The sequence below is a fragment of the Pygocentrus nattereri genome, chromosome 1 (assembly GCF_015220715.1).
Source record: "Pygocentrus nattereri isolate fPygNat1 chromosome 1, fPygNat1.pri, whole genome shotgun sequence".
Lineage (NCBI taxonomy): Eukaryota > Metazoa > Chordata > Actinopteri > Characiformes > Serrasalmidae > Pygocentrus > Pygocentrus nattereri.
In genome coordinates this window covers 37,278,749-37,567,106 of record NC_051211.1, presented here as the reverse complement: position 1 = coordinate 37,567,106, position 288,358 = coordinate 37,278,749, and the positions used below count along the sequence as shown (strand labels likewise).

Here is a 288,358-nt window from a genome sequence, read left to right as displayed (position 1 = left end):
TATGTAAAGTCAAAGGTTCCACTCCTTGCTCTCATTTATATAGCTCGTGGATGCTTATTACAGTGGAGGCTGTTGAGGGGAACTGTATTGCTATTGCTCATGTTGGTTTTCTGCTCGTTGATTTACCCTCGGATCCTCTTGAGCACTGTCCAGTGTTGTTTCTGAAGGCATCACTTTAAAGGAACAGTGTATAATACTTGCACTGTATTACACACTGTGTAGTGGCATCAAGCAATGACTTTTCAGACTGCAGCCAACTGAATACCTGTCCAAGCGAATATTTAAACCTACGATGTGCTAAATAGTAAGTATGATCCTCCATTTGTCAAAATTTGAGTTCTCAAACTTCTCACAATGCAAATTGGTTAGCAGCACGGCAGCCACTTCAGTGTTAAAACGTTAAAAGCTCCTTCTAAAGCCAGTGTTTGGTCTGTCCATTCTGGGCTCCTATAGAAACATAGTGGTGGAACGTCTTGGAAGAGGAGCCACTCCCTTAGAAAGGGCTCATTCTAAGCTAAAGAAAGCACAATGATTTGTAGATCCAGATGATCATACTCTAATGAAAACATACTACATTCCATTTCTGCTTACAGATCCTGCTAAATCTTACTCATTGTACCTTTAACCTCTTAAAATCACAGGCTTATTACACACTAAGGCTTATTATTCAGTAACTACAGGGACTTCAATGTAAACTGGCTGAGCAATTCTTAGGTTATAGGTTATAGATATGTGTAATAAAATTTTTGTCCTGTATTAGATCATTTAGTTAATAACATGTTAACAGATTCATTTTGACAGCACTTCTTATTTACATTTTTAATTTTATTTAATGAGTGCATACTTTATCGAATAACATTATAAACTATTATAATAATGATCCAAACTGATCTTCGCATTGATGCATCACACTGCACTAAAGTGGTTCTGAACTCATAGTACTCATTGTAAAAGTGAAAAGCTTTGTTTGCAGGTGCTGTAAATGTGAAGACACTCCCTCCAGGTTCCTAAACCCCTCTACTAATGACTGCGCAGCCAAGCTACATGCACTGCAGGGATGCAGAAATGGTCAAGTGAAGCCAAGTGAAAAATTAAGGTTTCGGAAAATCAAATATGTTATTAGGGTCTTTTTTCCTGGGGGCTGCCACATGCTCAGTGGCACAGACAGGCTTGGGATGAGTTTTGTCTCCCTGTACTCGCGTTTGACAGCACTCATTCTCGCCCACATATGTGCAAGGCAATATGACACCCTGAAATAAAAAGAGAATAAAGAGCCAAGTCTACTTGCAGGACAAGCACCGAATTGCTTTAAGAGTGAAATATTCGTCAAGAAGGAAATATCCCTTCGATTGCTTTAGAAATAGGTGTCAGAAAATGTCTCAAATCACAATCACTTTGGATTGGAGACAGGTATATATATATATACATACACACACACACACACACACACACACACACACACACACACACACACTATATTGCCAAAAGTATTTGCTCGTCTGCCTACAGATGCACATGAACTTGAGTGACATCCTATTCTTAATCCATAGGGTTTAATATGATGTCGACCATTTGCAGCTATAACAGCTTCAACTCTTCTGGGAAGGTTTTCCATAAGGTTTAGGAGTGTGATTATGGAATTCTGACCAGAATTCCAGAAGCGCATTTGTGAGGTCAGACACTGATATTGGACAAGAAGACCTGGCTCGCAGTCTCCGCTCTACTTCATCCCAAAAGTGTTCTATCAGGTAGAGGTCAGGACTCTGTGCAGGCCAGTCAAGTTCTTCCACAACAAACTCGCTCATCCATGTCTTTATGCACCTTGCTTTATGCACTGGTGACCTTGCTTTGTGCACTGGGGCATTGGAACAGGAAGGGGCCGTCCCCAAACTGTTTCCACAAAGTTGGGACCATGAAATTGTCCAAAATCTCTTGGTCTGCTGAAGCATTAAGAGTTCCTTTCACTGGAACTAAGGGGCCAAGCCCAACTCCTGAAAAACAATCCCACACCATAATCCCCCCTCCACCAAACTTTACTCTTGGCACAATGCAGTCAGACAATTACCATTCTCCTGGCAACCAGCAAACCCAGACTTGACCATTGGCAACCTCTGCGCAATTTACACCTCAGTATGACCCCGCTCTGTCATTGCTGTCATATCCCAGTTTCTTCCACTTACCACTGATGGTTGACTGTTGAATAATTAATATTGAGGAAATTTCATGACTGGACTTGTTCCTCGGGTGGCATCCTATTACAATACCACGCTAGAATTCACTGATCTCCTGAGAGCGACTCATTCTATCACTAATGTCTGTAGAAGCAGTCTGCATGCCTAGGTGCTTGGTTTTATACACATGTGGCTATGGAAGTGATTAGAACACCTGAATTCAATGATTTGGATTGGTGAGTGAATACTTTTGGAAATATAGTGTATGTGTCTGTCAGAAATCTTTTTGATTTCAGCAGTAGCCTGGCTGTGCCTTGAAGCTGGCAGGGTGGGGTCTAGCATATCTCCCCGCAAGTGGCCATTGCATCTTCTGAGTAGCTAGAGCCAGACTGTGGAGAGTGGAGAGTAATTGTTAGGAATCCTGAACCTCATCCCCAGATAGTAGAGAGAAGTAGAGAGAGATACACATTCAATCTGATTTCCTGTCAACTTGGATCATATTTGTAATGAAGGTGAAGACAGCACATGAGGTGCATATTACATGAGATACGTATTACATATGCGTTAATGTTCAAGTGTCTAGTGAACCTTTTTCCACTTCAGTCAAAATGAAAAATGTAACCTAAATCTACATCTTCTGAAAGCAGCCTCACTTGCATCCTTCAGTAGTGCCGCATTAGTCTCTAGAGTGAGAGTTTCCAATTTAAAGACTTTAAAGAAATCCTACATTAGCTGCTGTATCTTGAAGGTGGGAGGAAGCTTCAGCTGCTAAGCAGCAGATTTTTTGTGACAGGCTGTTTTGACTTGCTTTCTGGTGAATAAAGCTGGTGAAGGAAGGCAGATAGCTAATGTTACTTTGGCTAGAAAGCTGCATATATTATTGCAGCTGTAAAACTGGAGAGAACTGATTACTCAAATGAGAAAAATCACTAGGACAACAACCTAAATGTTAAAGTTACCTTACTTCATTTGTGTAAAAAAAACATCTCTTGCATTCATTTTGTGGTGAATAAAGACAGAATTGCTATTCTCTTTATGATTTTGATGATTTTATTCAACACTGATGCTAGCTTGGTTGCGTATACTAGTCTACTGGCTAGGCTGGAAGATTTATCGATACCACAGGGATTCCTAATGTCTGTATGTCTGTATGACATTTTTATGTAATGCATGTGGAGTATTGTAGTAAAAGCACACCTATGAATGAAAACATGAAAATGATGATCATGAGTTCTGTCAATTTTAGGCCCAAATGCCCCTTTCACACATGATGGTGCATATGAAAAAAAAAAAAAACTTTTTGTACATTGTTGTACATCTGACTGTGATGATATAAGGTACTCCTTACACATCGCAAAGGAAAGACTGATTGTATATACTTACCTTTACTTACCTGTGGACTGATCATCGTTGCCTTTAAGGGCTAAAAAGAGAACTGAATGGGTTACTTACATGGGTGAGTCCATCCTCTGTAGAAGAGGAGGAAAGAACAGAGCCTGTAAGAGTGGAAATTGTTTAATAAGTGTACATTGAATTGTAAATTCATGTTAATGATGTCATGAACATGAAAATAAGCAGTAAGTGAAGAATAAGAGTTATAATTACTGTTGCATGTAAATATTTAAATAATCAGAGCTCTTGTTTTAATCCAAGAAGTGGCTTAGCAAATGTGTGTGTGTGTGTGTGTGTGTGTGTGTGTGTGTGTGTGTGTGTGTGTCTGTGTGTGTGCATGCGTGCGTGCGCGTGTGTGTGTGTGTTTTAATCCAGGCCAGAAATGGTTTATTCTAGGGGAGGAGCAACCCATATATATATATATATATATATATATATATATATATATATATATATATATATATATATATATATATATATATAAGCACCATTACTGGGGGTACCAGAGGATACTTCCAGCTCAGTAGTTGACTGAATGATAACGAGTGTCTGTGATCTGTATGACTTTGCAGTTGTTGATCTATGTCATCTAGTTGTAGACACAGTTATTTTCATTTAGTTTTTTGCATCTGCACATGTAAATATGTAAACAGCTCTGAATGTTTTTGTGTAAATAAAGGTAATGGGGAGAAGAAGAACACCTGTGCAACTTTTTTCAGGTCTTCTTTATCATACTGACCTTACTGTATTTGGATTGTGAGGTGATTCACATTTTGACAGTCATTTGGACTGCTTGGGACTTTCTTTTACTGCAGCTGCACAAATGAATCATTTTAAATATTAATCAAACTCAAAAAGCAGGTTTTGTGTTTTACCTGTGCAACATGTTTGTCTTGTGTATTTAGTTTTTGCGATAATGTAGCATATTTTCGCTGCTGGGAAAAAAACTCAGGTGGCATTTTCCAATTATTTTAAAATAGGTTATTTTAAAATATGAGTGTTGGCTGCAATGAAATGTGTCAGCATATAGAATCTGGGCTTTCTGCATCTACATTGTTTTCTGTCACTGTGTAAAAGATGCCTTTATTTCCTTTATTGTTTCCTTTATTGTTGAATGTACTGTGGATGCGCAAGCTCATTGGAAGTGCAGTTTGGATCAGTAAGAGTTTGATTTGTATATACAATAATAAAACACATTATGTATGATTTACATACCTACTCATATTTACTTGTTTAAAATGTAGTTTATGAGACAAATTCCATAAGATTCTAGAAATGAGATGAGTGGTTCTCAAACCAGTTCCACATTAGGTTGGAGCAAAATTGGGGGTTCATGAGAACCAGTTCAAGAACCACTGTGTTAGTTCACAATCTTTAAATATTAAAATAAATGCATCAACAACATTACAACATCACGATTAATGGAAAAGAGCAAAGTAAATGGTGGAAATAGTCACATTTATAGGTCAGCCTAAAAAAGATAATCAGCTAACTAAGTTGAAATAGGCGTTTTATGGCAAGGAAAACACTTACATGTGCAGGACTCTAGTCCAAGCACTGGGAACCACTGATATATTGCAGGTAATTGAAGACAAAAAGCAGCACTGGTGTTCCCATGTTCCCAGCAGGTTTGTCCCTGTCTCTCCCTCATCGTCATGTCAGTGTCCCCGGGGAAGAGGATGTGCGGTCCTGGTATCTGCTGCTTTCCATTGCCCTCCATGATGGATGTGTAGTATGAGGAATGGGCCCGTCCCCGGGGCCCTCCTTGCGTCTTTTTCTGGGTTAAACAGTATCCTACATCATGCCCTTCCATACATTCAAAAGCAAGAGCGTGTTTACTGGACTGTGAAAGCACTGCAATACATTTCCTGTCAACATCTCAGGATAATATGAAAGAAAACCTTATGCAGCACTTTGAAGGTGCTTTTAAAGGATGTTACAACCCTGCTAATACTGTGATTTGCTTAAGAGCTTTTCATGTTATTTATTTATCCATTTGTCTGATTTGTGAACAGTTTTTCATGTGTTTTCTGGCACAGTGGTCACATGGGGTTTCAAAATTTGGCAGTGCTTCTTGTAAGAGCTTTGTAATATAGACAGAGACCAACAGAAGTGCTTTTATTATGATGGATTTAGGTAAATCTTTTATTTAGAACTGAACTCACACTGGTTTAGTACACATCTCATTTCTGTCTTTGACTCATCCATTTTGTCTTGTGATGCCTTCTTCAACATGACCAAAGTTTAGTGTGCTCTTTATTGCCTTTATCTTTATTGCCTCATGATTCATGATCTGAATCATAATGATTGTAACTTGGACTCTGACTACAATACTACACAACATTGTAGCTTATCTCAGTAAACAGTGGATGCTGTAGTGTAAAATTAGTTAAAAACTAACTAAACCTTATAAAATAAACTAAATCTACCCTAAAAGAGGGTAGATTCACTCCACTCCACTTTGCAGACTTATGATTCATATTTGTTGAGAGGGTTACTTTACAGGCATTCCTGGTCAAACGGATTACTTTTTAAAAAATTATCCAAAAGATTACTAGATAATGGATAATTACATTATAATTAAGGCAATGTAATTGTATTACTTTTAATTATTTTTGGATTACTTGTCTTTTCACAGTCATATAAGAAAAATAGGACAAATAAGACAAAAATAATTTAAACAAGATGACTTCAACTTAACACAAGGCAAATAGGAAAACTGCACTGCAAAATAAAAAATGATAGGCGACACATCTGTGCTTTATATTACATATAAAAGATAAATCTGGCAGACTCTTTTTGAGGCTCCTCTGAAACAGTTATTAAAAATAAAGGCCATTCCTAAAACTCTGCCTGGTCATCATTTGTATTGTATCTGCTAAAAGGCCTATATTGGGTTAAAAGGCTTATTACTGGTGCTGGCTGTTTTAATTACCAATAATGATAATTTGCACATATAAACATTTTGTACCCATTGCTCAAAACAAAATGAATCATTTACTTGAAAATGAAAATATGAGGCTTGTCTGTTAATCTTCTGTTTAAAATCATCTTCCCTAGTTAATGTTAATATTTAGCATGTGGGCAAAAATTTGATTTATCTCTAGGCCAATAGTATTATTTTATGTACCAACAAAATGGGAATAAAATAATTCGCTTCCAAATCAGTTCACTGCTGTAAAATCTGGTGAAATACCCATTTCCAATATCGTAGGGAAAATGCTGCAGGTCTTAGTCTTATAATAAAGATTAAATACTTTCTGTTCAAATTTCTATACATTGACCAAATAAAAGACCTTGAAATGCTCCTTGTGTAGAAGTTTCTACTTCAGATTTCTCTGCTAAAAGCAGCCTCGACCACCTTCTCCCCTAAATTAAAAACTTTTCAAATCTGCATGATTCATCTGCCATATTACTCATTAAAGAAAAAAATATAATCCTGCTAGTGTATATTCTTATAATAATCTGTTGTCTGATTGTCTTTTTCCTGTAACTGTAGGAGAATATAGCTACCGTTTTTGTATCCTGATTATATAACACTGTTACACGTATTCTTTTACTACCAACTCCTGAACATATTCAGAGAACAACTACAGAACTTGTGAATACATTATAGTTTAAGATGGTTGAATGTTTTAGGCCCTTACTTGTTGTTGGTTTTAATTATGGTGCATTTGTAATGCTAAACAGCATAGCCAGTAATTCTAAAGGGAGGCTAACAAAAAGAGGGTTCAAAAGATGCCCTCATCATGTCCCACATCCCAAAGGAAATGGCACAACCCTAAAAGTGTTGGTTTGAACCGACGCAGTGGGGGTGTTATAAAGAGTGCAAAACATTTTAATGATGGATGGACCAAAGCCAGATTTTTTGCAAAAGCAGCCAAAGAAACCCTCACACAACACAATCAAATATTTTTTTTTTTTTTTGGCATCTACTGAGAACACTATTGGCTAGGTGCTCTCCTGTGCCTCACTCAGATCATGCATGTGTATACGTTAGGACCCGCAGCTCACTCTTGAATTGTAGACAGTGGTTTTAACAGCAGTCCCCACGGTATTTTGGTCAACTCTTTTGAATTAGTCACTGGTACGGCTTCTAAACAGAGGCTTTACCCCATGCTAATGACACACCACTGCTGGTTATGATACCCTAAGTTTTGAAACGCTCACCCCGGGAGATCCCTCAAAGCTCATTTGCAGCAGAAACGTTTGCTTGTGAAGGATCGTTCCTCTCTGCCGTGATGAGCCTCTCTCTGTTTCACACTGTTAAGATTAAATAGGAACTTGCAGGCGGTGACATAGGAATTGCTCTCCCTGCCTCTATTTATACATTACCGGCTCCTGTTGGTTAATTAGCTTCCATTAATTATGGAAATGGTATGAGTCTGTATTATGCAGAATCAACAGGATTGGTAGCAGAATGTAGATCAGTCTCAAGTCATGGTTGATGGAGGATGCAGTGGTGGTACTTTTCTCAGCAGCGTGAAAGCTTTTACGAGCACTCTTTCATGTGAAATGTTCCTCTTTCCGCTCTCTCCATTGTACCATCCAGTTATCAGAGACAGGCTGTACAGCCTGACCATGTGTTCTGTAGACCTTGGACTCCCCCCACCACCCCTGTCATTGTCCCACTGCCAGTCAATATAAATGGGTGTTTCTATCGGCTGTACATGAAAAGAGACAATTTGGGCTTATATTCTTCAGAAGAGGGCACTGGCTGTGGCTAGATGGTCTAGCATTGGCTAGATGTTCTAGTTCTTAGTAATGCACGCTGATGTAATTACTGTACAAGGACAAGATGAAAGAATACACATGTGGGAAGACATGGAGCCAAAATCAAAGGGCCAGCATCTAAAACTCAAACTGAACATGGCCTTTGAACAAAATGGAAGTTTGCTGTTGGAGAGTCTCCGTTTAAAATTTCATGTCATGTCGATCGTGATTCTATCTAGGACCAGGAATTTTGCCCAAGGCATGCTGTTCCTTCTCAGCAGACCACAGCACTGTGCTTTATAGTGCTCTTTTTTTCTTTAATTGTCCATTGTCCTTTATGGTGTAAATTTAAATCTTCCATTTTCTCGTAGTTTGATTGATTGAATCAAAACATTCTTGAGGACTGATTAAACATTCATAGCTAGTTCTTTCCCCCCATCCCTGGTTGACTGTGAAAGTCTTGGGGGAGAAAGGTTAAGGCAGTGACCCACATATTAGATGAGATTAAGAGAGGAGGGGGTAGAAAGAGAGGGAGAAATAGAGAGAAAGAGGTGCAGGGAAGGTGTCACCCAAGCTGCTGGCAACATTAAGAGGCAATTAGGGGCTTGGTGTGGTCACTGGCAGCAGTGTGCTCCGTCTAAATCAGGGGAGGATGGGGGGTCCTAATGAAATGCTAATACAGGCCAGGCAGTGTCAGGAGTTTGTAATTGGAGCACAGCTGCTGCAGGGACTGCTGGTGGGAGAGTGGGGTGGAGCGGGCAGCCAGGTCAGCGCCATCCACTGCTGTTTGTCTCTTTCACAGTCGTACCATCCATATTTGCTTTTGTAGAACTGCCGGCATAAGTTACGTGTAAAAGGGAGGTTGTGTCACATCAGTTTGTCACGGAAATATTTCATGCTTTAATATGAATGACATGCTTTATGGGGTTCAACAACATTGTTGCACATGTTACAGTTTAAACTGTACTAAAACTATAGTTTATCTGTTTCCATGCACATTTCCATCTGTTTTCTTGTGAAAGCCATCCTCTATCCCCTGGTCAGTTTCTGAGCATAGGACCACTGTCATCTGGATACTTTTGGTTAGTGAATTATTACATATGCAATTTCATATATTTTTATTGATTTATATATGCTATTTTCATATGTTTAAATATATGCACAAATGTCAATATACTGAAATATAAGCACATATGCAGATTAAATATATGTGATAATGTTTTTTTATATACACGTCAATCATATATGGAAACATATTACAGTCTGTACACATATTTGAAAATAGTTAGTTGCACCAGCTAGTTGGTGGTTGTCATTCTTTGTCTACCAATGTCTTTGAGGAATTATACTTCCTAGCTGGCCCCCTCAACTTCCAAATATCACCTCCAAAAATGAAAGCTAGTCATGCCACTGCTACAAAATGCACCTATATGATAGCCAAATACAACCCCAATTCCAATGAAGTTGGGACGCTTTGTAAAACATAAATAAAAACAGAATACGATGATTTGCAAATCCTTTTCAACCTATATTCAATTGAATACACTACAAATACAAAATATTTAATGTTCAAACAGATAAACTTTATTGTTTTTTGCAAATATTCACTCATTTTGAATTTGATGCCTGCAACACGTTCCAAAGAAGTTGGGACAGGGGCAACAAAAGACTGGGAAAGTCGAGGAATGCTCAAAAAAATGCCTGTTTGAAACATTCCACAGGTGAGTGTCATGATTGGGTATAAAGGGAGCATCCCTGAAAGGCTCTGTCATTCACAAGCAAGGATGGGGCGAGAGTCATCACTTTATGAACAACTTTGTGAGCAAATAGTCCAACAGTTTAAGAACAATGTTTCTCAACTTTCAATTTCAATGAATTTATGGATTATCATGATCTACAGTCCATAATATCATTAAAAGATTCAGAGAATCTGGAGAAATCTCTGCAAGTAAGCGGCAAGGCAGAAAACCAACATTGAATGCCCGTGACCTTCGATCCCTCAGGCGGCACTCCATTAAAAACCGACATCATTCTGTAACAGATATTATCACATGGGCTCGGGAACACTTCAGAAAACCACTGTCAGTGAACAGTTCGTCGCTCCATCTACAAGTGCAAGTTAAAACTCTGCCATGCAAAGCGAAAGCCATATATCAACAACACCCAAAAACACTGCCGGCTTCTCTGGGCACGAGCTCATCTGAGATGGACTGACGCAAAGTGGAAAAGTGTCCTGTGGTCTGACGAGTCCGCATTTCAAATTGTTTCTGGAAATCATGGATGTCATGTAATTCCGGGCCAAAGAGGAAAAGGACTGTCCGGATTGTTGTCAGCACAAGATGTTGTTAAAAGGAAAGGTGATGTAACACAGTGGTAAACATGCCCCTGTCCCAACTTTGGAATGTGTTGCAGGCATCTAATTCAAAATGAGGGAATATTTGCAAAAAACAATAAAGTTTATCCATTTCAACATTAAATATCTTGTCTTTGTAGTGTATTCAATTGAATATAGGTTGAAAAGGATTTGCAAATCATCGTATTCTGTTTTTATTTATGTTTTACACAACGTCCCAACTTCATTGGAATTGGGGTTGCATTTATTGTGCCCAACTGGCCTGACTGCATGTCTTTGGACTGTGGGAGGAAACCCATGCAGACACAGAGAACATACAAACTCCACACAGAAAGGACCCTGGTCACCCAGCCAGGGAATCAAACCCAGGTCTTTCTTGATGTGAGGTAATGCCTCTACCCATGGCACCCAATAATTAAAGATAAAATATAAAATATACCATAACTTTTATACAAAGCAAATACACTGAGCAATGGCAACTGTTGCATATGACTGTATATGGTAACGATATGGTAGCTGCACTACGTCTACAAACTGCACCTATATGATGTTTGAGAAATATCTTCTTGTATTCAGGGGGTCCCATGTTGGTTGGCTACTCTAGCGTTGGATGGCTGATAACTGCTAACTAAGACTTCATTGGTAATGAAGAATGGGAATTTCACAATTTTCAAATGAGACATTTGAAAATTAAATAATAATTCATTCTTTTCACCAAACTCTTGGGGAATTGGGCAAGTTTTTCTGAAGTATGCAGGCATAGTTACAGTTACTAGGCGATGAAGGACCAAGTGGGTGAACAAAATTGCTACAGCACCACCTTGAGGCCGACCAGAGCTGCACCACTACTTAGTTAAGAATACTAAAGATAGCTTGCTAAGCAATGACCTTTCCCTGAATTTGGATTCTTACCATAATGGACATATTATGTTTTATTCCTCACCTTTATGGTAAGTGGATCCAATAAAGTAGCCACTCAGTGTTGGTACATACTAAATGTATCTAATAAATTAGCAACTCAGTGTATATACACAACAATAATGATAAAAATCAGAATATAGTCATTCATAATGACTAACTGCAGTCCTAAAAAGAATCAATTGTAAGTGAATTGTAAAAAAATGTATAATTGGTTAGGAATATTCCACAGTACTGAAAGCTGTAACGAAAATAAATGTTTTGGACTTTTCTTGCCAACATTGTGATGGTGAGTGTGTTCCCTTTCTGGCGCTATATAAGGAGCACGTGTTAGTGGAGAGCTTATTCAACATCCCTGAAGAGTGTCTTCTATATGAATAATTTCTGTTCAGATTACAGCTTGAACAAAGGCTCGCAAGGCCGTATGGCATTTGCTAGACAGATTCTGCCATGGATCCCATTGTGGTTTCAAGAGTTGTTAAGGAAACATTAGCTTCCAGTCCATTTTCTCTCTGGCCTTTTATCCCTCCTTCCTTGAACTCTTCCTTTCTTTCTCTATTTTTCTGTTGTCTGAAACCTCCTCTGTATCTTTCTGTGCTGTTTTATTAATCCGGAATGTTTCCATATGCAATATGACATGACATGGCATCAGTTCAGATTACCATATGCTCTGCTGAAAGCAACATATTTTAGCTTTTAATGTGGGCCAGCACCACCAGCTTTCAGCAGAAAAGCCATCTTTCTATCATGTACCTTCAGTGCACTCTGTATCCGTACACAGGACGAGTTAGGTAGAGTGATTAAGTGAGAGGTGAATTTACTGCTGCAGTTCATACACACTGTTCTCTCTGGGTGGGTAACAGTAAAAGCCTGCAGTTTTCTACAAAAGAGCATGAACTGCAGCCACAGGGTCAAATGCAAATACATGCTAGTCATTCTGTGCAAGACAGAGGTTAGAACTCCAAACAGAACTTACTGGCACAGTGAGATTTGCTTTGAGATGGACATTCACAAAGTGTGCATTTTAACAATATAGCATACAGCCCATAAGTTTTTGGACAGTGACACCATTTGTGTTGTTTTGGCTGTGTACTCAAGTCTTTTGGACTCAGAATGAAACAATTACCATCAGATTAAAGTGCAAACTATACACTTTAACTTAAGACCATACCTATAGGCACATCTTTAGCACATGTAGAATAGCAGTCCTGTTTAAGATTTGAACATTTGTCTCAATACCTTTGCTTCACCAAAATGACTCGAATCATGTGCAGTAGTGTGCAAAAGTCTGAGATTACCCTTCATTTTTTAATTTTTAGTCAAAGTAGCCATTAAATACAAACTATTCATTTTTAAAGATATATTTCTGAGCAAATTAGAAATAAAATAATCCACTTGCATAAAGAAGAGGAAAGTCAATGGAAAACAAGTGGAAAAATAGGAGTTTCTAAAACTAAAAAAAATACTGAAAGATTTAGAGAAAATGAGGCTCTTAACAACCATGCAAGACCTGGTAGACCACCTAAACTGTCACCATCAGATAAACAGCACATAGGACTTCATCTTCAAGAGAGAGGAGAAAATCAAACTCCACTCTTGCTTCAGGTCTGAAATCCATGGCTGTTTCTGCAACAACACTATGAGTCTGCAAGGATGTGTAGCTGCCAAGAAGCCCTTACTGAGAAAAGAAAAAAGGCAAAAAAGAAGAAACTTTATCAAACAAAGAAGCTGTTGGTGTTCTCACGAACTATAGACTAGAGTCCAGACCACAAAATCACTGGGTGTGTTTGGGATTACTTGTATTGTGATTGCAAGCCTCCTGAAAATAACAAAACCTGTAATAAGGTTGTAATGAGGGCGGACACTATATGCAAATTATTATTATATTCAATCGTTAAGGCTTCTGTAAAATGTTGTATAATTTTATTTCAGAATTCAGATGCTTGCAGACCAAACTGAAGAAAAATAGGTTTATTAACAAAAGGAGCATCCGAAATCAGGGTCAATCAGTTCAAAGTCAAAAGCCAAATCAAGAAAACAGTAACCATGAGGATCAAAAAAAAAAATCCAGAAAAGAAGGTCAAATAAGAAATACTATCAATACTAAGGGAATAGGCAAAAGGCAAGGTCAAAAACAAACAAAGCAATGGTCAAACACAGAAAAGCAAACTAACTGACTAGAAGGCTTGGTAAGGTCCTGTGAAACAAAGACAATACTTTGCAAAGTGCCAACAAACTGAGGGGAGTTAAATAGTGAATTTAACAGGTGAGGTGAATCAGAAATCAGGTGAAGAGGAATAATGTAGAGTCACGTGTGGTATATCTGGGGTCATATAATCAGCTGGATGTTCTGGGAAATGTCCAAAAGCTGGGAAGCATGACAAATTTTCTGTTAACTAAATGTTTTCTGCTCCTTTTCTTGACACTGAAAAAGAATGAGTTATACTTAATGACTGTTTTGACTGGAAATTAAACAAATTGCTGATTCCAATATACATGCAACAACCCTCAAATTAAGGCTAACATTGTGCACTTTTAGTCAAAGTTTCATTTCAAACACAATGTGCTGTTGCAGAAGAGTCATATACATACACTTTAGTACAGAACATTTGCACAACTAAACAAAACTTGATATAGGGCCATTTTAGCTGTGGCACCTTATTTATCACCTTGTTTATGAGCATAAGTAAAGGAATATAAGTGTTGAAAATATCTAGTTTGCTTACATCATAGAAATTATGAAGGTTATATACTAACATTTTGTTATCATAAAGGTGAATTGTATACAAAGTGGGGTGCTGATTGCAATATGTTGGCATTCTGCACTTGTTCATTATTTCATTTCTAACACAGTGAGCTGAAGAACAGAGCCAAACATCAGAAAACAGAGCCAAAACTAAAGAAAACCATTTTGCTGTATGAATAATTGAGGATTGTATATGTATTGTAATCCAAAATTCCTTTAATAGGGCCCTTTCTCCTCATACTGAACACTCAGTCTATAAGTATTTGGATACTGACACATTATTCTGTTTCGGCTGTGTTCTCCAGCATATTGTGCTTGAAACATTCACCTTTTAAAATCCCAGGCTTATTACACACTAAAGCTTATTATTCAATAACTACAGGGAGTTCAATGCAAACTGGTTGAGCTATTCTTAAGTTAGAAATATATATTAGAAATGTGGGCCCTCCGGTGGGCCCTGGTCATTTCAAGAGATTAAATAATCAACTGTTTGTGAAAAGAACATCCGTCTCTTTTAGTTATCATTGCTTGACCCATCAGTCTTTTGACTTTCTTTACTAACACTCAGAGAAGTACATTTAAAAACATTCTTCTTTCAGAAATGAAATGCTTTTGGAAGGTCTTCAGTGCAGACTTATATGTTTGAGAACTGACAGAATATGCGTGTTTACCACTTTAAAGAGTAAAAAAAACATTCACATCAATAAAAGCAGGGGCACTGTTTAGTCACTCAACGTTAAAGTAGTAGATTTTGTGTACCATGAGATTTTAGCAGCAGAAGCTGTCCTTTCTGATGAGCTAATGCTAAAGCTAACACTGGAGTTAGTCAGACCAATGCAATGCTGAGGATGACTTGTTGTCTTGTACACAAGGTCTTTCAGAAAACTTTAACGAAACAATAGGAATGTTATGTGAATAACTGAAGACAAGCAATTGAATTACAAGCAATTGTTTAATCACAAATCTAAGTACAGTCCAGTTCCATCTGATTATCAGGCTAATCATCAGCATCAGTTTCGAAGTGCTATTTAGTTATGTAACAAAATAAAATATTAAAATGCAAACAGGCCCATCGTCCAGGTGATCAGATTAGCATGGATCAGGCATTATACATTCTCACTGCAGGTTTGTAAGTAATTTCTTTGCCTGAAGGAGGAATGGATGTTGACAAATGAATGTGGCTGGCTGAGAGACACGTCAATCATAACTTTGCAAATGGTCAGTTGTACACAAGAAAGATTTAACAATGTTTTCACACTCCAAAATTCCTTTAATATGGCTCTTTTTGCTGTGCAAGTGTTTAAATGTACCAATAATGTCTTCAGAGAAAAAGACAGAGATAGCAGGAGCATCTGGCTCAGTTACAGAAGAGGAAACAGTAGAGTCACATTTGCAGCATATTTTTATTAGTTCAGCCGACACCATGCCGCTTTATTCGTTTTCGCATTACACAGGACTTAAAAGACTTCAGTTTTAATCCACATACACCAAATGCCATTTATCAAATAGGCATTTATTTACCACCCCTGCAGGTCTGTGTAATGTTCATGTAGTTAAATTCTACTGTTGATGGCTTTTATTATTTGGGTCAATATTTTTGAGAGAAATTTGAACTGCTCTGTTTGGCACCTGTGAGTCTCAATGGAGGGCAATTTATCCCGCTGCTCTGTCTGCTTAATGACAAGGCTCATTAGAGCAGGCCTGAAGCTGGCACCAGGACAAAAGTACCATTTCATATTTCCTTCATGAAGAAATGAGGGTGGAGGCAAAGCTGTTTTTTATATACAGTCTTTTTATTGTATTTTTTCCAAGGTGAGACAGTAGCATATTAGAACATTCTCATAACTCCCAGTAGATAATCTCATAAAGAAAGTCACTTTCAAGCAGAATATTTGCATATATCCATTGAAGTAAAGAACATTTGCACAATAAGTACTAAACAAAACTTGATATAGGGCCATTTGAGCTGTGGTACAAACAGATATAGCACTTGTTATGAGGTTTAAGGAAAGGAATATTAGTGTTTAAAAGATCCCATTTTTACCTTATAGGAATTAGAAGGTTTTATTTGCAAACCTGGGTGTCATAATGGTGGATCTGTAATACTAAAGCAGAATGTAATTCAGGGGGTGATGGTTACATGTTGGGAGGGCTGATAAAAATGTCCAGAAGATATCTCTATAATGAGACTGACTAATGTCCATTTGGCCTCCTTCGTTTTGGCGGCCATAACAAACAAAACACAAAGTTTTAGACATAACACATGAATTTTAACATAACCTGCATATTTTTTTGTCTACAAGGCTATCAAACTTCTACTACTTTTATTACTACCACTGCTTTCACTGTCAACCCAAACTAGCACCTCAACTAACTGCCAAACTAATTAAAAATCCTTTCCACCCCTCTTGTGCACCATGTTCAGGTCATGATGTTGCCCAGAAATCAAGGCTGTACAGTTTACCCACACAATGAAATGCAAATGACCCACAGACATGATTGAAATTATGCTAATCAGAATGTATTTTTTATCCCCACTTAAAAATGAACAAAGCTTACACGCTTTTAAGTCCTGCCTCCTGCAGAATTAAAACTGTAAATATTTAATAATCACTGAAGATGAAGTCAGAGTACAACAATCTTTTAGATGATCAAATGTACACTTCCAAATCAGCTTCTCGCAGTATATTTTCTCCTCTCTCTCAGCAGGTATCCTCTCCAGTCTCACAAACAGAACCTCTCTAAAATAATAACCTTTCTATTTGCCTCTTGAGAATCTGCTCAGAGCACGTTATTCTTCTATTCTCTCAGAAATAGGCCACCTCTGACCCTGACGTCAGACTCAGTCCTCACAGACCGCAACCAAAATGGAATCAGTGCTCTTCTCTTTAGATGTAGATCATCTCTCTATAACACATTCCCTCACTATCTCTCTCTTCTCTTTCTAATTATCTCTCTGTCTTTATCTATTTCTTTCTACTTCTATCTTTCTGTTTCTCTATCTATCTATCTATCTATCTATCTATCTATCTATCTATCTATCTATCTATCTATCTATCTATCTATCTATCTATCTATCTATCTTCTCACTTTCTCTCTTTCCTTCTCTATTTCTTTTTCCTTCTACTTCTCTCTCTTTCTTTGTTTCTCTTTATCTCTGCCTCTCTCTCTTTATCAGTTTCTTTCTCCCTTTCTTTACCATTCTCTCATTAATTCTTTCTCTCTCTTGGTCTCTCTTTCTCTGTATCTTTAGATCTATCGCTCTTTATCTTGCTATTTCTCTCTGTGTGTCACTGATTTTCTCCCTCCTTTTTTCTGCTCTCTCTGTCTTTCTCTCTCTCTCTCTCTCTCTCTCTCTCTCTCTCTCTCTCTCTCTCTTTCACTCTTAGGGCTTATCACTCTTTTCTCTTTCGCCATCTTTCTATCTTTTTTATTTTCTGTCTCTTAGTCTCATTTTCTCAGTCTTTCTTTCCTTTTGTCTCTTTCTTTTTCTCTCGCTACCTCTCCTTTTGCTCCATCTATCTCTATGTGCTTCTATATGTATTTCTCTTTGTCATTATTTCTCTGTCTCCTTTTTCTCTATTCTTTCTCTGTCCTCTTTCTTTCCATCTTTTTGTTTCTCTCTTTAAGTCATTCCCTCTCATTGTTTGTTTATTTCTCTCTCTCTCTCTCTCTCTCTCTCTCTCTCTCTCTCTCTCTCTCTCTATCTCTCTCTGCCTGTCTCAGTGAGCTCTGCGTGCAGCTGGTCGTTGCTTTGTTCAGGGAAATTGCTGTTGTTTTCCATTCTCACTCTGTTTGCACTGGTTTGATGTTGCTACCTGCCAAGCCTGGCCAGCTCATTACAAAGCTCACGTGTCACATGTGCAGAGCATTCTTATCTTCAGACATAAGAAAAACCTAAAGCAGCCAAATATTCAAATGCTGTGCAAGATGTGTAATACGCCAGAGCAGAGGCTCATTCCATTCGTCTCTGTTCATGTTCCACTGCCCTGAGTTTCATGTGGGCTATTTTTATTACCTTATCTGTCACTTATTAGAACAAAAGCTATGCATTGCTTTTCATCTGCGTAAAACGAGACTACTCTTTGGTCAGCATAATGTCATGTTTTTTTTGTCATCTGCAAAGTGCCAGACTGTCTTGCTTTTAAAATGTCGCCTCTTGTTGTGCTGAAGAACCCTGAAATACCCTTTTTCAAATGTTGAACAGGCTGGAGGACCAGAGAACTAATTCTTACAAGCAATGGGTCAGAAGCACATAGCCAAAGCGGCCACTGACGTATATTGCCATCCTATGGTGCTTTGTAGCTGGACGGCGTGGTGGGCAGTCATGTGCATCAGGCACACTCGGCTGCACACAGAGGATGAAGAGAGGAGGAGGAAGATGACAAGGAGGAGAAGGAGGACAGCTGTGAGGGGGTTTGGGGTTTGAGTGTGTAACAGACTGAGGAGTTCACAGCTTGAGATCCAGGAGCAGCGAGAAGCCTGTGATGAACCCCTCTACAGGCCTGGTGCCAGAGACAGGAGGGGACAGTGCCTCCTCAGTTGGAGTCCTTAATTAACACTGGCTCCAATAGTATATGGACAACCATCCTAATTACTGATTTCAAGTATTTCAGCCACACCAGTTGCTAACAGGTGCATAAAATGAAGCACATAGCCATGCAATCTCCATAAACAAACTTGGCAGTAGAATTTGTGCACAGCATGCTTATCCCCTGTTCCGTCTCACACTACATAGTTCCAAACTGCCTCTGGAAGCAACATCAACTACATGAAATGATGTAATGGGTTTCCATGGCCAAGTATCTGCACACAAGTCTAAGATCACTATGCACAATGCCAAGCGTCGGCGGGAGAGGTGTAAAGCACTGCACCCCTTGTCTCAGTGGAAATGTGTTCTCTAGAGTGATGAATCACGCTTCACTAACTGGCAGAGTGATGACTTTTATGCACTATGCGCCTCAGCACTCTGACCCCGCTCTGTAACTTTACATCATCTGACATTGACTGTGGCTGAATTGCTGTCGTTCCTAAGCACTTTGATTTTTCAAAAATACCACTCACAGTTAATCATGGAAAATCTAGGAGGAAAGAAATTTTGTGAACTGACTTGTTGCAACATTGGCATCCTATTATAGTATCATACTTGAATTCTGTGAGCTCTTTTGATTGACCCGTTCTTTCAGAAAAGTTTGTAAAGTCAGACTGCATGGCTATGTGCTTGATTTTATACACCTGTTGCCATTGGGACTGAATGAAACATCTTATAGTTTCGTTAGTATAAGGTTAGTATAAGAATGTATATATTAGAGAGAAGCTAAATTGCATATCAAAAACCCACATTTTACTACTCAATTTCTTATAACTCATATGAATTCAAAAATTATTCATAAGAGCTGCTACTGTTGTTAGCAATATGACATATTGTTATCCATTTTTGTGGATAACAGTATATCATACAGTGTTATAAATCACTTAAGCATGTCTGTTTGAGACTTCTTATCAAGTGGCACCAGTAGCCACCTGTTAACATTATTGCCACAATGCTAACTGGCAGCTATAAGCTTCCATTACCTTGTAACTGCAGTGCAAAACTTCAGACACCAAAGATTTTTGGCCAAGCTATAGCCTTACCTGACACCAGGGTTAGCCAGCACCAGAGCACTAACACGTTTTATGGTGAGCAGCTATCAAGAATGTGTCCCATCATCACCTGCTGCTGTCTTTCCACATAGCTAAAAGCCAAGTCCTTTGTCCTCATTCTGTCCTTTTATATTCACCATAGATCAGCTTTGTAGTTGTACAGTGTCTTCTCCTGCTGACTGAAAGGTGATAATGGAGGATACTTTGAGGACATCTGTGCTATCAGTGCTTCTCTGTGGTTCTAAGAGAAGCTCTCTGTGGTTCTAAGAGAAGCGAGGGTCTTGCAAAAGGAAAACGGCCACTGAGAGCAGTGGGCTGATGTTCTTTTGGGGGGTCCTCTTGTGAGCGGGCAGCAGGGACAGCAGACAGAGCAAGCATCGATACTTTCATTAGTTCATAGAGCAGAGACTATGGCTCAGTGCCGGCACATGAATAATGCATGGAGGTGTGCCATGGTGACCCGTACCCCCTGATTCCCCTGCTCATTTTAACGTGGAAAAAAAAAACACACTCTTACTGGCTTACTCACACGCACCTACTCAGAGTCATAAAGTCATATTTACAACATTCTGCTAAAAAAATGCAATAAGAGACATAGATTTTTTTTTTGGTGTGGGGGGGCGGAATAAAAAGCACTGATGTGCAAAAAGCGTCAGCATACAGTCCAAGACAAGACAGAATGACAACAGCTTCCTCTTCCTTTCTCTTTTTCACTCTCTTTCTCAGTAAGTGTCGTTTCACTTGCTCAGATCTTTGACGACACCTCTTTGGTGTTGCGGGCGTCACCTCATCGTCCAATCAGATTCCTGCAGCTAAAAAAGAAATCAGAACAGTACTTTTGTGCTGCTGTGATTCAGCAGCCACCTCTAAATTTAAAGGCATGTCATATTTCACTTTTGTTCATCTTCACAGCGGCCTGAGCGATGCATCTTTAGATCAGAGGCATCAGCATCTTGCACAGGTAGGCACTGTTCTTCACTGCATGCTTACCATAAAATTACCCATCATGCAGCAGCCACATCTCCCACTACACTCTGAAAATAAAAAAAACACAGAAGAACCATTAATGCTTCTCTAAATAACCTTTGAATTGACATATCGTTGCTGTCTGTATTTCCTACACGAGAAGGCAAAAACCTTTACATTACTTTTAATATAAGACAATGGAAAGAGATTTTTCTAAGCAATTTTGGAGCATTTCTATTGGCCCATTCATTTTTACACAATGTAAAGAACAGCTGCTGTGCTTAACTGATGTAGTAAGTTAAAAATCACAAAAAAGGTTTTCTTTGGACATTGACAGAGTCCAGCTTTACAGAATGTTGGTAAAAATCCCTTTCAGCCTAATGGATTAGACTGGAGTATAGACTTTCTGTGCTGTGTAATGTTGAGTTTCCCTTTTAAAATGCTATGCTTCCCAGCTGGCCTGTGTTGGAGTCAAAACCACAGAGGCTAGAAACAACAACGTTAGCCCTCTTGCTAATCTTAGCTTGATTACGCAACAAAAACTACTCAATCTATCCTAATAGTGCGTCATGCATACAAAATAGTCATCATTTAAAATGAATAATGCACTTGTACAAAAAACTTATTTTGACAAAAAAAACCTGGTTGTGTGCTACAATAAGGTTGAACAGGATTTTTGACAGTGTTATGCAAAGCTTGTCCAAAATAACAACATTTGCAATGCGTTTACTCTCAGGAAAAAAAGAGAGTACTGTTCAGGTAAATATGTGTCACTTAATGTTCAAACAACATAAATGTACCCTCAAAGAAACAAGGTCCTTAAAGGTGCATGAGGCAGTTTGGTTTCACATGGAAATAAAATGGTCATTTTATAATATTCTACCCTACATCACATTACTCTTCCCTCATCTCCACCTGCATGGCTCAGAAAACATGGCAAAATCAAGTGAGTGACCTGTACCGCCAGGTTCTTGTAATCACTGTGCTGGTAAAAAATGACCTGAGACATGCTAAAACAAAAACTGACAAAGTTCACTGAAAAAACTTATGAGAGTTCACTATAAAGAAAGATTGGACAGCAGAGACTCTTGAAACATGACTATCTTGATAGCAAAAAAATCAGTCAAAACCAAATGTCAAGTCTTTATAGGCTTGTATAAGTTTAAGTGATACTTTTTTGATCCCACAACGGGGAAATTCCACCTCTGCATTTAACCCATCTGTGAAGTGAAACACCACATACACACTAGTGAACACACACACTAGGGGGCAGTAAGCACACACTTGCCCGGAGCGGTGGGCAGCCCTATCCACGGCGCCCGGGGAGCTTTTGGGGGTTAGGTGTCTTGCTCAAGGACTCCTCAGTCATGGACCGTCGGCCCTGGGGATCAAACCGGCAACCTTCCGGTCGCAGGGCCAGATCCCTCACCTCCAGCCCATGACCCCCCCTTGTAGCTTTGCTATCGAAGACTATGGACAACAGACAGCTTTTCTGTTGTTGCCATACTGCTTTGCTGTGTGGAGGAGGATGGGTTCCCCCTTCATTTTTGCTATTAGATAGTATATCCATGCCAATGTTTTGCCATTGGTTTGTTCATGTGGGATTTGGACTTATCTGTAAAGGTGCTTTGTGCCACACTCGTAGTAAAAATTGCTATGTAAATAAATCTTGAACTGAATTGAAACGGGGCAGTCACGGGCTGGCAGTTAGGGAACCAGCCTTGCGACCGGAAGGTCCCCTGAGCCAATAGGATGTGACCGAGGTGCCCTTGACGAAGGCACCTAACCCCCAACTACTCCCCGGGCGCTGCGAATAGGGCTGCTCACCGCTCCAGGCAACTGTGCTTGCTGCCCCCTTAGTGTGTCTTCCCTACTGTGTATGTGGTGTTTCTGCATGGATGGCTTAGATTGCAGAGGTTAGATTCCCCATTGTGGGACTATTAAGGGTCAATTAATCTTAATAATAATTGTAACTTAACTTATTTAACAGGAGAATAAGATAAAAGTGAGTGCATGGGGTGAATGCAACAGAATATGGTACAATAATGTTCCCTTACTAAAGGTACACAGTGTTTGTAAATGGGAAAGACACATTTTTCTGAGAGTGCATTGATAGGTCCACTGAGTATATCGTCGCTGTCCAATGTAAAACATGTATCTCAGTAGCTCTCCTTTACATTGCGTGTAAATTTCTTGATGATTGGACCAATAGAAATAGTCCAAATTTGCTTGGAATAAAATATCTTTCCTTTAACTTCCATTGAAAGTAAAGAGTATTTTTCCCTCTCCTGTAAAGTTACTTTTTTGGAGATACATGTTTTTCTTTGGACAGTGACGATATATAAATGAACAATTTGTAAGAAACATTCATAGAAATGTTCTATGAACCAAAGATGGTTCTTTTATGATACTGTGCCAAAAAAGAGTGCTGCCCACATTTATAAGTGACACATCTACTTTGCCTTTTTCTCTTTTTACGTTTGTTTTTTCAGTCTTATGCTCATTACGCTGAGGTAATAACAAAAGATTGAGGTCTTGGCACGTATAAGTGTGTGTATGGAGGAGCATGGAGAAAAAGTAAGTGCTCTTATTGGGCCTGCAAAAGATGTTTATGTTTCTGTTGTGTCCTTTTGACCCTGGCCTCTTGGCAAGTTGTTATGTTGATTTTAGCGTGCAATCAATTCATTTTAATCACAATGCTCGGCTGCCGGGAGGGGGAGGGTGAGAGGGGAGCTGGTCACTAATTGATTGGCAGGTATTTGCATATACAGTACGGGACAAAATGTCAGCCAGAGCCTCGGCTCTGACCTGCAAGGGGCTGCTGGCAAAACAAACTGATGAGGGTAATTTATCATGTGGCGGTGTGTGCGGTGCCGCTTCACTCATGCTATTGTTAGCGTCGTCAGTCACCTGTCACTGTGGAGCTGGGCTGCGGCTGGCCAGGAGGAAGGGCTGCGGCAGGTTAGCTGCAAACAAGAGAGCCCCAAGGAAAATGTCAACGCGGCCGAGAGCTATCACTGCCCGCATCAATGGTGTGATCAATGGGCGGCTGGTGCTGCGAGTTCAGCAGATTAAAAAGTCAAACAGGAGAATGGCGGCAGGATTCGCTGACGTGGGTAATGGAGTGTGGACACCATGGTGGAGTGTGAAGTGCTTAAAAATGGGGCAAAAGGCTAGTACAGCCTACAACCATCCTCAAGTACAAACATGTTGCATCAATGAACTAATGACTCAAATAGAAGTACAAGTAGCCTAGCAAGAACCAACTGCAGTAAAAGCATAAGCATATTAAGATCAAGAACTTATGTCGAGTCCTATAAAAAGGACATGGTATAGCCTGTGCTATGTAAAGGGGCATTCCAGCCATAATAAAAATTGCTGGTGCCACATTAGTCCTGGAAAGGTGAGCATTCCTGAGTTAAAGATTAGGAATTTCCTTTTCTGATAATATAACATGAAGGTGGGTTGATTTTTTGGAAAAAAATACTTTTATCTTCCCTTATCTTCAGTCTGGATAATGCTAGGAGGCCGAATAGCTAATGGCACTGCATGGAAGTCAAATAAAACAACTATTTGTTAACCTCTAGATTGGGATGGGCCAAGAGCCAAAGGCAAAGCAATATACAATAAAGGAGGGAGGTAGATTTCATATTTTTGAAAAGATCTTTAACATTACATAATAGTTTGCTACAAATATACTTAAAATATACAGTTAAGGATGAAATATAGCAATACAGGAAGAACTTTTCTACTAGTCAGAGAGAGGTAGATAGAGTAGATTATAACCACACTCCAATAAAGATGCTGTTATTTGATTGACATCATGACTGAAGCAGAAGTAAAAGTGAAAGACATATAATTTACATATATCATGCTTCTCAGCTTCTATCAGCATAGGAATTGAAGTTTATTAGGTGCTCCTGTTCTCTTTTTAGGATCCTTTTGACCTAAAATAAAATGCTAATGCTCCATAGGGAGCAACAGCGAAGCAGATCGGGAGCTGAACCAACAGAACAGAATGAAATTAAGAACTAAATGTGCCAAAAAGAACTAAATGTGAAGGAATAAAATGGAACTGAGAAGAAATTTTCTGGGGTAGCATAAGAAAATATGTTTGAGTGGATGTAAAAATAGTATCAATTGATCAATAGAAACTACAAAGTGCATGAAAGTGAGTAAACAGAAATAGTTAATTGGGGAACAGAAGTGGGGCTTTCTCCTATATATGCCTGATTTTTTAATAAAATCATCATTCTAGCTGTATTTAAACCCTGCTTTTTTGGTAGTCCTATTATTATGTCATTAACCTTTGATTTATGACATCTTGGACACAGCCAAGCTAGCACTGCCATTAGTTAGGTTTTCAGGAGCTGAGCTGAAGGCCTTTAACATTAGATTAACTATCAATGTAGTCAGAAAGTTACAGCAGAATTGACCAATCATGTCTTCTAGTGGGTGAGACCAGTTTTGAGAGAAAACTCATCACTCTGGGTCTTCTAAAAGTCTGAGATACACTTTATGGACAAAAAGATGGGGACATACGTCTTAATCATTGAATTCAGGAGTTTCCTTCAGTCTCATTGTCACAGGTGCATAAAATCAAGCACCTAGCCATGCAGTCTGCCTTCACAAACATTTCTGAATTAATAGGTCGTTCTATAGAGCTCGCATAATTTGAGTGTGGTAATGTAATAGGATGCTACCGTTTCAAGTCAGTTCACAAAATTTCCACCTAGATATTCCACAGTCAACTGTGAGTGGTATCATTGGAAAGTGGAAGCATTTAGGAACCACAACAACTCAGCCACAAAGTGTAATGTAAAGTTACAGAGCAGGTTTCGGAGTGCCAAGATGCATAGTGCACTGCAGTTGCCAATGATTTGCTGACAGCAGGTTTGAGTTCCAAACCTCCTCTGGCATTAACATCTGCACAAAAATTGTGTGCTGGAAGCTTCATGGCATGGGTTTCCAAGGCAGAGGAGCTGCATGCAAGGCTTACATCACCAAGCACAACGGCAAGTCTTGGATGGACTGGTGTAAAGAATGGCTGAACTCTGAAGCAGTGGAAACATGCTGTGGAGTGAAGAACCGTGCTTCTCTATCTGGCAGTCTGAGTCTGGGTTTGGTGAATGCCAGGACAACGTTACCTGCCTGACTGCATTGCGCCAAGTATAAAGTTTGGTGGAGGAGGGATAATGCTATGGGGTTGTTTTTCAGGGGTTGGCCTAGGCCCCTTATTTCTATTGAAGGGAAATCTTAATTCTTCAGATTACCAAGACATTTTGGACAGTTGTATACTTCCAGCTTTGTTGTGGGAACAGTTTGAATGCCTTGTTTTCTGTTCTAGCATGCCCCAATAGCAGATATTAGCATTGTCGTAAAAATTTTACTTATTTAAAAATTACATTTATTTAATTTATTTGAATTTATTTTATTTAACAAATTTTACTTTAAATATTTTTATTGGGGCAGCACGGTGGCGTGGTGGGTAGCGCTGTCGCCTCACAGCAAGGAGGGCCTGGGTTTGATTCCCCGGCCGGGTGACCGGGGTCCTCTCTGTGTGGAGTTTGCATGTTCTCCCTGTGTCTGTGTGGGTTTCCTCCGGGTTCTCCGGTTTCCTCCCACAGTCCAAAGACATGCAGTCAGGCCAATTGGACATGCTACATTGCCCCTGGGTGTGAGTGAGTGACTGTCTGTGTCTGTCTGTCTGCCCTGCAATAGACTGGCGACCTGTCCAGGGTGTATCCTGCCTTCCGCCCAAAGACTGCTGGGATAGGCTCCAGCACCCCCCCACGACCCTGACGGAGAAGTGGCTTAGAAAATGGATGGATGGATGGATGGATGGATGGATGGATGGATGGATGGATGGATGGATGGATGGATATTTTTCTTGTTTTTCCATTGAATTTAATATTAATGACTCAAGCTGAAGGCAAAGCTCTAACAGTCATGGTTCACCATGACTATTTATAAATAACTATTTATTACATTGTTTTTTAATTTCTGACCTGACACCAAAACATGCCTGTATTACACTGCAAGTATTAGCCTACTCGTAGTACCATACAGTTGAACTGTGTGTACAAAGATTTTGTGAAATAGTCTCTCACTTTTCATAAAGGCAGTTTATTAATCTGTTCAGCCATCTCATAAACACTAAATAAGACCTGCGGTGTGTTCTCATACTGATAAAATAACCAATAACCACAGCAAGCTGATCAGCAAGAACCAATCACAAGCTGCCGCCTCTTCCCAAACACAATCCACATTCATCTGCTCATGCTGTGCTTCGCATCGCTCATGTTTGGATGCGATTCAAGGGACAGATATGTTATTTTTTGACCAATTAGCTGATTGAAGAACCTATGGCCCATGGAGTGGTCCCCGCTGGGGCTTTTTCTGGGCATGCTCCATTAGGCTAGGCAGGCGGTGCCGGAGCTGTTCTCTGAGAGGATAAACACTGGCAGTGGCCTCCCATAAAGGTCCTAAACCAAACGAGCGGAAAGTCATCACAACCATTAACGCCTTGGTAATGTTGTTTATCAAAGAGGAATCCTAGCAGGAGTTCTTCAGTGAATCTCTCTGCTCCCTCGCTTCATCTCCAGTGAGAGCTTTTTGGAGAACAATGGATGCAATTTTTGGCGTTAAAACACATTGGCTTAATGAAACACTGTTAGAGTAAAAAAAAAGCAGATGGAGGAGTCATATGGTGAGGTTTTGGTGAATATTCATTATGCCACGTTCAGGAGATGCAAACTAGTGACAAGCACATCAGTGATAAATACGTCCACTAGCAAACCTGGCTATTAGAGCTAGGCCTTCAATTCCAACAATAAATGTCAAAGTTTGCTCAAAACCAAGGAAAACCCCACTTTACAATAATACTTTTCATTTTTATAGGGAAAACACCTTTAGTTGTTTTACTCTGTGTGTTCATGTAAACAGGTTCAGCTTACTGCTTATTGCTTATTCAGCCAATGGGAAATCATACTACAGCAGGGTCTGCCCACCCAGTCGCCATGGTAACAACCTTCCGTCTGCACATAGTGTGTTCGGAAAATGAATCCAGCCAAGAAGTTCATTTTTGTCATTTCCTCAGATCTTGGCGCCATTCTTTTGGACATCTAGTCTACTTTACTATTTTTTTAATTATTTATGTGTTTATTGTTGAAAATTTTAGTTAGTGTGCTCATAAATAAGCACATTGGCCAATGTCAGTCGAGTGGAAAGTATGACTGATACAGAGCTAACTTGCCTGCTAATGTCAGCCATTTATTTTGACCTAGCTAGAAATCTAAATATAAACTTTTCTAAAGTAAAAATAACAGGACATTTTTCACAATTTAGAACTCATCAAGTAAAATGTAGTTTAGTACATTCATTGCAATAAAGGTTGGTTTGAAGAATCTCTTTGTAGTGTCTGCCTTGTTGAAAAGCTTGTATGGAATCCTGTTAACAGTAGTTTCAGTGACAGCGCCACTGACTTTTAAGATGTTTTTTCATGTTGTTCTTCTTTAGAAAAAGGCCTATACCTTTTGGTTTGCGTACCAATTCAGTGATGTTTCAAAGAGCCAGATTGTGTTCCCTTTTCCAGACTGTTCTTTTCTTGCTCTCCAGAGTAGTGGTGTAATCTATTTGCAAGAACAATAAATAGGTTTAAGGATTGATGTTGAAGTTGCAATTAAACATTTTGTGTTGGTGAATTCCAGGTGTTTAATCAAAGCATTAATAAGGTCTGTAATGAAAATGCCCAGACTGAAAAGAGACAGAGATTTATTTGCAGTGGTCAAAAGTACTGCTGTTGGCAACATGCAGAAGTGTTTTTTGTTCTTTCCTATAAAAAAAGCCAGACCCCTGATGTAAGGTAGTAATGTTAAGCTTTAAATGAAAGAAAGCATTCATGCTTTCAGCTCTGGAAATGTCCTAGTGGTTTTGATGCAGGAAGTCTAATGTTAAGGTATATGTGACAGGTGCTTGTGCCAAAACAAAAAAGGTGCTCCCTCAGTAAAACCCATTTTCATCCATGCTGATTAGATTAGAGTAGAGAGTTTAGGTAAGACTAATACAAAGATTTTCAAATACATACACACACACACACACACACACACACACATACACACACACACACACACACACACACACAATTTCTAAGTTGCTTCTCCCACAGGGTCGCGGGGGGGGGTGCTGGAGCCTATCCCAGCAGTGATCAGGCAGAAGGCAGGATACAACCTGGACAGGTAGATTTTCAAATATATTTCATTAATTTCTGAATTCATGAGTTGTGACTGTAAAAAACACAAAAAGTCTATCAGTATTAGTATGTTGAGAAAGCAGAATGAGTAGTATTGGCCATCCTTAGTGCAAATTGGTTTTCTTGCCACTGGCTAAGTTGCAGTCTACACCAACTTGAAGTGTGAGTGACGTGGCAGTGTTTACTGCACACTCACACTGTGTGTTAACCTCTGCCATGTGTGCGTGACCTCCTAACGTCTGGCTTCACATTGGGTAAACAAGAGGAAATTAACTGCTGCTGGTGTTTTGTTTCTTCTCTTCTCATCCTGGCTCAAGGGCCAAATCTGTCACATCTTGATATTAAGCTCCAAAATACTGATAGGAATTGATGTGGTAAATGTTGTCAGGCCTGTATCTGACTGGGTCTCAACAGGAGTTTATGGTACTCAAAGATAAGGCTGGGTTTTATAATGTTGATCTGTGATTTGCTATATGGCGTTCCTAAACGTTAGCCGATGAGAAGGCCATGCGTAGAGAAATGCTTTTGATGACCATGTCATTCTTTACTCACATTGTCCTTACTTTTATGATGCTTTTATAGTGTTGATAAACAATATATTTCTGAAACAATTTACATTAGGCCGGGTGACCGGGGTCCTCTTTGTGTGGAGTTTGCATGTTCTCCCCGTGTCTGTGTGGGTTTCCTCTGGGTTCTCCGGTTTCCTCCCACAGTCCAAAGACATACAGTCAGGCCAATTGGATGTGCTAAATTGCCCCTGGGTGTGAGTGTGTGAGTGACTGTCTGTGTCTGTCTGTCTGCCCTGCAATGGGCTGGCGACCTGTCCAGGGTGTATCCTGCCTTCCGCCCGATGACTGCTGGGATAGGCTCCAGCACGACCCTGACGGAGAAGCGGCTTGGAAAATGGATGGATGGATGGATGGAAGTTACATTAGCTACATTATGTTCAGGTTAGGTTTGTAATGAATGTGTATTTTCAGTAAATTAAGTATGTGAATTTTCTTCAAACTTCCATCTCACAGATTTAGTACCACTGGCATTTTGAAGATGTTTTTGAATGAAATTACATTTCACATTGAAATTGCTACATTTGAAAGTTTCAATTAAAAAAAAAACATGAAAACGTTCATTTGAGCTCAACCTTGGTGAAGTTTGACATGTAAATACACGTCATTATCTGATAGCATAACAACTTTGGCTGTGGTCCGGTCTCTCACAGTGCTGAAGATCTGAAATTGAGGAAGCACTAATTTTAGCAGGGTCTAGCCAATTCTTTTATAGAATTCTTCCTGATTCAACAACATAAACAAGAGTCAGCATGGTATGCAGTTAATCTGGATCAGGATTGGATGGTTTATCTATCTTTTGTGTTATTACTTTTTATGGTTGGTGAGTTTGTTAGCTTGCTTTCAACCAACTCAGATAGATGTTTCTCAAAATGAATAGTACAGCCAAGGTGGGAGCGACCTTGCTAGCACTGACTCCTCTTCGGTGCTCACTCATGTCCCTACACAACTTGCTTGTGTAAGCAATATGGCACATTTAAATCTTACATTTAAAAACATTAATTTCATTAAAAACTAAGCTGATCAAACTCATCTAAGCTGGTTTATGATAGTCTGATGCTGGTTTAGTGAGTCACTCTGCATGGTCTAGCAGTCTTTTTGTAGTAGAGGCCTATGCCACAGCATCTCATGGCCTGTTTTTTAAATGGTTTTGCACTGCAAACTTGTGACCAGTTCTGATCAATAGACTAGCCAAACCTGAACATGCTGTGAAATAAGTTAGAGTGCAATGAATGAGTTTTGTGAAATTAATCTTTAATTTTGCATACAATAATAACTTTGCATGGTGTACATTTTAATTGTTGACATATTTTAGATAATTTAGCAATATTTCAACATGGGAAAAACAAGACATGATAATAATAATGTACTGTAATAATAATGTACTGTAATTATTTAAGTACAGTCATTTTGGACAAGTTATTGGCCTTGAGATGTAATTAATACTTGAAATACAAGGCATTCTGGAAATTCATTAATTATGACTGCATTCTTGATTTTTTACAGCTTTCTCAGTAAATTTAGAATCTTCCTACTAAGGCCCAATCTCATTTCACCCCTGGCCCCTACCACTTAGCCCTTAGTCATCCGTTTTGAGCGTTCATGTCTAGTGTAAGGGTGTCCTAATTTTTGTTGAGATAGAGGGGTGGCGCAAAGTGTTAGGGCTATATGGCCCTCCAAACGGAGATTTTTCAGAGGCTCAATCCAAACAGATTGTTATGAGGAAAAAAAAAAAGATGTAAGATGGCTGCATGAGTGACCACAGAAACCCACAAAGTATTTTCTCAGTCCAAAATTATGATAACCATTGTATTATCTTAATTTAATGTTGTTTCAATGTATTATGGTCGTTTTCTTCATAACAATCACAAAAAATAATAGCATGCTAATGTCTCTGTAGCTTGCTAGCTAACTTTCCCGTTCCATCGAAATAGTCCAGCAGTATTGATGCCTGAAGCACCAGAATGTAAGTGCTGCACCATTTAAGGTGGAACAGGAAAATCTGAACAAGAAGCTGGTGAATAACTGACTTCAATTTCATATCACTAAAGAATTGGGAGTGGGTGATAATAAATAACTGTCTTATACCCCCTCTTTGAAACACTCAAAAACAAGGGGTATGGGTAAAAAGAAGAAATGGGATTGGGCCTAAGTCTTAAAAACGTGAAGTTTCTCAAGATTTGCACATTAGAACCCTTAAGGCTGGCCTTACGCAGTGAAAGTTTCATGCAACTAGACGAGATGATTCTGGTTGCTCAAAGGTGGTACAGGAGGGTATGTTAACCTGGTAGCTAGTGTTAGCTTATGTGTTTAGGGTGACAGTGACGATTCTCTCTGACCAATCAGCAGTCTGCAGTTTTTTTCAACATCACCTTTTGGTATCAACTCAGAACCACAATGGAGGAGACACCGGAAATAGTACCAGCTATCAGGTAAGCTGGTAACATGCAGTGGAAAAGTGGCTATAATTTCCATTCAATTTGACAGTTACATGATTTTCTTCTGAACTGCCCAACAAACCGTTTTCTGTTTTATTTTATTATACACAGATCCACAGAAATCAATGGCCTGAAGGTATATGGTTTGATGTGATCATGTGATGCGCTGCCGGCATTTTGATTGGCTACTTCATGAAACCTACTGCAACTATTGCGGTTAACTTAACTCAAATGAGTTGCAGGATGCTTTACTTTATGCAATTTAAGGGCAATTTGGTTTCCTGTAGATTTACATTGCATAAAGTTGATATATATTTCTGTGCATCAGAACCAGTGTTATATTACCGAAAACATTGATTGCAAACTTTTGAATGGATGCAAACTATTAATGCTGAAATCAAATACTGCAGTTCCACCCTCCACCCCTCTGCAAGGGAAGGCTCTTCCTCTTCATGCCCTGGTGTTGCATAATGTTGAACTGTTGCATTATCATCAGAGCTTCCTCCATGCTGGGACAGGAACAGCCAGCCACTCTAAAGCACTATCATCATTGTATTGGCAGCACATCGTGGCTCTGATCCCCCTAAGCAGCTGATAAAATCTGTCCCACTCCAAGCAGAGCCAGGCCCATTGTTTTGGGGGATTAGAGGGGGATTAAGCATGGATGCCTGTGAGTGAGAGTTTGAGCCCTGTGACCTCTACACTAATCATTATGAGACGGATGTGCAGCGCTCGACTGAAAGCCAAAGATTTTATTGGATTATCAACTATTAATGCCACGAGCATGTGGCCAAGATGAGATCTTGACTTTTTTGAAGATATGTGTGTGATGCCATCAATGCGTGTGTGTGTGTGTGTGTGTGTGTGTGTGTGTGTGTGTGTGTGTGTGTGTGTGTGTGTGTGTGTGTGTGTGTGTGTTTGAAGAGTCAAGTGTCATGCTTGATGGTTTGAACAGTTTTTGGCCTTCCACAGAATTTTAAAAGTTCTATGTAATCAGTGGTGGATGAAGTACACAAATCATGTACCTGAGTTAAAGTAGAGATACCCAAGTTAAAATATTACTCCAGTAAAAGTAGAAGTTCCTCCCTTTAGACCTCCACTTGAGTAAAAGTAGAAAAGTATTTGCCTTCAAATGTACTTAAGCATTAATAGTACTAAAAAGTACTAAAAGGTGAATTCAACTTACAAGTTCCAAGTTTAATAAAATCTTGCTTTAAATGCAGGTTCACAAATGAGTTTTACTTTATTATATTGTGTCTGTAGGTCTCTGTTCATAAACATAAACTAGCCAAAACAAATTTACTATAAAATGAAAGTGTTTGTATTAATTCAGAAAAAAGACACACCAAACATGACTGCATATGTGTACGTATTTCTATATTGTGCTCTATTTACACAAACTTATAGACACTCCCAAAATTACGCTGCTGCACTGACATTGAACCGTATGCTTTCACTGGGTCAGTATGTCCAATAGGTTAAAACAAGCTCAAAACGAAGTGCACGCTGTGCCCTGATTGGTGTCCTTGCTTCACGTTTTTTTGGTTTTGACATGTTATGTTTTTATACACACATAAACCAAGAAGAACAACAGATTTTGCATAATGTAGTGGAGTAAAAAGTAAGATATTTCACTTTGAAATGTAGTGCTGTGAAAGTAAAAAGTCACCAAAAATGGAAAAACTTCAGTAAAGTACAGATACACAAAAAACCACCACTGTAATAATAATTAAATGGTTACAATATAAACAGCCATTCAGTGTATTTTGACATGAAATGCTCCTTTCTACAGGAACATGCTGAATCAGAATCATTCATAGTGGTGGTGATAGGAACTCGTCTGAAGTGTTTAATCAAGGAGCGTTGAACCTTATCTGCAAAGGGCCGGTTCAGCTGCAGGTATTCATTCCATCAAAGTGAGCATGCATCATCAGTTGTTTGAAGGCTGAGCAATTGATTGAATTAAAGTCAGGTGTGCTCCTGCTCATTTGGCATGAAAACCTGCAGCCACGCCAGGCCTTTGCGAATAAGATTGAACACAGCTGGTTTAATGCCTCTAAAAGCTACCTGATCATTATTAAATAAAATGGTTACATGCACTGTAAACAATGGCTCATCAGACCAACCTAAAAAAAGTACTTGAAGTCTGTTAGATGAAAAAGCTATATTAATTATCAATATAATTTTGAAGTGGCAGAGGTATCAAAGAACGTCACTAGGCATTCCGAAAGTTGTAGATACGTCGTGGTACACAGCAATGGCAGCTCTATGCCAGAGCTCTTAACTGAAAAAGATGCTGTAAAACTGAAACATGCAATGTAAATCATATCAGTGTTGTCAGAAGAAAACATCACATCTCCAAGATGGTAACTTTACAGGAGAAAGAAAAGACCTACATTACTTTCAGTGTAAGTCAATGCACCATTATCAGCTCAGCACGAACACACTACTAGAATGATCCATTGCTGAACTTTCTGTACCCTAGCTAAATACAGACATGTGCAAAAGTTTGGGACCTTTCATCAGATGATGTATTTGTTGATTTATTGAAAACAAGTGAACACATCCACTACAAGTGCACATTTTAATACACAATTTCTATTTATTTGCTGAATTAAAAGGGCCAATACCACGAAAAACTAAATTTGCCTCATATTTTTTAAATGAATGCATTTGAAGTAATATGTAAACATTGCTAAATTTTTCAAATTTACAAACATATTCACTCCACAGTCTATACGGGCCATATAGAAATATATAGAAACTATGTTTTGAATTCATTGTTACTGTGATGACATGAAGACCAACTCATTTGCATATATCCAGTTATTCAGCCTATTGAGGTCTAAAGTCACCTATTCACATTGAAATACTAAGGAGTGTTTCAGCTCTGGGTGCTTTTTGAAAGAGGCACATAACAAAGGACCCTGTCAAAACAGAGGTCATTTATCTCATATTAAACCAAAACAGTCAGTTTAATTCTAAGGGATAAAGAGAGGTTGGAAAATGAATCATTGAATCACGACTACTTTTGGTACATAAAATCACATAAAAGTGCATTTCAAGGAAAAAAATGTTGCATATGGGCCCTTTTTCATGTTGAGGATAAAACCCAAAAAGACAAACAAAATGTGGTCTGTGCAAAACCTATGACACATTTTTGTTTGTTTGTTTTATGCCTAGTTTTCTTCTACTGTTACAATTTAGAATATAAATAGAAATTGTGCACTAAAATTTGCATAAATATGGCTTATTTTATGCCACTTGTAATTTATGAAGGGGTATTCAACCTTTTGCACGTGACGCTATAGTAGACCCATAAGATTATTAGCATTAGCAAATTATTCCAGACTATTCAACTGTCATTTACCTTATGAGTTCTTTCTAGGTGTTTTGAAGTAAATTGCATATTGATTTGCAACATCCGCTGCTGTCATGAGTTCAACCGCAAATTCCATTCTAACCCTGACCATAAGGTCTCTCCAGATAAAGCCATTACAAACAATATGTCATCCGCCTGATATCCACAGAGTGCAAGACCTTAATGATGACATTAGTGCGAATCATTTGTAGAGTAAAGAAAAGCATAGAGCTTGTCTCCCAGTTGCCCGGGAGCCAATCCCTCTGCTTCCTCTCTGCCTCATTGTTTTTGTAATTAATTCATTATGTAGGGATATCTCCCTCGTCAATAACACGGCAGATTAGAGAAGATGGAAAAAGATTAAACATGACTGCTGGTTAGCTCTTTGCCCTGGCGAGTCACATGGGGGCTGCCTCACTCAAAGGTTAGGGAGTCTTTGAGCCTAACAATCATATTGTGAGGCAATCCGCAGGGACAGCAGAGTAAGTTTGAACTGAGCTGCTTTATTCATCAGTGACGCCTTTCTCTGTTTCACCGCTTGCCTGTCTGTAGTGTCTCTGCAATATTCCTTGAAGTAATTGGAAACATCCATCTGTTCCGTGACAGCGTCTCTTGGCTCTTCCTCTGGAATCAGGCTGTATTCTTTCACTTTTGTAGATTAGAACAAAGCAAGCAGGACAATAGGTTACACTTGAAAAAAAATGATTTCAGTCTTGTAAACACTTTGTTCTCAGATACAAAATGCTTACTTTTCATGTTGATTAAACAGAATGAGCAATTAGGCAGGCTTTGATATCGCAATGTGAATAGCAGATATTTGTCTGGGTGCCCATTTTGAAGACTCAAGGAGGGAAAATGATGGTCTTCCTAACAGGAGTTGCAGTTGCTGGCCAAAAAAAATAAAACCCGAAAAGGAGATGCTTCTTTGAATTATAGTTCTTGTTACAGGTCAGAGAGCAATTCTTTAGGTGTCATGGTGATGTGTGGTGTAAATTGCGTCTGCTGAAATCCACAGCAATGGATGCGTCCTTCTTTTTTTTCCTGCTGGGAATTTCCCTGCATGCGATAACCTGTTAGTGTGATAATCACTTCAACCCTCCTCCATTAACAAAGTGCAAGGTGCCTTGGGAATGCCAGGATCACTTACTTCTCAAGTGCTTCGTGGTGCTTTAAATAAGTCTGAGAAGACCTCACAGCCCCCACGGAAAGGACCTTGTCGATGGCAGAACAGCAGACCATGGAATAGGAATGGACTACTTTCAAACCCAGTCTTTCCTCCCTAAAACAAGTCTTTCAGGGCTCTCATTACATCCTGGCAGAGCTGCTGAGACAGAATCTTCCCTGACCGAATATTCCTCTAAAATCTTAGTGACAGCCTAGTGCGTGTTGTCAAGAATCGGAGCAGCGGGTAGTTAAAGCTCAGATGAAATTGAGGAGCCTCCGGTCTCCTTGTGCTCTCCAGCACGCCCAATCAGTTGGACATGGCTGGAGGAGGGTTCTCAAGGAGTGCTGTGGCACCTAGTTCTGTGCGAGCCTCTCAGAGGAATCCCTGAAATAGAGGCCCTTAAGGTTGCGGGGAGACAGGAACTGTGAAGCTAGTGTCCCACGCTAGCTTATGGGATGGGCTCTGTTGGGCTCCGCTCTGCTCCTCACCGGAGGACCTGTACATGATTAATGACCGAGCCAGGTGCTCTACCTGAAGGGCAGGTTACATAAACCCCATTCCAGCCCAGGAATGGGCTCTTCTGCATGGTAATGGAGACCCCAGTGCTCTTGTGGCGCCTTAATCAGAATAACTCCACAATGGCATGCGGACATACATGGAAAGGAGAGGACTTGAGGATGTAGCTTGTGTAGTTAAATTGAGTATCTGGAGTTTATTAGCGAAGTAATAGCCCCTTAAGTGGAAATGGTGGAGAGATTCTGTGCGGCTACTGAAGACCTTACGGTATAGTTGATTGATCCTAAGATATGCTAAAAGATATTGTAGCCTTCGGTAAAATTGCCTTCTCTGAACCGAAACATCTTCGCCTCTCCCAGCTACAGATATTGTGGCTGACATACATACAAAACAGAAACCTCCACTGAAACTATTGACTAAAGTTCTGTGAACACACACAATGGGGGATGGTTTGTAACACAAAAAAAGTCTAAAAAGTCTGGTTATTCAATAGAAATCCATTTTGCTTGGACCAAATGGGCTTTCAAACCTAGATACATAAAGATAAATGAGAGCTGAAAAGAAAGTGTCAAGTGCTGCAAATGTACGTATTTTTGCCTACAAATATCAGCATCATAATATTGGCAGTTCATTAACGTGACATGTATAATACATGTCATACATGTAATATAAAACATTACAAATACATATAATACAAAACATTGGATTTTTCAATGTATATAAGGGAGGTATAAGCTACTCTCAGTGTTACTTTTGGAGGCTTGTTGCAACACTGTGTTAGTACTAACCCCCTCGTGTGGAGGCTGCACTTTAGCCTGGCTAGCTGTCACTGTGAGTTTATTGTTTGGATTGATGTCAAAATTCTCAGGAGATGAGGCCATCTGAATTTGGGAAGATGACTAAAAGTATCTTGTACTTGAATCTCTTTTAACACCATAAAATATCTGTGTTTCATTTCACCCCACATTTCCCACAATTTCCTTTTAAACCTTTTTTTTTAAGACAAAATTCCTAGGTGGTCTTTAGAGCATCGCTGCTTCTCTTTGACACTGCTTTGAGTGAGAATGATGCAGTTTTTTCCACATTAAATTTGAGATATTGGACTAACTAGTGAGCTTCAGTCAACATGAAACATATCCTTCCTTTCAAGGCTACTACCATGTAAATTTGTACAAAAGGGTACTTGCTGTTGTCATTGGGTGCATTCATCTTTTTCTGTAACATGACTTGTTTTCATGTAGTGACCATGACCATACATTTTCATGTAGCAAACATTTAAATGCACCTTAATGGGAGAATCAAATGAAAAAGTGATAATCGTTCCTGAGAAAACTGGTACGGTCAAAAAAAACTTAAATAATTACTCTAGATTCATGTATAGTTCTCAATTGTTACTGATGCTAATGCAGTGGATATGCTGCCCAACCTGCAAAAGACTAAAGTTTTTTACAGTTAAGACATAAAGACTAATGTTCTTATTATACAGAAAAAACTGTTTTGTACATCTCCTCATACTACAGACCCCTACTGTTTTAAATCTCTATAGATAAGATCTGTTAAAAACCTAAAAGTTATGTTTACAGAGATACGTACTTAGTATTTACTACACAGTGATGGGAAGTATAAATACTTTGTCACAGTGCTTAAGTAAAATTTACAAGTATCTGTACTTTACTGGAGTATTTCTGTCATTTAACACTTTTTTTACTACCTACATTTCAGGAAAAAATCTGTACTTCCTCCTCTCTACATTTGCAAAGCTGGCTGTTCCTATACATATTTATTTTCTTTTTGTTTTCAATCAGACACCTTTTTTTGGGCACCTCATCAAGCAACAAACCGTTAGTCAATCAAGATCTGACTGTATGTGAAACCAGAATAAGAGACGTGGATGACCCATTCAGATATAAAGTATATCTGCACATTTCTAGAGGTTGCCCCGGTTTGGCTGCTTGATGCAGGAAAGGTCAAATAGTCATGGAATCCAAAGGAAGTAATAGTGACCAGGCAGCTTTCATCTTAAAGTATAAAAGTAAGATTAAAAAAGTATGTAAACCAGTGGTCTCCAACCCTGGTCATGGAGAGCTACCTGCCTGCTCACTGTAATTCCAACCTGTATCTAGTAAGCTGTCCCACCCCTTACTAAACTCTAATATATCTGATCCAGCCACTCAGACACTTGGGAGGAGGTTGATTAAGTGGAGCTGGTGTGGCAAACTGTGGTTGAAACTAGGCTCTGCAGGAAGGTAGCTCTCCAGGACGGGAGTTGGACACTACTGATGTAAACTATACTTCAACTTCAAGAATTTTTTTACCAGAGTACACATACTTTTACTTGAGTAAGGAATTTGTGTACTTCACCTCTGTGAACACTGTCTATCCATGTGCGCTAAGAAAGCCTGAATTATTAAAAGTAGGTACTGATGTTGTTGCTTCAATGCTGGGTGAGTGAGCAGTATAGTTTTAAAAAAGAAAAACTGTCTATGAACAGGAGAGAGAACATGTGACATTCTCTATGAATAAAATTAAAATTGGTTAGTTATCTAATGTAGATGTCATGATTGGCCCCTCCCAGTCCTGTCCATGTGTTCGTGTTTTGGTTTAGTCCATGTGCGTTTGTTTTGGTTTAAGTCCTGCCCCCTGTTTGGTTACTCCGCCCCTGATTGTGTTCACCTGTCCCTCGTTACCCTTTGTTACTTAAGCCCTATGTTTGCACTTTGTCTTTGCTGGTCTTTGTATCGTTCTTTGTCCTTGCGCTGTTGGAGGTTTGCTTTGTTTGAATAGCTGTTGTTGTTTGTTTCTGGTTTATTATGTCTACCACACGATCTGTACGTATCGGCTCTTTGACTCTGGACCATTATGACCCTGATTTTGGATTTGCCCTCAATAGAAGTCACTTACCTCCGCACACGCGTCCGCTACCTCGCTCCCTGTTACAGTAGAACTGTGCGGAGCATTATGCATTGCAATAGTACTGATTGGGTTGATCTGCTTTGATAGCTTTTGCACAGTAAATGTTAATGTTTATTATATCATTGCTCAAACACTGGATCCAGGTCCAAAGCCCCCACGAGCAAGCCAGTGGTGACAGCGACAAGGAAAAACTCCCTAAGAGCAAGAGGAAGAAACCTTGAGAGGAACCAAGGCTCAAAAGGGGACCCACCTCCTCTGGTCATCACTGGATAGCAAATAGCATTAGTATAAAATATTAGAACACAAAACGGGGAAAACCAGGTGGAGTAATGGTTAACTAGATAGTTTGAGTTTATGTAGCATCATCATCAGGAGATGATAAGATGATCAATAATTTAGAGATGAAAGGACATTATATATGATATTTGCATTCATAATCACTCAGCTGGTTTCCTGATATATTTAATCTGCAATGTGAAACTGTAAAACACTAAAAAGTCACAAAGCCGAAGTCAGCTTCTCGTTTACCAGCTTTTGTTTTCGAATTTTCCCATATATGGCGCAGCAGTTACATTCTGGTGCTTTACGCACCATTTAAGGTGGAAGAGGAAAATTCTAACAAGAATCAAGCAAATGAGAAGTGACTTCAGTCTCTTAAAAAGTTCACACTGAGAGACAAGAAACTGTTCTCCTTTTGGAAAGGTTTCCTGCTGGAGATGTGAGAAAAGTGACTATAGCTGAGCTAAAGCTTAAAGCAGAACAAAACCTTTTCAATTATAATTTTTAGCCTGTTCTAGCACATTAGCATATGCTGAGACATATTTACAGCCAAAATAGCAAAATGGACATAAAATGTTGTTGCTGTTGAAAAGACAAAATAGCTCTTCTTAACATTTGACTTGCCGACCACTGGCTTACGTAGTAAAATATAAACATTTCATTTATTTTTCTGATGGCTGATTAAACTGTACAGCACACTGAACATATGTTGATTCTCCCAGTCATTAAAATGGTGACCAGATCGGCTTCCATCATATATATATTTTTTTATTTTATGTTGAAAACCCCAAAATATCCTGCTGGTGGAATGGCCAGACTGTTAGTGTTAACTGATAAAAATGGTCTTTCTGTTGAGGAAGAACGGTAGAAATACTCACCACCTAATATCTTACGATATCTTTGTGATAAAGACTGAAGTTAATTGGAACATGACACATTGAATAATAAAATGATATTACAATATGTGTACATTTGAGAAAATAGCTGCCTCAACCCAGCCTAAGGCACAAGTCCAGATATGCTCTTCACTTTCAGCTGCTCCCCAAACTGATCGATTGCTCACAAGCACAAGCATCAGCTTTATATAATCAGTCTTCTCTCAGAATGTGTTCACTTTAGGTTTGACCCAGTCACATTATTTATAAACGCAGCACAGGACCATTTGTGGTGAAAGGTATTTAAATGAGTGGACAGTGGAATCGCCTAATAATAAATATGAAATGGGCTCTAATGTTGAGTTATGTGTGGGGATCGTGACACACACAGTGCGGCTCACTAATCTCCAGCAGTGTGAATCTTGTCTGGATGTTTGATTTCTTATTGAGCCTGTGTTTTCCAGACAGGCCTAAGCCTCTGTCATACACCAGCTGAAAACTCTGTCTTAATCCATGGGTCAGTGTGTCTGGTGCTCTCACAAACTATAAAACAATTTTCCATTGGCAGGTTTTTCCCTGCTGTCACTGGCAGTTTTGTTCTGGTGCTTGCTGTATCTTTTCTTGCTTGTTTTCTTGCTTGGGAGAGTATAACAGTAAAGCAAAATGTGGATAGCGATGTCAGCAGCTATCTATTTTATGTGAGTGAGCATGTGTGGATCATATAATGAATTTAACAGCATCTTTTGGTGACTGTTGCTTTTAAAGGAAACAACCAAGCATTTTTGTGCCATTTTACTATTATTTCTTCCCTTTAGGCCCACTTATGATATTTGTGTGGGACCAAAACTGTCATAATTCATTTTTACATGACCATTTTCAACCTCTTGTTATACTACATAATTAAACAAAACCTGGTTTTGTTATTGTGTCTTTAAGCCTGATCTATGTAAATGAGCTCTGGTAAGTGATAAGTGGAGCTGATAAAATAGACAATGAGTGCAGATACAAGAAGGTGTACTCAATGAAGTGGCTATTTGGGGTATATAAGTGTTCATGACATCTCAAAAATAATGAATTCAAACTGGGCTGTTGTTTTGCTTAGCTTTGAAGACGGACTGTGAGGATTGAAGAGTGAAAGGTATGTTTTGGCACTTGAATAGTGTTTACAACCTACATCAAACTCAAAAGGGGGGAATTAGAACATGGGAATAGACTGAGAGAGTGGTATGTTGTATTTTGGTCTGGATAGCAGAAGAGATGGTACAGAACTGGGATTATTGTGGATATTGTTAAGGTTGTATTTTGATCTCATTAGCAAGACAGTTGGTGTTGAACTACGAGATGATTTTGGAGATTTTAAAGTCTATATTTTTGTCTGTTAGCAGGATAGTTGGCAAAGAACTATAGGATTATTTTGGAAATAGTTAAGGCTGTAATTTGGTCTGTTTGGCAGGACAGTTAGTATAGGACTATGTGATTATTTGGAGATTTTTAAGGCTATATTTAGGTCTGGTTGGCAGGACAATTGTCATAGAACTGTGATCTTATTTGGGAGATTTTTAAGGCTGTATTTGATATAGGCATATATATATGTAGTTAATATAGAAATCTGGTTAGTTGGATAGGTGATATAGACCTATGGGATGATTTTGGAGATTAATTAGGCTATGCTTAGGTCTGGTTAGTTGGATAGAGATCAGACTAGTGGAGAAAAGGACTGACAAGTGAAGTGGGCAAGTGGAGATGTTAATATCTTGTGGTGTCTTTTGTTTCATTATAGAACCTTAGATTTTAAAGTATAAGTCTGTGCATAAAGCGTATTTGAACCAGATTGAGCTAGCAATTTAACTAACTATATCAGGCGTGATATAGCTTTCTTGACTTTCACACATGATGTGTACAAGGCGTTGAAGGTTATGTCTGTTAGGTATTCTTTTTTTCCATTCCTGCCTCCATTTGCATGTCACTGGGACACCACAGTCAAGGATGAACATGTGCTTCTTTCTCCAGAGCGCTGTGTCAGGATACTGCAGCGAGGTCCCTTTGAATAAATCAGCAGAGACAGTATGAATCTTATCAGACCATTTAAATGTATGGAACAGCCGCCAGTCCTGGAGTGCACACCATGCACTGCAGCTACGTCTTCATCAAAAGGGCCTCTCTCCCTCAGGGGACCCCAGAGATGATCCCCACCCCACCGTGAGACGCACATTGTTAGACTAATAAACAGGCAAGATTTGATTAAAACGTTCACAATATCATTTGGTCCCCCATGCGGCACAAAGAGGCTCCCCCGCTGCTGGCACTTAACGCAAGCCCCCGCACTCCAAGGTGAGTTCACACAAATCACAATAACGCCGCCAACACACTGCCCTCCCTGGGAGGCCACTCCACCCGGTCGTCCGAATCACTGCACTGTTCGTTAAAAATTCATTAGGCAATGTTTGTGTCGCCTCCCACCAGATGTCACCTCAACACCTGAACGAAGAGCCAAACTAAAGTTCTCCGTCGCCCAGGGGGATTGAAGAGACTCAACAGAATCTATTGACTTATACAGTGAAAAACATGTTGCACTGAATTTACTTGTTTGAACTGTGTACATGATTTGCACATGAAACAATAAATAATTTCATCACATTATTATCTTTAAAGATTACTCCAGCAATTTGCAAACATTTGGGCACTCCTGATTAAATGATGTTTTGTTGATTTTAATAAAAAACACAGTTCTGCACATTTAATACACCATTGGCCAACTGTGCTTACACACAGAGAAATGAGACCTCTGCATTTTACCCATCCGTGCAGTGAAACACCCACATACACTAGTGAACACGCACACTAGGGGGCAGGGAGTGCACCTGCCTGGAGCAGTGGGCAGCCCTATCCATGGTGCCAGAGGAGCAGTTAGGGGTTAGGTGCATTGTTCAAGAGCACTTTGGTCACACACTGTTGGCTCAATTAAAGATAAAATATGGCCTGCACAAAAGTAATAGCATTCTTTATACATGTTTTATTTTTTCCAATATGGTATACTCAGTAAAAAAAAACTGGAAAAAATAGAAACATTTAAGTTTGTTCCCTGTAGACAATGTGTTGACTTTCATCAAATCATGTAATTTGACCAGGAGTGTTCAAACCTTTGCATGAGACTATATGTCATATAGTATATTATGTTATGGAAATAATTGTGTTGGTGTAAAATGTTTTAGTGGGCGTGCTAGTACTATGGTCAGGAACGGTCAGGACTCCCACAGGACAACTACAGAGTAGGTATTACTTGCGGGGTAGATCATTCTCAGCCCTGCAGTTGCATGTTTGTGTGTGTTGCACTGGTGTGAGTGGATCAGAAACAGCAATGCTGCTGGTGTTTTTAAACACCTCAGTGTCACTGCTGGACTGAGAATGGTCCCTAAAATCAGACGTTACATTTACAAGGTGGACCAACAAAGTAGAAGCGTCTAATAGAGTGGACAGTGAGTGGACACAGTGTTTAAAAACTCCAGCAGCAATGCTATGTCTGATGCACTCATACCAGCGCAACACACATTAAGTATAAGAGTGTAGGAATAAGGAGGTGTACTTAATGAAGTGGCCAGTCAGTGTATATTTACCTTAACAATACTGGGTGCCAGCTGTCTTTTCTGTTTGTGCTGTTCTTCTTTTTAATTTGTCCTGGAGTTCTTCAACGCCTGGTCTGTGTTTTTGGTAGTATATTCAATTGAATTAACCCTCTACTGCATGAATTATTACTTAAACATGATAAAATGTTTTAATGTGTTTTTGGTATTTGAAATTGCTTAAATAAATTTTTAAAAATTATAAAAATGTTGTGGTTACTTGGTAAACTGTTGCTATTTGGCAACAATGCGCAATTGTACCCCAGCACCACAAAATCTAATTAAATCTAATCATTAAATCTATTTTATCCTTGTATTGAAAAGAAGAACAAACAAATCCAACTTATACTCAGTGAAATGTATGACCCAATATTTTCAAATATTGGATATTTATACAATTTCAGGTGGTATTTGGAATGTATGGTAATAACAACATGATAATAAAAATTCCTGGTCATGTGATGTCACGACATATTTGTCCTTTCAAAGTAAAAGACCCTTTTTCCACAATTAAATAAGAAAACACAGATTTTCTATTATTGCTTTTTAGTAAAATTAAGATAAAGTTATTGTTGCCCTATGGCAACACTATTGTGATGCGGAGCCAGGTAGCGGACGCATGTGCGGAGGTAAGTGACTTTTATTGAGGGCAAATCCAGAATCAGGGTCATAACGGTCCAGGGTCAAAGAGCCAATATGTAGAGAACGTGGGGTAGACATGACATAAACCAGAATCCAACTTAAACACAGACAGGGATTCAAACAACAGTACATACAACTACAAAGACCCAAACATCCAACAAAGACCGATACAGTGAAACAGAGCAAGGACAAAGACCAGCACAGACCAAGTACAAACACAGGGCTTAAATACAACAGGGATAACAAGGGACAGGTGGAGACAATCAGGGGAGGAGTTACAAAACAAGGGGCAGGACTACAGATACCAAAACAAACTCACATGGACTAAACCAAAACACGAATACATGGACAGGACTGGGAGGGGCCAATCGTGACAACTATGCAGTGGAGGGTAAAAACATTCTATTTACAGATCATGACAGGTCTAAACTATGGACCGTTTACACAGGGGGTCCATTGAAGAGGTGACTGAATGTAAGATGCATTCCACAATGAAGCATTTCAGTTAAGATTTTTTCAGTAAGCCTAAACATCAAATTGAAAAAAACAGTGGTGCAATATTTGTGGACCCATTTCTCTTCAGGGCCAAACCCCCCCCTGTGTTCATGGCACCCCTGTGTTTTAGACATATTTTAACTCACACATTTGAATTAAGAAAATTCAAAGCATCATTTTTTCAGTGTACACATAAGCTGCATTCTGTTCCCGCAGCAATACTTTCTTTTCCTTTCACACTGAGCGTGCAGTGTTGGGTAAAAGAACTGCAGTTGATTAAATCCCTTCATTCGCTACACCCGGCAATGTCAACATCAAACATTTTGCAAAACAGACTCCTCAAGAAATGCATGACTTCACGCAAAGTGATAAACTTTTGTTTACTAGCCCCTGTGCAGTTTGAAGTTTCTTTTCCATGGAACATTTTCACACCCTGTGGTTTGAAATTACCCTTAAAATTTTGTATAACCTCATGTCATTCCCTTTGCGGGTGACTACTAGAGTGACTGAACCTATAGTGAAGGTACCTATAGTGTCATTCATGAATATGTACGTACATTTACAGCAGGAGTCTCAAACTTCCGGCCCATGGGCCGCATCTGGTCCACGAGATCGCTCCATATGGCTCATCACATAGAGTCGTGTGTAGATAGTTGAATACCCCTGTCCATTTGCATACAACTGTATTTACACAATCTATCCTTAAATCTGGCCAGCAAAACGGTTTTTAGTAAGCATTTTTGTAATTTATCTATGATTTACTTATATATTATCATCATTTAGACAGATAGCTAGGTAACTCTACCTTTGCGGCTTCATTCATGATGTACCAGTGGAAACAGAATTAAGAAATGAATGAAATGAACATATGAATCCACAAAGAACACAGCACTACTTTGCTAAAACGTCATTAGCAATAACCTCATTCACGTTCAGTATTCATTAAACACTGTATGTTTACTACTACTTCTATCAATACTACTACTACTGCTAGTACTACTACTACTACTACTAATAATAGCAACAATTATGATTACAAAAATAGTTATTATTATCACTACTATCAGTAGAAGTAGAGGTTTGTGGTGACAAAAAAAAATGTTATTCATTCCTTCACCAAAAAAAAAAGGGATTCTTTGTTTCAGAGCATTTTTTTCAACTGGCCTACTTGGAGAAGACCACCTGGCTTGTGGCCTCCTGGTAATTTCAGTTTGAGACCCCTGATTTAGAGGGACAGTGGCCTAGATCCAAAACAAGCACCCTCCTCCCCTCCATGTGTTAAATCCCCTACCCCCAGCAGTATTCCAAAGATCTTTTATCACATTTTGAAAGCATTACTAATGCTTTTATGCCATTAAATGGTAAATATTGCAGATGTTATAGCCCAGACTGTATTTAAAGAGACAGTTTCATTTTCTAAGGTCCAAAAGATTTCAAGCCAATATATTAACCCAACACAAATTTTCCCTTTCAGTTTACTTAGTTTTGGTAATAACTGTGCTGTAATATATCTTATGCTTTATCTTATCCATTTGTTATTGAATGTTGTAAAGGACAGCTGACAGGTTTAGATATAATATCACTGCTGTCGGAACAAAACTCTTTATCTCCACTTTTTGTTGTTTTTGAGTTTTTACATAATTTGAAAATGCCTGTTGCTCTTAATATTGTGTGCAAATTTCAGAATAAATGGTTCAAAAGAAATGGCCCAAAGATGCTTGGAACAAATGTTGGTTCCATTGACTTACATTAAAAGTAAAGTAGGTTTTTCCCTTCTCCTGTAAAGTCACTATTTTGGAGATACGACATTTTGTTCTGACCACAGCGATAACATTTTTGACTTTAAAATGTGTTTAGTAACTATTTACATGTACTAATTTTATTATATATTGCAGTTCCATGCTTTGACTTAGAACAGTTCTAGACAACTACCGTGCTCTGTTATTGGCGGGAAATGAGGGGTGTCATTGAGGGCAAAGGGGTTACTCTCCCTACTGCCACACTCTGTGTGCAGTGATGCAGTAGTAGGAGCCCTTGCTGCAGCTGCTGTAGGTAGGGCTGTAAGGCTGACAGTCGCAGGCCGTTTTCCTTGGGTGCAGCCCTGCTGGTCTGAACTAGATGGCTCTTTTCTTCCCTACAGTACCCCTTAATTGCTGAGTCATAATTACTGCAGGAATAGCAGCAGTTTACACTCAGAAAGAGGTAGTTAATTTAGATCTCTCATTAACGCATTGTTTGCAAGCATTTTATCCACTCGCCGTTGTTCCACGGCGGGGCAATTGTTCGCAGCAGAGAACAGACATGGTAATTTGGTTTGACATTTCATGGGCATGAAATTAAGGTGTAATGATTGTGTGGCTTTCAAACGTCTTGTAATAGCTTGCTATTTAAATTGCAGATCACCTCGCACTCTGCTAGTAACCACAGCACCGAAAAGACCTAACGCAAAGACAGAGCAGTGAAATCGTGGCTTAAGCTGTGTAAGAATGGCTTACTGACAGTGGGATTCTTCTTTCGGGAGTATTACCCCAGAGCCACCACGTAGCTCAAGACTGCTATAAATATTTCAGACACTTATGGTTTCATAACAAGGCTAAAAGTTTAAGCTGAGATATGAACAAGTCACCAGCCCTCAGAGAGGCTCACACATGTATTGGATTTCTATTTGTAAATTGAGAATTGGCCTTAAAATATGTATTTGCCCAGTGGGTGGGTGGGTGGGTGCGGGGGAGGGTAGTAAGAGTGTTGTGTACTCCTCTCTGTCTCTTTTCTGCCTCTCTCCCCTTTCTTTATTCTTCCTCTCACTCTTTTCTCTTTTATCTCTCTGAATGTATTATCTTTTCATCCCTTTTCGATCTTTTTCTTTCTCTTTTCTCTCCTTCTCCTTTCTCCCTTTCTCACTGTATCTTCTTTCTCACTTTCTCTCTTCCTCTCTCTTTTTCCCTTTTCTCTCTCTCCCCTTTATTTCTTTTTTTCTCTTTTCTCGCTCCTCACTTTCATTTGTTCTCTCTCTTTCTTTCTTTTTCCACTTTAATGTTTCTTTTCTTTCTTTCTCTTTCCCTCTTTCTTTCTCGTATTTCTTATTCTCTCTCTCACTTTCTTTTCCTGTCTTTTATCTCTCTGCTCTCATTTCTTTCACATATTTTGTCCTTTTTGCTGTGTTTTTTTCTCTTCTCTCTCCCCTTCCTCTTTTTTGCTTTTACTTACTCAATTTCTCTCTCTCTCCTTCTCTCTATCTCCCCTTTCTTTCGTTTTCTCTCCCCATTATTTTCCTTTTTTCCTTCATATCCCCTCACTTTCTTTTGTTGTCTCTGTCTTTGTACTTCTCTTCTTTCACTTCATCTTTCTCTCAAATTCACTGTCTTTTTTACTCTCTCTTTATTCTTTCTCCCTCTCCTTTTCTCTCTTATCTCTCTGTTCTTTCACTTTCTTTCTCTTTCGTTTTTTGCTGTCTTTCTTTCTCTCTTCCCTCCTTCTCCTTTTCTGCTTTCACTTTCTCTCCTTTCTCACTTTCTCTCTTTCCCCTTTCTTTTTTTCTCTCTTCCCCTTTATTTCTTTTTTCCCTTTTCTCTCCTCACTTTCTTTTGTTCCATCTTTCTTTCTCTTCATCTTCCTTTTTCTTTTTCTACTCTCCCCTTTTTCTTTCTCCCTCGCTCTTTCCTCTCTCTCCCCTTTCTGCCTCTTTCTCTCTCCCATTTCTCATTCTCCCCTCTCTTTTTCTATCTTTTATCTCTGTTCTTTCACTTATTTGCTCTTTCTATCCTTTCTGCTATCCTTTTTCTCTCTCCTTCTCCTTTTTTGCCTTTTCACTTTCTTATTTTCTCTCACTCCCTCTCTCTTTCCCTTTTTCTTTTGTTCTCTTTCCCCTTATTTCTCTTTTTTCCTTTCTCTCTCTTTGCTTTCTATTGTTCTCTCCCTCTTTCGACCTCTCTTATTTCTCTTCATCTTTCTCTCTTTTTTCTTTATCCCTCTCTTTTCTCTCTCAATCTTTCTCCTCCCTTTCTCTCTCTCCCTGTCCCCATTTTCACAGTGTCTCTTGTTTCTCTTTAACTCTCTCTCTCTCATGCTTATGCAAAAACCTTGCAGATAATTTGTTCAAGGCTCAGCGTTTAGCACCTCTAATCCTGAGCTGATGCTCTTAGTGCCAGATAATTGTATGAAACTGTAAAAGTGGGATTTCGGGCACTCCTGATTATCACCCACTGTTAGGTCGATGAGGAGAGAAACAGAGCGATGGAGCGAGGGAGAGACCCAGAGAGGAGCTGAAATGAGAGCAGAAAGGGAGAGAAAAAAACAACAGCTCGATGAAGGGAATCGGTCAGGCCTGTGAGCCAGGTCAGAACGAGCCCACTCGGCCGGAGAGGGGACTGCGCTCAGACCTGATTCTGTCCACTCTCATCGTCCGGCAGGGTAATGAAACCTGACAGGATGTAAATGAGTTTTTAAGGGAGCTGGCACAGGCCAGCCATTTCTCTCATTTAGAGCTCAGATGGGCTCCCCCCTCCCCGGCCCCCCAGCTGCTAGGCTTTCTGTGGATTAGAGGCCTAAACTCCACACATCAGGGCCTTGATTACAAGTGCGAGTTGGACCTCCTTTCTTCTTGTCTTTCTAAGAAAACGAGATTGAGCGAGAGAAAGAGAGAGAGAGAGAGAGAAAGAGAGAGAGAGAAAAGGAGAAGGGGAGAGAGAAGAAGACAGAGAGGATGTTGTTCGCAGTATCGCTTTGCATGTTACATTACATTGAAGGGCTCAATTGGGATTGCAAGCGAAATGCAGTTCAATAACATGTTAATCATGCATGTGGATCTGAATTTTGGATAAGAGGCCACTGCTATGTTTATGAAAATATGATCCTCACCAAGGGCCGCACTAATGGTGCATAGGGGGTGCTTGTGAGCAATGATCCATAGATGACGGCTGAAGATTATTTTTTTTGTCTGCTTTTTGAACCATTGCTATACCATCCATGAAACTTAAGAGAACATGGGTCATGCAGCAAGACAATGACCCTTAGCACACCTGAAGTCATTCTACCAAAGAATGGTTAACGAAGAATGAAGTTAATGTTTTGGAATGCTCAAGTCAAAGTCCTGACTTTAATCCTATACAAGTATTGTGGAAGGACCTGAAGCTCACGGGAGGGAACCCACCAACATAACAGAGTTGAAGCTGCTTTGTATGGAGGAATGCATTAAAATTCCACCAAGCCGATGTGCAGGATTAATCAGCAGTTAACAGAAATGTTCAGTTGCAGTTACCGCAACTAGTTACTGCACACCTTAATAATAAACAACCAGGTTTAATATTTTTGTCTCATTTGTTTAAGTTTGGTTCTCTTTGTCTACTATTAGGATTGTGAAAATCTGCAGGTGTTTCAGAGCATGTTTATGTAGAAATATAGAAAATTCTAAAGGGTTGACAAACTTCCAAGCACCACTCTATACACATATATGTACACACACAGGTTTAGATCTGACTGATGATTTACTGGTCTTAAATGCACAGTAATAGCCTGTTTAATTGTAGGGGACAGAGAGAGGTTGGAAAATGTTCACATAAAAATGAATTATGACTCTCCTTTGTGCATAAAACCACACAAATGGGCTTCAGGGAAAGAATAAAATACATGAAAATATGTAGAATATGTGCCCTTTAAAAGCTCTTGGCAGTGTCATGCAGAAGCAATGTATACCTTCTCCTCCGTTCTCCCTGTTCTCCAGCCTGACTGTGTGTCAGCAGCTTCATGAGCACACACAGGTCCAGCACAGCCAGCAGCAGGCCCGACAGCAGCGTTCTGCGCCGGATCATTATCTTCCCGCATTTACAGCCAGCACTGCGCAGTGGCTCCCGCAAGCCTGCAGGCCTTTTTCTAAATGCACAGGTTCCAAACTGTTCCACAGGGTCAGTTGGTGCAGATACAGTCCATTTTCCAGTGGTTTCCAGATTCACAGCTATGTTGTCCTAGCCTCAGATCATATTCAGATCAGATATCCTCACTTGCTCCTGCGGGGAGCACATACTGAACACTCACTGGCCACTTTGTTAGCTACACCTACCTTTTATCTGCAGTCATTGTCCATTTCATCAGACGATTTTATTGGGTATTGTAGTTAGGAGGATGTAAAATTAATGGTGTTGGTAAGAATATTACCATATAACAAATAACATATTAAATGCTAGTTTTAGGTCATAATGCACCTTTAAAAATGATGTTTGTTAAGTAGTTTTCATAAAATGAGGAGGTCATTACAGGGCCCTGCTGGTGACATCCCGTATAAACAAAAATAATATGTGGCCACAACTTAGTACAGCGTGAGATAATTAAGTCCTGCAATTTCCCTATGGGATCAATAAAGGATTCTGAGTTAGTAATATGTATGAACGAGATAATCGAGTCCTGGCCACGACTTAATAAGGTGTGGGAATAAGATAAAGTTCTGGCCGCGACTTAGATTGGCGTTGGAATGAGATAATTAAGTCTTGGCCATGACTTAGTGCTGTCTGGGAATGAGATAACGGAGTCCTGGCCCCGATTTAGTACAGCATGAGAATGAGATAATTAAGTCCTGGGCACAACTTAGTATGGTGTGGGAATGAGATAATTAAGTCCCAGCCATGCCTTAGTACGGTGTGGGAATGAGATAATTAAGTCCCAGCCATGCCTTAGTACGTTGTGGGAATGAGATAATTAACTCCTGGGCATAACTTAGTAAGGCATGGAAATGAGATAATAAAGCCTTGACCACAGCTTAATAAGGCATATTCTCATTCCGACACTTTACTAAGTGGTGGCCATGCAGTAGGATCTCGTTCATTATTTTTATTCATAATGTCACTAGCAGGGCTCCATAATTAATTAAGCATCAAACTGGTAAGATAAAATTCTTTAAAGAGGAACCAGAGTCTGCAGGACAGGGTCAACCATCAACTGAACATCAACTGAAATATATAAAATGTATAGTTATGTACTGATGCCTTAATTGTGACTTATGTAGGAATTGTTTTTTTGGTATCTGATGAAGGCAGTGCAACAATAGCAAGAATGTTTCTACCCAAATTATAGCCTAAAATCCATATATCATTGCTGAACTCTCAAAACCAGGTAACATTTTTAAATACCAGCTGACCTTTACATTGTTTCAATATTTCATGATGAATGGACCAACAGAAACCAAACAGACCTCTTCCCCTTTCCCTCTAAAGTCATCATTTTGGAAATACAAGGTTTGGTTATGACTGCAACAGTATGTCATAGCCAAATGTCCTTTTCTGAATTTGCTCTCCCATGCAGCTGCTGACTTTCAGGGCATGTCATTCAGAGCTGTTGTACAGAAAAACAACCTCATCAACAAAGCCGAACGGAAAACGTACACTGCTGAAATTGCTCTGTTTCAGTCAGCTGTTCACCTCCCACATGTTGCAGGGTTTTTTCTCTCTGCTCTGACAGCCTCAAAGGTAATGTTTGGATTTGCTCTGTCTTAACCTTGACAGATTATTGGACTTGCTGAGCGAGAAAAAAGGAGACTAAAACAGTTTTATGGGTTGAAAATATTGGCAATAGTAGACATCCTCTGTGGGAAGCAGCTGGGAGAGCCATATTGCGTATTGATCTCTCGCTCGCATCGCAGTGGGCACACTTAATTAGATTTATATTGTAAACAAAGACTTACAATATGAAATTTGAATTAGCAGGTAAATGTTATCCATCAAAGTAAATGATGTTTCGTGCTGGAAGTGGCAGTATTGGGATTTGAGGGGATTTAATTGGGCTGTAAAAGCGGAGGATGGGGCGGAGGGTCTCCCTCTGAATGTTAGTGCTGACTCTAATACACAAACACAGAAGTCTACCTCCGTCTCATAAACTCTCTTCTTTCTCTCTGTCTCTTTCTTCTTTGTCTTCCTGTTGCTCACGCTATCTCTATCTTTCTCCATACTTCTCATCTTTACCTTCTCTTACTGGCTCTTACCCTCTCTCTACTTTCTCTCCACCTCTCTATTTTCCCTCTCACCTTCTTTCTCTACCTTCTTTCTTCTTCTTATATTCTCTCTCCCTCTTTCTCTACTTACCCTCTTTTTACTTTCTCTATCCATTGTTCATCTTTTCTCTCTCACCCTGTATCTCCTTTCTCTATCCATTCCTCACCCTCTCTCTACTTTTTCCGTGTCTCTCACCCTCTCTCTACTTTCTATTTCTTGCTCTCTCTCTCTCTCTCTCTACTTTCTGTCTGTCTCTCACCCTCTCTCTCTACTTCCTCTCCCCATCTCTCTCATTTCTCTCTCCATTTGTCACCCTCTCTACTTTCTCTCATCCTCTCTCTACTTTCTCCATTTCCCACCCTCTCTTTCTCTGCCTTATCTCTCAACCTTTCTCCTCTCTCTACTTTCTGTCTGCCACGCCCATTTTTTCTTCCCTTTTCTCTCCCTCCCTGTTTCATTCTCTTCTTTCTGTCTTCCTGTCTCACCCTCACTCTCTACTTTTTCTTCATCTCTCACCTTTTTTTCTTTCTGTTCTTTCTCCCTTCCTGTGTTCCTCTTCCTCCTTATCTCCTTTCTCCCTCCATCTCTCAGCCTCTCTCTAGCTCTTTCTACATCTCTCTCCCTCTGTGGGGCACATCAATGACAGCAAACAGATGCCTCAGTGCTGTTAGAAGTGACCAGTACTGAAGGAAATAAAAATACTGCAGTGACTCACAAACCAATACAGAGAGCAACAGTAAATATGGGTGAAAAATGAACAAACACACACACACACACACACACACACACACACACACACACACACACACACACACACACATCCCCACACAAAATCATTAACATATGACCTACTTTGCCTCCCTGTGGCGCTTGTGTGCGTGTGTGGCCGGACACTTTTTTGGGGACGGTAAGCTTTTGTACCTGAATGTGGCTCTACAGCTCTGAGGAAACTCCACATTGTAGTTTTTGTTAATCAAATTAAACAGTGCAGCCATGACTTCTAGTACAGCACAAGCTCAAGGATACAGGGCAGATTATTGGAATTCAATCAGCCCATAATTAAATATTCCAAACCTCTTGACAATCAGGCTTGCACAGGGTCGTCTCGCGCTCCTCACAGGAGCTCATTTGCATCATCTCCAGAAATTCCACAGTCAACACAACTTCATTAATTTGCAGCTGGTGCTGGCGAGGAAACTCAACAACCAAGTTACAGCTCATGAGTCCATGGACAGAGCAGATAGAAGGGCTAACGAAAGAAGTGTGAACTCTGTCTTTCTCACACACTATGATTCTCAGTTTAACTTCAAATTGTGGCCATAGAAAACCTCATCTCATTAAAGGGTACACTCTTCTGCTGCGTTTAGATTATGATAGCAAACAGATGGAGGAAAACTAGTTCCATATTTTTCACTGGAGCAGCGATAAATTTGGTAGACACTCAACCTCAGTGATGTTCAATTGACATCATGTTACACAGGGAGGTGAATGTAGTGTTAGGAGTCTTGCCCAAGGATTGTTCTTGGTATAATGTAGAGTTATTGTCTGGGTTTGGGAATGGAAACCCAGTGTGTCATGTGTTACCACATGTGTTACTCACTATGCTGAATATACCAGTTCTCCAATGGCCAGCACAACATCAGTTTTCCCAACTTTTATTACTACGATGCAGTAATGGAATAAACTCTGTTATTATATTGGGGAAAAAAGCCCCTTTTCCCAAAGTTCACCCATGTGGTTTTATTTACATGTGTGCATGTTCTGGTAAGTATTCAAGTGTGTCCCATTTCTAATTTTATTTGATTTCATTGTATGTATTTAATCATTCATTTTTGGTAATTTAGTTTGTTTTTTTTAGTTTCATCCAAATCTACCTGTCCCAGAAGGATATGATGCATATCTGCTTACTCGTATTCCTTACAAGTCCTTGTGCACATTTGCTAAATTTGGAAATACATCACATTTGAGAGCACTTCAGCAAACCCACAAACCACAAAAGTCTACTTTGGATTGTAGTTGCCTGTACCAATCAGGCATAACATTATGACCAACATTATGTCCTTGTTTTATCAGCTCCACTTACTATATAGGTGCCCTTTGTAGTTCCATAATTGCAGACTGTAGTCCATCTGTTTCTCTGTTGTTAGCCCCCTTTTACCCTGTTACCCCCATGAACCCTCACAGAGCAGGTACTATTTGGGTGGTGGATCACTCTCAGCACTGCAGTAACACTGACATGGTAGTGCTGACTTGGTGGTGCTGTGTCTGAACCACTCAGACCAGCGCAACACACACTAACACACCACCATCACATCAGTGTTACTGCATTGCTTGAGAATCATGAGGGTCCGTGGGGGTCCTGACCACTGTGGGTAAAAGGGGGCTAACAAAGTATGCAGAGAAACAGATGGACTACATTCTGTAATTGTAGAACTACAAAGTGCACCTATACAGTATAGTCACAGCAAATTTTGACCATATTATTGTTGCCTCTGCACACTGTTAAGCGTAGTTGCATGCAGGGTGGTTAATAATGGGTCCATTAAAAATGAATGGCTGAGATATGCAAAAGCATTTCAGCACAATATTGTAAACACTACTTAATATCATTAATTCAAAATGAATACAATTAATCTCCATGGCAAAGCTTACATGGCTGCATGCCACGGTCATCTTGCACCATGGCTGTTCTACAGCAGTTTTGGGTCACTTTTTTTTCAGCATCGAAACGAAAAACAAATGTTTGTATATGGTGCTCAGCCTGGACTTAAGAAACTTTTCGTTTCTTTATGTTCTTAAAAGTTACGAAATAAAATATTCTTCACACTCTTATTTGCAAGCATGGTTCTTTAAAGAACCATCCACTGAACAGCTCTTTAGGAACCAACGTGGTTCATCCATGACATAACTTTTATTTTTATCTTTTTTAATTTTATTTATTTCTATAAAATGAAAAAAAAATGATGTTAACATAAAGCACATAAAACAATTGCTTCTCAAGAATTCTAGCGACCTATTTGTCATGGAATATTTGCACAAATTAAAGGGTAGTTGGTATTTTCAAATGTTGATAAAAAATAAAAAATTTAGTGTTGGCTGGATTGGAGAATCTTTTTGGTTTTCTGAGGCTCATTGAATTGTATGACATGTATGACATGAATTGTTCGTGTGCCCTTCAAAAGTTCTACTGGTCACGAAATGCTCACACAGTGTAAAGGGCAGCTGGTGTTAGTTTTTAATTGGTGTAAAAAATGAGTTAGAAGGTTTTATGAACACACTTGTGACTTGCTGAACTGTAGAATGTTTTTTTCCTCTGGGTCCACTCTAGCTGGAGGTATTGAGAAGTCCTGTCACAGATTTACAGCAGGATAGCCAAGCTGGTTCTGCATCAAGTTTGGTTCTCAGACTGATTGTGTGACCTTCAACCCCGGGAGTTATCTGTGGCACTTCTTCTTCAAAAAAAAAAATATATAGGAAAAAATATTTAACTACCTGCTGTGCCCATTCAGATGTACTGTCCATTTTTATCTTGCTATAGCTGAATAAGCTGCATAAATGCATGGCACTGTGGCTGTGTTTACCCTGAACAGTCTATACAGCCATGTGCACTAATGTATGTGTGTGTATTGTGAGCGCACACTGCATAATGCATCAAATGTTTTGGCCCACCGCTCTGCCTTTTTTTCTGTGCATACTTCTATGAGTGGGAGAAATAGATCTCAGCTTACTGAATATTAATGTAATCAGACCCAGATGTTTTTAAAACACTCTGCTTGACCCAGTTACCCTATATAAATTTGAGTTTTGCCACAAAGCTCCAGTCCATGTCCTATATATCCTCAATGTGGGCAAATGAACATTTGCAAAATAATGACTGACACACCTTTCAGCCAATCAGAATCACCTTGAAGCTGCTTCCTTCATCAAGTGAAAGGAAATGGTGACTAAAGTCCTCAGACCACCCTGCAGTGAGAACGGCAGTGGCAGTAAATTAGTCCAAATTATTTCCCTTAAAATGTGCTGCTGAGGAGCATGCCTTTCTTACGAATGCTATCCTGATCATCTGGAGGATGATGCTGCTTTTATTTCATTCAAGCTCTGGAGTAAGGAAGACAGCACCCAGCTCAATGTAAAAGCTATTAAGAGGGAATTCCACTTTTTTTTGATGTGTTTGATGTGAAATGGTTTACTGTAGAAAAGATATTTAACCAATTTAGATTAATTTACAGCAGGGGTGATTTGATCCAGGGGTTGTGATGTCTTCAGCACAAATATAACCATTTTATTTGTCTTCCGGTAATCTTGCCGATAATAGTAAAATACTTGGGAATCTGGCCTTACAACACCATGCATGTATCTCTCTGCCATGAACGTTTAAAAACACATTAGTTTTAGCCCAAAAATGTTATTGCAAAACTATCATAGAACAATGTCTCAGGCATCAGGCAGCGTGTTCATAATCATAAAAGACCTCATCAGCATCTAAAGCTGCTCCGAATAACCCCAGTGTTAGCTTTAGCAGTAGATTTAGCTTTCGCTCATCCAGAAATGTTATAAAGGAAGAGACTGGTCACTGGTTGAAATACGAACAGGAAAGCTCATAATGCTCGAATTTCTGCCCTTCAAGAAAAAAAGCCAATCAGCTTGCTGGTTATGCTGTGAGCAGAGAAAGTCCCCCTTATTGTGGATATCTATGCAAGTGCAGTGGCCAGAACAACCTGTTTTTGTGTGTTACTGGGCTAAATGTTAAAAAATATTTTGAGCTGTTTGTAAGATTTTATCGGAGACTTCAACTATGTTTTTGAAAGGGTAATATGACCATCAGTTTTACACATTTTGGACTCTCCCCATTCAAAAAGATAGGTGCCTGGTCTTGCATGGCTGAGAGAAACTTCCCAGCAGTGCTGCAAAGATGGTCACCAAGAGAACTTTCCCTTAAGGACACTTTAAGCTCCAGTGGCTAAAGGATTTCCTTGGCTTGATTAAAGTAAACATGATGTGCAAAGAATTTCATTCTTTGATCTAAATTAGCCAACATTCATATTTTGTCTATTCTCAAACTCAATCTTCTAAAGCCAGTTTACTTTGAATAATATACTGTTTTCAGATGTACTCCACTGTGTAGCAAAAGCACTACGGATGCTAGCAGGTAGCCTGAGTTGAAGGCTTAAATGAACACAGCAACTGCAACTAAAAGAGGTGGGTCAGAATTTTGCAAACGGTCAACTGCAAAGAAGAAAAAGAAGAAAATGCAAAGAGAACAGAGGTCAGCACCCTCAAACATGATAGTGAAATTCTATTTTAGCAACTTGACTCTTCTTTCACATATTTAATTTATTCTTAAAATATTTCATAATAAAAAAGTATTTCATGTAAATGATTTCTAAGACTTTCTTAACTCTCTCTGTATGTGTCAGCACTCTGATGGCAGCACTGTGCAAACAAACACAAGCACAAAAATAAATTAGATAAAATCCATAGAGAAATGACTCCGTATTTTTTTCTACACCTTTACAATACAATAGCAAATAGCGACTTCCATGGCTCTGCATACTAAAGTGGGATATAAAGTTCAGTTCTCAGTGATCGATCGTTTCTTTTTTTTTTCCTTCCATGTTCTGTCCTTTTCTTTTTTTTTCACTCGTCTGTTTAGTATAGAAGAAGTGGCGGTCATGTTTTTTTTTTTTTTTTTTCCTTTAAATGGGTCTAAAAGGAGAGGTGCTACTGGTGGAGGAGAAGAGCAGGACAGACCAGCATGAAACAGAGCTTATTATCCACATTCTATCACTGCCATTTCCACCACATTATTCATGTTAAATAAGGTTCTCTACAAAGATACAACATATAAAACTGTTAAATATATAACTGTAGGCCTTTCAAAATACATTTAATGACTTCTTTTTTTCCTCTTCTGGCAATCAGAAATGACAGGAATTTTTTTTCTGTATTCGCTTTGTGTCTGATGATGATCAGCGCTGTACTCTTTAACTGTAACCAACCATGCTTATTGCAAATTGTCCGAAATGTTGCTACTGAAAAATGCAAATCTGATTTTCTTTATACACATACATATGTATACAGTACCTATATTTCCAGTTTCAAAATACAGTGGAGGGTACAGTCTGAGAAAAAACGTCTGCAAAGTATTAAAGGTACTCCTCAGATTTTTGTTCATGTCTGACCTGGTTGGTCAGTTCATTTGCACAGATCGATTCTTCAAAGTCAGTGCTTTTACATACGTGGACATTGGTGTTCAGTTATGTGACTTTCTGTATATTTTCATTTCATTTCCTCGCTCGGTACATCCTCTGAATTCCTTTTGTTAATGTGTTTGTATGATATTCTTCCTCTTTGGTCTGTAAAAATCGTTCAGAGTGCCAAAGTTGTACTCCAGAAGAAGGCCTATTCACAGAGCGGGCAGTTCCACTGGGTGGAGGGAAGGGTCATCACAGTCTCAGGATGTTGCAGAACATCATGGTTTAGTTCTTAAAGCACTAGAGTCCTCAAAAAAATGGGTGTGGTGGACATCCTTTTAGTCCTGACAAGGTAGCACCCATCACACTCCACAGTCTAGAAGGCTCTCCAGTGCTGTGTGAGGCGCTGTGTGGACGTAAGTCCTCCGTGGCACTAGGGGGCACCGCTCATTTACAAAGCAGAGATACAGACAGGCAGTCGGAGGCAGATGTCGAGCCGATGACAGACAGCGAGTTATCTACAGCAGGTGGGCAGGAGCAAAGAGAGCTGCAGGCTGGCTTCCATAGAGTCCACACTTTGAGCTCTCCACACCTCTGGAACCTCTGCCACTGTTAAGAGACCTGCAGATGGAAATGAAGACATATCAGATGGTTACAGCAATATGTATCAATGCTAGTGGCCTCTGAGAGTGTCTGAATGAGGAAGTCAGTTAGGATCATGAAATTATTGCTATTGTTTTAAGCCTAAAGTGGACAAACTGGCTCATTTGCTTTGCAGCAAATGCTATGTTGTACAAACATGAAACATTGAGAGTGTACTTTGAATATATGTAGAATGTATGTAAATAAAGCAATTTTCTCTCATGTAATTCTTCTCTTAATATTTTTCATCAAGCATTGCTTATAATTTGAACGAAGCTCTAAAAAGTCGGCTTCTTCAATCCACAGCTTACCTCACAACTCCCTGAACTGCACTGCCGTCTGTCTTATGAACTCAAAAAAGTGGGATGCATTTTGACGAATGCAGGAAAGGGGGCTTATAAAATATACCCTCATGTCTTTTGTGTTTTGTGAGTTACAAAATACATGATTAAACCTCATTAAAGCGACACTATGCAATTTTGTTTAGGAACATTTCAGAGTGAGGAGCCCAAAAACATGCTATACCGCAGGTCACCATGTAAAGCCTGAGATAATAATCTAAAAAGTCAGAATCATCGAGTTGGATTTCATCATACAAGCACATGTTAAAATGATATATACAGGCTCAAAAAGTAGGTTTAGCTGGATGTTATACTGGTGAAGATATGACAACAACAGTAGGTAATTCACTCACATCCTCAGAAGACACAGCTTTCACCAAATTTTGACTGAGTTCTTTATGAACACACTCATCAGATTCATCCACTCAGGGAAGGGTACCAAAGTACAATACAGCTATAACAACTATCAATAAACATGGTTAAATATATTGCTAACTAATAGTTATGACTTGTAAGCTCTTGATGGTGTTTCATTTAAGGAATGCATGTATTTTTTGACATAATTCAGTGCGTAAATATTTTATGAGCGCTCTCCTAAAAATGTAAAATGCAGCTTTATTCTGAATACAGCATTTTTCAAATACAACATGGACTCAGTACATATGTACATTTTAAACCTTCTCTCTACCCTGTCTGCAACAATCTTGCTAGATTTTACACCAGATTTTACACTTCAAACACAGTCTCATTTGAATAATTGATGTAATTTTGTGCTACAATTTCTCATTGTTTTGAATGGACTTTATCAGCATCCCGTAAAGCTTCTCTAATCTTGCTATAAAAGCATGCATTTGTGCACAGAGCATGAATAGGTCAATTAGTGCTGTCTAATTAATCACATCAGTGTTGCATTTTGATGCTAGAGGGCCAATGAAATTGATACCTTACATCATTTCAGCTGTCACTTGAAACATGCTGCTTCACAGAGCTGTCAAACAGTTTGTGCTACCAGTGGCAATATTTGGAGCTGTGTCTGCCATCTGGATAACGTGTGGTCCTCTGCCAATGAGATAAGGGCACAGAGTGCTTCCAAGATGGCAAATGCCAATAATTTATAACAATGAACTCTTGACGTCTGCACAGGGACCAAACCAGCATCAAAGAGGCAGGTGTTGGATTAAAAACGAGCATGTCCGACGATAAAGCGGCATGGATGCAGCGATCAAGATATAAATGAACCCCAATTTAATAGGCTAATGCCGCAGGCTTGGGCAGGAAAAGGGATAGGATGACCCCAGAGGACTGAGGCGATAGACAAGGCCACATCATTTCTAATACAGCACTGTAGCCCTCAGGTAATTAAGCGCACCACAGAAACACTGCTTTACTGTCAGTACACAGCCCTCCATTAGTTACGGCTTTGAGAGCCCTGCTACCCTGCGGCAATTTACGATGAGTAATTGCCGTATCTGTGAATTTACGTGAGGACTGACATGGTGGGGGAGATATAAACAATAGGGCGAAGGAAGTTGTATTTATTGTGGCCTCTGTGGAGATGGAAATGAATTTCAGACAGTGGCACCATAACTACCTTATGCTAGAGCTTACAGCTGTTCTTCGAGCTGCTAAATTATACATATATATTCCTCACTTACATCCAGTTCAGTGAGGGACACTGCATCTACGCCCATGGAACAATGAACACGAGCAATATTCTAAGTAAACTGGACCTAATATGGACACAAAGCTTGTTGAATTTCTATTTAAGACTCAGCCAGAGACAACATTGTTCCTTTTGACTGCTCAAACATGCAGCCATTTGTGACGCGTTAACGGCTGAGAGACGCAGGAGGACGTAGGGCTTCCTAAAAGCGCAGTGTCATGACAGCACACAAATTCAGTTTATTCAAAATGCCACAAACAGTCCCACTCCTGGGGCCTTCTGAATACCACAATCAATAATTATTGACCTCTTCAATCAGCTTCCTCTCCTGGGCAGGGAAAACAACACGGCAAAAAAATAACAGAGGAAGTGTCTCCAAAATTTCACATGGCAAGCGTGGGAGGTTTTTGGATGCAGGAAGAGGTGGAAGATATGAGGGTGAGGTGTGTGAGAACACACACACACTCTCATAAGTGAAGCCAAAAAGAGAGAAACTGTTATTTACAGCGCATATGGAGTTTTTCACCTGGGTGTTCCACATGGTAAACAAGCACAGTGGAGCATATGGCCTCGAGCTGACATTTTGCCTGAGTGAACACGCATGACTCCACATCTTTAAATGTCACAGAGCGGCAGACTGTCTAACCGCTCCCTTTTTTTTTTTTTTTTTTGGTTAGCCATTTTTTATTATTTATTACCTTTCAAAAGCTTGGAACAAATGTTTTCAACAATATAAAACCAACTTGCACACACGTGTTCAAAAAGAATTCTAATCTGCTCAGCCTGTGCAACTTCACAGCTTTGTAATAAAATGTAGGACACTAGGAAGCTGAAGGAGTGTGAGGAACAGAGCTGCAGAAGATTGTACAGGACTGAGAGTTAAGTTAAGTAATAAAATTAATATCCAGAATTCATCATATTTCAAAATTGGAGATGAAATACTATGTATTATTTATCATTTACATTCTTTTTCATAGAATTCTTGGAAAAATTTTAACAACCTTTTTGTGAATTGCTCGTAGTATTTAAATGTTAACTGTATAAGTTATTATTGTATATAAATGTACAAAACTTAACATCATTGAAAGTGTTTGGGATTATTTGGACTATGTAAAAAAGATAATGCTGAATTTTGGAGGTGTGGAAAATGTCCTTGAAAACGGTGAAAGCAATTCTGAAAACAATGGAAGCAAGAGAAAGAAAAAGAGTGGACACAGCAAATACGGAAAAATATCTTATTATATTTAGATGTTGAGGCATAATTTTCTTCTGCATCATTTTTACACTTGTTTCTCTTCACATGAAAAAACGAAGAGCTTGTCTTTGGCCATCAGCCTGGAAGTTAAATAAATGACGAGTGATCTTTGACTTTTGCACAGCATTGTGTATCACAATACAAATGATTGGCATTTTCAAACAGTTTTCAATTGTGGTAAGGACATGATGTTGGAGTAAATACAATAGTATTAAAGCAATGGCATTGAGGTTTTGACATGACCGCAGGAATGTACTCCACATTCCTTTAAATATTTTTTTGTAGATTGAGTGACTGTGATAGCACAGAGAGTGATTAGTAGGTAAGCAATGTTAAGTAATGCCTGTTAGCAGGAATGATGCTCATGCCACATCAACACTCTGTATGTGTTTTACAGATCCTTGCAGCTGGCTGTGCTGTAACTTCCCTAGGAGGAAGACTAATGCGGCCAAGTCAAAGCCATGGCTGGAGTTTTCTTAATCAAGCTTTTCATGTCGCATTTCCCATAGACATCAAAGGCATTATCCCACCGAGTCACAATATGTAAAAGAAAGCTGCTTACCAAATAAAGAGGTGGAAAAACATCAGTGAAAAAAATCAGTAGTACTATATTCTCAGCTTTAATCCGTATGCGAATACAATTCTTAATTGATGAACTGATTAAATATAAAATAGCAGTGATATCAATGGCTATTTTCTTCTGTCTGTTTGAGTTTGTTTGCTAAAAGTAAGCTGCATGTCCTGGAGTGGAACTCCAGAGAAAGAGAGTCAATACAGGGAGCAGAAATAACACAACGTAATTTGATTGCATGGGTGTGCAGAATCCTATGAAAAATACTGATGCTGAGTATTTTTGCACAACTCAAAAGTTTCCTAACAATAGAAATGTAGGACGGGCAGTTTTATTTCCGGCACTTGTGTTACTAGGCCAGGTAATGATGATATCAGACATAGCTAGATCTGTGTCAGGCATTTTCAATGCTCCAACACTGTTGGCGTATATGCAGTAATTACCACTACTGTAATGCTCTCACATGCAATTACATGGCCTTCACTTTAACATGTCACTTTAACAGTATCAGAATCAATGGGACGGCCTAATGTAGTTTGCATGGATTTGTTTAGCACTTCTTTTCTACCTGGGGCTGGATCATGGGGGGGAGGGGCAAATGGAACATATATCATCACACAATCTATTACAGTTACACCTCCCATTTGTAAAAAGATCAGATTTTGTGGTGTTTCAATTAGAGCTTTAAGGTTAAGTTGTACCTTGTTGATAATGCCCGCTGGCATTTGTTGTTGTTGTTTGTGATGGTATCTGCTCTGGACCAGGGGCTGATTTTTGTCTGTCTGGTTCGTCAATGTGCTCCGCCATGTTTTAGGTGGGAATGCGATTTGAGCAGGGAGATTCCGTTCGCGTCATAGAGCCTGTAATCACAAGGGGGGAATGGGGGAGGTGTTGGCAGGTTTATGGTCAGTAGCGAAGCATGGAATAAATCAAAGCTGACCCTGGTGTTGAAGGAAATCTTCTGGCTAAGCCTGACTCAGGACGTTGTATATAACTGTAGCGTTTACCTGTGAAGGCATTATGACATTTTGTGTTGTGACAGCAATGGCAAAAATGCAGACAGATAAAGAACATTCCACAGCAACGTGTCTCTTTTAACACACTTTTTTCTCCATTTCTTGGCCGGCGTACTTGGCGGCAGTGAATAGGAAGCTGGCTGGGTAACAAAGCAGCAACCTTGCACTGGTTCTCTGCTTTGTTCAAGCTCAACAGCCAGCTTTGTCTTTAAGAAATAAGCAGTTTAAAATGGAGTTATGGTAACGCTGCTAGCGCTAGTTATGGAAAGTGCATTGCTACAAACTACTGCACAGCAATTAGAGGCCTTCAACAAGCCAAATGCACTTAAAAAAACTGAAACCTTTCTCAAAGCCTTGGAGTTTATTTAGCACAGCCTAAATATAATTTGCCTTGAGCGCGTAGTGGAGGAAGCCATGCCTGAGATTATCTTAACAGTGTTTTCTTTCTTTCTACAGTGACTCGAAATGGAGGCACTGGGGCTGGACTGCTGACTTGGCTCTTCCAGATGAGAGCTGGCAGTGGGAGCTAATGGTTTGCAGCGACCGGCACTGTTTGCATGGAAAAGCAGCTGTCGTCTCTACGGCGATTCTGTTCAACCCGGGTTGGGATGTGTCCTGCGGTGCCAAGCAGGCCCAATGGGATCAATTACAGAGGCCTCAGCATCCACACCAGCACTGCTGGGGTATCCGCCATCCACGGCCTCCACCACCGTCCCAGAAGTCTGCTCTCCACCAGCCGGCAACACTCTCAACCAGCCTTTTTTAACTCATAGAAAAGTTTGCACTGGCATGAAAGCCAAAGTTCGGCAATCAAATTTGCACATCTTTTAGTCACATTTTAATGGTTCCAAATTTTAATAGTTTATCTAGGAATAGTTCCATCACAATTATTTCATCATCTTCTGACTGCAATTGCTTTCACTATCATATGTTGATGTTGCAATAAAAAGAAAGTCAACTAGATGCAGTTGTATCAGTTTGGTTGAGACAAATATATTTAAATAAAAGAAAGCAGGAATGCATTTATTGAGATCAGTCATGAGTCTTACAATAACAACAGATCTCTAACCTTGACTGGTGCTATAACATTTTCAGAGGGTGGAGGTCAGTAATGTTTTTTATTTAATGCTTGTTAAAACCTTTAGCAAGCAGCACTTAATGTTTGTTTGTTTTGATGTTTGTAAACATCTTCAGAGGGAAGCAGTGAGTAATGTTTGTTTATTTGAGCTATGTCTGTCTTCAGTCATGCGCTACTATGTACTGATTACCAATAAGGAAGATCAGCTAATCAGCCAAATTAACCACTTCAGGCTAATATTTTAATAGCTGCACACAATGTACAAAAACAGACGTTAATAGCGTTGTTAATTGCAATTCCTTTTGGGGCAATAAATCACCATAAAACCGTGTGTTATGCCTATCTACAAAAATTATCTAATAAAACTCAGGATTAGGTTTTGGTTTTTGGTTGAAGTTAAAGATAATGTTAGATCTAAGTCTTTTAAGTTTGAGCTGAATTTAATTGATATTTAGTTGAAATTGAGTTCAAAGCACAGAGACCCTCTAGAGTGGATCATAAAAATAAAGTTAGCTTCTTTAGATTTGCCCTGGAGCTACAAGGCAAATACAGCTAACAAGTAATGTAAGCTTATGCCAATGAATTAGTATCATGCTAACTACATGTCTAAAACCCAAACATCTGCCTTAAACATTAGCAATTTATTAAGTGATCTTCTGTAGTTTTTGACCCTGTATGTCCTACCTTATCTATAAAAGTGGACAAAAGTTCAATTCATAACTAGAAACAGTAATAAAGCTTGAATTTTTTCCACACTTTTGTCCATTTCAGTTACTTGTTAGCTACATTAGATTCATAGTGCCAGGGCAACACTAAAAAAGTGAACTTCAGACAAACACATTCTGGCAAATTGACAATGACTGGGAGTTAGGGGAAACTGAAAAACCTTTCTCTGAACTACTGCAGTAACATTAACAAACCACTCACACAGACATATATATATTTGACAGACCCGGATGGTTCATCACGTTGGTCTAGTAGCTGTTAAACACAATTTGGATCATGCCTCGTCTTTTGAGCTTGCAGATGGAGAGAAATAAATAGCGTGGATGGACCGACGAAGAAGCAGCCTCGGTTCCTGCATCTCCATCAAAGATCACTGATCACTGTAATCAGCAGCTTTCGCTCTCTGCGGACGCCGCAGTCTCAAGGCCTCTTTTCTGTGATTAAATAAACCCAATCATCACAGAGCTGAATAGCTGATTAAGAGCCACTCACTCTGATGGTATAATCAGAGTATTAGGGAGGGAAGGAGCATGTAGCCTTACAAAAGAAGACACTTAATGGGTTTAATTATCATGATCTCGGGGTTACGCCTAAAGCACCTCCTAAACATCTTTCAATCTATCAGTGTTGTATGTGAATATTGTTATCTTGAAGGATGCACGGATCCAATTTGTTATCACTCAGGACTGTTTTTAATACTGATCTCTGAACTTAGCTATCAGCCATAATGCAACAGTTAGATCAGGCCATGCAACTGACCAGTTGAGAAGCGTTCTAACCGTGCCCATATTTTGCCATAACATCACAAGTTTTTCACAAACACTGTATCACTCTGCTAAGACGCCATTGCTAAGCAAACAGCCACTTGAACATTTTTACTTCTAGCTTTGTACGTAAACAGGAGACTTTTATTATCATATTTGACCGACGGCCAATTTGGTCAGACTCTGAAGATGAGGCTACACTAAATTCCCAAACTGTCATTACCACTGAGCAGTTTTTCAGTCGGCAGCTGTGACAGAAGAACAGTTAAACAATCTGGAATTAGCCAGAAATTAACCAAATACCATTGGCCAAATGTGTAGGCTCATCTTCAGAGTCTGACCAAATAGGACTGAAGCCATAAATCTGACGCAATAAAAAAACAAAAAAGCTGCTCAGTTTTAATGACCATTTCGGAATTTAGTATAAGGAGCTGGAGAAAAAACTGCTGTGCAGTGATTGAGCAGAGCTCATTACTGTGACGTAGCAACGAGCTGCTTGTTAAGAAACTATAATTTTGGTGGAAGGAATTGCTGACATTAAAACATAATAAATGACTCGTTCATGGCCAAATTTATTAATTTCTTGCTTTATTTATTGAACTATTGTATAAAAGCATTAGAACACTCGAGGTTGTGTGCTATCACATATACGTAACATTACGGCTGTGATGATCTACAGCAACCAAATCAATGAAACAATAGGTTATTTTAACAATTACACCTTCTTGATGCATCAATTTAGCAAAATGGATTTTTATATCAATTATCTAGAATTCCAAGGACCACAGAAGTACTTGTGCCCACAGTCATGTGTAAAGGGTGAGTGCCATATGTTGAAGAAAAAAACACATTTTACTACAATTTTAGCTACAATAATATATACATCACTATGGAATATGTAAATGAAATGACATAAAGAAAACAAATGCCAAATAAATATTATAAAATATATAATGAAACTTGTGGTCCCCAGGAGTCATGTCACTGGTGTTACCACGAAACAAAAAATCTCTTATTTTGAAATAAAAATCACACTGATGACATCACTTGATTTCCTTTTACCTATTTTCGAAGGATCTACCAAAAAAGCACAAGGTCAGTCCACTGTGTCTTTTCAGTTATCAGAAACTTTATCATTTAGCTCATTATTTCATATGAAGCTTTTAGTTGGCATCACTGGTGTGACCTACTTTATTCTTAGGTAATTGTAAAAAAAATGGAATACAAATGAATTAAATTACATATTGTAGTAGATATTCCATGAGAGACAACATGTGGTTTCATGCTCTGTGGCAGTCATCTGGTGATACCTTTCTTATGTGCAACACCAATGAGGACTGGTGACACCGGTGACACCTTTGGATAGATAGAAAAGTGAACGTTTCTGTAGAAAGATCCTGATATTTTTCATGTCAGTTTCTCACTTGTTTTCAGACACAAAAAAATTCAGTCTAGCCCTTGTTGGCGTACATATATGAGCTGTTACAAAAGATGAGACCACACGGATTGTAGTGGTGTAACGGACCACAGTTGATCCGTGATCCGAAACACATCAACCTGCCCCCATGGTTCGGTATGCATGTGAGCCAGAGATTCCATCCCAAAGTTTAACCATAATAGTTTGGATTACAGTTTAACTGCTGCTGTTACTCTTCAAAATAATACTTCCCTAACTCTCAATGTAGAGCTGCAAGACAAAACAGTTGTGTGTCATGTGAATGAAGCATGTTCAAAGCAGCACTACGTAAGATTTTTTGGTTAAAATTAAAATAAGTATCGCTACTGAGTCAAGAGAAAAAAAACAAAACAAAACACTAAAATATGGTATACTTGCACTGCTATAAGGCAACATGTAATGCCTGAAATCATATTTTAAAGGTCAGGCATCAGGGCGGATTGTGTGGGAGTTTTTCACACCACGTTGTACGTCTTTATGTATTAGTGTCACACAAACAGACTCAAAAAGAAGGGCTGAATCAATGTTTAGGTCTCAAATGCAAAATCAACATATCGACATGATGCCGATGAAGACAACGGTAGATAATTCACTCATATCCTTGGATCACACAGCCTTAACGTACTTTTGACTGAGGTCCCTTTGAATACTTTTTCAAAGTGCTCTGAATCATCAGATTCATCCATTCATGATGGTCCGAAGCACAACTGACATACTAAAAAGTTCTTTCGCATATTGCCATGATGGCAAGATGTCACCTCGCTGTGCCTGGCACTTCAGTGTTCTCCACAGCAGGGGACATGTGCCTGAAAAGAAGCCCCCCAAAATGTTTCCTTTGTATGATGTGGACAAAGCCTGTTTTTTCATTTGTTACTGTTTAAAGGAAGAAGACATCATCATTAGTTAACAAGTGAGTAATGACTATATTATTTTAAGATTTTATTTAAACATTGGACATCTTGAAGGCTGTTGTCCATTATAAATAATTATTCTGACAATAATGTGCTTTGAAAGTGTTCTATCAAAGTTAAGTTCTTGTTCTAATACTATTTTGTTTTAGGGCCTTGCGATGGACTGCTGAGCCATGCCTTCCACCCAATGATGGGTTCCAGCTCCCCCTGCGACCCAGAAGGATAAGCAGCTTAGAAAAAGTGTGTGTGTGTGTGTGTGTATTTGGTTTTAGGTTTCTGTATTTGCTTCATCGAATTAAGAATAACGTGAGATGGCAGATGTTTACAAATGTTCACGCCATCAAGCTTTTCACAGGCATGCAAAACAGCACAGAATTAGTCCTTACTATCAGTCTAGGTAAATCAGAGTTGGCACTTCATTATAACAATCTCCTCCTAGTACTTACTGTTTAAGAGGAAAACTCCTGTAAATGCATAAGCAATGAGGCAAAAGCATAAAAGAGCAGAAACCAGTGTTTGAGACCTTTGATGTTTTTATGAGCGCTTTTTATGAGACACCTTCTGTACCTGTTTAATAAATCATGACATCAACGTTTCGGAGTTTGCAATGGTGCAAAACTTTAGTAACTCTGTCCATATATTATCTATTATTGCAATGTTTCAACTAGTACACACACACACACACACACACACACACACACACACACACACACACACTCATACACACACACACTTTCTAAAATGCTTATCCTTCTGGGTCACAGGGGGTTCTGGAGCCTATTCCAGCAGTCATTGGGCAGAAAGCAGGACACACTCTGGAAAGGCCACCAGCCAATGTTCCAACTTGTATGTAGGTAATAATTGTTTACTAGTTCAAATATTTACTGCTGCATCGAATATTTTAAGCACATACATCAACATTCATTTTAGACTTGTGCACACTTTAATTACATTCTCTATAAGGTTTATTAATTCGCACTGTTTCACATTTTTTTAACGTCTATGATTAAACAGTATCGATTGTGGATCTGTCTAACACTTATCTAGTATATGGGTTTGGAACATCACTAATTATTCCCATACTATTAAGTGAGGCTTAGGAGTAGCACTGCCAGGCTTTGTTAAGTTACAGCAAGGGATATCCAGTATCTAGAATTCAGTGAGACAGTTAGCTTAAACTATGACAAAACATCTGGATGGAGGCACTGCCTTCCTACTCAGACACCTGAAGTCCCTCAGCCCTGTCGCTCGCTGACAGGCTGTCTAACCTGATAAAATTACAATTTCCAAAGATAATGCTGTGGAAAATCAAAGCCCTTCCCCATCATCTCCTCTCAGTCAGAAGCCGCATGGAGGAGAACAGCGGCTGCTGATGTGCTCTGATTAAGAAATGACTTGAATAAGTTAAATGGACTTCATGCTAATAGGGGGTAATGGTGTCTCTCTCTCCTCTCTCTCTCCATCTCTCCCATACAGCCTTAAAGCTTTTCTCCTCCTTGCTCATGCTCCAGCTGATTTGAATTGTTCAACCTACTAAGCTGTCTAAACCCAGATTTGATCGGATAAGCCGAGGTGATTTTGGATCTTCCACACGCCCTGGCAAATCTGAGCCTGGCTCATGATGTAGAGTGCCAGCCCGAGATGGCCGAAACTCCCGGAGAAAAAAACGGCTCGCCATGTTTGCAAATCTGCCGTTAAAATGGAGGCGACTACAATCGCACATGAATCACTTTATTCTCAGGGGAAGACAGAAAAAACACAATGAGCAAATCACAAATAAGATAGTGGCAATGAGTGTTTATTTAAATATAGCATCCAGGAACACCTGGGTTTTATTACTGAGATGGTAATTCAGCTGGAAACAACAATTTCTTTCTGCCCCCCCCCCCCTCTCTCTTCCTCTCTCTCCCTCTCTCTCTCTTTCTCTCTCAGTCTGGCTCTCTCTCTCGCTCTCTCCAGTAAAAGTAAAGTCTGCATCAGCCTGAAAATTGCTTGTGTCAGTAGTGGTTTGTTCATATTCCATCACAAATGAATTCTAAATTTATACTCTAATATGTTCAGTTATAAATCAAATTGGCCAGTTTTGTTCAATATACAACAAAGTGGAATTCCAACAATTTTTCAAATAAAAATGTTATTTTTCTGAGGTAAATCAATCGATGTAGAATATAATTAGAGCTCTGAAAAATCAAGGTGGTTTTAACGCAAGGCATCAGGAAGGGAATCAAAAATGTAAAAACTATATCGCTGCTGTCAGGTCTAAACCTTGTCTCTCCAAAATGACAACTTTACAGGATAAGGAAAAAAACATACTTTCCTTTCAGGTAAGTCAGTGGAACCAGACTTCTTTTCAAGTAAATTTTGGGCCAGTTATTTTGGTCCATTCTTCATAAAATCATGCACAATGTAAAGGGCAACAGGCATTTTTGAACATTTTTGTCAAAAACTATAGATATGAAATAGATAGATATATAAATAGAGATATGAGGTTTTGTTCCAACAGCAGCATATATATATATATATATATATTACATCCCTAAACTTAACATTCAGCGCAAAAGTATTTATCACTTCTATGTCAATCAAATCATTCAGAAAATACTGTGTAATGTAAAGAAATCAATCCCTTAGCGTACCGTTCTAAAACCTGACTATTAAAAATGGGTGTGGACTAGGCATTAATTCTGATGCTTGGCAGCTCCTTCCACTGTATCTCAAGCATGTGAAACAAGGGAACCTGGGATGGATCTGAGCCCAGAAGCACACATACACTGACAAACTCACATGCGTACATTAAACATCCTGAGCTAGGCTGAAATCTGTGTAACTGGAACAGAATGATAGCTGAACTGAAATCCAGTGAACTGACTGACTTACAAAGACTCTGGCATAAGAAAAACACCTACAGCATCTGCTCTAGCTCAGAAGCTATTTTGAAATATAGTTATATATTTTTAGATACTAAAATCAGTTTTACAGTCTACTAACTGATCACACTACTGTTCAAATGTTTGCATTCACTCATCATATCAATCATATTAAGACATGTTATTTTATCTCAGCAATAACTTTACTACAGCGAAGAATGAAATATTACTTTTTTTAGCTATTAATTAAATAATATACTGCACATAATGAATCGGCGCTGTCAAACTCAAGTATCTATTTTTTTTTTTTTTTATTGAAATGAATGTAAAAAGATGTTATTCCAATAATTCTGCATCATTTTTATTGGCCCATTTACTGTGACATTCACACACAATCTAAATAGCAATTTAAAAATAAAAAAATAAGGTACATAATGTACAATATCTCCTAAATTGAAAATGTGTTGTGAGACATCTTTGGTCAATATACACTCATGTTCAGTTCACAACAGCTAAGGGTAAAAAAAGGGAAAAAAAACACATAAAAACAGAAATATGGATGTGACACAATTATTGGCACCCTTCTGATGAACTAGATTTTAACTAGACTACATTTTACTCACCTGTGATAAATTAGAAAATAGAGTCAGTGATAAATGAGGGCTCACATGACTTGAATTAACCAATGAATGATGGCATAAAATAAAATGCTTAAAAAGGCCACTTTACTTTGCCTGTTCCCTTTTCACACTGCTTAAACGAGAGCTGTCTGAGAGCAACAGAAGCACTATTATCTCTAAACACAAGAAGAGTAAAGGGTACAAGGCCAGCTCCAAAGTCCTTGACATCCCTGTTTCAACAGTGGCTAATGTAATTAAGACATTTATTGCTCATGGAACTGTCAAGACCCTCCTTGGATGTGGGTCAAAAAGGAAAATCTGTGAGGAACATCTTCAAAGGTTGGTGCAAACCATGGAAAAAACACCATGTGTAACATTCAAAGAGCTAAAGGCAGACCTGGAGCAGTCTGGACTGATGGTTTCAGCTCATACCATGCACCAGACACTAAACCAAGGACTTTATGGGTGAAAGCCAAGGAAGTCTCTATTGCTGAACAAAAAACATAAGAAGGCACAACTGATCTTTGCCAAAATGTACCTACATAGGTACATTTTGGGCAACTGTTTTGCTCACTGACGAAAACAAAAACAGGGCTATTTGGCAATACAGACCAGCCATTTGTTTATTGACAAAAAAAGCTTATAACAAAAGAACACCCTACCTACAGTCAAACATGGTGGGAGATCCATAATGCTGTGGGATTGTTTTGCTGCCTCAGGTACTGGAGGACTCAACTGAATTGAAAGAATAATGAAATCAGAAGTTTCCCAAGGCATTTCAGAGTGAAACATGCTACCTAGTGTAAGGATGCTAGGTTTCGGTCAAGGATCATTGGTCCTCCAGCATGATAAAAACCCAAAACACAACAGAATGGTTGCAAAGGAAGAAGTAGACTGTTTTAAACTGGCCAGCAAGTCCTGATCTCAACCACAGTGAAGATCTCTGGAGACAGCTGATATCTGCCATAGGGCAGAGACACCCAGCAAACAAAGCTTGAATAGTTTGCATTAGAGGAGTGGGAATGTGCCAATAACGGCGGCCAGAACTGTATACAAAAATATGTTGTAATACATGGTGATTTATAGTAATTTCTTATTAATCTACATCAATTTGTTCACTCCTTTTGGAATATGAAACATTCTGGGTGGTAATATTACTGTCACTTATTTTCACTTATTATGGGAAACATCCACAGCCCTGTTTAGAATTCTTAGTAATAAAATTAGCACTAAACTTAAAACTTAGCATGAAATTTAAATCATTTTACTAATATCTACACCAAAGTTGCTTTTAAGTTATTAACCAATCCAGGTTTATTTTATACAAAGGCTTATTATTCAGTAACTATAGGGACTTCAATGCAAACTAATGGAATTAAAGGGTCAAACAGTGATTCCAAACATTTGAATGAGGAACTTTTGCAGATGCTGCATTGTGCTAGAACTCATACTAACAGGTACACACAGAAAGCTGGCTTGTTTAACTCACTGCAGTATAAAGCATCATCCTCCACCTGAACTAGAAGCAGAATAAAGTTAACATGCTGGTCAGGATCAGCCTTTGAGTCCTTGTGCAAGGGCCAGGTCTGAAACATCCACCCTGCACTGTGAAGGGTCCTACACTTGTCCACAACCGTCCATTATGATACGACAAATCTCATTTATCAGGCTCCACATTCACAGTCCTACAGCCACCTCACTGGTTATCTGACTGGCCTGTTAAAATAAAGAATGTCTTCCAATGTGCAATCTCAACAGTTCTGATAAATGGCAGGTTATACATCACTAGAAATGAAACTACCCTATTACCCTGTGCATTAGCACAGTGACAGACTACTAATCATTTCCTATGTGAAGTAGGTGACCTGTAACTGTGATTTAGCAACAAGCGACAAGCAACTCAGGACAGAGTGACAAGCAACAAATTTAGCTGAGATTTTGTCCACTTTAGGCAAATGATGCACAATGCATTCTTCAGACCAACTGCAAACATGTGTTGCCTGAGGTCCAGGAACATGCACAAGTACTCAGTTAACCATTCAAAGTGTCATTAGTGAAATACTGAAATCACCATTTGAATACTCATTCAATAATACAGTGAAATGTGGATTTTTTTTTTTAATGCAACTGAAACGTTTTGGCTGTATTTCTATGAATCAGTATGTATGATATACTTTGCCACTCTGAAATGCAAGTGCCTTAATGTGGGTGTGTTGCAAAGAGTGAGTTGTTAAGAATGCAACCGAGAGGAAGAGCTGCATGGCTTTTATGTGTAAATAGGCTAGGCTGATACTAAGTCCAGAAAGAGTCTGAATGTTCTTTGACAAACTAAAGTGATCATTCACTGAATAGAAAAAAAAATAGTCTCCATCAGCATCCAGTGTTGTACTGGTTAGCTGTAGTTTATAGTTGTAGCTCATATGAGGCAGTCTAGTTATGTTACTCATCCAACACAAACCCCATCAGATTTTGGTCAGCTAGTTTGTAGCACCAGTACTGTTACCTAAAAGGCTCTATATAATAATGTATATAATAATGTAATTTTACTGGAACTTATTCTCAATTATTATCATGGCATATGGCATCATCCACAGCCCTGTATTCTTTTACATCTCCTGTCATATGACACTGATGCACTGACCTGAAAGAGGTTTCTCTGGTAAATGAACTGTGTGCTATAAGTAAAAACATGTTATTAGTAGCAAAACATTTCATATCTGGAGTAAATGCAATATTTTATTTTATGTATTTAAACCCCTTAGAAACCTTAAACTGCAGGGAAAAAAAAGTTTAGTGTAAAATTATACTAAATTCCTGGATATTAGTTGTATTACTTTCACAGTAACTTACTGTACCTTATTAACAGTATATAACAGTAAAACATTAAGTGTGTAATATACTGTGATACAATAACACAGTATACACAGTGATCTGGACCAGAAGATTACTGTGGTGTTGCTGAATACTGCTGTACACCGACAGTTATAACCTGTAATTAAAAAAAACAGTAATCTCCTGTATTTTTACATAATGACTTAAAGGAACTCAGCAGTAGTACTTTACTGTGAAATGTACCAAAATGTTATAATTTTAAACAAAATAAAATATAATTCTTCACAATTTGCACTGTAATAACTAATATATATATATATATATATATATATATATATATATATATATATATATATATATACACACACACAGAATATATCAAGTATGCATGTTTAAGTGCTACTTTTTGTTATATACAGTATTTTTATCTAATTATATATATATATATACATTTTTGTCAACACCTCAATATTCCATCAGTAAACATTCAAAAAGTTCAGAATAAAACTTTATATGTCTTTAGAACATCAAAAACTGGTCAGAATATTTTTTTTTCTTTTATAAACCTATTTAACTCTCAGTTGCTATCATACCCCATAATGCTTTGTGGTACAGCGCAATGTCAATCTCACTGTAATCTTCTGTGCTATGAGTTCACTTCACAATAAAATGATGAATTCCGTGTGAAAAATCTGAATGCAGTGTGAAACATTTATATTCAAAATTGTGATATCCTGGCAATAATTACCGGAGTGGACGCATTCTTCAGTTATTAATCTTAAGACTCATTATTGAAGTGGTTAAGGCACGTGTCTACTTTTGTGTTACTTTCATTATGAGAAAGTGGTAAACAAGTTAATCAACAAATATCTAAATTGTGATGGCTACACTGCTGAAGCCCTCAACTTTCTAAAGTTCACCAAGTGACATTAAAAGACTGGGTGAGATGCAAATGAGCAGTGCGTAACGAATGAGCCCAAATTAAGCTGCTTTAATTGCACATGACAAGACAGACAGGAGCTATAGAGTTTCTGCACCTCTCTCTTTCTCTCTCTCTTTCACACGCACACCATTCACAATCACCCATCTGCTCCCATCATTATCATTAAGAGTGGTCTTATTTAGTCTAATTGCAACTGATAAAAAAGAAAAAGCTCAGAGTTTCTCTCACCCCTACAAATAAGTAGCTTCTCTAGCTTCTGCAAGTTAAAGGCTGTTTTTAAACACTCAAATGGACACTAAAGGAAGCCCTGCACCTTATGCGTTTCTGGCTGCTGTGTCGAGGAGCAAGGCACTTGACACCAAAACAAATTTTTGTTATTGTTCCTTGTCCACAACCAGCAACTGCATCCAAAGCATTAGGCCCTTACTCAGATTAAGTGAAGGTTAAACCAGCAATCAGCATATCATCACTGAATATGTATCAGTAATAGAACAATAACAATTAATTTGATTAGTGTTCATTTTAGCACACAGCAACCACAAAGGCCACAAATGTAAACATCATTTTACCAAACTCAATTGACAATTTGAGCTAATTTTGAGCATTATGTAAAATTGCTAGCAAATACATGATAAGCAAGCACAGTTTGAACATTTGAACACACATAAAATCATATTTTTTTATTAAAACAGAAAAAAAATATTTTATTGCAGAAATTGTGTTTCAGTGACAATTCATAAGGATACACACTGATTTTCTGTGTGTGTGTGTGTGTGTGTGTGTGTGTGTGTGTAGGTGTGTGCGTGTTCAGACCTTAGATTAGAGCTTAGGAACCTTATTTTAGCCACACTCCTGCATTTTAGAGCAGGAACTGAGACTGCATCCATGCCCACATGGTGAGCAGTTAGATCCCATTGTTTTGAAGTAAATGTGTTTGTGTGTGTGTGTGTATGTGTGTGTGTGTATTTGAACTAATGCAAACAGTTCACATATAAATAAAAGGGATGCACTTACTGATAGATTTCTTTACACTGGTGGTGATAGGAACAGGGATCACCATGTCTATAATGTATAAAATATAGATATTGTATTTGTTATCTGCAAGGTCCAGTGATCCTGCACATTTTCTGTGTTATGTAATTCGGTAATGTTGTTCATGCTGACATAGTGATAAATCCAAAAACAAATGTCTTCTTTCAATACTTTTTTCCCTAAAATGCCCTGGATTTACCTCTCTGTCATTTAAGGATTAAAAAAAAAGTCTTTTATGTCAAATCATCCCCTCAAATCTACTGTTCAATAATGGCTCAAACACCACTTCATGTAATAGCTCTCTATGAGGTAGCTTTCTGGAGGCATTTAAAGCTTTTAAAAGCTTTTGGACGTCTGGTTACAATCCCCAGCACTGTAAACAATTACACATTTCTTTAGAACACTGCATTTGACATCACATCACTCTGAAAGATTCTGCTTATATCTTAATGGTTAAAGTATGCAGTAACGTTTGAAAGCTGCAGATTTCTGAAACTGTGCTACAGTTTGGCTTCTAGAGTCACTGTTTATCATAATCTAATGATCCGTTCTGTTTATTCTGCTGAAGGACAGATTTCTCACTGCAGTATAAGAGATCTGTGGTGAGAAAGCTTTGCTTTGTATCATTTGCTTTCTACTCTTTCATCAGTTTGCAGGACTCCACATTCCACTATGTTTTCTTTGTCATTCTCTTTCACACTGAAGGCCTTATGCACTAAGCCTGTTTCAGATGCAAGTCAGATGTATTCTGCCTGCATGTGGTGTACAAAACTGGCATACAAGGCTAAACGCATGTTTTATGGGCAATGAGCATTCTAAAACTCACAATATGCCCGCGTAGCTCATGTAAATGCATCTGAAAAAGGATCATGGGAAAATGCAAGAGGATCACACAGAAAATGGGTGAAGCAGCATGACTGATTCCGCTCAATTTACTTACTTAAGGTCAGACGTACAGTACATACTTGAAAAGAACAGAACGTGCCACAATCTGTGGTATTGTTTCACAAACCTGTTTTCATCTAGAGTAGAATTACACACCTATAGACTGTTCTGGTGGGGAACACAGTTTAGGAACACTGCTATGTCTTTAATGTTGAACTATCACTTTATTAGCTTATTAACAGCTCCATTATTTCACTGCACTTTTTAAAAGCCTGCCTCTCATAAGCACTTAGTAAGTGGTCCAGTGTGTATTTTGAGGTCCTTAGTAAATCAAACATTAGGTTCAGATGCACTGTGGGTGCAAACTGCAGTTGCATCAAGGCACTTCTTGCCCTTTGCCTGCTTTCGTATGCACAGCTGGCCTTGACTCTAGTCTTCGCTGCATGTTGATGTTGTGCCTTAAAATGAACAACTAAAAACGGACAGTGACTGTTATTCCACAAAATAAAATTAAGCCTCGACTCTATTGAAGGTCATTTAGCCTGGACATAAACAATGTCAACAATAGCTTCAAAGTACTTTTCTGGGCCTGTGTTTTGAACAATAGGATTAAGGACGTAGTGCAATTTTGTTCACTGAAAAATTTCAGTCATAAACTAAAAGTTGACCATTTTTGGCAGATAATTTTCAGTGGCCAAAATTTTTCACTGCTTGAAATTTCAGTGAATCTCTAAAGGAAAAACGGACAAAAATTTGGACCCCAAAACAAATGTTAGCCCTTTGTTTTGTTAGTCCTCTGTAGATGCTTTATAGATGGCTGTCTTTAAGCAACAGCTAAATATCTATTAAAGTCAACTGAGCTTCAAAGGTAAGAATGAAAGATTCTAACCTTAACCCTAATCCTTACCTTCAGTACAAAACCTACACCTACTCCTAAACCTAAGCCATACACCATTAAGGTGGTGATAATTAACTGTGTATCATCAGAAAGTTGGTTAATAAATTTAGTATGTGTAGATCATCTATAGGGGACCATAAAAGAAAGTGTTACCCAAAAAGTACATACATATTATAAATAAATGAATACAACAAAATTTACAGATAAAGAAACAATAAGAAATAGTGATTAAAACACTGTTCATTTCACTCTGCTGCAGCAGCAGATTTGTGAGCAGCAGCAGATCAAGATAAAATGATGACTACATGGAACTTTTTCTCTGTTTTTTAAAAGAGATGTACAATCTCTGTTCATATGGAGTATCAAGAGGAAGTACAACACCCCCAAGAACTTCTCCACTACATATTCAATGTCACTTAAAAACAACACCCAGTTCAATACAAAGAATACAGCAAATAACAAAGGCAAAAGGAAAGTCCCTGTATGCTCGTTTTTAAATGATGACAAAAAAAATCACATACAACAGAACCAAAGTGCAAAATAAACAAACAAAAAATAATTTTAGTTCTCTGTTGGTGAGGATGTTGGAACTCATGTCACATACTGTAGACTATATAATGTGGTAATTTTAGTAAGGATATATTTTATTTCTTTCAGCTTTTTTCCTATTTTCTCTTTCCTTTTTTGGCAAAGGGTGTTCCAAATTTCATTTCAGTGCATGACTAAGTTCATTTTTCATGTCCATCTCCATGTCTAACTTGATTGTAATGAAGACTTAGAGAGTTGATGTAAGGAAACTCACCGTGGTGGTTTTGACCCGACCCCCGGGCTGTGTACAAGTCCAGCCTGACCGGTTTACCAACAGATCGCAGCCTTCATCCTCCAGACATGGTACCATATCACACCACTGCTTGGTCCTCACAATACGAGCTGTTAAACAGGACAAAAAGTGGTGATTATATAGCATATAGACAGATACACACACACACACACACACACGTATGACTCAGTCTCAGTGATACATTCAGCATGGGTTACACACTGGTGGGCAAAAAAGAAATGCAAAAATGTTCTGTAGTAATAATCAGTAGGGGTGCAAAAAAGAATCAAATCAACTGCATTAAATTCAGAATGTTTGAATCAATTACAAATTTATTATAATAATATTCAATAAAGTATTCTCCTGTTTGGGCTAAAATAAAACTCTTTGAATTTATATAATTTGTTTATATTTTATGGCTTAATCCAATTCTGAATCATAGCGAAAATAACATATAATCATGGTGAAACTAAGCAACCATAGAATCGTATATTTACTAAGCAAAGGTAGTAAAAAGGACCAAAACAAAACAGGAGTTTCTTAAACTAGAGTTTACAAAATTATTCAAAGATACAAAGACAACTGAACTCCTAATAACTGTGCAAGACCTGGCAGACCACCACAACTGTCACCATCAGATAAACAGTACTTAAAGCTTTTACTTTGCAATATAAATCTTAAAATTGATAATAAAAAAAGAACATGCAAACAAAGAAGGTGCTGCTGTTCTCAGAACAAAAGACTAACCTCAGAGTCCAGACCTCAAAATCACTGAACGTATTTGGGATTATTAGGACCATGAGAACAAGACAGTGCCACCAACTTCTAACACTGAACTTTGGTAGGTGTGAAAAAATATTCCTGCAGGTTTCTTTGAAAAACTGAAAGTAATTCAACCACAAAAGAATGGAAGCTGTAATAAAGTTAAAAGATGGACATACTAAATATAAAGAAAATATATTCCAATTAGTTTTGAGGCTTCTGTGTAATGTTCAGTTAAATGTACGTTTTCTGCTGCTTTTTTTCTGATATAAAAAAATAAATAACTTACTTATTTCTATTTCTTTGCCATATTTCAGTTCTTTTAAAAAATGTAAAGGAAGCATTTCCCATGCACTCTCCACTGCTGCGCACAAATCATCCAAACTGGTTGGATTTTTCTTCTCCCCAGCGTAGTCTCACATGTCAATGCAACTGAAATACAGGGAAGAGCAGTCTGGCATTTTGCATGTTCTTGTTATAATATCTTTTTTTTGTCTTAAAAGAAAATACACAATAATATATTCTATACATCTATATCTTGGAATATAAAATAAACTGTTATGTTGTTAAATGTCATTCTGAACTACTGACCATATGTAACAATGCACTTTACTTTCTGCGCGAGCTGATGCTTCATCTTTAATTTAACAGAAGCTACGTATATGTCCTTAACTTCATCAGAAATGCCTGCAATACAGCAGCGTATGACGCCAAAGCAATACCATGGTGTTTCTAGATTTCTAAAACATTTAATTTGTGTTCGTGTCAGAAAGAAGAGACTGCTCACACTAAACAGGATTGATCGAACAGTTCAGGCTGAGTGTGAAGGCAGCTGCAGCAGGAGAGCTGCAGTGTTTTCATGTCATGACCAGCCTCTGCCTTTGCTGTGAAACTCATCCCTGCTTGTCATGTAGGAAGGAGATCACAGTGACATGTACAAGCTGGTATGGACATTAGCTCTCCCCACTGTACCACACCCTAAAAACATGATATGTTGACCCCCAGCTGGGGGTGGGCACTATGATGATTTGTTATCTTTAGTAAAACAAACTGCACCACAACACTATTTTCTGAAGCCATTTTCAACTATACAAAATAACAGAACACCACAAAACTGGACCTGCATCTTTCATTGGTCACTAGCCCAGTTCCAAAGGTTACAGTTTTATGACTTTGGGCACCTGCTCAAGACTGGTGCCAACTAGGCCAGGGCCATATTTAAAAATAATTAGCATGATATTTTCTGGATGAAAAATTTTGATTATTGGGAAAAATATGGTCCATTTTCCCCCCAAAAAGAAAAAGCTGTCTGTGGCATCTTTGACCTACTTTCTATTTATTTATTATTTTAGTCTATATGCTTTTTTAATATTAACTGTTTCAATGAAAATCTTTAATCTTTAGACTCAACCCAACGTCTTTTGAGAATTACTTCATCTGTCATTATAATAAATGTTACTTCAAGCACTAGTTCATTAACTGCTTCTGCTGCAGATTTACAATGACTTGTGTGCTAATAGCACTCCCTGCTAGAGAAAACTCAGACTACAAATGATGTCCAAAGCCAAATCCTTATATTTTCCACATTAGAAACAAGACATTTTCCATCAATATAGCTGCATTTTCATAATTCATTTAACCACCGGGACATGTAATCTGTACAGAAAATGCTGCACACCAGCCATAGACAAGGATCGGAGGAACTTTCTCTTCAGGTTAGAGTTAACTGAGCTGCTTTATGCAAATTTTCATTCATTTTTTTTATTGTATACTTATATAAATATACTTATGTACATTGTCACAAACCTCTATTTCGACATCACAATGAGACTTAGAGTCAGCAAATGGCTAATTTTCAATGCATGGCACAGAACAGATTGAAACAGCTGTATACCATGCCGAACTGAATTATAATAAAATATCCAGAATGAAATTACATTAAAATGAATATCCAGAATGATATGGAAATCAAGGGAGACAGCTTGATAAGAAATTACTATGAACAGATAATTATAAGATACTATTTATCACTTAACAATTCCACATTGTTCTAAAAAACACTGAAGAAAACATTTAAAAATATCTTAAAATAACCTCTAGTGTCTTCTTAACAGTCTACCATGCATAAGCTATTACTGAATAAAATAACAATTGTCATATGCCAACTTTTTAACTATTAAGTCCAGTATAACTTTCATAAAACAAAGCATATTATACAAGTAGAACTAGTAACTGGTACATCACAGGAATGATCAATCTCTCCTGGACATTTGTAGATTTTTCACTTAAGCCTGGCACACTTTCTTACACAAATTTTGTTTACACACATTTTCCCTTGACTGATGTTCTTCAAACTCAACATTTTGTTTCAGTATATTGGTTTGGTTCCCTTGACATCTTTAGTTCTGCTCTTTAGCTTAAGAAATAACAGTCTAAACAGAATAATTCTAGCTGTTTAACACAGACAACTATTCCCAGAAGAAGCTTTTTATATCATCACAACTTCCATGAATTAGAAGCAATGTTGGTAGCTGGTTACATACATAATTTAAAGCCTTTTTTTCCTTTTTTTAAGCTTTCTAATTAACTTTAATCAGAGAGTTCACCCTAAAAGCCTGTCACCAGAAAGCCTTGATTACTCCCTGGAAAAGGTGTCTATGCTCTTTAATCGAGAATGATTGCTCTTTCATATCAGACGCCTACCATTCTCCAGCTTTACTCGCATTTATTTTGTTGGTGCAAATATGACTCCTGACGTCACTGATGTGTGAAACGGATGTTTGGTAATAGGAAGGGATGGTGTACAATCAGGAACATGTCTAATTGCTGCAGATTTGCATTTCTGCCAGCGAAGAGTCTATGACGAATTTCTGATACTTCAAGGAGACAAAAAGAGGGAGCAATCAGTCCTAATTGTGGGTATAATAGATGAATTTAAAGCACCAGTAATCATTGCAATGAAGCTGCTTAAGACATATCAGTGTCACCTCTCTGTTCTGCCATTCACACAATGACCACACAAGATCAGTTAATTATCCTCCTCAGAGTGACTCTATCCACATCCCACCACACACCCACACATTATGTTAGGGCTGAGCGATATAGGAAAAATACTGGTATTACGTTGGTACATATAGTAATTATGATACACATCGCAATACATGGAAAACGCATTTGTGACTCCATAATCTGACATAGTTAAATATCAGCCTGTGCTATTATGACCTAAATGATTTACTTCTGATAAGCTACACGTGCACTGATTAAACAAAATGTTCAACTGGAACTGCAACTGGTCAGGAGGCTGACAGCACACAGTAAAATACACTTGGTCATACAGCTCATTTGCAAATGGCAACCTTATATCAGTATTGTAAAGGCTACTATAGCTAAAACACACGGCTAGCCCAGACAGCATTTTATAGGCACTGAATACTCAGTTATATTTACAAACGAGTACTCAAAACCCCATTTCCAAAATCACCCTTCAAGCAATAATATTTTCAGTCATTTGTAGTCATGAGTTGTTTTATTTTAATCAGTGTTTCAGTCCACACTGTGTGTTAGTCTGTCAAAGAGCAAGCATATTATTTTTCTTGCTTGTGAGTGAAATATAAACTCCACAAAGATCCAGTTAGATCACATTTCCAATTATTATATTACTCTAAACTCTAATTAAAGTATTAACTTATGTAAATCTAATGATCTTCTTGATAGCTGCTGAGCAGCTCCTGCGCTGTACCAACAGTGTGGAGGAGGCTCGTCTCTGATACAGTGGTAAAAACCTGTGATTGTGTCAAAATAAACAGATCTGGTGTTTATGTTGTTAATGGTTAAACCTGCTACAAAACAGTTTAATTAGAAAAGAAATGGAGAAAAAATGACTGATATTCCCACCTGAATGTGTCATGCATAGAGGATTAGATACGGTGATTAGATGGTGGTGGCAGTACTTGGATAAGTATCACTATGCTTAAATATTTAAGATGACTCATTATACTTCTCTTGCCTCCATGGTGTACAAGCTTCTTACTGGAAAACTTTAAGAGCTCCCACACCTGATTTCTTTCAGAGGCATGTCTGCTGTTTTACCTGCAATGGCTGCATGGAAAGCAGTGCAGTCTGTTGCACTCTGATGTGGATGCCTATTATGGATTTATGATGCACTCAACTAAACCAGTTACGTTTTATTTATTTAAAACTTTTTCCTTGCATAGAATTTTCCTTGTATAAAATTATTGTAGCCTAGGCCACAATTTATGTGTCCTCAAATAAGACAAAGCTCCCAAATACTAAACAGAGAACCAATATAACAAACAATTTAGGCTCACCCTACAGTAACTATTAATATACAATAAGTTTGAGTAATAAAAGCAACTTTCATGAAGTTAAAATAAATATGAAAACATTTTCAATGACAAAGACTTCTAGCACAACATCAGAGAGTAAGAAGCGTTAATGCCTGGGGCTGGTTTTCTTACAATGGTGGTGATAAGCTTGTATTCATTGATGGGATCATAAACTCTGAAGTATTCAAAGGTATTTTGGATGCAAAACTGCAGCAATCATCTTTTGAAAGAACACCTTGCCAAAAAGGAAATTACAGCGTTGGAATGGTCTGTTTAAAATAAATGCCACTTGGGATTGACATTTGGTTTTCTAACATAATGAACATAATCCATTTCAATTACGGTACAAATATCTGAATACTTTGTGAAGCTACTGTGCAGCCCTTACAGACACACACACACACACACACACACACACACTCATACAAACACGTCCTTGACCTCAAACCACAGACAGATAAATCAACTTTACATGAGGTCTCATAAACCAGGAAGCAACATTTTACAGGACAGGACCTAAAATAAAGCAGGAGATTTTCTGAAAATGAGAGATAAAGAACAGCACTATCTCTGTAATTGTTCAATTTTTATGCATTTCAGTGTGAGATGCATCAAATCAAAGCCGCTTCTATGTATTTATTTACTTATTCATGCAATCTGAAAACAAAAGCTATCCTTTACATTGTGTGAGCACTTCAAGATGAAGAGCCCAATAGAAATAATCCAAAATTACTATAGAAAATCTTGTGATCTATATTAAAAGTTAAGAACATTTGTCTCCCTTCTCTTGTAAAGTTGCCATCTTAGAGGTACAGTTTTACTGAGAAAAAATGAATTCACAGCGATAATATTGTTCCTGTGCAAAGATTATTTTTTATTTTTTTTATACATCATTTGAGCACAACAGCTGTCCTTAATATTGTGCTGAAACCTTGTGATAAACAGACCAACAGAAATGCTCCAGAATCACTTGGAATAAAACCTCTTTATATTAACTCACATTCAAAGTTGAGAACATGCTATTTTGAAGTTATTTTCTTTGAACAGCGTTGATATGTTACTTTTCACAGATATCAGGCCAGTTAAATTACTGCCCATTCCAACAGACACACACAAAAGAGTGATAAACAAACAATGGGTGGTCCATTTAATAAGGTAAAACATTCTCTCTCAGACTCCTTTGATATCTGGCAATTTGACAGCCTGTTAGCCCCAATTATTAATCCAACTGGCCATAAAACAAGCATTGGGCACCTGAACTGAACATCTCATCCAGGCCCACCAGTAAATTTAACGCCCCCCCTCCATTTCACAGCTTTATCTGATGTCATACACCAATGACATGCTAGTCCTGTCAACTAATTTGAGTGTTTGCGACAACATTTTAATCAATTTCGCCCCTGTGCCGCTCTCTTGAAGCCTCTGGTCACGTCTCAGCCATGTGAGGCGGGCTTCCTGACGAGAGCCGCAGGATTCAAGGGCGATGCGATGTTATGAAATAAAAACAACCTGGGTGTAATCTGCTACTGGAAAAGAGGCCTGGGCACACAGTTCATCTGCCCATGATAAGACGAGGAATAACATCATTACACCCACAGTGGGACACTATCTCAGCGAAATGCTATATCACACTCATGTCAACAGCCTGCAACCCTGGGTAATAAATCCTGCCTAATGCTGTGGAAAGCGCAGGCCTGGCAGGATACAGGAGTGGGTGAGCTCAGCTGTAGAGGAAAAGATCCGATCACAGCTGTTTATCTAATAATGCATCTGATCTGGTAACGAGGCAGCATTGGCATTCTCCTTGCGTTTACAGTATCCAGTCCATTCGATCCGGTCTGGAAGAAGCCAGCATCAGCATTCGGATCACCGTGCCACCCGCCCGCACACTGGTGATTCCAGGCATGATGCCTGCACTTTGAGAAGCTTTTCTTTAGCATTTTGTTGTCATTATCAATGCACATTTATCACCAGTGAGGGCTGCAGCACAGATACCGCTGCTTCGCCTGAAACACGAGGCTTTCCAAATGTCAGCCTGCCCTCTCTCCTAATTAAATCCTCACCAATGCCATCTTGTCTTCGCAGTCACAGTAGACATGGGTATTTTTACCATTCTTGCTATTTTGAATATCTGCACTATTTGAAATTGCCACCGAGAAAATATTTTATATTGTTATGGAAATACAGGCGGCTTAACCCCTTAACTATCATAAATGAGTCCTATCATAAATGATTTCCAAAAAATTACTCATTTTGCATACAGCAAGCACAAAAGGTGATTTGTAACTGATTGTTCAGCTCATTTATTCATCAACACATTGTGTATGTGATTTAACATCATACCAACTGATCTACAAAATGACAAGTTAAAAGTTGCACAAACTGCTGTTTGGCTAAGCATCACACACAGTTTCAGCATTTTTTGTCTTCAATTTTTTTTGTGGATCTTCACTGCACACCTACTGAAAACTGTTAAAAATGCCACAATACATTTGAACATATTTTCATGTTTTTAGATACATATAGTAGCTCTACTGGTCAGATTGTGATCATGTGATGTATTTAATGTTTCTACAGATGTTTTACTGTAGCATCTATAGCTCACAGCAAAGGTCATAATTTTATCATTTCATACTCAGTGCACTGTTTAGCGTAACCAGGGTCTACCAGCTGGCACAAAATAAAAAGAAATCCAAGGGAAACCAAGGACATGATGACCTTTAAGACTGCTGAGAAAAAAAGAAGAAAAAAAAAACAGTATTCTAATGAAGACACAAAATGCCATCAGACAAGACAGAAATTCCCTAAATCTATTACCAGCAATGTTATGTATAATTGCTCTTTACTGCAATTAAACAAAACATTGAGAACAGAGAACACTACATGTACATATGTGTATTATTCTTGATACAATATCGTAAAAATTTGGTAAAACTGATAAATGTTTAAGCACTTATTGTGATATTTACTTCACAGTATAGGCACATGCCTACAAGCTAGATGATTTTCTCTAAATCATTCAGATTTAGATTTGCATTGTTCTGTCAAAAATAGAGATTTGAGATTTTGACCCCACTTTTTCTTCTTTACTTTTCCAGTACCAATAGTTATATTCAAACTTGACCATCAGTACCAACACTGATCTATTTTTTAACTACTAAGCCTTAAAATGAGCTGAGTGAAGCTATACTGAATCCCTATACTTAAGCATCTAAAAGTAGCCTATGTACATAGTACTACCATGTTCAAACTACTCAAATACTCTATTACACCACAGGAAAGAGGCAAACAACATCACATCACAGGACATATGTGTCACAGGATGGGATCAGACTAATTGTATTTTCCCTCAGATACACAAGTTTCTGCTGATTTTGGCCCAGTACATACAGCATCAGGTGGGTGCCATCCATTTAAAACAATATGAATCATACCGCCATTGCAGTAATTGCATTTACAGACATTGCAATAAACTATAACAAAAACTAAAATCAATATCATTGTGCGACACCACACACCAATCCCAGAATAGTGGCATAGACAGATCGCCAGCAGTAGCCATCATAGTAGTCATAGGTCCTCAATACACCACTGGACCCAGCCATTCTCCAGCTCCAGAGCAGCACCGCCTCCACTGCGCCCCTGGCCTGCTGCCTGCCGCCCCCTCTCCCTCCCAGCTCCCATGCCATTAACATTCCCCGCAGTGCCTCTGCCAGCTAATGACAGCTCAAAGACCCTTTTAAGCAAATTCAGTGTGTCTTAATTTCACACAGGACTTTTCCAACACGGCAAGCCATTGTCAGTTGCCCCCTGCCTCTCCCCTCCCTCAGCTACTTTCTCTCTTTTACTTCCTCTTTCCTAGTCTTTTCCCCCTTCTTCCATTCACACACCACCACAAAGCAGCACAAACACACACCATGTAGCGTTTCCAGGCTTTCACAATGAGAAAATATCCCGCAGTTTCTCCCCAAAAAATCAGAAAAGGTGACAGTCAAACAAAAGTGCTTCGAAAAAATCCCCAAATGATGGCTGTGTAATTTGCTTTCATCACTCAAATCCTCTTTCATGGTTCTAAGAAAAAAAGAAAAAAAAACCCGGAAATGAATACAGGAGGTAGCCCAATTAGCCGTTCCTGAGCTGGAGGCCCGTGCTGGAATGAGGCCCGCAGTAAGGCAGGGCAACGAATCCCGGTGTGAAATAAAATAAATGTCCCCTCCACCTCTTGCCATACAATTAGCCACCAGCGTCCCCGCTCCTTCCATTCTGCCTGATTCTCATATGATTATGTCTGCTCTTCTGCTAGTTTTGATGAAGACGTGCTCCAAAAGCCTGTCAGCAGCCTCGCTAAAAGCTTTGGCCTCGCTAAAAGCAAGTTCCGTGTCATATAACTTGGCAAAAGATGTTCTGAGCACAAATAACACTTTGGTATTTATTCTCTCTTCCCTGACAATGTAAGAAAAAAGTTGCAATGTGAAACGCCATCTGTTGTTTTCTCTGTTGTGCGCGATACAATATTTTTAATGTAAAAACCAGATTAACCTTTAGCCTGATAAGTCTAATTGCTGTCAATCACGCTGAATTTAATCATGGAGGCATCTCCACAACCACCCCCCCAACCCCACCCCACCCACTACTGTACTGAGGGATGATGCATTTATCCTCTCAGCGTTTTGGTAAATGCCAGGCTGAGCCCTAATTGGTAGCAGCATTTGGCATGCGGGTGTTTGTTTGCGGAGGCTCCGTCTGGCTGCGAGGTGCTCCGTAGGGCTGAGGCATTCCCAGCAGGGCCTGGCGCGCGCACCCCCAGCCCGCAGTGATATCGTGGACTCACAGATGTGCACTGACATTTTCCCCCCCACAGCCGGGAGATGCTGTAAGCCAGCGGTGAAAATGTCAACCAGAACAGGAGCTGCGCTGACGGAGATCATTTAATAACCACCCGTCTGTCGGAGCAAAGTACCCATACATCTGCCTGGGTCCTCTGGAGGACCCTGATCTCCCTCTCTCCTGCCGGAGTATTCAGAGGAACAGCAACTCATTCCCTGTAGTACAGTACGTTGTCCTCGATCAATTACGTACAGTAATTCAATATAAGAACCTTCCCATTTACAGAAATTCAATAACAAGCCTAACTTATATATGTCATCAATATAGTCTGGCAGAGAAACTATATACGCACTTTTGATATAATTCCTAAAGAGGTCAAATCTTTTAAAAGAATGTCTTAAATGTCAGTCTCATTACCAGATGTTCCATATGGCATTACTGACCTCTGCTTTTCAAAAAATGCAAGAAATATTTGATGAAATGATATGTTTGAACCTGAGTTTATAAAGCTTTATCTCTCCATATTGGCTACAAAAAAGCCAATTATCTTTTATGAGGCCACTTAAGGTAATTTCCATCTGTTCTATTTCTAATTTTACAACCTCCCCCACCAAAACAACCTTTCGTAAAATGTCCATTCTTGACCGTCTTTCCAGTGTAGTTTAGAATTTTGCAAGTTGTGAGCCCACCATTTCCTTGGCATAGTTAAATGCAAATTAATAAAAAAATTAGGTTTGACGATCCTGTGACAAAAAATTTACTCCAAAGAATTTTGCAAGTTAGAAGCAATTTATATGGGATGTTTGAAAATAATGCAATTACTTGAAAACAGATGCAACTACTGATCTTAATCTTCCCTTGCTTTACCACAACAGTAAACATATCACTAAACTTCAATATGCTTGAGAAAGGGACTGCATTGCCTGTGAAAGTGAACATGATTAATCAGACAGTAGATGATTATTCTGCCTTTATCCTTGTTTTTCTGTGTTATCAGTGTAAGAACACTGGGCTCGTTTACATTAAGTAAATGCTACTCATTAAAAATATCAAAGAGCCTTTGGAGAAGACAACAGAGTCATGTCTTTTGTTTTGGCAATTTACTATTTTTATTATTTCTAGGACATTCATAATGCTAGATTGACGTAGCTCTGCAGTAGTAACATCATTTTTTTTAAATGCTTTATTTCACAGAAACCACTCCACTCACCTTGGAGCTTAAAGGCCTGCCTGCTCTGAATTCTCCTGTGCTATTCTCTTAGGTGTTGAGCGATACCGGGGACCCAGCTGCGGTTGATGCTCTGAAGACAGAGAACAGGCAGAACGGGTCTCGCGGGCCCCTGCGGTCTTGACCCACTTAAGGCATGCGGTGACTGATGACCGTCGCAGAGACCCGCGGACAGGCTTTATTGAGACAATAAATGAGCAGTGCGTATGCCTGTGGCGGGAAGAGAGAGCATTATTTATGTATTTAGAGTAATGCTTCACTAAGCTCTTGCTTTCCTCCACTCGGCTGCTGACGCTGTCTGATCTCCTCTCCGATAGGCTGGCACTCCTGTCTCTGATCGCAGTGCAGAATGTGCTGAGCTCCCGACCTTGACCTCAAGTTTCCTTTCATCCGGCTCTCTGCATCCGCCTGAGGTAGACTAGTCAACTAGACGACTAATATATCCGCTAGTCAGCACTGTGGGCAGCTGTTAACCAGTCAGGAACAGCGCATGATATTCACTAATGAAATCTGGTGAAGGGAGAAGCAGCAATCAGCTTGCATTAGGAAGGTCCAGAAAGTAGATTTTCTGCTGAACACAAGGCTAATCGTGCATCATTATTTCAGAAATACTTAAGTGGCTGAGACAATCCCACTGTCAAATGCAATATGTTTAAGTATTGCACTTCTTTGAAATGCAACAAAAGCACTTCTGTTATGCATAGCCACCTAAAAGCAAAGCAGCTTCGGCTTGAAGCTTTTGGAAGGAGGTAGGACTGACAGGTGGTATTGGGAATTGCGAAAACTTCACATTACATGGATGGTAGAGATGGGAATTTATAGGTTGTTAGATTAGAAGGTAAGGTTTCGTGCATGGTCCTCTCCCAAAACCTCCCCAAAAGTTACTTGTTAACTCCTTTTTGGGTAGTAAAAATGTGTAGCTGTGCCTGATGAAGCAGTGAACACAAGAACAAAAAGACACTGCATATTAAAATAATAAAATAAAGGATGCAAATTAAAACAAAATAAAAGAAACCTTCATGCCACTCTTTGAACTTTGAACACTCTCTTTGTAATGGATGCTAATAGGCAGAGGCAGTGAGATGGCCTAGAATGGCTTGATTAATACATCTCAGGCAAGGTAAGATTACAGTCTGCTGCTGAATGCTAATAGCTTTAATTGGCTATGTGCAAAACATAATAATGACATTTCATAATTATCTGTGGTGCTGAAGCATCTGTGGCACTTAAGTGTTAAGTAATCCGGCTAATGTCTGCTGATAACTGAGTGACCGGGAGCTTTAACCTGACATTTAAGGGGAATCAGCTCAAATCAATAGCAAAGGTTACTGCAACAGCGCTCTGAGCTTCACTGATACTGAACAGGTTGCCGTGCAGCTCAAACTGAACTTTCTCGTCTCGTTGATCTCTTGACTAGCCGGAGGTTCCAATCGATTAAAAATGATACCAGCAGTTCAGACGGCACTATTTCCCTCTCCAATGACAGCCTTTCCTAGACGTAGGAAATAATCAGCATGGGCCAGATTAACCCTGATCCTTTTGTATCGAGGAAAGACCGCAAATATTAATTCTAGGTTTAGGGAGGAATCTGGGCTTTTTTCTGCATGCTCTATTCACTTTCCTCCGCCTGCTGTTTTCGCAGTGCCAAGATGAGACAGTGTGTACTTGACACTTAATCGCAAATCGCCCCATCGGTAGACCTTGAGGTTTAACCGTTAGTGCCCGAACACAGCGGTGCACCTGTGGGACATACCATTATGAGCTCTATCATGCACTGTCAGGGCATTGTTCCCTTAGATTGTAAACAACTAATCGATAGCTCATTTGTCACTGGAGTCTGAGGAAACAAGTTTTCAGGGATCCACTTTTCCAAACCAAATGAACCAATCAATCCCTGCTCCACCGAGACCCTTCCTAGAGAGATAGAAGCAGTGGAGGATCTCTCTCTCTCTCCCTCTCTCTCTTTCTGTTGGTCTCCCTCTCTTGGTCTGTCTCTCTCTTTAGGCTTAACTTTTCCAGTTTCACAGGCTCTCCAGAGATCAGCTGTTGGAATGCGTGGAGCAGAGTGAGTCGGAGCTAGTGCTGTTCTGCTCTGATGGCACTTTGTGTTTAAGTGTTCCTGTCAGAGGTTCGACCCTGACTGCAAGTGGCAGGTGTATTATGGGGCACGCCACACTGTCCCTCGACAAATTCAAAGGCAACTCAACCACTCACCCACCAGCAGTTCTGTGGATGAACCACTTGCTTGTTTTCACTCTCTTTATTCCCTCTTCTCTCACTCTCTTCTACCTACCTTTGTTTCTCTCCATACCTGGCCCTCTCCTTCTCTTTACCACTAGGCTGTCTTGCCCAGCTTTGTCTTTCTCTTGCTCTATTTTTCTAACTCTCTAGTCACCTCACAAAATAAACTCAGCTCCTCCACCTCATGGCACTGATGTACCTTGTCAAATCTCAAGAGCTCGCCAAAGTCAAGAGGCCAAAGGGCCTGTGTTGTCCAACTCCACTCTTCCCTTCTCCTTTTTGGAGCACTTTTGGGCAGCCTGTATTATTAAACAAAACAGGAACTCGTAAGACTTTCCAAATTTTCATCAGGTCAGATCCAAAATACAGACCCAAACGCTGACTCACTGCTGGGTGCTGCCCCCTACATTGTTCCTAGTACAGCCGAGAGTAGAGGGTCGATCATTAGGATAGTGATCGCCAGAAAAGCCTTTGCTGAAATCTATAATGACAGCAGGCTTTTTGCCCCTTCACCCAATCACAGACTGGCTCTGCAGTTACCCTGGCAACAGACCCACACTATTCCACGGTAACTGACAGAAACTGCAGCTCACCCGTAGCGATACTGTGGGCCAGACAAGCATTTCTCAAGACACAGTAACAACTTCAGACTTCACGTTCATTACGAGAGATTAAAAAATGGTCTCCGATGTGCCACGAAAATTGTGTTAACTGTGAGACTCTCAGGGAATGCTCCCTGCGGCACTGTACTCGCACATTTGTTTACTAGCTATGGGCCTTGTGGGGCTCTGTTCCTGCTTGCTTTCTACAGCAGCCTGGTTTACAGTTTCCTCAGGACGACACGCATCAGCTATTCAGCTGTGACAATGAGAAGGCCGTGTGCTTCACCTGGGGACAGGTGCTCAATGCATTCAACACAAGGAGCTGTGCTATCACCTGAGATTCACAGGCCCAGCTGGGCAGCACTTCCCATTTCAAACAATTGTGTCACTGTGGCAATCTGTCCCATTTTTTCCCCCTTTTATTTTACGCAACTCGTATGTAAATTATGTCACCATGCTGTTTACTCTTTCTTTATTTCAGACAATTAGCCTGGAAATTATGATTGACATTTTGCATGCAAAACAATTATTTCTTTTTATTTTCAGAGGTTTCACAAAGCTTAAAAGAGGCAGGGGAATCGGAGCACTCTGCTCTGGCTTTAATGGTCTCCATGTGAAGCATTAAACAGCTTGTGTTGCATGTAAAAATGACCTTCCTCGGCTATTCTTCCTCAAATTGCCTCGCATCCACATGATCATGCCGCTCATTGACGGCATAGTACTGCCATGCAAACACACTCATTAATATTAATGAGGGATGTAATTCTTCCAGATGACCGGGGCTGTTTGTTGGTCTCCTTGCAGCTGGAGCCCTTGGCAACATGGCGCTCTTCACTTGGAGATGTGTCTCTCTCCGTGTGGTGGTGGGTCATCTCTGCTAGCTGTTTATTTTTAGGTGTTGGGTATATTTGGGCTAGAGAGGCATGATTAGTGAAGCAGGGCTAATTGCTTAGTGCTCAGTGAACATGTGCGATTTGCCGAGATGCGACATTGTGATGAGTGAGTCACATTTGTGGAGACAAACAAGCAAATCAAAGCCATTTCCTGTTCAGCACAGAGTCGGCCTGTGACTCAACACAACAGCGAGTCTTCCCAGTGCTTCTCCAACATTAATGCAGTTTTCTTGTGTTTTTTTTTTTTTTTTTTCTTCATTAGTCTTCCTCCCAAAAGTCAAAACTCAGATTCCGGATTCACCAATGCCTCGGTAAGCCTCATCTACACCACCACACGTTTATTTATAGCTGCCTGATCCTGAGTGATGTATCCGGGTTAAGTGTTCCGGATAAGGGCTCCCATGGAGGCTAGTGACCCCATGGCTAACGTTTAGAAGAAGGGCAGTGAGGGCTCTCAGAGCTCCATGCCCTAAAGAGCCATAACCGTCTCTCTATTTAGCCCGCACCCCCAACCCCTCTATCATCACCTTCAGCTTTCATACTCCTGTGCCATACTCCTGGAGAAGCTCTAGATCTGCTCCCTTTAAGTCAACAAGATGACAGATCAGTCATAGCATTCTTGGTCTACCATTAATGTATTATTTTCTTTTTTTATGCATTTATTTCTGTATGTGTTTACTCATTTATTTGTTTATAGACTTGGATTATACTTAAAACTGTAGATGAACATGAACGTTTGGATCATGTTAGTATTTCATATAAGTTTAAGCATGATTCCATTTCCCTTAGTGTGTTGTTAATGCCCTGGGTACTCACAGACCTCACTAAGAGTATTGAAAATATAGGAAAAAACTGTGGGATTCTTGCACACTTTGAGATATGTAAAGATGGTGGAGTACAACTTCAAAACTGATGTTCCCTTAAAGGGCCCAGGTCCTGCATTATTCTTGTATTTCTATCTTTTCTTTAAGGCCCACTTATAATGTTTCTGTGGCATTATGTACCAAACACTGTGGCAATTCATTTTCGCTTGACCTCTGACATTTTCCAACCTCTCTTTTTCCCTTAGAATTGTTTTTTGTTACTTCACTGCTTGTATGCAATTAGCCTCTATTTCGATTGGCTGTCCTGTATTGAGCCTCATTCAAAAAGCAGCCCTAGCTGAAACACTCCGTCTAACTCCTTATAGCATGAATGGATGAGGCTAAACTAATGGAGCCTGATTGAGAGGACATCCATAAGATATTTGTAACATCACACAAAATTCAAGAATTCAGAATGGATGGCTTACTTCTCACATATGGACTGTATGGACTGGGAATTGTCTGGTAGGTTGAACAGCATTTATATATTACATCAAAGTCTTTTCTTTTAAAAAAGTGAGGAAAATTTGTTTTTCCAAAATATGGGCCCTGTAATTAATTAAATGACATATACATTACAGTCTAGGTTACGACATATATAACAGCAATGTATGTAACATGTTGTCTACTTGGTTAATTAAGAAATGTAAAAATATATGTAAAATTGTACTAAAAATGTGCTACAGATTAGACTTTTCCAGTAATATGTTATTTACTTATTTATTGCCTAACTTTTTTGTCTTTGATGCACAAGGTGATTTTAGTCAAAAACCTGGCCTTTTGCTCAACCACAAAATTCCTTAAGCTCCGACAGCCCTTAGAAGTCCTACCTGATCTCTCCAACAGCCCATAGAAGTTCTACCTGATCTCTCCAATCCAGCTGACACTGATGGAGTATACGATTAACTTAGTACAAGCAACACTGAGTTTGTTATGATAATGACCTGCACTTTCAGCCTCTCTAACTTAATGAGAAGAGTAGGAGCCTGTCTCCAATATTAATCCATACCTGATTAATGCCTCTTCTTCGCTTCCTAGGCCATCATTTGTATTCATTTGCCTCTGCTTTATTATAATTTTTTTCATGTGGATGGATTTGTTCCTTTTTTCTTGTGTACCTGTCACCACAGTGTTGATATTATTTTTGCTAGATGACGCAATATGGCGTAACATCCTCTTATAGAAACTGGCCTGTGCCATCAGAGGTGATGCGCAGTTATTGGGGCACGGCGAGGTCCCCAGCAGCAGCTGGGTGAAGGGTGGGATAATGATGTATGTAGGCCTGCTGCTCGCTGGGACAATGCACGGCCTTTGTGGGTTTTTATTTCTGCCGTGCCGCACAATCCCAAGGACAAAGGCGCCTGTGACTTCCAATTTTCCGCAGGGCTTCAGAGAACAATTAGATGAGAGCAGAAATACAACTGCGGTTGAGCCTCTGGATACACATAGACACACACTTACTGACACACTCACACACACACACACACACACACACACACTAATTTACCATCCTTAACTTTCTTAACTTTCCCCTCCCATTCTTCCTCTCGATTTCCTCCCTCCTGCGTCCTGCTCTTTCTCTCTCCGACTCCCTGCTCTCGGTACTTGTGCTCCCTCATGTATTTTCGGAGAATCGGCAGGGCAGGCCATATCTCTCTCTGCACTGCTCAACACCACCCCTCACCCCCTCCACCGATGTACTGTATGTTCAGTCCACTGCACACAGCTGTGCTGAACAACTGTGCCAATTACAGGTGGGGAGGGAGAACAAGGCAACAAAATGCATGAATTACTAAATTACCCATGTTCACCCAAAATTACAAACCTATTCTACAAAAGACAGATTAAAAGGAACAAGCATGCTAAGAAGAAAATAACAAGGATGGTTATGATTCATTAAAAACAAAAGTTATGTATACAGAGGAGTATTTCTTGGCTACTGACAATGGGGTAAAAAGATTATAGCCCGACACTGGCTACCTAATTATATGTTTTATCACTACAGTCACAATAGAGTGCTCCTGTACTAGCCTGGGCTCATGTAGACACATCTGTTCCCTCGCTCTTTTAATGAGCAACATAAAAAATCATCACAGGCCTGTTATTTTTATATCCGCCAAAGCCAAATTACGATTCTGAGCATCGCACGAAACAACTTTGAATCGCAATGAGGGGCGGCGGCAGCATCCCTTCCTGGGGCCTTGGTTCTGCTTGCATTAAAATGCATTAAAAGCAAGGGGCTGTTTTTTCTTATCACGTTCCAACACGTCTCCAGGCATGCCGGCAACATGGTATAGTACGTGGCCGGTCGAGGCCTCTCTCCTGCATCGGCTTGCGCCGCACATCTTCCTGAGCAGAGCTGGGCAGTCTGTTTAATGCCATGTTGCCAGTCCATTATGCAGGCCACACTTTAAAGGGACCCAGTCCTCCCTCAGTGACAATGAAACGCAACTGCAAAATAAATACGCTGCACCATTACTAGAAGGCTGGGGCTGTGCAGACACAGATGCTTCAAATGACAGGGTAGCGAGACCAATTCCTTTTAATGACAGGTGGAATGCTTAGCTGTGGTGTCAGAATATATAGTTATATAAGACATGCTGTAAGGATGTCAGGTCGATGGGGCCTAAGATGACTTCATATGTGGCCAGTGTTATTACTGGATATGGGAGACGGCCTGCAGTAAACAACATGAGGACTGGAGGCCCAAAACGGCGCACTGCATCAAAAAGCGATGCGTCACAACGGGACAATCAGTGACAGTCGCCTGAAAAGAAAAATGCTTTCTCGCCATTTCGAGACCATTTACTGTGGGTGCAAAAATGGTACCCAGTGCCCCTTCTCCAAGTGATAGTGAAAATGATAGTGAGGACTTGAGGCTGCAGACTAGAGTAATTAGGAATTGTTAACAGCCCCCGAAGCCCTTTTGCAAACCTGTTCAGAGTGAAGCTTTGGCAAGGGGGAGAAGGTTTCCATTCCAATTAGAGTCTCACGCTTCACAGACAGCAGAAAGAGCATGGGGCGATCATTTAGGCGTGGACAAAGGGGGTAAGTATGTGGGTCCTTGGGGCTAACATGGTGTCATCACCACAGAGGGACATGTAGAGAGAAAGAGAGAAAGAAAGGGAAGGGATTGGCAATAGTGGAAAAGTATGTTAACATGCCTTCCACATAGCTGAGAGAGAGCAGGAAGACCTCTTGTAGGCAGAGCTCAGAAAGAGCAAGGAAGAGGGCAGAGAGAAAAAGAGACAGAAAGAGACGGAGACAATATCAGACAGAAATGGAGCAAGAAAGAAACTGAAAAGGAAGTCTCTCCACAGGAGAGGTGTTGAAGGTAATTTTTGGAAATTTTTAACACTTTGAGAGGCATATGGGGAAGGATTTGGACACTAAGGTGAAAAAATAATAGTGGAGGAAAATGTTCTTGTCTTCCACGTAGAGCCCAGCAAGAGCTAATGGAGTCTTAAGGCAACAGTAATTTGTGGGCTAAAACTGAATGATGGGCAATTTCTGCTGCAGCAGTTCATGATTCCAATCAACAGCTATTTGCTCCAAAAGGCTGTCCTTTAGCATTCGCTCTCTCTCTCTTTCCTGTTATATAACCTAAAGAACAGTAGAAGAGGTTTTGCACTGAGACAAAAAAAATGAAATCCTCTTATTGTGCTAGTTGTACATTACATGCTCCCTTACCTTTGTAAGGATTTGACTTTTCTGTTGATGACCTTTTCAAATGGTTTGTTATTTCAAGTTCATACCACTCTAAATGTGTTTTTTTTTCATTTTTGAATAGCTCTCTGCCTCTTTAAAAGTCACAATAGGTCAAACACCATGTCTACATGAATAGGCACGACTTCATATTCATGTGGGATGATGCACTTAATTGCTTGCAACATTTTTGGCCCTAATTACACTGTATGTCCAAAAGTATGTGGACACCTGACCTTCACATCTATATAAGCATCCCTTTCAAAACCCATATTAAACCCATTAATATGGAAACGTCCCCCAGCCTTGCAGCTATAATAGGCTTCACTCTTCTTCCCCGAGGCTTTGGAGTGTGTCTGTGGGAGTTCCCATTCAGTCAAAAGAGCATTTGTGAGGTCAGGCACTGATGTATATGAGAAAGCCAGCCTTGTAATCAATGACTGCGTGGCCAAGTCGTTTTCTGATTTCCACGCTTTCATGGCTGAACTGCTCCTAGACACTTCCATTTCATAATAATAACACTTGCAGTTGACCAGGGCAGATCTAGCATGGCACAAATTTGATAAACTGTCTTGTGGCATAGGTTTAATCTTTTGCCGGCACCAAGTTTAGTCACTGAGCTCTTCTACTACCAGTGTTTGTCTGTGGAGTCTGCATGGCTATGTCCTTGATTTTATACATCTGTTAGCAATTAGTGTGGTTGAAACACCTGAACTCAGTAATTAGGAGGAATGTCCATATAGTGCATCTGGTGTAATATTTGCATGCAAGAAGCACTGCACACTACATACAGCCATAGCTCAGCTTTCCATCTCAGTCAGAGTCTCATTAGATTTATGACACATACTTGTGGTTTGAAAACTCACCATTATTCATCTTTATCTTTCTGCAAGCTAAGTCTGCTGAGATTCAATTGTACTGGCACTCATTCATGTCACCAACACTGGGATAAAACCACATTTCCATGTGTGGCTTTGCACAGACTTTATGCAGGTCTCTGTCTGTGCACTCTGTGCTTTGAACTCTCCCTACAGTTAAGATGCTCTACTTTTCTCCACTGCTTGTTCTGCACTGCAAGATTAAGGGAGAATAGCCTCTTTGTTTTCTCTATTTTTCTTTTAACCTTCTTATCTTTTGTACTGACTATTCAAGATGAAAACAAAGCTCATATCATAAATGCTTCACAAAAAGTCTAAACCTGATAGACATATCAGACTCCAAAAAAAAATATAAAAAAGAAAGAAAGCTGCTACGTTAAATCTGCTAGCAGGAGAGTTACATCACATGCATGTCCCTGTTTGCAATAGTCCTATCACTTTAAGTTCAGTGTGTAGCTTCCTGTGTGCTACTGTTTTTATCTATGTATTGAAAATAGATGGGGCTTCCTTTACTGTTGCACTGGTTTTCAGAGTGAGTGTGAGCTTAATGTGTGTGTGTGTGTGTGTGGTGTGTGTGTGTGTGTGTGTGTGTGTGTGTGTGTGTGTGTGTGTGTCACAAACATCACAAATACTAGTTCAAAATAGGCCATACAATCCATATATGGGAACTGAACTGGCCCATTCTGAATTTGTTTTTGCAATGTCCCGCCCACCCGTCAAGTTCTTCCACACGAAACTCCCTCCATGTCTTTGTGGACATTGCTTTGTGCACTGGTGCGCAGTCATGTTGGAACAGGAAGGGTCCATCCCAAAGCTGTTCCCACAAAGCTGAGAGCATGAAAAATCTCTTGGTCTGCTGAAGCATTAAGAGTTCCTTTCACTGAAACTAAGGAGCCGAGCCCAACTCCTGAAAAACAACTCCATGCCATAATCCCCCCTTCACCAAATTTGGTACAATGCAGTCAAACAATTACCATTCTCCTGGCAACCACCACTGAAAACATAAAGTTTGGAGGTCTGTAGCGATTGACTCTGTAGAAAGTTGGTGACCTCTGCGCACTACGCACCTCAGCATCCGCTGAGTTGCTCTCATTCCCAGTCGCTTCCACTTTGTGATAATACCACTGACAGTTGACTCTGGAATATTTAGTAATGAGGAAATTTCACGACTAGACTTGCTGCTCAGGTGGCATCCTATCACGGTACCATGCTGGAATTCACTGAGCTCCTGAGAGTGACTCATTCTTTCACTAATGTTTGTAGAAGCAGTCTGCAGGCCTAGGTGCTTAGTTTTATACACCTGTGGCCATGGAAGTGAATGGAACACCTGAATTCAGTGATTTGGATGGGTGACTGAATACTTTTGGCAAAATAGTGCATTGCTCATTAATGACCTTGACCTTGTAAACCATTCATTCAGTAAAATACACATTTAAGTAGGTTTAGAATGATAAATTGTACACCTGAATTCAATGATTTGGATCTGTGAGTCAATACTTTTGGAAATATAGTGTACATATATGTATTTACATATACTACATTTACATTACATCGCTGCTGTCAAAACAAAACCTGCATGGTTAACCTGCTCCAGGCGTACGCTGTGTGGTTAACCTGCTCCAGGCGTATGCTGCGTGGTTAACCTGCTCCAGGCGTATGCTGCGTGGTTAACCTGCTCCAGGCGTATGCTGCGTGGTTAACCTGCTCCAGGCGTATGCTGCGTGGTTAACCTGCTCCAGGCGTATGCTGCGTGGTTAACCTGCTCCAGGCGTATGCTGCGTGGTTAACCTGCTCCAGGCGTATGCTGCGTGGTTAACCTGCTCCAGGCGTATGCTGCGTGGTTAACCTGCTCCAGGCGTATCCTGCGTGGTTAACCTGCTCCAGGCGTACGCTGTGTGGTTAACCTGCTCCAGGCGTACGCTGCGTGGTTAACCTGCTCCAGGTGTATGCTGCGTGGTTAACCTGCTCCAGGCGTATGCTGCATGGTTAACCTGCTCCAGGCGTATGCTGTGTGGTTAACCTGCTCCAGGTGTATGCTGTGTGGTTAACCTGCTCCAGACGTATGCTGCGTGGTTAACCTGCTCCAGGCGTACGCTGCGTGGTTAACCTGCTCCAGGCGTATGCTGCGTGGTTAACCTGCTCCAGGCGTATGCTGTGTGGTTAACCTGCTCCAGGCGTATGCTGCATGCCTAACCTGCTACAGGGCAGGGTAAGTTTGAGATTTCGCATTAGCTCTTGGACCAATCAGGGTCAAGCTTCTGATCAACCAAAGACTGATACAGGTGGACCCCTCTGTCCCTTTTTGTTCTTCATAACACTAGTGGCATTAATCATGTGAAGAACATTTCTTTTGGAGGCGAAGACATGTCATACTGCACATATATTATGAATTTACAGCAGCTTTTTACTCCAATGAGAACCAACATGGTGGCAGTGGTAAGCATTGCTTTTTACTGTTATAAATGATTTCCTTTGACATATTTGTGTAAATGTTTTGAAGAATAAGCAGCTTGACTCCTCATGTTTCATGCAATTGACTGTTCATCACAAACATCATGCTTTCATGTGCACATACACAAGGATTAAGTAGAGCCTCAGTTAGCATGGGGTAAGAGAAAGTTGTTAAATGAGTAAACTATGGCTCCGTTTGTTCAGTTTTGTAGAGCTAAAAATTGGTCAGGCACCTGTCTACGCTGAACTTCCTTCATAAGACAGGGCCTTGTTTAATTCTAAGGGGTGAAGAGAGGACAGACAATGGTTATGGCTGTTTCTGGTATATAAAAGCATACAAATGTTTTAAGAGGGCTTCAGGGAGAAAGGATACAATACAGAAACAATATAGGATGGTAGTCCATTCATAATGAAAGTGTTAATTATGTAAGTTCTTCACAAAGGAAAAACAAAAAACAAACAGGCACATGAAAAAAGCCAGCAATAGTTGCAACCTGTCTGCAGCGTGATTAATCCTATTGATGATTAATTACAAGAAAAACCGAATGAGAATGGTACTAATAGGACATCAATAATAATTGACGCAATCAACAGTGTGGAACACTCCCCGCACCTGCGAGTGCTTCATCAAGGAGATGGCCTGGTTTGCAGAGATGTGAGGACGCGGCTTTTGGTGCATACCTGCTGCAGAGGTAGCGCCATTTATTAGAATGGGAGCCATTAGGCAGTGTCTCCATGCATCTGCACCACCTTCCTCCCGTCACGCACGCATTAGCCACTGCAAGCAGCTTCTGCGGCTCCAGGACGCTCCACTAATTGTCTTACCAACACAGTGTGGAATTTTTTCGCTCCTTCGTTGAAGAGTTTTCACTTTTAAAAGTGCTTTTTTGTGCCAAGCACTGTTAAAGGAACGCTTTTAAGAACTTACCATGTTCTTTGTTCATTATTCACTTATGTAGTTATTATAATTGGTGTGCTTTAACTGCTGGATCATTTTAGACGTGTAATGATGGAGAACGTGTGGCAAGAGGTATAGACCTGACGTAAGGCGCAAATCTTTACAATAACAATTTTTTTTTTTTGGCTGGCATAAACTCCACTCCCACCTTTCTTCTTCTCTGTCTCTCACTCACACTCTTCTCTTTTCTTCCCTCAAAAAAAGAGCAATTACTTAACATTTGGACCCTGCTCTCAACAGAGTCTTCATTGTTGAAATTGCATGCACTTGCGCTAATAAAAAAGGACTATTGAAAAGAAAGAGAATGTGAATATTAATAGATGGCATAGCTCTGGTTTAAAATGAGCTCTGCTAGGCTTGACTTTTTATTTCTATGCTAATGTTCGTGTGACATGTCTGCTCGCGGCCCTGTGGGGGATTGCACTTTTTTTTTTTGTAAAAGTATCACATTTGTGTTTGCCGTACAAAAGCACTTCTTCGCAGTTTCAGCAAAAAAAAACAGCTCCACCAAAAATTCTACTTTGATAAGCAGTCCCTGAAGAAATAACACAGCATTAGGTTCTGAGACACATCCTCAGCCTGTGCAAACACTGGCGAAGTTTGGAGGCTTAGTGTGGTTGCATGCGATTAGCTGGGCTTGACAGTCCATCTCCATTTCCTGACACAATTCCAGCGTCTCCGGCTCCTGCCGGGCCTAGAATGTCATCAGAGAATTGGCAGTGCTTTCATATTGTGTTTGTTCAAGGAAAATAATTTTATTTTGAGCACTGGAATTTTTTTCTGGCGTTCGCCACCTCATTGTTGACACGGTATCAAGGATTGATTTAGCAATCGACAAGTAATTCCCGAGTATCTTGTTCCCTTATGCAGCCCTCACGGGAAGGCTGTTTCTGTATCCTCTATTTTCGTCTCGGTTGCATAAACGCTGGTGCATTCTCAGGTGACTGGCCGCTGTGCTATTGTGCACAGAAAAGCTCCCATCCACACTAAATGAGATGCTGTTGCTCAGGACTGATGCTGGGCCCAAACCCTCAGGGCCCCGCTTTATATTCTGTCTGTCCGTTCCCAATGCTCTTTCACCCCCAGCTTGACAGCCTTAGCGTCAGGGCGAGGCCATCGTCCTCCAATGTCCTGTACATGGTCGCTCAGTAAGGCTGCACTCAAAGTCAACACGGTTTTGTGAGTCAACAAGAAGCCAATACAAAAAACTCCACTACATATATTGGTGACTGCTATCCCACATTTAGTATTCAAACCACATGTATGCTACTGACCTTCATTCCAAATGTGGAATGCACAAGAATCATTGCTTCCATTTTGGACACTCTATACCCTTAAAAATAACAACATAAATCAATAAAGGATACTGATGGTTTTATACTGATGGTGAATGAGCTTTTATCATTATTGGGAAATGTTACCCCAGTAATTCACCAGACACAAGTCTACTCATTTACAAAAAATTGTCCAAAGGCTGGTCCTCTGACCAGACTTTGAGGTCCATCACACTTTTCACGTTTTGGATGTGACCTCGCTCCCAAAATTCTGGAAGTTGACACCAATTCCAGTGAAATTTGACAATTCTCGGTAACATTTCAACACCACAGCAAAAGAGTGCCACTAACTATACTTCATGATTTGTAAACTATAACATTCAATGACTAGGAATTCAAATGCTAAACTAGTCTGCTTTAGCCCAGATCACATCAACCAAACATTTCAAAACACTTAAATGTTTAATAAAATGTTAATAAAAATCGAATGATAAGCCCAGTGAGCCGGAATATGTGGGTGAGAAGTTCTACTACCAACAAGAAAAAAAGCAGAATTCTTACAAGTTTTTTATTCTAATATTCCCAGCTCCCCATACACCTGTACCAAGTGTTTGGAGCTTTCTCAAAAACTCCAGGCCCCAACGACTGGTTTGAGAATCACTGCTTTGGGCAGTCAATACTTTTTGCGCTGGACATCCAGTGCAGACCGCAACCTCATGGAGACATACACACATCACACCTACACACTCGCCTTTACGTATTCTTAACTCTTTACTTGTTCATTCAAATTATACACATATTAACAAAACCACTTCATTTCTCCATTTATTCATATGCATATACATAAAACATAAATCATAAAAATGTTTATAACAAATTAATTCACATTTAGCAAGATTCAGGGGGGAGCTATTAGCACTCGAGCTTTTCTGTGTATCATTGAAAGGGAAAGCATGAATCCAGGACGATTCCAGTATCGCTGCCTCATAAAAATAAAGAATATGTTACTTCAGACTAAGGCGAAGCTGCCGTACGTGGAATTACACCCAGCTGAATTATGAACTTGCAACATTTTTCTTGATGCTAACATTGACAATTACTTTTACATCAGCATTATCTTTGTATTGATCAAAATGAGGAAAATGGTGCTGACAATCGAATGAAATGTGTTTATTTTGCTATTATTCTGACATGCCTAGCCAACTTGTCTGTTCTGTAACAAACCGATTGATAAAAACTACAAATCGTGGTCCATGCAGCCTCTTTAAAACGCTGTGCTCCACACCTGCCATGCTGAAAAATATCATAGAAGCCATTCAAATTTTCTGTTGGTTTCTGGTGCTGTCTTGTAGGCACTAATGATATTTTACGTTTTCTAATTCTTTAACAGGTGTCATGGGAGTGATTCCAGATGCATTTAATAGTTTCCTAAAGGGATCTAAAGGCATTCTACAGGAAACTAGTGCTCTCTATTGGTAACCTTTAAGCCAATTCCCATTAGAAAACAAAACCATCAGGCTGTAATATTGAATGGTGCTAATTGTCTTTTTTCAGCAGGGTGCTCTCTCATAAAAAAAAAACACAACTATTACATTAGATAGTGCTAGAAAACTGAGATATTCACTTCATGTCTCTTCGTGTGGGTCTGAATCTTTAGCAGACAATTTCTTGTTACTAGCTGCACTCGTCAGGCTGGACACGGCTTAATAATAACAAGCCCTTTATTATAGAAAAACCTGCGGACAGTGCGATACTGAAGCACTATGTGCAATAAAAAATAACAAATATAAAATATAAATATAAATATAAAGAACAATATAAAAGGGCAACACATCAGCTACTTTTACACAGCAGGTAGAAGTGACCCAAATCTAATGTGACACCAACCAAAGGAAATAAAATGTTTAATCCTTTCTTGCATTATGATTGCAATCCGTTTTGTTTGTGCTTTCTTTTCTCTGGCTGAAATTTCATGATTCTTAAGTCTTGATTCTCGAGTTACGAGCCAAATCTTGAGTCAATTAAACATGTCTGAGTTGAGTCGCAAGTCAGTTCAACATGCGATTTGAGTATATGTGCTTATACATTTCAGTAGGTGTTCCATTTCATTTTAATAGAACTGCAAAAAATGGTGTGGAGGATGAGTTGAGGCCAGAGAAAACCTGCTCACTTGCTGGATCTGCTGCTGATTTGATGATACCGGTTCTATGACATCAATAGTAGGAGAGTATACAGGAATGCCAGCAGCTTTTAGCTCCATGCAACTGTTCCAACAGAGCATCTTCTCTGAATGAATGTCGTTTCTACAGATTTTTCATGGAACATGGGCTTATTGGGATGATTAATGGTGACTCTGTAGTTGAGATCCTGTACTGTGCAGATCTATCTGATAATGCTATTGTGCCACTGTCATATCTGTACCATGAAAAATGGCGAATGGCTCATGCAGAAAGCTGGAACAATGCAAGGATTTCTTTCTTTTTTTTTAATCAATTACCTTCCACCCAGCAGGCTCACTGGGCCAAATGTGGGATATAACACTGGTGGCCCAAATGACACTAACTGTGTTTTAAGGGATAATAATGGTCAAGCAAAGGCAAAAGCTAAAGAGAGCCTGAGAGACGCAAATCAGCTCTGCTGCTGGATCTCTCTGTCCCTACCTTTATTTAATTACCAGTTAGTATTAAACTAACATTGCCCTGCTTTTCCAAGCTTATTTATCTAAAATTGCTGTTCAACAGCCTCATCACTTCATTAACATACTGTGGATGGAAGATTATTATTCAGTTCTAGCACAGATAATAAATCCATTTCCTTCCATAAGTCCAAGCAAAACATAACTTCCGTAATTTACTGCTAAAGCATTGCATAACACAATGTTGAAGTATATGAAAATTAAAATATATCCCATAATATCAAAGTCACAGCTGCCACACTGATAAACTCTACATTTTGATATAAACAGCTGGCTGCCAGTTCAACAACCTCATTGAACTGTGTGGTGTAGGATGAGGAGGAGGGCAGAGATCCAGTTCTTTTTGAACTTCTTTTATGTTTTTTTTTTTTTTTTTGGAGATTTATACTGTGCTGTGTATTTATATTGTTCATCTTATTGGAATTTAACTTGCCCGACATGTCCAATGAACACATCTACACTTCAATATAATGATTTAAAATGAATCAGTAACTCTTCACAGATGCCAAATGAGGTATATGTTGCTGTATTCAAACACATTCTTCTAATTTATTTTAAGGTTACAAAGGCTAACCAATCACTGTGAACATCTTACCTATCCCCTCTTTATCTCAAAGTCAGCTAATTTAATTGGCCATTTTAATTCTAAAGTTTCATTGACATTTTTTAGCCTGAATAAAACTGATAAACACGTTAAAGTCTGAAATAGTTAACTGAAGTTATGTGCTGCTATGAAGCACAACAGAATTAGAAAAGCCCTACCACATATTCTGCCTATGAACTTTTCATGCATTGTAAAAAGGGGCATTTATTTTGACATACTTCACTGCTTTGTAGAGAATGGTAGACATGGTACATTTCAAATTATTTAAAGTTTAAGATTGCAAAAAGAAATTATGTTAAAAGAAACAAGTGTTAAAATAAACACTTAACAAAACAAATAAATTTGTAATGAGATTGTTCATTATTATTCGCTTTACAACTGTATGCAAACGATTGAACACCCCTGGTCAAATGATATGTTTTGCTGATTTTCTAGGTGTAAATATGTTAACACATCCCCTACAAAGAATACATTTAAATAGCACATTTTTCAGCATTTTTTGTGGTCCATGTCTAGAGATTTGTTTAACATACTAAAAAAAAATTTCATGTTCTCTTCAAATTTACTAACACCTTTTATCTTTGTGGTCAATCTGACCCCAGCAATTTAAACCTCCAGAATATATCAAAATATCAAACATCATCAAAAATATCTGGTGGGTGTTTTGTCCTCCACATCATGTGAACTATGAGGCGCTGTTGGACTAATACACTATTGGGCCCTAAAACAGAATGAAGTTTTTTTTAAGATTCTAAAATTGCATGTTATAGTGAACTCAATATAATCCAAACCAACTAAAACAAATGCGAGCAAAACTTGATATTTCTTATGCTATGTACAGCTAAAACAGCCTGGGGTCGAAGAACATTAATGCATACAAAATGTGTACATGACATTGAAAACATGTCATAATCTTAATTGTTTTTTCATTTGTTTCCATTTAATTAGGGAAAATGATCAAGTATTAAGCAAAACAAAAATGATGTCAGTCATTTATATAGAGATATTAAACATTAAGTTAGGTCAACTTGACCCCAAAGATAACAGGGCGGTTAAATGTGCAGAGGCATGTCCTTTGCAGATGGTGTATTAACTTATTTTCACTTAGAAAAACAAATGTAATTTGACTAGCGAGTGCACAAACTTGCAGACGACTGCTTGTAGAGCATTCAATTCCATCTGACTGATACCTGATCAGTTGAATAAGATCAGTATCAGTGTTGGATTGGACTGGTGCATCTCTAGTCTTTCATTAAACATGCAGGAAGTGGTTTGCTGGAGCATATTTGTTCCAACTAAAGCTGGGCGATATGGCCAAAAATGTTATCATGATAAGCAAAATTCATATCGTTCGATATCGATACATACGTTTGATATCATAAACATGATAAATGTCAAATCATTATTTCTTTCAAGTTTGAAGGCTGATATTTTGCTCCTGGGTGGTTAACTGGTGTTTTAAACTAGCACTGCTTTAAGTTAGCTGCTAAAAACAGCTATCCTGGAAATATAGCGCTCTCCCGCTTTCCAATACCTCACAGCTTCCTCAGTTTACTTTCGTTTAAATCAGGGCTGTAACTTGCATGAACCCACTTCTTTCTTTCCTAGTTCCGACTCATTCACAAACCTCAGAAGATGTAAATATCATGATATTGTGTCTTCACCTAAAGCCATGTTATAGTTTTGCCGTAGTAAAAGCTACACATACAGCCACCTCAGAAAGCTCCAAAATCTCCCTGCAGAGAAGCTGCAGAATTCACACCTTTCACTCTTAAGAGTCCTCCACTCCTTCACAATCTCTGCTATTAGCTGAGCTTTGATCAGTGTCAGTAGTTACCACTGCATCAACAAACACAGAGCACCGTGTGTGTGTACGCCTCCTGCCGAGATATCATTTCATCCTGCCCAGACCCTCCTAATCAGTCTAGTGGCTCCCTCGCTTAAGATGACAGGGGAAAAGCAGCCCTCCTCTCTGTGTTCTCTCGCCTCTTAATAGAAATCAATATCAGCAGCCTGACACATTGTTACAGATGAAGAAGGACCAGGGAGCATGAAATTACGGATAAGGGGGGAGACTGTATTTATGCAACATGAGAGCCAACAATGCTGCCAATGCTGCCTATGGCTGCCTCTAGTAGATTAAGCCATTGAGTCAACCAGAATGGTTTGGCATGTAATTGGAAATGCGGAGGAATGCCTCTACTTTTTCTTTTCTTTTTCTTTATTTCTTTATTCCTTTATTTCTGCAGATCCGCTGACGCTGGAATACAGTGAGGCGAACACAAGGAGGCAGCTGTGTAAGCTTTATCTCCTCATGTTTTTAAATGGGCATCCAAGATTCTGAGATTTGCCCCTTAAATCAAGCTGATGTGCGCGATACTCGCCAAGAATACAAAAGTGCTTCCCCTCCCTTTTCTGCTTTTCTGCGGATGTTCTTGACCTTTCCGTGTATAGACCCAATCCTTTTCTGAACCACATAATCTTTCACATGCGCACATATATATACAGTGTAAGTATTACAGTAGCAAAGCTCCTTGGCCCTGTGGATTATCCTACTTAAGAATTGACCTCCTGGAATGGAGAGTGCTGAATGAAGGACAAGGAGTGTGTCACGCCGAGCGTGGTGATAACACAACTGTGTCAAGACCTTGAGGACTCCGGCAGATTAAACTGATTGAAATCTCATTTGTTTCTTTTCTTTCCCTTTCTGTCTCTCTCTCTCCCTCCCACTTTCTTTCTTTCCTTTTCTTCCCCTCCAGTGGACTGCGTCCTGCTTCTGCGGGCTTATTTCTGGGGCATACCGGCCGCGGCTGCTGAGTGAGAGTGCGTGAGCGTGCAAGTGCCCAGACGCGCTGTGACACCAATACTAAAGCTCAGCTATGCCAGCGTGCACGAGGGAGGAATAAAGGGGGTTTGTTGTCCTAATAGCCCACTGTTTCTTTTCCACGCTCGCTAGCCTCGCCTGCTCGTTTAGAGCCAAGCCAGAAAATAAACAGGCCATTCCTCACACGGTCTAAGCCAACAGCACAGCTCCAGCCATTACACATCACAGCTTTGTGTACAACAATTTAGCAATGCACTCATTCCTAAATCAAAGAAGAAGTGCCTGGAGAAAAATTCTATCAGTAGATTTTAAAAATGCTTGCGTGATGAATTTCAATCAGTGATACAAAAATGATTAAAAGATACAGAGAAAATTGTTGTTTTACTCAGATCTGTTAGACCACCAAAGTTATGACCATCAGATAAACAGTACTTACAGCTTTCATCTTCGAGAAAGAGGAGAAAATCAAGTTCCACTCTGGCTAAAAAAAACTGCAAAAAGGTATTTCTAGCCATCCTTCGACTGTGAGAAGACAACTCAGCACTACGGGAAAATTGTTCTCAGAACAATGGACTGACCTCCTCAGACTGCAGACTTCAACCTCACTAAATATGTTTGGGATAACTTGGATTGTGAGAAGGAGAAAATGCAAACTTCTAAGACTAAATTTTGGAAATGTGGAAAAATATCTCAGCAGATTTCTTTGAAAAACATCAAGTAAAAATGGAAGCTGTAAGTGTGGACGCTTTAAATACTGAAAAAATGTGTATTGTGTTTTTAGTTGTTGATTCTTCTGTATATATTTCTGATAAATATGTTTTCTACTTCTTTTATCTTGAATTGAATTGAACTGTCAGAACCATCAGCCAACTGTGTTTGCACACTGTGGAATTAGACCTCTGCATTTAACCCATCTGTGCAGTGAAACATCCACATACATGCACACTAGTGAACACACACACTAGGGGGCAGTGAGCACACTTGCCCAGAGCAGTGGGTAGCCCTATCCACGGCGCCCGGGGAGCAACTGGGGCTTAGGTGCCTTGCTCAAGTGCACTGCAGTCATGGACTGAGGGGTCTGAACCGGCAATCTTCCGGTCACAGGGCTGAAAAATTAATAACTCGCACATGATGGCTGTTTAGCTACAAATTAAATAAATGAAGCATGGTGTCTGACCTTTGCACAGTACAGTGGCTAAAAAGGGCTACAGTTAGCATAGAGTTGCTTTGAAACCACATAAACATGTCTGAGATTACTTAACTCAATGTGAGTTAATACAAATGTAGTGATTTCAAGACTGCAAGATGCTTATTCATGTGATATAAGCTTCCATAACGTATTAGCTACACAAGCCCTGTAGATCCAGTGAAGAACTAAAGAAACGGACTTTAGACAACAAACGTGCTTTGGGGGTTCAACTGCATTTGGGATAAGAGGAACTTTGAATTAGAGGTGGGCAATATGGCAAATATTTAATATCACGATGCTTTAAGAAGTTTACACAATACTCAGTATGTTGTGATATATTTTGTCTCACATTTGGTGAGTTGGAACAAATACAACTGACACATTTCAAAAATACTATCTAAATATATGAATACAATGGTTTGGATTTAACATTGCACATTCTGTGCTGCAGTAAATTCAAATAAACATGAATACTTTTGCTCTCTATGTGCTCAACCATGCTGAAATGTATCACAAACGCTGTCATATTTTTCAACTTCTATGTTCCTAAATACATCACTGAAGGTCTGCTTTACTGTGGCACTGTGCACAAGCCAGCAAATGGCCTTACAGTGGAATTTCGCATAAACATCCTCTTACCATCCACGCAGGCCGGCCTGGCTCTTGTCGTGCCGGCAATTTGGCCTTTCTTGCAGGCACAGCGGGCAGTCTGCCGGGCGATGGTCCTCCGTGGCTGGCTGCTGTCTCTGTCCAACGTGACGATTTCACAGGTTCCTGCTGCCAACTGACCTACAGCACACACAAACAAAGTGAAAAGTCAAAAAGAATGTTGCACGATGCTCCCATGACAAGTTACATCAAACATCCACAACACTGCCAACATACAGTGCAGACAAACCGGGGGGGGGCCTCCAGAGCCCTGGTATGAAATGTATTTATTCTGTATGCCACAGAATTTTCACTTTTGCCTCACTGCATAAAATCCAGACCTACTTTCCTTACATATTCCTTATATGTATTTATCATCCTACTCATTCTCCTGTATTAAAATAGAGATGCCCAACATACTGAGTCTTGAGTCTCTGATAATTTATGTCTCAAGTCTTTGAGGTGTGAGTCCAAAGCAAGTCTTAAGTCTCTGAAGTGCCAGTCGGAGTTAAGTCCTGAATATGTAGCCAGGAACGTTGGGCTACATATCAGGAAGTCTCAAATTATTATCAGCAAGTAAGCTAAACTTACTATATCCATCATATATATACAGCACATACAGGCAATGCACACTGTGCAGGGTGATGGTTTAAGTTACAGTCTTCTGTCTGGGATGGCTCTAGTGGGACTAAGAGTCTATGTGGACAAAGAGTCTCTAGTCACTCTTTTTGCTTCACTTTCACTTATAAAATGCTCAATATCGTCAACTAACTTCTACATGTACAACAAAAATGGGGTGGTTTATGTGGCACAAGTATATCACGATTAGGTCTGTCACACTTATTACATAATCACTTTATCACAATTATTTGAAATGACTAATTCTTTGGAACGATCACAATTAGCATTTTCCACATTAGATTTCACAACAAAATGTGAGTTGTTTGTGCTAGATTAAAGTACACACACACACACACACACACACACACACACACACACACACACACACACACACACACACATTTTCTAAGCCAAAATCGATCCCAGGCCCTTCTTGCTGTGAGGCAACAGCCTCCATGCCACACCATGACACACCACCATGCTACCCTAGACTGAAGTAAATAAATGTAAATATAAAAACAAAAAACAGTATATGCATTCATTGAGACACATCATTGAACAAATCCTTACTTCTAACTTGGTGCTGTAGCACATTTAGATGGCACTGCAAGTACTATTTGTTTAGATCCATGTAGCTAATTCTAATATTTTTAGCATGTATGCTAGCAGAATGACAGGGTTTTTATGTGTTCACTTTTAAGAAAAAAATATAAGTTTTGCTTGACAAGACAAGATTTTGTGTAACTACAAACATCAGAAAAAGCATACTGTGAAGTAATTTATCATGATATATACGGTCATATTGCCCAATCCAACGAGAAAAACAAGAAGTCAATATAAAATATATCAACTCCATTTGTTTCAAAGTTATCTGTAACTTGCTTAAAAAAAAATTGTATTGCAACTTTGCTAGATTAGCCATCAGGCTAGCTAGCATGCTAGCAACCCTTCCACAAGGGTTGAGTGAATTCCTTTAGTACACACATGGCTGAAGTTCTAGACTATAGTTTTTGTGCAGCATTGGCTCAGCATCATTGGCAGACCACTACTGGGAATCAGCAGGCCAATATATGTTGTCGTGTACCCTGTGGCAATATATTTTTTAGTAGCTAATTTTGTGCAGACGTTATACGGCCTAACCAAGGATTTGTGTGTTATTTCTTACTAAAAATATCTTCTCAAACTCTTCTTAAGCTGTTTTTCCAGTTCCTTTAAAAGCCACATATTCTGCACCGAGCTTTAAGATTAAGAGACCCTTACTAGTCCCACAACAGGGAAATTTCACTTCTGCATTTAACCCATCCATGAAGTGAAACACCACATACACTCTAGTGAGCACACACACGCTAGGGGGCAGCAACCACATTTGCCCGGAGCAGTGGGCAGCCCCATCCGCAGCGCCCAGGGAGCAGTTGGGGGTTAGTTGTCTTGCTCAAGGACACCTCAGTCATGAGCTGTCAGCTCTGGGGATCGAACCGGTGACCTTCTGGTCATGGGGCTAAGTACTCCCACAAAATACAAATTAGACATGAACAAGTTTTTTCCTAAACACCAATTGCAATAAAGCGCTACTCATTTGAAGCCATACCAATCCTGACACCACTATGAGCTGTGAGAGATTAGAGGCACACTTAATGACTGCACATGGTAGTCATAATGTTGACCGGCACTTCTGAAAAACATAGTGTTTTATTTACAGCATCATATACAGCATATTCCTTTCTCAGCTCGAAATCTTCTGAAATCCGAGTCAAGCTGTGAGTCAGTCAACATGAAACTCAAGGGCAACTCAAGCTTGAGTCGCTGACTCGAGTCTCCATCTGTAATGGGGGGGTAGATGGGGCTGCATGGCCCCTCCTATTAAAAATACTTTCCGTACTGCATGGTCTCGATCACTAATTCATACTGCGTAGGTGTTTCAGAGGGGCTGTGACATATTTATAGGAGGTTTTAGACTTTTCCTCAGTCACTTACATTTGAAATTATTAGCTGCCTTATTTGAACTGTATAACAAAAGATTTACTGACGACATGGTCTAATTCATGAGTACATCTTAGAACATAATGGCAGAGCAAAACTAAAGCAGGCGATCCCCTCTGGACGTCTGCCTAGAGGTATTTACTTTATGTCTGTAAGAGCTTCCCTGTCCTCTCTACACTGACAGCGCTGTGTTTGCTGCTTATAAACGAAGTGCATTGCATTCATACTAATGTACTTTAAAATTAAAGCAGTGGCATGGGACTTTGGTTAGAGCCAGCTGACACTTCTGCTGTGGCGCTCCACAACAATTAACCTGTGTATGTGTGTGTAGGTGATAGGGGCTTCAGGGCTGGTCCACAGGGGCCTTTTTTCCCCACTGCCAGACATCTTCATTTTGATTGGCAGTGGGGTCAGAGGTCTGATCTGATCTGGCCTGGAGCCCACAGACTGGCTACCCAGTCTGTGAGAGTTAATTACAGCAACGCAGAGGTCTCACTCGGGCTAATGGAGATCCATCAGAGGCTCTGCCTTACTGAGGTGTCACAGGAGTATGTGTGAGACGACATAGGTTATTCAACCTTTCGCGAAACAAGACACAGAGGCCTTCCATGTACATCTGTTCTTATGTGTGCTGACCTGGGAGTTTTACTGACAGTTGAGGAGACCCATGCAGTGCCTCATATCCATTTTGCAGATGTCAAATTTCCATTATTAATTTATTTAAAGTGCTCACTCGGAAAGCAAATCCACAACAAAGCATTAAAAGTCTCAGACAAGGGTGCTGTGTCCTTGTGGGTGCTGTGACAAGGGTGCTGTGTTAAAAATATATCATGCAAAATTTTAAGATTTTGAACCTGAATATTTAAAAATGAAGGACTGTCAAAGTTATGTTGCAGAATCTACAGTGAATTTAGTTCATAATTTCCATGATCTGAATGTAAATTATCCATAATACTGAATATAAATTATAATTGGAATGTACATTAATGCACAATTACAAGAAAGAAAGATGTATTCTGTGATTCCTCTCAACTGATCATTGTAAAGATATTTAAATGTGCATTTTACTGAATGAATGGTTTACAACATATGGTATTTTAGCAGTTGGTATAGCGTAGTGGTTAACAATTCTGCCTTCTCCGCTGTAGACTGGGGCTCAATCCCCCACCAGGGCAAGCACCCTACACTATACCACTAAGAGTCCTTGGGCAGGACTCTTAACACCACCTTGGCCTACCTGTGTAGAATGATCAAACTGTAAGTTGCTCTGGATAAAAACATCTGTTAAAATGTCAAGTGTAAAGTTTGATGGAGGGGGGATTATGGTGTGGGGTTATTTTTCAGGAGTTAGACTCGGCCCCTTAGTTCCAGTGAAAGGAACTCTTAATGCTGCAGCAGACCAAGAGATTTTGAACAATTTTACACTCCCAACTTTGTGGGAACAGTTTGGGGATGACCCCTTCCTGTTCCAACTTGACTGCACACCAGTGCACAAAGCCATTGCACAGAGGTCCATAAAGACATGGATGAGCGATTTCCATAAACACACTCCAAAACCTTGTGGAAAGCCTTCCCAAAAGAGTTGAAGCTGTTATAGCTGCAAAGGGTGGGCCGACATCATATTAAACCCTATGGATTAAGAATGGGATATCAGTCAAATTCATATGCGTGTAAAGGCAGACAGGCGAATACTTTTGGAAATATTGTGTATGTGAACCCACAAGGGCATCACATCTACATGTGCTTGTTGAACATCTCATCACAAATCCAGGGGTATTAATAAGGTGCTTGTCTCCTCTTTGCTGCAGGAACAGTGTCTACTCTGCTAGCAAGGCTTTACACTTTATTCCACTAGCATTAGTGAGGTCAGGTGGCCTAGCTTGCATTCAGCCTTGCAGTTCATTCCAAAGATTTTATATAGGGTTGAGGTCAAGGCTCAGTGCAGGCCTGTGAAGTTCTTCAAGCTAACCATTTCTGTATGGGGCTTTATCATGCTGAAAGTTGGAAGCACACAATTCTTTAGCACTTCAGCTCTGGAAACCCAATACAGCTTTTTTGTTGACATTCCTTACAAAGGCAGGTTTTCAACATGGTAGTGAGCGTTGCAATCAAGGACAAGTGACATTTTACAATACACGTTACAGCAGTCAGTGGCCTCATTTTGAGTTTGTGCAGCTCACCGCTTCACAGTTGAGCCGTTGTTGCATTCTACGTTACAATACCAGCACTTACAGTTAACTGGGACAGCTCTGGCAAGGGAAAAAAGTTCTGAATGGTGGCATCCTATGACAATGTCATCCTGAAAGTCACTGAGATCTTACAGTACAGCCTATTCTATCACTAGTGTTTGCCTCTGAAGATTGCACAGCTGTATGTTTGATTTTATGCATCCATGTTTTGCATATGTTACTAGCAATAGGTGTGGCTGAAATAGCCAATAATAGGAAGGTGTGTCCACAAACTTTCAGCCATGCAGTGTATTAGTTGTCAAGCTTCGTTTATTGCCAGTAACATCCACCAAACACTTTCTGTAGCTGATTATTCTGGCAGGAACTGTTTCAATGTGTTCTTTTATATAAAACTGTTTTAGTTCATGTATAGTTTCCTGATGTCTTTTTTGTACTGTCTGCTTCAGGTCATTCACTGAGATTGAGGTCAAGACTCTGATTCAGCCGAAATGAAGAATTTCTTCAGTTTGAATGTTGTGCATTTACTCCAATATTTTAGATCACTGTCATGTTTCACTATCCAACTCTTTGTTAGTTCATAGGTAGACACCCTGACATTCTTCTGTAGAATTTCCAGATCCAGCTGGGAACTCCTTGCTCCTTGTATTGTTGGAGTGCACTGGTTTCCTCCACAGTAGGAACATTTTGTATTTGGGTAGATTTGTTAACATTTAAGTGAACAAAGACACCAGCATCTTGAGCTGCCACTATTTCAAAATTTGAGTATTTGATAACAATATCAGTGAAACTTGATTTGACACCAAAGCAAAAGCAGAAGTGTCATTATGCTTCTATATATCTTTTATTTATAAACTATGCTACTAACTCCTTAACATTCCACATGTAATTCATACAACGCCTTGAATGACTTCAATGCAAACTAATGGAGGTATTCTTAGGTTATACAAGTGTGTAATAAAATGTTGGGCTTGCTGGTTGGCCAATGGCTTGTTAATGGGTTAAAACTCAAAATTCAATGGTTAAGACGAGAAGACATCAACCAACCAATTACAACATAGTAGCAGTACCAGTCTTTGCACTGTCCAGAAAAAGAATTGGTGAATCCAACAAATCAGAGTGAATTGGGGAGAAGATTCTACTACCAGTAATTATTAGGCATATGCATGGGTTCTCCAGTACTTGGTTAACCGTTTGAGGTGCCAGTTTTCAAAAACTGAAACCACTGTTGGGGTATTCTTTACATTTCATTACGGGACCACGTACAGACTAAGAAATCCGTCAAATGACAACAGTGCAACAAGCTGTGGCAAATTTGCCTGTTTCTGCGATTAGCTATATTATATTAAACTTTGCTGCTATGAAACATAAGTGTCTGAACATGAGCATGTTGCCAAAAGACTGACTGAGAAAGCAGAGACAATGCAGTTGTCTCTAGGCTAACTGCTCTTTCTTCGACAAATTAATATGTTGGCACATCATCCACCTGTAAGAAGACAATGAATCCTCATCAGCATCCACTGTTAGTTAGCTGTCATCGGAAGAGGCAGCCTGTGTTACTCATCTAACATGAAAACTTAATGGTCTCTCTCGCTTATTTACTCCAACACCAGTGCTTTCATCAAAAACGATGAGCCTACAGCCATAAATTAATTTCAGCCAAAGTCAGGATTTTTTTTTCTTCTTCCAATGTTACCCAAATATCTGCTCATTTACCCTTACAGATACTTACATTTCAAAAGTAATGCACATCCCTAATAATTACAGAAGTTGCATTTTGTTTAGTACATGTGTAACATGTTTGGTATGAGCAAAATGACATTATACACATGATTAAGTTCAACGTAGTCAAACAAAAAATGTTAGTTTTGATAAGACAATATCATAATATAATAAGATAAGGCCATTAGGAGTTCCATTTATCAGCGAGAGCAAATTGTGCCATATGAACTCAAATCACACATCATTCTAATCACTAATAAACTGACTACAGACACATGCGACAACTCACATCTGCATCTTTTACTGTATATGTTTAAACCTGCACTATGTTAGATTTATTGTTAAAATTGAAAGAAGTAGCATAACTTTGTAGGAAAAACATGCTATATAGTGCTATGGTGACATGCTTCTCTGCAAGTCGGCCTGTAAAGCCTGAAATAACTATTTAAAAGTAAGAGGCGTCGAATCCAATTTCCAAGTTTTTGTGGACCACAGCATATTTTTTTACGTATTGCCATCACACGCAGGCTCAAAAAGAAGGTCTGGCTTAATGTTTTGGCCTCAAATGCAAAATCAAATTTATGCAAACAAAGGTCTGATGACTGCAGTAGATAATTCACTTTCATCCTCAAACGACATGTCTTTCACCAAGTTTTAACTCAGTTCTCTTTGAATACTCTTTCAATGGGCTTGCAATCATCAGATTCATCTACTCGGGGAAGGGGTCCAAAGCACAACCCACGTTTCACAATGTTCTTCTGTATAATGCATGCAATTACACTTTTCCACCAGAGAGGTCTCCACATCTCTCAATCTTACATATTGTAGCTTTACATATGAATGCTATGGGCGAGTCTTAAGTAAGAGATTAAATGAACTACCATCCATCACAAATGTCTTCAAACATAACTTCAGGTGTGAGGTCAGTTCGTTTGTCATCTTCCAAACAGCCAGTAGATTGATTGCTAAATACCGATGCAAAGGCACTTGCAATGTCTTTCTCTTACTTCTTAAGGCTTTTCTGCTATTCTTTAACCTTTATATCCTGCCCCCCTCCTCTCTCTTTCTCTCCTCCTGTTCCTTTCAGCCAGCATTTATCAGCCTTATCATTATTGTCGCTGTTGTTTTTAAATGGACGCAAATCGGCAGCAATAGTTACTGCTGCTGTTTGTGATGTCGTCTCCCTCTGCACCCTGTGATGAAGGCTTTTTAATCCTGCGTGTCACTCTCAGCAGGAGTCGACGTCTGCTCTTTTTTTCTTCCCTTCCTTCTTTCTCTCCTTCTCCACCTCTCTCTCTTTCTCTCTCTACTTTCCTCTTCATCATCTTTCTTTTCATTTAACTTCCTCCTCCTCCCTGTTCTCCTGGATGATGCTAGATAATGACTTGTCATGTGTGCATTGCAGCGGGGAAATCTCTCTCTCTCCCTCACTCTCTCTCTCTCTCTCCCTCTCTCTCTCATTTTCTTTAGCACACCCCACTTCAGAAACAGTAGTCTATGTTTTGCCTGTCAGCTTTTCCTTTGAAAATTTCCTACATGAGCAGAGGAAAACATTCAGTCTCATGGCTTGCATAATATTGTTTCTGACTTTGGCACAGAGACCAAAATACAAAAAAAAAAAAAACAAAGTGCACAGTAAACTCATTTGGTGGTCTGCGTGCTGGTCCTCTAGATGCTTTTCTCTGCTGACGCATATTGCAAGAGATTTTATTAAGGATACCAGGTTTCTGTGGTTATTTGTTCTTAGTGGAGCTTTCACTTTGGAGTCATCACTGAGCTATACACAACAACAGTGTTACTTTTTAACACTATGTCATTTATGGGTGATGGATAGATACAAAATCTTATTATTATTATTACTGAATAAATTAGATTCCTTTGGTACAATTCAGAATCATTAAAAAATAATACAAGAATATAAACAATAAAAAAACAAGCTTTTTATGTTCTTTTTGGATTTGTATGGCATGAGATGGCAAGATAATTTTTTGAGTCCAAAAGATGATTTTACTAAAATCCAGAACATTGCAAAGGATCCAAAAATGTTTTCATTATTGTATGCAACATCCTGATCCCAAAATGATGCAGGTTTATTTTAATGGATCAGGCACTTAAAATGTTAATCTTGATACTGTTCAGATCCTTTGAATGTCCTTTTTCACTCTATGTTTAAACTGTCATAGAGATACAATAAACTGAGTTACTGAATAACTGACATTTGTTCAGAGCCTGAAACTCCTCCTCCATCCGATCTACCACTCTATATTTTCCCATATCTACCTTCCATGTCCCAAGTTTTCATAGCCTCCACCAGCACCCCATCTACTCCGTGTTCCCCAGCCAAATGAGGGTCTGGCCTTCTTGCTCCAGACAGAAGCCACCCTGAACTCCAGCCCAAGTTCTCACAGTTCTCTCCCTCCCTTAGTTATAGTCTGCCCCTTATACTACCACCATACGTTAAGGCAGTCTGAACTGCCAAAATGAACATTATTTAAAACCCACAGAAATGATGAGTTTTTGTTCATAAAAGAGATCTTAATGTCTGCAGAGCCATTTAACGATGAAATCTGAAAACCTGTAATGTATTCAGCATCAGTGTTGCAACTGTGTTTGACCTAGTTGCCTTTTGTCTAAACATGGGCATTTTTTATGCTGCGTATCACAAGCAGCATGCTATCAGAAGCATGAACAAAATATACTCCTGTATTTTTTTTTAACTCTGATTTAAAAGAACTGTGAAAATTGGTGATGCAATAAAATGAAAATTCCAGAACTAAGATATGCTGGGCCACAAACCAAAAGAGCTGACGATAAATAAAAACAGTTTATATACACACATGACAATTATTATCATTGGAGGCTACAATATGTGGCACAAAAGCCAACATTTAGCACTTTGGCTCTGTCTTTGTCTCATTTCTAAAACTGTAGTTACACAGTTGGTGTGCAGAGTGCTATCATGGACTTTCTGCTTCTGTTATTTTGCTGTATTCTGCAGATTCTTGGCTGTTCTACCTCTTCTTGTCATGTGGCTTGAGAAGCTGCCTGTGTAATATCCCTCATAGAAACTGTAAAACAGCTTCACATGGCCAGTATTCAAAAAGTTTCTGCCTTTATTTTTTGACAAAAATCAAAAGTTATACTTTTGAAAATGTTCAGCGGTCAAAATTTCTCTGCCCGTCTGGAGGGAACGATGACAAATTTCCTGCTTTAATGGTCACTCTTTGTTTTAAATCAGCCTAAACAGAAATAGTGTGGAAAAAACTGAGGCTACTACATGCATGTTAGAGCAAAGGGAATTCATAAGACACTATGAGTATTTTGAAGTCAAACAAACAAATAAATGTGCATATAAAAAATTCAATGATTCTACTTCAGCATTTTACACTAATAGCCAGATCATTAAACAATCATATAAATCACATTAGAAAAAATATATCACAGAAAAGCAAAACATATCAGACCAGCGTTTCATATCGTCCACATACTATAAAAGAGGTGATTTCACAGTGGCATGGCATTTCTTACCTAAACTGTGTGACTGTACTACCTGTGAAGACCCAAATATCACACAGGTGGTACTCAAATCAGAATAGGAGCAAAATTTCATTCCTCCCTACAATTTTATGGCTGTTATGTTTCGGCACTGACATTTTCTTTCCTGAATTAAGCTCCTTTCTTCCTGCTCTGTGTCCTTGCTGGGCGGAACGCAGTGGCTGCCTGGCATGTGACATTCAAACAGTGTCCAGTCTTACACACACATACAGGCAACCTTTGGCATGCCCTTGTCTCATCATTTTCTCCTTTGGTTTTGTTTTTCATTAACACAGACCACCATTTGATGTTTTTCCATCAAGTACAGCTGTCAACTGAATGATATGGCTGATTTAAATGTATGTGCGCTGTCCGTACGGCCATGTATCTACCGTTAAGATGAATGACCATGCCCGTGTTCATATCAGAACAACTTAATAAACACTATGATTATTGATACGCTACATTTTTCTCGTCCTTCTTTCTGCCCGCTCTCGGGCATATGAGAATTGCTTTCTCCATCCATTAGGAGAGCTTGACGAATGTTCCGCTCTAGTGCGAGTGGTTTTAAAAGTACAAAATTGATTTTGAGTTTTTGTGAACCCTCAAGACCCCCACAGCGAGCAAGATCATGAGTGTTCGCTGCTAATGCTCACATCTAAAACCTTAAAGCTAATGCCAAGGAACAGCACTATTTGTTTGGGCTATTTATAATCTTGCATTGATTGCAGATCGTTTTTTTTTTTCTTCTTGTGTTTGGGAAGAAATAAATTAACCACCAGAAATGACTTGCAATTCTTACTCTGTAACAGCTTAGTCACTTTATTTTCTCAAAGAATCCTCCATTAATTTCAGTGGAATAAAAACACACTGCAGAGAGAGAAAAAGGAGGATGTGACATTTAAAAATAACAATAACGGTCCAGGATGCGCATAAACATTCCTTAATTGTCTTTGAAGCTCATGGAATCTCTGAGGCCGGCACATGCAAGAGTTCACGTGAGCAGCGTGTGTCAGAGAGGCATTTCTGCTTTTCCCTTGTTATCATAAGTAAATAAATAAATAAACAAAAATAAAAACATCAAGAAAAAAACAAAGCGTGCAAGTCACAGCCTGGAGCTATGAAATAACAATGTGTTTTAGAGGAGATAAGCCCACTCTAGTGATTCTCATTTAGTATCAGTGTTATACTGTAAATTAAAACAGTCACAGCTTCTGCTGGCTCACAAACTCCTTTCAGAAGCATTACAGTAAGGTTAGCTAGCTGTGACCTCCTCTGCCTCGCTGCCACATCAGATCTAAACATAGCTTAATAAATGAAATGTTCACTGCCTTAGTCATGTGGCCAGATCCAAACAACAGGAACCAGGAAACATCTCTGGTAGCTGTTCTTCAAGGTCCATAATGGTTGGTAAGCAATCATGATTGGAAACACAACGTCCTCTTGCAGACGTGTGCAATTTATTTAATTAATTATGTTTTGCATTCCAGCAGCAAAGTAAAGTGCAACTATGAGGCATCTAGCATTTGCTACATACATGCACAAGCATACATTCCCATATGTACTTTTCACTAGTCTCAGTCAATTTAAGCCTCGTAAAAATCACTGGCCTTTGTAGTTTGTGTCTAGAACGCTACTGTCTCATCTCAAAGCTGTACTCATCTTCTCTACCTGGTGCGACTTATTAGTCACTGTACCCTCAAACCTCTCTCAAACCCTGTCCACTCTAGATATTTTAGAAAATGTTTTTCCCTCTTTTTTGACCACCTGTCCACATGGAAACAGCGTTTTCAGTCAGTGAAAACTGAGCCTTCTTCAGGGTGGAGATTTTTTCAGCATTTTTCAGGTTTTTAAAAACGCTGACATCACACCATGGCTGTTTTCATTTATCAAGCATGCAGAACTCTGTCTGAAATACGGCTGACGACTGGGCTGTTTCTGTGTGCTCGGCAATTTGGGGGTTGATAACATGTTTATGAGTGCATTCAGCTTACAGAGGAATTAGAAGCTACTGCACTCAGGTCATTATTAAAAACATCCCAATGGTTCTTAAGATAGAGGCCTTGATGATCACTAAACAAAGTCAGAGTTGGGAAAAAAAAACATTAACTCATCATTAAAATACAGTGAAAAGCAAGAAAGTTTTTTAGAGACAAGCCAAGGCAATGTACAACCCCATTTCCAAAAAAGTTGGTACGCTGTGCAAAATGTAAAAAAATAAAAGCAAAATGCAATAATGTGTAAATCATTTAACCCCTATGTTTCACTGATAATAGTATAAAGACAACATATCAAATGTTGAAACTAAAAAATCTTTTGTGAAAAATATTTGACCATTTTAAATTTGATTCCAACAACACATTCCAAAAAAGTTGGGACAGGGTCAACAAAAGGCTAGTAAAGTTGTGTAAACACCGGGTGGTTAATTGGCAACAGGTCAGTAACATGACTGGGTCTGATTGTCTTTGTAGTATTTTCCTTTAAAAATATGATATACATGATTTGCATATTATTGCATCCTATTTTTATTTTACATTCTGTACAGCATCCCAACTGTTTTGGAAATGGGGTTGTAAACAAATCCCACATCAGCAAGGCCTAGCTTTAAACTCTTAAGCTTTTATTTTCAATAACAACCTTTTATTTACAATTGATTTCAATTACATTGAAATAATGATTATTGAATAATGATTGGCATCTTGAGTAACTGTGCTTGTGAACTGTTCAGATTGACCAAAATGAATGCACCAAAATGAGGCAAAGATATAAATGTAGACTTTACACATGCACCTTTTCCTCCTATTCCTCAAAAACACAATAAACCATTAACTTTTCTCCTTACAAACATAAATAAGGTATGGGTTCAAAGTTTAGAGAATGCACTTTCCATACAAGTTTTCAGACTTTAATGCAAACGGGTTGAGCTATTCTTAGGTTATAAATGTGTATAATAAAACTTTGCGCCTGCTAATGGGCCCTGGACATTTAAGGGGTAATATTAAATCACTGCATGCTTTTGTTATCGCTTGTGATAACTGGGCTTTTGACTGTTAACGCTAAAAAAAATAGTAAAAATAGTAAAGAGACAGAACGGAAATTGTTTGGTAAAATGTAGTGTATATTTTTCCGCTCAATCATTTTAATTTGCTACGTACCTCATATATTGCTCTTTATCTCAAGCCTGCAATTTCTCCTTCACAATACCAGCTTTAAAAAAAACACAGAAACACTGACCTTTCTTTCAGGTCTAATGACTGCAGCACACCTCCACACCTTTCTTCAAACTGAATCGTGCAGATGTTCAGAAAGCCAAGCCAAACGCAAGCTGCGTGCTCAAGTAGTAATTTGGATGTGGAAGCTAAATTAGTGGAACCTGGATGGCCTTTGCCTCCCTCTGGCCTGGCAGGGTAGTTTTAAATGATGCCTTTAACAAGCTTAATCAACGGGAGAGAGAAAGAGGCCACGGTTTCTCCGCACAGTGCACTGCCTCGTTTCAGTTCGGGTCCACAGCGGGCCAAACGCTAGCTGGCTCCAATTTCTCTGTCAGGAAGCATCTGGGCCCGGCTGTGCCAGCTGTGCGTAAGCTCAAATGTAGGGTAGCTCTAACTAGATGTTCACTTAAAAGTTAAACTCTGCATGCTACGTTAAACCAAACAGATTGGTCTGCACAAATCATTTCTTATTTTAGAGCATAATGGCTACTAAACATGTGCACCTCTTCCTAAAAAAACAGGTGTGAGCTGTATAAACAGTGCAAATGAGAAAAAGATGATCCATTTGAAAAAGATAACAACCGCTATTAAATTTTCTCCCTACTTAGCTACTTTAGCTAAGTAGCGGTATTTGTGTGCTTCGGTTTAACTCTGTCCAACCTGTCTTGCCAGCAATACATTCAAAGGCTTTGCAATGTGCCTTTAGCTCATTAAGGGGACATCCGCCTCAAGAAAAGTAAAGACGCATGCATGACCATGTTGGTCATGGTAAAATGGATCAGCTTGTGTGCTGTGTGCACTTATGTTTTCTCTCGCTCTGTAAAAGAAGCTCCATGTTGTGGTTGTTGGACGCACTGCGGTAGTTGCTTAGCAAGCATACACTCTAAAAGCAATTAGGATCAGCAAGCATTTATTACTGAAAGGTTTAATCAGAGCAGTTAGCAATTAAAGGTGATTGTCATGAAGTAAATGCCTATTAATTGTGTTTTGTTGCTCAAAAAGTTGATGCAAACCCAAGAAACATCTATGAATTGTTGGCTTTATTAGATCATGTTCTTCACATAATAAATAAATACCACAACAGCACTGAGAAATCACATTAACAATGAAGATGAACTGATTAAACAGCAGAAATTGCCATATTTTTACCTCATTTTTCACAAATCTGATAACAAGCTGCTCTAACATTCACTTAATTGTAGGCAATACCAAGACAGACCAATGTGGGACCTTCAGGCCAAAATTGGCCCCTGAGGACATTTTATTTGGCCCACCAGAAACTTGTCAAAATTCCCTAATCTCTCATCCAATGAAGGAACAAACATAGTATTATACCTCTTATTTAAAACTATACTTAAGAACAAAATACACAGTCCAATATTATATAAAAAATCATTACACTATCATTACTGACTACTCATTATTCAGTTTGAATCCTTCCTACCTTCTTTATTTGTATATTGTTTTATCTTGTTGGTCCTTAGCCCATCACACAAATAAGGAAAAAAAGTTTGGCACTGCTATAACATTGTTATAGAGTTATAAGCTGTAACAAACAGTTATACTGCGCTATAGGTCATAAATAGCTAATAGTTAAGGCGATCAACATTGTTGATAGTCTATTTTTGTTTTGTTTCATTATTATTATTATTTTTTTTTTTGGAATTTAATATTTATATGAATTTAGCCTTTGGGGTCTCAGGCCATTTCGCCTTTAAAAGCACTCGCATACAACATGACACCCACATATTATATATCAAAACAAATCCACACAGTGAGAGGCAGATGGTGTGTGTCTTCACTGGCTCATAACTCCGGATGTGAGCCATGTACAATCTTGCAATGAGAAAGAATCAAAAGGGCTCAACTCAACAGATCCAACTGTTCAAACTATATTTCTGCACTGTATTATCACAAAGATATTAATAGAAACATCAAGAATCATTTAATTTGAAGTGCCGCCATGTTCCTCAAGCCCAGAGGGTTAACACAGATAAGAAACAATCAGGAATGTCATATATAATTTAGTCTCCACCCACTCTCTCCCCAACCCCTTCTCAATCTATCACAACACCACATATTCTGCAGCTTATTTAAAGTGCAGAAAAAATTATGCTGACTTCCATTAAAAGTACATTTTCAGCCACATCTTCTGTGTAGTTGATTTAGCTGAACTACGATTATTTAATTTTAATTGTGAGCTACTGTATTTACCTGTGTTAGTCACTCTGTATGAATTATTTAGTTTCTAGAAAAGAAATACTTTATATATAAGCGCCACAACCAAATCTGGTAGGACAATGATCTGAAACTAAATAATGTTAATTAATGACTTATTAGGACATTATATTTGCAGATTTACACATAACTGGTGTAAGTCAGGCCTGTGGCACAGGACTAGTAGCAACAGCAGTGACGAATACAGCCCATAAGTCTGCATGTCCGCTGCTGAGGGAAGGGGAAAAAGAGAAAGATCTCATGTCAGTTTGGGGTCAGAGAAATCTCCACTTACAGTGGAGTGAGCATTTTCCCTGCCAGTGAATCAGCAGTATTCAAAGCGCAGTTTATCACACGATAAAGCCTGTGTTTACCACATGGCAGATGCATAGGCATGCCATTGCGGTCACTGGAACGTGGAGAAGCTTCTGGAAATATTTCTCGTTAAAGCGCCGCTCGTCAAAAAAAGTGAAGACGCTGTCTTTTCTGGCGATATTTTTGGGGCAGAGCTGGAGCTGCTTCAGTGCTCTAGCGGTTTGCTGGAGCACTTCCAGAGAGTGATTTGATGTTTTTTTTTCTCGCTTTTTCTGTCTTTCTCTTTCTGAGTGTATCTGCAAACTTTGTTATTTTGTGTGCTGCTTCCATGTGCTTCCATGTACAAGACACACACAAACTAGAGATGGCATCAGGCATAAACTAGATATCACTATCAGGCCAACTGAAGCAGAAAATGCTGGATAAGATATTGAAGTGCAAATGTAACAAACCTACCCTGAAATAGTCCACAGTTGGACTGTGTGATGTGAATGTGTTAACTGTAGGTCTGGGATCAGATATCATCAGATATTACCACTGATATCAGAAAACTATACAAATATCAGAGAACCGATGGAGAACTATATACTAAAGGCGCTATATAAATGTAATTTTTATTATTATTATTAACTAAAGTGGACTAATTTATTGTTACACAGCTTGATAAAAGTTGGGAAACTGGAGTTCATGTTCTTTTAAGAAGCGTGAAGGTGCACCCTAACTTTTTTAGAGAACAAGAGAGAGAGAGTGTAACACTAGCGTTACCTACCACACAGCTCTCACCTTTCAAAGCATTTTACTTTACGTTAAGTTTAGCTTGAGTGCGTGAAAGTGAAAAGTAATGCTGATGTGCTTTGGAACTTTAACTTTCTTCATTATGATTCACATGACAATCAGACTAGAGCAGCTAACTCCAGCCTTAAAGAGAAAATTCTTCTGATTCTCATCTACGGCAAGCAAACAGGATAAGAATGAGGCAATAATTAATGTTAAATAATACAAACATATAATATTTTATTCACTTTTACTGTTAAAACATTGGGTTATTGGGGATTTTCACTAAAACAGGTAATGTTAAAAAGTGTTCATACTGGTCGAGGACGGGGTGGGATATGCTTAATAATTGTGATTTTTATTCAGCAAATATCATCCTAATTATTCTTAAATATCGCTCAGGCCTAGTTAGCTGTGTATTTTTTCCTGTGAATAGCTTCAATATGACAGCTTACTTTTAGATGCACATCTTAAATGAAGTGCTTCAATTAAAAACAGTTCATTTTGAAGCTTAGCAAAAACATTGGGCCCAGTGGGATAAGGAACACCCAAAAGCTCAGATATACATTCAATATTTAAAATTGTATGAATATCATAACAAAAAAAAAAGAGATAAGAAAAATGAAAATGCACATGCACATGCTGAATATAGGACATACTCAATATTCCTTTTCTCTCTAAACAGCACAACTGTGAGGGGTTGGCTAAGCATAAGCATAAGGTTTTCTTAAACACAGCCAAATCTTGATACTTCGCTGGTAAAAAAAGTCATGTCTATCATGTACTGCATTAGCAGTGATGTTGTCAGCAGTTAAGAGATTAATGTAGTGAGCACAGCTCTGTGGATTTATGGATTGGAAACATATGATCACAGCTTATTTATAGGTGAATGTAGCTAAAGCACATAATATAGCATATAGCAGAGATGCCAGACTGACTCACACTAATTTTTTAAAACTTACTAAGATGTCAGTTGGATTAGTCTTTGCTATAGCTAGCTAGTCTACATGCTATATAAACTACCAACCAACCAAATGTTTTAAGTTACTTTTGTCTCTTTCTGTTAAACACTGCATTTACTGCATGTACCACCTCAGTTTTGTCCTTCAAACTGAATGGTTTTCTATAAGGAAAGGCTCATTGTTTGAAGCCTAGTTGTAGCCTTTTAATAAAGGTTTACTTCTGTAAAATGCAATGGCTTAAGCTAACAATGAGACTTAATAAAAATTCCAAACTAAAAATGTGAGACTCGACTTTCACCACCAGTAACTGATTATGTTTTGTTTTCTTGTCGTCAACATTCAAAGAGTGAGATTCGGCCCACTCTCGAATTTGTCCATCCAAAACGGCACTCCTAGCAGCAGTACAGGGTATTGCTTTTGGCTAATACTCAAGGCTTCAATATTGGTATTAGCATTGGAAAAGGTGGTAGGATAATGTGTGGAATACACTCAGAAACATAGTCACATATTCACATAGTCACACACTCACAATTGCCATTACAATACCTCAATTTTATTAATCAAAGTTACAATCTGATTTCCTAGGAGTGAAATGAGTTTGTGTGATATACTGGTGTGTATGGAATGCATTTGCGTGTGTGTGTTTTCTGTGTACGTGAGCTCCGCGCTTAATGCTGTGGCTTTAATCAAATCTCATTTTGCCTAATGGGAATCTACCTTGCTGCCTCAGAAAACTGATGGCCTATTTTCCCTATATGACCTTGTTTTTCCATCTCGATTAATTTACTCCCTCAGAAGAGGATCTACTTTTTAGTGCTCATCCCCTTAATAAAAAAAAGCTATTTATACCAGGCTGTTGACACAAAGGAAAGCAAGGAACAATCATCTCTCAGAACCGGAGAGAAAGGGAAAGGAGGTGGAAAGAAAAGAAACAAACATCCTCCCCTTCCTGCCCTCCTTTAACCCCACATGCACCTCATTCTCTGCAATGTTACCTGACTGTAATTAAGTGTAGTTTTGCTCCCACAGGAACAGCACGCAGGCCTACGGTGCTGGTCTTTAAGCGGTCTGTGTTTTCACAGGTTAAAACACCTTATCGTGAGCAAGTGCAGCCCATTTTTCACCCCACAGGGGAAGACCCAATGGCCCAAACGCATAACGATTTATCTGGGAGAGTAAGAGGCACAGAGGTGTGAAAATGCATCAAATCATCATGATGGTGGGAATTCAACTGGAATACAGTATGTTGGAACTGATTATTATCAATAAAATAAAAATAGCAAAATAACATTAAACATAAAAATCCCACCTAAAAAAATCGATTGATCTATTCCTTTTACTGTCTGTATTCCACTTCGGTGTAGGACAGTGTAATAAGGCAACATAAACAGACAATTACAATGATTAAAAAGTAACTCAATGCCAATCCTTGACAAGCAATAATGTCCATATTTGGAAACTAAACTGATGAACTAATTTAATTTTAAGCAGCCTAAACAGGATTCACATGTAACATTTACCTAGAAATGGCACTATACACAATATCAGGTATTGGTATACAGTCAATATCAGCTGGATCCTATCCAATCCTGTAACAAATCTATCCTGAAATAGCACTCTCACACTATGTGATGTGATATTGTTAGCTGTGTATTTGTTTCAAAGGAGCCGTGGAGTGTTTAAGTAGCATACCAAACATTTTGAAAATGCGTTATTTTGCCCAAAATAGAGCGAATACCAAAAAATAAAAATAAAAAATTTGTGGTCTTCATATAAGCTAATTATCAAGATTTCAATATCACTATTTGTATTGTAGCAGAAAAAGATTTATTGTGCCATCTCTAGTTTCAGCCCCTTTTTTTGTATTGACCAAGGACTGTTAAATCAATGGATTGCCCTTGGTCACATGGGTAATGATGTAATCGATAATCTAGATTTTTTTTCCAAAGACATTGTGATAATTATTATCCCAGGTACTCTACATCACATTACACTCTATATCAGTGCTGCCCAAAGTGTAGCCTTTTCATTCAGCCCACCAAAAACCTAACCTAACCCCACCCTCTCACACAATGAGAGAATACATATACATACATTCATATACATACATTCTTATTTTCATTCAATAACAACATTTAGTAATAAAATATAATGTAATGTTACAAAATAAACTAAATTTGAAACCTACCTAAAATTATTTGGATATTGTTTTGTCTTTTTGGTCCTTGTCCCACACAAACATTGCACATTTGTACAAAAGATGTAGACACCCCTGGCACAGTGGTTTTCAAAGCGGACCTCAGGGACCCCAATACAGTCCACATTTTTGCTTTATCCCTATGTATTGCAAGTTAGGTTGGAACAAATATCTAGACTGTCTGGAGGTCCCTAAGGACTAGTGTGAGGACCACTGATCTACTCACATTTGTGTATTCAGTGATTTTTTTTTTTTTTTTTACTAATTCTTCATTGTATCAGGGTGTTTCCTGCCTTCCACCCAGTGAGTGCTGGGACAGGCTCCAGGACCCCCTATGACCCATGAGGATAAGCAGGTTATATCATAAATGATTGAAGGAATGAATGCATGAATTGTGGTAAAATGTGAGACTATATGATGCACTGAAGGTGCAAGAGGTCAGAAATTTACCCCCTTGAGGAGCCATAATCACCCCTTGGCCTGACCAAGTCGCTGGTGCGAGGTCCATGAGGCTATTCACGAGCCTTCATCAGCATGCAGAGGGCAGGATGGCCCAGCTTCAGAGATTGAATGCCGCCTCGAAACGGTCTGTCTTTAATCTCACTCTCATTCAGCTGGCCGAGGCCATTCGGGCTTCAGCTGGGTGATAAAGACAGCTCACATCCTCTCTCTTTCTCTCTCTCTCTACCTTTCAATCTTTCACTCTCTCACTTCTCACAGTTCTCTCCTAATAACCATGCTACTCTAACATCAGAGACATTATTATTAGAATAGTCCATGTTCAAGTAGCAACAAACGTGGAGAAAGTGCATGGGCTGGATCAGTATACAGAAATTGAGTAGTGCTGTAGAAGACAGAATAATGCAGTGCATAGAGGCCCTGCACTCCAAAAGCACGAAGCAGCAATCCTATAAAGCTAGATTATGTATGAATGCAGTGCTCTGAGCTTCAGCACTCTGCTGTGGAATTTCAAGCAGCAATACAGCATTAATAAAAAATACTGCACGATTGCCGTGAGTGACCTATCTAATTACACCTCTGAAGCGTTTCATAAAGGCGCCTCCCGGGCGCTTTATCCGATTGCCGCTGGGGTTTATGACGTTTGAAAGTGGTGGGGAATGACACAGTATAACCAAGAACTTCATATTTTCAAAGGCAGCCTCTGTTGTCTTGTCATTCTTCTTCGTGCACTGTAACCTCAGGCTGGCAGTTCATCAAACGCTCCCCTAATCCGTCTCCCGTCTTTCACAGCCGCCTGCAATCAGCTCCACAAAGCAGCCCTAATCATACCAATGATGACTTTGACAACTGACTGCAATGACAATGAACAACACACACTGCCGACGAAACACAAGCCATCTCATGTCGCCCGATTGTTTTCCAACCACTTCAATAATGTGCCCGCAAACCACCCCTCTGCTTCCATTTTCAGCTTCCCCTCCCCTCCACCCAGCCATGTGCAAAAAAGAGTTTTTGTCCCCCAGCTCCACCCCTGCCCACATTGCAGTAGCCATGGAAATAAAAATGGCCTTTAGAGAGGCTGTGCATTACAGCAATTTCACCACAATTAAGGTATTCTTAGGCATTACACAAAGCGAAGTAAAACTCCCTTAACTGTGGGAAAATGATTGCAACACACAGAGTTGCATGGTGTATTGCTCACATAAAACAGCAGCAAAATTCAATATGAACAAATACACTAAATGGCAAAAAGTATGTTGAAACTTGAACAATCACAACTATATGACCTTGGAAATCCTATTCCAAAACCAAGGCATGAATACGAAGTTGGCCTCTCCTTAGGCCACAAACTTTGGAGAGTGTCTGTGGGAATTTATTGCTCCTACACTTCCATTTTACAATAACAGCACTTACAGTTGACAAAGGCATATGTAGCAGGGCAGAAATTTCACAGACTTGTGGCAAAGGTGACATCCTATGACAGTGCCACGTTTAAAGTCACTGATCTCTTCAGTATGATCCTACTGCCAATGTTTGAGATAGACTGCATGGCTATCTTCTTGATCTTAGCAATAGGTATTAGCAATAGGTGCAGCTGAAACAAAGCATGTCTTTTGTCTGTATAGTGTGTGCAACAACATTCAGTAAATAGTTTATTGTTATAATAAAACACAATAAACAATTCTTACACCAAACACTGAAGTAGGGGTGATATAGACAAAAAGGTATCACGGTACTCAAATACACAGTAACAATTAGTTTTATGATTTTTTGAGGTTTGATAAGTCCCATTTGAAAAATACACTAAATACTATTAAGAGAGCCTTATTAGTCCCACAATGGGGAAATTTCACCTCCGCATTTAACCCATCCATGAAGTGAAACACCACATACACACACACTAAGGGGCAGCACACTTGCCCTGGAGTGGTGGGCAGCCCAATCCACAGCGCACAGGGAGCTGTTGGGGGTTAGGTGTCTTGCTCAAGGACACCTCAGTCATGTGCTGTTGGCTCTGGGGATCAAACCGGCAACCTTCCGGTCACGAGGCTGGTTCCCTAACCTCGAGCCCATGACTGCCCCAATACAATGATTTATTAATTAAAAGAACAATTAATACAATGATTTTCACTTACTAAATGCAGTTAAATAGGTTAAACTAATTACGCTCCCTTTGTAATGAAACATGCAGTTTGTCAGTGTTCTTTAAGTAGTTACAATATCCATGACACATTAAAAAATAACGATATACTGTCCAGCCCTGCAATGACGTCTAACAGTAAGCTGTGCTTGCCAAGCAACATAACAACAAAAGATTAACCCATGATTAACACCACAACAGATTTTATATTTTAGCACATTAATACAGAATTCATATAGGTGTGTTTACTGATGTACAACTTCAAACATGGCTCAGCCAATCAGATTTCTAAAAAAAAATTTGAAAACTCTTCCATCATACAATTACCTTAAAAGATTATGCTTGCAGGAGGGGGGCCGAGACTGCTGTGGCATATTTCAGGGCCAGCAGTGGGGTGCAGTCTCATCTCTGCTTGGGCTGGTGGGACGGTAAAAGGACAAGCAAGAAATTGCTGTCATTAGGGCAAGTCCTTCCTCCCTAAATCAGTGAGGCCAAAAATCAGTCGGGAGCTGCCACGTCTGCCAGTCAAGCAGACATTGAGGCTGCAGCGGTTCTTAGAAAGGGCACTTCAACTTCCTAGCCTGCTGCAGCATTAAATAACAACCACCACCAGTTATATTTCACAAATATGGCTCAGACATACTTTGGCTGACCATTTGCTCATGAATACTCAGCACCTGCATAAATATGCATGTGGGCGGTAAAGCGGCAGTATCGATGCTGAGATTTATGACTTTGCATGGGACATAATTGCGAAAACAAGACACAAGCTGCTCACTGGCAACATAATAGCAGGCTCAAAATATTCAAGCTGTTGGCTGGGACAAAACTTGCAACAATTTCTATGATGACTAGGATTAATTTTGCCAGGTAATTTGCTTACAACTGAAATCAGGCATGTGACCATGAGCTAATGCTCATTCATAGTTTTAGAAAACTTCAATTACAATTAATTTTGTTTTTGGAAGTTCTATATCTATTATACTGTATTTTTTATACGTTTTATGCTGATCTAGCAATAGCTAAATTAGTTTCCTGCCTGTGATTCAAAAGAATTTGCTCTCTCACACTTTGTAAGAAAAACTGTATGCAAGTTATTAAAGCTATTTCCACTCTCTAGAACTCAACACCACACAATGCTGATATAACTTACAGTCACAGAAGAGGCCTGGCTTATATTCCAGTCTGAAAAGGGTTTGGAATCCATTATCTCATGTTTTGTGTTGCCATATTGAGATGATACAGTTTCAATGTCACAGATCTAATTTCTTAAACAATATTTTTTTAAGAACGTAATTTAAAACAAAATGTACTTGCGCGTGAGTGCTTTTCTATTTTATTATGCTTATTATCTTGCTCTGAACGGTCCCTCAAAGTCTTTTTAAGTATGTTTAAGCAGTGATGTCAAAGTTAACACAATAAATTATTAATGACACAAATTCTTTTAACTGCACTGACACTTTTTCTTAGTTTAACACTTTAAACCATGCATAATGCCTGCCACTGTAGTCCTCTCATTAAAAATACAGATTTTAAACAGCTGCTTCCATTGAGGGCTCTGACATACCATGAATTTGTTTATCACTGAAATACTATTTGTGCGCTAATGGCAGCAATTTCAGTAACGTTGGCACTGGAGGATAAATCCAATATTATCACGTATCCCTATATTACGTTACACCGTAGCATCCCAGCTGAATTATGTGTGCAATTATTGGCATACTAGTTTGGTTTAGCTATGCTGCTTTCTGCTTCAGTGATGCCTACCTTTCCTTGACATTCATTCCTGGAAGTGAGCTCAAACTGTCTCGCTTGTGCCCCCTAAATTTACCAGCTCAGGAAATTCACTCTACAAGAAAATCCTATATGTGATAGATATCATGCTCCTGGGTGTGTGTCCAGCACATGCTATCCTGTGCTTGCTGTTTGGGTCAGTATGACCGTCTCCCTACCTCTGCCCCAGTGTGGAGCCTGTTTGTGCGGCTAGCTTGATAAGAGAGGGCTTCCAGCTCCCTCTTTGCAGCATTCTGTAGCACATGCAGTCTGGCCTAATAAAGCTGATGGAACTCCCCCTACAGTCACAGTGACAACACACACACCAGCCCAACTGCAATAGCACAAGTACACATGGACACATATCCCAAAACACTACAATCATAGAGCTACTCAAAGGGAGCATAATATATCATTCGTTAATTGGCCTGACCATGCTCCGCCCACAAATGTGTTTTTTCATAGTAACAGTGAAGTGGGACCTGCTTTACAGAAAGTTAGCAACACTCTCACTCCAACTAAAGAGAAATATCCATAAAGTAATGCATAAAGTTTTTATTCAAATATTAGGACAGCAATTATTTGAATACAGTACTGAAAAAAAAAATGAACATTTGAAACAGTGTATTAAAATGTAAAACTGCATGGTTGAGGCACTCATAGAGCCTTCCCAAGCATCTCTAATTTACTATCTTTTATGGAGATCACTACCAATGATCAAAACTGGCCATTTTGCTCATAGGCTCTAGCACCCCCCCCCCCCCCGCACGACCCTGATGGAGAAGCGGCTTAGAAAATGGATGGATGGATGGATGGATGGATGGATGGATGGATGGATGGATGGATGGATGGACGGATTAATCAGATTCATTTGTCTAGTTAATTGTAATCGCATGTCAATGTCCCTTTGTCCTGAACACACACACACACACACACACACACACACACACACACACACACACACACACACACACACACACACACACACTCACTGGCCACTTTATTAGGTACACCTTGCTAGTAAAAGGTCAGACCCCCTTTTGCCTTCAGAACTGCCTTAATTCTTCATGGCATACTTTCAACAAGGTGTTGGAAACATTCCTCAGAGATTTTGGTTGGTTATTTGAGTTACTGTTGCCTTTCTATCATCTGGAACCAGTCTGCCCGTTCTCCTCTGACCTCTCACATCAACAAGGCATTTTTGTCCCCACAACTGCCGCTTACTGGATATTTTCTCTTTTCCGGACCGTTCTCTGTAAATCCTGTAAATCCTGGTTGTGTGTGAAAATCCCAGTAGATCGGCAGTTTCTGAAATACTCAGACCAGCCCATCTGGCAACAACAACCACGCCACGTTCAAAGCCCCTTAAATCACCTTTCTTCCCCATTCTGATGCTCGGTCTGCACTTCAGCAAGTCGTCTTGACCACCGCTACATGCCTAAATGCATTGAGTTGCAGCAATGTGATTGGCTGATTAGCTATTTGTGTTAACAAGCAACTGAAATAATAAAGTGGCCAGTAAGTGTATATACAGTATGTATGGGTGTGTATATATGTATGTATGTATATATACACACACACACGCGCACACACACACACACACACACACACACAAATAAAATTAGGGCCAGTAGTTATTTGCATGTTCATCCAACTGCAATATAACCGCAATATGGTATTTTGTCCATGTTGTGCAGCCCTAATCTATACACACACAAGCACACACACACACAAATCCCAGAATGCAGCACAGCTTGACACAGGGGGCCTCTTTTTTGTTCTTACACCATGAAAGAATGATTATCACAACTGCTATGTGGGTGTAGTGTGTATAAGCTGGTCTTTCGGGGGACACTTTCTGGAGCGTAAGTGGGGAAGTAAATTTGGGCACAAGCGCACAAGTGGTGTTGCCTCCCCTGGCGGATCTGCCTAGCCTCGGAAAAACACACTGTTTATCAGTGCCGGGTTTTATGTTTTGGGTACTCTCTGGTGCAAGGTTGTGGCTGTTTAATAATGTATAAGTCGAAGAGCTGCTTTCTCTTTCTAAGACCATAAAGCAGGGATATGTTTACTTATAGAACATCACGCTTCAAGTTTCTCTCATGACTAAGCATAAATACGCCCTGCTGATAGCTAGAACATTCAGGGCTGCTTTAAAACTCTTAACAAATCTAATAAACCCTTCTGAACCTTAACAAGGCAACATGGCAACATGGCTTGTCTGAAGTTGCATAATGAAGCCTTCATATAGCCAGGCTGTTTTTGATGCACAGCTTTTTTATAACAGCGACAAGGATGCTTTACAAAGCCCACGTCGTGCATTACCCTCAACCCGTCAATCAAAGCTGCTGTCTTTGACAGGCGGCTCCTTAAATAAACACATCCCTCTCTGATGAGCAAGTACTCAAAAAAAGAGACTAAAAAACTAATATTTGGAGCCTGTCAAGCTGAAGGTGACATGGCACATTGCTTGTGATTTCAATGCAACTTGGTGCACCGTTGTCTTTTTTCCCCACTATTGTTAGTCACGGCCTGTCATACTCTCTAGAAATCGCACAACAGCAGATGTCACATCCCCCCCTGCCTTGTATAACGTTAAAGCTTTGACTTCCTCTCACCGCTCATAAGTTTGACTGCTTTTGTCTCTTCTTTTTTTCTCAAAGACCCTTTCGAAAACTCTGTACTCTCCATAATCGAAGACTAATGCTATGCAACATACCTGCTCTCTACCTGCAAGATGGAGTGGCACACTCCGTTACATTAAACAGACACAGGCCATCTTCCTAAATGGAGGTGCGGTGCGCCCGGCGCTCGGTAAAAAAGATAAATTATTCATTTTCATCATCGCCAAAACTATTATCAGCCAGAGCTATTAGGCCATGATGGTCAGCCATCATTTCCCTCATGCCTGAAGTTCAATCTTCATATTAAATGTACGCCGGGACGGCGCCTTTTTGTTATGTGCAGTCCTCGTTATGTTTGCTAAACGGCATTAGGAAATTATCAGGGAGTTCATGAATAGGTTTTTAAACAAGCTGTGCAGTTCAAATTACGCACTTCAGCGCGGAGCAAAAAACAGCAGTCCGGGTGGTCATTTATATTCGCCGCACGTCTTCGCGATGTGGCCCCTGCTACAAGACTAAGAGAAGAAACACGCTTATCTGTATTTCCACAGAAACTGGGGGAATGTCAGCAATGCCCCCTGTTCCCTTCCCATCTCTCTCTCTCTCTCTCTCTCTCTCTCTCTCTTGCTGTCTCCTCTTTCCTTGTCTCTCACCTTATCTGTCCCTGTCTTTCCCTCTCTCTCTATCTCTATCTCCTTCTGTCTCATCTCTGTCTCTCTCTCTCTCTCTATCTCTCTCTCTTTCTACATATCTCTCTTACCTCTCTCTCAACCGCTCTGTGCTGGCTGAGCTCATTACAGGTCGCTCTGTGCTGTTTGCACTTTTAGCCTTTCAGCGCTCCTCATGTGACCGTGCTCTCCCGCCCCACCGCTCTCTCTCTCTCTCTCTCTCTCTCTCTCTCTCGATCTCACACACAAATGCGCACACACAGACACACTCAATTCAGTGCTCCTGCTCTCAGTCCCCCCCCCCCCGACATCCACAGTAGGCCCACACACTCTACTTTACACATCACACGCTCGAGGTTGCCCTCGTTCCGGGCCCTGTCAAGCTCCGTAATTAAAAGAAACCTTCTATTGTTGTGCGCCCCAACAAGCTTGCCTGATCCTGACTATTTTCTTGGTAAACAGTGGGGCAGTTAATTATTTTGAACCCACTTCTACAATCCTCGGTATCACACTGTTAGTAATGACAGTGCGGTCAGTAATTAATGGCTGCATTCGCATGGCCCCAGTCTGTACAGTGTCTCAGAGGAAGGGAGTCGAGAGTTGAAAGAAAATACCACTCTCTCTCTCTCTCTCTCTCTCTCTCTCTCTCTCCCTCCCTCTTCTTTCTCGTTCTCCCTCTTTCTTTCTTCCTCAGCCTTTATACACATACTCCTTCAATCACCTTTTTCATAAGACTCTATCTCCATGGCAACCTTCCCAAAAAAACATTTTTTTCAACAAAGCAGCGGCAGCAGTATTACCCATGGCACCTAGCATTAAAAAGTCCCCTTCTGACAGTAATCAGCCAGTCTGTCCTTACGGTTCACGCTTTACCTACAGCAGTCAGTACAAGCACCCCGTCGGGCTAACCGGATAGCTAATTTGCTCTTACAACCAGTGGATCGGCCCATCACTCCACTGAGCCCAAGCTTATTGGTAGTGATGGCCAAGCAGAGCTTCACGATGCAACCGAACTGCACGGAAACTGCCACACCGCCAATTATCCCATTCCAGCACTGACAGGTTCCCCACCGGCCGCACCCTCACAGCACCGAGCTCTGAGCCTATCAATTAGCCTAGCAATTTGCAGTCAGCACTATAACCTGGTCATGATCCAGCAGTCCTGATTCACCATCAAGGCCTATTAGGAGAAACTCTGCATAGCTTACACTAGGCCTAGCTATTTTAGAAGAGTTAGCAGAGCTAGCAAACTAGCTAAATGTATCATTAATAGCTAGTCCTACACCAGAATATGCCATTCGTTGAGCTTTAGGAGATGTTTATAATATGGAATGATATGGAATATGATATGGAAATGAACATTGTGATAAGATATTTGGGCATACCAGCCAGCCCTACACCACAGCCAATTTAAAAAGACACAGGCATCTCTCCATAGCTTGCAGTCGGCCTGGGCAATAGAACAGTAATGATAATTATCAAAACCCTTTTATTGCTATCACTGACATACGTTTGAGGCATCTGTTGTTCTGTTCCTCAATATGGAACAACTGCTGCTTAAGAATACTAAATTGTGATGTGTAGATGTTACTTGCAAGGCAAAGTCTAGCCATTCCCTCCGAACAGTACAAACCCACATAACAGGTAGGAGAGTTAGTTAACTTTGTTAGGCAAATCAAGCAGATTGAGCATTGGGGTGAGTTAGCCGTTAACAAATGAAGTTAGACGTTTTAATATAAAAAAGGTTCTAAAAAATACAATAAAAAAATTAAAGAATTGAAATTCCAAAAAAGGGTGGAATGGTTAATTAATATGTTTTTTCACTATAGGGGCTCTATTATTATTATCAATATCCAATGATATATCACGATAAGATTTTTGACCATATCATCCAGCCCTGTATCACTGCCTATTTGAAGAAACTCAGATGTTCCTGTGTAGCATTGCTGCCTGATGTCACACTCAATCACCATTCACTGTGTGTGTGTGTGTGTATGTGTGTCAGTAGAGATTAGATGGACATGGGGAACGAGCAGCAGCTGTTTGTTGCGTTCTCCGTTTCATCTGCCTGTGTGTCTTTTGACGAGTCGCCTGTGGAAGCAGAGCATTACATTTCGGATCATGGGGGAAGCAGGAGGAGCAGGGCTGCTTGGGTTTCATCAGTCCGCACTGGGCCGGGATGAAGAGATGCTAGCTAAGGCGTCCAAGAGGGCTCTCTCTGGAGGAGGTGGGCAAGCAAGTGCTGTGTGCCGCAGAGTGCTGTGGCTGTGTGATGTGGGCCTTCTCAGACAAATGAAGCTGAAATTAGAATCTGTGCTGAGGACACAAGCATGCCTTTTTCATCTTCAGCCATACATACTTCTTTCATCTCTTTTGTCCATGCTTTGCATTGAGACGTCTGTTTGAGATTCTGCAGTGCATGTCCCGTAACTGTATAATGCTGAGTGACAAGAATATCCCCAATTTCTTCACAGGCCGCTTATTTTGTGTGTGTGTGTGTGTGTGTGTGTGTGTGTGTGTGTGTGTGTGTGTGTGTGTGTGTGTGAGTGTGTGTGTGTGTGTGTGCGTGTGTGTGTTTTCAAACATTTTCAGGATAAAAATGTACTGGCTCTATAGAAAAACTACAGAAAAATAGGTCTATAATATTTATCATAACCAACCAAGTAATTCTGACCTTGTATAGCACTTTTTATGAAAGTTCTCTATATCGATATATATACGGTTTTATAAATCGCTGTTGTTGGAAGAAAACCTTGTATCTCTACGATGGTAACTTTACAGGAGAAGGAAAAAAAACTTTCTAAAACTACTTTTAATGTAAGTCAGTGGAACCAGACTTTTTTCCAAGTGATTTTGGGCCGTTCCTTTTGGTCCATTCGTCAGGGCATTTGCGCACAATGTAAAGGACAGCAGGCATTTTCAAATTATGTCAAAAATGAAAACTGAAAAATGGAGAGGTCATTGAAATTTGACTTAGTTGTTAAGGCTTCTGTGTAATTTTCTGTTAAATATATTGACTTAAGCACAGTATTGTACATTCATTTGTACATATATACATGGGACATATCATTACATACAGCTCCTTCTACAACACGGAGAATATGTAATATATGTGTACTTACACATACATGTTCCGTATATGTGTGTGTGCGTGTGTCATATCTCACAACAAAGAATGAGTAATGGAGATAAACACAGGCATAGGCTCATGTACAGGTGTGTGTTTACTGCATGACCTCATTGCGCAGCCTGGGGCCTGTGTATGTGCAGTAATATATGCTCAAGATAAACTTCTCTGACAGGACCTACATGCGGCTCTCTTCCCTCGCCCATTTGATTTAAGCAAGGGCATTCTCGCTCCTGTATCCCACCAGTCCTGTTTCCTTTCATCCTATTGGCTGTGATATTATCCTTGGGCTTCTGTAGCTACACAAGGTATAATTTATTGTCTGTTCAGCAACGCAAATTTGCAAGCCTGGCATATTTCATTTGCTCTGTAAATATCATTATTAAAATATGAGGTGTTTTTTCCCCTCTTTTCGCCTATGCTGTGTGGCACAGATATCTCTCTGTCTGGTTTATATTGCAGCTGCGTGTGTGTCTATAGTTTCTCCTGCTATGACTATTTCGGTATCATTAAATGTCTGGGGAGCAGTGTGCATACGTATGTGTGCGTGTGGAAGCACAGTTGCTGGGTTCATAGTGTTCTTTCCAAGGAAAGGTAGAACTAATTGCTATATGGCAAGCACTCACATGCATTCAAAATGAACATGCACTTAATACTTGTATGATGAAATATTGACGTGACCATAGTGTGTCAGAGCTCCTCATGACCTGATGACTCTTACATATTGAAATGAGTTAATGTTACTCTGAGGCTGCCCAAGGCAGCTCTGGATTTACTCAGCACTGTACAGATGTGCTTTTAACCATCTGGACTAAAGTATGTCTAAGCTTGTTACAGTTAGTGCTGAACAGAGATGGCAAACTACCCATTTTTTCTGATATTGTATGTGATGTGATTATAAAACAATTTTCAATGCATCTTTGTTCTCTATACAGGATTTCTATTTTCTTACTGTCTGAGGACTTGCTAGTTTTAAAGCAAAGTATAATAAAATAATAATACATAATGCATTTACTTCCAATATCTTTTATTAATAAATCAAATGGAAGTGATGTGACAAGTGAACTCGAAAGCTCTCATTCACTGCTTTTGTTTGGAGCTCATTAAACGCTGCTGCCACTCATCTGCGATAAAATGCGCTGTTAGAGTGAAATAAGATCCAGTGGTAGCGGATGTCCACGCGACACGTTACAGCCATCCTGCCCGTTTTCTTTAGTGATTTTATAACTTCGGTTTTGTTCTCATAGTAGAGAGTGGAGGAGGGGGGGTCGCTGTGCCTGTAAAATGTTTTCAGGACTGGACGCTGAATCTCTAAAGTGTGCAGCTAAGTGCTAAAGCCCTGGTTTTCAGCGACTGAGAACTGCCGTGCAGACTACAGGTCACAGGGCAACGAAGTCTCACCTGGCCAGTAGCTATGAAAAGAGCTTTAAGACGAACATTTAGAGATGAATTGACTTACATATATAAGCATCGCAGTTGGTTTTCTGGTACATTATGTCTGCAATGAGAGACTGTCTCTCTCTAAAAGGTTGCGAAGATGAAGTCGCTTCTCTTTCAAATTTTCCCGTTCAACCTTGCATGTTGCAGCAGTTACATTCGGCGTCTCAGTCAGAATTTAAGGTGGAACAGGAAAATCTGAGAAGCTGCAGAACAAGAAGTGACTTCAGCCTCGTTAAACAGCCAAACGTTGAGAGACATTTTACAAGAAACTGTTCTACTTCTGAGGAAAAGTTTCTGGCGGAGACAGGAGGAAAGCGGCTATAGCTGAGCTAAAGCCTAAAGCAGAGCAAAGTGAGTCTGCATTTCCGTTTATATTTTTTAGCCTGTATTAGGACATTCGCACACACTGAGACATACTGCACATTAAATGTTGTGCCTCCCAAGGCGGTTAGATTTTTGTTGAATGGACAAAATGTCTCTTCTTAACATCTGTGTTGTGACTCCTGACCAAACCTGGCTTTTAATGCAGAGGGTACTGGTCAGATTTCTCGCTCCTCCATGTGTTTGTTATGTGCCGCCACATACTGTCTGGGCGCTGCACGTACAAACTTCCAAGATCTGCCTTTTACATTCCGTCAACATTATGTTATATATTAAAATTTAGAAAATTGATTTTTAGCATTTATGAATCGAATCAGAATCGTTCACGTCCACATCGCGATGCATCTAAGAACTGAGTTTTTTCCGCAGCCCTAGCTGATAGTGATGATTCTTGTTTAAAAAGCTACTAGGCTTTAACATGAACTGTTTAATTTAAGCACTACACTTAGGATGAGCACCTAAAAGTAGGATATCATGCTCAATCTACTCTCTAATCCAGGGGTCAGCAACTCAAATGTAAAGAAGAGACATTTTGTCTATCCAACAAAAATCAAACCACCTTGGCAGCCACAACATTTTATGTCCATTTTACCATTGTGGCTGGAAATATGTCTCAGGATGTGGTAATGTATTAGCATAATCTAAAAATACAATGTAAACAAAAACGTAGGCTTACTTTGCTCTGCCTTATACTTTAGCTCAGCTATAACTGCTTTTCTTGCATCTCTTATAGGAAACTTTTCCTTACAAGTGGAATAGTTTCTTGTAAAATGTAAAATTTGCCAGCTTCTTGTTTGAATTTTCCTGCTCCACCTTAAACTGAATGTAAATGCTACAGCATTTATGGGGAAACAGGACAATTCAAAAAAGAAGCTGACCTCAGCTTCATGACCATTGTGTGTTTGACAGCTTCTCGCTGCACATTAAATGGATCAGGAGACCAGCTAGAGTGCTTATAAATGCAAAGTCCTTTATCTCCAAATTATCGATTTTCATCTTAAATCTTTCTATTTGCTTATTTATTAGCTACTAGCTAGGCAAGATTGTTGTCTGCGTTTCTATGTGACTAGCATGCCATTAAAGGATGGTAAATAAACAGTTATACATTAACTCCAGCGTTTAGGACCATTCATTGTTAAAACTGTGTTAGAAAGATCAGCAGTGCTTTGTTTTCCTGCAAAGAAGGATTAATTTATTTGTACCTAAAAATCTAATTGTGCTGTGGAGCCACAACAGGGCAGTAAAAGGGTCACATGCGGCTCTGGCCACTGAAATTAAGACTTGCACAAAGTTTACATATGGATTTCTTTTTTTTTTTCATAAAATTAAATTATGATTCTAGATTATACATTTTTTTTTTTTAATATTTTTATGTTTAAAAGAAGGTATTGAATAAAATATGGTTTAGATATCGACATTAAATTTGAAGAATTAGTATTGATGCTGGTATTGAACAATTTTAAATAACTCCTGGCTCTAATCAAAATACAGCATTAAGTACCCTACACAAGGAGTGCTACTGCTACACTGTTAGAAATAAAGGTACAGTGCAGATACATTTCTCATTCTTCAAGGTACAAACAGTTTAAATGTTCCCTCAAAGGTACAACAGTGGTTTAAAGGTGCATTTGTGACCCTTAAATACGTTTTCTCAGGCAAAAGTATTTATTTGTACCTTTTCATAAACTGATTTTTTAAAACAGAAAAAAAAGTCTGGAGATGAGACGGGGTGTGTGGAGCCAATACAACTTAGAAAATGTAATTTCCATGGATTATGGTAAAATTATGTTCCCTGACTAAAGGTACCCAGTGACATGGGGAGTACTACCCCAATAACAGTTTTGTACTTTTTTTTCTGAGAATGTATAGCAGAAACATTATGGCCTGGATAAAAAAATCAAACCTACAATCTTGTTTGTGGTGTAATCCACAATGCTGTCTAATGGAATTTACTAGAGAAGAAATGCCCACCCTAGTGACTATACATGCATCTACACAAGTACAAATAGGGCACCCATTTATCAGTTGTCAATATCATCTGAAATTCCATCAGCAAATAATGTATCAGCTGGCTAGTATATACTGTGCAACTACTCCACATTGAGCTGCATAAATATAAACTGTTACACTTGTGTTCAGAAACGGCTGTTTTACCTGCTATGTCACATACATCAGCAACATTTCATTCTCTAAATTAATACATTCTCAGCTTATTGCACCCTAGCCTTCACGAATCATGCTAAGTGTGCCATGGTTTCCTCAATCACTGACATAGTCATAAACAGTCACATAAAAGGACATGTAACTGTGATTGTACAGGCGGTAGTAAAGTGTCATTCTATAAATGAGAGCTGCCGGAAAGAAGGATTAATTGGGCCACATGCCAAAGCAGAGGGGGGGATGGTCTACTCTCTATTTCCAACCAAACAGGACATAGAGCTATCTATAGAAGAACAATCTGTCAACATTCAGGAGAACAACATTATAACAATTCTCCATTACTTTTGACAAGTGTAATTTGATGTCACTGATGTTAAGGGTGGGCAATATGATGACAGGTCTCTGATAAATTACATTAGATAATTACATAGAGCAGAAAACAATCAGTGTAGAGTGTCTGCATGAACTGCATTGTATTTGACTCCTAATACCATTATCTTATTTTATTTTTCCAACAGTATAATGTTTTTCTTTTATTCCTTCATAAATACTTTATTGCTTCATTTTTAAATAACCATGAATCTGTGCATTCCAATTTGTTTGCAAACCCCGGAAAATATTGTGCATATGTAGTGTAATGTGAAATGTCTTCAAGCATCACAATATTATATTTTTGCCATATTGCCCACTCTTAAAACACTGAAAAAAGTGGTGCATGGTGTTTATTTGATTCGAAAGTGTATATCATTTCCACTTGAATAAAATATATTACATTAAAACAGCTCTGTCCTTCAGTTTACTTACTTTTGGCAAAAACTGTGCTTTTATTCATGTGAAATTGATGCACATGTCTGCAAGTCAGTGCACCATTATTTTCAGTGCAGATGAAGTTTGCAATACAATTTAAAGTTCTATATGTAAAATTAAACAAGGATACTTTCATCTGCCATTGCCTTTTGAAGCTAAAGTTAAATTTCACTCCATATCAGAGGAGACCACAAGGCAGATGGATGTGCAGAGTAGGTTTATCTGAGCATCTCGGGAAATCAGTGTTGATAACAGCAGGGGTCGTAAAAAAGGCAGAAAAATTCAACACAGGCATATCCATAATTCAGGGTATAGAAACAGACAAAAAGGAAGCTAAACCACTAGAGCAATACATGGAACTACAAAAAAGCAGCAAGGGAAATATAAGAATTAGGAAATCACAGCTCAGAAACTTAATATGAGAGAGAGCATCAAGCTTTGCATCATAAAAGCCCAGCAAATAAAAGTATATATATGCATTTTGTTTATATATATATATATATATATATATATATATATATATATATATATATATATATATATATATATATATATATATAGTTATATAAACAAAATGCAACAAAACGCAGGGACATTACATACCAGGTGAATGTTGTCAATCAGCCAAGACATGTTTGGCATCCAAAGCTAAATTCTTTAGTTTTGTACTGAAGCTTACCTTACCAAGTTGTGAAGTGTCTTTAATGAACTTGTTTATATGTTTCCAGCCATTATGACATACTAGCTTTTATAAAACTGCATAAACATACATGCAAAATGTAGTTAAATGTTGAGCTGTTCTTCCGCATTACTTCAATGAGCAGCCATTAAAATGAACACCATGGACAAGAACAAATTCAAGGTCAACATGAAATCAAACTGAACATTTTGCCCTGTTAGCTTATGTAATGACTTTTGCCCACCTCTTAAATGTTTTGATTACACAACAATTCACACTGACTCTATGCCTGTAGGTCAACGAGTTAGTATTGCTTGCTCTGCCCAGTAAGGAGAAGGATATTCTACATTTGGTAGTGGGCACTATACTGGTTCATTCGGTAAACCACTGAAATTCTTCCTACAGAGTTTTGTCATAACCATTACCATACTAATACAGTACAAATAAGTTCAGATAATCCAACATACTAGCCGTGGCTGAGGCAGGGGTGCCACATTTTGAGTGAAAATAAAAAAGCAGTCTAGTCTGTGAAGCAGTCCACTTTGTTCTTGTGCCACTTAAAGAAATAGCCAGTCTTTTGGGGTTAGCCTTAATGTAACAACCACTGCATTTCTTCTAGTACCACCTGAGAAACCACTGACTCGGAGAAGCTGGTACTGACAGTCGTAGAGCTGTAATATTTTCAAAATTCCAGGAGCAGCATCTGAGAGCTGGAGGCATGAATATATGGGATGCACATACAAGACAAATTATTTGAAATTACTAAACAAAGCTAAGGTTAGCTTCTTAATTCAAAATTTCCATTCTACCTTAAATGGTGCTGGAATTACATTCAGGAGCTGGAAAAGAAACCAACTTCAGCTTTGTAGAAACGAAGAAACAACATTTAGCACAACCTTTGCTGCAAGGCTAGTGTTAGAAAGCAATATTGACATATGTTTATCTATGTATTGTTTATTAATGACAATCAAGGCTATGCAAACCTATAAACAAGCAAAGAATATACTACTTCTTTTTAAATTAATGACTTGATCTATTGCATAATATTCAAAACAAAGGTTGAAAACAATGGTATAAGTTACAGAGATTTTCCTATAGAATTTACATTGATTTAAAAAAAAATCTTGCATGCAGGACTTAAAAGATTTAAAAGATTCAATCACAGCCTCATATTTTTCCTCCCAGTAAGCTAATGGCAAAATTGTGCAAACTTATAATGTGAACTAAAGTACACCATGTACTACACGGCTTCATTTTACAACCAAATACACTGAACCATATGATAATTGCTTCCGTAATTACTGCAGAAACTCTCTGAAGGTAATAGAGTGCCATAAGCGCTGCAAGCTCCCTCTGAATGCTTTGGGTGACTGTAAACTGTCCTTCGTCCACTTATGGGAAATGGGATGTGCTGAATTCCTCTTTGGCCATTCCAGAACCAACATGGCTTTCAAATGAGCAAATTACATGGGACGTGATTATCTAATGCACTTGGAGAAACGGCTGAGGAATCTCATTTTATTTTGCTCGTATTTGTTGAAAAGAGGCTGATTACAGTCCTGTATGAGTCTTAGATCAAGATTTGATTCTCGACTAACATCTGCGGCACAATGTTGTCTTTGACCATCATTACAGGCAATAAAATTAGAAGGCAAATTAATATATACTTGGAAGAAAGCCATATTGCTTTTCTCCATCTCTCTTTTTTCCTTTATTCTTCACAGAAAACCTATTTTGCCATTGCACTGCTTCAGGATGAAATTGTTACGCACATGCAATTTATTCAAGGATGTGAGACTAAGGGAATGTGACATTCAGTGTTATAAGATATTCATTAAATGCCATTGCCTTTAATTCCTTTTCAATTGAAAATAAGAATAACAATCACGCTGAAAAAGGAGGCCGAGGGCGGATGTTGTTTAGCTTCAAGTCAGACGCAGGAAACAATGATCACAGAGAAATTGCTTTGGACGTAAGCTGGTGACCATGACAAAGGCTACGACAGTCCTAGTTATGATCAATAATGTCTCTATCATTCAAGGGGCCAAAAAGGCCCAATGCGCCATTGCTGTGACAGGACGTTTGGGACAAATTGTTTTACGCAGTAGGTGTCATGAATCTGTCAAGAACCTGTCAGGGACAATTGAACAAGAAGTCAGGTGCAGTTATGTGAAAGGTATAAATGAGTTTGTCCTCCACTTCTCAGGTTTTTATCCAGGATGAAACGGCATTTTGTTGTATATTAATTAGCACATTTTTAGCCTTGAAAGCACATTAATCAAGAAAAAATTGCACCAAACAAAACAATTCCCCTGTGTAAAGAGAGTGCTGACCTAGCTCTAGTGGGAAACAGGTGTGAACCAGTGCTGCACAAAATCAGTCAGCTTCGACCATTGCAATATTGATACTGAACAAATGTGCCAGATACAAATAAATCTCTAACCAATCACTAATGTTTAACTGAGTGAAATTAATTTCCTGAATGTAGAAATGTACTGCACTGTAATGTGTTTAGTGTTGTGTTATATGTCATTATACTCAGTATTGTGTGTGCCTATACTGTGACTGTATTTAGAACATTCTTCTGCCTATTCTTGTTTATCTCTACATGGTCACAACTGTCACACCTGTCACTTGTCATGTACAGGCTGCGCCTAATCTTGGCATCAGACCTGCTATACAACTGCAACAGCCCAGTGTCTTACAGGCTGGTTAGGTGTCTGGTACCTGTGCACAAACAAATAAACTTCACTTCTCCAGACATACGGCTGGTTCCCTGGTACAGTTAGGGTTAGGATTATTCAAGTGGTGCCGTGACCTGGATTGGACATCTTATCTCTATGCTGTAGGCGAGTGCCCATTTCAAAGCAAACCCTAAAACCATTAGAGTATTGTCCTCATGTTGATGGAATAGAGGGGAAGAACACGGTAGTTTGTTAAGGCCTGTACTGTGACCTGTTGCCATAAGCTCATGGTAGGAGAAAGGTCTACCACACAGAGGGGTGGTAGGGTGGCACCTGATTGGTCTGGTAATGTTTTCATTGTCAGAGTGGATGAACTGTTATATAAACATATAGACTAATCTAGTTTGGACAAATACTATCACAAGAAAGTGCCTGTTTATTCAGATAAAATATTGTCCCTACATGAGAAGCTAAATATGTAATTCTGGCAAACACGTAGAGAGCACACTCGCAGAGCATGTCTTAATGCATGCTGCCTCCAAGGCAAATTAGGCCTGTGGAAGTATAAACGTAAGAAAACGTAAGTTTGAAACTTAGAAAGTCTAGAACAACCTTGTCTGATACAGTGACTGGGACTATCTCCCTGGAAAGCTCAGGGTTGAGTTTCAGAAACAACTGAAGCTGTGTTTAAAAGCCCAAAGTAGCACTGACCTCTGCCCTGTACTGGGAACTGTGCAAGTTTTATGGTTGTTCTGTGTTGCCACTGTGGCATTAGGTGTCATCAATCAGCTCATGGGGCAAAATCTTATAGTTCTATTTTTTTGTCTGAATGGGTCTAAATCTCTTGCAGATTGTGAGTTTTCCGTGACTGAATACCAAGCAGTATAAAATTAATAATGCAGCATTGTCAGACGCTTTAGGTAGACAAAGTGTGTTGTTTCCTAACCCAAGTCCCTGACCTATACATTGACAAAATTTTGATAATGTGCCACAATATGTACTTTATTATGACTTGATACATTAGCACAGTTGCAATCTTTTGTGGGGTTGTGCAGTTATTGATGACTTTGAATTAAGGATCATGTGAAAACCTGCTCAACCACTATATGATCTAACTAAAACAGAAAATCAGAGAAAACTGGGTTTCAGCTAAATGGTGATCAGTTAAGAGCTTTTCATTCACTTAAACCTGCATTACGCAGTGCCCTAGGTCTAGCGAACATGGAACTACTGTTCACACTATATTTTTCAGCATCAATACGGTTTGTGTTTGTCTAGCTATTTAACTCATGGTGAGGCTAATCTTGGCATCAGTCCTGCTATAAAACTGCATCAGCCCAGTGTCATATGAGCTGGTTAGGTGTCTGGTACTTGCGCACACACAAATAAACGCCACTTCTCCAGACATATGGCTGGTCCCCTGGTACAGCTAGGGTTTGGATTCTTCATGACCAATCATAGATATTCTTTGGGTATTTGGGTAAGGCTGACTAGCTTGAGGAAAATATCTAATTGTGACTTGGCTTAAACACTGAATGTAGTGTGCCAGACTAACAGCTGAATGGTTCTGTGTTATTAAGTTAAATTTCCCCACTCAAAACTTGTCAAGACAATGTTGAAAGATATAACTGGAGATCCTAAGATTTCAATATTGTACAAATTGAGATACATTTTGAATATTTTTTAAAGATATACTGAAATCATAATAGCAATTTGCAAAAACATTCCAAAGTCCTTTAAATTAGCAACATAATGTGAAAAAATAACAGTTTTGACGTTATGTCAAAGACGTTTATTTATCATGATACCTACTGATGTGTGCATGTGAACCAGTTAGGTCCAGCCCATCCCATCCCATCCTGTCTCGTAATACCACTTTGCACCTCAAGACGTGATAGTGAGTCACCGTAGTGTGGAGTCAGTAGTCCAACATGAGAGAATGAAAAACTAGCACACCCACTCCCAGCAAGAACCCATGTTCGGCAGCAAAGAAAAGAAGCGACACAAAAAGAAGCAAAATAAGAGTCAACATTGCCGCTGCTTTCCACTGTTGGAGAGCTCTTAGCCAGTAAAGTGAAGTATGATGCTGGATGAAAGGAGGGAGGATGAAGGACTGTGTGGATTGTGAATCTGACAGGTTGCATCATCTCACATATTGCTCCTTTAACCTCTCCACTACCCCCCACCCCCCACAAACACACTCTTTCTATTATTAAGGTTAATCTTTACCCTTGGAAATCATTATTAATTTGTGTTTAAAATATCATAATATTCATTGAAAAAGCCTAAAATACTGCAATGTGACTTGTTTTTACCTAACATCGTTCAGCCCTGGTGTGATTTTGTACCTCTTGGGAATCAGAGCCTCTACAGTGTTCAATGAGCAGCACAAATGAGATGGTCTACTTTATCTTGAAGGAAATGACAAGAATCCTTTCTAAATTAGAGTGACTGATGTCTTGCCAATGCAAAAAGAGCATCCTCTCGTTTACAAGCACTCACTCCTCCAGATAAAATGGTTGATCTATAGAGATGGTCAAACCACTCTGTAACAGTCAATTAGGCAAAATCGAGTGGTTTCTAACCTCTGAAGCCAGAGCAACGTAGCAAAAATATAACATGTAATCAACCTCATATTTTAAAAAAAGTAACTTTGAAGGAGTAAGAATCTGTAATTCTGCACATTTCTATTGGTCTGTTCATCATGAAATTTTAACATAATGTGAATAGCAGTTGGCATTTTCAAACTAGGCAAAAAAGAGAAAATGACAACCCAAGGTTAAAAGAAATACAACCTTTTGCTCTGACAGAGGCAACACAAATATAAACAAATATACCTGGGGAAATTTTCATAATACAAGATATATATTATGGTACACTTTTCTGAGATTTGATAACTCAAAAACATACAGAAAAAAAGCCCCAGTAGTGCCACATCTTAAAGAATAAGTTCAATGTATTTTTCCAATAAACAATACTAGTTATGTTCTTTTTATGAAACACACAGCTGGACAGTATGTTTTAAGCATTGACAAGATCCATAATAGGCTTAGGAAAACATATAGCAATGTGAAAAATGTGGAATTCTGCACATTTCTATTGGTTTGTTCATCATGAAATTTTTACATAATGTGAACAGCAGTTGGCATTTTCATGCAACTATGTAAAAAAGGAAAATGACAACACAAGGTTACAAGAGATACAAGCTTTTGTTCTGTCAGTGGCAATACATAAATATACTTATATACAGGGTGTCCCAAAAAAATATACATCCATTTCGTAGTCTAATAGCACAGCCAGTTCTCCCTCAAATTATCTAAAATTTTCACAATAGGTTAAAGTTAAAGTTAAGAAAAGTTATTTTTTTCAGGCTGAAGAATGGCGTTCACTTGAAATGAAAAGGCATTTTGTGTGTTAGAATATGTTCGAACACAGTCATTTTTTGAGAAAATTCTATAAAAATGCACCAATTGAAAATCAGATTTGGACATGGCACAAACACAGAGTGCTTGGCAGGAGCTGGGCTACCGACTTGATGCATGTTGTGTCACAGGCGGTGCCCATATTGAACATTTGTGAATCTTTGTTAAATCGGTTATAAAATCCACATCCCTCTGAATTTCTTGTTCGATTTTGGTAAATAAATCTTGTATTGTTCAACATGAAGCCTATTTATGTTCATTTGCCTGGGACACCCTACATTTTCACAATACATGATATCATGATACACTTTTCTGAGGTCTGAAAAAAGCCCCAGTAGTGCTACATTTTAAAGAATGAGTTCAATGTATTCCTACATTATTGTAATTCTAGCTTTGGCAACATTGACCCTGAAGGCTGCAATATGCAGACATGCCCACTGTGTTCTGTGAGCTTCTTCTTGAGCAATTACAGCTCCAGATGAGCACTTCTGTGGCTCCAGATAACTCAAGGTATTTTGGATTTTGTCAAAAAAACATTTTTATGGTTAAAATAATCCAATCTTTAATCAAGTCATATTACTGATTCAATAGCAACATACTACAATACTAATACTCTTCCATATTATGCACAGTCCACAGACTGCAGAGACCTACTGAATGGTAGCTCAACTCCTTCGCTTGAAAGCATATCTGCATGGAAGCCTTGGGGCTACATCTTTCATACTTAAGCATTTATCTCCAGGCACTGGCCTCCAAATTGACCAGGTTGCCAAGTTAATTTAATTAAAGCTGGTGTTTTTGTTATAATTCTAGGGTAGATAGTTTACTACAATGCCAGATCCTAAGAGCTAAGCTCCAGAAGTCCTTGACAAGAAGTCTCTGGACTTGTTGATGGTTTCTCACAAAGTAGGATTTTCCAGCACACTGAAAATGAGCCCATTTGCATGTGATCTCATAGTGGTAATAACAGCGCACCAAATGGCAAGTATTATCTTTATGTCACTTCAGACTGACGTAGCACTCAAGGGCAAAATTGCCAAATCCTTCCATTCTGGCAGTTTAAGCACCTTCAGAGGAGCCTCGCTGATGAATAAGCCCACCATCTGCAGAGGCGCACAGGCCTCACTCGGTAATTACACCACAGTTCACCAGCGCGTTAACCACAATTATGCAATCAGCGCCTCACCGAGGCAAACAAACACCCCCAGGACCGCTCTTTTCTGAGCCCACCACAGCTCCTCACACTGCGGTTACAGATCAATGCAAGCCTTGAAAAGGGGGGAAAGCAAATGAAGCTCTAGGGCTCTTGAAAAAGAATTCAGAATGGAACTGTAGCACAGGCCAGATGTGCTTATGCAGAAGTATTTTGACAGTTTGCAAACTAAACAGAAGTGCATATTTGTATTCCTTTGGAAACAAGGAGGCTTATATCAAAAACAGAATCAGTTTGCCAGGTGTGTTACACATACAAAGAATATGTCTTGGAGAGTGTACACATTACATACTTACAGACCAGATGCATGCAAAACCATTAATAAATTTTACATAGAAAATATACCAAAATAAAAACAAGAAGGTATAAGACAAAATAAAACATAACTTAAATAACGTATACTCCTGTTATTATGTTTATTTAGCCATTTCTTGTCACAAAATTGCTAAATTTGGTCACTGCTTTTCAAACATATAAATTTTAATTCGCTTATCATTGCTGTCGAGAACAAAACCATGTAATTTCAAAATGTTTACAGGAGAAAGAAAAACGTATTTGACTTTTAATGTAAGTCAATGGAACCAGACTTTTTTCCAAGTACTTTTGGGCTATTTTATTTAGTACATTTATCATGAAATTAACACACAATGTAAACAGAAACAGGCATTTTCAAATTATGTCAAAAACTGAAAAATGAGATATGAGGTTTTGTTCCAACAGCAGCTTTTTTCTTGATGCTGTACAGCTTCAGTTATAATGGAATCATCTACAGCGCCATTAAAGCTTCATAGCTTATTCGAGTGATGCCATAACATTAGAATCATTTGTAACAAAGTTGTTTTATATTATTAACAGTGATGCCAAACTTTTAAACAGTAGTGTACAGATGTGCAGGGTCTGAGGAGACATCTAAACCAGTATCATTTACAACATAATGATACTGAATGAGTGATATCAACATCTGCAGAATGATTTATGCATGAATTTAACATTTTAGCAGTCATCACTCACACTACACATAAACAGCATGACATATTTGCAAGTAACTGCGCAGTTGACTGACTGCAAGATTGATCACTTGTACTTGTTCTTGTATTTAGTAAAGGAAAAATGAGACGCTACCATGTGTTTACACTGAAACTGTCCCGAGACAAGACAAATGCTTTTCTTCAACCTTCTCATTCATGACAATGAAACTCCTGTTTCCTCCAGCAAAATAGTTCATCACATTGTAAAGTTACTGATTCACATATTCAGATTTTCATTCAAAGGAAGTGTGCATTTAAATCTGCTGTAAAGAATAACAGAGCTAAGGGTTACTGCAGGCTGTATTGTCTTTCAAAAGACATGTAACATATATCTTTTTCAGCTCATGTACTGTATTTCAGCCTGCCCTGTACCATGGATAATGACCTTGACCAACCAGACAAAGCGAATGTGCTCTCACCTTCTTGCCTCATTTGCTTTGGTATAGATTTCCATGAATGTATTCCTTTTAAACTCAACCTTCTATGGCTTCAGGCCAATGAAAACACAAGGAGAGCGAAACATTCAAACACAGTATGTAATACACTGCAATACACCTGAATAACAGGCCTGAAACACTCGGGTAGATTTTTTTGCTTACAAAGTCTGAATGAAAAAGTAGATGTGATAATCATGTGGAAATCTGCTTTCTGTAAGGGATTCATTTAACATCTACTGTATAGCAATCTAGATAACCACTGATATTTCATTAAAATCCATCTTATTTGTGCTGTATGCTTTCTAGGAATTGCATACCTAAAATCAATAAGCGTTATGATGATTAGGTCAAATAGGGCAAAATGCAAATGTGTTTCCTAAATGTACTGAAAAAGGTGACATTGAATTTACCTGATCTATATATGTCCATCATTTGTGACAACAACTGTGCATATGTAATATACATCATCCACATTGAAATGATCACAGTAAATCAAGTCAATTCAATGCATCACTTCTTTTCATCTTTTTTTTTGTGTGCTTTAAAAGTATCAGTGACAACACTGATGAAATCCACTTGTACCAAGCAGCACCGTATTGACGGCTAGAGGGAACACCCCGCTGCTATCACAGCGCACTTGCTCCAAATCAGTTAGGCACGCAGCCACGGTTTTGCAGAGCAGGCCTACAAGCCTCCTTTCTCCAACTGTACTGGCCAAAACGATGTGGTGGGCTATCATTTACCACAGCTTGACCCGTATTTTCACATGAAGACTGCGACAGAGGCAAGGAGACAGTCCACAATACCCACCACCGAGCAGTGTTGGCGGTTGACCTTCTGCCTCATCCATAAACAAACCTCTCTTGTTTCCCCTCCGAGGCACACACACATATACAAAAAAGAGAAGAGATGGGAAGAGGACAGCTTACATGCCCTGCGCTGCCGAGAAAAGGTTAGGCATCCGAGCAGCCGAGCAGTGGTCTTCACGGGCCCTGCTTCTTTATTACTGTGTACTGACACATTAGCTGACCCCAGAATAGCTGGGAAAGTCCAAAAATGAATACAACTTCCTGAGCTCACTGTAAATAAGAGGAGAATGGGAAACATGTAATGCACATGTGCTCATCCCTGTATCTATGAATGGGCTGCAACTATGCCAAACAAGATCATGTTAAATAAGCGCGCTGCAAAGTTATTCCAATATTCCAATCTTGTACCTCATCTCACAAAACCCAGTGTTACACTTAACTTTGCAGTCAGGTGACATTGTATACATCAAGGGCACATAAATAACACATCCCCTACATCTGGATTTAGCTGGTCCTTGAGTGGCACTGCCAGACAAAGCGAATTAAGACTAATGAGGGAAAATAATTACTGTTTGACCTCAGCATCACCCTTAAGCTAGACTCTAGTGCCATCTATTGAAGAACACAACCATAAATCACTTTATCTCCTGCAACAATGAACTCATCTCCTCCTCGAATGGACGCATTGTTGAATTCTGCATTCGACCGGTGCGTAAAAAAAGTCTATAAATCAAACTAGCATTGCCTTTTCTTTCTCCACAGCTCTGATCACTGCATCCTGCTCACATTCATCCCAGCGTGGTATGTGGGTGGCTTTAAAACATTCATTATGTCTGGCTGTATGATGATTTGTTCTGCACTACGCTTCCAGTGCATGCGGAAACGCTCCCTTTAGCTAAGGCTACACTCTTTAAAAAGAAAAAAAAGATGGTTCTGCAAGGGTTCTTTAGTAAAGGGAATGGTTCTACTTAAAGCCATGAGTTCTGTACAGAACCACTTGCATCCTTAAATGGTTCTTTATGTGGTGAAATTCTTCTTTACGTGAAACCTGTTTTATATGGTTCTAAACAGAACCTTTCAACATGGTTCTACATAGCACCAAAAAGGATGGAAAAATAGAAAGGTTCTTCTAAGTATTCTCTAGCAGGTTCTACTTAGAACCATATACAACACACTCCCCATTCAATCTAATCAGCCAGTTCACTCTGCAAGCATGAAACGGTTCTAGAACTAAACAGAACCATATCTCTCACTAAAGAACCCTTGAAGAACCGGGCTATGCAAATGCAAAAGCAGCACATTTCCCTAGAGATGCTAGTGCAACTTGTCCCCCCAAATCGTTGGGGAAGAAAACTGGCACTGCAGGTGGGCATGGGTATGGGCACGGACACGAGCACATGACCACAGCTCTTACGCACGCGCGCAAAAGCGCACAAGTGTGCGCAAAATGAAAATGAAGTGAGCCTACCTTCTTTGAGGAGGCGCGAGTGGAGCAGGAGGAGCAGCGCGCAGCACAGCGCCGCTCCAGCCAAAGCCCAGGCGACCCTGAGGAGCTGCATGCTGGGGCGCAGGCAGCTCAGAGGCGGCGCTGTCCAGTGCGTCTTCTTCCCATACAGGCGGCAATAAGGAGAGAAGGCAAACAAGCGCAATCCGTCCGCGCGCTTCAAAAGGAATCCCACCCGTCCGCCCACCCAGGCTCCACGCACTCGTCAGCCGCTCAGTCGCCAAACCGCTCGAGCAAAACGGGGTGCCCAGATCTTGTTGCAGGACTCGACAGCATGTTTCCCTCTTGATGTTCTCTCTCTCTCTCTCTCTGTGTAGTGCTGTCGTGCGGTTAGGCAGAGTGACGCACCATCGCGCCGCTTTGCTTTCTTTTTGTGCACCCAAACTCTTCACGTGCTGTTTCACGACCGCAGAGCTCCAGCACTCGCTTTATCTCTTTCCCCTCCACGCAACTTCACAGCCTCACAGTCTCGCCGTCTCTCCGTCCGCCGCGGTCAATCACACGCTACAAACATTCAAAAAACACGCAGGTTTGCATCCTCCTCTGCGCGTCTCAGGCGGAGAAAGTCGCGCGCTGCTGCCGGGTGCGAGCTGCTCCTTCAAATGAAGAAGTTGAGTGCGTTTCTCCGCCTCCGTCCTCCAGCTCTTGCCCCCCCCCCCCCCCCTCTACCCCCCCCACACCTCCCCTCTCCCTCCTCCTCCTCCTCCTTTTTTTCTCAGCAGCCGCAGAAACAGACGACACTTTCTCTCTTTCGCTCCGCGGTGACGTCACGCACCCCCCCCCTCCCCGCCAAAGCACGCTTCTCCCGAGGCGACCGCCTTGTTTTCTTTCCCACCCGTTTACCGGTTGGCCACGCCCCCTACGCTTACATCGGCTACCACTTTCGTACTCACGAGCCGCCCGAGCTCTTTTCGCGACTTGCCTTTCTGCTCGCTGTGTACTGACACATGATCCGCCCCCCTAAATAACAGGGATGTCTAAGATAAGCATTAGGGCTTGGATGAATTCCTGGGCTGATTTCCAAGTTGTTTTATGGAGCAAACCGGAGCAACATATGGAACGGATGTGTGTTCATACCGATATTTATTTGGACTGGTTTAATGCCTCCTACATTTCCACTGTTGACACTGTGAATTGTGGGCAGACGCAGCGCAAAACAAAATAAGACTTGGTGGGTCGACTTCATCAATAAAGACTTATTTATTTATTTAAAGGGAGACAAACAGAACATAGGCGTTTGTACCTAAAGTCAAGTCCATAAATATTTGGCCGCCGACAAAGGTGTTGTTATTTTAGCTGTCGACCATAGGAGCTGAAGTTATATGATAAATGTGACTGTGCCCCTGATTTCTTTTCGATCTGATGCCATGTAACAACCAAGGCTAATAACTCGATACCAATACTAACACAACTACTTTTAAAAGAGGATTTTTTTATTTCCACAGTGAAAACCAGTAAAAAAAAAGGTGGAAATATTAAAAAAAAAAATTATTGGTGTTAATCAAGCTGCCATATAAACTGTCTGTTTACAGAAACAGTGCTAAACGATCTGCAATTATGGAGCATTTTCACCATTAGCTTAGTAATACTGATGTATATTCATTTTATTGCTTAAAAAAAGCACCTAGAGTCGATATCGTTATATAAAGGCTGCTTCTCAGAAAGAAACTGCAGGATCAGACGTGTTGATATTTCAGTATAACTCTGCCAATCCCTAATATATGACCTCAAGGTGCAGACGTTCAGCTTCAATTAGAGGATATTTACATCCAAATCGGGTGAACAGAGAAGGAACTACAATCAATTTCATACACGGACCCCTAATTTTAGGGGATCACAATTATTTGCACAATCATAATTATAAATTAAACTCTCGTGTTTAATACTTAGTTGTAAAAATCTGGAACCCATAGATGTTACTAGACACTGGGTTTCATCCCTGGTGATGCTCTGCCGGCCTTTACTGCAGATGTCTTCAGTTCCTGCTTTGTCTTGGGACATTTTCATCTTCAGTTTTACCTTCAGTGAGTGAAGTGGATGCTCAATTTGATTGTGGTTAGGTGACTGATTTGGCCATTGCAGTTCTTTGCCTTAAAAAAAGTTTTGTAATGGTCTGCAGTATGCTTTGGGTCATAGTTCAACTGCGTCAAGAAGCACTGTCCAGTGACTTTTGGAGCATTTGGCTGAATCTGAGCTGATAATACAGTCCTGTCCACTTCAGAATTGGTCCTGCTGCTTTTGTCAGTAGTTTCATCATCAATAAATCCAAAAGAATCAGTTTCATTGGCAGCCATACATGCCTAAACCATAACACTACCTCCACCATGCTTCACAGGTGAGGTGGTATGCTGTGGATCATGAGCAGTTACTTCCCTTTTCCATATTCTTCCAGTCATTCTGATGCAAGTTGATCTTTGTCTTATCTGTCCTTAAGATGTTGTTCCAGAACAGTACAGACTTTTTTTCTTGTTTTTGACTAACTCAAATCTGGTCTTCCTGTTTTTGAAGCTTACTAATGTTTTACATTCTGTGGTAAATCTCTATATTTACTCCAGTAAAGTCTTTGACACAAACCTCCTGAAGCGTGTAATTGATCCGGCCTGTTGTTGTGATCTGCTGTATCACCCGAGAAAAAAAAGTCTTCCGTCACTCACCACAGTTCATTTCCATGGTCTTCTGGGCCTTTTTGGTGCTTCTGAGTTCACCAGTATGTTTTTTTACTTTTAATAATGTATCAAATAGAGGATTTGCCCAAAGCTAATGATGTTCTATATCTCTGATGGGTTTGTTTTGCTTTGCTCAGTCTAATGACGGCTTCTTTCACTGGCAGTTACAGCTCTTTGCACTTTATGTTGAGCGTTAACAGCAACAACTTTTGAAATCAACTCTAGACCTTTAATCTGCTTATTTGTACAAGTGAAATAATGAAGGAATAACACACACCCTGCAATGGATCAGCTGAGCTGCCAGTGTCAGACTACTTTTGAGCCCCTTCAAATGGAGGCTTCTTTTTTTTTGTGTTAAATGGTTGTATTTCCAGCACCTCCACTCATTTTGAATGTGGTAGACAGTAACAAGAACAATAACTTTGTCAACAACCAAATATGTGTACTGCATACTCATCATCCACTTTCATACATTTCGTTCTACCACTTAATGGTCTCTTTACACAGCCCACCTCCCTTGTCGTCTATATAAGAGTAAAATTACAAACAGTAGCCCATATGTTGCCATGCTCAATTTGTCAGCAACCTTATGGCAAAAACCTTATGGAAAACTGCTTGTATGTGTGATATTAGAGCAACCTAATGCACTCGTCTTGTGTTTCTTTACCTACATGTTCACAAAAAATGTTCCTGCTAAACCTGCCTACCGGTTTAGCATGAGCAGCTTTACATGGCAAAACTTTACATAGTAAAACTTTAATGCAATATTAATTGCTAGAAACCTATTTGAAACTAGATTGCTCTTGAGTTGTATACTGTAAGCTGAATGAATCAAGGCTGGTCATTGTTCACGTTCTCACTTTTCTGAGCCATGAGAGCGAAATATGAGTTTCCCAAAGCTATGGGAATGGGAGAGACATCAGATAGATAGATAGATAGATAGATAGATAGATAGATAGATAGATAGATAGATAGATAGATAGATAGATAGATAGATAGATAGATAGATAGAATTAAGGAGAAAAAATGTGAATAACAGCTGTAAATAACATACAACAATGACAACTGCAAATACATAAATTATACCTTGCAAGCAACTTTATATTAAGAACAACATGGTGTATCAAAAACATGAACTGCTTATTTGGATAACTAGTGGAATAATTGAATTTGTTGTGTACAGCTTTGTTTTGAATTGCTTTGTGTCAGCTGTCAAGTTGAATGGAAATTATGTTGCAAGCAACTCATGAGTTGCAATTAGTTACATGAACGTTTCACCATATGAAGTGAGCCTTGTGCTGTAAGTGTGAGCTGTCAATAAAGAGCAGTTCTGTTGGCTCAAAATGCTTCCCAGTCATAACCTTTCTGTACTGATGCTACAGTGTTCTGCCAATATCCCAAGATTCAGTTTTGCAACAGCCCTCCATGCTGCTAAAATTATAAGATGGAAGAGGCACTCTTTGTCTTATACTGTGAATAATGTAGTTCCAATCATTCTTGATTACTATTTGGCATTGTAGGCTGTTTAGAGTTGAAATATGTGGGTTAAGACGCAACTTATAATGTGATTCAGCTGCGATAAGCTGAATTTGAATGGCAGTTCACTGCTTGAGAGTATGAGCTATGAGGCAATCCAAGTGCAGGAGGCAAGTAGAGGGCGAAGCTCATCGGAGAAAGTCTGTTGACATTTTATTCCAATTGTTCTTGGTTTGTGCTTTCTGAAATCAATTATCAGGCAGGTGGTGTACTCTGGATTAAGCTCTGTAATCTGTAATCATAATTTGGACTGAGCAATGTCTGTCAGTATGGTAGATGCTAACTCATGCATAACCGGTACACCTTGGTTTGCCACCCTGGTTTACATAGACTACCTCTATATATGCTTTTATTTAATAAACAATATAGCTGTTCTTATGTATACTTGAGTAATTGTATGACAAATATTTTCTGCCCTACACCAGAACAGAATTAAATAACTGTTATCTTGCTGCGGCTGAGCTTGATTAGGTCACCTTGCACCAATAGTGATTTATATCAGTTAAAGTCTAGATATGACTTATGGGGGTTTGGAGGTCTGAACCCATATTTAACACTCTAATCACCCAAGTACCATAAGTACCAAGTACCACAAGTACCACCATACCACTCTAATCACATAAGTACCATAATCACACAAGCACTCATAATATAACATATAGTAAATCATCAGAAAAAGAAGGTTTGTGCATGTGAGCCCAAGAACACCATACCCACAGTGAAGTATGGTGGTGGGAGCATCATGAGATACTTCTCTGCAAATGGTACTGGGGCATTAAACATCATTCACGGAAATGTGAATGGAGCGATGTAATGGTGTATTATATGAATATGTATGTAATGAATATTAGAGGACATTTAAATCAGATTGGCCAGGGAGAAGATGGACATTTTAACAAGACAACAGATATAGCCAAAAATAATTCAAAACTGGTTTCTTACAAAGGTGAAAATGCCTAGACAATCTTCTGAATTTAATGCCCTTGAAAATTGAGGATTTACATTTGTCACACCAGTTGACTTATGCAGTGTTAATATCTTTACAGTGTTGCTCCAATGTATGATGCTGGCTATTGATGTTAGCTGACTAGCTAGCCACTACAATTTTAGCTACCACTTCCATGGAACGCCACCACACTTGCTATCTTGTTTGTTTTTAATATTTGTCTTCTGCTGTGTGCTGTTGCCAATAAAGGTAAAAATATGGACTGATTTTGTAATTATTATCTAAACATTTGCTGTCTATCACTAGCTAGTTAGAATATTGCTGTGGGAGAAAGCTGTTACAGCATAATTTACACTCTAGCCACAATCAAATTGCATACAGTCCTGATGGGGAGTAACAAGGGGGCAACAGTATGCAAGACTGTTGCAGCAACTGGCCATTGTCAATACTGTGGTCATTGCAACTCATTTGGTGCCAGCTATCATTGTTTACAGTGAAGGACTCTGTGCCTAATTCCTCTGCAGTGGCTGGAACACAGCACTCATACCATCTCGCTCCCACTGTGATCCATCAGTCTGCCAGACAGCAATTAAAGGAGACCTGTCCAGGAAATGGCAGCATGGGGTAGGCAAAGTGTGCAAGTGACTTTAGATATGGTGAATACATGCAAGCTGCCAGCAAGCACTTTCCCCTCAAATTACTCATAGTGTGACACCCAGGGCATCAAAGCATTCTGTGGCCCTGAGCTACATTTTTATTAGGACCCCTACCATGCCCCACTAAGGGCCATGCGCAAAAACATCAAAAAGTTATGTAGATCAGAATAAAACAACCTAAATAAATAGTCACATCAACACAACCACCATATTGTAACAATTAGGGATGCATATTCTGACTGATCTGTTAACAAACTAATAACCAGTTTACCACATTTTACCTTGAAGACAAAACTTTGCAGACATTAATGCAGGGCTGTAGGCTTATCTTTTCTGGTGCTTTTACTGATGATGCACAGAAAACTAGAAATACACACAAGAATACATTTGAATGAGTATTAAAAATTGCTGAGGGAAATCTGTAGGTTTTCGTGTTGAATGAGTAATAGAGAATGTCTGAGATGATGATGAAGACTCATTGTCTTCTTAAAGGTGTTTTTTTGCTTCTCCTCAGTGGACAATGTGGCAACATGTTAGTTTATCAGAGAAATGTTTCAGTGGCCTAGCTAAAATCAGCTAAAGTTAGCCCAGTAAGCAATAAAGCCACACTGCCTCAGCCTTCTCAGTCATGTCCTATAATCCTTGGCAATGTTTTGGAGTAGTAACTCATTTTACACTACATTTAAAGCATGAGACAGTTCACTGGCTTGTTCTCTGTACATTTTCTCTGTTTCCCGTGATTAACGAGCAGTCAAATAGTGATTTCATTATTTAAATACTGGCAGTTAACTGAGCACTCAAGTACCCGTGCACATCTCTAACAACAATACAGTGAAGGCAGCTGCAGAGCTGATTAATTTTGTTCTTGCTTAAATTTAGGTGTGTAAGTCATTTTCACATTTTAGCATTAGCATCTAGCAAACAAGGCAAAGGACAAAGTCTGTGATCTTAGTATTGCTCTTTTAATGTAACAGGACTTAATATAGTCTTGAATGAGGTAAGCAAACAAAGTTAAATTCCATTACATAAAACATAAAAGAGGGGACACACAGGACAAGGCAGCCCTTAACCAATGGAGTGCTATAGCAGGGGTGGCCAAACCCACAAGCCACCTGCATTAATATAGCTTTTTACGGTTCCGAGGTAAAGTTACATTAGATCAAATGAATAATACAGCTAGCTGTGTTCATTTCTGTATGTGTGTTATTATATATCATGATAAGTTGTGATGGTGAGATTAGATGGAGTTTAAAAAACCTTACCATGAAACTTTTTATGATCTAAATGAACAAATCTCCATTAATATAAGCACATTTTATGACCACTTTTACTATTATTTCATTTGCAGTCACTCACAAGCCACCCTCTTGGCTGGTGTCCTGGACTGCAGCCCATCAATCCCATTGAGTTAAAGGAGTGGAATATAACACAAGTCTAAAGTCTGAAGTTTTGCGAATTTGTACAGTGAGCCATACTGTGTTCTAAACCACATCAACTAGTCCCCACAACCTTAATGATCACTTGGATGTAGTTGAGAGAAGTTCTAGGTACATATTTACGAAAGCAATTAATGTGACTATTGACTTCTGGTGTTGGTTAGCAGCTTTAGCCTTCTAGCACCTGTGCTAAACTAAAGAAACAAAGCAAAGACAGCAAACAAGCATGTTTTGGCTGATTAATTGCACCTGTGCTAAGTGAAAAATTTTGTAGATTTGATTTTCCTGTCAAACTCTTTGTTTAATACTGCCTTGGCGACATGAACCTGCAGCTTCTGTTCCGTGTGCTCTGGGATCTATTGCCCAGTGCCAATGGAAGTTTTACTGCCAGTGTCCTCAGACCGGGTCAGCTCTTCTCTGCCAAGTGGGCACCATGGCAAAGAACACAATGTCTAATACCACTTAAGTTTGACTTTCTTTCCATTTCTAGCTCACACTGACCATCACAGAGCCTTAATGACGGGTTTGCCGCATTTCAGCAGCTGCACTAGATGTGGTTCACCATTGAAGCCGTTTAGAAAGAGGATGGCAATGCGTGGCAGTGTGCAGTCACAATAAAAGAATATTCTAGGAACCCCTCAGTTCCCAAACAACACCTTAATCATGGCAATGATGGAACACCACCAACTGAATTGAAAACAGCATGGCGTCTTTTAAGTTGTTGTTCCTTTAAAAAAAGCCCCCTTCAAAAGTCTGCTCAAAATATTCAGAGTTTCAGTGGATCCATGCTATTCATTATGAAACACACTCCAGGGATTCCACAAGTCGTCCCCCACCCACCCCCCACCCCCCACACACACTTTCTTTTTTAAAAGTTTGTGAAAGGCATGCGATGGAGAAATAATAGTGCACCGTTTTTCAATTTGATATGTACATCTCACTCATAAATATTTGCTGAGATTTGATATGCTCTTAGGTCACCGGATCATAAGTCGCTTATCAGAATTTGTTTTCTGCTATACCTTATGTGTGCTCAGTTCAGTGACAATGACTCATTCGTTTTCCATTTACTGCTACAAAACATCTGCGTCAAAAAGCCCCCGTACAATCAAGCCGCTGAGTTTTGAAAGCCATTTTGTCAAACTCTGCGTGCATGACAAGCCTCCACATGTTGTTAAACTTAATGAGCAGGTGACAAGTCTGGAAGCAGAGGATTTGCTGAAGTAAAGCACGCACAGAGGAATATACACAGAAGCTGTGTTCTCTTTTTTCTTTTTTCTTTTTTCTTCTTGCATGCCTTTCTGGTCACATCCATCATTTCCATTTCATTGGCAAGACAAAGATCTCACCTGTTCTGATCCCATTTGTCACCAATTTTCAAGTGTCAGACTAGAGTGAATCACTGTACTTATGTAGCTGCTGCTCCTGCACCACTGCGCTTGAATATTCATTATCTTGCCTAACTTTCACTGCGTAGGCACCTCATTAACTACTCAAACAACTATTGCCCAGATTGGAAGAAGTCAAAGCAGATTGATGCTTTTCAGCAAGTTTTAATGAAAGACAAACTCCTTTAGTCTGCAGCAAACAGTAGAGACGTATAGTATTCCACCACTCCCACACATTGGATCATCAAATGGGAGGATGATATTTAACTGTGCGTTATGTCAGGTTTAGCAGACACAGTTAGACAGACCAACCAGTGCTGAGCCAGAAAGTAGCACTTAAAAAGTTCCCTCTGCGAACACTGCTGTAAATCAAGCTAATCAAAATGTCTGGAAACACAATAATACTGGTAAATGTACAGAAAGTCAGATCACCCCTTTAGTACACTTCTCTAAAGTTGCATCAGCTCACATTAAGCTGCTCCAAATTGCTCGGAGCCTTGAGCAATAAACAGTGGGACTATTTGTGGTTTTCTCTAAATTAGTCGGGAGAACAGAGACCCAAACAAAGGGACAACAGCAGGCTGCTCGCTAGAGTCAGCGAAAGCCAGAGCCGCTCTAAACGCTCTGTGGTGAAATTTCTGAAGTATGTTTATAAATGCTGCCATTATCATTAAGGGAAAAGGAATAATAGGACCTCCAGGGCATTTTACAGACAGCATAAAATTGTGAGAATGGTTATATATGGTTACCATATAGCCAGTGCATACGGTCAGAATGCAGAATGGCACAACATAGGCAAGATGAGAAGTAAAGTTTTATAATAGATATAGTTTTGCAGATAGATAGATAGATAGATAGATAGATAGATAGATAGATAGATAGATAGATAGATAGATAGATAGATAGATAGATAGATAGATAGATAGATGCTTTATTGATCCCAAAGGAAATTTAGCTTTAGGAAATCAGACCCTAAAAGGATTCAGAAACGTCTGATCCCGCTCCAGACCATTCAGTCTCATTTGCATCTCATTCATCAGCACATACATTGAGAAAAGCATGTCCTAAAAAGCTCAAACACATGGTCTCATTAATCAGCTCCAACTCTATACATAATCCCAAAGGCTTTCTCGTAGGAAATTAACTCCGGTTACTGCAATTGCGTCTATGTATAACCATGAAATTTAAGCCTTCATGCTCCTTTCATCTCACTGTTTATTCAGCACTTTGACCATGGTGTTTAATCATCTTCCAAGTTTTATGCCATTATTTATTATTCAGCGCACATCATAATATTCAGCCTCAGAGCTTATTAGAGTCAAGCCCCTTTCACTAACATCTCCGCGTCGAGTTCGGGAATATGCACGACGTGCTACGTTTGATACGGCATGTTTTGTGTAAATGAATGTAGCGGCGGTGCAGGTTCGGCGCTCATTATGTGTAATCAACATTATAATGAAGCAATACTCACCATCATGTCCTTCTAAAATAAGAATAAATAAATTAATGCTGCGCTTAGCCGTTTAAGCCACAGTCAGTGATGTCTGTAGAGTCATATCAGGATAGGACAGATGGAATATTGCACCTTGGAACTGTTTTAAGCTGTAATTACTCTGTGGAAATTAACAAACTTTTAGAGGAGATATGAAATGACTTGTAGATGAAAGGATACTTAAGTGTATTGTAACCTAAGCAATAAAGTAACCCAAATCCTATTAGTCTTATGTTAGAGAGCTTGACCAATATATCACTTAAAATGGGCAAATATTTAGGTTTTATGGACTCATTGGTGTCAGTATAAAGAAAATAAATAAGCACTGATGTTTAAAAGAAACTTCGTTTGTATTTGCATTGTAAGTTTCTGCCTGAGCAGTTCTTGTATGAACAGATTGTTTCTGAAATCGCTTTTGTGACGTCACAAAAACCACAAACATATGTACATATATTTGCCTATTCGGCCCACAGCGGTCTAGCCCCACCCATTTACATTGAAGTTATAACAAGTCTTTCCACCTGCTTCAAGACAGCTTTTGAACGAGGCACAAGGGCAGCATGTATCAGATTTAAAGTAGAATTCGGCTCATGTTTCAAGATTTTTTTAATTGTCAAGATGTAAACAAAGTCATTCAGAGAGGTTAGACATGAAATGCTCTGTTCTAGAGAAATGTTCTGTTTCTGTGCTGTTTGAGTTGTTATAGTTCACAGTGGTGGTAAAGGAACCAGATGTCCGAAGAGTTTAAGGCCTTTAAAAAAAATCTAAATCACAGAAAGTGATCTCATGAAATGGGTGTGAATAGGGTAAAATGCATTTTTCAAACTGCATTCACAGAGGAGAGGTGCAGGGTGTTTAGGGCAAAATAGTACCCAAAGAAGATTCTAGATTTTACACTATTACACAGATCATTTTGGACAAACAAAATAAAATGGTGCATTTGTGTTGTAGGTATTGCATGTCCTGGTTCCTATCACCACCACTGTAAAGAAATCTGGGCCAGTAAGTTTCTCCACACTAAGTCACATCAAAACAAACCCCTCTGAAAGACTTTGTTTATGTCTCAGTGATTGAAATAAGAAGAAATTTTTTTTGAAATGGTAGAATTCCTCTTTAAAAGCACAGCAACTAAATGAGCCTGCTTAATTCTAAGGGGTGAAATGAGTATAACTGTTTTGTTTCTGCTTTTGGTACACAAGCTACAAAAAATAGAATATGGACCCTTTAACATTAGCATCAGTGACAACGTGTTCCTGTTTGTTGGGCCCCACTTGTGAGCCACCTCCTAGAGCTGTGTTGTTCCATACAGTCTCCATAAATATTAGTAACATGCTTAATTTTGTTTGCACTGGAAATGTTGTCTGCATATGTTCATGCAGACGAGGGCTGTGAGATGGACCAATATATGGACGCTTTAGATGGTACAAAAGCACCCAGGCAGGGGATTAAAGAGGGAAAAATCCATATTCTCTCCCTTGTGATAACCGTGCGTCTCCCGCTCGCATGCAAAGCAGTTCATAGTGAGGCAGAGAAGAAGAGCAGGGGGAAACATTTAAACAAGACAAAGGAGCTAAAATATCACTATGTAAATCAGAGAAGGGGAAACATGGGATTCGCTGATGTGCATGATAAGATGGCTCCCTGCCTGCTGCGCTCGCAAAGATGCAATAGGTTCTGCACGAGTGGAAGCATTCAAATGGCTTTCCTCAAGAGAGCCAGGCATGCAGCAACACATGGTATTACAGTCTGAGGAAAGATAAGGATTGGTCCCAAATACCTCATCTCTATACCCATACATTATGCATAGTGCTGCGGGCTATCGCATAAGAATAGGGTGAAAAGTCATTTCAGAAAAGATAAATAAATAAATAACCAGAAACAGATTCAAAAAACTTGCCCTTGTCTATCAACAAAGTGTGCGGCGATGGAAAGAAAATAAGATCATGAAAATGCAGCAGCGACAGGCTAACAAGGGATAAGAACAGGGAGCGCCCGCGCCTCTTCCATTAGCATACCCTGCAGTCACCTCAACATGTCTCTCGGTATAGTGGAGGGGTGGAAAAAAAAACAACAACAACAAAACAAAACCCTGTGGTATTGAAAAAGGCTGATTATTAGATTCAGAAGCTCTATTCTCGCTCAAGCAAATGCCAACTGTTTGTGTGGAGACAGTTTGCCGGGCCCAGGCTGGTTATACGCTTTGGATAACATGCTGTTGATTTGTAATTTCACAGCGACATCAGGCAGGCCACACCGCTGTCACCGACTCCATCACCGGCCCCGGCTGATTGACAGCCACATTGAATTCATACCCGCATTGCTCAGTTTCAATTACTCAATAAACATGTTGCCTTCAGTTTAAGTTGTCAGGTCTTTGCTGAAGTGCCACTGATAAGCCATCTTCACCCAGATGCTGGAGCCTGATGGGCCTCAGCGAATAGACCTGCGAAAAAACATCCAAAATGGCTCGGCTTCTCTGTAGGGATAACTCAGAATGCAAAACAGGCCAGGTGCTTGCCTGCATATACTGTGTGACTGAGTGAAAAAAATGAAATAATATGAAGACTAAATTGCTGTAAGTCACGGTAAATGTCATCCAGATTCCACGAGGTTATTCATAGTGCTGTCCTTTGTGCAATGCAAGGGGGCAGAAACAATCTAATAGATATTCTGATTAACCGTGTGGGATTTTTTTTTTTTTGAAACCCTGGAAGTGCCTCTTGCCCTGTATCTTCTGGAGAGGATTTACAGCTCAGATCTTCAGTCTGCAGGTGGCAGAATCAAGAGTCTAGAAGCTTCCAAGGTCACCCAACTCTAGCTACCAATGAAGTGTCATTGAGAGCAGGTTTTCTAAAGATATTCATGCCGTTAGCTCCCCGCTGCCTACACCATTTCTTCTGGTAATCATCTCCCCAGTGGGCCAAGGGCACAAATGGGTGTTCCTATCGTTCTGGTAGGCGCAGAAGAGTCAGCATGTGCATCATGTCCCCTTAATGCACTTCATGCCCACTCCCCTTATTATGCTGTAAAACGTCTGTGACGCTTAGCCAATGGAATTCTGGCTCGGTACCTTAATAACGATGCCTTTGGCTTCATCATCAAGCGGCCCAGAGCCCAGATAAGTCACATGCTTGCATCTAAAGCAGACAGGAGACCATTCCAGCACATCGCCTCTGTTTTCACAGAGCTACATCAATTTACATATTCAACACAGCAGTTTTCCTTTTTTTTTCATGCTGCAAATGCACATCTTCCCCTTTTTGGGCATATGTGTATTTATTGATTTATTTATTTATGAGAAGGAACAGTAAAAAACGGAGAGTGAGAGAAAATGTGCTGATGTGTGAACTCCTTTTTGAAAAGGACATTTGTATGCAGATTTGTCCTGAGTTGTTGTAAGGGCTGGCAGGGGCTCAGCGGTGGAGCAGAGCCTCAGCTCCATCTGTGCTGGGACACAGGCACCTGGCTGGCCAAACACCAGCTTAACCAGGCCCTGTCCTCGTGGAGAAGCACTAATGGAGGAGAGCAGACCAGGCAGAGCTCCACTTCTGGTCCAACACTTAAACAGCAAGCTGACCACAGGACGAAATATGTTGTTGCTGATGAAATATGACGAAATATGAAAAACCTCTGAAACAATGACTTTGGGGAAAAAGCCCTGAAATTATCATTCGGAGTGATTTGATCTGCTCCTTTCTAGAGAAAATTGACATAATAGAGGTAAAAGGAAGCAGACATCTAAGACCTAAAAGCTTTCTCACAGGATGATATGACATGAAATGTTTTCAAATATGTTACTTGATGTCTGAGACATTATTTTACAATAGATTTGAGATAAAGTTTTGGACTAAAACTACGTATAGGCCACAGGCATTCATGCAGTACATTGTAAGGCAAAGTACCACTACTCATAACATCTAGAAGACATGTGTATGTTCACTGTAAAGAAATCAGAGTCAGTAAGTTTCTCTACAAACAACGGTTTCACATTGACCACCATGAATAGCTTGAATAATTTTAGGGATTTGGGTGGATTTCCCCTTTGAAAAAGGCCTATATCACCGAAAACTGAAACTGAACACTTTAAATGAAACAATATTATTTGGTATGTAAACAATACAGTAACAGTTTCAAAATGCACCGTTCTCTCCAGTCTAAATAGTCCATATATGGATGCAAAGCTGCAACAGCCTGTTATGAATTCCTTGTTTTAGTTTAATGTCACAGAAACCAAAGCATTTACATATATTCACCTGTTCAGTCTACAGCAGGTTAGCTCTGCCCATTCACACTTAACTTAGGAGTATTTCAGGTCAGACTGCTATTTGAGTCAAGCATAATACAGGACAGTCACTTAGATCAGAGCACATTTACATATCGCTGTTGTCGGAACAAAACCTTGTATTGCCAAAATGGTAACTTTACAGGAGAAGGAAAAAACTTACTTTATTTTTAATGTAAGTCAATGGAACCAAAATTTTTTCCCTGTCATTTTGGTCCATTTCTTTTAGTCCATTCATCATGAAATTTACAGACAATGTAGAGGGCAACAAGCATTTTCAAAATGTGTCAAAAACTGAAAAACGACAGAAATGGAGATACAAGGCTTTGTTCCAACAACAGTGTAAGAACAAATAGTCTGTTTAATTCTAAATGATGAAAAGGGTTTGAAAAATGGTAAAAATACGAATTATGACTAGATTAAATGAGCAGATTGGATTATATGAGTGAGGATGCCAAATCTGTAAGTGTTAAAGAATTAACGTCTTTTCATGTACTTTAAAAAACAGGCATGTTTTGGTCCGTTCGTGTTGAAATGTCTACAGTGTAAATTGCAGCTTTGCATTTTCAATTTAACTCATGAAAATAAGAATTGAAAAGGGTTAGGCTTTCAGTGACAATATGGAATATAAAAAAGGAAATGAGTAAACCAATGAACAACGACTTACATCTAACAGGCTTGTTATGCTTCATTTATAAGCTTATAAGGTGTGTGGTAATTGTAGCTCGTCAAGCTGCATTACCTGCCATTGGGATCTCTATAAACAGGAGAAAAATAGGTCCTTACTTAGCAGATAAAATAAGTGGAAATAATGATGAGATCTGCTTTGCCATTCAATTCTTTGTAATTGCCTCAGGCATGTTTTAGAAATTTTTGTCCTTGATAGCACTCTTACTAGGCCCCGTCTGTAAATATCATTGAACATAATTTATCCTGGCACTATGGCCGACTTTTTTCTGGGGGAATATTTACATGCGTTTAGCACGGCTCGCTCTGCTTGTGCATCATTTGTGGACCATAAATACTATGTTGTCTGAGCTGCAGAAACAGAGTTATGGATCATCCCCCTCCCCCACCCCCCCCATCCCCCCGCCACTCACTCCACAGTTCATTCCACCCTTACTCATAGGTGACGCAGTGCCACAGATGCGTGACCACTCAGCAGCCGCCAGCAGGCTGAGAGCGTGAGACACGCTTCGGCTGCGTAATTACTGCTTTTTGAAAATGAACAAAATATGTTTTGTAGTTAACCCTCCGGGGTCTAATGGCGTTCTCTTGATGTTTGCATATCTTCTTAAATTCACCTTTACAGGCACTTGTGCACAACATGATATATTCATATTCAACACAAAATGTTACGTTTGTTGCTACTTTCCAAAACTGCTTCATCAACTTCAGCAGCTGTAAACTCTTTAAATGCCATTTCACACATGTCTCTGATGTTGACTGAATGAAGAGTAAATGGTTTCTGATGTGATGAGTAAGTATTTAGTGATTTCCTGACTGTCCTTTGGTCAGTTTCACAAAAAGTAGATATACACACAAATCCACAATTACACATAGTGAGAGGCAGATGATCTGTATCTCAGCCCCTCTTCACAGTCACGTTAGGTCACAATAAGATAGGGTGACTCTACAGACTCGGGTCATGTTTCTGTGTTGTATTAGCTGTATTATTATTAGAGAAACATATACAGAAGCATTGAATTTGACATGTGGGTGAGTTCATAGACCCCAGAGCTTTACAATCAGCAGTGATGGCTGTAAAGTATTCTTAAAGCTCGTATTTTGTTAATAGTTTTGTCCATTTTTATATGTCATTGCTGTCATGCAAAGCCTTGTTTTTTACATAATTGGAAAACTCCCTTTATACTTTGCATTGTGTTCAAATTTCAGGATGGATTGACCAAGAGAAATAGTTCAGAATTACTTGGATATTTTACATAAACTTACAAAACATGTCACAAACGTCTTCCTTCACTTATGAAGTTACCATCAGAAACCACAATAGCAAGTCTTTTTCAGAGTACTGAACAACTCAATATAGTTTAAAATGAGCATATAATGGTTTAGGCGTGATGTTTGCATAATGCTAATTGGTGGGGTATTAATTTAACATGTCTTGGCAAATGGACTACATTTGGAGTAAGAGAAAAATGGATTTACTCTACATTTGGCTCTTTTTCACCAAACTATTGCTTTCAATCTGCTCAACATTCATGTTTCACATTGTAAGCACAGGAAACCACAAACCTCCAACTATACATATTAAGTAATTGTAATGAGCCTGTAAATCCACAAAGATGGCATCTGTATTGTCTGAAACAATGAGGTTGACATCACTGTTCCCATTCCCTAGATGTCGTTTAGGCAAAATCTCAAAGGTCAGTAAGAACCAAACACATGGTTCTTGTTACCATCCTTTTTCTATTTTCACGGTAAAGTTAGAACCACCATGATGCTCCTATAAATATCTGTGAACCTTGTTAAAACTCTTGGCCACACAGTGGAAAAGCAAATCAAATGAATTTAACCAACAGCTAAGCTTTCTGCAACTCTGGCTGTTAGTTAAAAGCATCTCCTAGTCTGATATGCTATGTAGAGGATAAATATGCCCATGATTATTAAAAAACATGCATTTGATCAAATCAGTCTTTGTTAAATATAAATAAACCTTTAAATTTAGTTCAAATGCATGTATATTTATTACTTATTTAATTAATTATTTAATTTAATTAAATTATTAATTTAACATGACCTGCATGAATGTCCAAATACATACTCAACCTCGAAAATAATAGTTTCAGTGTTCTCGTTAAAGGGTTAAAGTACTTGACAAACATCTCTCAGAAACACTGGAGGACTAAAGTTGGGAGGGGGGGGGTTGTTGGGTGTTGTAAAAGAGCCTTAGATGATGTTTCATCCATAAGCAGCCTCTCTTTCTCCCTGCGCTCATCCCTCTCTCTCGCCATCCTCCATCCTGCCTGGCCTGCATGGCAGCTTCTCAGCTGCTGCAGTGTCCGGGGGATGAAGGCCAGTGCTGGCAGGTGAGTTAATCGATGTGAGGTAACTCCAGCAATATCGCTCCTGCAAGAGCTCCTGAGAGTTGAGATGATGAAGCAGATTGCAATCAAGGTGGGGGTGTGGGTTCGGGGGGGCTCAAACGAATGACTTTGATGAAGTTCCTGTGGCAGGCCTGGGATGGGCTTGAAGGATTTGACCAAAAGCCCAGGCCCTCTCTCTGCTCTCAGCTGGACTCAAAAGAGCATGTAATCAATCCTACCGGTCTAATTTTGGAGAAGCTCAGAGGGGGTCGGCTGAAGCCCATCCTTTAAGGGAAGGGTCTGGAACTGACTGGACACATCAAGGCTGCGTTCCGGCCTGCCAGAACTGCTGTATTTACTCAATGTCATCGGCCTTTCTGCTGCAGCCCCTCTTCCGCAGCATGCTGAGATATCCTGCATGGTCCTTTATCAGCACAAGGCCAGGTGCATCCTGGGAGGTTCACGCTGGGCCTTTATCAGTGCAGGGGCAGTGGCATCCAGGGCCGAGGGATCAGAGGCACCCCAGAGAAGTGAACCAGCCTGGCCATCCGCAGGGACGCGGCAGTGTGCCCACATCAAAGGATTGTGAAGGCCAAGGTAGCAGGCTGCAAACGTGAAATCTTGTCAAGAGGAAAACTCTTAATAGCCCAAGTCTGGCACAGCATGGCTTGGGAGGCAGTGCAGTCATCTTGGTACATTCAGTGCTGTTGTAATGACATTGTGGATATCCGTGGGAGAGGGCAATCATTAGTGTGCAGGAAAGAGCTGCGTACCAGGGGTTCAGGGAAATAGCTCGAGATGTGCTGTTGAAGAGCAAAGATGTTTTTGCCTCAGGGCAAGACACTGATTAACTAAGAGCTAGTACATTTCATTGTATGCTGTCTGACCGACCTATAATGTGAGAACTACACAACTGCTTTTGGATTCGACAAGATGAGCCGCAATCCGGCAGCAAATTAACTCGAATGAAGTCATAGCATTCAAAGCATAAGAACAAGACATGCAATTTTTCATTACATCTAAAAAATGTATCTCACAAGAGGTCAAATGGGAAACAGCTTTCCAATCCAAATCAGACCGAGCTCTTCCAACTATCCCTCTGACATCCTTATGCAAAGCACATCAGGCTGTTCTCAAGGCAAGCCCTAAACCCTGGACCTCTATGGCATTGACAGTGCAGGGAATGATCTCAGACGATTCAGAGTTGTGCCACTCGGCATGGAAATGGAAATGAAAGAGAAGATCATAATTGAGCCTTGGCGCACATTTCCCTCTCTATTCCAGTCGCATCAGAATCTGGCTTTTGACAGCAGGTGATTTCTGTGACGGCAATTAGTGCGGATGTTTAAGCTGCTCTACTGGGTGCATTAGTCCGGGTGCCAGAAATTCACAGGATGTGGCGGCGTCAAATATGGTGCTTCTTTCTTCACGGATGCCGGTAAATCATTATGAACAGAGGAGAAAGGCAAAGAGGATTTATGTGTGGCATGTGGCATGAGCCGCGCATGGCGTCAAAGGAAACCTGCTGCCCAGCTGGCAAAACTGCTCTTCTAATAGAATCCCATGGCTAATACCTTTGACTAAAGCTGCCTGAGCTAAAATTAGGCACTGTTGAGGGACACGCTTTGTGAGGATGCTCACACTGTTTAGGTTAAGGCCTCTGTCTGTAATCAGCATCATGGTGCAGCAGGGAAGCTCTGCCACTTTGTCAGGGAAGGAAAACAGCATTTTTACTGGTGTAGTATTAGGGACATGGGTTGATAACTGTTGACAGCAATGTTTCTGATAGCACACATGTGCAGTTAGTATTAGGGAGGCACTGATATAAGAATTTCGGTCCGATATCCAATATCTTTCATGTACATACACCACTGTGCAAAAGCATTAAGAAAAAAAAGCAGAAAACATATTTTAAAAAATACACAGAAGCCTCAGCAACTAACTTTGTATTTTTTGTGCTCAACCTTTGTCTTTATTATTGCTTCCATTTATTTTGAGAGGCTTGCTTTCAGTTTTCATACATTGTCAGAGATATTAAAGTTCAGTCATGTTAAGGTATGGGCCCAAGAGTGGGCAGTCCATTGTTCTGAGAACACAAGCAGCTTCTTTTTTTGCTTTGCAAATTTTCTTTCTTTTTTGTCTTTTCTTCATTTCATTAACAGCTGCTTGACAGCTACACATCCTTGCATAGCATTGATTTGTCGTCCCAAAATAGAAAAATGAACATAAATGCTTTTTTCAGGCCGTAAACATGATAATAGCTTGATTTTTCTCCTATCTCTCAAAGACAAAACTTTTAAGTACTGTTTATCTGATGGTGTATATTTCAGTGGTCTGTCATTGCATGTCTTGCTTTGTTAGGATGTCCCACTTTCTGTTTCTGTCCCAATTTCTTAAATTTTGAACACATTTATTTTCCTTTGACGCTCCCCCCATGACTCAGAAGGGTAAGTGGCTTAGAGGATGTGTGTGTGTGTGTGTGTGTGTGTGTGTGTGTTTGTGTGTGTGTGTGTGTGTGTGTGTGTGTGTGTGTATGTGTGTGTGTGTGTGTGTGTGTGTGTGTATTTTCCTTTGACTTTCCTCTTTGTTATTCAAGTGAACATTTCCTATTATATTTGCACTTAGTCCTGTCAGTACTTTTGACTTCTTATCTATGTCCACATAGCCACAAATCTTCCATAAGGAGTGAGCTGGATGCTAGTTTGAACATTTCTTTAACTATAAATGATTGCAGTGTGTCTTGTGCCAGCACCCTTTTAGAGTGTGTTGGGTCTGCAGCAACACTAACGTGTAATAGAAAGGAATGCACACAGACTCACATAAAGAGTTCCATATTGACTTGAACATAATCCCCCATGGTGAAGTGTTTGGGCAGACATTCCAGTGCTATAAAAACAAGGTTTGAGGCTACTTGCCTTGCACCAACTGAGAGTTTATCTGGGAATGTAAACTGAATGGGAAAACCAAATGTGTTCTGAGCATCAATAAATGACAAGGTTTTGTGAAAGGTCAAGTCCGCAGTGGCCTAAAGTCTGCCTTGAGCATAAGAGAATTAGAAATGCATGCAAACATGCTATCTTATCTGTTATTTCTGTTTTATGATTGTGTAACTGAGGCTTTTTGGATGCATTCTTTTTCGAATTACTTCACCCACTAGCAGATTTCTCCAACATGCCAAAGGAGCAATTTTGTTACATTATTCAGCAGCTGCAAGGTTCCACTTTGGCACGCTTTACAATGTACACTCTAGCTTGATTATGCCAGGCAAGGAGAGTGGGATAGAACAGGGGGCAACACAATTGGGCTCGCAGCTCCAAAAGAATCTTATTGCTGCAGGAAGAAATAAAATCAGTGGCAGATATGCCTCCTGCTACAAATCCCCAGCAGATTGAAACCACCCAGCTCTTTCTGCAGTGCCTGCATTTACAGCCTACACGGAGTTGGAATTGTGTGTATTTCAAAAGGCACAATGCACACACAAGGACACACATACAAGGACACACACAAACATACATGTCGGAGCACATGCACACTCATTGTAGCTGTTGTCTTGTTGGAGACTGCTTTATCCTTGAGCTGATGTAAGGTATTTCCAGTAATATCCCCTGTACTTCTCCCCTGCTCCCACTTTACAAGAACCAGTGCTGTTAAATAAAAAGCTATGGAGGCCCACAGGACCAGAATGGTAAAAGAGTGTGAGCATTTGATTCCAGCTGAATTATCCCAGGGAGGGTGCTTACTGTGGAAAAAGTATGGGGATTGTTTCAAGAGTGTGATGTCAGAGTCGCTTGCTCCTTTCAGCGAGCAGCAATTGGAAAGAAGGACAACCCTGCCGAGCAGACAGATGAGACAGTGATTTCATCTCTGTGGCAATTTTTTTTTCTTTTTTTATGACCTCCGTCTTTGGCAAAAGCACTGTCACTCACCACAGTCCATGCTTCTTTAATTGGATTGGCTAGAGAGCATTGTTCTCTTCTGGAACGTCCTTGAAATGTGTGGGTCGTTCAGTGGGCCCCAGAGGTGACCTGCCGCCCAGTCAGTCAATTAACAGCCCAACTTTGCTCTGTGAGAGCCGCCTAAGCTTTCCTGTTCCGGCTGCTCCATGCCCCACAGGAGCATGGTGACCAGTCCACGGGAAAAAATGCCAGGCTTAAAACTGGCCATTTCTTCCCTAAGTGTTTTCCCAAGGTGATGCACTTAGGGTTCCCACTGGCACAGCCTGTGCACAAAGTGTAAAGCAGAAAATTGTAGCATAATTTTGGCCCAGCATCCCCCTCCGAAAAAGAAGTGGCATGACGAGAAGGAGAGATGGGTAAAAAAATCGCTGCTGCTCAGCTCTTTGCTTTTAAAAATAACAGGCAGTTTGGTTAAGTGGACTGTGCGGGAGAACCAGTGATGTATAACCAAGACCTTGCATTTAATTAAGCTGGCCTCCTCCACTTTTTCTGCAAGCGTGCATAATCATTTCATACACTGTGATATCATCTGCTTAATGCGCTATTTTACCATACTGTTAAACCTGGGCGATAAATCTCGCAGAGCTTTCCTTTAATAGATGCAGGCTGAATAATGTGTGCATTAGATTAGTGGCCCTTTATTTTATCTATTTATTTATTTATTTTTGCTGCACAAAGAAAATGCTTTAGTGTTATCAGGCCGTCCGCTCCCACAGGAGAGCATCTTTATGCCCCTGCGGTGCTTCTGGGTGATTGTTTGTTTCAGTTCATTTTGCATCAGATGATGCATTCGATTCACTTCATACATCTACATGCACTGCACCGCCTGCCCTCCACCCCCTCCCCTGCAGGGGAGTGCCGCACCCGCAAATGCTTTTTTCAAAGATGGGCCCACTTATTCAAAGGAACAGATCAGCTGAAAGGGCTAATGAAAGTTAGAAGGGTCTGGCTAATTGGTGGTTCCCTCTGGCCTTCGAAGGATTTGATGTTATGTAGTATTCTATAGTTCAGCATTATAAATGTTCATCCATCAGTGTTCTCTCACTACAATACCCAGCATGCATTATGCAAATACATCACACAACCACTGGGAATCCCTAGGGTGCTAAACAAATCCTGACTGCTGTTCGCTGATCTCACTGATCCAAAGGCTAATAAATATATAAAGAGTTACATTCCAAAATGCTGTGCATCCATTTGTAACAATTTTGGATGCAAGAAGTTTTTGAAAAGAATAACAGCTGAAGTGTGAAGTGTTTTTTTTTCTCTTATAAAGATGGCATTAAACCATTGAAAATTCTTAAATATATAATGTAATTGAAAGTGGTCTATATAGTATTGTGGAAAGAAACCCATCCTCTTAGATGTTGCCTAGCAGATAAACTGTAACCTTGTTAAGTAATTAACAAAGTTAATTACTTGCTTGTTAATTCTCTTCTTGTTACTTATGTTCTTGAGCACCTTGCTCACCCATTGCTGCTGTAGCCCTGTGAATTTCCTTTTTGTGGGACTAATAAAGGATGATCTTATCTTAGATACTGCTAAGCTCAACTGGTCATCAAACAGGTTTAATTCAGTAATTAACAGGTTTAATTCAATAAAGCTCACAGCACTTGTAGTCTTCCATAATTTACGTCCACCCTCAAGACACATTATCATTAGGAGATTTCCTTGTCTTCAAACCTGGATATCCAGCTTTTTGAGTTTTCTCAGTTACTGCTGTAAGAGGCACTCTTACATGTTTACAACAGATATAGTGTTGGTTCAATTGTTCATTTTGGCCAGAGTGACTTATTAAGCTATGGATCGTTCTACTAAGTTGGTTCAAAGTCACAATTCATAAGCTCAAATCACATTTTGGACTTTGAACTGCTTGAACTTCAGGCTAAAATCTTCTTACTTTGAGTGACCCTATACCTTAATTATGTTTGGGTTTTTTTAAATAAATAACTATTTTTTCACTATGAATTCAATAAGGACCATAGTGATGGTTTTGGTAGTGACAATTTTGTCTAATTTTAAGTATAACTCAAAAACACTAGTCAGAACATGGCTAGCAAGCACAGCTTTGAATAGATGTCAACATAAAATCATAAACTCAATCAAAAATTACTTCAAAACTAAAGGCTCTAACTGCTGACAATGTGACCAGGAGGGCCAGGGATGCAGTCTCACTTCCTGCTCTAACATACAGGGGTGTGGCTAATATAAAGCTCCACCTATGAATGCCTTTTGTTTTGGTGGTGACATGAAAACAGGGAGACAATGTTTTTTTGAATTAAGTTTTTGTTGTTGTTGTTTTAAATTAAACCCATAATGGAAAAAAAAAAGAAAAAAATATTTTCAAAGTCTGGAATTTAGGGGTTAGAATTTGAGACAGTTGCCTCTCAATAGAAAGTACCCTATAAATGGTGATTTTTATATTTAGCTTATTATTATGCCAATAAATGCCTTGAGTTTAAATAGATCATAGCATAATTCTTCTAAATATGTAGTATCTGAATAACTACTTTTTTACTTTACTGTGGGACTAATTGGTCAACTCATGGCTCCACACCATAGCATGCTTACACATAACATACAAGTTACTGTAAAACTAATTAAAGATGTTATTACAAGACAAACAAGTCAAAGTGCTCTTAACTCTGTCTCATGTTGCTACTGCCTGCACCCGACTCTCCTCCACTTCGCCTCACAAATATGCAGCAAACATCCTTCACCTTGTTATGGAAATCACAAATCAAGCACAAAAGCCTGTCGGTGGCAGCGATCAAGCCTAGAAATTCTATTTCCGCCTCTCTCAAGGTCTCTGTTCATTATTTGGTTGCTCTCCTGCTCTCTGTTTTTTTTTCCTGACATGACTTTACATATTAAGCAGGGCTGTAGCCACAATGCCGCTCAGTCCTGCACAGAGAATCTTAAGATATTCCGCAACAGTGCCGGAGGATTTGTTAATTACCATTCTGACATCTGTCCTCTGTGTAGGAAGGGATTAGCAGAGAATAACAGCCATATTCTGATCTCCACCCAACTCACACTGATGACAACAGATGTCAAAACAGGCCTCATTAATATTAATGACTTTGGAGGTCTTGTATGTTCATTTGAACCACGTTCTCCATCCACATTTTTTCCTACAGTTTTTTGCTCCTTGCCATGTGAAATATGCTGTGTCTTTGTGTAATATTCTGTATGTTTTCAGGGGGCTCAAATGAAAATGCACTGACTAATCACGTGAATTATTGATGAGCTGTTTAGCATATGAGGTAAGTAGATTCAGCGAGTATAGTGCTACTGTAAAAAGCAAAGTACATTTCACTGCACACAGAAAGCGCTGTCATGGATAACACATGGCTAATGGTTCCTGGGTAAAGGCCTGTCCTGACGTTGACAAATGAAGTAATTACATTTCCACTGATCTTCGAGGTTGGTTAGCCACTGAATGTTGGCTACAGGAGCTGTGCTACACCTAGAGGTGAGAAAGCTTGGCTGTACCGTATCAATGACGGTCAAGAGTCATAGAAAGTTTAGGTGTGCGGCCCATCTGTTGGTGCATTTAACTACCTCTGGACTTTCAGTACTGGTCATTTTCAACCTTCAAAGTCACTCTTTGGTGGATATTTTTGGGTGGGGGACCTGTTTTTGAAAAGAAAAAAAAAAAAAGCCTCAACAACACTGCTGTGCTTTATACATTTTCTAGATCCATGCACACAAATCGGGTTCTACATTGTTGTTTACATGGTTAATTTGATCTTCTCTATGATGGAAATGGTCCTGTGCAACACCGACAAAAGGTAATAGAACCTTTATTTGGTACTACGTAGAGCCTTTTTAGCTACATGCATGGCGTCTCGGCCCAAGCTAGGATGATCTAAGGCAGAGTTGGCTTGCTATCGGCCCACCACAAGCATGTTTCAAAATATAAAACCTATAAGTTATTTTGTATATGAGCATTCTGCACATGTGGGCCTAGCATTTGTGCCAGTATCTAGAACCCAATAATACCTTGAATCACTCCAAAGCCATGTTAGGTTCAGATGAGATTCAGGCTTGATGTGGAATATTTAGCCCAGAAACAGCCCAAGGGATTTTTGCTGTCTGTGATGTCGGTTTCACTGATAGGTGTTTCTAATAAAGTGGCCAGTGAGGACGGCTTTTTTAAATAAATAACTTGGTTATGGGAATTCTATCTTAACCCAGTTCAAACATGGTACCTTTTTCATCCAGAAAAGTCTTGTTTACAAATAATATAGCCAGTTGCATAAGCATGTGAAATTAAACCAAGTGCAGAGTTTTAATTGCAGTTCTGCTTTTTAGTCTACATTATACTAAATACTCTCTGCTCACATGGACTGTTAGGGAGATATATAAAGTTACATTGAGGGTTCTTTCACCCCTTCTAATGTTGGAGACTTTGAAGAAAGCTGCAGGACAAAAGGGAATGAAAACACTTTGTTGAGATTCTATTAAACTGGGGATGCTGTATTAATTTTCCTGGCGATGTCATAAAGCATGTTTTAACAAGATCCCTGTTGTTGTGGTATAATGAGTATTTCCACCCCAATATGCCCCTCATATAATTCACATGCTACTGTCACTGGAGTGCTTCATCACTCGTGCTTTGGGATGGGAAAGAGAGGGAGAGGGAAGGCAGAAGAAAAACAGAGAGAGAAAGGAAAAGAGAGAGAGAGAGAGAGAGAGAGAGAGAGAGAGAGAGAGAGAAAGAGGGGAGAGATTTAGCCTTACAAGAAGCTGCCAGCCAGGCTTAACAAAGCTATGTTTCACATGTATAAATGTATCAGTTGGAATTACACTGCTCCAGCTGAATAAATACCTTCAGGGTTCATTTCCGGCAGCTTCGCTCACAATGAGCTCCTATGATTTACCCCTTTACCCCCCCCCCCCCCCCCCCATCCCCCATCCCCTCTGATTTACTGTGCTTTAAGTTCTCTCTCTGTCTTTCTGGTTTTCTTTCTATCTATCTTTCTACTTTCTTTCTTTCTTTCTTTCTTTCTTTCTTTCTCTCTCTCTCTCTCTCTCTGTCTGCCTCTGTCTCTCTCTTTCTCTCTCTGTTTTTGTAATAATTCTGATATTGTTTTCCATGCATTTTCCGACTATCAAAGGCTGGGTCCTCTATTTGAGCTCCTGGACAGAGCATTCAGAGGGTAAGGTCATCTATTCGAGCTCCTGGACAGAGCCCTCAGAGTGTGGATCCTCTATTCAAGCTCCTGGACTGTGCGATCAGACACAGAGCTTATCCAGCTTATCTATGTGAATTTTTGCCTGTAAACACTCTAAAACTCAGTGTTCTAAATGTTCTTTTGGCTAAATTCTTAGCAGGACAAGCAAAGCTAACAATTCGGATGTCCTTCAGGTTGGTGTCTGAAGGGCAGGAGGTGGATGTTTTAAGATTGTTCCAATCCTTAGTTGAATCACAACTTAGAGCAGAATTAGTTTTTTATGAAAGTGCTCAAAATATTGTTTTGAGAAAGGTGATGTGCTGGTCGACGTGTTGTATCTGTTAGTTATACAGATGTGATACCTTTTCACTGGTGAATGTTTGTGTCTTCAGGGATCCTCATCATTATAATATAACTATTAGCTTTTTTCTTCATTCTAACATGTAAGATCTTTTAATCTGTAATGCTTTAATAAAGGTGTTAATAAAGTCAAAGTCTCTCTCTTTCACTCAGTCCCTTTATCTCTCTTCTCTGAAGTAACACTCTCTGTTGACCCTCCTCAGGTGTGTTCTGTGTTTGTGTTGCTCACTCTAGGCTGATGTGGAGTAGCTGATGAGCTCAATATAAGGCATTAGACATCCATCACATCATCTGTCCAAACGCAAGCCCAGCACACATGCATCACTGTGACACAACGCTCAATCACTCACTCACTGACACAGTGTACAGCACTGCTGTAACGCCTGAGCTTTACCCTGATTGTGTGTGTGTGTGTGTGTAGGACTAGGTCAGTGTAGGCTTTATCTCTGGTGTAGATGGTGTAGTTGCTGTCCTTTGTGTCTCTGTAACAAAGCTTTGTATATCTAAAATGGTAACTTTACAGAAGAAGGAAAACACCTACTTTACTTTTAATGTAAGTCAGTTTTATTTAATTTAATTGAATGAATTTAATGCAAAGAACAACAGGTATTTTCAAATTATGCAAAACAATAAAAATGGAGATTTTCCAACAGCATTATTAAAGTTAAAAATCTTAGCTTTTAATGTTTTGGTGAATGTAATGAAGTCATTTTGGACCATGTCATCATCAAATGTTCACAAAATGTAAAGAGCAACAGGTTTGAATGGTCTAAAAGGGTCTAAAAACTTGTATAAACATTTTACAAATGATAAAGATTTCAATATGAGAGTCTATGAAAACCTTCATTTTTTGTGTCCCTAGTGTTGACAGATACACTGATCAGACATAAGATTATGACCACCTACTTGTTTCTACATTCATTGTCCATTTTATCAACTCCACTTAATATATAGGTGCACTGCTGTGTCTGATCCACTCATACCAGCACAACACACACTGACCCACCACCACATCAGCCTTATTGCAGTGCTGAGAATGATCCACCACTCAAATAGTACCAGTTCTGTGAGGGTCCATGGGTCCATGAAGAACAGTGTAAAAGGGGGCTAACAAAGTATGCCGAGAAACAGATGGACTACAGTCTGTAACTGTAGAACTACAAAGTGCAGCTATATAGTAAGTAGAGCTGAAAAAATAGGCAGTGAATGTAGAAACAAGGCGGTGGTCGTAATGCTAAGCCTGATCTGTGTATATTACACTTGAAAAACATGTTAGGGTTACAATTTACACCTTCTTGAGTCATCAATCCAATATATAGAATTTATAGAATTCCAAGCATCACAGAAGTGCTCATCCTCACAATCATGTGTAAAGTATAAGTGCCATATTTTGTGATAAAAAACATGTTTTTGTACAGTATTAACTGCAATAATCTATATATGACTGTGAAATATATGATTTACATGACAAAGAAAACAAATGTCAAAGGAATATTATAAAATATATCATGAAGGTTGTGATCCTCAGGAGTCGTGTCACTGGTGTTTCCATGTAACAAAAAAAAATATTTTGTTTTGAAATAATAATCACACCGATGACATCTCTTGACTTCCTTTTACCCATTTTCTGAAGATCTAAGCAAAAAGCACAAGGTACGTCCACTGCTTCTTTTCAGTTATCAGAATCTTTTTGCATTTAGCTCATGATTTCAAATGAAGCTTTTAGTCAACGTCATCGGTGTGACGTACTTTATTCTTAGGTAATTGTGAAAAACTAGAATACAAATGGATTAAATTACATATTTTAGTAGATGTTCCATGATTGAATACATGTGGTTTGATGCTCTGTAGAAATAATTTTTCATTAAAAGTGCCACTGGTGTTCCTGTCACTGGTGTTCCCCTTCTTATGTGTAACAGCAGTGACTCCTATGGATAGATAAAAAAGTGGACGTCTCTGCAGAATGACCCATGACAGAGATGCAGTGTCATTTGTGGTTACCGGATTCTAGTTAATAATCAGAAACAGTATTACTATGTAAGGGGCACTATAAAAATATACGTAAAGATTAACACTGTATTAATGTCACATGAAGGGAATGACCTGGTATCTAAAAGTGCTTCACTGGGTTAATTTATTTAATTTAGTCCAGTAAAGATTCATCTAAAATCTTTGCAGATAATTCTGACCACATCTCAGACACACTCTATTCATAAAACCAATATTTGATTAATACGCTGTTTGAACTCCAGATTGACTCGCTCAGGCAAAACCAGCTTCAAAGGAAGTTATACACTTCCAATTCATATGTGCAGCGTTGATAGTTATTATTCACCTCATGCTTTTTCCCCTTCTCTGAAATACCAGCCTTTCATTAAAATGTACTCTGGATTTTTTAACAATATTGTGTCCTGCATCTTAACCTGCACTTGCAGCACCTGCACAGGCAGGTTCAATTAAAATGACAAACATCTTCATTTTAAAGTTTAGGGTTTCAGGTAAGAGAAATGTGGCCAGGTTAGTGCAGCACCTCATACACACTATTCTTAGAAAGGTGAACCCCAGTGAAAAAAGGGCTATAAATATGAAAAATACAGATTATATAGTCATTAAGAATTCAAGATGAATTTGTGCACAAGTTCAAAGAGCAATGCATGCTGTGAAAAAGTAGGACAGCTTATTACCTGCCTAAAATTACCCAGCATTCAGCAGACCCCTCACAGCACGCAAACTGCCTCTTCTTCTTCTTCTACTACTATTACTCCTTCTTCTTTGTCTCCTGCTTGTATTCTTCCTCCTCCTCATTATTTTCTTTGTCCTGCCCCCTTTTTCTATTACCATTTCTTCTTTTTCTTCTTCTTCTTCCTCCTTTCCCTCCTCCTTCTTCTTCATCTTCTTTTTCTTCTTCTTCCTTCATCATCCTCCTCCTCTTCCTTCTTCAGTTTTTTCTTCTTCTTCCTTCATCCTCCTCCTCTTCCTTCTTCATCTTTTTCTTCTTCTTCTTCCTTCATCCTCCTCCTCTTCCTTCTTTATCTTCTTCCTTCTTCCTTCATCCTCCTCCTCTTCCTTCTTCATCCTTTTCTTCTTCTTCTTCCTTCATCCTCCTCCTCTTCCTTCTTTATCTTCTTCTTCCTTCTTCCTTCATCCTCCTCCTCATCCTTCTTCATCTTTTTCTTCTTCTTCTTCCTCCTTTTCCTCCTCCTCCTTCTTCTTCTTCTTCTTCCTTCATCCTCCTCCTCATCCTTCTTCATCTTCTTCTTCTTCCTTTACCCTCCTCCTCTTCCTTCTTCATCTTCTTTTTCTTCTAGTACTACTACTACATCTGCCTCTCCTAGTAGTACTACTTATTTTTTCATCTTTTATTCTTCTTGTGCTTGTATTGCTCCACATTTTTCTTGTTCTTCTTGCTCTTCCACTTGTATTTCTTCTTCTTCTCTCCTCCTCCTCCTCTTTCATCTTTTTTACCCTCATCCTCTTCCTTCTTCTTCATTTTCTTCTTCTTCTTCCTCTTCTATTACTGCTACTACCAGTACTACTACTACTTATTGTTTTCATCTTTTATTCTTCTGCTTGTATCACTCCTCCTTTTTCTTGTTCTTCCATTTGTATTTCATCTTCTCCTCCTCCTCTTCCTCTTCCTCCTTCTTCTTTTATTACTACAAGTTTCTCTTCCAAAACTACTGCTACTGCTTCTTCTTCTTCTCTTTTTGTTCGTGTTCTTGTATTTTTTCTTGTTCTTCTTCTTGTTCTTCTTGATTTTCCTCTGTTACTACCACATTATAATAGAAGTATAATACTAATAGAAGTGCTACTACTACTCCTGCTTTTCTTCATCTTCTCTTTATCATCATCATCATTATTATTATTATTATTATTATTGTTGTTGTTGTTGTGTAATTTTATTCTGCAAACCCTGTAAATAGGTAAAAGGAATATCTAAACTTTGCTGGCATTTTTGTCAGTGAACTCTAGAAACAGAGCGTTGTAGCCTTGACCACCAGGTACAGAAATAAAAAAAGACAAATATTAGTAATTATAATCCTTTCTCTTCACTACTTCATATGCTGGCACATGTTCCTCCACTGTTGAGTTTGTGGACTCTCACAGTGACTGTGCAGGCTGCTGAAGTCCCACAGTGGGACTCATCTGTTACTGTCAGCATTTTGGCCTGATCAACGCAAGTCTTTATACTTCAGTTTTAAACAGGCATCACATTCACATTCTGTTGAATGTTAAACAAGCCTCAGTGCTGTTGCTGCTGCTGGAATTTTCTTGTGTAAAAGTGATGCTTCAGCAAAATAAATAAATACATGAGTGAATAAATAATCAAATACACAGTTTTCCCACTTTCCTGAAGTGTAGTTGATCAACGAAGACACACGTTTGCACTGCTTACTTTTGTTTAGCGCTGTCAAACAGACTCATGTGGTCTGTGATACTGTATTAAATGCTGTAATCTATGCAACTGGATGACAACACTTAGCATAGCTGAACACAGTAAACACAGAAAGCAGGTTGAATCTGAATTGAATCCATACTTTTATTCATAGTGAAACCACTGGCCTGTTATCCTGTTAATAGACAGTGTGCATTTATCATAGGCCTGAACTGAGTGGCTGAACAGACCTGACTTCAACACCATTAACTTTTTCCCAACATGCATCTGCCGGGCAGCTGTGGTCTTTATTCGGCCCAGTAACTACCCCTCCGACTCCAAGATAAATGCTCCTGTCTATTTTTAATACAATATTTGTTTCTTCCTCTGAGCTGGGGGTCCCTCTCCCACACTGTGAGCTGCCTCTTTCATTCTATTAGCTGACTTTATTCCCAGGATGACCCAACGGTGGACTGCACATTTTCATCCATCTGCTTTTCTCTCATTGTCTGTCTTTGGTTTCCTGTTTTCTTCCATTTTTTATTTTTTATTTTTTGCTCCAGACGTTTCCCTATGAGGCAGCCCCCTCTCAGGCATCGTTAGGAGTTCGGAGCACCACTGTGGCATTTTTCTTCCAAAGGATCACTTTCATCAATAATAATGGAGTCATTTAAATCACACTGCAGCAGTGTGTTCAAAGCCTCTATCACCTCCACAAACACCTATGTGTATTAATAACATATTATGTGTGTGTGTGTGTGTGTGTGTGTGTGTGTGTGTGTGTGTGTGTGTGTGTGTGTGTGTGTGTGTGTGTGTACAGAACTGTGCAAAAAAAATAAAAGACCACCATTTGATCTATTGAATTTTCAGTCAGAATAGTCATTAATTACAAGTATTCTTTTGTCAGCATCATGAAAAAGCAGGAGACATATGAAGAGACTCATTCCAAAGTACTATATATCCCTATAAAGTACTATATATCCCTTGTTAAAATTTTGGATTTCAAGAATTTTTGAAAAGAATAACAACTGATGCCTAAAGCAAAGCACATATTAATTCTTTAATAAAGGTGGTATAAATCATAAAGCATTGGTATTTATTGTATGTTTAAAACCCACTCCCAACAACATCTACCATTGAAAAAAAAAAGAAAGAAAATTCTGAGAAATTCTCTGTAATGCGCTTGGGAACATATGTGTTTAACAGAAAATTATACAGGCATCTCAACGACTAAATATAATACTACATTTCTCAGTAACACTCTCACTCTCTGCTTACGCCCCAGGCAGTTCCTAGACCCCCACCATAGAAGTCCTTAGCAAAATGAACCAAATGTGATAAAGGCTAGAGACACACACTATAACGTTAGCAGGGAAAAGCATCTACAGTATGTTTCTTTTTTTTTTCTTTCTTGAGACTGAAAGAGGAATAACTTATCACAGTGAATTAAATAAATGAAATGCACAATACCACGTCTAATAATATAACCTAAATGTATTATATATAGAGAACTGTGCAAGGTCTTAGTATACTAAGGCACATTGCTTAAAATCATTAGACTTAGCAATAACACCAAAGTAACCCCCAAAACACCAACTCTAGTGGAAATATCATTAGGATAAATGCAAATATGCAGAAATACATTCAATAATGATAAAAATTTCTTGTTCATAACTTGTTGATCTAGTTGATATCTTGTGTGCCAGTTCTCCCAGATGCTTTCGGCCATTACATGGATTTGTTCAATTCCATTACAAGCACTGCTATTTTGATTTAATGATGTCGTGATTAGACAAAATAGATATTGCATGATAACCACACTTAATGTTGTGCTCTAAGAAAGGGTATGGAAAAAGCTGAACAAATGCACTGACACATCATCACCATCCAAAAACAAAAAGTATCTCGATTTTTGATTTTTAAATTTTCATTCTTTTACATCATTTGACCACAGAAGCTGCCCTTTATATTGTTTTAAAATGAACTAGCCCTAACCCTAACAATGAATGACCCAATAGAAATGCTCCACAAATGCTTGGAATAAGATTTCTTTGCATGAACTTATATTAAATGTAAAAAACGTTTTGTGTTCTTCTGCAAAGCTGACATTTTGGAGATGCTTGTTTTTATTATTATTGTTATTACTATTATTTGTATTAATTGTAATGTTAGAGTTTTTAAGCAAATAAACATTTCCCCAATGTAGTAGCTCTTTTTAACATATTTAATTTTCTCAGATACCTAAAATTTTTGCCCAGTACCTGTGTATAAGCACCTATATGTAATAATAATGTATCCCATAGATATGTTGGATATGTGCAAGTACCTAAATGTAATAGCTATACCCAAAACCTAATACTAACCTGAACAAGAGTAATACAGGTTTTGCCATTTTAAGCTTAAACTGTACACATTTACAAAGATATTGGAGGTCGTCCTTTATTATCTAGTCAGGATAAAATATTTTTTTGTTCTGAAAATGATGAAAACAAACATACACACACACACACACACACACACACACACACACACCCGGATGGACATGGACTGATTACAATTCACAGCGTTACTCCTGTGTATGTCAACCAAAAGTGAACCCAGATTGTTAGTGACTTCCAGGTCCCTACAAAGGCAGAAGCCCCTTGTGTGAAATGTCAATAGTCATTTATTATGCATGCCACTTGTTGGCCATTAAAAATCATACTGAATTCAAATGAGATCATGATGTGGCATCCAGCATTTAAGCAGCAATTAGCGACCAAATTTATGAGGGCCTCAAGGAGGCTTCTCCTAATTATCTACACATTAATAAACAGTAGGCCTATAGTTTGGTCTGTCTCACCAGTGAAAGCCAGCTATTTCACCTCCAATGGACCGATCTTGCTGTCAGCATTGAAGCAAGTCGCACTAGAATGAACAATGCCAAACTACCATAGACCACACAATTTAGAGAAAATCAAGAGAGTCTCTGCAGTCTTCTCTTTAATCCACTGCTGCTGCAGTTAACAGACCCCAATGAAGCTTTTAAAACTTTAACAGAGTGCAAATGAGCAGCACCCGTGGGAACTCTGAAGTAGCTCTGGCTCAGAATGCCCAAGTGCCACTCCGGCTGAGTGGAGGAAAGCCTCTGGACCTGCCTTTCCCTACTGAGGCATTTCTTACAAGATTTGGGCATCCCATTATTTCAGCTCTAGTCACACTCAATTTAAGCTCAGCATAAACTGATCGGCAGCTGTAATTAGCACTGACTCTATAGTTCTCCTATACCACAGGCTAGTATGCAGATTCTATATTTTATTCCATATTCAAAATTCAAACGCATAATGCTGAGTAGGACTTGAGTGGAGACTACATTTCTTAATGTGTCAGTCATAAGTTTGGGGAAAGCTTCTTTTCTCAGTACATTTTCAATTAAGCAAGAAAAATATCTGCTTTATTAAAGGAGAATTTCACTAATTTGTATGAAAACTCAACCATTCATATGTCAATAAAATCATTTAAATGCTGTGTATTCATAACCACTCCATGTAATAACAATCCACAATGTAGCTTTTAGAGAAAAGCAATTTTTTCCTTTCAAAAAATATCAAACCACCAGTGGCATCTTGGCTGTAAATACATCTCAGTATGTGCTAATGCACTTGTATAGGTTAAAAATATAAAATAAATGCACACTAACTTTGCTCTGCTTTAAGCTTAGCTATAGCTACTTTTCTCACATCTCTGGCAGGAAACCTCTATGCAAAACTAGAATGGTATCTTGGAAAATATCTTTAAATGGTTGATTTTTTGTGAGGCTGAAGTAAGCTTCTCGTTCACCATCTTCTTGTTCAAATTTTCCTGCCCACCTTAAATGGTGCCTAAGATGCCAGAATAGAACTGTGACACCATTTAAGGTGGAACAGGGAAAATCAAACAAGAAACTGACTTCAGCTTTATGGCTTTTTATTGTTTGACCATTTCTCATTGCAGATCAAATGTATCAGGAACCAGCTGGAGTGCTTACAAATGAAAATAAGTCTGTTTGTCTTTTAATAATCAATATATGTCTTCAGTCTTTCTCTTTGTCTTTTTGTTAGTTAGTTGCCAAGCAGTATTGTTGTCTGCATTGCTCTGGTGACCAGCAGTCTTCAGGGATAAAGGGTAAATTAGCATTTATAGGTTACATTAACACCAGCATTTATAACCATTTAGTGTTAAGACAATCAATAGAGCTTTATTTTATTGCAGAGAAGGATTGTTTTATTTTTTCCCAATAATCTAATTCTGCTGTGGAGCCACAAACGGACAGTAAAAGAGTCACATTTTGCCAACCCCTGTTTTAGAGACATTAGAAACTCTTTGGACGTCTGGTTCCTATCACCACTGAGAACAATTCTCACTTGGTCTGTTTCTCTAGAGTGGAGCATTTCACATCAAACCACTCTAAATGACCCTTTTAACATCTCAACAATTTAATTACTACTGATTTTTTTTAAATTCTCCTTTAACATATAACGGCTATGTGCTAATTCTTTTGGATTAGCCTCAATATTCAGCTTCATGTGCGTCGGAGTATCTTCATTGGTATGAAGAGCAGATTTTGCCTTAACAATGACTTGGCCATTTTTTTAAAACTATTGCTTTTGAAGCTCTTTTGTCCCAGCAGGGGTTTAAACACCTGAAAAGTTTGAGTGCTGATCACAAGTGATAAAATGCTTGGCCTTTGACAAGTAGCATGTACCATATTGATTCTTTTTTCATTATAAACATGCTCATTTGTTTTACACAGACCTTAAAAAGCCACTTGTCCTTAACTTTTGACTTGTTCAGTAGGTTAAGTAATATGACACCCTGATCTTCCTATCAGCTGTTCATGTACAGGTAAAAAGCGTGCCATTATTTCTGCTTTTTGAAGAACATCCAGGCTTTCTTAAGCAAGAATTGTTGCACCAGCATGTGCAATATCCAAATTCCCTCAACAAACTTCAGGCTACTTAAAGACAGTGAGCATCTGTCATCTTTCTTTTGTGAACTTGTCCCCTGTGGATGGACTTTGGACGGACCGTTGGCTGTTGGCTTTCATTAGATGTCTCCCGGGCGTAAATGAATCCCGTTGACAGATGGAGAAACAAGCATAAGACAGCAAAAAGGAATGGCTTTTGTCTGTGGTAATTGAATTCCACCTTTGCTAAGGACTTATGTCCTTCAGATTGTTTGCTGCAACCGCAGCATCAGTGGTTGTTGACACATATATGATGGTGAGGAGCTCTGCAGTCTCTGTCAGACAATTCACAACAACTGAAAACAAGATCATCAAGCAGCACTGATTGTGTACACTCTTAAAGTCAACATGAAATCATAGTGCATTTTCCTTCTGTGCCTCATTCACCTCCTTTCTTTTCTCTCTTTTTATGCTTTCTAAGTGCAACATGCCGAAAGTGAAAGCAGTCATGTTAACATTTCAAGGCACAACTATTCATACAGTGAAGGTGATAAAAAACTAGACATGAATTTATTTCTTATTATGAATTATTTCTTATTATGAATATAAATCTTACTGATTGAGTGGAGATAATTAGCTAATAGCTACTGAATTGTGAAAGCCTGGCTTAGGCTACCAAAATATATTGGGGCTTTAAGGCTGAAAAAGAATCAGAATCAGAATCAGAAGTTTTATTGCCATTGTCAATGAACAGGATTCACAGACTAGGAATTTGCTTCGGCATGAAGGTGCAACATAAAAACAGCAGGTAACAGCAGGTAACAGCAGGGAGCAAATTTGGCCTCGCTCTCTCGCTCTCTGTGAAGATAGGATGGCCCTCCCTCCCCCATCACTCAGCAAGACACTAGGTGTTGCAGATGTAGCAGAACTGAGGATTAGGGTTCTCCTGCAAGTGTGTTCAGCTGTCCAAAGATGTTAGGTTAGCAGCAGCTTGAAAAAGTGGATGGAGGAAGCGTGTGTTAGGCTTCACCTTCCAAGCACTGCGGTATTCTTGTTTATTAAATGATTCTTTCTTTTCTAGATGGACTTAAGCCGGGTGTTTAATTGAGAAGGATAACAAAGCATGTATAGGTGACCTTGTAGTTAGCATTGCCACATTTATCACATCTTTTAATATAGCAGCTCTGTTGGAACAGAACCTTGCATTTACAGAATGGAGAAGGAAGAATGATAGTGACTTTCAAGGAAAGTTAATATAACAAGACCAGATATTTTTTGTATTTTTTGTACTTCCTTTGGTCCATTAATCATGAAATGTTCACACAGTGTATAGAGCAGCTGATTTTTTCAAACAATGAAATGTCAACAAATAAAAATGTTTTTGATATGACACTGATGATAAATCCCTGCTTTAAAATAATATGAATCAACAGGGAAAGAATGTATTGACTGATTCAGATTCAGATTCCTTTACTGAAATTGCAGTTGTTACAGTTGCAGCCATTTATGTAAAAATAAACACTTTACTAATAATTTAAGACAATATAGAGAATTTACAGTATGTACACCAGATTTAAGTACTTCAGAATATAGTAAGGTGGCGGTGATTGTGATAGTAATGTGAAACATCAGGAATAAAGCAATTACAATTATTTCAATTATTTAAATTAGGTTAGTGTCCCTGAGTTATTGCACACACAATTGTTATTATTGCACATATGAACAGTTTGGTATTGAGTTTTGTGAATCACACACTTCAAATTCAAAACTGGGAAAACAATATCAGGTGGAGCATAATTCTGTTTAGTATGATGCTTCATGGCTTACTATAATAGTTGTTGCAGTTGTCCTTGTGGTTGTTGGCCACTACTTCACTGTTGTTTGTGGTGTTTGTGTTCTTTGTTTTGTTTTTTGTTTTTTTTGTAAATGTGGTAGTGAGAAGAACCCAGTTAAAGTGTAAATAATCTCTACATCTATGCTTCAGCCATGAATGCTTTCATTTGTACCAACTGCAGTGAGGTGGGACAAGCACAGAATATTAGCAAAATCGTATTCAAGTTAATGAGAAACTGTAGCACAAAGCTCCACTGGATATGCTGATTTTTCAAAATTTCATAATTTAACAGTTGAGATGTAAAGTCCATCTGAATCTGAATCTGAATATTGGTAGAAAAACTTACCAACTGATTTATTTACAGTGATGTTGATAGGAACCGAGGGTCATGATGTCCACAATGAAAATATAGCCATTTTATTTAGTATCCAAAACAAGCAGTTAACCTACATGTGTTTTAAATACAGTAACATGCAACCTTTTGAACACATATTTTGTTGATTTTCTAAATAAAAATAGGTTAACACATCCAGTTTACAGAATAAAAGTGTATATGGCATTTTTTGCAAATCTTTTGTTTTTAAACATAACATATTGAAAAAATTTAAATATAAAAAATAAAATGTGCCATAATTTTGCACAAATTTTATGTTTTATTTTTATTCCAATACATTAAATTAAAAAAATAAATAGTAATTGTGAATTGAAATGTGCAGAGGTGTGTTCTCTGTAGAGCAGGAGTGTCCAATCTTATCGACAAAGGGCCGGTGTGGCATTCCAACAAAGCGGGATTGCAGACAATCAGTTGTTTGAAGGCTGAGCTACTGATTAAATATATTCCTTTGAAAGGAAAACTTGCAGACACACTGGCCCTTTGTGGATGAGATTGGACACCCCTGCTGTAGAGGATGTGTTAGCTTACTTTCAGTTAAAAATGAATTAACAAAACATAATTTGATAAGGGGTAAGTTTTTTGCAACAACTGTAACCAATTTTGATAATGGTATGGCTATTTTGCCTAGGTCAAACACTGCAAATGTAAGACGTTGTTTGAGGAACATTTTTAAGAGTGTAAGTTTGGAGTATTCTGGAATATTCTAATGCGTGTGCCCATGCATACTGAAGAGTATCTCTATATTAATCAATATTTTATGAGTCTCAACACCCATAATCATCTGCCCATGGTCTCCTGCCCATCTGTGATGCACTCATCGCAGCTTGCTATGGAGCATTTCCGCTCCTTAAAAAGTGACATCTGTTGTCATAAAACGCGGTAAGTTCCTCCAAAGCTATTGAAATATTCATTTACAGTGCTACTTCAATCTCTGTAAAAAGGCTCATCATGCGCTCCTTTGCTCGGGATGAAAAACGGCAAGTTCAGTGGGTGACGAATCCACCTTCTGGCCCCTTTTGATGCAGACAGTTGTTCGGTGGCTTATTCTGAGCTGCTAGCCTGGGGGCTGGGCTGAAAATAGGCAGGAATATTCTAATGTGTGTCCACTCACCTACAAGAGCAATTCTGTTCTGAGGCGTTGGATGTTTGCTGTGGTTTTAGATGAGAACTTCCAGAAAGAAAGAAAAAAAAACACAAAGGCAAACGGTTTCACTGGCTCTTCAGGCTGTTGCAAGGCAAGACTTTGATTACCAAACAACACCAGCCTGACTCCTCCCCACTGCCCCACAGCTACACTTTTTTCTCCTCACTTTTTTCTCTCGGTTAGAATCCTTTATTGATTCTGGGAGTGCACACAGACCTGTCAGAGCAGCCGAGTGTGTGTGTATGTGTGTGTGTGTGTGTGTGTGTGTGTGTGTGTTGGAGGGGTGTAATGCACCTCACATAGGGTGGTGTGTTTTGGTTGTATTGAAAACAGGAGGTGTCCTGTGTGTGTGTATTTGTTGCAGTGTGGTGCTGTAGGCAGGCCTCTGCCAGCGTGGGTTAGAGCTGCAGCAGCTCTGATTCATCTGGGTCTGTAATTGACCCTGTGTGTGCGTGCGTGCACATGTATGCCCTTTGTCAATGCCTTTCTTCCCTTTTTCCCATTGTGTCTTCTAGTGTTCATTACTTGTGCCTTTCTTTCCTATTTCTTCCTTTTTCTGTGTGTAGTCAGTAGTCCCCCCTAACACACACATACACCACACATGCTAATACACAAAGAGCACAGAGCTACTTCCAGCATGACTAAGACTTCCATAATGCCTTGTTTTAGTGGGATCTCTGTGTGTGTGCTAATAAATCTGCTTATAATGCAGCCATATTGTTTCTGGATATATCGGCTTAGTGCTTCAAGCTGACTGTATATTTACATGAGCTCAGTACAGTGTGTATGAATGACAAGCAGTGTACACTTTAAAAAAGGGATTTTCACTGTCAAAGGTCTGTAAAATATGATGGTCAATATACATAAAAAAAAGCCTTACATGTATTATATTGTAACACTCCTGTTGATTTACAGACATAGAATGTAAATTCCCCAAAACAATAGTTTTAATAATTGTCACTGTTATTATTAATTATTTGTATTATGGTAAAATACAGTCAGAATAATTAATGACTTTTTATTTTTACAGTGAAAATAAACTTTTGAAAACTTCTCTGGCTTATTTCAACATAAACTGTCTTGATTGCATTCATATAATAACAGTTGATAGAGACCATAAATTCAACTGCGGCATTAATAACGGAGCATTAAGAATAGAAAATGTGCAATAAATTTTAAAGGCCACATTTTATGTTTTTTTTCTTCCCCAATATGTTTAATATGTTCAATTGCTGTAACTCTCTGAATCAGCCTTTATAGGCAGTAAATGTTTCAAATGTTTGGCTCTTTCCTTTGTGATTTAAGTGCAGAAATTTAGTACAGTTTGAGGAGTTTCCTTGAAGCAGGGCTTTAAAAACATGTTAACATCACTAATTGTTGTATCACCATTAACACATTATCCTAGTTTGACTCTTCTAACCATCTGTGATACTGCAGATTAAAGCACATCATTGACAAAACATACTTTTATTATTAATTTACAGGTTTTGGCACTGCTCAACATGTTACCATTATTTTTACCATTTTTATTTAACTAGGGTGATAATAACATGTTAACATTACTCATATTGTTTCACACCATTTTCCTAGTTTGACCCTTCTGACCATCCATAATAGCGCAGGCTTAAGCCCAGCTGCTCCATGATGTATGTTACTTTGATAGAATCCATGACCGTAGCCCTCTCATTCAAATGCAGCTTTCAAATGTCTTTTAAGGGGAAACTCTCAGGAAACCTACAGATAAACCAATGAGCAACTAACTAACAAAAGCATAGCAAAGTGGAAAGAGAACGATCTCCTCAAGATCATGCATAAAAAAATCCACAAGCAGGTTGAATGAGAGCGAGAAGATATAATGCTTAAGAACTGAAACCACTGACTGTATAAGCTAACCACCGTCGCTTCCATTGGACATTGGAAACTGCTTTCACCCCGAGGAAACCATTATTTTCATGTTAGGGGACATTTTGCCTATTCACATAGCTGTAATAAAAAATCTGAATGGAAAAAAAATAATTCTTTGTCAAAATTGAGCAAATAACACAAATGTGAATAATTTTATGTAATAATAATTGTGAAAAATTACATAAAATAATGTGATTGATTTCAACTCATCAAACCGCACTAACAATAGAAGCCTTCAGCAACTGCCCACTGGCGTCCATCATAAAACAGTATGAGTCACTGTGTTTTCTGTTGTTTTACTAAAAGCAGGGAAACATGTTGAACTTGCTTTCCATGGTAATCAACTGTATGGTACACATGCTAAAGATAAAGATTAGGTAGAAAAATGCCTATTCCTTTAAACGCTATGTCTGTCCACATCTTAAGACTTCATGTTTAAAAGCAACAATGAAAACAATGTTGAATGATGTCTGTACAGGTCAATGAGTTAAAAATACACCCATCATTCAAAATATGAACATGCTTTCAGATTAAAGACAACACAATGTATGTCAAATAGAGATTAAGGGCTTCCCTGTACTCCCCAATACTACTTCAAGTTCCATAGGTTTACGCATCTGTTCACACACAGTCTGCCACATCTCTGAGATTTAGTCATGATGTACTGTTTTCTTCATTGCCGCTGAAGGTCAATGTGCCCAACTCATGCAGTGCCAGGGTTAGAACTATTGCATATCAAGTAGCAACCAGAGGAGGGAGCCAGTGCACAGAATAAACCTCATCAACATCTTCCTTCCAAATCACTAAATAATCCTTAAAATCAGACGCTATTGTCATGCTTCAGATAAACCAAAGCTGTGATGTAACACCAGGAGCGTTCTTCTAGTTCTAGTCGGAGCGGTCAGTCATCCTCCTTGCTTGCTCTCTCCATTTCTTTCTCTCTGCTGCACACACACAATGCCGGCTGATGGTACAACGATGGCATATTTATGCAGTGGGATGCTAATGTCAAGAGGCAGCTAGCATATGAGTCACTGCTGGAAATGCTGACCTCATTTATATATTTGTTTCTTGTTCAGGTTGCTGGTGAGCCGACATGCATGCCTGCCTGTATGTGTATTTTTCATTATGCACAGTATAGTCACATGAATTATATACAATGGCCCACATGAATGAATCTAATGTGAACAGAATGCACATTAGATTACATGAATGGACCTGAAAAGCTTTTCATTCTTTGTGTATGTGTGAGTGAATGCTTGCATGGATAAATCTGTCCAATTAGTCATGTCGCTGTGTGTGCTGACAAGAAGTCAGAGTGGTCAGAGGTCGGAGCGGTCACGCCTAGGAATGTACTGACACGGAACTTCCGGGCCGACATGATAACGCTAACATTTTGTGGCCAGTATAGATTTTGCTACCTGACCATTTTACTCTATAATCTAAATGAAGTGCAGTGAACATAAGGGTAAATCCTTAAAGATGGAACAGTGATGAATTTCACAAAGCCATGGCACAGCTTACCTCTATCTATCTATCAGACATGCTATATTATACATACACGATTATATGTCAATTAGGGATGACGATAATTAATTGCTTGATTTTGTGTAGTTAATTGTGATGAATGACATTTGTCTTTTCATGCAAATTTGACCATAAAGAAATATTATTTTCATTTTTAAAGGCATTTTGTTATAGCTATACACTTTACCCTGTTCTTCAGTGGTCAGGTCCTCCATGAACCCTCACAGAGCAGGTGCTATTTGGGTGGTGGATCATTCTCAGCACTGCAGTAACACTGATGTGATGGTGGTGTGGTAGTGTGTGTTGTGCTGGTACGAGTGGATCAGACACAGCAGTGTGCTGGAGTTTTTAAACACCAGGATTGAGAATAGTCCATCAACCAAAAATATCCAGTCAGCAGCATCCTGTGGGCAGCATCCTGTGACCACTGATGAAGGACTAGAGGATGACCAATACAAACTGTGCAACAAGAGCTGAGCTATTGTCTCTGCCTTTACATCTACAGGGTTTACCAACAGCTTCAACAGGTGCATCTAATAGAGTGGACAGTGAGTGAAGACAGTGTTTAAAAACTCCAGCAGCACTGCTGTGTCTGATCCACTCATACCAGCACAACACACACTACCACACCACCACCAGATCAGTGTTACTGCAGTGCTGAGAATGATCCACCACCCAAATAGTACCTGCTCTGTGAGGGTCCATGGGGGTCCTGATCAATGAAGAACAGGGTAAAAGTGGCTAACAAGTATGCAAAGAAACAGATGGACTACATCTGTAACTGTAGAACTACAAAGTGCACCTATATAGTAAGTGGAGCTGATAAAATGAACAATGAGCATAGAAACAAGGAGGTGGTCATAATGTTATGCCTAATGTTATCGGTGTATGAGTGGACATAAGCTTCATCAAAGTTTATTTCTTTCTTTCAGTAATTTAATTATGAAGGGATCACATGAACCTCAACAGGCATTTGCATAGATAGAACCATGGGAGGTGAATAGACTGTAGTGTGAATAGAGTTCTGGTGTGATTAATAAGGAGGCCCAGCAAAAGAGCTCATGGGTATCCTTGGGTTCTTTGAGATTCATTGCTCCTGGGCACCCCCTCTGGTGCAGTACTGACCACCTGTGGAGATTTCTCTTCAGTAATTCTGACCTCTAATCCATTGCTGGAAATGTCACTAATAAACCAGTGATCATCTCTTTTGATAACGATCACTTTCCAGAATTTGGTTGTTTTGAAAAACAAGTAAACACTGCTGGCAGTAAGGGGTGTTAGTAGCTACATTAAGGTTTTCTTGTTGTGAAAAGCAAGGATTTACACAAGACTCTGTGTAGCTCCCAAATGTAGTTATAACTGCCTGTTATGTAGCAGTTAAATATTGAAGGGAATACTGCATGCTGGCAACTGGGGATTAAATCTCTGCATATACAGTAAAGGCAATATTTCTGGCTGACTTTAGAAAAACTCTACATTTAGTTTCATCTTCAATATGATTACACTGTCTCTTGATCACTGTCTCATAAGAGTGATCACAATATACTGTACATGAAATTAAGTTAATTCATTTTCATTTTGCACTTTTTTCCCTTTGACGCTACCCACTAAAAATCTGTGCATGGACCAGGACCTGAATTTAAAAATGCTGCAGTTTGGTAAACAATGTTTCTCTTTCTTCTTTTCATTCACACAGCTTATGGACTCTTACTACAGTGAAGACTCTGAAAGGGAACTAGAGCTTCACATTTGATTGTTGTTTTTTTTTTGTTAGTTTGCTGCTCATTGATTTATCCATAGATCTCTTGAGAGCACTGCCCAGTGAAGTCTGCTTAAGGTGCTGCTTTAAAAGCTATTCAAAAGCTGTATTTGAACAACAGGGCTGCAACTGCAGGTTCTATCATAGCAACTGGGTTAGCTGGGTCACAGCCTGCCCTACCATGGATGGAAGGGTTACACTGTTAAAATGCATTAACTTGGTTAAAGTGCCATTGATAATTTATAGTGTTGCTTCATTATTAATGCATTAACAATAAATAAGATATACACATGTTAATATTTAAAAATGTTTAGTCTTCCAGGAGTCTCTTATAGCACATAGGGAATGTAGCATTAGCAGTTTTGCTCTGATTGATAACAGTGTGTGTGCTGTGATTGGTATAGCAAGGCTGTTCCAGCCTGGATAGGAAATTGAACCTTTGATTATCTGGGTGTGAGGTGATTGAGCTGTCCACAATTCTCCATTTGAGTGACTCAGTACTAGTGACTACACATGCATCAGTACAAGTTAAAAATATCTTGCCACATTATTGGATGCAATTATCAATTGCAATTACATTTACCCATAGTCATTTTAACTCTCTGAGGGCCGATTGCCTGCTTGCCTGGAACAACAGGCAGAGGAAGCTGAGACAAGGCCCCACATAAAAACACCAGGAGAGAAATGAAAGAGAATGACCAAAGAGTGCAAGGAGTATGCCACAGACTGCTGACCAGAGCAAACAGCCTGACCATTGATTGCACACAAGCAGAGGATCAATCATGCACTGAGAGGAGAGAAGAAGGCAGATGAAGCGCTGAACAATCAGATAGATAGATAGATAGATAGATAGATAGATAGATAGATAGATAGATAGATAGATAGATAGATAGATAGATAGATAGATAGATAGATAGATAGATTAAGAGAGAGAGGGATAGAGGGGAGTAGAAAGAGAGAGGGAGAGAGGAGATTAAATGTTTTCTGTGATATATGCCCACGCAGAGAGGCTGGAATTAGACAGAACAACACAACTACACGGCAAATTAAATTTTGAGACTGTTATTCATTTTAGGTATGTGTGTGTGTGTGTGTGTGTGTGTGTGTGTGTGTGTGTGTTTGTGTTTTAAGGACTACATCACTCCTTTCAGCTAAACTTTTAATAAGATTTTGATTGGCCTTTCAGTTTCCCCTTCATTTTAGTTGTTCATGGCAGGATGAAGTGGTTTTAGAATAAAAAGCTATTTTACATCGTGATGATTTTTTGGTAGGATTCTGCGGCGTAAATTGCCACAGTGTGGTCAATTTTAACAGAAAACTCTCAGTGACAGTGGCCAGCAGTGATTCCAACCCACTGACTGCCCTGCAGGTATTATTACTATTATCTCCCTGGCACTGTGTGTGTGTGTGTGTGTGTGTGTGTGTGTGTGTGTGTGTGTGTGTGTGTGTGTGTGTGTGTTTAACTCTTTGTGAGCACCAAATGTCTCCAGGATGATGAAAACATGAATATTTTTTTCATTGTGGTGATATTTATCTGCTTCTCATGATGGAAGCACCTTTTCAAGAAAAGCGATGAATTCCATTCAGTTATTGCCTTTTGATTATTTCCATTTTATTTATATGTGGTGGAATAGAGATAGAGCGAGAGAGAGGATGAGATGAGTAGATAGATAGATAGATAGATAGATAGATAGATAGATAGATAGATAGATAGATAGATAAAATATATACAGAAAGAGAGAGAGTGAGAGAGAGAGAGAGAGAGAGAGAGAAAGAGAGAGAGAAGGTGTGTGTGTGTGTGTGTGTGTGTGTGTGTGTGTGTGTGTGTGTGTGTGTGTTGGAGGGGTGTTTTTATCACCTCACATAGTGCGTGTGTGAGAGAGAGAGAGGGAGAGAGAGAGATTACATTATCCTGAAAAAGGTTCATATTCTCCTCCATGGTTTCTGTAGATGTCCACACACACACATATGCACACATACACACACACACACACACACACACGGGGGTCTCCTCTGTAAACTCACCGCAGTAGACGATCAGCAGAGTGATCAGTAGAAGCACAGCCCAGAAAGTTGCGGACATCCTCGGCCAGGCCACTGAATCCTTCCGCCTGGTCAGTCTGGACGCCGGAGCCATGAAGTAGACTTTACTGAGGCTGGAGAGGAAAGAGAGGTTTAGCAGCCCTCTCCGCCTGAGAGGGGACGCCTCTCTCCACGGCTAATTCCCAAAAAGCACATGGTGAGAAAGATTAGAGCGACTGGCCATGGATGCCGGAGCAGCAGGACAAAAAAGACAAAAGCAGAAGCCCCACAAAAGTCTGCGAAGTCTGCGAGGGCAGATGTGACGTATCCCTTTAGAGACGCGTGTAAATCCAGCACAGGCTCGTCAGCGCGCGTGTGAGGTGTTGGGAGCAGTCAGCGATGCTGCGCGCGGGATCTAGACCTCGCTCGGGGTTTGCCCTCGTTCAGCCGCGCGCGCACTGTTGAAAAAAATATTTTTGCCGGTCAAAACCAAAACACGTAAACAAGCAGTTTAACTGGGTTTATTCACCAATCCAGAACCTGGCGAACACTTCAGATCACGCGCTTCCCTTTCCCATTGTTTCTACAGCGCAGAGGAAAACGAGGGGAGCTTCATTTTCGCCCTAAAGATGAGAGCAAACGCGCCGCAGCGCCGCTGAGAGCACCTGAGGCGGCTGTGGACGGAGCTTTCCGCCCTCTCTCACCTTCTCCTCCTCCTTTTGCCTGTAAATGCTGTAAAAATCCGGCTGATAATTGTGAAAGAAGTCTTCAGAGAGCGCCAGCGACGAGGAGCAACAGGACTACGGCTACAGGAGGAGAGCAGGAGGGAGCCGGAGTGGATCTAGCGCGCGACGCAGCGGCAGCGCGAGCTCCGCTGATGCGCAGACAGGCTGATCAGCGCGGACAGAGGCAGAGTTGTGAGAAAAAAGAAAAAAAGAAAAAAGTCTAACTTCCTCTCTGGCTCTCACTCTGTTTTAGCTCTCGGTGTTATGGCATTTGAAGGGTTTGACGCAGCTCCCGCCTACATTACTCCGACCAGCTACTGACAGGTGGTATTGGTGTGGGTGGCTCGAGCTGTGTGTATATGCGTGCGCGCGCGCTTGTGTGTGTACGCGTTTCATCTTTTTTAAGACGTGCTAAAATTGTGCTGCGCGTGGTCTATATGTGTATGAGGAGGTATTAAAATGGAGTGAATGAAGTTTTACAATAAAGAAGCGAACCAAAGGCTTCAGTGGTGCAGTTCAGCACCATAGGGAGTGGACAGCTCCCAGATCTTTCACCCACAGGCAGTGCTCATTGCTGCTCCTTCAGCCCTCCTGCAGCGTATATGTATTATAGATAGATAGATAGATAGATAGATAGATAGATAGATAGACAGACAGACAGATAGATAGATAGATAGATAGATAGATAGATAGATAGATAGATAGATAGATAGATAGATAGATAGATAGATAGATGAATGGGTGTGTAGATAGATCGCAGTCATGCTAATAAAGCTATTCTGAATTGACAGATAGATAGACAGGCAGACAGACAGACAGACAGACAGACAGACAGACAGACAGATAGATAGATAGATAGATAGATAGATAGATAGATAGATAGATAGATAGATAGATAGATAGATAGATCGCAGTCATGCTAATAAAGCTATTCTGAATTGAATTGAAATAGATAGATAGATAGATAGATAGATAGATAGATAGATAGATAGATAGATAGATAGATGGATGTATAGATAGATCGCAGTCATGCTAATAAAGATATTCTGAATTGAAATAGATAGATAGATAGATAGATAGATAGATAGATAGATAGATAGATAGATAGATAGATAGATAGATAGATGGATGAATGGCTGTATAGATAGATCGCAGTCATGCTAATAAAGCTATTCTGAATTGAATTGAGATAGATAGATAGATAGATAGATAGATAGATAGATAGATAGATAGATAGATAGATAGATAGATAGATAGATAGATAGATGAATGGATGTATAGATAGATTGCAGTCATGCTAATAAAGCTATTCTGAATTGAATTGAAATAGATCGCTGGACAGATAGAAGAAATATTCAAAACTCTTCACCGTTTCTAGGTCACTACTCAAACTGAAGCAAATTTGTGAAATTCACCATATTAAAGCCTTTTTTAAAAAAACTGTTTTGGTAGTGTTATTGACGCTTGTGTTCAGATGACCTTCAGGTGGATTTGATCTACTGACCAGAGGCTTTTCCACAAACTTATGGAGTCCATGCCAGCTTGAGCACATGCTGTCATTAAAGTAAAAGGGAGATATAACAAATGCTATTCTAACATCTAAGAAATACTATATCTAAATAAATTCTAAACTTCATTTGAAGACTTACAAAAAATCTCATTTGTAATGAATAACTTTGTATTAGATTAGAAAAGCATTTCCAAACATGGTCTATATATATATATATATATATATATATATATATATATATATATATAACAAAAGTAATTACAGACTACACATACATTTTATACATATTAACACATACATATGGAGCAGAAAACAGCATGAACTAAAAAAATCACTTTCAGTGATATGTGACATTTGAGGTATTATCATGTGAAGATAAGGGACATATGGTATATGGAATATAGGTTACTATCAACTATTCTGTCCAATTTTTTTCATTCTGAAAGACTACAGAGCCTGACTGTGTTCTAGTTAATGTTTTCCCCAGCTCTGTTTTACCTATTTTAACTTCATTTTGGGCTTGTAATAAGATGTTTATATTGTAATATACACTATAAAGTGTGCAGGAAAAATATTAACACAAACTGTACTGGGTTCAGGGGACTGCAGAAGCAGGATTAGGAAACACAGTCCTGATGCAGTCCAGATCTTTCCATGATCCTGCATTTCAGCACCTCATCATATAGACAGCTAGTGCACTCTCCTCAGCTCTGAATGAATTGAAGGTATGAATTGTCAGGTATGAATTGAACTGAAGATACTATTTTATTTTAAGGAACACATAATGAGTGTTTATTAGGGTATTATTTGTTCAGTAAAAGTCAAAGTAGGCACTTCTGTGTGATTTATTAGATATCTGTTATGTGGAAATCACTAATAATTGTATTATTAGTGGTAATGACACACAATCATGTATTGATCATGGATTATTACCTGTATTTACATCTTATTAGTGCAATTTGTAACATTGTATTCCTATAAGTTGTAGGTACTGTCAGGTAATGTCTGGAGTATATTGTTTTGGAGCTACTAAGAGTTCAATGAGTAACTAATACTTCAATATGTGTCCCATATGTTAAAGTTTTAGTCATCACTATTTAAGGCTGAAACAAGCTACCGTCAATTTGAATTACACATTCTGTTCCTTTTTATGGCATTTTGATGTCAAAAATTAGAAAATAAAACCCTACAAGTTCAATTTATATATTACCAGCCTGTATGTTATGGCTACCAAATAATATGGCACCAATTAACTTGTTTGCCACGTTTTAGTCTCGAGTGATGAGTGAAAATCATCTTTAAATCTTGTATCCATTATTTGGAGCTATTATTAGTGCTAAACTTATTAGCTCTAAAGTAATAAACTTCAGAAGTTACCATATGCTATCTAGAACATGTAGAAATAACATAGTGTCAATTACACACTAATATCATGTGAGTTAAGGTGATAATTTATGCTCAAAAATTTGCACAATGAGTTGTTTTTTATGTGCAGACAGTTATGTATTGCACAGGTCATAATGAATAAAGATTACTGCAAAGTGAATAAACCACCAACAAGGGTCTTATTTAGGCTTTACTGAACAAAGAACAATACCATAATAAAGTCTATCTGTGTTCATTAAAATGAAGTATTACCTAATTTAACACTTCAGGGAGACTCCAAGAGCAGGTTTGGGAAGTTTAGCATTTTTGTAGTTCAAATGGACCCACTTTAAACTGGTGAAGCTGATGAGGAGTCTAAAATGTGTCGTACATGGGGACTCCAGCATGACGACAGGAAAAGACTGCCCTAATGCTGTTCATGCAGTCCAGCTCATGTGTCTTCCCACATAGCTGCATTCCAGCACCACAGGAGGTGGACAGCTCCTGGATTATTCACCATCAAAGTCTTCATAAGTAATCTTGGCAAGACCCTCAGGCAGCTATTTCCATTCATATAAAATGTGTCTCCTACTATGGGGAGAAAGCATAAACACAAATGACCATAAAGTCAATTGTTTTCAATCATATCTGAAACCAACTTATAAGAAATGGCATACATGATTTGTGTTAAAAAATATTTATAACTAATAACTAATATTTAACTAATATCTAATGGATAACTAATGATTTTCTCTACAATTGCCTCAAGGCGCTAGAGTTCAGCACCACAGCAGGTGGACAGCTCCCGATTCATTCACACAGTCCAGCTTCCCCCAAGATGCTGTGATTCAGCACCTCAGTAGGTGAACATCTTGTGCACAATTTACCCTACATTTGCCTGAAGATGCTGCGTTTCAGCACCACAGCAGGTGGACAGCTCCCTGGCTGTTCATGCTTATTCTACACTCTAAGGAAAGGGTTTGTTAAGTTAATGATCTAATTAATGAATGGGTTAAGTGTCTTGTGGGCACTAAAACAGTCATTTGTGCCTTTAAGGGGAACTCTGGGGCACAGCTCATCTCTTCATATGAGCTATACTTCAGCAGTATGCAGAGAGGTGCTGAAGAAGACCGAGCTGTTTCACCCTGTATCAGACTTTTTTAAGGATTACAGTATAAGAAGCTGTTATAAAATGGAAAACATTTTGAATTGACAGTGAATTGGTGTGCTCGGATGCGTAGGTTGGCTGCTTTCCAGGCGCTTTATTGGCAGCAGGTCAGGTGGGATACCGCAGCCCTTCGGCTTGGCTTTCACTGCATTAATTCTATCCAGGAGACAGGCCATGAGCTGTGGCCTACATATGTTTTACACTCCAAATCCCCAATGGTGGCATGAGATGCCCACATCAAACTGTAGTTGAAGAATGTGTGTTTGGGGGAAATATTAACTGTTGTGGGGTTTTTTTACCCCTCTCATTATGTCTTGGCAACTGCAACCCTGAACTTTAGGGTATTTTGAGACTTAAACTGTCAATCATTTAATGTGCAATGGTAAAATAATGTGTTTGCCCAAATGTAATTAAATATTTATGCCTAATGATGGATTTTTTGAATGAGTTTTTCCCAGTCCTACACCAAAAGCATTGCACTGAATTTACATGATTCAAATGTGAATTAGTTCCACATGAATAAAACATATTACACCATTATCAACACAATAATTGCCAAAAGTAAAGTTAAAAATAAAGTCATGTTGATTTAACTTATTGTATAATATGGAAATTATATAGTAATGTTAAGTAAATTTAATGCATTACTTTTTCAGCATATTTGGCGTCATTATCAGCTTACTAATACAGCAATACTTTTAGGTAAGTTTTTTTTTTGCAGCACAGTGTCTGCTGCAGTATCTACAGCACCTTCCAAATGAGACCTAGTGCCTAATAGAGTCCTCTTAGAGACTGAATCTGTTGAGAATCCTCAGCATGACAGTGTGAAGTGAATTTTCTTTACTGAATCTACAAACATAGATTTAGAGATAGACTATGAGAGTGTAACAGTGATGCACTGATACAATATGCAGAATAGAAATCGTTACCAATAATAACCTGGAATTCAGTCATACTCTTCCTTTATCAGTGTTAAAATCTGAAAAGAATTGATATCAAGTTTCATGTCCCCCTCCCACCTCTCCAACCTATCATGGGAGAAAACAGTCAGCTAGATAAGAGACCCTTCCTGAGTATTTCCTCAGACCCTTCCCGGGTATTTCATTCAGAACTACATCACAGTTTGCTATGATTTTCTGTTCATGTTGAGTTTGAAATGAATGCTGGTTGTAAGACACTTGTAGAACATTAGCCTCTACTAAATACACATGTGTGAGTCATATTGCTACTACAAAACAGGATCTCCACTGCAGAGCACTGGTCTCTGATCAGTAATCTGCATCAGCCCACAAAAAGGCTGAATCAGTTCATCCCTGGTGTACCAGAGAGTTTTAAAGGGAGTCAAACTGACCAAGAGAAACATTAGATTAATCCAACATTTTTTGAAGAATCATAAATTTAAAATCATTACATCTCTCATTCAGCCAGTAAGTCTTTCAATGATGTTCAATTTGATTCTCTCTCTCTCTCCTCTCACTCTCTCTCTTTTACTCCTTTCACTTACTCTCTGTCTTTCATGATCTTCTCATCTCTCTCTTTCCTCTCTGTTTTAGTCCTCTTTTTTCTCCTTTAAGTTAAGTGATACTTTTTAATCCAACAAACAGGGAAATTCCACCTCCACATTTAACCCATCCATGAAGTGACACACCACATACACACTAGTGAGCACACACACACTAGGGGCAGTGAGCACACTTGCATGGAACGGTGGGCAGCCCTATCCACAGCACCCGGGGAGCAATTGGGAGTTAGGTGTCTTGCTCAAGGACACTTCCGTCAGACTGGGGGTCCCTCAGTACTGGGGATCGAACCAGCAACCTTCCGGTCACAGGGCCAGTTCCCTAACCTCCAGCCCAAGACTGCCCTGATGATGTATTTCACTTTCCCTGTCTCTTTCTCAAAATGCCCGCTTTCTTTCTTTATCTGAATTCACCCTCCTTTCCTCTCTTTCCTCCTCTCTGCCCTCCCTCTCTCACTCTCTCTCTGTTTGAATCTTTCCTTTCCTCTCTTTTTTGCATTCCTATTTTTTTCATATATCTTTCCCAAAAGACTTCACTTCCCTTGCCATTATCTCCATCTCTTCCTCTCTCTGTCTCTTTCTTCCTTTCTCTCTCTGTCTTTTACCCTCCCCCTCTCTCTCATATTCTCACGTTTATCTTTCTTTCTTTCTTTCTTTCTTTCTTTCTTTCTTTCTTTCTTTCTTTCACTACCCCTCTATAATTAATTCAATCTCTCTTTATCCATATTCAACCTCCTTCCTTCCTTTCTTTTTCTAACTTTCTCCTCTTACTTATTTGCCTCTTGTACTCTCTCTGTCTCTCTCCTTCTCTGCTCTCTCTCTCTATCGGTCCCTCTTGCCCTCTCTCTGTCCTTCTCTCACTCTGGCTCTCACTTTCTCCTCCCCTTCTATCATCCCTCTCTTTTTCTTTCTTTCCTTTCTATGTTTCTCTCTCTCTCTTCTTCTCAGCCTCTCTCTTGCCCTCTTCTCTTTATCTCTTCCTCTCATTTTCTGTCTCTCTTTTCACTCTCCTCTCTCCTGCTCTCTGTCCCCTCTTCCTCTCTCTGTTTATCTGTCCGTTTTTTATTAGTGTGAATAAGAGGCTGCTGCAGAAGGAGCTGCAGCTCTGCTCTGTAAGGACAGTGGAGCGCAGCAGCAGTGCGAGGCAATGCTCTACTTAGTGGGGAGCCATGCCTGATATGGCGGTTTGTGATCATCTCAGCGTTGACCTTTCCTTTCGCTCCGCCTTTGATCTTTTTGCGCACACTGCCTCCTCTTTATTGGTGTTGAGATTTGACTTTGAACTCCTGCTGCGGCACTTTCTGTCTCCGTCTATCTCCATCTCTGTTTCGCTCTGTTTTTTTTTTTTTTTTTGCTGTGTCATTTTCTTCCACATGAAGTGACGGAGCAGAGGTGGACTAGGACTTCACCAGTGTGCAGCCGACCCATCCATGTTCCCCTACAAAGCATTCTTTGACTGCAAGGTTGGACAAAATCTCATCGAATTTCGATGATGCTTGTCAAGAAACTTCTACAAAAGGCAGTGTATTGAGGTCATTTTGAAGTCTTAGAAGAAATATGAAGACAGTATATGCACATATGCAGTTTCTGTGGGAACTGTAGAAAGTCGAGCTTTACAGAATGCTATTTTTTTCTGGATTGACTATAGACTGTAATTGTAATAATTCAGAATAACTGAAGTTCAGAGGTTTCTTCCTTCTGTCAGTGTAGCAAAACTTAACTGGTAAAGGGTTCTGTAGTAAAGAAATTGGGTCTATATATAATAAAGGTATAAAGGTTTTTTTTTTTCTTCAGGCTGATGGTGAATGTGTTGTGTAAGGTTCTATATAGAACCCGTCTTGAAAAGGGTTCTATATAGCACCAAAGAACTCTTTTTTGGTACTTACAGAAGAGTGTAGAAGTCTATGGTTTGTCTGTGCCTGTGTTATCCTGTTGAAGTCAGGAGGTTCTTCAAGTGTTCTTGAGTAAAGAAACAGGTTCTATATAGAACCATGAACAGTCAAAGAACCCTTTGCATGATTAAAGGGCTCTTTGCATCATTAAAGGTTTTTCAGATTGATGGAGAATGTCCCGTGTGTGGTGTGAGAATGTCCTTTTGAAAAGGGTTGAATATAGCATAAAAAGGTGGTAAGTAGAAAACTTTCCACCATTGTTACAAGCCTAAGAACCCTTTTTTGGTAGTTATAGAACCTTCTTTTGCTTACAGTGTAGAAGTCTCTGCTTTGCGCTGGGCGTGTGCTCTTCTGATTTACACCTCCCACCATATTCAACATTCCTACATCCAACAGATTTTCCCTTATGATAGCGAAAGGTCTATGAGACCCTGCTTCCAGTTAGGAACATCAGAGTCAGGAGCTGCCAGGAAAGGACATATTCTAGATTTTTAGAACACTGTTTGCAAGACAGCACGCTGTATATCACCTTTCATGTCACCAAGTGGAGATGAAACTTGTACTTAATGTCTGTTTTGACTGGAAATCAAATAGATAAAAGGTGGTCTCTGACTTTTGCATAGCACTGTATATGACAAAACCTATGGTGAGAGGTGTAAATCAGAAGAGCAATGTGCAGTGAGAAAAAAGCAATAGCACTTCTGTATATTGTCGCTGTCCAAAGAAAAGCATCTCCATTTTTTGCCAATTTTTATTTTCTTACATCATTTGAACACAGCAGCTGTCCTTTACACTGTGTGAAACTTCCATGTTCAATGAAACATTAAAACTGCTTCAGAAACACTTGGAATAAAACCTTTTTACATTGGCTTCTATTAAAAGTAAAGAAGATATTTGCCTATATCTTCTGTAAAGTTACCATTTTGGAGGTACTTGTTTTTCCTTGGACAGCAACAATATGTTAAGTCAGCAAACTGAATAGGAGAATATACACTAATAAATGGTCACCGTTTGAACAAAAGTCATATTACTATATTTCCCGAAATCATACATTGTTTTGGACTCCAACGTAAAATGCTTGCAGAATGCTAATGCCAGCTGTCATTTTAAACCTAAGAAAAAAATGGACAGAGAAAATATATTAATGTCATATTATTGCCATTTTGCATTGAATTCATTGATTTTTATTGGAAATCTTTATGCTACTCATGGCGAAATTGAATGTTGAATGTGGTTGAAGCAGCCTTCAGCCTGTGGCTCTGGAATGCTGCATCAGGAATGGAAAAGGAAAGCAGATCTGTCAATCAAACCAACAACCCATGGTAAGACTTTCTTTTACAGTCTTCTACATTGTAGGCTTTAACCAGATAATTATGAGGAGCTTAAAAGTGCTAAATAATCAGTTTTGCCTGACATGATGATAAGTTCCAAGACAGTCTCAATTATCTCTGAATTGCCAAACAAAGTGTAGATACTGGTGAGTAAATATTGTTTAAATGACTAAATTACAGTGAAATTACCAAACAGGTGAGATAAATATCTCATAACTAGATAAATATTTAGCATGACGAGTTGGGAAGAACAAGCATAGTCGCATGAAGTTTCACTCCGTCACTTTAACTGCCTTAAACATGTAAGCGGTTAAGCAGGAAAGTCAACCAACTTACCAGATCTTGGTAACACTTTACTTGAAGGGTGTCTACATAACACATTCATGACATCTTACATAAACGCCTCATAATGTGTTAATGAATGTTTAAATCAACACGTATAAAGTACATTTTGCATGATATTAATATATGACTACTGTGTAACTTTACTGAGATACATTTTTCAAAATTGAAGTCTGCACTTTTTTATTTTGAATTTTTTTTTTCAGTAAAAAAAACCTCATTTTTGCATAGACAATATAAAAATGACCTCACTTAAACCCTTGGTTGTCCAGTGCTTTGAAACTTGGGCACATCTCAACTATATTTTCAATTTCTTTTTAATTATCTCTTTTTTATGAATTTGTTGCTTTGCATGTCACTTTACTACATGGACAGTAAATTACTCAAATATGTTTAAGTACAATCATTTGACAATCTTAGTATGATGGTGTGCCTAAGTGTCAAAGCACTAAATGAACAAATGGGTACAACAAGGTCCTTTTTATTTCGGCTGTTCAGAAATTAGGTGTTTTACTGAAAAAAAAGTGGTTTTATTTTGAAAAATATATCTCTGTAAAATCACACAGGTAGCCATATTAACGTCATGTTATGTATGTTATCTAGCCTTGATTCAAGTAAAATATCACCAAGACCTCTACGTATCAGGTAGTTTTGTGGGGAATACAAGGATCAGGAAAGCATAAGAGTCCTAAATAGTATGTCCCTGTTTATGACTTACAAATAAAACTTAAACAAAACTGCTGTAAAGAAAGGAATTGTGATCATTCGTCCTCTGGTTTTATTGGATTCTTACACAGTAAAGTGTAACTAATGAAGCTGACCTTTTGTTGCCACTTATCAAAGTTTAACACATCCTATGGTTCTATGGGTGTGACATTATAACATTTATATGGGGTGTAAATGTAATTTAAAGGCAATATTTTAAATATAACAAGCACAGCAGTTTATGCAGCTGCCAACTAAGTCAGAGATCAGTGAAGGATAAAGAAGAGAACATTATAGTTAAAGTCTTTGTACTCTGTACCATCTTTTTAAGCCTTTAATACTTTTAGACTTAGATTACGATTTGACATGTGACATTTCAGTGTAATTGAGTTAGAATGTCTTGCTATTAACCATCATTTTACCTGTAATAATTACACAGCACTAGGGAGTCTGTACCTTGGAGAGTGTACAAGTAAGCATCACCCCATGCGAATATGAATGGCCATGAATGGTTACAGGAATGTCCTGTTGGGGTCCAGTTAGGTGGTGCTAAAGAGGTAGAAGTGTCTGGCATCTGAGCCACAGATAATCAGCTCAAATAAGCATAAACATGTTTTGTTCTGTTTGGATGATTGTAAACAAGTCAGCGCTATCTCTGTGGAGCCAGACGCTTTTAGATGCAGTTTGAATTGGAGGGCGTGGGAGAAAAAAAAGAAAAAAAAAAGCACAAAACAAATAAGAGTAAATGATGGGTCTTTTTGTTGCAGATGCTGATACAGATTTACAGCAGCAGCCAGAGAGCTGGTGAACGGCAGGACATGCCAGGATATAATTTAACGCTGTTATTTCCAGCTCTAATGGACAGGAATTATTGACATGAAAGCATCTGCTCTGATACCGGCCTGAAATATTCTCTTATTATCTGAAAAGCTCTGCTCTGCTCTTCTCTCTCTCTCTACACCTTTCCCTCTTTCTCATTTCCTCCTCTCATCCCAATTTTTCTGTTTGTCTTTCCTTCTTTCTTTATTTGTTTCTTTATTTTCTTCCTTCCTTTCTTTCCTTTTTCTTTCTTTTTCATTTATATATTTATTTATATATTTGATTCTTTCTTTGATTCTTTCTTTATTTTCTTCTTTCTTCCTTTGTCCTTCCTTTCTTTCCTTTTTCTTTCTTTTTATTTATATATTTATTTGTACATTTCATTCTTTCTTTCTTTCTTTCTTTTCTCTCTATTCTTCTAATTCCTTGCATTCACTCTCTGTTTTCTCCCACTTTTTCTTCTTTCTGTCTATCTACCTTTCTTTATTTCTTTCTTTCTTTATTTTCTTCCTTCTTCCTTTTTTCTTTCTTTTTTATTTAAATATTTATTTATATGTTTCCTTCTTTCTTTCGTTCTTTCTTCTCTGTCTCTTTCTTTTTCCCTTTTTATTTTTTTTTTATGCCAAAAAGATGCAAACATGGCAAAAATATGTACAGGTTTAATAAAACATACAATCACAATTTTTCATCAGACTTAAATAATAATAAATAGCTGCTCTTCTTCTTACCTACAAGATCAGGCATTGTTACCTTGGAACACCATGCCTGTGTTATCAGTGGTGATCATGACAAATTGTCAGATGCTATTAAGCAAATTTGAAAAGAAAATAAAGCCTAAAACTAGTAAAAATTTGTCAGGGTGTATTATTTATATCACATAAAAAAGCCAACAGCAGCAGTTTGACCTCCAGCATGTGGAATGTGACTTATGGCTGCATATTGCATGAGGGCGAGAAGAGGTGAAAAACATTCAGTGTCCAAGGCCACGCATTAATTTAACAAAGCACTCCTCACACAGCGCTTTACACTGTGTGTGCTCTCCAACCTTATCAGAATGTTCCTGCATGTGGCTGTTTGCTCAACACCTGAAGACCTCAGCTTGTTTGCATCATACAGAGCAAAGATTATAACAACTATCAGTGGGTTAATGTCTCAGTATGGAGAAGGAAGGGCAGCTGGAAGGGCAGTCAGTAGTACTTTAATAACAGCAAAAGAGTGACAAAAATGTAGATGTGACATGAAAATAAGGGAACACCTCCTGTATGGAGAACAAATTTCTGCATATTTTAATACACAATTACTATTTATTTACAGAGCTTAACATACTCGAAAAAGGCAGCGTAGCCCATGCAAAAGATATGGCACATTTACATTTTATTTTTTATATAAATTCAGCAAACAAATTAAAACTGTGCACTGAAATTTGCAGACAATTGCCATGTTTAAGTGTGTTCTCTGCAGAGGATGAGTAAACTTCAACAAAAAATATCATTTGACCAGGGGATATTAAAACATTTGCATAAACTTTTGCATAAAATGCATAACACAAAGCAATGATAGTTCCAAAACTAGCTAAAACTAGCTATAACTAGCTATGAGGACACCAAGGTCTGGACCTCAGTAGTTTCAGAAGGTTTCTGAAAGGGTTTAGTGTGAATTCATTGTGAAATAGAAGTGACATAACTATCCAATGAGCAGTGACGAGTTCTCAGCTGACCTAAGTACAGCTATGGCTTGGCCATAGGCTTAACTCCTTGTTCTGTTTATCTGTATGAGATGCTACGCAGCCTAGAGAAGCAGAGTAACTTTGACTTTTTTGAGGTGTTTAGGTACGCAGCACACATGCTGTAGCCTAACACATAACATTGCAGTCGTAAAAATTTAGCTAGCTAAGCTTTTATGAGCACAATGAACACATTAAGATGGTAAAATGAAAACCTGTATTTAAATTTTTTGTTTGGACTGCTCATCATGTTGCAGGCTAAAGTCTCCATAGTCTATAGCCCCCTTATAGTTGATTATATTAGTGATTAGAGAAATTAATTTTTTGTATTTTGTTACCTGCACATAAAATACTACTACCAACATGAAAACATTCACTATTAACCAGAATATTGATGGTATAGCATCATATAGTTAACATTATTAAGGCATCAGAAGGTACTTTAGAGTGTATTTTATCTCATTAACTGTATGAGTAGCTGCCTTTCCTGTTATCTGGGGTTTGGTACAGACAGCATTTTATAATGTATATTCAATGTGTGCTTTTACAGTAATCAGTGAGGACAGAGATGCAAAAGAGACAAGCAAAGCGAAATAGATAGATAGATAGATAGATAGATAGATAGATAGATAGATAGATAGATAGATAGATAGATAGATAGATAGATAGATAGATAGATAGATCATTAAATGATTCATTAATAAATAAACTGAAACAGGGCTTAAATGAGACATATGTTTGGGGTGATGCTTGTATTTGGCAGCTAGTTTAGTCACTATAAGATGCGGGTCACATTTCTGGAAAATGGACCTCACTTAAAACTAATCCTACTTAAGGCCCTGAGAGATACTATGATTTTGAACAGTATATTTCAAGAGATAAATCTTGTAAGGCAATAGCTGTGAACTTTTTCTGATGCATTTGCACCTTTGAGAACATGTGGTGTTGTGAAGTGGAGGTTATGGAAACAGCCCTATGACCGGAAGGTCACTGGTTCGATCTCGTGAGCCAACAGTATGTGACTGAAGTGCCCTTGAACAAGGCACCTAACCCCCAAGTGCTCCCAGGGCACTGCAGACAGGGCTTCCCACTGCTTCAGGCAAGTGTGCTCACTGGCCTCTAGTGTGTGTATATGTGGTGTTTCATTGTATAGATGGGTTAAATGCAAAGGTGAAATTTCCCCATTGTGGGACTACTAAGGGTCACTTCACATGCTGACTGGTTTCACATCTAGTATGATTTTGTTTTGTGAACAAGTATGATTGTGTTTTGTGATTTATATGAATGAAAATGAGATGTAGTGAGTAAAAGTACAAAGTATTACCTGAGAGAAATACTCAAGTACAGATACTTAGATAGATAAATCTGACTTAAGTACAGTATACTTTTTTTCTTATGCTTTGTAACATCATTACATTGTAGCTGTTATGGTGTTTTTAGATTGACAGTAAAATCGGCAGTGAGGACTGAACTTAATTTAACTCTGGAGGTTGGTATGTGTAGGCACTGAGGCATAAACATTAATGGTATCTTATTGCAGAAAGGAAGACAGCAGTGTGGTGTTCAGTGCTGCTAACACATTTTCCCTCATTTGAAGAGCTGTTGAAACTTTTTTTCCTCATATTTTAATCTGACTGTAAGTATGGTTCTGTTCAGGCTGCTTGTGACCCTGTTCGCTCTGCTCTCACACTGAAAGTTCCATTTGTTTACTTGCGGGTAGTTCTGACAGTAATTGTTGGAATAGCTTCGGTTTGAAAACACAAATTAAGGCTAGGAGAGTTCTGCCAAGAGGAGAAACAAAGTAGGATTTAACTAAGGAGGATTTAGAGCGTGCGAGCATGTGAGCATGCCAGTGTGTGCAAAGAAAGAACGAGGATGTTTTTCTCATATTATTCAAGACATGCCATGCCTATTTCTGTTTTTTTACACAGCACCCTTAATTGCATGTTGCTATGTTCAATTGTGCCCACTGGGTGTGTATGTATGTGTGTGCTCGGCAGCATTGTAGGCACTTTCAAAGATGTCTCAGGAGATGGTAATTGAGCAGGCCTCTCAGAAATCATATGAAAATCATTTCTTCAAGCTTTGTTTAGAATATCACTCCATTCACACCGCATGAAAGGCGGTTTATTATCCCATTATGAAGCCCATGTCAGCAACAATGTGATGGAAAGGCTTCCCACACAACGCTGTTTATTTATTTTTTTTTTTTTTATTGCCAAAAAAAAAAAAAAAACTTTTAATGGAATCCAGACAATGACAATTATCTGCAGGCAATTCACTTTCTTGTGAATGAGGTCCCATTAATTGCATTTACGGACTTTCAAATGAAGTATGTCGAATGCTTTTAGTCAACGATTCCCAAACCAATTTGCATGGTAATGAATAGATTTCTGAGGGATCTGAAATGGTCCCTGAATGTATTTGGGCAGTGGTTGGGAAATTATGAACATGACATTCTCGGAGACTCTGAGGTTACAGTTTAGTTCTTTTATGAGTCACTATTTTTGTGTTGAGTCACATCATAAAGTCAGTACTTATATAGTACTGTATAAAGTCCCACGACCCACATTAAAAAGTGCAGTGATAAGCATAAATATTACAAAAAATATAAAGTATTTCTCACTCTCAATTGTAATTTTTGTCTAACAGATTGTAAACTTTCAATTGATACCATATTTATGTTTGTAAGTAGCAGAGCGGACATTTTACTATAATTAAACTTTTCTGGAAAGCTATTATCATGCACGGTCTTGTTTAGCATAAAGAAACCAATTTTTGGCCATTTCTTGTTCTAAAAACAGCAAAAAGTCAGAAGAGCAGACATGAGTCTGTAATAAAGACTGTACAAGAAAAATATAATTTGATTGTTTTATAATAAAATAAACTATGCAATAATGTGTGATTACATAGTTCATTTTGTAAAAAGCCATGTAATTATACATGTAGTTACATATTTACACCTGAGTAATACAGCAAAATGAAGATAGTTCCTCTCAACTTAAACTGCATGAGTTGCATAATGTAAAGCTTCCTGCAACTCAGTAGAAACTCAACCGCAAATGCATCACATAATCCCAGCAGATGACATACTTTAAAATGAATAATTTCACCAGATGAAAGCACAAGAAAAAGAGACCTAACAGACTTAGTTTCCTGAGCCGTGACAACAAACGTGAGTTTCTGTAATCAGCTGTGTTAACTTGCCAGCTAATGCTAACAGCTCTTTAAATGGCTGCATGTGCCACCATTTCGCCTTTTTATCCTGCTGTTATCATGATTTACATAGCTACATTTGTGTTCTCCTCTTTTAATGCTCTGTAATTATACATGGAGCTCAGATTAATTTGGAATCCAAAGGATGAAAATTATTATAGAAAGGTAAAACGAGACACACTCTTCTTGTATGTCTAGGACAGGATGAGTGAGACATCAAGCAGGTCATAACTGTAATGTCTTCTTATCTGCTTAAATGGTCAGTTTATTACACACTTCTATAACCTAACATAATTAAGATTAAGATTAAGTGACCCTTATCAGTCCCACAGCAGGGAAATTTCACCTCCGTATTTAACCCATCCGTGAAGTGAAACACCACATACACACTAGGGTGCAGTGAGCACACTTGCCCGGAGCGGTGGGCAGCCCAATCCGCAGCACCCAGGGAACAGTTGGGGGTTAGGTGTCTTGCTCAAGGATACCTCAGTCATGTGCTGTCGGCTCTGGGGATGGAACCGGCGACCTTCCTGTCACGAGGCTGGTTCCCTAACCTTGAGCCCATGACTGAATAATATCTCTGCCACTTTGCACCAAAGTTCCTGCAGTTACTGTATAATAAGCCTTAGTGTGTAATAAGCCTGGGATTTTAAGGGGCTAAACAGTCATTTTTAAAGGCTCAACATACATTACATAACCAAATTGAAAAAGACAACGGATAAATTAACATGGAAGAAAAAAGAACAGCATTGTCAAATATATGTAAATAATGATTAAAAAAAAGCTGTGAATACGTAAATTGCGCTTCACAGATGATAGAACAATAGATGTATAAAAAATACAATCTGATAATGTAAGCAGTTAGTGGAGTAATGAGCATATTGCATGCAACTTAAATTATTTTTACTTCATGTAACTGTCAACTTGCATGGAAATTAAGCTTCAGGCAGCCCACAACATGCAACTACTTGTGTGAGAGTCTCACCATTTAAAGCCAGCCTAAACAACACTGTTGAAAACAGGGCACTGATGAAAACAGGTGCACTCCATCTGAGACAACTTTGTCTTTTTGATTGCTGATATTATTTCATCTCTTTGCAATAATGAAATAAATAAAACAACAAAATCAAGAAACAAACCGACAAGCAATTACATACACCTTCCAAGCTGCAAAGGAATCTTAATGAGCAGCCAGTTTCCACTGATAGCAGATTTTGTCTGACAGTGGCAGCTTTGTCAGTTGGCTTAGGGCAGCAGCCTTGGCAGCATCGTAAACTGCCTGGTTCTGTAGATTCCAATCCAGCCAATCCACCGCCTCCTCCCAGAACTCGGTCTGGCCTAAAAGAGGTGGGCATAAAAACAGTGGAAAGGGGAGATCGCAGATCACTGAGGAATTTTGATTGACAGGTGCATTCCTCCAGGTTGATTTAACCCAGCTGTGTCTAACAATTACATTTAAAATGAAAAGTAAAAATGCCACAGGGTATCCACATTCCTGAAAAAGTTTCACCTCCAATGCTTTATTCAGGCAATCAAGAACATATGAAGGTAATAATTAGATGAATCCAGTGGGGTCAGTGAGGTGTGGGAGGTGAAACTTGTAGGAATATAGAATAACAGAAGGGGTTGGTAACTGCTGCTTTGAATGGATGAAATTTTGTACAGTTAAAGTTTGGGTGAACGTCTAACACAGTGCTTTTCCGGTCCTGGTGCTACATTCCCACAGGGTTTATCAATCAACCTTTATTTAATCTCGGAGAAAATTAAGAGTGGCCCTCGTTTACAGTGTTTTACAGACAAGGGATTGATAATGTATGTGTTTAGTTGCAACTTGTATCCAATAAGATATGTAATACATACAATAATATATCTGATCCAGACATTCACGGACTTAGGGATTGTTGATTAGCTGGAGCAGGTGTGGCAAACTGTGGTTGCAGGAAGGTTCGAGGCAGGAAGGTTGTTCACTGTTAGTTTAACATATTGAAAAACAAAATTGTGGCCTGTGTTAAAATTATATTTTTTTCACAATATGTTAAACTCATGTAAAAATAGGAATTTCACATTAAAATGTGTAGAATGTGTTAAACTTATTTACACAAGAAAATCTACAAAACGTGTAATTTGACTAGCAGTGTATACGGTGTGTACAGTGGGTTCTTAAAGTCAGACGCCACATTGAAAAACTGTTCATTTCATTTAAACTTATAAATAAAAAATCTGAAGGCTTTAGAATGTTGACTTATTTTACAGAAAGAAAAGTCATGATAAGCAAAATAAAGGGTAACACATTATTTCGAGTGGTCCTTGGAGATCCTTAATAAACTCTTAACAGATTATCAGTAACACATCAACAGCATATCAGTGAAGTAGCAGTAATGAAGCATCTGAATACACTGAAGTAAATATTTTGGAGATGTTCTGTTGATACATTACTTACATTAAGTAGCTGTATTGTTAATATGTTACTTGCATTATGCAAAACCTAATCTTACCCCACCTTATCCAACATCTAACCCTAACCCTGGCCCTAATCCCAACCCTCATATGTTTTTGACATGTTACTTGACTCTCAATAACATGTCAAAAACATAACGGCCCACTCAAAATAAAGTGTCACTAAATGTGTTGACCATGTGAAGGATTTTGTACAAAAAGGTCAGTTTTTTTTAGTCTTTTCAATTGAAGTTTGTGTTCAGATGACTCTCAGATGGCGTTGATCTACTTATCACAAGCTTGATGTAACGAGGAGCGAAATAGCGGACGCATGTGCGGAGATAAGCAACTTTTATTGAGGGCAAATCCAAAATCAGGGTCGTAACAGTCCAGGGTCATAGAGCCAACACGGATAGATCGGAGGACAGACATGACAAATACCAGAATCAAACCAACAACACAGAGATTCAAACAGCAAACAAAGACCAATACAAAGACCAGCAAACACAAAGGGCAAACACAGGGCTTAAATACACACCTGGAAGACGAGGGACTGGTGAAAACAATCAGGGGCAGGGTCACAAAACAAGGGGCATGAATCAAAACAAATACACATGAAAGACCAAAACAAAAAAAGCACATGGAGTGGGAGGAGCCAATCATGACACTTGGGTACAAATTTGTGGAGTATTTCACTTAAATTGTTATACTGATGAGGAAAGCAAAACAGAAGGATTTTCAGAAGACTTTTGGACTTTTAAACATTCATTCAGATTTGAGCTCAGGAAAGCTCAGAGAACACAAGAACTAAATGAATGAAAGGACTAAAGAAAATGTAACATTTCAGAATAAACATTAATGGTCAATGGTGCTGCAGTGCTCTGTCCTGAGTGAGAAAACACAGAAGATGAAGAAGACTAAATATAAATCTAAATAAAGTTTTTCTCAAATAAAGAGAGAGTGAGCGAGCGAGCAAGAGAGAGAGAGAGAGAGGGAGAGAGAGAGGGAATAAAAGAATCCAGGCACTAATAGTCTAAGCCCCAGCTGGGGCAACAGAGAAATAAATACCTCGAGACGTCTCGAGGAAATGCCATGTCAGAGCATGCGGGTGAGTTATCTGTGACGGACCAGAGAGAGAGAGAGAAACAGATAAAGTATGAGAAAGAGAGAGATGGAGGGAGGTATCAATTCTTAATCTCTCCTCATCTCTGCTCCCTGCTGTACTGTCTCAGCAGCCACGGACTCCGACAAACATCCCTTTCAATTTCCTAGCCTTCCATTCTGTCTTCCAAGACGGTGGCCTGGCTCAGCAGACTCACTTGTGGCCTAAGTTCAAACAGCCAATGCAAACCCCACAGCTGTGGTGGGGCTTGTCTTTCAGAGAATGAATCCATCATCATGTGCAAATGACCCATATTGTGTAGCTTTAATTAATAGTTTTCCTGATAAAGGTTTTTTGTGCCTTCAATTAATATTGAGAATGTATAGAAGTCACTTAACTGACTTGATTAAAATGTGTACAGCATTTCCACGCTAATAAAAATATGATTGGAAACAGCCAAGATCAGAATCAGCCAATATTGAAATCAGCAGATATCTGGCACTAGTACTAGTGTGTTTCACATGTTTAATTAGCCCACATGGTGCAAGCTTCAGCTATTTTAAAAAAAGGCTAATAAAAATCAACCACTGGCTGAATCAGCCATGAAATCAGCCAATAAAGTCAACATAATCATTGTCAAAAAATAAACATAACAATAAAGTTGTACAGGTGTAAAATAAATTTGTCAAGTAACTTCAGTTTCAATGATTCTATTTTCATAGATCATACAGTTACACAAGATAAGTAAAACCAATACGCTACATTAACCAATATCGATGCACTAAGATATCAATTACTTACTCTACAATAATTCACTTCATATATATTATCTGTATTTTACTATCTGTAACATTGAGTTTCAAGTTTCTCTAATATGCACCTAACAGTCCTTGTCCATGCACTAGTGCTCTCGATTAACAGCTATGCCCTTGAATTTTACATGCAATTAGTTTAACTTCTTAAAATCCCAGCCAAATTGCATGCTAAGCCTTATTATTTAGTAATTTTCTGGAATACAGTGCAAACTGAAGTTAGTTGTAAGTTAAAGACAAATGCAATAAAAGTTTGGACCTGTTGGTGGCTTATTTTCATTATAGGGTCAATTGTTTTGACAAATGGCAGTCAACATAACTGCAGTCAAAACACTGGCTTTACACATTTTACAAAGTTGTGAATAATGTCTGTTTACATCACCACTACATTAGAAAAATAAAGTATATATCCAATATAAATCCAAAAGCAGTCAATCTGCAAAGACATGTCTGGTGTCCAAATTATGCTTCAGTAGTTTAGAACTGGAAATGCTATGCTAATATTGGTAACAAGCATTGCAAGTCAGTAGTCACTCAAACTATTTTCACAAATACATGCCAAAAACTTCTCTCCACCTGCTCATAGTGCATCCAAGTCTTATTTCAGTTCATACATATGAATTTGATGACCACATTCTCTGCTTAAATGATCTTCAATGGTAAATATTTGAGCCATAATATACTCATTAAAAGTGCATCAGTTGGATGCTGCATTTCCTGGACCACCTCTTAGCTACAAATGGCATGACAGTAAGCGAGCACAACAAAGACTGAGAAAAAGTAATCACCACTTACCTCAGATTCACTTCTTTGAGGTGCCATCCGTAAACATTTACTTGGTACAGCTGTAGGTTTTAGAATATGCCACTGAAGACCTTCCTTGGAATCATCAGGCGAAAATTGATCACCATATACAGAGATTCTGCACTGTAACTTTACAGAGCATATGGCTTGCTAGCTTGCGGTTCATTGATAACAGCCGCAGCTTGCATGTGTCAGCATCAGTATGAAATTGGTGGTAATATATCAGACTACTTTTGCTTCTGCAAAATGGAACACTTTGTTTTCATAGGTTTATCGGAACCTGATGTGCAACTTCTTCCTCCGTTATAATAAGCAAGCCTTAAGTATTACTGCTAACGCTATGTACCTACATAGAACACTGTCCTGTACTTCTGTCTTCCAGACTTTGAAGGTGGAATAGTTATACAGATGTTGTGTGTGAAAAGGTAGTTCCAATTTAGCCTTACCCTCTCAGGTTGACAATGAATATGCAACAAAAGAAGTCGTACGTACCAGAAGAAACATCTTTGGAAAGCTAGTATTGTGCCATTCCAATGAAGGCTCCATTGTGATCATATGCCCTTTAGCAGCTTTGGAATCCAGCCTTGAACTGCACTGTCTTTTTGAAGACTTTGTAAAATAAATGTCATTTATCCATTTCTCTGTGTTAAAAACAGTTATTGTTTTTGTTAGCTTGGCTGATAGCCATCCACTTGTGCCTTGGGTTGAGTCTGTCAACCAATCAGAGGCTGTGTTCCTGACTCACTGACCAATCAGAGGCTGTGTTCATGATTTGGTGTGGAACAACGCTGCCCTTCAGGGGAAAATGAAAGTATGTCTTTTGTATGCAACCCTCTCGTTCACAAAATATAGATTCTTTTACTTTGACATTCTTTGATGTTGCATTCAACATTGTCAATTTAAGAGGGTTGAATGTGTAAATATCTAAGTTTAGGTAGCAAATTAACGTAATTTGAAGTAAATGTATGAAGATCATGGCACATATTTAGGAAAGACTTCCAGTGTTTGTTAGCACAGTTAGCCTAGCATCTCCCGTTCTAAACTGAAGAAGAAACATTTGGACACCAAACGTGTCTTGGGCTGATTGACTGCATTTGGCTATTTCATATAGTTGATAGCAATCAATCAAATTTTGACCATGATCATCTCTAATATTAATATCTCAGACCAGATCGAGACATCTCTGCTAATTACAGTGGGTTGGTGTCTCACACCTTCAAGGAAATGCATTAGAACATGACGCACCACTTTTCTGCCCCCTGCCAGTAACTCTTCAGGAACAAATGAAGAATTCATGGGCAAAAAATGATAAACTGCTGACTGTTGAGAGTTATTCTTAACAAACATTCATTCTGAACCCTAAATCATTTTGGTCACAAAAGCCATTATTATCCACTGTAATGCATTGCAAGTTCACATTTTACAGCAGAATGTAAAATGTCAGCAACGTTCTCAAGCAGAAGCTGATCAGCTGATCAATCTGTTCAGCAAATTTACGTATTTAGGTCAGGTAACGCAACACTGCCGGAACTGTTTTGGGCAGAATCTCAAATGCCTTCCTTCAAAAGTGCAGTACATAGGTCTTAAAATAATAGCTACTGCATCTAAACAGCGCACTGTCACGATTGGCTCCTCCCACTCCATGTGCGTTTGTTTTTGTTTTGTAACTCCGCCCTTGATTGTGTTCACCTGTCCCTCATTGTCCCGTGTATTTAAGCCCTGTGTTTGCCCCTTGTGTTTGCTGGTCTTTGTATTGGTCTTTGTAGGTTGTATCGGTCTGTTTGTTATTTGATTCTTGTTTGAGGCACTGTTCCTTTTGTCATGTCTGTCCCCCAATCTCTACGTGTTGTCTATATGAACCTGGACTGTCTCAACTATGACCCTGGATTTGCCCTTAATAAAAGTTGCTTACCTCCACACATGCGTCCGCCTCATCGCTCCCCGTTACACGCACAAAGTCCATGTGTGCACAATTCCATACTGCAATATCTGGGTGCAAAAGGCAAAATTCATTACTCACATAGTGCACTATGTAGGGAGCTGTGAGCCCTCTGAGATTCAGCCTTAACATTTTTCAAGCTATGATTGCATAGATGTTACATATAGAATATTGACCATCAATAGAGCATTTTTGTTGCAGTTTTCAGTACTTTACCCGCTTGTTTTATGTTAATGAATGTTAAATGTGACACTTAAAAGAAACTTGACTTTACATGACATTACATGACTTTGTTTACCTCTGAAACATGAAATGATCATTGGAGTTAAAAAATACAATGTTTCAAGCTTAATTTTGTATGGTACCCATCTTTTGTTAAGTCATATTTACTTAATCAAGTTTTACGTTTATTTGTCATTTGCACAAAGTGTCAGGACTTTCATGCATTGAAATACTGTTGGTGAGGCCCAGGCAATCACTCTACAGCAGGGCAGCATTACATACACACTTTGTGCAAACAAAACAATGCGAAAACAAAAACAAACAAATAAAGATCCAACTACAGTGTGACTGCACAGAACAACCCATAATTTATGAAAACCCATTAAAAGGGAGACTTGCTTTTGCAAATAAACTCTTCAGGCCATCTGAGGGGTCCTTCAGCCAGGCCGAAGCTCAAGACCTGTCATTACGGCACCCATGGGACTCGTTGGCCCATCGAAGAGCAAATCTGGAAATTGACCTTAATTTTCCCTCTGACAAATGGTCACAAAGGGATATTCCAGAGGAAATACTAAAAGTGTTTGAGGGTTGTTAACCTTTGCCTCTGAATAAAGATTCATGGTCACTAGAGATGGATGGCCTTCCCTGCTTCAGAAGCAGTAGATGCTTTGTTTTATTGGCTAAATCTCACTTTCTGCACAGCATCAGAGTTAACATCACAATCTGCGAAATTTCTGAGCATAAAAGAAAGGTAAACCTTGGTGCTATTGCAAAGTAGACTAAAAGGAGATTTTAGACAAAAATCGTGAAGCCTGAAAGAATTCTTTAGTTATGAATTAGTAAAGCAGAAAGCCGTTAGAAGTTGTGTGTTACAGCGATTTCTTTCTTCGATTTGCCCCATAGATCAGCAGTGAGTATCATTCTGAATGCTCTTTGCCTGATCTACGGTGTCTCCTCAGCACAACCCTTACACCATCCTCAAAACACAACTCTGAGCTTAAATCACTCTCCACAGCAGAATCTTCAAACCCTCACAGACCTTTCCAGAGCTCTGCACGCCTTGCTGTGAGCTACTCAGCTACTGCGCACACTGTGAGCAGAATCACTCGCAGTACAAAGTAAAACCCATTATTTCTGTGCAGTTCCAGAACATTCTCCTCATCTCTCCCACTCACTCTATCCCTCACTCTTTTTCTCTTCCTCCCTTTCTATCTGCGCTTTCCTGTTTTTCTGCAGATTCAGGGCAGTTTTTTTCCCTCTCGTTCTCTTTATCCTGCTTTCTCTCTTACTCTTCCCCTCTCTCTTCCTCTACCTCACTCGCTCTCCCCATGTTCTCCCCATGTCTTTTTTTTCTCCCTTTCTTTTTCTTCTATTCTCCTTCAATCTCTCTCTGTCTCTTTCTTTCTCTTGCTCCTGCTTTCTCTCTTACTCTCTCTCTTGCCCCCTTCCTTTTTCACCCTCTTTCTCCTCATCTCTTTTTGATCTCTTATACTTCTTTCTCTCCCCTGCGTCCTCTTTCTCACTCTCTCTTTCTCCCCATCTTTTTCTTTCTTCTTCTCTCTCATGTACTTCTTCTGTCTCTCTCTTGCTCACTCTATCTCTTTTCTCTTTCTTCCTCTCTCTCTTATCACCTTCATCAATCTCTCACTCTTCCTCTTTATCTTTCTTTGTTTTTTATGTCTTCACTCTTTTTCTCTCTCACGCTTGCTGTCCCATGCTTTCTCTATCTTTCCCTTTCTCAATCTCCATAGTCTCTTCCTCTTTCTCTCAACTTTCTCTGTCACTATATTTCAGTCTTTCTCTTCTTGCTCACTCTGTCTTTCTCTCTTTATTTCTCACTCACTCTGCTCTATCTGTCTATCTCAACTTCTGTCTTCCTCTTCCTCTGTCTTCCTCCTTTCATCTCACTCATCCTTTCACTATCTGTTTTTCTTCTCTTTTTGTGCAGTTCTTCTTTCTTCATTTCTCTTATTCATGTTTTCTCCTTCATTCTCTTTCCTCTTACTCTTTTTCTCTTTTATTCGTACTCTATCTCTCTTTCTTTGTCTCTCTCCTGCTTTCTCTGTCATTCACTCTTTTCTCTCTTTCTCTCTCTCAATCATTCTGTCACTATATTTTAGTCTTTCTCGCTCAAATCTCTCTTTCACATTGCTTTTCACTCACTCTTCTCTATCTCTCTCACCTTCTGTCATGCTCTTGCTTTTTGTATCTCTTTTTCTCTTTCTGTGCAATTCCCCTCTCTCTCTTCTCCATTACTCTCTCTCTCTCTCTCTCTCTCTCTCTCTCTCTCTCTCTCTCTCTCTCCCACCCTCTCTCTCTGCCTCTCAGTGTCAGTCAATCAGGCCAGGGAGCAGCAATATAACAATAGAACTAGTCATCAACACTGTGAGAGAGAGAGAGAGAGAGAGAGAGAGAGAGAGAGAGAGACTTTCATTCCCAAACCACACTGTTTACATCCTCTGGTTAATTGATGTTCTTCGGCTCTGTTTGACAATAGACGCCCGTGTGTGTGAGAGATCGGGGTGATGGTAATGGGATGCAGCATCCTGGGCTGATTTCTTTGTTCCACACTGTCAGTAAAGCAGCGAACAGATACGCGTCTCTCTCATCACGAGTGCCAACATTCATTTGCAAACTTAACATTTATCAGCACTTTCCATGGCTCATCTCTTAAGAATAGATTATGCTTAATTAAATAGCCAATTATGAACGAGAGGAACATGACGGCACTTCCTCACATTCTGCTTCGATGAAAATAATTTGTCTTATTGATCCACATGACAGTTATGAATGTGTGGCATTTTTATTTATCATTTTGCATCTCATCTCTGCCTATTAACGGTGATATATGGGAATCAAATTTTAATAAGATACGACTTGCTGGGCAGTAGGACAAGGTTTGCGAAATTAAAGGAAATCTTTTGGCATCCACCTAATGGTGTTTGAAATGGTAATAATTTGTAGATGTGATTCCCAGTGAATAGATTAGCAAAGCTCTGACCATGAATACTTTCTTTTGTAGCTACTGTTTGCCAGGCCAAATTTTATAGAAATTTGACAATTGCAAGCACACAAGTCATCTTTTACTAAAATCTGGACATTCAAAATTAGCAAAATAACATACGATAAGTCCATAAAACTCAAAAGCGAAAAGTTCGTAGAACTTACAGCTTTAGGGTAAGTTGCGCACATATTTTTAATTGTAAAAAATGTAAATAATTGAACAATGCAACAAGTCATATATATGACTACTGAAATATTTTGTGGGTGCTAATTGCCTGAGAAGACACATATCCTGAATAAGCATGCCACTTACTCAAAACATCCAAGTTGCATTTACTTCTGTGAAACTGTTTTGCTTTACATGCTTTCATCTAAAGTATTTATTTGAGTTGAATAAATAACCTGTAAAGTGTTCTACCATTCTGTTGAGGTTGCTTGAAACCTATATGACACTAAGCTGCACTTGAGTTTCATAATGTAAAACCTCCTGGAACTTGCATCTTTGAAATTCAGTCATAATAGTTGCAAGCACAAAGTCAACTTTGTGAAGCAAGTTTCATGAAAAAGCCAGTCAAAATGGCAACAACACACCACATGATCACATTGAATGACATACTTTCAAACAAATAATTTCAACAGACATGAAAATCAAACAGATGATGGCCTAGACTATAAAAAGCGGCTCATCAGATCTATCTAAAAAAGTTGTGGAAGTCTTCCAATGTGCAATCACAGAATCCTTCATGGTCAGGGCCCAACAGCAGGCCCAAGATTTTATTACATACTCCTATAACCTAAAAATGGTTAAACGGGTGTGCATTGGAGTCACTGTACTTACTGCATCATAAGCTTTATTATAATTATGACAGAAGATGATTTGTTCAGTACATGTACATATCTTGCAGATTAGGAAAATGTGAGCTGCTAATTTAGCTATGTGACTATTACTGAATGTGTTGCATGCCACTTTGAGTGTTTTTGACAACATGCTAGTTGCATAAATGTTTCACTGGTTATAGCCGGCCTATTGGCTTAAGTAAACTCAACGTGTTACACTTTACACTGTAAACAGTATGTAGTAACTGTTTCATGTTTTTTTTAACAGCGTTCTGTGAAATATGTCTAACCTTGCAACAGTTGCAAGAAAAGAAGGCACTTTGTGGGTGGAGCACATATACAGTAGCTACATAGATAAAATGGCTGTTAATTGGCTGAAAGGCCAAACGAAATTAATTCTGATTCATGCTGCTCTACCCGGTGAACTCAGACTGAGTCTTGGCTGAAGTTGCCTAAATGACTGTGCTGCCCTTGCTTTGACTTTTACGCACTCCGTATGGTGCAGATAGAGTGCAAATGCCTGTCTGCATTGGTGCTTATTCGGACGCTGATCTGCGAATGCAAAGTTTTGAAGGAGAAGTGGCTGTCAGTCAGTCAGTGGTGCGTTCACTGGGGAGACTGCATCCAGAGGAAGTAAGGACGCGGAGTTCAGGAGCACTTACAGCCATGACGGCCTCCTCTGTCAGCTTGTCCTGCCAGTAAGGGACGTCTCAGTGGACTTCCAAAGTGCTTCTGGGCCTCCTGCCTCCCCCTTTCCGTCTGTCTCCACCTCTATCCTTCCTTATGTCTCCTACACTGGTCTCAGAGCTCCTCCACTGCATTGTGGACACTTCTAAACAGGCCAGGCTACTAAGGGGTGTTCTGAAACACTGAGATATCTGCATCATCTGAAAAAGACATTCATAAACATCTGACCCAGTGTAGCAATGGCCTGCAAATCCCACTGGCTATTTCTGTTTGAGCTGGAGAGAGATAAATCTAGAGGGAAAGGGAAAGGGCAGCGTGTGGGTGTATGGCTGCATATGATGGTATGTGGTGTATGTTTTTATGGCTGTGAGACTGTGACTGAGCCTATTTCACATTTTATACATATTCAGGACAAAAATGTATATACCAATCTAATATACCATATCAAGAACAGCAAAATGATCTTAGATATTGGTTAAACGTCATCTGTCAAAAAGTTATAAATATTAAAACATGTAGATATTTATTTACAAATAATGGCGGCGTGTCGGTGTGTGTTGTGCTGGTACGAGTGAATCAGACACAGCAGTGTTGCTGGAGTTTTTAAACACTGTGTCCCCTCACTGTCCACTCTATTAGGCACTCCTATCTTGTCGGTCCACCTTGTAGATGTAAAGTCAGAGACAATAGCTCATCTGCTGCTAGATAGTTTGTGTTCCTCTAGTCCTTCATCAGTGGTCACAGGATGCTGTCCACAGGACGCTGTTGGTGGACTATTCTCAGTCCAGCAGTGACACTGAGGTGTTTAAAAACTCCATCTGTGGACAAATGGCTGTGTCTGATCCACTCGTGCCAGCACAACACACACTAACACACCACCACCACATCAGTGTTACTGCAGTACTGAGAATGATCCGCCTCCCAAATAGTACCTGCTTTGTGAGGGTCCATGGAGGTCCTGACCACTAAAGAACAGGGTAAAGGGGGGCTAACAAAGTATCAGAGAAACAGATGGACTACAGTCTGTAACTGTAGAACTACAAAGTGCACCTATACAGTAAGTGGAGCTGATAAAATGGACAATGAGCGTAGCAACAAGGAGGTGGTCATAATGTTATGCCTGTTCAGTGTATATATGTGTGTCTATGTATTTCTCTCTCTCTCTCTCTCTCTGTTCTGTCTCTTGTCCTCTCTCTCCTTCTGTTTACTCTTCTCTTTCTCTCTGTTCTGTCTCTTGTCCTCTCTCTCCTTCTGTTTACTCCTCTCCCTCTCTCTCTCTCTCTGGTCTGTCTCTTGTCCTCTCTCCTTCTGTTTACTCCTCTCCCTCTCTCTCTCTCTGTTCTGTCTCTTGTCCTCTCTCTCCTTCTATTTACTCTTCTCTTTCTCTCTGTTCTGTCTCTTGTCCTCTCTCTCCTTCTGTTTACTCCTCTCCCTCTCTCTCTCTCTCTATTCTGTCTCTTGTCCTCTCTCCTTCTGTTTACTCCTCTCCCTCTCTCTCTCTCTGTTCTGTCTCTTGTCCTCTCTCTCCTTCTATTTACTCTTCTCTTTCTCTCTGTTCTGTCTCTTGTCCTCTCTCTCCTTCTGTTTACTCCTCTCCCTCTCTCTCTCTCTCTGTTCTGTCTCTTGTCCTCTCTCTCCTTCTGTTTACTCCTCTCCCTCTCTCTCTCTCTGTTCTGTCTCTTGTCCTCTCTCTCCTTCTGTTTACTCTTCTCTTTCTCTCTGTTCTGTCTCTTGTCCTCTCTCTCCTTCTGTTTACTCCTCTCCCTCTCTCTCTCTCTCTCTGTTCTGTCTCTTGTCCTCTCTCTCCTTCTATTTACTCCTCTCCCTCTCTCTCTCTCTCTGTTCTGTCTCTTGTCCTCTCTCTCCTTCTGTTTACTCCTCTCCCTCTCTCTCTCTCTGTTCTGTCTCTTGTCCTCTCTCTCCTTCTGTTTACTCTTCTCTTTCTCTCTGTTCTGTCTCTTGTCCTCTCTCTCCTTCTGTTTACTCCTCTCCCTCTCTCTCTCTCTCTCTGTTCTGTCTCTTGTCCTCTCTCTCCTTCTGTTTACTCTTCCTTCTCTCTCTCTCTCTGTTCTGTCTCTTGTCCTCTCTCTCCTTCTGTTTACTCTTCTCTTTCTCTCTGTTCTGTCTCTTGTCCTCTCTCTCCTTCTGTTTACTCCTCTCCCTCTCTCTCTCTCTCTCTGTTCTGTCTCTTGTCCTCTCTCTCCTTCTGTTTACTCTTCCTTCTCTCTCTCTCTCTGTTCTGTCTCTTGTCCTCTCTCTCCTTCTGTTTACTCTTCTCTCTCTCTCTCTGTTCTGTCTCTTGTCCTCTCTCTCCTTCTGTTTACTCTTCCTTCTCTCTCTCTCTCTGTTCTCTCTCTTGTCCTCTCTCTCCTTCTGTTTACTCTTCTCTCTCTCTCTCTCTCTCTCTCTCTCTCTCTCTGTTCTGTCTCTTGTCCTCTATCTCCTTCTGTTTACTCTCTCTCTCTCTCTCTCTCTCTCTCTCTCTCTCTCTCTCTCTCTCTCTCTCTCTCTCCCTCTTGCTCACTCTGTGTGTATGTGATAGATTGGGTCATTACTGTGCACTCTCAGTAGTGAGTTGTAATACCATGTCTTAAGTGCGTAATCAGTCTGTTTGGAATGGAGGCTGGAGATCTCTCTCAGGATCTATCTGTGTGTGCATGTGTGTCTGTATGTACATACGATTCACAGTACCCTTTAGAACAGTATGCACATATGGCAGTACAGAGGGTTAGGAACAGGTCAAGTATGAATAAGGAAGTAGAACCATTGGTTGTGTGTTTATACCCTGAGTCTAAATGTTTCACCCTTTAGCAACATGCAGGAAACATGCATGTTTTTGACTTTATGATCCTGCTGAAGATCTACCAGCATTTTCTTAACCTCATACTCTATTTACGACATACATGAAGGCACATGTGAACTGCTTTGTATAGAGCAGAAGACAAAAATTACAGCATGTCTTTCTGTGTAGACCTCCTCTCTATGTACATAGGTGTGCTCTTTAGCCTTTAGAAGTCTAGACATGGCCAGTTTGCTATACATTTGTTATGCATTGATTTTAAATTGCATAATTCTATATAAGTAATTGCATAGTTAATTAAATACTTAACTACATTAATGTTTGATTTTTAATTGACAGGTCTGAGTCTGTACCTCTGACCTTTTTACATTTGTTCTGATATCCAAAACAGCAAAAAAATTAACTTTTTTTTCTTTCTGCAATACAAGAAAGGTTACAGTCTGCTATTTCTCTGCTTGTTTCAGTGAACGGTGCTGAAAAAAACTGATGTACTGAATTTGCATATGTACTCATGTGAATGTGTTCATCATTACCACATGTATAAAATACATTTCTGCTTTAATTTACAGTCTATTTACAGCAGCCTACTAGCAGTTCAGATGTCACTGTAATTCATATTTACAGCACTTATTCAGTAATGTCTGTTTACAAAATTAACATATTGCTGTACAATTATTTTTAGTGTATTTTTAAATATATTTTTAAATAATATGCAAAAAAAACATACTGATAGGAGAATATCACTGTATTTAACAACATCCTCTTTTCTCAATATTATATATGCATACACATTAGGGAATGAAAACAGCAGTGAATATACAGCCCAAATGTAGCGCTGAAAGTCCCATAGAGACTGAATCCCATAGATAGTTTAAAATAGCATTATGATAGCTGTGGTAATCAGATATGTTTTTCTAAATCTACAAAGTGAAACTTTGCTCTTTCAGATCTGATATATAATTATAGACAGACAGACAGACAGACAGACAGATAGATAGACATAACCAAAAATAAAAAGTACATGAACTTTAATATGCCATGCTTTATTTAGGTACAGATTGAGGGTAAGCTAGCATGCTATTAGATAACTAATGAGTGTTAGCTCATTAGACTTCACAATCTGTCACTGAACTTGCATTTTTTTAATTCTCCAACATTAATACAGCTCAGCTAATCATTTTAACATTTAAATAATGAAAAATAAAACTCAGTAGCTTCAGAAAGGACTTTTAGTTCCCAGCTTTACAATAAAGTTGATATGTTGATAAGTCTATGTTTTTGGTTTGCTATTACAATACTATTGCAATAGTATTACAGTAGCCATACAACAAGGTGTTTGATACAATAAAATCTGTCTGTATTGTAAATGTTTGCCCACAAATCAGCACAAGATGCTGTACAAAACCGTAAACACATTTCAAGTATCACACAGGCTTGAGCACAGTACAGTATTGTAGAAATGGCAGAAATACTTTAAAGTACATGCAAATTATGTACATATTTGAAGCAAGTCAAGTCAGTGCTTCACCCTAATCTGAGAAAGAATAATTCCACAAAACATAAGAAGAGAAGTTCTGAGGAGTAAAGCTAAGGGGAACCAAGGAGGGCTAACTCATCTATTCTAATGAACCATCATTAGGCATGAAGATAACACAGCAGCCTGTCTCCTTTTCCACCTTTGAGTACAGTCGCTTTTATTAGCTCTGCAATACTCAGAGGGCACTGGTGACATTCATATCTGACATTAGTAAATACGACTGAGAAGGAGAAGCACCTTTGGAACTGTCCTAGCCAAGGGTCAACTCGCAGGCAGGGTAAAAAAACATCCTCCTTCGTCTTTCAGCATTCTGCTCAGTCTAAGGAAGGAGCAAGAGAGAGAGAGAGAGAGAGACGGCAGAAGGGCCTGATCAAGGCCTTGCTAATAAATGAAATTAGAGCAGCTTTAATAAACGGGGGATGAGGCAATAAGGAATCCCGCCGAGAAATTACTCTTTCATCTGTTGGACAAAATGAAGGCTCGCCACTGAGCTTAGCCCACAGCCATGATTAAAATAGCAGAATGATTTCAAATCCAGTCCTGCTGCATAGAGTGCTATAAGGAGGCCTATAGTATCACACTCAGACATTAATGCTGCATTAATAGAACTCTAGGCCCTTTGGATAACTCCAGCATTGCCATCTCTTCTCCTTTATACACTGATCTAAGGAGCAGGTTCCTCTACTCATATCCTAGCCCCTAATCCCTTGCGACAGGAAGCACGGAACGGACCCGAGGCCGGCATTAAGGGCAACTCCCGCTGATACGGCACGTCACAGCTCAGCTCAGTGCATAGCACTATATTCGCAGAATAATCCCTCAGTACAGTGTGTTCGGACCGCCTGATCGAGCGGGTGTCTGATCAGAGCGGGCCCGGAGTGGGCGCTGATGGGAGCGCTGTACCAGGCTGGGGAAATGTCACCATGCTCCGGCCTTTCTTTCATGCCCTTTGTTTCTGCCTGGATGTTGAGCAGTCTGGGCAGAAGATGTCTCTAGCTCTAGACGAGTCCCCTCTTCTACCAGACAAGGCCGTCTGGATTCCGACTGTGACTTACACAGCAGTTGAAAAAGTCACAACTGATTAGGATGAACACTGCAGGAGTGTGCACTTAAAAACAGGGATGCACCAAATTTGTTTGAGCTTCATATTTGTACATCATTTCCATGTCAATAAGATACCTGTCAGAGCTAGGCCTTCTATTCACACACACACACACACACACACACACACACACACACACACACACACACACACACACATATATATATATATATATATGCTTTTAAATGTGTTTACATTACATATGTTTTATTTAAAGCTTATTACAAAAATTGATATAGTTTGTCATGGATGTGATTGAAACCTGGTTGGACTACCACTTGTGCAATTGTCAGTGACTTACATTTGTAACTAACAATGGGAGAGCTGTCTCGATCTATCTACATATCATGTGAGAAATCCTGAGTGGACAATATTCCTTTAGGTGTTTCAAGAACTTATCTCTTTTCTTTTCAACCAAAATGTATCAGTAATATAACAGAAGTAGGCCTTAGTACTATAGAGTTCACCACAAGTATGATGATTCTGTTAAATAACAATAACAATAATAAATGACAATTTTGAATTCCAATCATTAGGCCTTCTCTGAAGGTCTAAAAGGCCATGAGGGTTCCCCCACTGTATTCTTGTTAATTATTTACCCATTTAGTTTCAATACTATTTTATATAATATAATATATAAAATATAATTATAAGTACAGTAAATAAATTTATCATCATCCAAAGCAACATACTCCATTGCATTTTTTTGGTTGAACATATTGGTTTGGAAAAGCCTTCAGGGTCTTTGTTGATGAAAATTCATTACACAGACCAGCTGTTAATTATTTACAAACTTTCAATTTAACTCAACTGATTCAGATTCAGGGCCCCCAGGAGAGTCTGAACAGGGGAATCATGTAAATATGTTTAGCACTGCCATAGAACTCTGCAGGATACTCACAAGAACAAAGTTATAGAGCTTAAACAACTGCTTTTGTCATGTAATTAAGACAGATATTAAAACCGATTTACTATATTACTAAACATATCACAATCTGTTATTTGATGGAAAAATATATTCATGATTATTTTGCAAGGTTATTTTTTTGCTTCTGTACTTTTGGCTTGTAGTTTATATGTAGACAGATATTGATGACCTCTTCAGAAGCCACTGTGATGTCACCTCGCGCAACATTCTCAGCATTTGCTAGCATTGTGTGCTTATTGTGGAGCGTCCACACTGCATTACACCAAGTGGCTCCTGAGTAATGGAGAAAGCCTACTCAAAGAGGGTGGTGGTTTGGTGATCTGTCCAAGCACTGGAACAAATGTTTTCACCCTCAATTAATGTGAACCTGATCACATTAAGAAACAATTTGGTGAATATGACTTTGCTTTATGATTACAGTATGTTTTCTCAAACGTACTGGATGGATGTGATGGACCAGAAAATAACCCCAGCGGCCACTGCTCCATGGTTCAGGTCCTGTCAAGCCAAACCAGCGGGAGTTCCCTTCTGCCTCCACTGAAAAAGCAATTGAATTTGCTATGGTTTCTACTGTCCATACAGCAGTAGGTTTTGCAGGATCCCTGCCTGTAGGCAGTAAAGGAATTGAGGGGAGGGGCAGGTAATACAGCAGTATTACCGGTTACCCTCCATGTCTGCCACTTGCAGCCCTGCTGGAGTTTAGTGGCCACCAGCTTCTCCTTTATCTCCACAGCTTCATTGTGCTCAGTGATGAGCCTGCTTGGTGGCCTCAGCTCGTCCGTCCCAACCTCGGGAAACATCCGGCCTCCGGCTGTCATAGTCGATTGGTGAGAGAGGGAACGGAAGCTAATCTCTCTGTTCGCCTGAACTGGGGTACTTGGTATGGATATGGTACTCTCTCTCTCTCTCTCTCTCTCTCTCTCTCTCTGTCTCTCTGTCTCTCTCTCTCAATATTACAGAACAATATTACAGGAAATTTACAAGATTATTTGTACTAAAAAAAGAAACAAAGGGTTGAGAAATATATCTATCTATCTATCTATCTATCTATCTATCTATCTATCTATCTATCTATCTATCTATCTATCTATTCTCTTACTGTTTTTTTCCTTGTCTTTCTATCTACTTTTCCCTCTTCTCTCTTTTCTCCTTCTCCATCCCCATTTCTTTCTTTCTTCCTTTCTTTCTTTCTTTCTTTCTTTCTTTGTTTATATATATCTCATCCTTCTTTCTTTCTTTCTTTCTTAATTTAGTTACATAATTACATTTACATGTATAAACAGCTCTAATGCTGAACTACTTTTTTTGTTTCACTGTCAAGAAACAACAGAAACATTGACAAAATGTAAAGGATAATGTTTTCTTTCCATGGAAGATGAGGGCCTGCACAACAGAGTAAATAATTATTAAATATTTCCTTTTATGTATAAACACAAATGTGGATTTGACAAAGTTTAGAATCTGCACTTTCAGCAGAACTCAGCTTACTTCAATGACCTACGACTGAGAAATAATTAATATCAAATTTATACAGTTCTCATATCACCTCTTTTTTCATAAAATTTTCATATCACCTCTTTCAGGATTACAACTCATTCATTTATGCAGAGGATGGAGAATTGCAGTGTGCTCACCAAACATTTACCTCGGAATCTCTGGCACTTTTCCAGGAGCTCTGCTCTGTTTCTGCCCTTACAATTGTGTTGCCTTTCTTATCTGATCCCTCCCTCTTCTGGCTGTGCTGGCTCCGGTATGTGACAGAACATGTACACTTGAGCGCTCTGAACGTCACCATTGTGTCAGGCCCGACTAGACAACATCACTGTGATAACCTGGGATGGTTCACTATTGTTCAGTCTCTAGTGCCTTTTACTGTGTAATAGTGGCAAACGGCACCTTGCCTCAAGAGAAGTGGCATTTCTAAATGAGCCCTGACACAGTGCTGGAACTTCTTCAAACTGTAGCTTCTTCTCACATCTTAAAAAGTAAAGGTGCCAAAAAGGTTTCTTTAGAGTTTTGCCACAGAAGAGTCACTTTTAGTTCTCTAAAGAATGAATGGCTCTTTAAAAGAAAAGTTAAAAAAAAACACTCTTTATACAATATTCTACTTACCCCAGATGCAAGTGGCTCAACATCTGGCACAACATCTGCCATCTAAAATGACTAGTTATAGCAGTAAGCTACATATAATAAAATATATTAATTATCATAAACGTACCAGACAAAAAGTTAGTCATCTGTGACTGAAACATACCTAGTAGATGTAGTACTTCTACAAGCAGGAGTAACAGCTGTGATTCAATTTGACAGGGTCACAACAAGTTTCTCAATGTAGGCGACATCAATGTTCAGCCATTCTTGCATCACAGAATTGCACAGTTTGGCCAGATTTCATGGATGCCTTCCCTGGTGTCTTACTCATTGTTCCAGTTAGTCACACAGATTTTCAAAAGGTACTCAGCAGACCAGTCCAGATGTGTGAATACTTCGGAATGTTCATCATGCCAATCAGTCACATTTGCAGCCCTGTGAATGTGGGAATTGTCATATTGGAAATACAGGGATAGGAATGTTATGTTTCTTGATAAGAGGATGAGCAAAAGGCAAAACTTGGTTGTCCAGCAGCTCAAATTTCAAATGTACTGTCCTCATTGAAGGCTTTCTAAGGTCTATGACACAAAGCCAAGCATCATTCACATGCAGGCAGAAACAAGACTCATCTGACCAGATAACATGTTTCCAGTCATGAGCAGTCTAAGTTTTGTGCCTCTTTGCCTACTGTAACCAGGCAACTTTGTGAGTTCTGGTCACAGGCCTCTTCTCTTGTGTGCCACTCTGCTCTTTATGTTCATGGAATGTAGTTCCTTCTAGAAGCAATTCTTGCCTGGAAGCAAAGCAGTTTTTATTTCCAAGCCATCATACATGCCAGCAGTCCCTTGAGTTTTGTCTTTTGGACACAATTCTGACAAGAATTTCCTGTAGACTGGGATTTTTGCCACTGCTAATAGATCTGTATGACCAGGCTTCAATACACCTGGAAATTCAGTTACTTTGTTCACACTATGGCCTTTGGTATGCCCAAATGCAATCATTCCTTTTTGCCAGTCATTAACATCTGCTTTGCAACCCATTTTCAACATATCAAACAAGACATTCCCTGCACTGTACCACCTCTTCTCAATCTATGAATCCCATCGCTCATCCTGCAGGTATTTATAGCCTGATCATCCATGTACAACAGCATCTGCAGGAGCCAAGTTACCACCAGCTTAAACATGCAAGGTGACACATTTTTTGTCCAGAGAGCTTAGTTCACCGTAAACCACATCAAAACCACATCAACAAGCCTGTGCAAACTTAAGAAGAAGACCTGGTCATGTTTTAAGCAAGAGAAGTTTTGAGAATGTATTTCTAGAGAAGATTTGGGTGACTATAGATTTATAGTGTTAGTAGATAGCAGCATTAGCTTCATAGCTCCCGTGCTAAACTAAGCAAAATTTGGACGCCAGCCATGTTTCAGCTGATTGACTAAATGTAGTGTAAGTTGAAAACTCCCTACATTTGACTTTTTGGCAAACTATTTCTTTAAGATTTTATGTCTATGCTTAGATTAAACAGAAGAATGACAGTGAAGTGTGAATGGTGCCTGGTCCGAGGAGGACCTGACGCAGGCTTGTGGAAATGGGACGTCCCAGAGGAACTCTCTGTCGCCCCAGGAGATATCAGCATCATCCCTCATTGTGTCAGTGCAAGGAGAATAAAAGCAGCATTTTACTGCGTTTGTCCAGAAAGACAGCGTCTCAGTTGTTGTGATTTCCCAGAGGAGAAGTCCATGCATGTGGGAGAGAGAGAGAGAGTAAAAAGAGAGACAGAAATCTGTCTATTCCTGTGTAACATCACTAACAGCACAATATATCTGAAGCTGACAGTTCCAGTGTCAAGAATCAGAGAACCTCAATCAAACTTAATTTCTGCGCTTCTAGTATTTTAACCCTCTGAGGTTTAAGTGCAGTGTCTTGATTGTTGCATATCTTCTTGCATTCGTCTTCAAAGGGGCATTTAAGAAGCAGAAGGAAATTCCACTTCCCATTAGTCTCTGATGTCATCTGAATGAAGAATGAAGCGTTTCAGACATGACAGGTAAGTGTCCATTGGTCAATTTCACGCAAAATGTAGACACACTAATCCACCAATCACACACATTGAGAGAAGCAAATGACATGTATCTCAACCCCTCTCTATAGACTCATAAGAATCTTGTGATGAGATGGAATTGAAAGGACAGATTTACAGATTCAGGAAATATTTGAACCATATTTCTGTGATGTATGGTTGCAACCATAGAGAAGCATATATAGAAAGATTGAATTTAAGGCGCAGGTGAGTTCCTGGACCCCAGATGGTTAACTCTCTCCCCATTTTTGCCTGAAATGGTACACTCAGAATAAAAGGAGAATGGTTCCCACATATTTTGAGCTACAGTCATGATAATTAAGATAAATAATTTACATTAAAATAATGGTATATATTACTGAAACAGAGTAACAGAGGCTCGATTGGAGGAGTTTGTTTTTGCCTGACTCATGGATTTCTAAAAAAAATGATAAAATAATTTATAACAAACAGAAGTGATAACCTCGATGGAAGAGAACCCTTTGGCAGGGACAAGGACAGTGGTCTAGAAAAGGGTAAAATTAATTGGACATTCAGGTATGCAGTTGGTATAGAAGCTTTACATTGTGTGGGCTTTAAAGTTCAGTTTATTCTAGAATGTTCTCCTCTTTCACTTTGTTTTAGAATATTTTCTCCCCTATTCACATTGTTCCTGAATCTTCCCATTTACTCTGCTATAGAACATTGGTTCTCCCCAGTGTAGGCTTTGTTCTCCCCACATTGTTCTACTAACATGTTCTCCTCATTCACATTGTTCTTCTTACTGTTCTAAAATGTGCACATCATTCTAGAAAGTCCTTTTCCATTCACAGTGGTCTAGAGTGTTTCAGAGTGTAAAATGTTCTCCCAAATTTACAGTTCTAAAAAAGTCTCTCTTATTCACAATGTGATGAAGTTTTGAAAATGGGCAAAGCTACTATATACAGCATCAAGTAAACTCCATCGTTACAACAGAGAACACAATTAAGCGGTGAAGAGAAGGTATTTTCAAAAATTTTCTCAGCTAAACAGTTGAGCAAAACACATTTTGCTGTAGGAAAGCTGTTTAATTAGCAACAGAACCTCATTCTTTAGAGCCTTCAATGGTCAGAGTGCACCAGCAGACCCAAACCACACACCTATTACCCAAGAATGACTCAGATAGTTTGTATTGTGGTCCAAGGAGTAACTAAATAACAGGCCTTAGAGGGTAAAAGTCTGGGATTTTAAGGGGTAAACTTTTCAAGATTTCTTCACAACCACACATTATTTACAGAAATCAATTTAAAAGAACCCCCCACTGAAAGATTTTGGCTTGAGAGTGCAGCAATTAAGCTTTCATTTCAAGTACCTGTAATCACATTTAGTACTTGCGGCCCCTTTTTCTTTTCTTTTGTTTTTTTTTCTCTCGCTAAGAGAGAGATCCAGCCATTGGTAATTCATGTGCCATTAAAGATTAATCAGCACAACTGTTCCATGGTATTACAATTATTTATGTATGAGAGGAAATAAAAGAAACCTAAACAATAAACTATTTATGGTGCAGCTTCCTTTCCCATTGCATTGCGGTAAGTAATGACCAGAGGCAGTAATAAGCATTTTCTGTGGGGGAACCATCAGAACGTGTCCAGACTTCAAGGTGTGTAAGTTAATTAGGAAGACACTCACCTCATAACATTTCAATTATATATAGCTCATTTAGACAAATGATGTCAATTTGTAAATGTGTACAAAGGCAAAAATGAATTGTTCAACCTACTAAAACATCAGCAGTTTGTATTTTATTGCATTAAATAAAGTTGTATATATTATTTCAGTTATTCAGCACATTAAATGTGCTTCAACAAACTGGACATAGCAAGCTATCATCAATGTTAAAATGGTAGGATATTTGACAACATGCTGCAATAAAACTATGAAAGCATAAAGTTCTTGAGCACAATAATGTTTTGATGAAAAATAAACAAATCTTCAAGGTGCATTGCGTGATTTCTTTCCTTTCATACTTGTATTGATAGCAATGGCATCAGCAGAAGTACATTATTTAGAGAGAACCTGTTTGAAAAACCTTTAGGACAGAGACGAAGGCTGATCTGTGTTTACATTGACCTCCTGTCAGTCATTTTACAAGCCACTCCCCTACTCAACATAATCCCACCCCTATGCCAGAAACCAATAAGTGAGCTGCTTCACCGGGAAGTAGAATTGTGGGGAAAAAAGTGCTATTACAAGAATCAATATTGGAAGCACTTTTTTTCAAACAGGGAGAAAATTGGTGCATATGAAGGCAGAAGTAGTCATATTCCTCCTGGACAGTCATGTAAATATGTATAATATCTCTGTGTAAAGCAAAGAAAGACCATTTGAAAGGCTGACTTTACATAACCAGTCAAGTATAAATCTTTATCGCACAGATAGCCAGATAAAGTAATAATACTAGCTAGATGAGACTTATGTTGCCTTCCTATTCACCGCTTCTTATGTGAATTTTAAGTTCTACCTTAAATCCTTCTGTAGAGAGAGTATTTTGCCTGGTGATGGTGATTCCCTAAGAAACTTGTGGGAGCTCATTACAGAGAAAACCTGGACAGTGAAGACACTCCTGACCACTCTTGCAACAGCAAAGCAGTTCGAACCAAATGCCAAGTTTTTATAGGCTTGTAACTTGAATTCTTACACAAGGGAGATGCAGGAGTTTGATTCCCACTTTGGCTAAATGTCACTGCTACAAATATGTATTTGGGGAGCACTTGGACAGCATGATCAGATGAAAAGTCTCTCTGTATAAACACAATGTAATGGTATGCCATTATAATTTGCCAAGTGTAAAAAACAGTTCTTTGCCATGGGTAGCACAACCTGCCTGAAATAAACCAGAGACAACTAGTCCATAGCTATTGTGTTGACTGTTGTTAACAACTTGTGAAATCGATGTTTTAACTATGAAAAACCACAGCACTCAGTACACTCTATTGAGATTGAATATAGCTTAATGCAAATTTTATCATCTTCTAGATGAAGTAAGGCAATATCCTTAATAAATAGATTACCTCATCACTAGAAAGTGAAGTCATGACAATCCTTGGTAATGCTTGCAAACCTCAAATGAACTCTGCTAGGCACGGTGAAACAATCGTTGATGGGATGGAATGGGAAGCAGATACAGAAAGCAGAAAAAGTGAAAAAGGTGTTCCAGTGTTGTAGTTCACCTACAACTAGACCTTGGGTATCTTGAATCTTAATTAATGCACTTTTAATAACCACAATCCCAGCTGTTATTTACTCTACTTGATCATCTACATGAATCTACTTTTTACAGCATGTATAAAAAATAGCATATCCTAGGGTTTCAGTCACATGATTTTTCTGTTGTGGCCACCATATTTTTGCCTTTGCTGCTCCACATGAACATAAGTAGAGAAGAAAGATGGCTAAAATTTCTCACCTAACTTTGGAAGAGAAAAAATGTTATTGCGACAAAGTTGATAAAATAGGCTGCAATCCTTATTCAGTTTCCCTCGAACTCCTGGACCCACTTAAACTGGCAGACAGCTATATAAAATTATATATATATATATATAATTTCTCATACACAATTCTCATACACAACCTCTCTCCCTATTCTGGAGAGATTCTCAGAAGAAGCCTACTGGCTCTTCATGTCAGGGTGCGTAAATACTCGCATGGTGTTGAATATAGAGGAGAAAGAAACTCTATGTCATCATAAGAATTGTAAGGCAACATCAGCTAATTAACACAGGTATGAAGACAGCTGAGGGATAAACAGTTGTTCCCCTAATGTAGCTGCAAACAGCCAGGTATAACTTTACTTCTCTTTTTCTGTAGATTTAAATGATGTTTGAATGGAGAAACATAGATGTTAAGTATAACAGTGAATGTTGTTTGGGTTGGAAAACTATGTCGCGTTCCGACAGATCTGATTTTATAAGTGTGCTGGTGCAGTTAGCACAGAGTTACCCAGCTCCAGTCCTGCAAATCTTGCACTGCATAATTGTGGTTTCCCTATAAAATGCCATATATTATAGGCTAACTAATCCCTTCTTGAGCTGAATGAGGTGTGAACAGCAGAGAAAAACATTAAACTATACAGTGCCTCCTAGCCTGGAGTTTGAAAACACTGAATTAAAGGTCAGTGTAGTCTCTCATCTTTCTGGGCTTCTGTCGCATCTTGCAGGCCAATCATTCACGAAGCACAGCAAATTTAAGGCATCGCGCTAGAGCAGCAACTCCCTGAGTCGGTCCTCAAAATCGTGATGACTATACAGTGTGATATCACACAAAACATGAGAATAAGGTGTTCACCAAGCATGCTCAAGTAATAGATATTAGGAGATCTGCAATGCAACTCCATTTATTCTCTTCCATTATTTTTGTAGAGTGGACTTAACACACACTGCTGGGATAGGCTCCAGCATCCCCCCGCGACCCTGACGGAGAAGCGGCTTAGAAAATGGATGGATGGATGGATGGATGGACTTAACACACCTTAATACAGTTCTCATAGAGGAAGGTAATATTTAGGATGGAAAATCATGTTCCCCTGTGAAAAAGATGCAAATGCACATGGCTAAGCACTCACCCACACCAATAAATGCACAAACCACATACGCGCACACACAGTATAACAGACTTGGAAGCGTGTGGTCGTATCCCTGAGGATTTCTATCGCAATTGGTTTACAGCATTGGTTCCAGCCCACTGCTGCCTGTATGCATTAAGATAATAAAATGCCCCGCAGTTTGCGCTTAGGGAGGAGGTGAACTGTCAAGATAGGGCAGGGCTATAACATCTCCCGCAGTATTTGTGCAACCAGAGCTGGAAGAGAAAGGGGAAATGGGCCTCACTTCTTCACCCATTTATTCCCTCTTTCCTCGCCCTGCCCCAGTAGATAGCAGGGCTTCTGCTCAACACTGCATCACCTGATCTGATGAGAAATGGTTTTATGCAGGTAGTTAGATGCCGTGGGTTTTCACAGCTGTATGCATGAGTAAAAAGGGCTTCTGGAACAAAAGAAGGGAAGCAAAGATTAGTGCGGTGTGCACTCCGGACCAGCCTTACAGTAACACTCACAGTGAATGATGTCAAATAAAAGTGTTTCTTCAGCAATGGCAAATGGCTTCATTTGAGTGATGCCTTAATGAACCTTTCAATTTATGGTTATTAAAACAACTGTTTTTATAAGTTATTAGAATGTAAAGAAAAAGAAAAAGAAGGAAGCAAGAATTTTAAACAGTTTAAATGAAAGAGAACACTACACAACAGTGTGAATGATGGGGAAGAAAATTCTAGAATATTGTGAATGATGGAGATCATTCTAGAATACTGTGAATGATATAGACCATCTAGAACAGTAAAATTAGTTCTAGAGACCATTTTAGAACAGTGTGAATGGGGGGAGAACATTCTATAATAGTGTGAATATATAGACCATTCTAGAACAGTGAGATTAGTGAAGAGAATTCTAGAACAGTGTGAATGGGGAGAAGATTCCAGAACAGTGTGAGTGGTGGAGAAAGTTCTAGCACAGTGTAAATAGGGAGATGATTTTAGAAAACTGTGAATCCAGAAGAACATTCTGGAACAGTGTGAATGATGGAGAACATTCTAAAATAATGTGAATATATAGACCATTCTAGAACAGTGAGATTAGTGAAGAGAATTCTAGAACAGCCTGAAAGGGGAAGAACATTCTAGAACAGTGTGAATGGAGGAAAAGATTCTAGAACAGTGTGAATAGATATATGATTCTAGAACACTGTGAATGAGGAAGAACATTGTAGAGCAGTGTGAAAAAGAGAACATTATAGAACTGTATAGAATGGTATTCTAGAGCAGCATGAAATGGAAGAACATTTACTAGAACAGTGTGAACGGGAGACAAACCTTCTGAAATACCGTAAATGGGGAAAGAACATACAACCCCAATTCCAATGAAGTTGGGACATAGTGTAAAACATAAATAAAAACAAAATACAATGAATTGCAAATCCTTTTCAACCTATATTCAACCGAATACACTAAAAAGACAAGATATTTAATGTTCAAACGGATAAACTTTATTGTTTTTTGCAAATATTCACTCATTTTGAATTTGATGCCTGCAACATTGTCCAAAGAAGTTGGGACAGGGGCATGTTTACTACTGTGTTACATCACCTTTCATTTCAACAACACTCAATAAGTGTTTGGGAACTGAGGACATTAATTGTTGAAGCTTTGTAGGTGGAATTCTTTCCCATTCTTGCTTGATGTACAACTTCAGTTGCTCAACAGTCCGGGGTCTCCGTTGTCGTATTTTGCGCTTCATAATGTGCCACACATTTTCAATGGGAGACAGGTCTGAACTGCAGGCAGGCCAGTCTAGTACCCCTCCTCTTTTACTACGAAGCCACGAGGTTGTAACACGTGCAGAATGTGGCTTGGCATTGTCTTGCTGAAATAAGCAGGAACATCCCTGAAAAAGACGTTGCTTGGATGGCAGCATATGTTGCTCCAAAACCTGTATGTACCTTTCAGCATTAATGGTGCCTTCACAGATGTGCAAGTTACCCATGCCATGGGCACTAACACACCCCCACACCATCAGAGATGCTGGCTTTTGAACTTTGCGCTGATAACAATCTGGACAGTCCTTTTCCTCTTTGGCCTGGAGTACACAACTTCCATGATTTCCAAAAACAATTTGAAATGTGGACTCGTCAGACCACAGGACACTTTTCCACTTTGCGTCAGTCCATCTCAGATGAGCTCGGGCCCAGAGAAGCCGGCAGTGTTTCTGGGTGTTGTTGATATATGGCTTTCGCTTTGCATGGCAGAGTTTTAACTTGCACTTTTAGATGGAGCAACGAACTGTGTTCACTGACAGTGGTTTTCTGAAGTGTTCCTGAGCCCATGTGGTAATATCTGTTACAGAATGATGTCTGTTTTTAATGGAGTGCCGCCTGAGGGATCGAAGGCCACAGGCATTCAATGTTGGTTTTCTGCCTTGCCGCTTACTTGCAGCGATTTCTCCAGATTCTCTGAATCTTTTGATGATATTATGGACTGTAGATGATGAAATGTACATTGAGAAATGTTGTTCTTAAACTGTTGGACTATTTGCTCATGCAGTTGTTCACAAAGTGGTGAACCTCACCCCATCCTTGCTTGTGAACGGCTGAGCCTTTCAGGGATGCTCCCTTTCTACCCAATCATAACACTCACCTGTTTCCAATTAACCTGTTCACCTGTGGAATGTTCCATACAGTTTTTTTTTGAGCATTCCTCAACTTTCCCAGTCTTTTGTTGTCCCAACTTCTTTGGAACGCGTTGCAGGCATCAAATTCAAAATGAGTGAATATTTGCAAAAAACAATAAAGTTTATCCATTTGAACATTAAATATCTTGTCTTTGTAGTATATTCAATTAAATATAGGTTGAAAAGGATTTGCAAATCATCATATTCTGTTTTTATTCATGTTTTACACAATGTCCCAACTTCATTGGAATTGGGGTTGTATTAAAACAGTGTGAATAGGGAACAACACTGCATCAATGTTTTCAAGATAGAAGAGTGTGAATAGGGTAGAACATTCTACAACCATTTGAAAGGAAAGAGCTTAGAACAGTATAAATAAGAATAGAATAGAATTAGAAATGTGTGAATGGAAAGACCATTCTAGAATGGTGTGAATGGGTAAAGAACACTCTAGAGTGTCAGGAATGGGAACCTTCTAAAACAATAAAGTAGAACTGTACGTCTAATACAGTAAACCTTGAGGAACATGTATTTTTTAGACTGTGTACACAGAGACAATTGAAAATGCTCACATAAGCACCTCCACGCAGTCTTCTAGCCAGCTTTAACTGTGCAGTTTGAAAATGAAGTCATTACTGTGAATAATGAAGTGCTACAGGTGCTCGGGGTAAGCTGATTACAGCGCCTTTACTCACCTTGGCTCGGTTATCCCTCCGCCGTGGAAGAGTGACGGTACAAAAAAAAAAGAGAGAAAGAGGGAGACAGAAGGAGAGATCCAATTACAAGCCCAGTGCCGAAAGCCCTGGCACAGCGGGTAAGCATACAGGGGCCGCATGGACACTTTGAAACGCCACACTGCCAGGCTTATGGGGTCAGAGGGCACAAGTGGTCAAAGGCGCCTCTGAAACACCATCTCTTTAGAGGATGAAAAGTGTCACAGCAGCCAACGATACATTTTTAATCTTGTTAGCACCTGTGCGAGGTGACCTTTACTGCGACTGGCTACTTTGCAGCCTGGATCTTTTTGTGCTTTTTCTATGCTAAGAATGGGGCAGCTTTGAGATATAAGCCATAAAGCTACCATATTTAACCCCAAGCTGGATACTGACATACTGACTTTTAAAGGTAAAGGCATTCTGTGGGAGGCCTTATATGAAAAGTCCAGCATAGATTTTCATGAGTGGTCAGCAAATTACTAATCATCACATTGACTTAGGGATATCCAGCTTTGCACCTGGAAATGCATCCTTCCGCAGAGCTCAATTCTAGCTCTAATTGAATGCACCTGGCTCTAATATGCAGATGGTCCTGGAGATGCTTACTTGCTGAAGTAGATTTCTTAGATAAAGGTTAAGCGGTGTGCAAATGGTCCTTGTAGACATAATAAAGAGGTAAACATTGGTTAAAAAAAAAAAGGTAAACAGTAGCAAACATTTATGAATTGTCACAAATCACCAGCCAGTACATTCTTCAATACAATGAAAATGGTCAGCCAAGTTGGTATTGGTCCATCCCCGCTGACGTGTATTGTTCATGTGATAAATTCACCCAGTTGCTATTGCTGGAATAAAACCTTGCATCTCCATTTTTGTTGCTTTTCAGTTTTTGACATAGTTAGAAAGTGCCTACTGCCCATTACATGATATGTAAATTTCATGGTGAGTGGACCAAAATAAATGACCCAAACTGGCTTGGAAAAATATCTGGTTCCATTGACTTACATTACTAAAGTAGGTTCTTTCCCTTCTCCTGTAAAGTTCTCATTTTGGAGATCTATCAATGAAAAAACTTTCATTTATCATTTTCCAATGTTACAAGTTTTAGAGTAACTGAAAGTTGGGGGGCAGAATCATGTCTGAAAGATTTCCTTCTTCCAATCTACCACCCCATAAATTCTCATCTTTGCCCTCTGTTTCCCATCATAAAGTTTTCTCCTCCACCATACAATCTCCTCCCTGTTGCTCAGTTCCATCTGTCAGTCCAAACATCATTCAAAATTGGGCGGGGGTGGGGGGTGGTAGCTGCCCAGAGCTCCAGCCCAAGTTTTCAGTCTTCTCCTTCCTCAATCACTGTCTCCCCTCATGTCTCAACAGAACTGAAGGTAGGTCAAACTTCTGCAGCAAGATCTTCAACCCTGGCTTTAGCTCACTGTTCTCAGGCACAGTCCACTGAGAGAACATACGCTTCCTGTTAATTAGCCCATGAGTTGAACTGGATTTGATTTGGTAAAAAGAAATTGAACTGCTTTGTGTAAAGACGTCCCTGGACTGGGAGTGAGGAACACTGTCTCCAAAGCCCAGTTTCAGTTCTTAATTAAATGTCATTCTACCACTTTTATATATGATATACTTATAGATTCATTACATATTAGTCAGCCATGTGAGAATTAGAGAGCCCTAACTTGCAGCTGCACATTACTGGAATCTAGACAACCACCTCGGAAGCACATGAGGAAAAGATGTGCAGTTCATATGTCTGTTCAGCTCCCACTCTACAGCTCCTTACACCTCCCTATCTTACCTGATCAAAGCGCTACAAAAATTATTCATATATTAAATGTAAATTATAAAAAAAAAAAAAAAACAAGATTAATGTAGGATAATGCAACAATTAAGAAGAGAAAGTGTTATCAATTAATTATATAATAGCATATGTAATAATAAAACAAAACCCATTGGATATGTGCATGTAGTTTATAACAGGAAAAAGAAGAAAAAATTAATTATCAAATAGATTTATGTGAGTAACATAGGAAAGAATAGAAGGGGAAAAGGGCATCTATATTACATATATACATATAGAACAGTGAGTAGAAGAAAAGGCTGTGGTTTTGTGGTCATTCACTGTTCCAGAGCGTATGGCACTTGTACACATACCTGGCTGAAGTGGATGTTGATGGACCCTCTCCTGATATAATTACTAATTTATCTTTATCTCCCAATGTTCTGAAGTTCTTTATTTGTTTTTCAAATTGATCAAAATATTTATTTCTAATATATTCCTATTTTGGGCAGTTTAGTAGGAAGTCACCTCTGTCTCTACCTCACCTGTCCTGCAGTGGTCACACACTCTGTCAATGGCCAGGCTGTGGTCACTGAGTCTGTATTTGGCGAGGATCCATCTCTGCTTCATATTGTGGACAGTAACAAGATATTCTCTATCTCTCTTTCTCTATCTCTACTTCTCTATCTGTCTCCCTCCTTCTTTCTCTCAATCCCTCTTCCCTTTTCCTCTCCTTCCCTATCTCACTCTTTTCTCCTCCACCTCTTTCTTTCTCTCCTTGCTGCTTTCTCTCTTTCCTTCTTTCTCTCTACTTCATTCGCTCACTCCTTCTTTCTCTTTCTTCTCTTTCCCCTTCTGTGCCTCTACCTATCTGTGTCTGTCTCTCTCACCCACCACACCAATCACTCTCTCTCTCTCTCTCTCTCTCTCTCTCTCTATCCTTGCCTCTCTCTTTCACTTCTCTCCTTCCCCTCTATCTCTCCTTCCATCTCTCTCACTCACCCTACGCCTCTCTCTCTCTCTCTCTCTCTCTCTCTCTCTCTCTCTCTCTCTCTCCCCCCCACCCCCTTCCACACACAGTCCCTGGAGTGCTATTGAGTTGGTGTTAGTGAGCTCTCTGAGGCGTTTGCTGTCCTCTCCATGCATGAATCTGTCCCTGGTGTGAAGGTGTATTATATCACACACATGCGCCTGTCACAGGAATGTAGCTCCACATGCACCACGGCACAGGAAAAAAACATCAGGGAGCAAAATGCCTAAAACACTAACATCCTACCACCCAAACGATCGGAATCATTACTATCATCGATAATTGTTGTTTAGAAATAAAATACACAGAGTAGATTGCAATGTTATAAAACTAAGCAGTAAATGATAAACAGATGGTTTATTCACAGAGCATTAGGCCTAGCAAGATAACAAGTTATGATTTGGCAAAAATAGTAAATTATATTAAATAATTATGCTAAAAATTAACTGCATGTATCTATTTAAAATAATTTGTTGATACAGTGTCATAGCTAACAAGACAAGAAGACTGAAATATAAGGCAGTCTGGATATTTTATTAAGCTTATTCTCGTTGCTAAACATCTTTCTCACTTATTATGGAAACATCTACAGCTCTGTGCATCATCAAATTTTTCTGCCTATGTATGTTTTGAAACCTACGGAATATGAGAATCATATTAGAATGATTTTGATGGGTCTGCAAGAAACTGGGTTTTATAACACGAAAAACAGGGACTCTTTTGAGCGATGGTGAATTTGTGACTTAGTAGGCTTTCTTAGTAGGCTTAGTAGGTTTCTGGTGTTTTATTCAACATCTGAAGCTCAACAAGAAATCATGATGTTGTTTATTCTGTAAGAATCTAGAAAACATTTCTTGTTCCTTGTCAATTGATCTGCCGTGTACAGAGCACTGCTGGTAATATCACACATAACTAAAAATAATGTGTGGCCACACCTTAATAACATGGGGAACAAGATTCTAATGCATGGCCATGACTTAGTAAGGTGTGGGAGCAAGATCTTACCTTGCTAAGTGTTGGCCACGCATTAGTATCCCATTCCTATGCCTTACTAGGTCAGGACCATGACTCTTTATTATCTTGCTCCCATGCCTTACTAAGTCGTGGCCACACATTGTTTTTATTTATACAGGATGTCACCAGCGGGGCTCGATATTATGGAACAATCCACTGTTCATCGCTCCAGACACATCTAAAATCTCTTACTTCTTTACAGCTTCTCACTTATTATCAGCAACATGTGAATATGTAGCATTTTAGAATAATTTTATACAAAATATAATAGTATAGATATTGATTTCAATTTTTAGAATAATAGTGAATTTTAGCACTTCTTGTGACTGAGGCTCAGAGCAGAGCACATAAGTTTGATGATGTCTATTTGCAGAGAAGAGCACATACGGAAGCACGGCATGGGATTTGAACAGAGGACTGGCATATTGCATTGTTCCACAACCTGCCTTTATGTTTAACAAGAATAACCCGCATGTTCACTTAACAAAACACCTGCTGGGTTCAGATGAAAACTTGCTTACTCACAGGCAAAGCCAGTGCTTAGAATCCAGCTCTCCCAACAAATGAAAATCCAACTGTTTTCTTTCTTTCTTTTTTTTTATTTTTGAGGCTAAGAATTAATAAAATGATAAGTCTCCAAACACTTATCCAAATACACTGATGTTTTATTCATGGTGGCAATTCCTTCTGTTGTTTGGGGAAGTGGGAGAGAAGGGGTGGGAGGCGAATGCCTGAAGAGCATCTTAAAAAGAGATTTAAACTTCTTCAAACAGCAGTCTCTCTCTCTCTCTCTCTCTCTCTCTCTCTCTCTCTCTCTCTCTCTCTGATGATGAATGAGAAACTAGAGGGATCTTGACGACCATACAAATATTTTGAAAGTAGATATTGGCATGCTTCTGCTTCCTCCAAGACGGCTGGGTTAACAGGCTGTGACTGAAGCGTTTGATTGGATCATTGCAAAGTAAACAGAGGGCGGCGTGTGTAGTGGGGTGGAGGAGAACAAGGCAAATGCTCTGAGTTGTCATTGTTTTGAACTTTTGTTTTCTTAAAGGGGCATTGTCATACACTTTTCTTGATTTTTTTTTTCCCCTGATGGTCACTCATGGTGTTTTTGTGGCTTTATGTACCAAAAAATTGTTCAACCTCTAATTCTCATTGTTCAACCTCATAATTCAACCTCTAATTCTCCCTTAGAATAAACAACCTGTTTTTGTTACTGGACCATTCAGCCTAATTAGTTCAAACTGTGCTAAAAAAATACTAAATAACTATTTAGCATGATCTACTTAAACCCAAGGCATTCATAGAGATAATAATAAACTAAAGCTATGGGATGATTTCTATAGGGAGGTGTCTGTCTAAAGCTCTACCCCCCCAAATCTCGACTTCTGAAAATAATTCTTACATTTTTTAACAGTTGTTTTTTAATGAAAAATATTATGATTTTATTTTTTTGAGTCATACTCAAAATGAGCAAAAATGTTCACTACTAAAACAGTCACAATGAAAACACTTGGCAATGTTTTATAGCCATTGTTATTGTTTTGGTAGTGACAAAATGAAATGTACAATAATTTATTTGAATAAAATAACAATAATTAGGGTACAGGGTCACTCAAAGCAAAAATATTTTAGTCTAAAGTTCAAATAATTTAAAAGTCCAAAATGAGTTTTCAATTTTGAATTTGATGTCAGCAACACATTCCAAAACAGTTGGGACGGGGGCAACAAAAGGCTGGTAAAATTGTGTAGTGCTTAAAAAACACCTGGGGGTTAATTGGCAACAGGTCAATAACATGATTTGGTACAAAAAAAGCATCTTAGAGAGGCCGAGTCTTTCAGAAGTAAAGATAAGGAGGGGTTCAAATGCTAATTAAAACTCTTAAAAGCAAAGATGAAATCATATATAAACAAGATCTAAGTATGGTGCCACCTTCTCTGCGCCTGAGCTTATTTAAAATGGACTGAGGGAAAGTGGAAAAGTGTCCTGTGGGCCGGCGAATCAAAACTTTTTTTGGAAATCATGGACACTGTGTCCTCCGGCCTAAAGACCATTGATCTTCTTATCAGTGCACCGTTCAAAAGCCAGTAAGCCAGTATTTATGATGATGGTATAGGGGGGCATTAGTGCACATGGCATGGGTGATGTGCACATCTGCAAAGACACCATTAATGCTGAATGATATAAATATGTTTTGGCAACATATGCTGCCTGCCAGATGAAGTGTTTTTCAGGCAAGGCCTTGTTTATTTCAGCAAGGCAAAGTAAAACCACATTCTGCATGTATTACAACAGCATTCGTATTCATAGAGTCCAAGTGCTAAACTGGCCGGCCTGCAGTCCAGACCTGTCACCACTGATAACATTTGGCACATTATAAAATAAAAATATGATAAAAGAGACCCTGAACTGTTGAGCAGCTGAAATCCTATATCACACAAGAATGGGAAAACATTTCACTTTCAAAACTACAGCAATTGGTCTCCTCATGTCCCAAACTCTTACAAAATGTTGTTAAAAGAAGAGGTGATGAAACACAGTTGTAAACATGGCCCTGTCCCAATTTTTTTGGAATGTGTTGTATCAAATTCAACACGGGCATATATTTAAAAAAAACTATACTATTTCCTAGTTTCAACTTTTAATTTGTTGTCTTTATACTATTTTCAATTAAATATAGGGTTTAAATGATTTGCACATCATTGAATTTTGTTTTTATTTACTTTTCGCACAGCGTCCCAACTTTTTTAGAGATGGGGTTGCGTGTTATTTGAACAATTACTGCCTTAGCTTGTCCTGCATTTGACTTACATTCTACAAATTATCAATTAAATTCATCCTAATTTTCTTGACCCAAAATCTAAACCTAAACCCTCCCCAAACCATAATCCTAACTTTAACCCTAACACTGTTGAGAAGTAACTAATTTTCAATAGGTAGTTTATTAATAAAGGGAACCTCTATAGATGATCTATCTCACTACAAAACCTAGCATGCATCATGCAAATACATCATACAACCACTGGGACTCAACGAATCATGACTGTTGCTGCTGATCTAGAGGCTAATGAATACATTTGTGGTGTTAGCTAGCATTAGTGATATAGCACTGACATCGACTGGTTGTCAAACTTTTCTCTTTGGTAAAGTAATAATCCAGATTGTTGCCAGCTAGCACCAAAACTTTGAACAGCCCATTCCAAACAACTTGTACTCTTCCAGAATCAACTCCTTCCTTCATCAGAAGAGGGTTTTCCTAGTCTTACAACCATAAAACCTCATTTCAGAGACTACTGCAGCAGAGGAGAGTAGCCATGTTTACAACTGAAAACTTGAAGCTTGCATTTTTCATTTTGCCTGGAGTGCCGCTTTAAGACTGACACATGTAAATAACCTCCAATCTGAGTGGCCACTCTGTACTGTGCCTCATTAAAACAGCAGTCCAAGCAGAACCACTTCTAATGACTTTACTGTAAATAGGCAAGGCTAAACTACTGTAGGCTGAATGGGCATATACTTGTAAATGCAATGATTTTTTGTGACATCACAACAACAATTGATTCAAAATTGTCTGTTTCCATATGTGGACATTATATACCTGTGACAGGTATGTTTCGAAATGTTAAAAAGGTTAACGTATTACATTTATTTCAACATCAAATAAATAAACATGACATAGACTCTTTGAAATCTTATTTAACTACTGGCAGGCTTCTTGCGACTTTAGTAGAGCACATGGTCTGGCTTTTTCTGCCTTTCAGTCTTTCTACCTTTCTGGTTCCAACATCAAAGAGATTGTGTGCTCACTAGGGTGTGTATGTGCGTATGGTTGTTTGTGCCGGCTTTATATTCTCCATCAGAGCACCTCATCCTCCCATCAGTTTTTCTCTAGCTAATTAAAAGCCCCAAGCCTGTTCATTTCCTGAGCCATCGATGACCAGCAGCAGCTTAAAAGCTGTGCTGTGGACTCATTGTGTATGAATGAAAATGGAGCTCAGAATGTTCACAGCTCTGGTGTATTTAAAGTTCCCAACACCAAAAAAAAAGAAAGAAAAAAAAAGGTTCCTGCCCATTACCGGCTGCTGCTGGAAATTGCTTCACTAGTGGCACCTAGCCGGGCTCCAAATAAATGGCGGTCAGTCTCCACTGCACCTGAAAATAAAGCCTTGTTTGGCTCGGCTGTGGGGATGTAGCTTTTTCCATGGTCATTCACATGTGTCCTCAATCATGACTTGACTTCACATCCATTCTCTTTTCTTTCTCCTCCGCAAGGTGCTTATTCCTGTGATGGATTACATGATTTCTTTGTTCTAAGAGCAGCAGTGATACATTCCAGCTGGCCACATTTTGAGAGACTGGTATACTTTGTCAACCTTGAAGACTAAAGTACTAGCTTTCCATATTTAACCAGTTAAAGAGTCGTCCTGTCATTGAGAAAGAGCTCCAGGTTCTGCAACTGACAGCATGGGAAGCACACTGTTACTTTTTGTAGGTGTATTTGTGTAGCATAGATTTTGCTTATCCCTTAAAGATGATCTCATTTACACAATTTCACAATTTGCAGTTGATGATCCCAAAAGTTTTCTTTGGGGTTTTCTTAGTTTTGCACAGAAGCTACATTACTAACATATCTTGAAAATGGTAGAGGGCTCTCAAGCTTTATAACCATCAAAGTGATGAGACTCTGAGCAAGCCATCTGTCGCAGGGAGCCTAAGACAGCATACTTGGCCTTTCTCTCTCTCTGGGAGAGTAGGACAGTCCTCCTTCCATTGCTTTCATCCAATCTGGGCATCAGTTAGCTGACATAACAGAATTGACAGTTTGTGTTCTCCTCTAAGTGTGTTGAAGCTGTCCAATGATGTTACACTAGCAGCAGTTTGAGAAGATACAGTGTTTTGGAGCTAGCACATTCTAGCCCTCATCTCCCCAGGTTTGCAGTATGGCATGATGGGGAAACATAGCTAGCAGGTGAAATCAGACATGACTAAATTGGGGAGAAAATTGTTTCTATTTCACCCAAAATCTTCATTGCCCAAAACATTTTTACCACCCAATATGTAATAGAAGTCTATATTTTACTCAAAATCTTTTTTACCACCCAAAATATAATAGAAGTCTATATTGCACAATTTTTACCATCTAAAATATAATAGAAGTATGTTATATGTAAACCTATATGTTATGCTATATGGGAAGCCTTTCAGCTTCATCGCAATACTGAAGAAACAAACTTTGTACACCAAATGTGTCTTGGCCAATTGACTATATTTAGATAATCTGCTCTTCTCATTTAATTTCTCAGTGCTGTCACACTCATTTTGATATAACCTGATTAAGCTCAGTTTTCATATTTTTACGACAAACTATTATTTTGAGCAAGCAAACAAGAAAACATATTTCACACTTCAGCTGCTTTTCATTTTTCCTCTGATAAAACAATAAAAAGCATTTCCATGGTGATGTGTATTGCTTTCTAAATGTGTCTGCAAGGCCATTCCAAGATCACAGTGCATCCAATAATTAAGGCAGCATGGAGCTTCTTTTATTCAATGATATTAAACACAGTAGCCCACAAACAGATTCAATTCCACCTCCACTTTACTGACAAACTTCATCATTTGTGCCAAACTACACTATAAAAATATATATTTTGAACTCTTTCAACTTAGTTTAATCAAAAGCTTAGGTCAACAAAGTAGTTTAAGTTGAGCTTACAAAAAAAAACATGGCTCCCCCTTTTCAAAGTGAAATTGTTTGCATTTTTTTGTCCAGTTGTCACTCTTTTCTTCCCCTTCTTTCATCAGAGCTAATTCTCACTTACAGATGTCACATAGTACCCTCCATTTGGGAGATGGGAATGAAAGCTTGCTCCTATTAGATTTCTGGCAATGAGATGTGGCATCTTCAGGACTTGAACTAATGATCACTCATAAGGCCACAACATGGCATAAATTTCTGGTTCCAATAAAGAATGAAAAGATGAATTAACTCAGCAGTGTGGCTTGTGCTTAAATAGCTCATCAAGCTGAGGACAGCACGAGGACTGCCCTGAGTTCCGAGAGGAGGAAGCCTAGGTGATGGGGTAGTTACAGCTTGTGATAGGAAACAGCAGTATTAGCTAAATGTGAAAGCTTTAAAATCTTTTTGTTTTTCTGTGTGGATGTGATATTTTGGGGATTATGGATAATGTGGCTAAGAGGATCGGTGACTTATTGTGAGACCTGCTTTATTTATTTTAGTATTGTACTATTACAGCTGATATCCTATTTGTGAACTGTACTGGTTAGTTTTGTATTACTTTATATAATTATCTGAGGTTTTTTTATGTTATTAATTGATTTATTAATACATTTTTGTATTCAATTTATTCAAGTGGTGAGACTGTCTAAATGTTGGCTCTGTCATCTGAGACTGCAAGTTCATTCCCAGTGATGCAACAGCCATCCACGGCCAGGTATCCAAAACAGTATAACTGGCCTCGCTCTCTCTGGGTGGGTAAGATGGCCACCATCACTCAGTATGATGCTAATTGGAAGTTAACATTCTCCTCCAAGCATGTTGATCAATGTGATGTTGCTTTTGTTGAGAAGATGCAGTGCGTATTACTTGGAGGAAAGCACATATAGCCGACACCCTTTCAGCTTGCTAGCATCATGTGACTAGGGGAGATTTAGCTTGCAGGTGGAATTGGCAATGACTCCAAAATGGTTCTTCTTTACATTTGGGCTACTGACAAATGTTTGCAGTTTAAGATTTTCCAGAGACTTCAAATAATAGCCAGAGTTCACACAGTTTTGCTATTTAAAAGTAGACATTAACGCAGGTTAGTTTGTTTATCTATACCTTTGTAAGCAAGAATGATATGATATATGATGATATGAAACTTTGTCTCCATTAACTGATTCAAATCTGCCCCCTAGGCTGGCTTTACACAGCAGTTGCAATGGTTCCTAATTGTCACTCATTTCAAGCATACTGTTCCATTTATAATCCAGCACCTTCGACTTAGCACACCTTACAGAGGAAGTGCGTGTCTTCTCCCTCTCAAACTTTATGAACTCCCCACAGATCACAAATTGGAGGAGTGATATAACTACAGTTCCTCTATTTACTCAGCTTAACAAGACAATGAAAGACAATGAGGAAGTCGGTTTGCTTCTTACAACAAAGCCATTAAGGCAGTGTGTTTCCTCTGGGCTTCATCAGATTGATGATCATTGCTCACATGAGATGTGTTTGATTAATAGGCTGATTAGAAAGAAGGGATGCCAGAAGAACGCTGCCACTAATAAATCTGCTTCCGCAACACTGCAGAAGAGAAAGCAAGCTTACTAAAACCTCTCTAACACTGTCGTGTTGCTCCCATAGGCAGACCCTACTGCCAGGTACAGGAAAAAAAAACATCCCACAGAAAATGAAGAATTACAGGTAGTCATGATTTTAAAGCTTGTAGACCATGAAGGAGAAGGTCAAGGTCCTAAAATGTGATCGGAAGTTGCTGATTATGGTTCTGGCCAAAACCAGTTTACGGAGGGAGAAATATTTTCGCCATTTTGTTAAGTTGGGCCCAGGGGAGTTGTGGAGCGATAGGAATCAGAGCAACAGCAAGCTGTGCTATACTTAGAGCGTCTAGACACGGAGGATAACTTAAGCTATGGTGTCTTAGTGGTATGGTGGAAAACACACACATTCATACGACAGGCGCACTGCTGTTATTAAGAGTCACTGCAGTCAGTGAATGCATTGTTAATGTTATACTGCCTTGCCTCAGGGATAACCACATTAACCACTACTGTTTGAGAAATGTGTACAATAATGTTCAACAAGGCCTTATATATTGGACTTAGTATTTTAAGACATTTCTTCTCTGTGTTTAGTATAAAATTTTCATGCTCACCATCAGTGATCATAAAAGTCCAATCCAAATACATCTCTGTCTCCGTTTCTCTCTCTCTCTCTCTCTCTCTCTCTCTCTCTCTTTCTCTCTCTATCACTCAGTTCAGTTCATTAGCATAACTGTTTCAAGAATGACATTGCCTGAGCATTGAAAGATTTAGCCTGAAGAGTGTAATTTGGACCAGAACTTATTTAGGGAAGGTCATTATAATTTCCTGTTCTGAAATAAAAAGAAAAGAAACACAGACAGAACCCAGACTCCCAAAAACATGAGGAAGTACCACTGAGAGGAATCAAGAATCATTGTCATCATTTATTTTGTTTATATAGCGCACTTTCCAATCAAAGAACATCAACACACTAAACAAAAGGACAATATAGGTAAATTTTCAAGTATGAATGGAACAATGATAACACAGTGAAAACAAGTCTTTAACAGAGATTTAAATGAAGATAGAGAGGTTGCATCCTGAACAGACTGTGGGAGAGTATTCCATAATTTGGGGGCTGCTAGATTAAATGATCAATCACCCAACCACCATAGAAGTCAATTTAGACCTTGGAACATGAAGAAAGCCTAGATTTTGTGATCTCAAAGTACAGAATGGGACATATAAATGAAGAAGCTCTGCCACGTATTGAGGCACCACACCATGCAAAGCTTTATGTTATATGGAGAACCTTGTACTCAACACAGATTGCAATGGGAAACCAGTGTAGACTCTGAAGAACAGGGCTGATGTGGTCATTCTTTTTTGAAAATGTGATGATCCTAGTAGATGCTTTCTGAACATATTGTAACCTGGTGAGCATTTTGATAGGGAGGCCAGAAAAAAGAACATTGTAGTAGTCTAGCCGTGTTGTCACTAATGCATGCACAAGTGTTTCTACTTCGGCTTGGCTGAGAAATGGTCGGAGGCGAGAAATGAAGATGGAAAAATACTGTCTTAACAATGGAATTCATGTGGATGTCAAAAGAGAGTGTAGGGTCAAAAATAACTGAGAGGTTGCAGATGTGGGGAGAAGGAGTTACTAGAATCCCATCAATATTGATGCCAAGGACAGAAGAGCTAGATATCAGTGATTTTGAGCCAATAAAAAGCAACTCAGTTTTGCTGGCATTCAGTGTTAAAAAGTTCAAACTCATCCATGAGTTTATGTCATGGATACAGTCAGATAGAGCAGTTGGTGGTGTAGTCTGAACAGGGCTAATGCTTATACAGATCTCGCAATAGATCATAGTTTTGTCTGTGTAACAATGAAAAACTTAAACCATGAAGGTGTATTATTTGCCCAAGTGGCAGCATGTAAATAAATCCAAATAAAAAAATCACAGATTGTATAGGAAAAACTCTAAGAGCATGACAAAGAAATGCTGAGATCCCAGGTTTCAAAAAAAGAGCAAGACAAAGGACCACTGAGCAGAACCAAGACTGAATTGAAAAAAACCCTAAGGGCTTGAGGAAGGAACACTGAAATTAACCAAGACTCAAACAGAAAAATTCCTTAAAAACTCAAGAAATAAACACAGAAGAACCCAGACTATATAGGAAAACCCAGTAAGAGCACAAGGAAGGAATGCTGAAAAGGAACCAAGACTCCAACAAAAAAAAATCCCTAAAGGCATGAGAAATAAACACTGACAAGAATCAAGACTTAATAAGAAAACCACTAAGATCATGAGGAGGGAATGCTGAGAAGGAAGACTCAAAAGAAAAACTCCCCAAGAGCAAGACAAAGAACCACTGGGAGGAGCCCTGACTCAATAGGAAGAAACCCTAAGATCTTGAGGAAGGAACACTGAGAGGAACCAAGAATCAAACAGAAAAAATCCTTAAGAGCTTAAGGAATGAACAATGAGAGGAACCCACATTTTACAGGAAAAACACATGAGGAAGAAATGCTGAGAAGGAGCCAAGATTAGAAAAAAAAACTTGCCAAGAGCAAGACAAAGAACCACTAAGAGGAACCTAGACTCAATGTAGGAAAAAAACCTACGAGCATGAGGAAGGAACACTGAGAGGAAGCAAGACTCAAACAGAAAACTCCTTATGAGTTTGAGGAATGAAAGCTGAGAGGAACCCAGTCTATAAAGGAAAAACCCTATAGAAACTCTTAACCTCCCAAGAGCAAGAATGAATTAGAAGAACCAAGAATCCAAAGAAAAACTCTCTTGCAGCATGAGGAACACAGAGAGAAACAGTGCCTCAAAAGAAAAACAGTGACCGATGTTAAGACCGAACATCAGCGTGACCACTGATTTTGTTGGACAAATATAAGGATGTTAGATATGAGAGCATATTGAGCAAATAGACCATGGCAGGTAATGTTGTGACATTTTATAGTTGTTGCCGTGTCCCTTAGCAATTATAATTTGTAATTTTTCGCATGTCTCGCTGCTTGGGCAGAAAAAGAAGATAAGATAAGATTCGATGCCTTTATTGTCATTGCACAGTGTACAACGAAATTGAGCAGCAATCCAACGGCACTTTCTACACACAAAATAATTAAATATATAGCTAAAATATATATTATATAAAAATTGCATATTTAAGAAAAAATAGTATAAACATCTTAAATATAAAGAAAAGAGACTATAAAACTATATATTCTAAACAGACAATAGACAAGTGAGGTAGCAGTTAGTATTGCACAGTCCTTGGATAGCTTAGAGTTATGTAATATTGCACATCTTAAGAATTATTGTACAGAAAGAATATAGATTATAGATTGCACATTTGAGAATAAATGAATAATAAATAGAACCGAGGTGGAGTGGAACTCTGGAACAGTGTACAGTGTCCTATGAAGTCAGTGCCAGTAAAGAGCTGTAGTGGTGTTCAGTTCACTTCTACTGAGCACAGTGTTCTATAGAAAGTCCTTGTCAGTGTGTGTGTTTGGAAGTGCTCAGTTCCCGTACAGCTCTGGGGTAAAAACTGTTTTTAAGTCTGTTTGTCCGGATGGAAAATACCTAAAGCATTTACCAGAGGGCAGCAGGTTGAACAGATGATGTCCTGGGTGAAATGTGTCCTTCAGGAAGTTGGCTGCGCAGAAAAGCTGAGCAGAAAAGTGGACTGTAGCATATTCTAGGCTCATCTATAACACTATCTGTTAGTAACAAGCAAATAGCCTATTTGTTAGATGAGCTCTTGGTGTTGTGTGTACTGATCCCATAAGAATTTTAGGGGGGATGCTAACAGGGCCCTTAAAGGCTGAATATGTGTGCTGGTCAACAACATAATATGCCTATGTGGATTTGTGAGGAGGGAATGAAGTTTAATGCCAAGGTGGCAAAAAAGTGGCCAGACGGCTCTGAGCAATAAAAAAGGAAGGTGGAATTTTCTTTTTCTTTTGGATTTTCCATTTTTTTTCCCCCTTCAGAAAACCATACTGAGTCATTGCTACTATATGTTTTGTGCATATGTGCAAATCTCGGAATCACTTTGGAAATATGTTGCCTTGATACCCGTTTTCAAAAAGACGCAGGCAGTCTGCAGCACGTTTCAAGTGCTTTTTCAATCTGTGGTACTTGAGCTAATTTGAAGTGCTGTGCTACATTTATTGGTTTCTTGCTGTCAAAAGAATGGCACTCCATCTTCTATCACTGTGTAATTAATAACAATTCAGTCAACATGTGAAGTATGCTGAAGCAGCTGGTTCTTAACAGGAAAATATACACTACACCTTACTGCCACTTGAGTCAATTAGGCGTTCTAGAGTTTGTGAAGAGAATTTCACAGAAACAGAAAAAATGAGTTTTTATTGCTTTTGATGATTTCATTTTGCTTAGTTCTTATATAAAGCCTGCTCTCAGATCATTTATGCTGTGCACACTTTGTACACAGTACTGCCAACTCTGTTAGAAACATGTACATAGTAAATTTGCTTTAGACCTAAACTTAGTGTAATACATGTTTCTGTTACTTATCACTCATGTTACTTTGTACTTATAAGCTCACTGTATAGGTGCTTAATTACAGACTGTAGTGCATCTATCACAATACTATCACAATCACCGCCACCTTACTATATTCTACTTTAAGTACTTAAATCTGGTGTACATACTGTAAATTCTCTATATTGTCTAAAATTATTAGTAAAGTGTTTATTTTTACATAAATGGCTGCAACTGTAAGAACTGCAATTTCCCCCTGGGATCAATAAAGGAATCTGAATCTGAATCTGTTGACAGCCTCAGTTTACCCATCATGGGTCAGTTCTGACCACATCAGTCTTATATTAGCATGAATTGATGCTTCAATAGACTGTTCTCTAGGTTCCCGTACTCACTTTGTATGTGTAAACAAATGGGTGGTATTCCACATTCTTACATTTTTTCCTTGATTTTCTAAGCGAGCATAAGTTAAAGCATGCTCTATCAGAGGACAGAGAAGACAATTTTGCACATTTCAATGTTACTGTTAATTCTATTTACTCAATTTTGAAACATACTGAAAAAATAAAGCATAATTTTAAAATATTTTTAATGTTGTTTTTTTCCCCTTTAAGTTAAACTGACCAAATGAAGAGAAATTGCATGCTAAAATTTGCAGGAAGAAAATACCATATTTTATTTGATTCCCAGTAGAAGATGCGTTAACGTCTCTTAAAAAACCTACAAAACATGTCATTTGACCAGGAGGTGTTTAAACTTCTGCACACAGCTCTGTGCTGTGGAGGGTTTGTTATTAAATATATAGAATAAAAAAAACTGGTAAAAAACTGTTGCAAGTTAACCAGTAAATTAGACCTCTCTAGATCCCTTCCCTCCTTATTTTTTTTTACACTTGACCACTGGCAGTGACAACTGATGCGATACTGATATGGTAGTGTGTGTGGTGCCAGGAGAGGTGCTGCTGTGGTCCACTAATATTCAGCCAATTGCAGCATTGTGGTTAGAAACTAACCACGGATGCAGGACTAGAGGATGGCTAACACCAAATGTGCCTCAACATGGGCTACAGTCTGTAACTGGGAAACACCTTCGCTGTAGTTCCACAGGAAGGTGGAACTACAATGTAGGTGTTTGGGATAAAGTGGCCAGTGAGCTCAGGCAGTAAAGTGGCCTGCATTGTGTTTTTGGCAACAAACATCAGCGACTCTGAAATGCCTTTTTTCCCTCCAAACTGATCTGATTTCATATCTGACAGATGGACTCTGTAGAGATGCAGCAGCTTGAAGTGGCGTGCGCTAAAGTGTTTCTGGTGACAGTCTTTCTAATATGATTTACTGCTGAAAGTGTCATGCCTTCACCAATAAAAGAGAGATCCTTGCTGGAGTCACGCTTCGGAATCGGACAAAAGCATCCAGGCTTCATCTCCCTTCCTTTCTCCATTAGATGCTCATTGGAACCGTGCCTGCTTGGCAGAGAGTGAGAGAGAATGGGGGAGGTTGAGGAAGAGGGGTATAGAAGGATGTCTCTCAGAAAAAGAGTAGTGTCTGCTGTGAGGATCATAAGAGACAGACTGACAGAGGAATGAATCTCACACACACTCAGGCAGATTCCCCATGGTCTTGTCAACAGCAGGATTAGACCCTCACTTCGTCTGCCAAGCGTTTCATGAAACTTCTTGGGGAGTGAGGGACAAAGAGACACAGGGAACGGAATGGAAGGAAAAGGCGACAGAGAGGGACAGAAAAAAGACATATGGAGCGAAGGAGGCAAACAGGAACGGAGCAAGGGGAGTGGATGTAGAACAGTAGTTTTTAAATCATGGTCATGGAGTTCCCATGCTCTGCATATTTTGATGCTTTCTCTGATCTGTGGCTGGCTTTACAAGCTGGACAAAAATATCATTTCAAATGGAGCAATTAAAAAAATATGTAGAAAATATGTCAAAGTTTCACCCTGCAGGGCAAGATTTCTGAGTTTGCAAACTTCGACTTCAATGGCTTTTCTGCCTGCAAGAGCAAAAGCTAAAAAAACATTTCTTTCATCACTTGTGCATGTATTTTGTCCACCAAAACCCTCAAATAAATAAATGAATAAATAAATAAAAATCCCTCATTTTTCTCCACTCCAATATGAAAAAATATGAATTTTCGAACAGTTGTCTGGCAATGTTACATCAGCTTGGACCAGCTGATTTTCGTCCCATGCTTTTTAGGGACCAGGTGAAATAATACTTAGCATTATCATACTAACTGTTAGCCAGTTAGCTCCCCATTATTTTTTTCATCTTGTTTCCACAGTTTCAGGGGAAAAAAAAACAGCTGCCCCCTGCTGCTGGTCAAAAATGCTAAACATCCTAAATGTTAGCCAATTTTTTTTTTCATACACTAGTAACAGCCGACCCTTGGGGTAGCATGCTAATTGTTAGCCACGTAGATCCCTAGAGGGCCATGTTACAGAAACAAAAAATCTTTTTGTCTTAAGATCTGACATGATAAGAACAAATTCATGTTAAAGAAGTAAATCTTCTCTTAATTTAGGAATCTTATAGCATCTTATCCCAAGCTATAAAACCTTAATTTACTCGATCAAAGTTGACAATCATCTGGCATGTCTGTCTAGCAACCGGGCATACATGCACAGCTCAAATGTAAACACGTAATCTAAATAATCAAGTTAATTAGCCAGACAGCTAACACCAGCTACTGTTGCTGATGTACAAACTGTCAAATAAAAGAAAAGCATGATAAACTTGAAGAATATTGTGACAGTTCTCCCTGCTGTTTATCAGAGCACCGCCACTCCTCAGTTTCAGTTTCCCAAACCCTTTAGCCGACCACACTGTTATTCCTCCTAATAAGCAGACACATGTACATCCCTGTCTCCTCATTATTCATGGCCATCACTGTAATTGTGTGTCTGATGGGTTTTATCAACATTAACATACAAACATAATAAAGGGGGATGGTGGAGGTCGTGTCTGCAGTGTCTACGATTTTTAAAATAGAAAATAGAAAAACAAAAAAAAAGCACCATTTTCAGTGTAGATACATGTAATGTGATTATACTAGTTATGGTGAACTGTGCTGCCTGTCACAAAATCAATTAAAGAAACCAATGGTTAAAACAGAAGTCAAGACACCTCCGGGGTTGCCAAAATTAGGACAGAATTTGGGAAATGTTGTGTAATTACCATGTTGTAATAGTTTTTTCTTATATGGAGTTAGGATAAGATTAGGAACTTAAGAACTGTTGTTCTGTAAAAGTTAATGTTCTAAATTCAGTGCTAACTGAAATTGTCATGGTGACTAAGCAGATTTCAGAATGAAAACATATCTGTAATATAACCCCTTGTCTCTAAACAGCCACCCATGCTGGTCAAAGTGTATTCTGCTGAATCAGTGTAAATTAAAGAAGAATGGCAACTATGCTATTTATTTATTTTTTAATAAATAATATAATGGACCACCATCAAAATTCTAGCATTTCCAAATCACAGACACTTTAGACTAACAATTTCTAAAAAAGAGTTAACACTTGATTTCAAGATTTGTATGCGCAGAAATGTATAAAATTTAGGAATAGTGAGTACATTTTTGATCAAAAATTATGAAGATATCAAAATTCTATTCTATCATTTACATATCGAATAATGACATATCTGAGTAGCCCAGGGTCTCCTGAAATTAATAACATATGGCATGCGTGACTGTCTCATGTAAATACTTAATCATTGTAACAGTAATTGTAATTGACCTATGTGTGAAAATAATTGCACAATATTATTGTACGGCTCTAGGACTTAATATTGTTTAGCAGGCTGTTCAAAATGAAATTAGCCTCCTCTGCTTCTCTATCCCAACACAATTCTCACTTTTGACGCATAATCAATGACTTATTGTCAATCATCCCTGATATCCACACAGGCCTAGTCTAAGGTGTGTCAACTGAAATCAATCAGCTGAAATTACATGACATTATCACAAAGTTGACAGAACAGTTGCATATCATTACCAAAGCTGTCAAAAAGAGTTCTTTAAAGTGATGCAATAGAAGAACTCCTTTTGCTGCCTTAAAGGCAATTTCAATGGATTTCAGTGGAAGAACTACTTTTTGGAAATTAGATGTGTGGTACAGTAAAGAATCTTTAAAACCCTTTTGCAAGTAAAATCTGATTTCTAGCAGTCCATACAGATTGAGTTCTTTTAGCACGCACATAGCTGGGGTTCTAGACTGTGACTATTAAGCAGCTTTAGTTCCATGTCATTAGCAGAAAATAATGAGGAATCAGCTACATGAAAACAAATTTTTGCACGTTTTAATAAAGTGGTGACACATCATGACTTCCAATCCCATTATTCACTGGAACTGAGAAATACAAAGTGTTTTTTTTCAAAAACAATTCAAAGAGATAATTGCAGGAACCCTGCTGTGGGCGCAGCTATGTTTGTTTACATTGTCGTGAATCACTGGATATGTTGACAGAAATTATAGACTGAGATTATTAGGCAAGACGTGTTTGTTATTCTATGTTAATAATACCCACTGAGGTAAAATTAACATTAACATTAAGTTACTTGATGCAAGGTTAAGTTTAAGTTGGTGGTTCTCATGATTGCTTGCATTAGTCTAACTGGGTTAAACTTTGCCTGCTGTGCACTGTGCATCTCAGGCACATCATGGAGCAAAAAAATCAACAGTACAAATCAAGAGAATGTGTCTTAAACATCCAGCATGTGTGACACAAGTGACACATTTTCCAATTGCAGTTCAAGGGAAATAAGTGAAATGTGTCAAATTTCCTGGCTATCTAGTTCAGCCACCTGATTACCAACAAGTAAGTAGCATCATTCATTAGGTTTGTTGGGAAAATACTGTTTTATTTTCTAGTTTTCTGTTCTTTGTTCTTTGTTCTGTTAGATCAAATTATCTTTTATGACACTTAGAACACTCAATTTACAACATCAAAGCCCAATCCCATTTCCTCTTTTTACCCCTACCCCTTGTTTTCAATTGTCATCCTATTGTAATCCTTGGAACTGCTTCATTAACAGGCTTCTAGCACTGCTCTGTAGGCGACCCAGCCTCTTCAGTGATAACAGATGAGGGAAAAGTTCAGTGACCTCACTGCTGGGCTTTAGTTACATTTAGGCCATTATATGCTTTCAAAGAGGGAGTATAAGACAGTTATTTATTATCACTTACTCCTAATTCTTTGGTGATATGAAGCTGAAGTCAGCTATTCACCAGCTTCTTGTTCAAAGTTTTTTCATTCCACCTCAAAAGGTGCAGCAGTTAAATTCTGGTTCTTCAGGCGTCAATATTGCAGGACTATTTAAGGTGGAACGGGAGAAATTAGCACGCTATTAACAATTTTTTTGTGCTTGTGATGAAGAAAATGACCATAACACATTGAAACGACAAAAAAACTAAGATAATACTATGGTTATCATAATTTTTAACAGAGAAAATACTCACATTTGTGAGTTTCTTTGGTTGCTCGCTCAGCCATCTTGCCATCTTTTTTTCTCATAACTCTCCATTTGGAGTGAGCCTCTGAAAAATCTCAGTTTAGAGGGCCATGTAGCCCGAACACTTCGCCATGCCCCTCTATCTCAACAAAATTGGGATACCCTTACCCTAGACGTGAACGCACAAAACAGAGGGTTAAGGGTTAAGTGGTAGGGGCTAAGGGTGAAATGGGATTGGGCCCAACTCTTCTTTTAACGACACTAGGGTGGGGTAGAGTTCCTGAGAACACCGACTCCCTGTCCCTTTTAGAGTACGCACTGGATCCAAAAATGGGTCTTTAGACCAGGCTGCTAGCAAGTGCTCTTTCTTCAAATAAACCATCATTATTTCTGCAAAATCTCCTAAATCTTTTCCATGGCAGGATCAAGGATCTACGTCGGGTTTCATAAAGTTCATGCTCGTTGTCATGTTATCACTTTTTCTGCTTTCTGTGCTACCTTTAGCGCACATGATTTCTAGCATTAACAGATTTACTGAAAATCTTCAGTGAAAAATCACATATTAAATAATACAATACTGGTGAACTCAGTGCCAAAGGTGTCAAAAAGGGTTATTTGGCACAACTAATGCTTCCTTAAAGACCCTTTCAAATGATGAAGAAACTTTTCAAAGTGAAAAAATACATCCACACAATGTAAGCCTTCAGTACAAAGTTTTCAAGGAGTCCAAGCCAAGACCTATTTAGAAAATTAGATTTTGAAGAGTATAAAGGATTGAAAACACTAACATATGTAGGGTAAGGGGAGTCCAGAACCAGCACCGACTTGCACAAAATATCTCATGCATTTATGTGAAATGCTTAAGGCTGCATGTTTAAATTTAAACTTAGCATCTGTGAAAATCTAAAGGGCTGAAACTTAAACATAGAGTCTCATACTCAGTTTGCATTTGAAAGGTTTCATTACAAAACCCTTTATTTCTGCTTATAACAATTTTGGAGCTGATCATACAAGTGCATAAACATAAACAAAAGTGTTATTACTCATTATGTGGCATTGATACTGCTTTAATGTGTACAACCCACAACTTTTATAATTAAAAAAAGGAAAATTCTTGAGTGTGCACTATTAGAAATAAAGGTCCTGTGCAGATATTTTGTCCATCAAGGTACAAGCAATGTAAATGCACCCTTAAAGGTACAACGGTGGTTTTGAGGTCCAGGTTGTGTACCTTAACTATGTTTTTTCCAGCTTAAAAATAAATATTTGTATGTAGAATTATGCTACAATTATGTTTCCTGACTAAAGGTACTGAGATGTAACCTTCAGGGTTCCACCCCAAGGGTTTTTAATGAAACCCTTCATATATGGATCTGTTTTATCAATTTCCATTTAAACACATCCATGTAGAGATTGAACACAAATCACTTAAAGCTTAAACTTGAGACCAAAATCCACTTAAGATGTTTTATGCAAGTGGCCATAGGGTGAGTAACCACTGCTATTGAGAGACGTCCCTGGTCCTGTTTGGATTTCTTCAGAAGCAGGCCTTTCGCGGCCGACCATCAGGGGACACATATCTCTTAACAGCGCAACGTCACCGAGGCCACATACAATCTGATCCTGTCATGTGTAATTGGCTGTCAGCCACTACCTTCCCAATGGCCCATTTGCTCCATCTCTTCTCCCTCTATCTCCACCTCTTTCTCCTTTTTTTCATCCTCTTTCTCCCTCCGTCCACATCTTCTGGTCTTTTTTACCTCCGACATAGGTCCGAGTGAACACGTTTTTCTAGGCAATTTGAGAGGGATCTATCAGGCCACGGCATTTGCTGTGACCACTTTCATAAGAAAAGAGAGAGAGGGGAAAAAAAAAAAAGAATGGCCGGCCACTTGAAAGCGAAGGTCAGGGCAACCTTTGAGACAGGCTTTTTCAGAGCACAGCTACTCTGAGGAATGTGAAGCGAGCGGTGGTGCTTTCCTCCGAGTAAGGTCTCTCTCCATCTGCCTGTCTATAATGGATCACAAAGCACCATATGCGGCCCTGAGGTCTAGCACAACACAGATTGCTGTGGGGCAAAAGCTTATTTTTGTGGTACTGCCAAGACGCGTCAGAGGCAGCTAAACAAAGACAAAGCTGAAAAGATGATGCATATGCACAGATATGGTGAATTTCAAGCCACAGGGGAAAAAATGGTTTCCCTAATATCGACTCAGAGATGGCAAGAGAATGAGGACAGAAACTTTTTTTGACATACTGTTTGTGAAGCATTGACTTCAACTGACCATAACTACAATGCCACACTACTAGTCAAAGGTTTGGGCACAATTATATGCTTTTCAGTTTTCCTGAAGACATTTTGGTCTAAAGGTTTATGCTTGAAAGTATCAAAGATGGTTCTAAAACAAACATACATATTCAAATGGATGCCTTTATATGAATTTATGGAATTTATTGTGCACAGGTACTTTACTGTGCACAGACTGCCATTTGTTCATTTAAAAACAACCATTATGAACAGGTTATCCATATATTTTACAATTGCAAAGAAATTCCCATGACCGTATACAATACTTGTGTCCACCAAATATTTAATATTTGTGTTCACCATTTGCCTTTATTACAATTTCCCATATTTCCATTCTTTTCAGGAGACTTGCTTTCAGTTTTTCAAAGAAATCTGCAGGGATATTATACTCTGTGATATTGAGCTCTGGACTTTGGGGTGGTCAGTCCATTGTTCTGAGAACTCCAGCAGCTTCTTTGTTTGATTTGCTCATTTTATAGTCTTCATCTATTTGCTTTCCACATTAACAGCTTCTTGACAGCTACACATTCTTTCAGATTCATAGTGTTGAATTGTCTTCTCACAGTGGAAGGATGTACAGAAACACCTGTGTATGTTTTCAGAACTGAAGCAAGACTGGAGCTCGATTTTCTCCTCTGTCTCAAAGATGAAAGTGCCGTTTACGTGATGGTAAAAGGTTTTTCATTTATCAGCTCAGGTAAAATTTCAAGGAGTCCTATTTGCTCTACATCTTTTAAGCATTTGCAAACATTATGTTTCACATTAAAAGTTAATCAGTTGAATGTCTGTCATTTTCCTTTTACTTTTAGCCAGACAGTTGTATTGTGACAAGATGGCAAGGTCTAAAAATAAAAATGAGGTAGAAAGCCAATATTTCTATGTAGTTCCATATGATTACATATGAACTAGTTTAGTTATTATATCATAGTCTTTGTTAATATTCAAAAATCTGGAAAACAGTAAGAAAAAACACCTTAAATAGATATACGAATATGAAAAAGATAAGAATCAATATTACAAGAGTTTATTCTGATACAATATGGATTACGACATGAATACTTACAAAACACTGTTTAAAATGTGTTGCACTACTTTGGGCTCTATTCTATAAGCCATATTAATATATAGATCTAATTTACAGCTGGGGATAGTCTATTCTCTCTTTCTATAATTTGTTTTCTTTTCATTTCTTCTGATTTGCTGGTACACTCTACAGTTCTATCCATTCAAACCCTCCCATCCACCTTCCCTTGAGTTCAGAAAATGCAAAGTCACAGCTCAGATCAGACAAGTGAGAAAACATCTGCACATTCTCACCCATAAGGCAGCAGGCTCTAATTGCAGTTTTAAGCCGTATGGTGTTTCTCTTAATGTCGGTAATCAATAGTTGTTTTTCTTTTCCCAGCAGATGGTGGTGTTCATCCTGAAGCCGTGCCGTTTTGGTAAATGTAGGCATAGTCTGGTAACATTCCTGGATATCAATTCCACAAGCTATTTGTTAGCTTGGGTTTGTGTTGTGCTTATTTATCCTGTACCTTTCTTTTTTCTTTGTTTTTGTGCAAACCTAATTCCAAAGGAGTTGGAACAGTAGGTTAAATGCAAATAAAAAATAAAAGCAGTGATGTGTAATGTGCCTTTTACAGGTATTTCATTGAAAACAGCAGAGAGAAGAGGTATTTAATGTTTTTGACTTCATTGATTTTTTGTAAATATATGCTAAATCAAAATTTGATGCCTGCAACAATTTCCAAAACATATGGGATGGTGGCAGTGTAAGACTGTGAAGTTTGTGGAATGATCAAAAACATTTGTTTACCTGTTTTGGGTTACAGGTGACACTATCACAGTTAGGTATAAACGGAGCATGCAATGTAATATAACTTTACTGCACAAGACAGAAGTCACATATCAACAGCATCCAGAAACACTGCCAATTTCTCTGGGCTAAAGCTCACCTAAGATGATCTGATGTACAGTGAAAATGTGCTGTGGTCTGACAAGTCCACCTAACCTTTCAAATTATTGAAAGAATGGGTGTCATGTCCAGGCCAAAGAGGAAAAGGAGAATCCCAATTGTTACTGAAGCAAAGATAAAAAATTAGCATTTCTCAAGGTAGGGAGGTATGTTAATGCCACTGATATAGGCAACTGGCACATCTGTGAAGAATAATGGTGTTTAAATTTACAGACGTTTACACAAGTTTCTAGCAAAAAAAAGCATTTGTTTTTGCTTGTTCTGTTTGTTCATTTGTTTTTATATTTGTTTCTGCCTGTAGAAGCTAATTTAATGTGAGGCGAAGAAGGCCAAGTCTGAAATATTGCGTAATCGTTTAGGTTTTTATAATCACATTAGTGTAGACCTCAAGGCATATAGAGCAGCAACTGGAGTGCATGTACACTGTGAAATGGATTTGTAAATGTTACAAGGGACCTTAGCCTTTGATGATATTGACTGACTGCACTCAGTGCACTATGTATAAAATGAAAGAACAAATTATCCGAGATACAGATGGAGGAAGGGAGCACAGAAGAGATTCAATAGATGCATTTGTGGGTGTACATGTAGATTTGTGTGTGGGTGGATGGAAATATCAGTGTATATGTAGATGTCTAAGATGGGAAATATAATAAAAGTCAGCAATATATTTCTGTGCAACATTCAGAGACCACCTGTCTGTTTATTTAATTTCCGGTGAAAATGGCCATCAAATTATTTATTTTTCAGCATCAGGAAATACAACTGACAGGCTCTCAAATGGGGCAACAGTCTAAACATTGGCCCTATGATCATGAGATCATGAGTTCGTTCCCTGGTCATCTGTGGCCAGGAGTCCAAGAGAGAACAGTTGGCCTTGCTCTCTGGGTGAGTAGAATGGCCCCCCTTTCTGCCATATCGCTCAGTGCGATGCTAGTCTGCAACTGCATCTGTTAGCTGCATAACAGATCTGGGGGTTGATGCTTCCCTCCGAGCGCAGTTGGCTATCCGATTACGTTGCTTGAGCATCAGTTCAAAAAGATATGTTAGCCTTCACTCTCCTAGCACTGGTGGTATCGTGTGATTGGTGGAATCTTAACCAGGGGGTGAAATTGGATGCAACTAAATTAGGGAGAAAATTGGGTAAAAATTGCAAAAATATCCTACACAAACTGTCATATTAAATCAGTGCTTAACTTCTTGCTTTTTACTTTTATGTGCTCTACTGTCAAATGATCTCTTCTGTGCTTCCACACTTAAAATCAACAAGGTTCAGTTGTGTCCACCCAACAACACAAATTAGCTGCCTTACAAAACTCTTTTCTCATTTGTGTCTAAAAGGGCTAAAGGAGATATTTCTGAGGAACGAATTTATAAGATCATCCACTGTATAAGGAAAGAGAAAGCAGGAGCTTTAAAATGATCAGAATATATAGAGAGTGGGACTCCTAACAATTGTGCAAAATATGGTAGACCACCAAATTGTCACCATCAGATAAACGGTACTTAGTCGCATCATTGAGAGAGAGGAGAAAATCAAGCTCCACTGTTGCTTCAGGTCTGAAAAAATCCACAGCTGTTTCTGTCCAGCTGTCCAATGTGAGAAGACAACCCAACACTATGAGTCTGAAAGGATGTGTAGCTGTCAAGAAGCCCTTACTGAGAAAAAAAAAAACAGACAACAAAGAGCATTTGCAAACCAAACAAAGAAGCTGCTGGTGTTCTCAGAACAATGGACTGATCAATGAACCGAGACGTCAACATCACTGAATCCCTGAAAGAACCTGAAAATGCAATAACTTCTAGGACAGAACTTTGGGAGTTCAGAAAATATCCCTGCAAGCCTTCTGGAAAGAATATAAGCTGTAATAATAATAATAATAATAATAATAATAATAATAATAATAATAATAACATTAAGGAAAGGGTGGTCTCAGACCTTACAAAGAACTCTGTATCAGCATTGATTTGGGTAATGGAAACCCATGGTCTAGACAGGGGCTCTGGATGTGGTTTTAGTGTTATAGTCTAAAGTTCTAATCAGATGAGATTAGTTGGGCATGGAGAAGGGCAGTAGTGTTATCACCCAAAAATCTATGATCCTACTCCTTTCCCAAGCTGTCATTATTACAGTGTCTATAAAGACTACAATTGTTTTAGTTGCATTAAAATTAACTGTCAATTTAATATTCCTACACTTCTTCTGAGCACTGTAACCATGCAAGCATTAGCCTTATCATTGTGAGAAGGCAAGTTTGATCCCTAGTGATGCCACAACCCAGTTTGTGGCTGGGAGTTGATAATTTGATCTCATTCTCTGGACATTTTTCCACTGGACAAAGTTTGGCTCACAAGACAAATAAGTTATGATCTTGAGAAAACAACATTTGTCTTTCATGAGAAATATGATCTTGACTAATCAACAAGTTATCATAAGACAAATAAATATCATAAACTCAAGATCACAATCTAGAACATCATGATTATCTCCTATCCAAATCATAACTATCCCAACTACCTCATCTGGACAAATCAGCACAACTTGTGTTAAGCGAAGCTAACTACAAAGCAACATAGCTAATGCTTCAATTCACACACTACTCTTGGCTCTGTATGTGAGTAAGTATAAATATAGATGTTTGTCTGAATGTGTGCATGCAGGAAAGTACAATAAGTGTTATATTGTTTCAGTGTAACCTAATATTGCCAAGAGGTTAAGCTAACCAGCTAGCAAGGTAGCTAATTAGTAAATTTAAACTTGTAGTTTACTATAACAATGGGGTTGATAGCAGTGGTTATTATGGCTGTTCTAGATGTCTCAAATGGGTGAAAAATGAACTAGCTGTAACAGGAGGGAGCGATGAGGAGGCGGACGCATATGCGGAGAAAAGCAAGATTTATTGGGGGCAAATCCAAAATCAGGGTCAAAAATGGTCCAGCAGGAGGGACAGACATAATGAAAATGAAAACAGGTTAAACAAACAACGGGGCCAGAAGATCAAACACCATACAACACAACATACATCAAACAAAGACCAGCGAGAAACTCAGGAAAGCACAGGGCTTAAATACAGCAACACAACTAGGGTTAACCATACACAGGTGGACAACACAGGTGAAAACGATCAAGGGTGGAGTCACAAAACAAGGGGGCAGGACAGTGAAGAATCAAAACCAAAAGCACATGGACAAGACTGGTTGGTAAACACAAGCACATGGAAGGCTGGGAGGGGCCAATCATGACACTAGCACTAGATCTACAAGTTCCACTGGTTATTATATGTGTGAGTCCTTGTTTTTGAATGTGCAAAAAGGCCCTCACAGTGGGTAGGATGTCTCTTCCCTATCTCTTCCCATCACTCATTTAGGTGCCTCTTGCAGAGAGAAGTAACAGAATTTAAGATTCTCCTCCAAGCATGTTGAGCTGTCCAGTGGCATGGTATTAGCAGATGTTTTCGAAACTGTCATCTTGAGATCATGACTTAATTGTCTTGCCTACTTGGGACACGCAGCTAAGAATTTCAAAATGTGGTAATGGTAACTGAGTATGTTATGTTACAGCTAGCTTTAGCTTGCTGATCTTAGCTATCTTCGAAACTAGGTAAGATTAAATGACTTGACATGCCACATAACAATTTATCATTTCTGTTTAGTGTCTATAAAAACTGAAGTGTTAAATGGCGATGCAGTCCTCGACTATAATAAATGTACAGTTCAGAAATGCTCCCTCTCTCACTCTATCTCTCTCCCTCTCCTTATCTGTTGTGTGATTGACGTATTCAATATTCTTTTAATTGATCTGGATCTATATTAGAATTCAATGACTCAGACAATGTCCTTCATTTTTTCAGTACATATTCTGGTGTTCAAAGCTAAATTACCTCGAGCAAAGCTGTGCTGCAAAGTCAAAGGCTGAGGATTGAAGATTGAAAAGGGCAAATGTCAAAAATGAAATATCATGGATTATCATATTGCTGCTGTCGGTACAAAACCTCATATCTCCGTTTTTGTCATTTTTCAGTTTTTGACATAATCTGAAAACGCGTATTGCCTTTAACATTGTGTGCAAATTTCATGATAAACGGACCAAAAGAAATGGCCCAAAAAGGTGTGAAAAAATGTCTGGTTCCATTGACTTACATTAAAAATAAAGTATGTTTTTCCTTTCTCCTGTAAAGTTACTATTTTGGAGATACGACATCATCTGACAGCAGTGATATGTAGTTGGTGTAGTTGGTAAACGTGTCCCCAAGTAAACACATAAATATAGATTTTATATTATGAAATGCATAGTTCTAGTTCTAAAATCTGATTGGCTCAGCCATGTTCAAAGTACATACAGTACTGTGCAAAAGTTAAACCACTCTTTTATGCCTTGATTTACTTAATGTCCAGTCAAAAGAAGCTGTGCTCCCTGAACAATGGACTGACCATCCCAGAGTCCAGACCTCAAAATCATTGGATATATTTGGGGTAACTTGGATTGTGAGAGGCAGAAATTGCAACCAGCTTTGCATAGGATTATCTACATTGCCAGGTCAAATGGATTGCAGATTATGAATTATGTGCTTCAGAATACATTATCCATATACATGACATGTACACTCACTGGCCACTTTATCAGGTACACCTCGCTAGTAAAAGGTTGGACCCCCTTTTGCCTTCAGAACTGCCTTAAATCTTCATGGCATACTTTCAACAAGGTGTTGGAAACGTTGCTCAGAGATTTTGGTTGGCTATTTGAGTTACTGTTGCCTTTCTATCATCTCAAACCAGTCTGCCCATTCTCCTCTGACCTCTCACATCAACGAGGCATTTTCGTCCTCACAACTGCCGCTCGCTAGATATTTGCTCTTTTTCGGACTGTTCTCTGTAAACCCTAGAGATGGTTGTGCATGAAAATCCCAGTAGATCAGCAGTTTCTGAAATACTCAGACCAGAGTCCTAAAAGAGTCCCATCCTAAAGAATGTTAGATCTTTAAAAAGAATGGTGACATTAGGAAGATGTAATTCTCTCTTTTTTTCTGTTCCAGATAGTTGTAAAGTCATAAAGTAAATGCTCTCCCACGCTCTCACATAAAGTGGGTCAGAAAAATGCTGTTGCATAAAGCCAGTTGGCTCTGACAATCTAAAGCCAATAAAGTGAACGGTAACATCATGACAGAAGACAGCTCTGCTAACAGAGCCGTGGGCTGATAGAAGAGTGTGGCTGAGTTGATGAAGGCCTGTGCTGGGGACATTGAGAGCTGCTTAGGCTGAAGGCCAGCCCACACAGGCTTGCCCTGGAACAGACCACTGCTCTACCCCACCACTCTCAGTTCGCTGCCAAAGACCTGCTAGGGTGGGCAGGCACTCCTTTCTCCCCTCCTCTTCCCACATATCCTTATTAACCCCCTGGGGTTCAGCACCGGATTAGAAAAGACCCAATTATAATTTACATTATTAAAATGAATGTATCAGAAATGCCCTTTTTTCAAAATTTGTAAGAAAAAAGCCCAAAAAAATGACTAAAATGTAGGACTTCTGAGAACTAAATTTAATAACACTAGTGTGTATTTTATGATTGTACTTGTATTATGTATTATTTATTATTAATTTTATTTTCATTTTTCAGCACAAAAACTATTTAATATTTGAGAGGAATATATTACTTAAAATTGCCATAATAATAATAATAATAAGAAGAAGAAGAAGAAGTTGATTTGGAATCTGGAAGGTGGTGAAATTCTTGATGGTAAGTTAGGAGGAGGTCTTGAATGAATAACAGTCTACCCTATAACAGTAGGCCTGACCAGCTAGCCAGTCACCAAGCCATGTTAGCATAGACCAAGGTGTCTAATCTTACCTGCAAAGAACTGGTGTAGCTGCAGAGTTTTCAACAAAACTGGAGCACATGGTCAACAGCTTGAAGACTGAGACCAACTGAGTAAACAAACGGAATGAAGCTCCAGCTTGTTTGGAATGGAAATCTGTTGGCAGACCAGCCATAAGACTAGACACCCCTTGGCCTAGACCACGTACACACATTGCCAATTAGCTAGCTTGCTCCATTTACAGAAAATCTGAAAACAAATTTTGACCTTACAAAGGATGTGTTAAAAGTAAGAACTCTGTGTGCATCTTTAAGAGTTTGGTTAGGTGGTGTTTAGCCATTGGCTCTGTGATTGGAAGATTGTGAATTCAGTTCCCAGAGATTCCATGAGAGCAGAATTGGTCTCTCTTTAGGTGAGTAGTGTGATGCTAGCAGGCATCTGTTACCTGACATAACAGAATTGGCAGTTAGTGTTGTCCTTCAAGCGTGTTAAGCCATCAAATGCAATGGTTCTTCATGTGACTCAGAGGAGACACATGTTCGCCACCATCCTTCTTAGTAGCATCAAGTGAGGGGGGAGACCCTGCTAGCTGGTGGGAATTGGCAACAACCAAATGGGAGAGAATAAGAAATAGAAATTAGAGAAAAGATTATATTTTACAAAATTGTTTGGTGCAGTGATGGACCGAATAGGATTCATTCATCTAGAGATACAGACTGTATCTGTATGAATCCTCTTCTCTTCCCCTCTCTACCCATTCCTCTATCTCTCAATCCACACAGGCCAATATTGGAAACTCTTCAGTGACACAGCAAAAGCATGCCATTAGTGCCATGCTGACACACTTTCATTCCCAGTTGCAACAGCTTGTGTTTGACTCAAACACAGCCTGCTCCTCTTGAACTGATTGCAAATGTTGGGATGAACCGGTCTCAGTGTTCTGACTCTAAAAGTTATGTTGAGTCTGAGGCAAGCATGCAAACGCAGTCCACAGTTTTGCTCCAGCCCAGCTTGCAAGCATAGAGGAAAAATGTGGACTGCTTCAGGGACAGAGGACTCTTTCAACAACAACTGGTCTAGACTTTAGAATATTAACTTTTTTCTACAATTTTTGAAAATATAACTTCAGAGATGTTAAATAACGGTCAGGGAGGCAGGCATTAGTGCAGATTGAGAAATGGTGGAACAGTGCATTAGTGAGCTTTCACATTTTCAGCCTATTATACTCTGAGAGATTCTAGCCTCTGTCATTATGAGCAAGCTATTGGTCAAGAGCTCCAGGCATGGCAGCTTTGCCAGCTCTTTCCAAACGATGCTATTTCATTATTTTTGTGCCAATTTTTATTCTTCTCACCCAAATTGCACTTTATTCTCCAGCTTCTCTGTATTATATAATCATTTTTAAACTCTAGTTTTGGAAACCGTTTTTACTTTTCTCATTTGACTTTTGCTGCTCCTCATACAAGTGGAGTGTCTTGTATCACATCTCTGTTGGAAAATCTTCTGAATCTTGTTGTCCTGCTATTTAGAATTTATGTGTGTTGTTCTTTCCTGCACTCCTGTGTTGTTGTGCGAATGAGAACAGCGATTTTTGGTAAACTATGCTGGTAGAACACCACAGCAAATTTGCTTGTCAGTGTTAAAATGTGGTGTAAAATACCAGCAGTTCATAAAGTGTAACTTTAACTCAAATTGGTATGGACCTATATGCACACTGAGAAAATGTTCAACATTTGCAGTGTAGATTTAACACAACAACAAATTTGTTGTGTACTTACGCTCCCCTATAACACAAGTTTTATCAACCCACTGAGTGTAAACACAACTCCAGAATTTGAAATGATCTTTTTTACACTTTTTAACTCCATAAAATTTACTGTGTAGTGTAAAAACTGAACTGAACCGAAATCAGCTGAACTGATCAGACTTGAGTTTAACTGAACTGGAGTTGAACTAAACTGAATTGAATAGATTTTAACTTTACCGAATTACATTTAACTGAACCAATCTGAGGTAAACTGAATTAAACTGACTTGAACTGAACAGGACTGATTAAATGACTATAATATGCTTTGTATACAATGTATATAGTTAGCTAGCACTGAGCCAGTGT

General features: G+C 39.1%; 1 protein-coding gene across 3 annotated transcripts; it reads right to left on the bottom strand.

Moving 5' to 3' along the window:
• Positions 1–59,558: 59,558 nt before the first annotated feature.
• On the bottom strand, positions 59,559–209,560 carry tafa5a (TAFA chemokine like family member 5a). 3 transcript variants are annotated; one of them, XR_005130809.1, is made up of 5 exons: positions 208,412–209,538; positions 114,496–114,645; positions 81,496–81,623; positions 65,367–65,525; positions 59,559–60,814 (listed from the first exon to the last, which is right to left on the bottom strand). XR_005130809.1 is itself a non-coding variant. In XM_037541926.1 (4 exons), exons 1-4 carry the CDS (start codon positions 208,521–208,523, stop codon positions 60,806–60,808), a joined length of 399 nt encoding a protein of 132 aa, XP_037397823.1. In that variant the 5' UTR covers positions 208,524–209,560; the 3' UTR covers positions 59,559–60,805. The 3 variants fall into 3 exon arrangements, 1 of the variants encoding a protein (XP_037397823.1); XR_001857824.2 differs by lacking the exon at positions 208,412–209,538 and adding an exon at positions 161,547–162,201; XM_037541926.1 differs by lacking the exon at positions 65,367–65,525 and having other exon boundaries at positions 208,412–209,560.
• Between the last annotated feature and the right edge of the window lie 78,798 nt (positions 209,561–288,358).

Coding starts and splice junctions, on each gene's coding strand:
- tafa5a (XM_037541926.1), bottom strand. CDS start 208,523: ATGGCTCCGGCGTCCAGACTGACCAGGCGGAAGGATTCAGTGGCCTGG. Junction 114,646..208,411: donor TCTGCTGATCGTCTACTGCG/GTGAGTTTACAG, acceptor TGTGTGCTGTAG/GTCAGTTGGCAGCAGGAACC. Junction 81,624..114,495: donor CAGGCCGGCCTGCGTGGATG/GTAAGAGGATGT, acceptor CCTGTTTAACAG/CTCGTATTGTGAGGACCAAG.